This window comes from Nycticebus coucang, chromosome 22 (genome assembly GCF_027406575.1).
Source record: "Nycticebus coucang isolate mNycCou1 chromosome 22, mNycCou1.pri, whole genome shotgun sequence".
Classification (NCBI taxonomy): domain Eukaryota; kingdom Metazoa; phylum Chordata; class Mammalia; order Primates; family Lorisidae; genus Nycticebus; species Nycticebus coucang.
Genome location: NC_069801.1, coordinates 6,971,584 through 7,194,912, shown reverse-complemented (window position 1 = coordinate 7,194,912; position 223,329 = coordinate 6,971,584). Strand labels below are relative to the sequence as shown.

The 223,329-nt window shown below is 43.9% G+C and overlaps 3 protein-coding genes and 1 non-coding gene across 8 annotated transcripts; 1 reads left to right on the top strand and 3 right to left on the bottom strand.

Moving 5' to 3' along the window:
* Nucleotides 1-11,046: 11,046 nt before the first annotated feature.
* On the bottom strand, nucleotides 11,047-11,153 carry LOC128575767 (U6 spliceosomal RNA). Its single transcript, XR_008377159.1, has one exon. It is a non-coding gene; the product is annotated as a U6 spliceosomal RNA (small nuclear RNA).
* Nucleotides 11,154-29,417: 18,264 nt separating this feature from the next.
* Nucleotides 29,418-162,066, bottom strand: UBE4B (ubiquitination factor E4B). 5 transcript variants are annotated; one of them, XM_053577260.1, is made up of 30 exons: nucleotides 161,867-162,066; nucleotides 161,189-161,254; nucleotides 124,699-124,885; nucleotides 105,514-105,649; nucleotides 95,700-95,787; nucleotides 94,005-94,149; nucleotides 90,693-90,921; nucleotides 89,839-90,246; nucleotides 88,977-89,123; nucleotides 79,769-79,910; nucleotides 78,171-78,271; nucleotides 75,867-75,981; nucleotides 70,531-70,614; nucleotides 67,642-67,698; nucleotides 66,877-66,993; nucleotides 66,680-66,778; nucleotides 65,882-65,995; nucleotides 63,492-63,690; nucleotides 62,023-62,161; nucleotides 57,077-57,176; nucleotides 55,120-55,247; nucleotides 54,195-54,293; nucleotides 52,495-52,730; nucleotides 45,608-45,734; nucleotides 43,101-43,245; nucleotides 40,796-40,930; nucleotides 37,710-37,901; nucleotides 31,164-31,338; nucleotides 30,448-30,594; nucleotides 29,418-30,130 (listed from the first exon to the last, which is right to left on the bottom strand). In XM_053577260.1, exons 1-30 carry the CDS (start codon nucleotides 161,891-161,893, stop codon nucleotides 30,069-30,071), a joined length of 4,146 nt encoding a protein of 1,381 aa, XP_053433235.1. In that variant the 5' UTR covers nucleotides 161,894-162,066; the 3' UTR covers nucleotides 29,418-30,068. The 5 variants fall into 5 exon arrangements, with proteins under 5 accessions (XP_053433235.1, XP_053433236.1, XP_053433238.1 ...); XM_053577261.1 differs by lacking the exons at nucleotides 88,977-89,123; nucleotides 89,839-90,246 and having other exon boundaries at nucleotides 161,867-162,056; XM_053577263.1 differs by lacking the exons at nucleotides 88,977-89,123; nucleotides 89,839-90,246 and having other exon boundaries at nucleotides 161,189-161,924.
* Nucleotides 153,316-153,864, top strand: LOC128575548 (39S ribosomal protein L42, mitochondrial-like). Its single transcript, XM_053577289.1, has one exon. It carries the CDS (start codon nucleotides 153,436-153,438, stop codon nucleotides 153,862-153,864), a length of 429 nt encoding a protein of 142 aa, XP_053433264.1. The 5' UTR covers nucleotides 153,316-153,435.
* Nucleotides 162,067-193,689: 31,623 nt separating the features above from the next.
* RBP7 (retinol binding protein 7) lies at nucleotides 193,690-207,334 on the bottom strand. Its single transcript, XM_053577292.1, has 4 exons — nucleotides 207,208-207,334; nucleotides 195,283-195,461; nucleotides 195,062-195,163; nucleotides 193,690-193,927 (listed from the first exon to the last, which is right to left on the bottom strand). Exons 1-4 carry the CDS (start codon nucleotides 207,278-207,280, stop codon nucleotides 193,877-193,879), a joined length of 405 nt encoding a protein of 134 aa, XP_053433267.1. The 5' UTR covers nucleotides 207,281-207,334; the 3' UTR covers nucleotides 193,690-193,876.
* Between the last annotated feature and the right edge of the window lie 15,995 nt (nucleotides 207,335-223,329).

Sequence of the window (223,329 nt, the reverse complement as noted above, 5' to 3'; positions counted from 1 at the left end):
GTGAGATGCCCTTGAAGGAGGGTTACTGGAATTCAGAAACCCGGAGAACACAAAAGGTCTAGGAGTGATTTTTTAAAAATCAGATTTAGCTTCGGCTGTAGAAAAATCCCACAACTGTTCTTTAGCAGGTTAATTCAGTACTTAATAAATTACAATATTCGTAAGAGGGACTTTACCTAACAAATGCAATCAGCATAACCTGGTTTCTTGTACCCTCAATGAGTCCCCAACAATAAAAAAGAAAACTCCAAAAAAAATAAATAAAATAAATTACAATATTCAGTGATAACATATGCAGTTATCAGGCCCAGGCCGAGCACTATTAATTTATAAGGTTGTGAGTGTGTGAAATGCTTTTTGATCGACAAGCAGAAATTGAATGTAAAATCAGTTTTTTCTCTTGAATTCAATGCAGTACTATTGGGCGTAAAAAGGACTTATTTACAAGCATACGCACCAAACATCGAAATTAATCTTCTGCACTAGTGATTCTGGAAAATCTCCACCACCACCCCCAAAGTCTCCTGACTCTCCATCCACTCAACATTTATTGAACACTAATGATTTAGAATTTAAACTCCGGGCGGCGCCTGTGGCTCAGTCGGTAAGGCACCGGCCCCATATACCGAGGGTGGCGGGTTCAAACCCGGCCCGGCCAAACTGCAACCAAAAAATAGCCGGGCGTTGTGGCGGGCGCCTGTAGTCCCAGCTACTCGGGAGGCTGAGGCAAGAGAATCGCTGAAGCCCAGGAGTTGGAGGTTGCTGTGAGCCGTGTGAGGCCACGGCACTCTACCGAGGGTAATAAAGTGAGACTCTGTCTCTACAAAAAAAAAAAAAAAAGAATTTAAACTCCACCTACTGGCAAAAGGATTTGGCATAGCTTATACTGAAGCATACAAGCAATAAAACTGCATAGCATTAAAATAGGAGTAAAATTCATAACAACAGTAATAATGAAGTAATAAAAGACTATAAAAAAAAGCTATCTGAATAAGGGAAGTGCATACAAAGAAAAGTAACATTTAAAACCAGAGGCTGAGCACAGTGGCTCACATCTATAATCCAAGCACTTTGAGAGGCTGGAGAAGTACTTGAGGCCAAGAGTTCAAATCCAACTTGGGCAGCATAGCAAGCTCCCCATCTCTACAAAAAAAAAAAAAAAAAAACGGCGGCGCCTGTGGCTCAGTCGGTAAGGCGCCGGCCCCATATACCGAGGGTGGCGGGTTCAAACCCGGCCCCGGCCAAACTGCAACCAAAAAATAGCCGGGCGTTGTGGCGGGCGCCTGTAGTCCCAGCTGCTCGGGAGGCTGAGGCAAGAGAATCACTTAAGCCCAGGAGTTGGAGGTTGCTGTGAGCTGTGTGAGGCCACGGCACTCTACCGAGGGCCATAAAGTGAGACTGTCTCTACAAAAAAAAAAAAAAAAAAGTTTAAAGGTAGCTGGGCATGGTGGCTTGTACCTATAGTCCCAGCCACTGGGGAGGAAGATCTCTTGACCCCAGTAGTTCTAGGCTGCAATGAGCTATGATTGCTCCACTGGTCTCTAGCCTGGTGACAAAGCAAGACACTGTCTAAAAAAAAAAAAAAAAATGAGAGCGCGTAAAAAACAGAGTCAAGGAAATATGCTATTACGGAGCGTATAACTTAGATCTTAGCTTCCTGGAGGGCAAACCACAATGGGTTAATAAACAGAAGCTTATCGATTCAACAGTAGACACCACTTTGCCATAGCTTGGAGCTCTTTGCCTAAGTACTACGATAAGCACCATGGAGAGTTACAAAAAACCTGGATGGTAGTTAGTGTTGCTGGAGCTCTCAAGGGAGCACAATCTGAAAAGAATCTAAAATGTAGTGAAGAGAGTGTGCTGGTAACCAGCGCTGGAATAATTAAGCGAAAGCACACAGAGAAGGATCAAAAACAGCAGATAAGGCTGTTCTAGGTTCCAAGTTCAAAATAGCCTGCTCTAGATAAGCCTTCTGCCCCTGACAAATGAAGTCGTTCCTGCACATCCATTCAGTTTCTCAGATTACAAACTTTAAACAAAAGCACCTCTTTAAAATTGTAAATAAATTACTAGAAAATTGAATTTACCCATGGCATGGTAGGGTTATCCCTGGAATGCAAGGAGAAAACAACATCCAAAGATCAATGAGAGTGGTGCAAACAGCCACACACTACAACGATAAAGTTTCTGACTTTCATTTATTTATTTATTTATTTATTTTGAGACAGGATCTCACTTTGTCGCCCTCAGTAGAGTGTCGCAGCATCATAGCTCATAGCAACCTCAAACTCTTGGGCTCAAGCCTCAGTCTCCAGAGTAGCTAGGATTACAGGCGCCCCCCACAAGGCCTGGCTATTTTTAGAGATGAGGTCTGGCTCTGGCTCAGGCTGATCTCAAACTTGTGAGCTCAGGCAATCCACCCGCCTTTGTCTCCCAGAGTGTTTAGGATTACAGGCGTGAGCCACCATGCTCGGCCTACGGTTTCTGATTTTTGTTTTTCGTTTACTTTTTGAAACAGAGTTTTACTCTGTTGCCCTGAGTAGAGTGCCATGGAATCATCATAGCGCACAGCAACCTCAAACTCTTGGCTTCGAGATACCCTCTTGCCTCACCCTCCCAAGTAGCTGGGAATATAGTCACCCACCATGATGCTTCTTGGTTAGTTTTTCTATTTTTATTAGAGATGGGGTATTGCTCTTGCTCAAGCTGGTCTTGAACTCCTGAGCTCAAGTGATCTACCCACCTTGGCCTCCCTAAGATTATAGGCATGAGCGATCCCACCCTGCCCGAATAAGGTTTCTGGATGCAAAACAAAATACAAAAATTCAAAGCGTTTCTTTTCATTAGAATGAAATAGCAAACTTGATTTTTAAAATATCCTGTTTAAAATAGCAATAAAATTATTAAATATTTAAGGATAAGACTTACGTAAATGGAGACATAGTCTTTATTTTGGGAAGGAAGAAAATGTAATAAAGATGTCAATTCTAAATTAATCTATAAACTTAATATAATTCTAATCAAAATTTCTTTTTTTTTTTTTTTTTGTGGTTTTTGGCCGGGGCTGGTTTGAACCCGCCACCTCCGGCATATGGGACTGGCGCCCTACTCCTTGAGCCACAGGCGCCGCCCTCTAATCAAAATTTCAACTGGATTTTTTGTGAAATTTGACAAGGTGATGACAAAATTTGCGTGATACATCTATTCCATGTCCTTTTGTAAAAAATTATATGACAGAACAAAGCTGCCCACTGCAATTTTGAAAAATGAGGTAAAGGGGGGCTTGCCTATAAAGTTAACAACATCCTCTGTAATGTACTGATCAGAACCCTGTTATATTGACACAGGAATATACAAATATAAATGGAGAATAGAGTCAAGAAACAGACCACCTGGGCATGTGAATATAACATATGACTATGCTGGCATTAATAATCAACAAGGATTTGTGACCAGCCTGAGCAAGAACGAGAGGCCGTCTCTAAAAATAGGCTAGCATTGTGGTGGGCACCTGTGTTCCCAGCTACTCGGGAGGCCGAGGCAAGAGGATTGCTTAAGCCTAAGAGTTTGAGGTTGCTGTGAACTATGATGCCACTGCACTCTACTGAGGGTGACAAAGTAAGACTCTGTCTCAAAATATAAATAAAAAGGCGGCGCCGTAGCTCAGTGGGTAAGGGTGCCGGCCACATACACTGAGGTAGCCGGGTTTAAAACTGGCCAGGGCCTGCTAAACAATGACAACTGCAACAAAGAAAAATAGCCAGGGGTTGTGGCAGGCACCTGTAGTTCCAGCTACTTGAGAGGCTGAGGCAAGAGAAGTTTTTAAACCCAAGAGTTTAAGTTTGCTGTGAGCTGTGACACCACGGCACTCTACCCAGGGCAACATAGACTCTGTCTCAAAATAAATAAATAAATAAATAAATATCAACAGGGGGAGTCCAGGCATGATGGCTTATGACTGGAGTTCTAGTACTTTGGGAGGCCAAGGTGGGTAGACTGCTAAAGCTTAGGCGTTCAAGACCAGCCTGACCAGAATGAGATCCCATCTCTACTAAAAAAAATGAAAAAAACTAGTCAGGCATGGTGGCAGGTGCCTGTAGTCCCAGCTACTCGGGAGGCTGAGGCAAGAGGATCCCTTGAGCCCAGGAGTTTGAGGTTGCTGTGAGCTATGATGCCACAGCACTGTAGCCTGGGGCAATAGAATGAGGCTCTATCTCAGAAAAAAGAAAAGAAAGAAAAAAAAACTCAGTGGGGAGCTATGATGATGCCACTGCTCTCCAGCTGGGGTGACAGAGCAAGACTATCTCAAAAAAAAAAATCAATGAGGAAATGATAACTTACAAAAGATAATAATTGGTGCTGGAATAATTGCTTAACTATATGATTAAAAAGTTGACCTTGGGCGGCGCCTGTGGCTCAAAGGGGTAGGGCGCCAGCCCCATATGCCGGAGGTGGCAGGTTTAAACCCAGCCCTGGCCAAAAACTGAAAAAAAAAAAAAAAAAAAGTTGACCTTTACCTCACACCATACAAAAAATAAATTCAGGTGAATTTATTTTACTCCAGCTTATTAAAAAAACAAGCTCAGATAAAACCTATAGCTACAGCCTGGGCAACAGAGCTAGACCTTATCTCAAAAAAAGAAAGGAAGGAAGGAAGCCCCCCCAAATCAAAAAGCAAATATTTTTATGACCTTAAAATAAAGAAAATATTTGAATCAAGCTAAAAAGAAAATGATCACAAAGGAAATGATCAACGAAGTGAAGGAACAACCCACAGAATGGGAGAAAATATTTACAGACTACCCATCTGGCAAAGGATTAATATTTAGAATTTATAAGGAGCTCCAGCAACTCAATAGGCAAAAAAACCAATAATCCAAAAAAATTTTAAAAACTAATAATCCAGTTAAAATGGGCAAAATATCTGAATAACCATTTCTCAAAAGAAGATGAACACATAGCCAACAGGCACATAAAAAAAAATATTCGACATTGTTAGTCAGCAGTGAAATGCAAATCAAAACGACAGTGAGGTATCTTGCCCCAGTTAAAATGGCTTTTATCAAAAAGGCAATAATGACCACTGCCAAGGACATGGAGAAAGGGGAACCCTTGTACATGACTTATGGGAATGTAAATTAGTGCAACCACTATAGAGAACAGCATGGAGGTTCCTCAAAAAACTAAAAATAGCAGACCTCAGCCCACAGGCACCCTGCTCACACCCACCCCACCTCTAAGCTGCCAAAGAGGAAGGTACGTTCTGCTGAAGGCACGTTGAAGAAAGAGCCCGAGAGGAGATCGGCACAGTTGTCAGCTAAACCTGCCAAAGGAGAAACAGAGCCCAAAAAAGGCAGCAGCAAGTCTTCAGACAAAATAGAGCAACCAAGAGGGAAAAGGGGAGCAAAAGGAAAACAGGCCCAAGTGGCTCACCAAGAAACTAAAGAAGATTTACCTGCAGAAAATCGAGAACCTAAAATGGAAGAGAGTCCAGCCACTGATAAAGCTGGAGGGAAAGCAGCCAAGTCTGATTAATATCACAAAACATGCCTGTTCCATCGGGGGTCCCTGTCTCCTTTCTTGTACAATCCAGAGGAATATTTTTATCAACCACTTTGTAAACGCAAGTTTTTCAGTAGCTCTCTCTAGAAACACTTTAAAGGAGGGAATCCCATCTCATCCCATTTTGTAAGTGTAAAGGCTTTTTTTTTTTTTTTTTAAGAAGGGAAATCAATTACTGCTTGTTTATTTTTTGGCACCACCAGAAAATAATGAGAGATTTTGAATCATGGGAGGCTTTGACTATCTTGGGTGACAGCTTCCATAGATGGGGTTAGTTTTTATATTCTCTAATACAAAGCATGCTAAAGGGCAATGTGAAGTCCCAGACCTGCATTTAATGTCTTCAACATTTTAAATTACTTCTATTCCCATGTTGTTTTTTAGTAGAATTGTTTCCTAAAGAAAACCACTCTCTGATCATGGCTCTCCCTGTCTAAATTATGTACAATCAGTAGCGTGTTTGGTTGTGATAGTCTTGTTTTCCTAGTAACTTTATTTGTGTGTTGTGAAAGATTGAAAATTTGAGGGTGTAATATATACGATAATAAATAGTGAACTGTGGCTTGGCATCTGTAGCACAGTGGTTATCACACCAGCCACAAACACCTAGTCTGGTGGGTTCAAACCCAGCCCAGGCCAGCTAAACGATGACACCTGCAACAAAAAAATGGCGGGGCATTGTGGTGAGTGCCTGTAGTCCCAGCTACTTGGGAGGCTGAGGCAGGAGAATCACTTAAGACCAAGAGATTGAGGTTGTTGTGATCTGTGACACTACGGCATTCTAGCAAAGGTGACACTGTGAGACTGTCTCAACAATAAAAAAATAAATTGTGAATGGTAAGAGCTTAACAACATTTGAAGATGCTGGTACTTGATTTCCTCTTTTTTTTTTTGAGACAGAGACTTACTTTCTGACCCTGGTAGAGTGCCGTGATGTCATAGCTCACAGTAACCTCAAATTCCTGGGCTCAAGCGATCCTCTTGCTTCAGCCTCCCAAGTAGCTAGGGCTATAGGTGCCCACCACAACATCCAGCTAGTTGTTAGAGATGGGGTCTTGTACTTGCTCAGGCTAGTCTCCAGCTCATGAGCTCAAGTGATCCTTGCTTGAGTTCTGGAGTTCCAGACCAGCCTGAGCAAGAGAAAGATTTCCTCTCTACTAAAAAACTAGCCAGGCATGGTGGCAGGCACCTGTAGCCCCAGGTCCTTGGGAGGCTGAGGCAAGAAGATCACCTGAGGCCAAGAGTTTGAAGCCACGGCACTCTAGCCTACGCAACAGAGTGAGAGTGTCTCTGCCCGCAAAAAAGAAAAAGAGAGAAAGAGGAAAAGAAAGAGAATACTGTAAATAAGAGTTAAAAAATACCACAAAAGGCTAATGAGTTTTATTATAGCAATAATTTATAAAAACATAATGAGGGCGGCGTCTGTGGCTCAGTCGGTAGGGCACTGGCCCCATATGCCGAGGGTGGCGGGTTCAAACCCGGCCCCGGCCAAACTGCAACCAAAAAATAGCCGGGCGTTGTGGCGGGCGCCTGTAGTCCCAGCTGCTCGGGAGGCTGAGGCAAGAGAATCACCTTAAGCCCAGGAGTTGGAGGTTGCTGTGAGCTGTGTGAGGCCATGGCACTCTACCGAGGGCCATAAAGTGAGACTCTGTCTCTACAAAAAAAAAAAAAAAAAAAACATAATGAGACCTTATTTTTACAAAACATTAAAAAAAAGTTTGGGAGACTGAGACAGGAGAATCACTTGAGCCCAGGAGTTTGAGGTTGCAATGAGCTATGATGACACCACTGCAGTCTAGCATGAGTGACAGAGTGAGACAAAATGAGACTCTGTCTCAAAAAATATATATATATATAAATTTAATAGGTAAATAGCCAGGACTATGCCTAACTCTCAAAAACATAATGGTGAGCAAAATTAGAATAATAATGTTACAGGATAATATGTGCAGGATAACATTTATATATAAAATTTGAAACATGCTTAAGAACACTACACCATTTAGGACTAAGTTCACATATAATCAAGTAGGAAAACGTGCATGAGAATGATAATCACCAATGCAGGGGAGGAGTCACTCCAGAGAAAAAGAACAGAGAGGCTCAGCGCCTGTAGCTCAAGCAGCTAGGGTGCCAGCCATATACACCAGAGCTGGCGGGCTCAAATCCAGCCCGGGTCCGCCAAACAACAATGACAACTATAACCAAAACATAGCCGGGAGTTGTAGCAGGCGCCTGTAGTCCCAGCTACTTAGGAGGCTGAGGCAAGAGAATCGCTTAAGCCCAACAGTTTGAGCTTGCTGTGAGCTGTGACGTCATGGCACTCTACCCACGGCGACAGCTTGAGACTCCATCTCAAAAAAAAAAAAAAGAACAGAGAAACCAGGGAGCAGGACTCAGGAAGCTCCACTGTGTCTGTATATTTTATTTTTTGAAAAACAAAATGACAGATGGAGGGAAATGCTGATAAAATTGGGTGGTGAGTGGGTACCATCATGTTAGTCTTTAAACTTTACTGCCTGTTGAAACATATTTCATAATTTAAGCCACACCTATAGTCCCAGCTGTTTGGGAGGATGAGGTAGGAGGATTGCTTGATCTCAAGAGTTCAAAGCTGCCGTGTGCCATGATCACACCTATGACTAGCTACTGCACGTCAGCCTGGGCAACATAGCCAGTCTTGTCTCCAAAAAAAGCAAATAAATAAAAATAAAATATTTCAGGCTGGGCACAATGGCTCATGCCCATAATCTCAGCACTTTGAGAGGCTGATGGGGGAAGATAGCTTGAGGAATGGAGGAATGAGGAATGGAGAGCAGCCTGGGCAGTGCAGGGATGCCTCACTCCTCTAGTGCCTGTCATCCCCGTTACTCAAGAGGCTGAGGGCGGCGCCTGTGGCTCAGTGAGTAGGGCGCCGGTCCCATATGCCAGAGGTGGCGGGTTCAAACCCAGCCCCAGCCAAAAACCAAAAAAAAAAAAAAAAAAAGAGGCTGAGGCAGGAGAATCACTTCAGTCCAGGAATCTGGAGGTTAGAGGGAGCTGTGGTCAGGCCGCTGTACTCCAACCCGGCTGTTTTGAGAACCTGTCTCTAAAAATATATAATGTAAAGAATAAAAATGTTTCATAATTTACAAATGCTATTTGTCCAGAGGCATCCAGCTGTGATACCTCCAGTAATCCACTGCAGACCGGGTCAGCAGCTGCCTCACACCATGGCAGCTGGGCATGCACGAGGCCGAGTGGGCGGGAGGCAGCCAGCCATAATCCTCTCTCTGACCTGGTTTTAAGATGCTCTAGTCCCACAGCCTGCACTGAAAAAGGACCCTGCGTCTTGGCCAAACATTTGGTAAAAGTGTAGCAGGAATCCTCCCTTCCTAACTCTGTTCGCTCAAAACTGCCACATGCTAATACTTGGCATCAACAAAAGTGTAGGAAGAGCCTGTTTTTTATTTCTGGAGAATTAAAGCTGCAGCCTTCTGTAGGTCTATCCGTGCCCATAAAGATATTTTCCAGTTATTTTAACCAAGGTCAGATAACACATGTTATTGGATCATGTTGCCTGATTAAAGATAGAAACTGCTTATATTTTTGGCCCTAGGAGCTGAGGAGTCTCTCTATCCTGATAAGTCTAGAACATACATTTTTTCCTATACATCATCCTCATAAATATTAATTAGTGTCTATTTTATATAAGTGTGTCTTCTACACATTTATTAAATAATGAAATCATAATTTTAAAAATAAATAAATAAATAATGAAAACAAAGAGCTTGAGACAAATCTATAAATGCCCTGGTTTTTCTAGTGAATACTTTAATAAACAGGATGCAGTTTGGTTTAACTCATTAATAGAATATTCAGGGTCACCACTTATGTCAAGATTATTTGGAATCAGAGAATCAAAACTGGAAAATGCTTTAGCAAATATCTTCAGAAAATGATAAGCATAACAATCTCTAGCTTACTGAGGACTATTTTTTATTTGGTGGCTTCATCCAGCCAGAATCCAGAAAGAAGGAAAAGAAAATCACTCAAAATAGATGTTATAAAACTCTGGAAAGTTCCTCAAGTCTCCATTGAATGTTTCTTTATTGATAGTTTCCCCACTAATTCTAATAAGCCCCAGTCCCTGAAATCTTAGTTAACCACATTGTTAGAAGCAAATTGGAAATACGGCAGTGTATGGCTGGAAGAAGTCTTATTCCAACAAACATTAAAATTTTAAAAACCGGGTGGCACTTGTGGCTCAAAGGGTTAGGGCGCTGGACCCATGTGCCGAAGGTGGCGGGTTCATACCCAGCCCCAGCCAAAAACTGCAAAAAAAAAAAAAAATTTTTTTTTAAATCTATGTAAGGGCTCGGTGCCTGTAGCTCCAGCGGCTAGGGCGCCAGCCACATACACCAGAGCTGGTGGGTTCGAATCTGGCCCAGGCCTGCCAGACAATGATGACAACTACAACCAAGAAACAGCTGGGCGTTGTGGTGGGCGCCTGTAGCTCCAGCTACTTGGGAGGCTGAGGCAAAATAATCACTTAAGCCCAGGAGTTGGAGGTTGCTGTGAGTTGTGACGCCACAACACTCTACCCAGGGCAACATAGTGAGACTCTGTCTCAAAAAAAAAAAAAAAATTAAAAAGACTAGGTAAGATTTTAAAAAACACAGCCATCTGATGACAGATCCAAAGGACTTTGGCTATTTTTAAAAACCAAATTAATACCCAAAGGGGAATGTCTGATACTGACCAAAATAGTCAAAATAATCCTGCAGGATGTAAACATACATTTAGAAAAGAAATTTTAAAAAAATGTTGAGTAAAGGGCAGACGTGACACCTTTGAAAATAAGTTTCTAGGTTTATGAGAGAGGCCTCGCAGGTCTCTAAAGGCAGAAGCAAAATCCACTGGTAGCATTTCTTTCCTTTTCCTCCCATGGTCAATTATATTTAAAGGATTATCAGGCTGGGCACAGTGGCTCACGCCTCTCATCCTAGCATTCTGGGAGGCCAAGGCCAGTGATTGCCTCAGCTTAGGAGCTTGAGACCAGCCTGAGCAAGAGTGAGACTCTGTCTCTAAAAATAGCCAGGCACTGTGGCGGGTGCCTACGGTCTCAGGTAGTTGGGAGGCTGAGGCAAGAGAATCGCCTAAGCCCAAGAGCTGGAGGTTGCTGTGAGCTGTGACACCACAGCACTCTACCAAGGGCAACAAAGGGAGACTCTGTCTCAAAAAAAAAAAAAAAAGAATAATTATCAGTTTGCCAAGTCATATATACATCACATTGAAGGCTAGCATGATCACAGAGGTCATGGTGGCCTTAAGGACCACGTAGTAAATACCAAACAATCTCTGCAGAAAAAATGAATTAGGAACGAAACACTCATATTTTTGTAAAGACTAAAAGAGTGGGAAATTTTATAATAATTAGGTGTGTTCTCTTTTTTTTTTTTTTTTTTGGGAAAAGAAGTTGGTTTATTTGTTTCTTGGTAAAAAAATATGGAACGCTTCACGAATTTGCGTGTCATCCTTGCGCAGGGGCCATGCTAATTTTCTCTGTATCGTTCCAATTTTAGTATATGTGCTGCCGAAGCGAGCACAGGTGTGTTCTCTTAATTCCCATTAATTAACTTAAGATTTTTTTTTTTTCTCGGGAGGCGCCTGTGGCTCAGTGAGCAGGGCGCCAGCCCCATATGCCGAGGGTGGCGGGTTCAAGCCCAGCCCCAGCCACACTGCAACAAAAAAAATAGCTGGGCATTGTGGCGGGCGCCTGTAGTCCCAGCTGCTCGGGAGGCTGAGGCAAGAGAACCGCGTAAGCCCAAGAGTTAGAGGTTGCTGTGAGCTGTGTGATGCCATGGCACTCTACCCGAGGGCGGTACAGCGAGACTCTGTCTCTACAAAAAAAAAAAAAAAAGATTTTTTTTTTTTTCTCATGGAGTTACTCTGGGTAGAGTGCCTTGTCATCATAGTTCACAGCAACCTCAAACTCTTGGGCTCAAGCAGTCCTCTTGCCTCAGACTCCCAAGTAGCTGGGACTATAGGCACCTGCTTCAACAGCTGGCTGGTTTTTCTATTTTTAGTAGAGATGGGGTCTTGCTCTTGCTCAGGCTGGTCTCGAACTCCTGAACTCAGGAAATCCACCTGCCTTGACCGCCCAGAGTGCTAGGATTACAGGCATGAGCCACCTCGGCTAACTCAAGGTTTTGTTTAAATCAGTTGTCAGCTCTGCACACAGACAGCTCTGTAATCAGTGTGTCTTTCTGTATTTTCCCCGGTGCCCGAGGATCTATCTTTTTGTGAATTGTAGCCTGTGCATCATTTTTCTGTAACAGGCATTTTTCCTAATTAGGAACAACCTTGTATCAATTAACTTTGGTCTTAAAGCCATGGTTAAAGAAACCAAATTATTGTTTACTGAAACTGTTGTGCCAGTGACGGCCCTGGAACACGGGCGGGAGATGATGGCTGAAATGGGCTCCTGCACCGGAAAGAGTTCAGTTGCCAGGAGGGATCCTGGGACAGACACAGGAACAGGGACAGAGGGAAATAGAAAACTCAGAGCACAACACCCACAGCTAAGCAGAGCACGGGAGAGTCACGAGACCTCGGGGGACCCCATCATCTCCGCCATTCCCCTAATCTGCAAGGAGATGATCCTGAAGACATCTTTCACCCCACCTTGGGCTCCCGCTCTCAGGCAGTGCCTCTTGGGAATTGAACTTTATATTACTCTGGCTTAGAGCACAGCCACCTGTCTAGTCCATGCTGAGAGAAAGGGTCCACTGGAGAGGAGAGATCAGAGAGGGTGGGAAAGCACCTGGCGTTTTTGGGGGACTACATGGATTCTAATTCTGTAAGGTGCCTTGTGCTGCTGAGCACTTGCCTGACTTCTGTAAGCCTTGGATTCCTCATCTCCAAAACGGGAATGAAAACAATCACCTCTGCCTGTAGTCCCAGCTACTCGGGAGGCTGAGGCAAGAGAATCGCTTAAGCCCAGGAGTTGGAGGTTGCTGTGAGCTGTGTGAGGCCACGGCACTCTACCAAAGGCCATAAAGTGAGACTCTTGTCTCTACAAAAAAAAAAAAAAAAAGAAAACAATCACCTCACCTTGTGATTGTGATGATTGCTAGTGCGCCATCATATCAATACAACAGAGCCATGGTCTCCTTCAAGTCAAGAGACTGGTATTCAATAAATACTCTCTTTTAGGCTGGGCCAGTGGCTCGCGCCTGTAATCCAGGCACTCTGGGAGGCTGAGGTGGGTGGATTGATTGAGCTCGGAAGTTCAAGACCAGCCTGAGCAAGAGCGAGACCTCGTCTCTAAAAACAGCCGGGTGTTGTGGCAGGTACCTATAGTCCCAGCTACTCGGGAAGCTGAGGCGAGAGGATCTCTTGAGCCCAAGAGTTTGAAGTTACTGTGAGCTATGATGCTACGGCACTCTACTCAGGGAGACAGAGTAAGACTCTGTATCAAAACCAAACAAACAAACAACAAAAAAAGAAAACCCTCTCTTTAATACTCTATTCCCTTTTCCCTCTCATCCCTTATCACTCCCGCAATGGGTTTTCCCATCTACAGATTATAGAGTCACAGTATGTAAGATATTATGATGAAATAAATCTGCTACATCCTAGTTGTGAGGTCATGGGCAAGTCAATATCCCTAGACTTCCATTTTTGATGTATCAAATAAGGCAATTAGAATTGAATTGAATTCTATAGTATCTTCAGATCATAATATTTTAGTGTTCTGGAGTCACTGGATTTTTTTCTCCCTCTCTGGAGAGATAGATTTATTTGTTTTATTTTTTTATTTTAATTTCTATTTTTTTTAGAGACAGGAACTCACTCTGTCACCCAGGCCGGAGTGCAGTGGCACAATCATAGCTCACTATAAACTTGAACTCCTGGGTTCAAGCGATCCTTCTGCCTGAGCTTCCCAAAGTGCTTAGGAGTTTGAGACCAGCCTGAGCAACAGAATGAGACCCCAACTCTACTAAAAATAGGGGGGGAAATTAGCGGGGCATTATGCTAGATGCCTGTAGTCCCAGCTACTTGGGAGGCTTAGGTAGGAGGATCACTTGACCCAGGAGTTTGAAGTTGCTGTGAGTTATGATGATGCCACAGCACTCTAGCTAGGACAGTAGAGTGAGATCCTATCTCAAGAAAAAAGAAAATAGACTGTGATGGTGATGGTAGAGTATTTGCACTTCACATTATTTCATGTAATGTTCACAAGAGCCCTATGACATGGGTCTTCTTATTGTTGCAAATTCACATAAAAGAAAACTCAAGAGACATCACAGAGGCTGAGAAATGTCCTCTTCCTCACCTCCCACCAAGATGCCAGGTCTTAATCCGCGGAATTTTTTTTTTTTTTTTTTTGTAGAGACAGAGTTTTACTTTATTGCCCTCAGTAGAGTGCCGTGGCGTCACACAGCTCACAGAAACCTCCAACTCCTGGGCTTAGGCGATTCTCCTGCCTCAGCCTCCCGAGTAGCTGGGACTACAGGCGCCCGCCACAACGCCCAGCAATTTTTTTGTTGCAGTTTGGCTGGGGCTGGGTTTGAACCCGCCACCCTCGGTATATGGGGCTGGCGCCCTGCTCACTGAGCCACAGGCGCTGCCCAATCCGCGGAATTTTTAAATGTCACTTTTTTTTTTCCTTTGAGACAGAGTCTTGCTTTGTTGCCCTCTGTAGAGTGCTTTGACGTCATAGCTCACAGCAACTTCAAACTCTTGGGCTCAAGCAATTCTCTTGCCTCAGCCTCCAAGTAGCTGGGACTATAAGTGCCTACCATGATGCCTGGCTAGCTGTTTTTTTTTTTTTTAAGAGATGGGTCTTCTTGGGCAGCGTCTATGGCTCAGTAGGTAGGGTGCTGGCCCCATATACCAAGGGTGGCGGGTTCAAACCCGGCCCCGGCCAAATTGCAACAAAAAAATAGCCAGGCGTTGTGGTGGGCGTCTGTAGTCCCAGCTACTCAGGAGGCTGAGGCAAGAGAATTGCCTAAGTCAAGGAGTTGGAGGTTGCTGTGAGCTGTGTGATGCCACAGCACTCTACTGAGGACAATAAAGTGAGACTTTGTCTCTACAAAAAAAAAAAAAGAGAGAGAGATGGGTCTTCTCTTGATCAGGCTGGTCTTGAACTCCTGAGCTCAAGTAAACCACCCATAGTGCCAGGATTACAGTAGTGAACCACTGTGCCCAGCCCCATAAATATTGCTTGATATGAAAACAGTGTTTTTGTAGGTGTGAATAAATTAAAGTTTGGGGCAGATTATCTTGGATTATCAAGCAGTCTCTAAATGCAATCACATGCATCCTTATGAGAAGGGGGCAGAGGCTGGGCATAGTGGCTCACGCCTGTATCCCAGTGCTTTGGGAGGCCTAGGAGAGAGCATCACTGGAGACCAGGAGCGGGGCAACTTAGCCAGACCCTGTATCTACACAAGATTAAAAAATTAGCTAAGTGAAATGATGCAAGACTGTACTCCCAGCTACTCAAGAGGCTGAGGCAGGAGGATCCCTGGAGCCCAGGAGTTCAAGGCTATGGGTAAGCTATGGCTGTGCCTCTGTACTCCATCCTGGGTGACAGGGTAAAGAATTGTCTAAAAAAGAAAAAAAAAAGTAAGAGGCAGAGGGAGATTTTCCTACTCATGTGGAAGTAGAGAAAGCAGTATGACCATGGAGGCAGAGGTTAGAGAGATGAGACCACACATCAAGGAATGCCGGCCGCCACCATTAACTAGAAGAGGCGGGGAACACGTTTTCCCTGCAGGGGTCCTCAAACTTTTTAAATAGGAGGCCAGTTCACTGTCCCTCAGACCGCTGGAGGGCCGGACTATAGTTTAAAAAAAAAAGCTATGAACAAATTCCTATGCACACTGCACATATCTTATTTTGAAGTAAAAAAACAAAACAGGAACAAATACAATCACACCACCTCATGTGGCCCGCAGGCCGCAGTTTGAGGACCCCTGCTAGAGGGAACATAACCTGGCCAACACCTTGATTTGGGCCCCGTGATTGCGATCTTGAACTTCTGGCCTCAAGAACTATGAGAGAGGGTGGCGCCTGTGGCTCAAAGGAGTAGGGCGCCGGCCCCATATGCTGGAGGTTGTGGATTCAAACCCAGCCCTGGCCAAAAACTGCAAATAAATAAATAAATAAAAATTAAAAATAAGAACTAGTAGAGAATACAATTCTGTTGTTTTAAATCACCCAATTTGTGTTAATTTGTTACAGCAGCCACAGGAAGTTAACACAGAGGTATGTAATTTATTCATGGTCACAGTCAATGGTGGTGATGGAGCCAGGATTCAAATCCAGGAACCCCTGGCTCCAAAGCCCATGCTCTAAAGCCAGCACTGCCTTTCCCTTTGAATACATGAAACAGACATTGACTAAGTATTAACTAACAAAAAAAAGGAAAGCAGGAAAATAAATCCCTGAAATTCTATCAATAGGAAGGTAACATTCAAAGAGGCTGACTCAACCAGAGAGTCACTCTCTCTGCTGTAAACATCCCAGCTTCAGAAGTGTCACTGTCAAAGTTAATTCTCCCACACACTTTACATCAAAATTAGGTCATACCTGCATCACCGCCAAGAATGCGTGTGCTCTTGAACAAGAGGATACAATTTGTAACAAGAAAAAAGATGATATATTTAGTTTATGGCCAAAGAGGTTACTTGGCAGCAATTTTAGGCTCTTAGCCCACTCCTGGCAATCAGAGAGACAGAAGTTGCTTATCTTTTTTAAAAGATTTGTTTCCTTTTTACCCCCTTCAATTGGGACACTGTCCTCAGACTCCTCAAAAGGAAAACTGGTAAGAACTAAGAAACTTGATTTTTATTCCCCTCACTTGCTACCTTCCTGACAGTCTGAATTCCCAAGCAAGTCAACCAATAGGGTAGTAAATTGAGATTTGGGTGTGAATTTATTCCTAATCTACAAACGAGCCTGTTTTTCTCTGTGGGAATACACCTTCAGTCCAAACCCCTAACACTCTTTAAACCTAATAGTTTATACTCCCCAGTCTCTTATATGCATCAAGGCGTGTCCCCCAATCCACCACCTTTATTCAATGTCGCCCCCCCACCCCTTTTCGTTGCTGTTTAAATGGATATGCATAAAGATTTGAGCCAGGAGAGCAGGATGGTTTGCAGTGCTGTATGTTAAATACTGTTCGCATCCCAGATTGTGAGATGCAAAGCAACAAGCCTGGAGACACAGCTGAGGCCTCTTGGCTGCCAAGGTGTTTCTCAATTATCTTACAGAAATCAGCCAGAAAAGATAACTGTTTTCGTGTCCCTGGAGGCCTGGGTAAATCCCAGTATGCAGGGACGGCAAAGCACAGCCTTCTAAGACCAGGTGCCTCCAGGAAGCTAAGCATCTAAGTCTATGGTTTTTTATTTTATTTTTTAATTGTTAAATCATAGCTGTGTACATTAGTGCAATCAAGGGGTACAATGTGCTGGTTACATATGAAATATTCTATGTTTTTTTTTAATTGTTAAATCATAGCTGTGTACATTAGTGCAATCAAGGGGTACAATGTGCTGGTTTCATATGAAATATTCATATTACATATGAAATATTCTCATCAAACTGTTCAACGTAACCTTCATGGCATTTTCTTAGTTACTGTATGTAGGCATTTGTATTCTGCATTTAGTAGGTTTCGCCTGTACCCATTCTAAGATGCACCGTAGGTGTGGCCTCACCCATTACCCTCCTCCCTCCCTAACTTCCCCCCTCCCTTCCCCTCCTTGGGGAAGCTGAGGCGAGAGCATCTCTTGAGCCCAAGAGTTTGAGGTTGCTGTGAGCTATGATGACACAGGCACTTGGGTGACAAAGTAACTGGGGCGGCGCCTGTGGCTCAAAGGAGTAGGGCACCAGCCACATATACCAGAGGTGGTGGGTTCAAACCTGGCCTCAGCCAAAAACTGCAAAAAAAAGAAGTAACTGTCTCCAAGCAAACAAAAAAACAAAAACAAAGAGTAGCTTAGTACAAGCCTCAGTGATTTCAGTGAGCTGCTGTGTAGCTGCAGGCAACTGAAGCAACCTCTCTGGATTTCAGCTTTTTCATCCGTAGAGTGACATGGATAACGTGTATCCCAAGGTTCTTGGGAACAATAGAGGAAGTTGAAATCTACATCACTGAACCTGGTCCTGCAGAGGCCAGAATAGAGAGGGGGGCAGATGGAATTGAGAAATGGCAGAAACACTGAGAAACCCATGGGGAGACGGAAAGCAGTTGGTTTCTGTGACAGGAGGTGACGGCAGCTGGGAGCCGAAGGCGGTGAAGTTTCGGCTGGAGGGGATGGGGGGTGCGGCTGCTGAGTCCTACCCTCTCCCTCCGGCTGGTCACTTGCTGGTCTTGCCCCTCTCCCAGGCAAACTACAGTGCAGGAGCCTTTTAGGGAGATGCAGGCATCTGGCTATGGCGAGGAAGGAGCAGATGGCAGACCCTGCTAGACAGGCTGACCCCAAGTGCTCCCTTCACTCCTCCATTCCCAAAGCACTACCTGATTACATAAAAAGCTCTTGGAAAACAGCAATGCTGGGGAGAGATACAGGATGTTTTCCTGAAGGGCAGGGTGACCTGTAGGGATTTAGGAGGCCTAAGTGGGGACTTAGGAGACCTATAATTTAAGCTACCAACTCTGCCCCCTCCACTACAGGTACACACACACACACACTCAACTCATAGACACCCCCCCAGGAGGGCACAAGGCAGGTCGCTCATAATGCTCAGTGGAATATGAGGGTATAAGAAAATAACTAGGCTACTAAGAAGTAGATGAGCCAGCCAAGAGCTGGACGAGAGAGAAAGAGGGGGAGAGAGACAGACAGAGGGACAAAAAGATGACTTTCCTGACGACTCCAGCCCCAGCCACCATCTAACTGCAATCACATAATGTCTCTGCCTGAGAACAGCCCACTGAGCTCCATCAACTCCTGAACTGTGGTAAATATTAACATTTTTGTGTCTGTTTTAAGACTCTAGATTTGGGCGATGCGTTTAGCAGCAAGATGTAGGTCCTTGGAAGTGGTGCTGATGTCACACAATGCAGGTGGCATTGGCTTGGGGGCCACAGGGCAGGCATGGGATTAATGGGCAGTGAGACACTCATAACTTTGACTTAAAATGTACAAAAGCATATTGTGTAACCAAAACATGTGTACCCCTGTAATCTGAAATTTAAAAAATTCATTAAAAAGGATAAAAAATAGGCTCGGCACCTGTAGCATTTTGTTATGGCATCGGCTGCATACACCGAGGCTGGTGGGTTCAGACCTGGCCCAGGCCAGCTAAACAACAAAGACAACTGCAACAAAAAATAGCCGGGCATTGTGGCAGGCGCCTGTACTCCCAGCTACTTGGAAGGCTGAGGCAAGAGAATAAGCCTAAGAGTTTGAGGTTGCTGTGGGGTCACACTCTACCCAGGGTGACATAGTGAGACTTGGTCTCAAAAAAAAATAATAATAAAAAGATAAAAAATAAAAAGGCCAGGTGTGGTGGCTCACGCCTGTAATCCCAGCACTCTGGGAGGCGGAAGTAGGCGGATCACCTGAGCTCAGGAGTTCGAGACAAGCCCAAGCAAAGTGAGACCCCATCTCTACAAAAAGAAGAAAAACTAGCTGGGCATTGTGGTGGGCCACAGCTACTCGGGAGGCTGAGACAAGAGATTTGCTTGACCTCAAGAGTTTGAGGTGGCTGTGAACAATGATGCCACAGTACTCAACTGAGGCTGACAAAGTGAGATTCTTTCTCTAAATAAATAAATAGTACAGGGAGGAGGCTGTTAGGAGCCCCAAAGAGAACTTAAAGGAAAGTGAGTAAATATTATGGGAAGCTGGAGGAAAGGAGACCCATACTGTGCCAAGGTGGAGACTTTATCAATAGTTGTCTGTAGTGATGTAGAGAAAACACACCTGATGAACTCAGAGGTCTGGGTGGGGAGATGTTAGGGCAGAGCCATGAAAGTACTGCTTGGATCCCTTGAGCTCAGGAGCTCCAGACCAGCCTGAGCAAGAGCAAGACCTTATGGCTACTAAAAATAGAAAAACTAGCTGGGTGTCATGGGGGGCACCTGTAGTCCTAGCTTCTCGGGAAGCTGAGGTAAAAGGATTGCGCAAGCCCAAGAGTTTGAGGTTGCTGTGAGCTATGATGACATCCCAGCATTCTACCCAGAGTGACAGGGTGAGACTCAGTCTCACAAAGAAAAAGAAAGTACCTCTTGGCTTCTTCCGTTGTTTATGAGAAAATGTGAGAAAAACTGGCAAAAAATGAAGAAATGGCTTCTGGCAAGAAATCAAATACAGAGCACTTTCAGGAAACCTTCTAAAGTGGAGGCCAAGAATGTGACTGTAAAATTATTTGTTAAGGCCTCAGGAAGAACCAGACATGGTGGGTCGTGTCTGTCTCCCAGCTATTCGGGAGGCTGAGGGCAGGAGAATTGTTTGAACTCAGTAGTCTGAGGTTGCTGTGAGCTATGATGCCGTGCACTCTACCCGGGGTGACACAGTGAGACTCTGTCTCAAAACAAAACAAAACAAAAGAACACACACGCAAAAAAAAAACAAACTTCAGAAAGATTTAAGGATCTCATAGGTAACTCAAAATTAAGAAGAGTTCATTTTGAAGAGACTTGTGGTTTTATCTAATAGAGTAAACTCCAAGAATATTCATAGAAAACTCACAACATTTTAAGAGAATCAACATTTTAAGAGAATCATTCAGGGCGGCCCCTGTGGCTCAAGGAGTAGGGCGCCGGTCCCATATGCCGGAGGTGGCGGGTTCAAACCCAGCCCTGGCCAAAAAAAAAAAAAAAACCACACACACACACACACAAAAAAGAGAATCATTCAAAGATTAAATGGAAATGAACAGAAAAAGTACAACATAAGAGCCTTTTAAACTCCAACTTCTTCTTCTTTTTTTTTTTTTGTATAAGCAGGAAATACACTGAGAGGGCTACTTGGTTGCAAGCTCAGTTTTTCTATGCAAAATAAAAAAAGAGATTCAGAAGAAAAATCCAAGAGCCTAGGGCATCGCTGACAGCCTTGGTGCACAATCCCGAGGCTGTAGGACTGAACTCATCAGGAAGTGATGAGCTGTGCTTGGCTGCAGTCCAGCATGGCTATAACCAGGGCCTCCGAGTGCTCTCAATTGTCCAACTGTTTGCACTGGATCGTCTAAAACGGTTTTCCATTGTCTGTTCCATCACTCTGTGTGTGTGTGTGTATAGATATTTATATTTTTACTTTTATTATTTTGTGAGACACAGTCTCACTCTGTTGCCCTGGGTAGAGAGCTGTGGCATCATAGCTCACAGAAACCTCAAACTCTTGGGCTCAAGTGATCTTCCTGCCAGTCCCGGGGGCTCACACCTGAAATCCTAGCTCTCTAGGAGGCTGAGGGAGTGGATTGCTTGAGCTCAGAAGTTTGAGACAATCCTGAGCAAGATTGAGACCCCAACTCTACTAAAAATAGAAAAATTAGGGTGGCGCCTGTGGCTCAGTGAGCAGGGCGCTGGCCCCATATACTGAGGGTGGCGTGTTCAAACCCAGCCCCGGCCAAACTGCAACAACAACAAAAAAAAAATAGCTGGGCGTTGTGGTGGGCACCTATAGTCCCAGCTACGGGGGAGGCTGAGGCAGGAGAATCGCCTAAGCCCAGGAGTTGGAGGTTGCTGTGAGCTGTGTGACGCCATGGCACACTACCGAGGGCAATAAAGTGAAACTCTGTCTCTACAAAAAAAAAAAAAAAAAGGAAAGAAAAATTAGCTGGGCATAGTGGCAGGTGCCTGTAGTCCCAGCTACTCGGGGGAGGCTGAGGCAAGAGGAACTCTTGACCACAAGAGTTTGAGGTTGCTGTGAGCTATGATGACACCATGGTACTTTACACAGGGCGACAGAGAGAGACTCTGTCTCAAAAACAAAATAAAATAATACAAAAAAATCAAGTAGGCTCGGTGCCTGTAGCACAGTGGTTACGGCACCAGCCATATACACCGTGGTGGGTTTGAGCCCGGCCTGGGCCAGCTAACCAACAATGACAACTACAACAAAAAATAGCCAGGCGTTGTGGCAGGTGCCTGTGGTCCCAGCTGCTTAGGAGGCTGAGGCAAGAGAATCACTTGAGCCCAAGAGTTTGAGGTTGCTGTGGGCTGTAACACTAGGGCACTCTACTGAGGGCAACATGGTAAGGAAAAAAGATCAAGTAATCCTCCTGCCTCAGCATTATAGCTAGGACTACAGGCACCTGCCTCAAGCAGTCCTCCCACCTTGGCCTCCCAGAGTGCTAGGATTACAGGTGTGAACTACTGCACCTGGCCGACAGTTGTATCTTTAGTTCACAATCTTTTGATCCAAAGGATTGCCACTCAAGGAACTGTATCCAAAAATTCCCATCCACAGAGTTTCATTGGCACCTAGACGTGATTTAGATGATGAGATGCTGGACTTCATGCTGATGAAATTTGGGAGTTTTGGCTGAAAGGAATGAACCTGCTTTGTAGATAGGAAGAATATAAATTGTTGCCAGAATGTGGAAGAACGTAGCAGGTCTTACTTTGCAAGAGAGACAATGTTTCCTATTCTAGATGTTCTCTCTCTCTCTTTTTTTTTTAATTTAATTTAATTTTTTTTTGTAGAGACACAGTCTCACTTTATGGCCCTCGGTAGAGTGCCGTGGCATCACACAGCTCACAGCAAACTCCAACTCCTGGGCTTAAGCGATTCTCTTGCCTCAGCCTCCCGAGCAGCTGGGACTACAGGCGCCCGCCACAACGCCCGGCTATTTTTTTGTTGCAGTTCAGCCGGGGCCGGGCTTGAACCCGCCACCCTTGGTATATGGGGCCGGCGCCCTACCGACTGAGCCACAGGCGCTGCCCCGGATGTTCTCTTAACGGTGTGCTCTTGACATTCCTGCCACCAGGAGGTGGATTCTACATTCCTTCCCCTTCGATCCAGGCAGGTTTTGTGACTATGGCTGAAATGACACCATGCGACTTCCAAGCCTAAGTTGTAAAAGGTAGCGACAGTTTGGTTACTGTCTGCTCCTCCTGGAAGCTTGTTCTTCGAATCCCTAGAACCATGAGAGAGAAAAATCACTGTTAGTCAAACCACCCAGTTTTGTGGTGATTTTGCTATGGAACAATAGATAAATGATACAGCTGGAATGGCAGATATATGAAGAGATTAATTCATTCAAGAAATACAGATATTTTGGGCAGCACCTGTGGCTCAGTGAGTAGGGCGCTGGCCCCATACACTGAGAGTGGCGGATTCCAACCCAGTCCCGGCCAAACTGCAACAAAAAATAGCCGGGCTGTGGTGGGCACCTGTAGTCCCAGCTACTTGGGAGGCTGAGGGAAGAGAATCGCCTAAGCCCAAGAGCTGGAGGTTGCTGTGAGCTGTGATGCAACGGCACTCTACCGAGAGCGATAAAGTAAGACTCTGTTGCTAAAAAAAAAGAAAGAAAGAAGAAAACAAATACAGATATTTTAAAATTGTTTTAATTTTATTTGATTTTTAGAGATGGGGTCTTGCTACATTGCCAAGGCTGGTCTCAAGCTACTAGATTCAAGCAATCCTCCCTCCTCACCCTCCCAAATTGCTGGGACAGGGCGGCGCCTGTGGCTCAAAGGAGTAGGGTGCTGGCCCCATATGCCGGAGGTGGCGGGTTCAAACCCAGCCCAGGCCAAACTGCAAAAAAAAAAAAAAAAAAATTGCTGGGATTGTAGGCATGAGGCACTGCACCTGGCTCCTCAACAAATACATGGAGCATTCACTCTGTGCCAGGCATTTGTCCTGGTGCTGAGGATACAAAACACTGGACTCTCTGCCCACGCCTGGCTTACATTCCAGTGGGTGAAACAAGGAAATAATAGAGGGTATTAGATAGTGATAAGTGCTAGGGAGAAAATGCAGGGAGAGGGAATGGCAAGGGACAGCAAGTTTGGGGGATTAAACACACTTTTTTTTTTGAGACAGAGTCTCACTTTGTCACCCTGGGTAGAGTGCTGTAGCGTCACAGCTCATAGCAACCTTAAACTCTTGGGCTTAAGTGATTCTCTTGCCTCAGCCTCCCAAGTAGCTGGGAGTACAGGTGCCAGCCACACTGCCCGCTAGTTTTTTGGTTGCAGTTGTCATTGTTGGTTAGCGGGTCTGGGCTGGGTTGAACCCACCAGCCTCTGTGTATGTGGCTGGTGCCCTAGCCGCTAAGCTACAGACACCATGCCTAAGTCATACTTTGAAATAGGGTGGACAGGCAAGGTGATATCTAAGCAGAGACCTAAAGCACATAAAGGAGGTAAGGGCCCACATGTGAGTACCTGTGGAAGAGAATTCCTTTTGGAGGAATTAGCAAGTTCAGGGGCCCCGGCAGGTGATGAGCCTGGGATGGCAGAGTGGCTGGAGTGAGGGGCAGAGTTGTAGGAGACAAGACAAGAGAGGTAATGGGGTGGGGGTGGATGGTCTTCCAGGCTACTGTGAGGATCTCTTTTCTTTTTTTTTTGTAGAGATAGAGTCTCACTTTCTCGCCCTCGGTAGAGTGCCATGGCATCACACAGCTCACAGCAACCTCCAACTCCTGGGCGTAGGCGATTATCTTGCCTCAGCCTCCCAAGTAGCTGGGACTACAAGCACCTGCCACAACGCCCAGCTATTTTTTTGTTGCAGTTTGGCCAGGGCCAGGTTTGAACACGCCACCCTCGGTATATGGGGCCGGTGCCCTACTTACTGAGCCACAGGCACCGCCAGAGGATCTCTTTTCTTTTGAGGGCATTGGGAAGCTGTCGGAGGATTTGGGGCACAGAAGAGACATACTCTTTTTTTTTTGAGACAGGGCCTCAAGCTGTTGTCTTGGGTAGAGTGCTGTGGCATCACAGTTCACAGCAACCTTCAACTCCTGGGCTCAAGTGATTCTCCTGCTTCAGCCTCCCAAGTAGCTGGGACTACAGGCACCCGCCACAACGCCCGGCTGTTTTTCGTTTGCAGCCGTCATTGTTGTTTGGCAGGCCCGGGCTGGATTTGAACCCGCCAGCTCAGGTGTATGTGGCTGGTGCCTTAGCTGCTTGAGCCACAGGCACGGAGCCGAGACAACTCTTTTTTTTTTTTTTGTAGAGACAGAGTCTCACTTTATGGCCCTCAGTAGAGTGCCGTGGCATCACACAGCTCACAGCAACCTCCAACTCCTGGGCTTAAGCGATTCTCTTGCCTCAGCCTCCCGAGTAGCTGGGACTACAGGCACCCGCCACAACGCCCGGCTACCGAGACATACTCTTAATTAAGTTTTAACAAGATCATGCCAGCTGCAGTCTTTTTTATTTTAATTTTCTTTTTGAGAAAGATTCTCTGTCACTCTGGGGTTGAGTCCTGTGGCATCATCACAGTTCACAGCAACCTCGATGTCTTGAGCTCAAGTGATCCTCTTGCTTCAGCCTCCTGAGTAGCTGTGACTACAGGCGCTTGTCACAACACCTGGCTGATTTTTCTATTTTAGTAGAGCAGGGTCTCATTCTTGCTCAGGCTGGTCTTGTACTCCTGAGCGCAAGCGATCCTTCGGCCTCAGCTTCCCAGAGTGTTAGGATTACAGGCGTGAGCCACTGCTGCCCGGCCCAGCCCAGCTGCTGTCTTGATGAAGGAGGATGAGGTGGGAGGCAGGAGGACCAGTGATGAAGCTTCTGGAGTCATCTAGGAGAGAGCCAAGGGACACAGGCCAAGGTTGCAGCAGTGGAGGTTGAATTCTGGGATACATTTTGTACGTAGAGCTGAGAGATTTATGGACAGATTTGTGGATAGGCAGAGAGAGCAACAGAAGTGTCAAGGATGACGTCAAGGTTTTTGGCCTTAGTAGCTTAGAAGGATGGCTTGTCATTTACTAAGCGGGGGAGGCTAAGAAGAGCAGGTTTGTGGGGGTGCATAAGGAATTCAGATTTGAATGCATTAAATCATCTCCAGTCCTGCAGTACAGGAGGGAAGCCTGTTACTTCTGGAGATATAAATTTTGGGTCGACGGTGAGTGACTGGTAATGAATGAAAGCTGTGAGATGGGAGTTATCTAACCATTTAAAATGAGGTTTAAGTCTCGAGCTGAGCCAGAGCCATCTCCCTGGGCATTCTGAACAATTCTGGACTCAGACCATTCTGGAATACTGCCCTTCGGCAGGAGTGGTGGAGAGGTCCAGCTCTAAAGCCCAGATGGCCTATGTTCATAGGCCAGTTTTGCAGTTCCATCGCCTTCACGTGAGGGTTACACGAATTCACACGTCTAAGAGTGGCCTGCAAATAGAAAAACTCACGAAATGCAATTATCTACCAGCCCAGGACCACTTCTATTCAGCGCAGAGCTAATTGACACCAACGTCAAACTCATAGACTACGTTTCCTTCCATCAAAAACTTATCTAGGTCAGGTGCAGTGGCTCCTGCCTGTAATCCTAGCACTCCGGGAGGCCGAGGCAGGTGGATTACTTGAGCTCGGGAGTTTGAGCCAGCCTGAGCAAGAACAAGACCCCGTCTCTAAAATAGAAAAATAGCCGGATGTTGTGGTGGGTGTCTGTAGTCTCAGCTATTCAGGAATCTGAGGCAAAAGAATCGCTTGAACCCAAGAGTTTGAGGTTGTTTGAGCTATCATGCTGCACCACTCTAGCCAGGGTAACAAAGACAGACTGTTTAAAAACAAACGAAAAAACAAAACCAAATAAACTTATCTAGTCTGACAGGGCCTATTTTTGTCACCTTAGCACCCACCCAGAATCATGAAATTCTTTTTTTTTTTTTTTTTGCAGTTTTGGCCAGGGCCAGGCTTGAACCTGCCACCCCCAGTATATGGGGCCGGAGCCCTACTCCTTGAGCCACAGGCACCACCTTTTTTTTTTTTTAATCGAGACAGGGTGTTGCTCTGACATCCAGGCTAGATGCAGTGTGTTGTCACAGCAGCAACCTCAAACTTCAAACTCCTGGGCTCAAGTGGTTCTTCTGTTTCAGCCTCCCAAGCAGCTGGGACTACAGTTGTGTGCCAGCTGTAAATCAAACCTGGCTTATTTTTCTATTTTTCGTAGAAATGGGCTCAGGGTAGTTTGGAACTCTTGGCCTCAAGCAATCCTCCTGCCTCAACCTCCCAAAGTGCTAGGATTAGAGATGAGCCACTGGCCTGGCCAAATTCTGTCTTAGGTACCAAACCCAAATGTTATAAAAAGTGAACAAAGGAATGTGCTTAGGTATTTTCTTCAAAAGACATCTTACCAATTTTTTGAAACCCACACAATAGTGAGTCACAAAACCAATAAGTTATTTTAATCATCTTTCTCTCAAAGATGGTTTCTCTTCTGCTGATCTGATTCTCAGATTTTCCTTCTTATTGGACAATCTTCCTTTCATCCAAGACCTACTTTTATCATATTTTGGGATGTGTTTTAATGTCTATAATTAACAGGCTGAAGGCAAACACAGCAACCTTAAGACTGTAAGAGCAGAGATCCAAAGCATCTTCCTTCTAGAGATGGTACAGGCAGGAGGCTGACTGTGATTGCCCCAGCAGAAGGTCCTTGAAACCTCCCAAATCTGCACATTCAAAATGACAAAGGCACAGGGAGGAATAAAGCAGCATCTTGTCACACTCACAGGATGTGTGTGGGGAGTCAAAAAACACAACACGATCCATGCCTCCTACGAGTTTATACTCTGAGTGCAGAGGAGACCAGGGATACATATGTACCATGAAATAAATAAACAAAATCAGCCAAGACACCAGTTAACATCCTCATTTTACAGGTGTATATGAAGTTTAGTAAAAACGAAAGTAAATTAACAGAATTATCTGCACAGTGAGATCATGGATGATTTTCATGTTGTTCCTTTTGCTTATTTATTTTAGAGAGTAAGGTCTCTCTTGCTCAGGCACCCAGGCGGGCGTACAGTGGCGTGATCATAGCTCACGGCAACCTTAAAGTTCTGGGCTCGAGGGATACTCCTGCCTCAACCTCCCCACTCACTAGCTGGGATTATAGGTGCAAGCCATCTCACTTGGTTCTATTTTTGCTCATTTATATTGTCTAAAATTTGTGCTACGTTTTTTCTTTAGTTGAAATATGCTCAAGGGCTGGGCGTGGTGGCTCACGCCTATAATCCGAGCTCTCTGGGAGGAAAGGCATGTGGATTGCCTGAGCTCACAAGATGGAGACCAGCCTCAGCCAGAGTGAGACCCCTGTCTCTAAAAATAGCTGGGTATTATGACGGGTGCCTGTAGTCTCAGCTACTTGAGAGGCTGAGGCAAGAGGATCACTTGAGCCCAACAGTCAGAGGCTGCTGTGAGCTGTGATGTCACAGAACTCTACCCAGGGCAATACAGTGAAACTCTGTCTTAAAAAACAAACAAAAAAACTTGAATAAGTTCAAGAGAAGTAGACATAGGAGGCCTGGACACCTGCTCCTCAACCAAGTGATCAGGTGACACTGGGTAAGTCACTTAACCTCTTCACATCCCACACTCTGACCCATTTAAAAAACAAATAGGCCTGGTACTCACACCTGTAATACCAACACTTTGGGAGACCAAGATGGGAGGATTGCTTGAGCTCAGGAGTTGGAGACCAGCCTGAGCAAGAGTGAGACCCCCAATCAAGCCATTTGCAGTGCCTGGCAGACAGGAAACGCCACGTGAGCGCTCACTCTTAGGCATTCGCTTTATTATAGGAGCAGGTAGAAATGGCTTTCTAATCCCCAGAGCCTGAGAAAACGCCAATAAAATGGCTTGGCCTTGAGTAAGAATCCTGAAGTTCAGGAAGAGACATTTGAGACAGGGTAACAACCGGCGAAAGGCAGAAGACTGACGATGCTTACAAAGCTCAGCCCCCTAGGACTAGCGCGAAGTGAAATAAGAACCCAATGCCCGCCCCGTCACGGCTGACACGGATGGGAGAGTTTCATTTTTAAAACGACTCCAATAACTAAGGAAATGCCAGGAAGGCTATGTTAACCAGTGTGATGAAAATGTGTCAAACTGTTTACAAAACCAGTGTATGGTGCCCCATGATCGCACTGATGTACACAGCTATAATTTAATATTAATAAAAATAAATAAATAAAAACGGCGACTCCTAATTGGCTCCAGAAAAGATAATTCACCACATGCAAACTCCTTTGGCTCTTTTTAGCTACCCACCCACCCTCTTTCTTTTTCCAACAATAACAACAAAAATAAATAAATAAAAAATAAGAGACTCAAAGAAGATTCCTTCTGAATGCGTATCACCATTTATTGTAATTTGCGTTAGGAATTGAACAGAGGACATTGTCTGTAGAGGGGGGAAAAAAGGAAAAGAAAAAAGAATGTGTTTGTAGACTTAGACTTAATTTCTTTAAAACACTTTATGGTTTCAAATCCTTTTTTACCCCAAAGGGAATTTCAAGAATTCAAGTATGTTGAGCGGGGAATTGTAATACCAGACATCTTATGCTTGTGTGGGAGTGTGTGTCTGTGTGTCTGTGTGTGTTTAAACAAGCACACAGACTTCCACGTCTCTTGTACCCTCTTTTGCTTTGGAAAGCCCAAACCCAAAGGACACGTCGTACAAATGACCCTCCTTCAAACTCACACTCAAGGCTGGAGAACTTTACCCTTCTATGATAGCTGTAAAGGTTTCAAACTGTCACATAGTACTAAAAAAACCAACCCTCATCTTCCCCCCAAAAACCCTACATCATGTAAGTCCTGATACACTTAAACCCTGCTTAGGTGCCTAACAGAGGGCTTATTATAAGGAACGGAGCAATAGGATTCACTTCATTTTGTTTAGCATAAAAAAATTTAAAGGGGACATTTCAAAAGAAAAAAAAACTGAAATTCAAATTCTGAAAATATCTTGCCTTTTTTATTAATCATGTCATCTAACACCAATTAAAAAAACAAATATGTGAATATGATATAAAAATACGATCCCAGGATTAACACTTTGGAGCAGGCACAGTTATCTCACAGAATATATGTTTTTGGAGGGCTGGGGAAAGTTTATTTTTGTTTTTGCTTCTCTTTAAAAAAATCCACAGCAGTGCAAGTAGGGTCAGGAAGGGAGAAGGGGGAAAAGATTCTTTAGCAGCAAAATGTCCAAAGTTGTCTAATCACAATCAAATCAACGGATATTAAAAAAAAAAAAAAAAGATGAAGGGCTGCCGCCCAGACCCACTGGCCGTCACTAAATTTTCTGCTGCAAAAGCCCCAAATTGTGACATGAGAAGGACGTGCTTTATTACACAAGCAACCATAAAACTTGTCCCTCAAGCTTTTGACCATGTCTGTCACTTAAATATATGTACAGGCATCGGGCTCCTCTTCTCAGTGTGTCCTTTCGGCTCTCTAGCGTTTGGTCGCTCTGGGTGGGCTTGGGGGTAGTTGGCCACGTCTGGCCTCCAACATCTGCACGGCAGGCTCACCACTGCTGCCGGCTCTGTCTGCCTCGCGGGCCTTGGCTGAGTCTAGCAGAGGGTGGGCGAAGGGGACGGCTTAATGATCGCTGTTCTGTTTCTCCCTCATCCATGCTTGAATTTGTTCTTTCAGTTCTGGCACTAAAAAGAAACAGAAAGGGGGATTAATGCCTCAGATGGGAGGGCTATTCCTGAGACATGATGCTGTGGTTCTGTACAAATGGGAAGAAAAGGCCATTCAGTCCCTCATCAAGCTGAAGACTGCAGAAGATAGGGGACATGGAAAGGAAGGGAAGGGCAAGGAGCATTTTGTGTCTTTTCCATAAAGAGTGTCATAAACGTGGTAGTTTCATGCATTTAGTAAGCTTCCCTCTTTTGATTAATTTCTGATGCCTGACTTTAGCTCTGCCTCTGGGTGCTGATGTCAGCACTGCAACTCCCGCTGTGCCCTCCCCTACCTGGCTCCAGCATGCTCTCTGTTAGCGTCTGTCGGTTGAAGGGGTCCGTCGGGGAGTTCAGCAAGTGGCGCAGGATGATGGAGCGGTCCATGATGGTGCCGGAGGGCAGCCGCACTGGGTCGGTCATCAGGGTGTCCATCAGAGGGTCTGTGGAGGCAAAGCAGAGACTAAAACTGAAAAAGGAAATAAAAACAGCCCCCCTACCAGGGAAAAACAAATCCAGAGGAATGGCAATGTGAAAGCCCCTGCTAGATCCCCAAGTTTAGAAGGAAACCAGCCTCAGATAAAGGCAGACACATTGCCTTTTGTAGAGGGGAAAGAGCTCTTTTGTCAGCTACCCAGAGAGGAGGGAAGAGAGAAAAAAGACCCTGAGACAGACGCTGCAGTGGGCCCCGCAGCCTGTGCAGTGAGGACAGTGGGCCCATTGTCTCAGGACTTCTTGGAATTCTTTGAAAACCAGCATCCTAACTAGCAAAGGCAACTCTGCCGTTAAAATCTGCAGGTTTATTAACTGATTTGAAATCAGGTTAGGGAGGTATTTTTTTTTTCCTTTTAATTTACAGTATGAGCTAAAAATAGGGAAATGTAATAAAAGTGCCTCAAAAAGCAACCAAGGCACACTATTAAAAAGTTAAAAGAACAGGAAATCCTCTTTTAAAGTTATATGTTCAAATTAAATTAAAGAATTCAGCACAAATGAAAGCAGGGCAGCTTGCCTCTGAACTCGTCTGGAGCGTCACTGTAGTCGATCTCTGCGCGTGCGTTCTTGGCCACTATCTCCTCCACCTTCTCGGCGAGGAGTTTAAACTTCTCTATCGCTATTGTGGATTTGATCCCTGCCTTACGCATCTTTGAAATAACTTCTTCAAACAATTCCTTGCTGTAGGATCTCTGCAAATACAGAAAGGCAACATGAGGCATGAATAGTTTTTAGGTGGAAAAAGCAAGCTGCAGAAAATATCCCACATGTGATCCATTTGAGGATTTTTTTCCCTCTAAAAAAGCCCTAAAATATATGTAATTACACATTATGTATATTCCAGTCTTTATGCATTTATAGCCATATGAAAGTATGTACTTTTTGTTCTTATAAATGCATAAAGATGGGAATAAGATGTACCAAAGTATACAAGGGTGTTACTTGGGGAGGAGGGCGGCAGGATTTAGGCAAATGATTTTTTTTCCTGAGACCGAGTCTCACTATGTCGCCCTCCGTGGAGTGCGGTGGCATCAAGCTCACAGCAACCTCCAACTCCTGGGCTTACGCGATTCTCTTGCCTCTGCCTCCCAAGTAGCTGGGACTACAGGTGCCCGCCACAACGCCCGGCTATTTTTTTGTTGTAGTTGTCATTGTTTAGCAGGCCTAGGCCGGGCTTGAACCAGCCAGCCCCAATGTATGTGGCCAGCACCCTAACCACTGAGCTATAGGCGCCGAGCCAGGCAATGGATTTTTTAAATTTTTACACCTAGTTCGCATTTCTTTTAAAATTTAAACGTAAAAAAGAAAAGGAAATCTAGTCTATTGCAGTCCTTGCAGGGCACTGTGCCCTAGCAGCCTATGAGAGGAGGTGGAAATTCAGCTCTCTTCCCCAGAGGTAAACAGGGTAAAAACAAGCCGATATTGTTCACACTCAAAAGGGCTTTCTCCTATTCACTGTCAGGCCTTCCTTCAGATTGCTTAGCTCAGTCAGATCAAATGTCAGAGGCTCCACTGACATTAGAACATCCCATAAGCCCATGAAGGAGCCTACGGCAGACAAGATTGATGTGCTGGACCTGGGGAGGGGTGGGTTAAAGAACCCAGACAAACCTGGGCTTGACTTCTGGCTCTATCACCTACCAGCGTGTGGTCTTAGCAAACCCCTAATTTTCCTGAGCCCCTGTTTCCATGGATAGGAAATGGGCACAGTAGTGCCTGTCTCACAGATGCACAACTCACACCCTCACTGCTACTACAGAACATTGGTGTGTGTTGTATTTGACATTTATGGCAAAAGCCCTGTCCACTTGTTGATGTAGAGACAGTGATACAGCGTATAGTGGAATGACCAAGGCTCTGGGACAGGACCCCCATGTCTAATCAGATTCAGTAACATCAGAGTACTTAGACCCCGAGTAAGATCCACTGTTCAACAGACAAGTGTTTTAGGCTTTGTTATGACCACACCCCATAAATGCAGAGAGGAGGAAGTTGGTTCTCTCTCCTTCTCTCAGAGGACGAAAGTCTGTAGGAATCAGCAAGGCCGGCACAGGCCAGGGCTAGATGCCAGCGGGTCTGCTGCAGCTGGCCTGTGTTGACCAGGAGTCCACAGCACGCCCTTCCCCCAGGGCCACCCGCCCCCGGTGCAGGCAGCAGCAGGGCTCGCACTGGCCACTTCTGTGGGGGCAGAGCCCCTGCTTCTCTAGCAGCACCTGGCCTGGCTTCGGGAGCAACTTTACTGGGGACCTGGGTGTACACTACTGCTCTCCTTTTGAGCTTTTGCTCTGAACAGTATGAACTGCCATTTCTATTGACACCAATATCTCTGGTATGAATTCATCTCAATATTTGTACTCTTTTATTTTTTCTTTTCTTTTCTTTTATTTTGGCTGGGGCTGGGTTTGAACCCGCCACCTCCGGCATATGGGACCGGCACTCTACTCCTTAAGCCACAGGTGCCGCCCCTTTCTTTCTTTCTTTTTTTTACTTTTTTTCTTTTTCAACTTTAGTTTCTATAATAAATAAGTGTACACGCTTGATTTCTCTCTCCATACACCCACATCCCTCATCAACCACACGGTGAGAAGAGGGAGGAAAGGCGAGGTAGAAGGAGCGTGGCTGGGCTCACCAAGAACCCTAAAGGTCATATCACAGCACTTCAGTGACAGTTCAGCAAAATCACTATATTAATTCTAATTGTTATGAGCCAGGCAAGGCAGAGGACAGCTGGCCAAAAGATTACAGTAAAATGTGGGAAAGGCACAGGGAATTGTCACAGGTTGGGGTGGATGCTGCTACAGACACTATGGAGAATCTTTTGCCATAAACTTCTCTTCATAACAAGTAGGTATTTCTTAGCCTGTTTATTATTCTCATGAAACACCAGCCATTCTATTTCTCAAAAGATCATGTTGAGATGATCATATAATCTGGTTTCCAGAATATATAAAGAACTCTTTCGATTCAACAACAAACTATAAATAACACTATGAAACAACTGATGTATGCTTGCTTATGAGTCAACATCTAAGACGTATCAGTGCAGTGAGCATTATCAGAAATTAGGCCTGGTGCAGTGGCTCTTGCCTGTAATCTCAGCAATTTGGGAGGCCAAGACGGATGGACTGCTTGAGGCCACCCTGAGAAACACAGTGAGAACTCATTAAAAACAAAAACAAAACACACCACAAAACCCAGAAAAATTAGGTGGGATGGTGGTGTGCACCTGTAGCCCCAGCTACTGTGGACGCTGAGGCAAGAGGATCACTTTAGCCCAGAAGTTTGAGGTGACAGTGAATACTGTATACTGTGGGTGGGAAGGTCAAAGGGTGCAGCCGCTGGAGGAGAGTCTGGCCATCCTTCAAGAAGTTACACCTGAGGGTGGCGCCTGTGGCTTAAGGAGTAGGGCGCCGGTCCCATATGCCGGAGGTGGCGGGTTCAAACCTAGCCCCGGCCAAAAACCAAAACCAAAAAAAAAGAAGTTACACCTGGAATTACCAGATGAGCCAGCCATTCTGCCCCTAAGTATACACCCAAAAGAACTGAAAACAGGTGTTAAAACAAATATTTTCACATGAAGGTTCATAGCAGCACCAGTCATAATAGCCAAAAGACAAAAATAACACAACTGCCCATGGATGGATGAATGGGTAAATCATAGTGTATCTAAATAATGAAATATTATCAAAAAAAGATGTGGTTACATTATAAAATGAACCTGGAAAAGTTCATGATGAGTCGAAGAAGCCAGATATGAAAACAGATTAGTGGTTTCCGAGGGACAGGGCAAGGGGGTGGTTGAGACAGTAACTGCTTTATGAACACGGGTTTTTCCTTTGGGGTGATAAAAAGGCTTTGGAACTAGATAGACATAGTAGTTGTACAACACTGTGAATTGTACACCATACAATGATTAATTTCATGTTTTGTGAATTTGAATTTTACCTCCATAAAAAAGAAAGAAAAAATTAAACAAGAAAACCATGCACTAAATTTGTGAGACACAGATTCAATATTATGGTAGGTTATTTGCAGAGAAAGGAGAAATTTAACTTAGGAAAAAGACTACAGGAGAGAAGTGTCCCCTTAAGATGGGCTCTCTTTAATTTTCTAAATGGAGTTAACAGATCACACTGTATACGGGAGTCTGTCCGTGGACCTGGCACCTCCCCATGCATAGGCCACCAGCAGCACCTGAGTCACTCCAATCCCTCCTCCTGGGTTCTCAGCTCTGGGGACCAACTCTTGCTTTCCAGTCCTCTGACATGGGGGCCCTTCCCTCAGTTTCTGAGTGTCAAGTTAGTAGCTCTTCATCCTGGCATTTTTTGGTCAACTTTCTGGACACCTGTCTCAGGCCATTCTTGGTATACAGGGAGAGAAGCCTCTCAGTTCTTTTCCTTGCAAACTTGTCACCTTTTTCTTCCTTTGTCTTCCCAGGAAAATCAGATACATCAAACCAATCTAAAGCAACGAAGATCCTACTTCCCAAGGAGAAAACGAAGCCCTACTACCTCTCCATGGTGCTTTCTAGCTATCTGTCCTGTCACCCTCTGGCAAACCCTGTCTAACACAACTAAGCAGGCAGGCCCCGATCAGCTCCCAGGCAGCAGGAACAGGAAATGCCCAATGATCGGCACAACCCCACACTGTGAAGGGAAGCAAAACCCCGCTTAGAACTGCTTTCCTCTGCATGTGTCATGGGCACGCGTGTGTCTGCCTCATGAGTCTGGAGGAACAGGGCTATTCAGATGTTCAAGGAGATCCGTGTGCTACTGAGCAGAAACTGCTGTAAATGACTCAAGCCAGGTGCCACCATGGGCCGCCACCAAAATCCACAGGCATTACCAGGCAGCGGAAACGGTCTGTTAGTCACCAAGCAAAGGCAGTTTGAAGCACTCCTTTGTCATCGGCTCAGTGTTCGCTATCTCACTGGGTGTTGTACTTATCCATGCTGCAGACTTTATTTGTGTTACGTCAACCCCTTGTGGCTACCACAGTGAGACAGGCCGGGGGGAGGAGGAGGCTGAACAATGCCCACATCTCTCACAGAGAAGATGGACGCACCCTGGGGACTTGCACATCCTGTCACAGGCTGTAGGACTCCACCTTGGTGCGGGCCTGGGAGTGCGTCTGCTCCCTTCTCTCACTACAGACCGCCGTTTATCTTCCATTTCTAAGCATGTGCTGTATCATATAGTTGCAGGCTAGAAAAACAGCCTATATTTTAACCATCTCCCCCAAGTAACTACAATTTCCTAACCAACTCATTTACCACTACTTTTTATGGAAAACAGCTTTAGTCATGCGTGGCTCTGAGAAATGCATCCTTATGAGATTTCATTGCTATGTGGACACGGTGGAGCGCACTCACTCAGCCCGGCTGTGTGGGCTAGCCCATTGCTCCCAGGCTACTGTACTGAACACCCAGAGGCAACTGTAACATAGTGGTATTTGCATACTATAACATACCTAAACATAAAAAGGCCACAGTCAAAGTACAGTGTCCTAAATTTATGGGACTACCATTGCATATGTGGTCTGTCACATGACTATTTTTCCCCCATTGCAGGCACTTTGTTACAAGCACTTCCCTTGCTTGTATCAAAAAGGACCTATATACATAAATTTTAGCTTCAAGCTGTCATTAAAAAAAGTACCTATATGCGGTGGCACCTGTGGCTCAAAGGAGTAGGGCACCAGCCCCATATGCTGGAGGTGGTGGGTTCAAACCCAGCCCCGGCCAAAAACAAACAAACAAAACAAAACAAATAAAAAAACAAAAAAAGTACCTATAATTCTATTTTAACATTGCTCTTTTGATGAGATTTGGGTAAATTACCTTCTAGAATACTTGTTAGTAACTAACCTCAGATATGAATAATATTTGGGTAAGCAGTGTGAACAAAGATGGGGAAACAAGTACGGCACTTTTCAGGCATTTTATTTTATTTTTTTTTGTAGAGACAGAGACTCACTTTATGGCCCTCGGTAGAGTGCCGTGGCCTCACACAGCTCACAGCAACCTCCAACTCCTGGGCTTAAGCGATTCTCTTGCCTCAGCCTCCCGAGTAGCTGGGACTACAGGCGCCCGCCACAACGCCCGGCTATTTTTTGGTTGCAGTTTGGCTGGGGTCGGGTTTGAACCCGCCACCCTCGGTATATGGGGCCGGCGCCCTACCGACTGAGCCACAGGCGCTGCCCAACTTTTTGGGCATTTTAAGTGGACATCAGAGGGGTTGAAAATATGGGCTCAGGGCCAGACTGCCAGGACATAAAACCTGCCTCTATCTCAACCTAAATCTCAGACGTTGTATAGCTATTTATCTTCTGTTTCAGGTTCCTCATTTCAAAATAACGAATTTATTAGAATCTGTATCATAAAATTTGGGGAGCAATAAATGAATGAAAATATGAAAAGTGGTTGAAATATGGTATCCACTTAATAAACATTAGCTATCATGAAGCCCAAGGAAGATTACTAGAAAGTCAGCCAGGGAGACTGGGGAGGGGCAGCGGGGCTGAATCGGTTGCTGTGGAAATGACCCCATGAAACAAATCTGCTCACAGGGACCCGGAGAATAAAGCAGAGGGAAGAATGTAACGATGACAAGGTTTTAAGCCTGGAAGACCACAAAAATAACAGCACCAAAGCAGGAGACTCAGGAAGAAGATTTGGATTCCCTGAGAAAACTGGGCTCTTTGGGGAATGTAATGGATTTGTCAAAGAAGGTCCTTAGCAAAATGGGGCAAAAACTTAACTGAGCATGACGAGGAGACTAATCTGCTCTTACACTCAAAGGAAAACAACCAATTCATCTTTCTTTATCCCAGACCACTTCCCCTGCCATTACTGTGGTCATTATTTACAATTACATATTAAAAATTTCTCAGATTATAATTTGAAAACTATTGTCTTCCTTCATTTCACGTGAGGAAACTCCAGGATAGATGGGGTTTGTATTTCGTCTGTTTGTAAATCCACAGAGAGGGGACTCAAGTGGCCCAGTTCAGCATCCTGAACCCCAGATTCCCTCTGAAAGGGCTCTGTTCCTGTGGCACTGACCTGGTCATCAGCAATGGCTTTAGCGAACCGAGCACAGTCCAGCTGCAAGTAAATATCCGTCAGTTGGTCCAATAGCTTCTTTGGTTCAAAGCCGTATTTCTCAGGGTTTTCGACTTTCAGGTCACGGCACTTGGGGCCACAGAGTTGCTGAAGATTAAAGTTCAGCATTGCAGCCAATCGGGGTCCAAGTTCCTAGGAAATCACAGGATAATAGGACAATTCATGCTTTTGAGGCAAGCAAAAAGAAGCAAAAACTCCCCTTTCAGCGGGGGAATGGGAACTCGGTGGATTAATTGTTAAAGAAACCCTCATATGCTCGGTGTATATGTGCTGACAAGAAACAACACTGTCTTTGAACTCTGTATTACTTCCAATTTCTGATCTGAGAATTCTAATACATTTAAAAAATATTTTTCTCATTAATTCTAATACTTAATGGAGTGTTGGAGGTGGATAGAATATGTATTTATAAATACCAACATAAGGCCAACCTTTTTTTTTTTTTTTTGTAGAGACAGAATCTCACTTTATGGCCCTCGGTAGAGTGCCGTGGCCTCACACAGCTCACAGCAACCTCCAACTCCTGGGCTTAAGGGATTCTCTTGCCTCAGCCTCCAGAGTAGCTGGGACTACAGGCGCCCGCCACAACACCCAGCTAATTTTTTGGTTGCAGTTTGGCCGGGGCCAGGTTTGAACCCGCCACCCTCGGTATATGGGGCCGGTGCCTTACCGACTGAGCCATAGGCGCCACCCAGGCCAACCTTTTCTTTAAATTTATGCTTTTAGGCTCAGTCCTGTGGCTCAAGAGGGCTAAGGCTCCAGCCACATACACCTGAGCTGGCAGGTTTGAATCCAGCTTGGGCCCGCCAAACAACAATGATGGCTGCAACCAAAAAATAGCTGGGCGCCTGTAGTCCCAGCTACTTGGGAGGCAGAGGCAAGAGAATCACTTGACCCCAGGAGTTGGAGGTTGCTGTGAGCTGGGATGCTACGGCACTCTACCCAAGGTGATAGCTTGAGGCTCTGTTTCAAAAAAAAAAAAATAAAATAAATTTATGCTTTTGGAGAAAACATGTGTAAGAGAGGAGTACTCAGATTCCACCATCATCTGAGTCACCAAACTTCTGGAGTCTGCCTCTCCAGCCATCACTTCATGCACTGTTCTTCCATAAATGTCGAAAAGTCCTGACAGTTCACACAGTGTGTGCCATTCTTATTTATCAGATACAGAGTAAAGAAATGCAAAAGGAGATAAAATTTATGTCTTGAATAGTCTAAAATCTAGCTGGTGGTAAACTTAAATGAAACCCACAGAAAATAATGATAAAGTAACACCCAGTAACCCCATGAGATGACACAGTACCCACTACAGCTGGGCATCATGGCTTTAAGCAAACCTTGTTAGGAAAATCTGGCTTAGACCAGAGCATTAAACTATCTGCTTTGGTACAAAGCAAAGTATTCCTGTATTTGTTGAAAATTGTGCAATAATTCTCAACAGATTAAGAGTATAGTAGAACTGGTCATTTTTTTTTAGGTATGAGAGTTTTGAGTTAGCCAGTAAGGAAGGTGAAAACAGCAGAGGACATAGAAACATCGAAGCAGGAATTGGCACAAGACTGGAAACAAAAGAACAGGGTCATGGCGTATCTCAGTGGCTGAGGTCCATGAATAGGCCTTAAAAATTTTAATTGACATGAAAATATGAGGCTTAGCTTTCAATAGTTTTCTTTACAAAATGAAGACTTTAGAACCAAAATAGGCTTTAAAACAGTTTACTCGACCTTTTAACAATCAAATAGTATCACCACTAGCGTCACTGAAGGTAAAATAAAAGGTGAGTTAGAGCAGGGATCAGCAAAACGTTATGTGTGGGCCAATTCCAGCCCAACGCCTCCTTTTGTAAGTAGAGTTTTGCTGAAATATAGCTATGCTTATTTGTTTCTGTATTACTTGTGATTCTTTCAAACTTCAACAGCAAAGCTGAGTAATGGCAAATAAGACCATTGGTCCATGATGCCTTTAAACTATTCACTATCTGGCCAAGAGAGAAAAAGTCTAAAGTAATTCCATTTTGCAAACCTTTAAGGGAAGCGAATGTCTGGACAGGGGCACTGCTTTGTTTTACACTCTACTGCTCTTGCACGGAAATCTGTCTATGAAGAGAGATGGAAAGGGAAATAAAGGAACAGCCTCAATTCCTGAGCTGTACACAGGCCAGGGCGTGGTGATGATGCCTCTGCTGGCAAAGACACATGCATCATGTGACGGAGGTGAGGGGAAGACAGAAAAATCACAGGAAATATATAGTCAAATTAGATCCCATTGTAAATAAACTTGCTTCCACAGAGGCAAATAACTGATTAACTATCGAATCTTAGGTCCCTTTCTTGCCTTCCCCACTAACCTTGGTCTGGCCACACCATAAAACTTTTCCAATTCATGGTATGGGTGGTCCAAGCAAAGCAGAGATCTTCAGTTTTGTGGCTCAGTTTTGATTTCACAAACAGGACCCGGATCTCATCAGTCATGTCAAGGCCAAACATTCCGACTCCCTTTGATCTGCTGTAAACCCTAACTCTGGCTCTCATTAGCCTGTGGCTTCTTCAGTCTGACAAAGCTACATGTACGTGAACCAAGACCTGACACGTTATCAATTATCCTACTTGATATACTTCAGCTTTGTAACCAATTTATGTTACTGTATACTGTTCCTGTAATTAAAATACAGGAATCAATCATGGTAAAAGTATGGCATAACTTCATAATATTGCCATGCTTCAACTTCAACAAATAACCCAACAACTTCAATAAATAACCCAAGATACTGTCTAAGCAGAAAGTGAATTAAGTCTTCTTGGCAGAGACCAGACTAGGCAGTGACATCAGACTTCTTCTCTTTAGTCTATCAATAGTATTGTGCATATCAATTAGCATAGTTGGGAACAAAATCAGCAATAATTTTACTTACTGGTGACTGTGACACTGAAATTCCCAGGATTTCAACAACTATGTGAAGTTACAAGTGATAAGAGTCTGCATGTGGAATTCAACAGACAAAACAAATGCCCAGGGTTTCTACTAACCGGTCTGAGGAATGGCTTCTGGACCTGCTTTGTGAGGATGTGGAACATGTCCACAGTTTCTGTTGCCAGGGCGAGGTAAGAGCGGGAAACGCGCTCGTCCTGAGCAAGCTGAGACTGACGGGCCTGCTGCTGATCCTAGGAAACATCGAACAGAGGCCAAATAAATCTCTGCATTTGTCATCAGCTCCCCAGTGCCAAGTGTGAAGGAAAAACATGGTCAGCTCGTAACTGGAAAAGTGTGTAAGAACGACAACATCCTTAGGGGCCCACGTTAGCAAATTTCCCCATAAACTTAAGTTTATTCCTTCTGGCATCAGAATGACTTAGGTCCTCGGTTTCCTCAGTGATAAAAGAAGTCACCATCAACTTCCATGCAGGATGAAGTAAGTGTGTCTATCATAGTACCCGACACCCACTGGGACTAATCGTAACAACTCTTATTTAGTCACGGCTGCTTAAAACCATGAGGAGCATTGTGCCAGGGGACTGAGGCCTCTTAGGTTTGCCCCAACAGCAAGGGCCTGTAGGTTGCCAAGCTCTTTGAATTCTGTTTCCCCATGCAGGCTGCCACCCCTTATGATGGTCAGCGTGCTTGCCTCTAGCACCTTCCTCCCGCCTCTAGCACCTTCCTCCCGCCTCAACTGTGCTGTGGGCTAGAAGAGGAGACAGAAGAGCTATTTTCACTCACGGTTAAAATTAAGTGGAACAATGAGGGCTTGGAAATGGGTAAAATGTGGATCTATCAGCAAAGACTCAAATTCCTACACCTGCCCCAAGGCTTCTCCTCACTGGGGAATGGGAAGGCAGCCGGGACAGCTGAAACTGCCCAGTGAGGCCCTCTGGCTAAGTGCTGCAGTCTGTACTTGGGGGAGACCCTGCAGGGATGCTGGGTGGCCTGCCTGCCATCCCCTGTTCAAGAATGAGCCTACTATCCCAGCATTTTGGGAGGCTGAGGTGGGAAGAGCACTTGAGACCAGGAGTTCAAGACCAGACTGAGCAACATGGCAACACCTGACCCATCTCAAAAAAGAAAAAATATATGACGTAAGTAGGCAGGAGGGATGCCAGTGGGTACTAGTCCAATACCAAGAAAAAAGATGACAACCACATTATCTCAAGAATACAATCCTAATTGGGAAAGTGTGTAATAAAGCCAACGTACTTAGGGAATAATACAATAACCCAAGTCAACAAATTTTCCAGATAACTGAAGTTTATTCTTTCTAGCTCAGGTGAATTTAAGGAGGTGGCCGACTACGGAGGTTCTGCTGTATCTGTGAGAATGCTACTCTGAGTGAAGCAGTCCCCCCACTTTGACATGAGAACCCCTTTTAGAAAGTAGTTCTGATTCTGAGCCCGACAACACCAGAAACAGAAGTAACCAATATGTGTGGTCACCAGGGAACCATCCAAATGGCTGTGATCCATGTCAGGAAGGCGCAGCATACTGCCATGGGCCCATGGAACCTGGCGAACCAAGCCTCTTTTCTATTAAAGAACTGAACATAAAGACCAAGATCAATTGCAAGGAACCCCTCCCTGGAATTCTGAGTTATCCTCACAGCTGTGTAGAGAAGACCAACAGGAACAAATCAAATTCCTGTCTGCCAGACAGGATTCTACAGAGTTACTTCCTGGCTCACATTCACAAATCTTAATATATTCGGATAATAAAAGCTCTTCGCCAAAGAAGCCCTTTAAAATTAAAAAGGCAGAGAAAGTTTTTGGGAACCATTTTGAAAGACTTCTCAACATATTTCTTATCTTCAGAAAAAAGGTTTTACTTTTTTTTCTACCACAAACCTAGGACATAATGTCACAGGAGGAAAATCCCAACAAACAAAGTCAGATCTGATGTCATCAGATGCACAGAGGCAGCCCTCCCAGGAGTTGGGTCCCTGCAGGTGGGCTCCCTGGGGGCCTTACAGTCAGCTCTGATGTCATCAGACGCACAGAGGCAGCCCTCCCAGGAGTTGGGTCCCTGCAGGTGGGCTCCCCGGGGGCCTTACAGTCAGATCTGATGACATCAGAGGCACAGAGGCAGCCCTCCCAGGAGTTGGGTCCCTGCAGGTGGGCTCCCCGGGGGCCTTACAGTCAGATCTGATGACATCAGAGGCACAGAGGCAGCCCTCCCTGCAGGTGGGCTCCCCAGGGGCCTTACAGTCAGCTCTGATGACATCAGACGCACAGAGGCAGCCCTCCCAGGAGTTGGGTCCCTGCAGGTGGGCTCCCCGTGGGGGCCTTACAGTCAGCTCTGATGACATCAGACGCACAGAGGCAGCCCTCCCAGGAGTTGGGGCCTTACCCGGGGCAGCTGCTCCCACTGCTCCTTGTTCCTCATCTCCTCTTGTACTTCATGGATCCGCTTCAGAGACTCCAGACTTTCATCGAGCAGAAACGTCGTGTCATTTATTAGCATGTTGATATAGCGAACAAACTGCTTCCCAGAACTGAAAGAACAATCGTATCATATGTGGTCAGACGCTGCCCTGAGGCAAAATGCCACTTACTAAACGTCCCAGAGAAAATGAGCCTCCACCCAGAGTGCCGACCGCCGCCTCCTAAAAGGCTGCTGGTCTCGATACAAGTCAGGGACTGGAGTTCAAGGACTGTCAAGTCTGTAGACTGTACTATTCTTTTTGTTTGTTTTGAGACAGAGCTTCAAGCTGTCACCCTGGGTAGAGTGCTGTGGCATCACAGCTCGCAGCAACCTCAAACTCTTGGGCTCTAGCGATTCTCTTGCCTCAGCCTCCCAAGCAGCTGGGGCCACAGGCGCCTGCCACAATGCCCAGCTATTTTTTGGTTGTAGTTGTCCTTGTTGTTTAACAGGCCCAGGCTAGATTTGAACCTGCCAGCTTCAGTGTATGTGGCTGGTGCCCTAGCCCCTGAGCTATAGGTACTGAGCTAACTGTGCTATTCTTTTATATTGTGACAAGGTCATTCCCATAATGCAACCACCTTGCATCACCCATTAAACCCAACTGCTAAATATTCCAGAATTCTGTGATCTGATTCCCCCTGGCAGCTTCAATTTGGCAACAGTGGAAATAGTCAAACCATGGAAACCCAGAAAATGCTGATTCTCCCACCCTCACCCACCCAAAGAGCAGGTTTTACCAGTATCCTCCAGACTAGAAAAGGAAATATGTTTACACTCACCAAAACACAAAGAAAACACAATACAGCACAATATGAGTTGACCATCCAAGGGACTTATAACAAACTGGTAAATATACAGAGGTGGCCAACACAAGGAACTTTGGTTAAGTACATGTGGTACATGTGCAGTCTATGAAAATTAGGTCAATTTAAGGAGGTGGTCTACGTAAGGAGATGGTTTACCATGGAGATTCTACTGTAACTACCCATGGATAAAGTCATTCCTCATCACAAGAAATGCACAGTAAAGAAAAACTGAAACCTGACATATTGATAGAGCAAGATATTGACCTGCTTTACAGAACCTGAAGCTTCTGATCCAAGGAACGGTGCTGCAGACCATGTTATCATGAAGGGGCTTGTCGGGGAAGTGAAATAGCTTGACCTACCTCCGTTCAACTCTGAAACTGCCAGATTAGTACAGAAAAGGGAAGCTACACTTCAACTATGTGATCGGGGGCCGTAAGCCCATGACTCGGGAAGAGACGTTCCTGCGAACAAGAATGGAAGGCTTCGATGGCAGGAACATGGCAAATTCAGGAAAAGCACCTCCAATCAGCACCCACAGATCAAGGCCTGGTGTCCTAAGTTCGTGTTAAGCTTCTATTAGAATGTAATTCTGACTATAAGGGCAGATCACAGAAACAAAGAAAGAGTTTATTCCACAGAAAGCTATGTAGCAAATGATTGCTCCATTGGTAATATGTGTATTACTGACTAGTAATTCAGTTACTAGTGATAGCTAGATATGATCAAAGATCTGACATGGATTACAAAAGATCCAAGTAGATGGCATAATTTTTTTTTTTTGAGACAGATTCTCACTGTGTTGCCTTGGGTAGAGAGCTGTGGTGTCATAGATCACAGCAACCTCCAACGCGTAGGCTTAAGCGATTCTCTTGCCTCAGCCTCCCAAGTAGCTGAGACTACAAGCGCCTGCCACAATGCCTGGCTATTTTTTTGTTGCAGTTGTCATTGTTCAGCTGGCCCGGGCTGGGTTCAAACCCACCAGCCTTGGTGTATGTGGCTGGCACATTACCCACTGAGCTACAGGCATTGCCAGGATAAATTTTTTTTGAAGAATAATTTAAGAGTTCAACATTTTCTATCTAGCTTTCTTTTTTAAGCAGTGACAAATAATTTAAACAGAATTACTAATGTCCACGTTTAAGCAGTCACTCAAATTTCAGGTAGGTATACGAAAAGTCCTTAAAGTTCAGGAGTTTACCACAAAAAATAACACTTCAAATGGTAAATCTAATCTAGGAATGTTAGGAGGACATTTCTAAATCTAAAGCTTGGTATCAAATTGAAGGACAGTGCATGATTTCATTTTAGCTATTCTGACTTCATTTAACGCTGAAATCATAGAAACACCAAAAAATATTTAACATATCATCTCAGCATATTTATAGGATCTTTTTTCTCTCTATTTTTATATATAGGATCTTTCCTTATGTACACCGTCCTCAATTCAGCAGTATCCTCAGGCACAGCCATTTAGATAACCCTGTCCTTGCTTAGTAGTACCTCCTGGTAAATTTACTGAGCCCAGCTATGTCAACAAGAATCCAGCTACAACTGCTTTTAAGCAGTAATTTTACCTGTGATTTGCAAGAGAGCAAGCTGTGATATTAGGGGCCCAATACTCACTTGAATTCCTCCATAAAAGTGCCGTGGTGAGCTATGTTTTGCCAAAGGCTTTTAAAAATGGTGCTAATGTGATAGCGAATTGTGAACTTGTCGTAGAACTCGCTGGTGGCTCCGGTATGCTCAACATCTAAAGAAGAAAGACAAAGGGACTGAGGCCGTGCGCGTTCGCACCATTCCAAATGCAGTGAACTGCAGCAACAGTGACAGAGAGTGAGTGTAAACCTGCAAAATCAGAGATCTGGGAAAGCTTCACCTCTCTCTCCCGTGTAAGGGAGGAGAGAAAGGACGCTTTTATTTATTTTTTTCTTTTTCTTTTTTGGTTATTGGCCAGGGCTAGGTTTGAACCCGCCACCTCTGGCATATGGGACCGGCGCCCTACTCCTTGAGCTACAGGCGCCGCCTGAAAGGACGCTTTTATAGACAGAACTTTCACAATGAAGGTGTGGCAGTGATAAAGTACCACAAGGAACTAGGCTGGGAAAACTGGTGTCATTAGGACAGCATCAACTTAACAATGACCAGAAAGAGGGTTATCATCCTTCCCCCAATTTTAAGTTATTAATTTATAGCAATCATACAGAATTTTACATTTTTTAAACCCCCCCCATGTATTCTCCAGGAACACACAGCATTTTAAATGAGCATTTCTGAGTATTAAAAAACTGTGTTAAATTTTACTGAGGGCCACATATATATTAAGTATGTCTATTATTTTAAATACTTTTATGTTATGGACATTTTCAAACATGTACTAAAGTAGAGAAAGGCACAATGAATCCCTTGCGTACTCATTACCCATTTATCAATGGCCACATCCCTGGACCTATTAAAATGGAAGAAAAGTTGTTATCCAAATGGCAAACAATTTAAGCATGAGAAATTCCAGGATTCATGACAAAATTAAGGGAAAAAAAAAAGGAAAAACTGTCAAAGACCATAAAGCTTCAGAACGAGACAAAAAAGTAAATTAAAATAAGTTACCATTTTTAACTTACCAAATTGGAAGACATTACAAAAATGACAATACTACGTATAGGTAAAGATTTGGGGAAACAGGCATGCTGGAAACTGTCAATGCTGGTAGGAATGAACGGTGATGCAGTCTCCCTAAGGGCAATTTGGTGCAATACAGCACAAGCCATTGATACGCCAAGCCCTCTGATCCAACAATTCTACTCAAGAGAATGCAGACAGGCAAGCTCAAAGACAATCTCCAAGGGGACCCAGTAAGTTTCATATTACTATTTATACTAGAGAAAAAAATACAAATAATCCAAATGCCCAACAGAGAACACAAAAACATATGTGGGATATATTAAATGAAAACTGCAGATTACTGAATAAAATGTAGTTTGGGTCCAATCAGTTTTTTAGAAAATTAATTAACTGTAAGAAACAGAGTGAAATGTTAACAGAGACCCTGAGTATAGAGATTATAGGAGATTTTTGTTTTCTTCTTGGTATTTTCTATATATCCATCTTCTTGGTATTTTCTATATATCCAAAAAGACCTTTTTTGTGATTAAAAAAAGTTATTTAAAAATAAAAAGAATAAGATAATAAATACTTACCATACCAAGATCTGAAAGTACTTATATATATTCATTAAGTCAACCCTTAAGATGAACCAACTGTCACTTAATTAACTGTATGAAAGTGTGAACTCCAGTGTGGAGAGCTGCTTTTAAGCACAGTCTACCAGAGGAGGAGATACCGGGGCCAGCATGATACCTCATATCCTCTCCATGTGCCCTTAAAATCTGTGCTGTCTTCTGAGCAAGCAGAGCCTCGGTAACCGCTGTGAACTCATTACTGGGCAACATGCATCTCTCCCAACATACTTTCTTCTTATTCCCTCTTAACACTCCCTCAAAATCACACCAGCCCCGGTTACTAATTCCGAGGGCTTCTTGCTGCCTTCTCTCCCAATTCCTTCAGCTGCCAGGGCCTTTCCATTTGCTGTCCCCTTTGCCTGTCCCAGTGTTGCTGAGATCCTCTCATGGCTCGTGTTTGTCCCATTTTCAACGTCACTCCAAGGTCATCTCCTCCAAGACCTCCCCTGGCTACCTTCTGAAAGTAACCCACACCTCCCTCCCACATTCGCTGTTTCTGAATCTTTTACTTTTTTGTTCTTTTTTTTTTTTTGCAGTTTTTGGCCAGGGCTGGGCTTGAACCCACCACCTCCGGCATATGGGACCAGCGCCTTACTCCTCTGAGCTACAGGCGCCGCCCTGAATCTTTTATTTTTTAAGTGTCTGTCTCCCAACTAGAATTTCTGAACCACAATGGCAGGGACCGTGACATCCTCACACAATATTGCTGAATCAGTGATTGAATCTACTGTAGCTGATGCTGGCCTTGCTGATTCAGATCAGTTTTAGGAAAGAGAATAATTTTAAATAAGTCTGAGAGGAACTGTGTGATACAAAATAAAACACTCTTTATTTTGAAACTTAATTGTATTTTTGAAACAAAAATTTGAGCATGAGCATTTCTAATTTAGCATACTGTCTTTAAGGGGAGCTTAGGCTAGACACGCTGGCTCAAGCTATAATCCCAGAGCTTTGGAAGATACAAGAGGATCACTGGAGGCCAGGAGTTTGAGACCAAGGCCCTATCTCCTTTAAAAAAAAAAAAAAAAAGAGGAGCTCGTGATTCTACATACATTGATCTTCTTTATGCCAACTCCAATCCACGTCTAGGAGTCAGACGCGTTTAGGGTCAGGCCTACTTAGCAGGTCTTCACATGAAGGTGAGGACACCTGAGGCTGTGTCTGTGATGTCCCTGCAAGGCACTCCTTGCCAGTCCCTTGGTAACTGTGTGAAGAACAGCAGAGACAGGAGCACAAGTGCTAAAGCCCAACTGCCGAGGTCACTGCCACTTGCTAGCTATTGACCTTCAGCAAGCCTCTTGATCCTTCTAAGCTTCAGTTTCCTCATTTGTAAAATGGAGATATTTATAGCACTCAGATTTAGAGTGGCTGTGGGGGATTAAGTGAGAGGATCAGTAAGCATTCGATGAGTGGTGGCTATTATTAGCACAGAGGGCACACTGCTCCATGGCAAAGGGGACAGAGAGAATAACAACCACCCACTAGATCCTGGAACATTCCCAGTGGGGCTCCACCAGCCCCACCGCTGGTCTCATAGGCAAGAGGCCCCGCTGGGTTACATGTGTGGACTTATGTGTGTGAGTGTGTCTGGAAGCCACAGTGACAAGCTCTGGACACTGACTACAAAGTACATTTAACTGGCTTGGCGCCTGTAGCTCAGCGGCTAGGGCACCAGCCACATATACCAGAGCTGGCGGATTCTAATCCAGCCAGGGCCTGCCAAACAATGACAACCACAACCAAAAAATAGCTGGGTGTTGGGTGGCACCTGTGGCTCAAGGAGTAGGGCGCCGGGGTCCCATATGCCGGAGGTGGTGGGTTCAGACCCAGCCCCAACCAAAACCCACAAAAAACAAACAAAAAGTATCTGGGTGTTGGGGCGGGTGCCTGTAGTCCCAGATGCTTGGGAGGCTGAGGCAAGAGAATCGCTTAATTAAGCCCAAGAGTTTGAGGTTGCTGTGAGCTGTGACGCCACCACATTCTACTGAGGGCGACATAGTGAGACTCTGTTGTTTCTACTACTAACGATACATGTTTACTGTAGAAAAATGAAGAAGTTCAAATAGTAATAATAAAAAAGAAACTTTATAATTTTACCATTCAAAAATAACCATCTTGTTAATATTTTAGTGCACGTCTTTCCCTACTTCCCCCCCAGCCCCCCGCATCCCTACTTTCTTCTATCATATACACACGTGTACCAAAAATGCGGACATATTGTTTCATTACTTGGCATTTTCCTTACTTTTAGTTATTTAACCAACAATACATTATTATTATTATTTTTTAATACATTATTTTTTGATGCTCACACAGGTCCACTGTATGGATAAACTGTAACTTAATTGATCCCTGAGTGGCAGGAATGTAGGTTGTTTACATTATTTTCACTATGCTACACTATAAATAATGCTGCAGTGAATAACACCATAAACGATTGTGCACATTTATAATTATTTCCCTAGAATATACTTCTAGAAATTAAGTTTATGTGTCAGAGGGTACGCTGGTTATTTAGCTGTTTCCCTCAGCTTTTCGTAGTTGGTTTTGTGATTCTGGGGCTGGCAGTCTGCGGAAATTTTCCTTTGCCAGCAGGCCCTGTTAGGGCTGCCAACAGGGTGTGCTGCAGGAAAATGGGGAAAACGAAGGCGTGGCAAAGCTATTGAGGCTGGCAATGGTTTTCTGCCCAGCAGCGGCAGTTGGTTCCACTGCCAGTACCCCTGGCACTAGCAACCTTGCACACCCCCGGAGATACGAGCACCAGCTGGCTAAGGGTCCTAGTTCCAGCCAAGTAAGTCCCCATTAGAGCAGCTGGGTTCTAACAAGCCCAGACTTTTACTTTGGTTCTCCTAGCTCCAAGGAAAGATGATGTTTCTTTAATCTTCCCCATTGCTCTTGTTAAATTCTCTATTTTTTTATTTTGTAGAGATACTATCTTGCTACATTGTCCAGCCTTGTTTTGAAATCCTGGCCTCAATGATCCACCCACCTCAGTCTCCTGATGTACCAGGATTACAGGCGTGAGGTACTGCACCCTGCCAAATTGTTAAAATAAATGGTATGTTTCTTTTTCAGGACTAGACCTTGACCAATACAACATTTATGAACATTTGATGAGGACTGCCAAACCACCTTCCAGAAAGGTTTTACCAATTTCCACTCATGAGAGTTTCACACACTAATGCTGCTTGCTGGCTACAGGGCAGGTCAAATACAGTTTTGCAGGTTAGTTTACTTCTCTAAAAGTTAGCACTAGGTATTTTCAGCTTAAAAATAAATTTAATATTTGAGGGAGGCGCCTGTGGCTCAAAGGAGTAGGGTGCCAGCCGCGGGCCAAAAACTGCCCCCTCCCCCCAAAAAAATATATAAATAATTTAATATTTGAAAGTGGAACCTTGTCATTTTAAGAAATTGAATCATCTTTAATTCCACCAAGCCACGTATTTCTGAGGCACCAAATGAGGTTCATCCAGAGCACACAGAATGCACGGCTTGTACCTGGATGACCTGGGCTCCACCCCCACTAGGGCTAAGAGACGAAAGAGAACTACTCTTACCCAAGAAGGCGCTTTTTATCCAGGAGTGTTTTCTCCTGTTGGCTAGGTAAGAAGGTTAGCAAAACTTGAAAGGGCTTGGGTACCTGCTTTACATTTAAGAAGAAATGAGTAGGCTGAGGAAGGAGAGAGACTCTGGTTAGATGTCACAAAATAATAATGACTAAGGAAAAGTAGGTTGACAGATTTGGGGAACCCTTGGAGTAAAGAGAGAGATGACAGCACAGGACCAGGCCTAGGTTAACAGAGAAGGAATGATTGTGAACACACGGAGATCTTCAACTGTGAACAGTAGGGGACTGACGGTGCTCTGGCCGGTGTTTCTTACAAGAAGATGGTGAGTTGACGGCATTAAGTGCCAAAGATGTGCACTCAGGGCCCAGGATGTGCTGGATCCAACGCAAGATGAAAAGAGACAAGATACCTCCTTTGCTGAGGAACATACAACCTGGTAAGAAAATGTTCCTTTTTTTTTTTTTGTGGAGACAGAGTCTCACTTTACGGCCCTTGGTAGAGTGCCGTGGCATCACACAGCTCACAGCAACCTCCAGCTCCTGGGCTTAAGCTATTCTTTTGCCTCAGCCTCCCGAGTAGCTGGGACTACAGGTGCCCGCCACAGCACCCGGCTATTTTTTTGTTGCAGTTTGGCCGGGGCTGGGTTTGAACCCACCACCCTCGGCATATGGGGCCAGCGCCCTACTCACTGAGCCAGGTGCCGCCCGGAAAATGTTCCATTAATACAATAATCTTGTGCCTGTGCTAGAGGACAGGTAAACAGGTCCCATGAGTAAAAGCTCAAAAAACCCAAATTAAAAATTTGGAATACAATTCACCAAGAAGGGGAGGACCACTCTGTCTAGCATGCTGTCTTCACCAGTGTAATCCAAAACCCTGCACCACACCTGGCAAATGCTAGGAGCTCAATACATACATGTGGAATTCATGAATGAGGATTCCCAGAGGCCCCCAGAATTTCTCATTCTGCTAGTTTGAGTAGAGTACAAGTTTTTTTTTTTTTTTTTTTTTTTGAGATAGAGTCTCACTCTGTCGCCTGAGTAGTATGCCATGGTGTCATCATAGTTCACAGCAACCTCAAACTCTTGGGCTCAAGTGATCCTCTTGCCTCAGCCTCACGAGTAGCTGGGACTACAGGTGCCCATCACAACACCTGACTACTTTTTCTACTTTTGGTAGAGACAGGGGTCTCACTCTTGCTCACCTGGTCTTGAATTCCTGAGCTCAAGCAATCCACCCGCTTCAGCCTCCTCAAGTGCTAGGATTATAGGCATGAGCCACCATGCCTGACCCAAGAATAAGTATCTTTAACAAGCTTCTTGTTTAATCCTCACTTTGGAAAGTCTCAGTTATAGAATGGTGATATAAAACTAAGGCCGTTAAGTTCAAAGCTAAAATGAACCAGGTAATTTCACTCAGATAACACCATCACCTTGCGCTGTTGATACCAACTGGGTCTCAAGGGTTGTCCTGGACGTGCTGTAGCAGAGTCCCGCATGTAGAATGGTCAATGCAGTGTCTTCACTACTCGGGGGAAAAGCAGCCGATAGTATAATACATGCTCTGCCAGCAGCAGACAGGGAGGTTACACTTGTAGTGGACATCAGGTGGTTAGGTATCAGGTTTCCAGCGACTGTCTGCTGGCTTCAGACGACCTTGCCTATGTCTGACCACCAGGTGCCACCGTGTACACCCAGGAACCTACCTGTATAAAACTTCATCAGTGAAGGTACCAACAGTTTGGTGGCAAGAGGATGATTCTCAATCATTTCAAAAAACTTCTGGGTTCGTGGCTGAACAGCAGGGTTGGTCATAAACATGACTTCTACCAGTTTGGCCACTAGATACGGATTTCGGATGTAGTTCTGGTTGCACAACATCACAACAAGGAACATCACAATATCCTGAGTACAGGGCTCATAAAGCACCTGGGGAGAGTATCTGAATGCAGGCAAGAAGAACAAGAAACACAGCTCTGAGAAACTCAACCTGGGTGAAGGCTGGTGGCATCAGGTGAGGAAGGGCATTCAGGTCGAGGGGCACAGATGCCAAATGCCCTTGAAACTTGTTGACTTTAAAGCGATTATGTACGTCATAACTAAGCAGATTTAAAACCAAACATGTTTGCTGGCTGTAGAATGTTATACTATTAACTTATGATATTTTGGAAACTAAACCAAAGCTATGATTTAAAACAGGTAAATTTCACAAAAGGTCTTGCCTACCAAAAGATTTAAAATTTCTTTGATGGAGTCGTTTTAACTTTTAAAAATTCTGCTGAAAATAAGCATAAATGAAAAATTTCAAAAAGTATTTTTTCATGAAAACGGCTTATCCAGCGTTACGTTTGTACCCATCACCTACCTCTCTTCATCCCCCTCCCACTCACACACCTTCCCAGCCTCTTGTATCTGTGGATCTATTCTCCACCTTTATAAGGTCAACGTTTTTAGTTCCCACATACGAGTAAGAACATGTGATATTTGTACACGAACATGTACGTGAACATGTGATTTTTCTGGACCAAAGTTGGTTTTTCAGCACATAAAGCATCATTTTTAGTCACCCTTTAAATTTTTCACCATTCAAAATTCATGTGTTACCGCTGATTTCGACTTTCTTGAAAGGCAGCTTTTATGGCAGCAACACAACTTGCTCCATCTAATGTTAGAGCTTATTATTATGTACCATTTATACTAATTTTGTATTTTTCTCTTTGTTACAAAACTTTCACAAGGTGTATTTTGTGAATTAATGCTTGTGAATCTGCACTACTTTTACATTTCAAAACAGACTTCACATCCCATTTTTTCATCTTCTAGCCAACACTACTACCACAATGATGTTGTCATGGTGCCAAAGAATTGTGGCTGTAATTCTTATAACCTGTGATGTTACAGGAATTATAACATTATAAAGATTAATCTATATGAATAGAAATATGTATTTCATCAACCAAATAAAGATTTGAATATAGTTTTTTAAGGTCTATAATATCAGTTATAAATTCCAGCCATTTCTTTGTAAGCTTTCTCCAATTTTACAATTGAACAAATTATGGTACAAAATATAGATATGGCTATTTCTGGCTCTTGGATGTTCACTCAGATATTTATAAACTGTTCTGTTTCTCAGAACCATATACTCAACTATTAGAAATTCAACTTAATTTCCACAGAATACATTATTATCTCCATGTTAATCCTGCTTCTGTCTTTGCAATATTATTGGAACTGGACTAGTGCCACGGTACGATTTATTTTTTCCAGTCTCTAGGCAGCATTCAATTAAAACAGTTACATAAAATATCAGGCATAAAATGGAAGTTTGCAATGTAGTTCACAATATCATGTACTTATTATGCAGAAAAATATTAGAAGTATGTAATATGTTAAAGGCACTTACTGTACAATAAAAAATAAAAATTCAGCAACATCTTCTACATAAAACTCAGGCAATGCTGCAAATACCTTGGGGACATCAGAATTTAAAGGCAGTGTTATGCTGTCAACGAGAAAAAAAGGGCAATTTACAAAATGAAATCGTGGCGTAAACTATGAGAAACCTTAATGCTATCATTAAGTAAGTACTTTATCTGGGAGAAAAATTCCTTCTGTAAAACAACAGGTAAAATGTATGCAGGTAAAGAAATCACAATCAGAAACCAACAGGGAATCTGCTGGGCTCTGTGCGAAATGCTTTTCCTTTTCTTGATTTCTTTTTTTTTTTTCTTGATTTCTTATTAAGATTAATGCAATAGAGAAAATAAGGAAATAAAAAGGTCATATTTGGTCATTTTGTACAACTCAATCTGTTTGAGATGACAGAGCTACACATGTATTTTAATTAATATTAAAATTAATTAAGCCCCTTGAGCCAATCTTACCAAAATCAGTGACCTAAAGACTTTGTAATAATAGTAGAATAATAATAATAATAGTAAATAAAATCAAAATGGCTGCCTAGAGGAGATGTCCAGTTGATGACAAAGTGATTAACAATATTCTTAGCTCCCTCTATAAATCAGATGGGTATTTTCCTGGATCCAGTGCTTAAGAGGGCCTAATATTCTGTTATCTCCAGTTATTAGCTGCCAATTCGAAATTTCCTTTTGTATCAAAGATTTTATAGCAAATTTTTAAGAAACACTATGACATTACCCTATCACTGCAACTAACTGCAGGGAAAATACCAACTAATACATACAGCCAATTTCATAGTCTGTATAAATGCCACCTGGAAAGTGAGAAGTGAATCCTGATAAAAGTGAGGGTTTTAGTCTTAGTTACCAACTTTGGAGAACGAGGTAAAGAGGAAGGAGCACACTCACTCGGGATATGCGGGGTCCAGGATGCGGAGCAGCAGCTGAATAAGAAGGCCATAAAAATTCAGACACCTTCTCAGGAAGCTCTCGTCAAGTAAGCCAGCATCAGCACAGGCCTTGCACCGTACCAGTTTCTGTGGAAGCAGGTATGCCCTACCCTTAGATCAGTCGATAGCTAAGTCCCTGTGGTGTGACCGGGAAGGGAATGGGGCAGGGAGATGGGAAATTTAGGTTGTAGATAGAGCTTCACCTCTAACTAACTAGCTATAGGATGTAGGCTGAGTCTCAAGACCTTTTACCTGAGAAAAACAAAAGATATGCCATGCAAACTGCTGAATATAAAAAGTCCAGCACATAGTTAGTGCTCAAAAGGTTAATGACTACTGTCATATGCAAAGAACTTGACTCAGGCGGCCTCTTGGGGGTGAGAACTGTCAGACAGTCTGCTTCTGAATTCCAGCATCCCTGCTTAAAACAGCCCTCAGACAAAATGTGTGTCCACTAGGGATGTATTCCTGCCTCAGAGGACTGCTGACATTAAACACATATTCACATATACAGTGAAATGGAAATTGATAGATCCCCTTGAAACACATCTGAGGAATGCTTAGAGGGTCCACTGACCCCAGATAAGGGCCCTTATTTTATATCTTGAAGAGGTCTCGTCTATTAGTAAATAAAACTGAAATCTTGAACCAGAAACCTAAGTCAGGTGAAATCTCCACATATTATCCTACCAAACAGCAGAAAACAGGACCAGCTAACATTCAGCATTGTAATTAAAACATAAACATAAATGGCATACACTTGCCATTTATGCATTTCTTATATAACATTAGCCAGCATTTATTTTTGGCTCTGTCTCATCAGCAGGAACATTCCCATGTATTGTTAGGTTCTGTGCAACAAATCATTTTCAATTAAAAATGCAAATTGAGGGGCCAGGCACTGTGGTTCACACCTACATGCCTAGCACTTTAGTAGGCCCAAGTGGGAGGACTGTTTGAGCTCAGGAATTTGAGACCAGTCTGAGCAACATGGTTGAGACCCAGTCTCTATAAAAACTTAAAAAAAAAAGTCAGACATGATGGCATGTGCTTGTAGTCCCAGCTACCTGGGAGGGCAAGGCAAGAGATTGTTTGCGCTGAGGAGTTTAAAGTTGCAGTGAGCTATATAGTGACATCTCTGCACTTTAGCCTAGGGGACAGAGCAAGACTGTCCTAAGAAGAGAGAAACAAAAAAATGAACGAGGAGCAAAGGAAAGAGCTCTTTCTACTGCCACAGATCAACTTTGTCAAGGGTCATGAAAATGGACACAGGCGCATATGCATGTGTGCTGGGGCGGGGAGGGTGGCAGGTAAGGAGGACCTTGCACAAGGCGGGGAAGGAGAGAGGGTGTTACCCTGAGAGTGATAAAATCCATTAGGAATTCATGAAGTCACAGCATAGGCATTTGCATATTTTGTCTCAAGATTTAAATAATTGAAATGCAGATACATGTAAGGTATCAACAAATTTTAAAATGTACTGTTTTATCTTTTTTTTTTTTATTTATTTCTTTTTTTTTTTTTTTTGTAGAGACAGAGTCTCACCTTATCGCCCTCGGTAGAGTGCCGTGGCCTCACACAGCTCACAGCAACCTCCAACTCCTGGGCTTAAGCGATTCTCTTGCCTCAGCCTCCCAAGTAGCTGGGACTACAGGCGCCCGCCACAACGCCCGGCTATTTTCTGGTTGCAGTTTGGCCGGGGCCGGGTCTGAACCCGCCACCCTCGGTATATGGGGCCGGCGCCCCACCGATTGAGCCACAGGCGCCGCCCTGTACTGTTTTATCTTAAAGGAAAAGAATAATAAAGAAAAAATAAAGATAAAGACTTGAACTGCTCACTCAAGCCATGTACGTATTCTGGTAGGAAAACTAGCATTCTGAGGAGGGTCTGTAGCTATTCGATGAACTATACAGACCTTCAGCTGAGTTTTACAGCGCTTCAGCATTTCGCGGTGTCTAGTTGCCAGTGGGGAATCTTTCCATTGGCTTTCATTGTTTTTCAAATCTTCTACAGTTCTGAAATCAAACACCAACAGTCAAATGAAGGCAAACAGTGGGACCATCCATTCCTTTTTCATTTCATGGATCCTAAGATACTATGCACCCTCAGCATTGCAGTGTATCTTAGCATCAACAGCAAGTTATGATTCAATTGGCAGCATTTTCCTCTTACTGGTATACCTAAAATAATCTGTCTTAAAAGTGACGGCACTTCAGATTTGACAAAATACAGTAACCTTTATTGGAAAAGAAGTATATGTTCCCTTATTTTTCTGGGAGGAGGAAAAAGAAGTCAGTCTCTTATGAAAATCCAAGGTTACTATGCCTATTTAGTTATTCAAAATAAAGGCTATTTTATTACACTAATAGCATTTCTTTTTTTTTTTCTGTTGTGAGTGTGTCCCCTCTGCCTGAAATGCTCTTCTCTGCAATGATATCTGTGGCTGCTCTCTGATGACCTTCAGGCCCCAATGCTATTCTAATTCCTTTGTATCCTGACAGTCTCTAGAAGACTAGAAATTGCTAAATGTCCAAAAACTACATCCTTCAGACTCCCTTGCTGCCAGCGTTCCTGCAAGTCCTAGCTTCCACCAAGAGATGAACCCTCACTTAAGGCAGAGTGAATGTTGTCAAGTGGTAGACTCAAGACTCTTCCACGAGCACAATGGTGTAGGGTTTTGGCTAAGCCTGGGCAAATGCTCTACTGTTAGGCTGAACCCAGGAGCAGCTTCCCTGTCAGACTAGGTTCATAGTATAGCTCCAGGAGTATAGCTTCTTTTCTACCCAATTAGTACCCTACAATAATCCTCTTTCTAATTACCCCAGATAAATTGGATTTTTTGTCTACAACTGAAACATGACTAAGGCAGACAGCACAATGGCCTCTCCCAAGATGTTGCATACTAATCCTTAGATGGAACCAATGAATATGCAACTTTATGTGGGAAAAGAGACTTTGCAGATGTGAATAAGGACATGGACCTTCAGATGGCAAGACTGTCCCAGATTTCTGGGTGGGCCCAATATAATCACAATGGTCCTTCTAAGAGAAAGAGGGAGTCAGAGGAGATATGACAATGAGGGCAGGGTCAGGGAGAGGAGATTTGAAGATATTATGCTGTTGGATTTGAAAATGGTGTGAGGGGGCCATGAGCCACGGAATGTAGGCAGCTTTTAGAATCTGAAAAAAGCCAAGGAAAGAGATTCTCCTCTAGTGCCTCCAGAAGGAATGAGACCTTGATTTTAGCACTTCTGACCTTCAGAACTGCATGATAATAATTTGTGCTGTTTTCAGTCAATGGTAATTGGAAGCTAATATAATGACCTATATAGTACTGGCACCCAAAGAGGTTGTGAGCGATAGGCCTCAGGAGCAAACAGGCCTCCAGGATGAGTGCTTCAGCTGGGCTGGTCTCCAAGTGGTGAAGCTTTGTTAGTATTGGAGGATGGGACACTGGTAGCCCAAGGCTCTGTCTGAGTGGAAAAACAGCCAGGTAAACGATCACCTGTAACCTTCTAGAAAGAAGAGGTGGAGTAGATACTTCTAATTATGCTGGAGAGCTTATAGGAAAAAAAAAAAGATAGTCTCAAGATTTTAAATTCTGACCTGAAGGAAAAAAAAAAACAAAAATCAATGGACCAGGGAGTTTCAAAGACTATCGTAAATAAGCAGAATCTGATCCTACAAATCACTAAATCACAACACAGGCTAAATTCATACCTGGGCCTCTTATCTGAATGTGAGGGTAAAGACTGGGACCCAAAGAGTCCAAATGGAGGAATTTGGGAGCACTTAAGGACTCCAAGTACCCAAGTCTCTAACCCCCGGAACCTTGCTTGCTAGCGGGAGCAGCTTCTGTAATGATCTCACTTGAGGTGGTCACTTGCAGGGAAATTCCCTTTTCCCTTAGGTTCATCTCCCTCTCCCCCTCCCCCTTTTTTTGAGACAGAGTCTCACTTAGTCACCCTTTGTAGAGTGCTGTGTTGTCATAGCTCACAGCAACTTCAAACTCTTGGGCTCAAGCTATCCTCTTGCCTCAGTTTTTTCTCATCTTTAGTAGAGATGGGGGTCTCACTCTTGCTCAGGCTGGTCTCAAACTGAAGTGATCCACCTGCCTCAGCTTCCCAGAGTGCTAGGATTACAAGTGTGAGCCACTGTACTTGGCCTCCATCATCCTTCACTGTTTCCAAAACCACAGGTAGGGTCAGATCAAGGACTACCGTCAAGGCCTGATTACAAAGTCACATGCAAAAGTACATACATATTTGAAGAAAAAGAAAGGGCAAGATTTGCTAATATGCTATATTAATTTCTATTGCTGCTGTAACAAGTTACCACAGACATGGTGGCTTGAATGAACTCAATTAGTGTCTTAGAGTTCTGGAGGTCAGAAGTGTAAAATGTTGTCAGCAGGGATGTTTCCTTCTGGAGGGTCTGGCTTCCTGGAATCACCTGCATTCTCTAGCATGTGACTCCCAATCACTCTGACCTTTGCTTCCATCATCACATCCCTTCTCTCATGACGACACACTCCTGACTCTCTTACAAGGATCTCTGTGATGACACTGGGCCCACCAACACAATCTAGATAATCTCCTTCTCTCAAAATCCTTCACCTAATTGTGTCTGCAAAGTCCCTTGACCATGTAAGGAAGGTAACATTTACTGGTTCCGGGGACTGGATGCAGACACCTTTGGGATGTCACTGCTGAACTTCCCACAGATATGCTGCCATAAATGTGGAAGTCTATCTGGGGTTATGTGTGGGAACAGATTCCTCTCTCCATCAGCAAGAGAGGAAAAGGCTAACATATCTTTTTTTTTTTTTTTTTTTGTAGCGACAGAGTCTCACTTTATGGCCCTCGGTAGAGTGCCGTGGCATCACACAGCTCACAGCAACCTCCAACTCCTGGGCTCAAGCGATTCTCCTGCCTCAGCTTCCCGAGTAGCTGGGACTACAGGCGCCCGCCACAATGCCCAGCTATTTTTTGGTTGCAGTTCAGCCGGGGCCGGGTTTCAACCCGCCACCCTCGGTATATGGGGCCGGCGCCTTACCGACTGAGCCACAGGCGCTGCCCAAGGCTAACATATCTTATAGGCCTAAATTCACTGACATAATTATGCCTACCAGAAACAATGGATTCCATGTTATCTCAAATAGTTGGGAGGGGTTCTTACTGGGTGCCCAACTAGTTGACCAAAACTTGGAATTGATAGTGACTTATGCTGAATGCAGCTGAACTACCGGGTATTCCTTGGTATAATGCGGAGAAAGGAATTCAAGGTGTAAGGAGCTCAGAATAGTAATGTAGCTTTACAATATGTGATTTGTTGAGATAATTCCCCTTCCAACCCTCCTCCCCAGCTATGTCCCAAGTGGCAATTCTAATGTCATAGCATTGAAAGACGTACAGGTGAGAACGGCAGTACCTCTGAGAAGCACAACCAGTGATGGCACAGCTGGGAGTGAAGGGTGCAGACAGTGCCACCGAAATGGACCCCCTAAAGTCAGCAGGAGTGACGGGAGTGATGAAGAAACAGATAAATCTACAACCATTAGTTTGAAATTTCTATAAGCCTCTCTCAGTAACTGACATTATAATATAAAATAATAAATATAAGCACATTATTTTTTGGGTCTATAAGGAATGTTTACTAATGTAAATGTAGGTGATAAAGCAAGTCTCAGCAGACTTCAAAAGACACAAAATATATTTTCTGATTGCAATGGAATTTAGCTAGAAATCAATAAGAAAAGATAAACAGGCTAGGCGCAGTGGCTCACGCCTGTAATCCTAGCACTCTGGGAGGCTAAGGTGGTGGAGACCAGCCTGAGCCAGAGCAAGACCTCATCTCTAAACATAGCAAGGCGTTGTGGCAGGGACCTGTAGTCCCAGCTACTTGGGAGGCTGAGGCAAGTGAATTGCTTGAGCCCAAGAGTATGAGGTTGCTGTGAGCTGTGACGCCATGGCACTCTACCAAGGATGACAAAGTAAAACTCTGTCTCAAAAAAACAAAAAAAAAAAAGAGAGAGAAAAGAAGAAAAGATAAATAGACAAATGCCCTAAGAATCTGGAGTTTAAACAATATATTTTTAAATAACTCATAGGTCAAATAAGGAAAAATAAAAATTAAAAAAATCTTGATTTGAACAATAAGATAAGACATACCAAATGTGAGGGATGCATCTAAAGCCATGCGTGGAGGAAAAGGGAACAGTCTTTTTTTTTTTATTGTTGGGGATTCATTGAGGGTACAATAAGCCAGGTTACACTGATTGCATTTGTTAGGTAAAGTCCCTCTTGCAATCATGTCTTGCCCCCAGAAGGTGTGGCACACACCAAGGCCCCACCCCTCTTGAAAAGGGAACAGTCTTAAATGCACATGGAAGAAAGGTTGGGCGTGGTGATTTACACCTACACTCTTACCACTTTGGGAGATTAAGGAGGGAAGATTGCTTGAGCCCAGGAATTTGAGATTAGCCTAGGCAACATTATGAGACCGGGCTCTACAAAAACTTAAAAAAAAATTATCTGGGTGTGGTGGTGGGAACCTATAGTCTCAGCTACTCAGGAGACAGAGGCAGGAGTTAGCTTAAGCCTAAGAGTTTGAGGTTGTAGTGAGCTGTGATTGCACCACCACACTCCAGCCAAGAGTTCAAAATTCCCAGCAATCAAGGTTTGGTCACCTTGCCTGGTAAAGAACTTGAACAACTAAGCAACATGGATGTGACAGTGGAGGCAGACAGATACTGTAATATCTGAGGCTCCACATTCAAATCCAGTGATCACGTGGGAACTGCCATCTATGAGAACAAGTGGTGACTGGGGCAATCCCAGAACAGGGGATCATGGCACATACCTATTAAGCTCCCTGATGGCCCGGAGTCTGCGGATGTAGCGACGGCAACTGGGCAGAATAGAGAGGTGGTGAGCATGCAGGGTGAGGAAGAAGCATTCCGTGGGGAACTTCGGCTCAGAAAATGGAGGCTGATCTCCATCTAGGAAAAAATAACATAATTTCCTAAATAAAATCTATTACAAGCTTCCATCAGGGAAAAAGCTCAATTCAGAAGAGACTATTATCCTTGAATTTTCAAGAAGATTGAGGATACTGTCAAAATTATGAACTTAAGCAATGTTATGAGAGGAACAGACTTCCCAGGAGCTCCATCTGAGGACTAGGCATTCTGTCCTGATTAAACATTTATATAGATGTCCAACAGGAATCTTTTGTGGCTTCCTCATGTATTGTACGAAATCTCCATTTTCCAACACCATACACAAATTTCACTTAAATCTTAAAATGCTATTAGGATAATAAGTTACTGATCCCATAGCTGTTTCCCCAAATGCTTGTTGTTTCTGTTTTTCTCCATGATAAATAACAGTAGTGCTCGGGAGGATCAATGTACGAAAATTATTCCTTCATACTCCAGATTTGGGAATATGTTCTGAAAAGTGGAATTATGGAGAATAAAAGTTGTATAATCTTTATTATAAAAAAACCCAGAATTCACTTTAGCTCAGTGGTTCTCAACCTGTGGGTCGCAACCCACAGAAACTGTATTAAAGGGCTGCGGCATTAGGAAGGTTGAGAACCACTGCTTTAGATAGATAAAACTGTTTCTTGACAGAATTCAGTTCTGCCCTTATACACTTATAAGAGGTCTATATTTTGAACATTGTGTTCTTACCAGTCATGCAACACATATTTTTCCCATTCTTTTATTTTACGTATGCATTGTCTCATTCTATAAAACATACATTTATATATTACAACACATGCATGATATCCCTCACTATATGCTTCATTTCCTTTTTTTTTGGAGACAGTCCTTACTATGTTGCCCTCAGTAGAGTGCTGTGATGTCACAGCTCACAGCAACTTCAAACTCTTGGGCTTTAAACTCTTGCCTCAGCCTCCCGAGTAGTGGGACTATAGGCGCTCGCCACAATGCCCAGCTATTTTTAGAAACGGGGTTTCAACTCTGGCCCAGGCTGGTCTCAAACCCGTGAGCTCAGGTCATCCACCCGCCTCAGCCTCCCAGAGTGCTAGGATTAAAGGCGTGAGCTCCTGTGCCTGGCCAAGTTGCTATCATTTTTATTATATTTCCTTTTTCTTTCTTACTGAAAATAGTATATTTCCTTCCATTTGTTCTATGCTCTATTATGGCTAATCCAAATGAGAATTTTTTACTATATTAATTTTGTCCTGTTTCTCTATTTCATAGATTTATTTTATGGAGAAGTAATAATCTGTGAGGAAATCACGAGCATCCAGATAGAAGGGCAGGGCCTTATGGACCTAACGGTGACCACGGGACTCACAGAGCTCAGTCAGCCAGTCGTTCACATCCTCCATGGTGGCATTCACGCGAGTCTCATCGTTAGGAAGCGTGATCCGACATCTTGGGTGAAATATATATGTGGGATCAACGGTTTCTAGCTTGATTTTTGTACTTAGCTGCTGTAGTACCCAAAGGAAATTCAGCATAAATCCATCTGTGGATACTAATCTATCATCTGTCTGTGAAATATGAAAAGAAAAAGATTTAAAATAACAACTTGAACAGAAATTTTGGAACCACTTTTTATGACAGCAGACTGAACTATCAAAGTGACCATGCCCTGAAGTCAATGAGAGGACGTATATAGTCGTCACTGTCACTGCATTAGCAGACATGGTTTGTTCAGTATTAATTATACATAAAGCATTTTATACATTTTCTCACTGAATTCTGATCAGTGATAATGCCATTAACATTTTACAGAGGAGGAACCTAAGGTTCAGTGAATTTAACTAATTTGCCCAAATCAGTAAGTAGAAACACGGTAAATTTTACTTTTTTTTTTTTTTTTTTTTTTTTGAGACAGACTTTAGCTCTATTGCCTTTAGCTGGAGTGCTGCAGCATCGTCATAGCTCACTGCAACCTCAAACTCATAGGTCAAGCAATCCTCCTACCTCAGCCTCCTGAATAGCTGGGGCTGCAGGTACCTTCCACAAAGCCCTGCTAATTTTTCTATTTTTAGTAGAGATGGGGTCTCACTCCCGTGCAAGCTGGTCTTGAACTCCCTGAGCTTGAGTGATCCTCCCACCCAGACTCCCAGAGTGCTGGGATTACAGGTGTGAGCCACTGCGCCTGGCTCCATTTCTTCTTTTCCCTCAAAAACATCAGGTGGCACCAGTAGCTCAGTGGGTAGGGCGCCGGCCACATATACCCAAGTTGGCGGGCCTGCTAAACAACAAGGATGACTGCAGCAACACAAAAAAATAACCGGACACTGTGGCACCTGTAGTCCCAGCTACTTGGGAGGCTGAGGCAAGAGAATCGCTTAAGCCCAAGAATTTGAGATTGGGCATTCTACCCAGGGCACCAGCTGGAGACTCTGTCTCAAAAAAAAAGAAAAGAAAAAGAACATCAGACCTAGCTCCACTCTACCACTTGACATTCTTTCTCCAGCTGACAGCATTAGCATCGTCCTGCCTTAATAATGTAACAATTATAAAAACGACAAAACACTGGTGTGTGATCACTAGGTACTGGGCACTGTTCTATTCTAATAGCTTCATATAACATAAATCCACAAGTTAGATCCTATCAATATCCCCATTTGGCAGATGAGGAAACTAAAGGACAGAGAGGTAACTATCTAAGGTCTCACTGTTAGTATCTGGTGGAACCATGATTAGACAGCAGGTCTTCTCTACACATTTTTTTTGTTTTGTTTCTGGGTAAAAGTGCCACATCATTCTTCCATTATTTATTAATAGTCAAGGAAGGATGTCCTTTTAATTCTTCTACTTGGTTGAAGTAGCCACAGGCACTAGTCTCTCTCACCTAGACTAATGCACTCAGGACCTTGTAACTGGCCCCACCCTGATCTGTTCCTGACTTCCCCTGGCTAGTACCCCCTCAGGGGGTTCCTATTACAGTAAGCCTACCCTGGTGAGTTCTGCCCACCCACTAGCCCCAGGACCAGCCTCTCTTCCCTGTTCACTCTCCTCCAGCAGCAGAGGTCTGCATGTTGGGCTTGTACAAAGCTGGCTCATTTCCACTGCAATGCCTTACGCATATCCAGAAAGCTCTGTTTTCAGCATTGGAGTAGTTGGCCCTTTCTTTTTAAGTTCTTTTTTTTTTTTGTAGAGACAGAGTCTCACTTTAGGGCCCTCGGTAGAGTGCTGTGGCCTCACACAGCTCACAGCAACCTCCAACTCCTGGGCTTAAGCGATTCTCTTGCCTCAGCCTCCCGAGTAGCTGGGACTACAGGCGCCCGCCACAACGCCCGGCTATTTTTTTGGTTGCAGTTTGGCCGGGGCTGGGTTTGAACCCGCCACCCTTGGTATATGGGGCCGGCGCCTTACCGACTGAGCCACAGGTGCCGCCCGGTAGTTGGCCCTTTCTTATCAGTCAGGTCTCTGGTTCAATGTCACCAAGGCTCAGAGGGTAGCCTTCCCTGCTACCCAATCCGGAATCTTCCCAATACCTTCTTTCTGGTACCTACATAGTCACTTTCAAGTTCTTTGCTTTATTTTCCTCATAGATTTTATTACTGTCCAAAACGATGTATCCCTATGTCTACTCATTTACCCTATAGAACACAGTCTCTGCAAAGCAGGAAGCATATCTACCTGTCCAGCACCGTAGCCTGATTCCGAACACACCTGGATTAGATGGACGAGACCAGCGAGTGACTAGAAGCAGTGCTCAGGCCCTACCTGCATCTGCGCTTTCTTCACGTTCGCATTGACGACAGCCGCCATGTAACTAAGAGCAGCCTCACGGGTTTCACCGTTCAGTAAAACACTATGCAGAATCTTGAAGAGCTCTTGCTGAAATTTATTAAAAAAAAAAAAGAAAAAGAAAAAAAACTTTATTTTAACATTATTCCTTTTTGACATTAAGAACGCCAAGCCTATTTCCCACTTTCTCTCCTTTCACACTTCTACTCCTATCATATCATTTTTTTCAAGATCTTAATTGGCTTTTATTAGCCAATATCCCATTGATCACAAGAGGAATATAAGAAATGTTCATATTCAACTGTGTCAGAATGATTAGCATGAAAGCAGAATATGGAGTGTTAATAAAATAGCCTTGGTTACTTCCTTTCCATGATCAAAATCACCTTAACAACCCAAGCCTATACTTTCTCTGCTTTTAAGTTTAGAAATGAAGACATATTAATCTACATTTAAAATAAGTGAGTCAGCAAGAGATGTGGGCAAAGTGATTGCTCTCACTCACCCTCACACTTTAAGACTGAAGGGCAAGCTGGAGAGAGAACACAGCCACAGAACTTAGGACCCAGGGATGCTACATAGAAAGGGCAGCTTAGTATTGCTGCTGCTGCTATTATTCAAGACACAGGGTCACCTTATCTCTGTGTATGAAGCATATCTTTTAAGTTGGCTTTTATTAGGTATTCACAAATCAGGTGGCATCCCATTTACAAAAGAGACGTTTCCTATCTATAGCTTTTATTAACTATTTGGATGCGTTTTCTGAACACCTACCCTTCCAAGCTCTAAGTAATGCTGTAGTGACTGGCTAACCACACGAGTGTTTTCCAGGGTAATGGCAGGCCCTGAAAAATATTTTTCAACCACCTTAGCCTAGAAAGAGAAGGAAAACAATTCAGTCAATATGTAACGTACAATGGGAAGGAATCTGAACAGAAGAGCCGCCAAGTGCTAACGGCTACCATACTTACATCATCTTCCGCAAAGACTGAGAAGCTGAAGAAAGCCCCCAGGTAGGAGAGTCTCTGCAGCTCCCGCCCAGAGCCAGGGCTTAAGGATTTCGGCAACCACAATGGCAAAGAAGCAACCTAGGCCAAAAATTGGAAGAGGCCAATCAAGCTGCTTAGTAGGTAAATGACTTAGAAATATAATGAACAGCTCTGAATAGCCAGCTGCTCAGGAGATTCTCAGCCACTGGCACCATGGCCAACACTTAACATCAAAAACCCAGGTGCACAGATGCGTCAGGATCCCTGTTGTTACTTTCTCACCTCAGATGGAGGAAAACCCTCTGACCTCTCTTGATTTTCATAACACACTGAATTTTCACGTTTCAAATAATTATTGGATGGAGTTCAAATAAACCATTGTTACCCTTCCAAAATACAAGTAAAATTTTCCCATAGGCATGTTGTCCCAGTTGTATAATTCTAACTTACACACACATACAATCACAGAAGTCAACAACTTCATTATAGGAAGTAACGTGTATAATATCAATTTAACAGGTAAGAGACTCTCAGGCATGTTACCTCCGACTTCATCTAAATCAGTGGTTCTCAACCTTCCTAATGCTGTGAACCTTCAATACAATTCCTGTGGGTTGTGACCCACAGGTTGAGAACCGCTAATCTAAATGTTCCAGAGACGGTTTTCAGATAATGTTACTTAAGGAAAATCTTCTGGGTTAGGATAAATTCACTGAAAATGTGCAGGCCCATCAGGCAGGTGCTTACCAAATTGCACACGGGGTGTGTCTTCCCAAACTTGGTTTCACAGAGCTCACCCAGTGCCTAAAACAAGATGAGAAAGGGTCGTTTAAGTGTGTTCCATCTTAAACTCACTACATGGGTAACATCCAGGAGTACCTTTATCTGCTGCTATACATACACATATGTTCCTTCCAAAAGGGTACCAGACAGCTTTACTACTTTTTTCTGATTAACAAACTATACACATATATTTTTAAAAACTTGAAAATTAAACAAATATAAAGTGAAACTAAAAAACTCAAACATTACCCTCACACATAAACCCTATTGATATTATGATTAAGTTTTCCACACGTATTTTGTGTCCTATATAGAGAAAAGTACTTATTTTTACAAAAAACATGTTTTTCATTTTGCATCTTCCCATGTCTAAAAGATTTGTTTCTTAAATTTTGGATGGCTAGCCTTGACAGTGCTAAACATGAATAAATAAATAACTACAAGTTAATAAGCTATCAAATTCAGAACGTGTTGGGGGCAAGACATGATTGCAAGAGGGACTTTACCTAACAATTGCAATCAGTGTAACTGGCTTATTGTACCCTCAATGAATCCCCAACAATAAAAAAAAAAAAAAAAAAAAAAAGTAGGAATAATAAATGTACAGAGTTTTTTCAAAAAAAAAAAAAAAATTCAGAACGTGTTGAGAAGCACAACCTGGTTTTAAGATACCTAGAAACTTTGAGAACTAGAACACTTTCCTTCAGGGCTCCTATCACTCCCACATTCAGAAACAGTTTTTAGGGGCATAAACACCATTCAACGTAGCCATGATAACTCAATCAAACACCATTTTTACCAGTGAACTGAATTTTCCTTGATTTAGACACAGCTCTAAAAGTTGCTAAGCTAGCCAAAGGAAGCTTTGGGGTCACGCATGTAGGCATGGACACAATTTTGAGAAGTGCTGAGGCTCGGCTCTCTCAGAGGAAAAGCTCTCACTGCTCAGAGCAGGAGATCATGAACTTGGCTGCACACTAGTATTCCGTGAGAAGCTTTTGGAAACCCCAAGGCCACGCCCATAGCCCCAACACACTAAATCTTGATATCTGGAGCTGGGAACCAAGCAGCAGCTTTTAAAGATTCCCCAAGTGTCTCCAAGATACAGCTCTGGAGGATCCACTGACCTAGAGAATGATCAGAATTATCTTTGATTTTAGCACCCACAGCATCCTCTTCCTGCCTCTCATTACTGCACTCTCTCTCACCAAATCCTCATTATTGTACAAGCATCGGTAATGACACAAAATGAAATTACTGTCTACCACAGTGAAGGCCTTTGTTTTTTGAATAAAAGGACATTTTATTGCCATCTGACACTAACAGCTCCTCACTGAAACATCAAGTTCATTCCAACCACAAGGAAAAAGCCAAGAATTCCATGACGAAATATTTATATAATACAGTGATAATTAGTGTTCACTAAAATATTTCATTACTGAACTCAAACAATCAGATAAAAAAGGTATTTTCTCTTATCAGTCACAGGCAGAATAATACATAAGGATTAATAGAAATTTATTAGGTACCTGAATAATACGCATGATGGAAAGAGCCTGGGCATAAACACGTTCTAATTATTCTTAAAAGTAGGAATTCCTGTCTTACCTTCCATTTATCTTTAACTTTTAGCCTTTTGGCGTTAAGATCGTAGTTTTTTTTTTTTGTAGAGACAGAGTTTCACTTTATTGCCCTCCGTAGAGTGCCGTGGCGTCACACAGCTCACAGCAACCTCCAACTCCTGGGCTTAGGCGATTCTCCTGCCTCAGCCTCCTGAGTAGCTGGGACCACAGGCACCCGCCACAACGCCCGGCTATTTTTTTTTGTTGCAGTTTGGCCGGGGCTGATCGTAGTTTTTTTTAAAAATAGATAAATGCACATCTTGGTTTTAGCATTTATCACAGTGTAACTCTCCACTTGTTTTGTTGGGGTTTTGATTTCTTGCAACAGAGGGACCTTGTCTGACTAGCTCCTGTGTTCCGGGTGCCTACCGCAGATCAGATCCTCAGAAAGTAATGAAGGCATGGTACAAGCAATCACACCAGCAGTTGCATAAAAGGAGCAAATACAGTAAAAAAGAACATCTATTTAACCACGGCCTCAATTTACTAAAGACTGTATTTATACACAGAATAATGTTTTCCTTAATATTTCTACAATTAAAAGTATTCACTAATACTTCAAAATATTTTTCTCCAAAATTTTCAAAGTACATTCAATACAAAAAAGAGCCTTTTACTTTCATTCTGATTCTAGTATTTCATAACAGTCAAGTCCCTGCCATGAGAATTTAGCCCAAGAGGCTGTCTACAATTTATGCTTGCTCTAAGCGTCGTAAGGGGCTGAGCTGATCTGCGCTTCCAGGAAAGGCCTGCAAGAGAAGTGCACGACCTCAGGAAACGGGGAAGATGAATATCAGTTACCCTGAGATTTTCTGCACAAAAGTCAATACATAAACAATACAAAACTGTATTATGTTCACAGTTTAACTTGGCCTTTCTGACAGTCTTTTAAATAACAAATTTTATCCCAAACATGGTATGCTCATTGCTAGGAGAATTGGAAGGACACCACCAATAATGATCTTTTTCATAAGCTATGTAATATGGGGAGGCACATTTTAATAAGGGCATCGCTGACTCCTGCCTAGGACTTGGACAGGCAGAGTATGTTCCGGGTGCTAACTGTCTTCACTGAGGCATCTCACTGCACACCCAACACTCGGCATGGCCAACAAAATTTCACAAATTTGAAAACAAGGTTGATCATGGACCTAAAAGAAAAGTGTATGTTAAAATAATCTAAAAGAAAAACATCTATTGAATAGGTTCATGAAAAAGAACAAAGTTTTACCATGAGAGGGTATTTAAAGTAGTCACTGTCGAGAGAGCACTCTTTGGCAGCAAAAGCCAGGCCTTGTAAAATGGGGATAAAGATCTGTAAGAAAAAAAAAAAAAAGAAATAAGAAGTTTAAGAAAATCTAAGACTAGAAAGCATGTCAAATAAGGTACTGAATCTGAATGTCCAGGCATTTCCATTCTTTTCCTAAAGAAAGCTTAGAGTTTCTAATTCAGAGTGTTGATCCGTCCTTTAACAAGGCTAAATGTAAAATAATGAAGCCGAATTCTCCAGAAAGAAGAGGGTTTTGGTGACCCCAAATCTCTGGCAGGATTCAACAGAAACTCACAAATTTGGAGCCTGCTAAAGGATCGTCCAAGGGTCCGAACTCTGACCAACTAAATTCTGCACATCTCAGCTACCAGTCCATGTCTAGGATTACAGGCACAAGTCACCAAGCCCGGCCTGCAATACCTGGTCTTAAAAAAAAGAAGAGGAGGAGGAGGAGACAAACAGAAGTTCTAGAATAACAAAAATAAATTGTATCACTGGTCTTCTAGAGAAGTTTTTCAACATTTTTTTCAGGAATCCCCTTAGTAAAATATCTTTACCTTTTCTAGTAGAGCTATCCTCTTGTGCAAGTTGGGCTTAATTTGTAATAAATAAACATAATTTTACTAAGCATAATATTTTTCAAACAGTCAAAATTACATTATTTATGTGATCTATATATTTTAAATAATTTTCTTATTTTAATATATCTCCCAGCTGATTTAAAAAATGCTACAAATATTCATCTCTAATCCTAAATTCTGTTACTCATTTATGTATGTCTGTAATATCACTCAAAGATTAAAAAAAAGGTAGAAAGTTTAATGAAAGAATTAATACGCATTTGGTGCTCTTTTAAGACAAAAGGTAAATGCTGTGTTTCAATTTCGCGGCTGGATTCCACTCATCTTTTCTCTCCCAGTGAAACATGTGGTTGAATATAAGACAAGACAATGAGCCGTTAAGGCTGATGGTCGAAAAGGGATCAGAATTCTGGGGTTAAAACTAAACATGTCCATGTGATTATACGACACTATAAATGTATTAAATGCCACCATATTATACATATGAAAATAGTGATTTTCATATTACGTGGATTATGACTCAGTTAAAAAAACCCAACAGGTCATTTCATAATCTCTGTGTAAACTGGTTTATGAATACAATAGGGTGATTGCCGGACTGATGTGTGACATAGTTAAAATTGCTACGTGGGTTGCTCAAATGACATCTTTTTGAAAAGGACAAGTAGGGCGGCGCCTGTGGCTCAGTCGGTAGGGCACCGGCCCCATATACCGAGGGTGACGGGTTCAAACCTGGCCCCGGCCAAACTGCAACCAAAAAATAGCCGGGCGTTGTGGCGGGCGCCTGTAGTCCCAGCCACTCGGGAGGTTGAGGCAAGAGAATTGCTTAAGCCCAGGAGTTGGAGGTTGCTGTGAGCTGTGTGAGGCCACGGCACTCTACCGAGGGCCATAAAGTGAGACTCTGTCTCTACAAAAAAAAAAAAGGACAAGTATTCTAATTAAGGCCCATTACATGGATAAGACAGTTATTTACTTTCATTGGAGTTCACTTATCTTTCTAAAGGAAAAAGGGGCCAGACAAGGTGAGTCATGCTCGTAATCCTAGCACTCTGGGAGGCCAAGGCAGGTGGACTGCTAGAGATCAGGAGTTTCAGAACAGCCTGAGCAAGAGTGAGACGCCATCTCTAAAAAATAGCCGGGTCTTATATATAGTGGGAGCCTATAGTCACAGCTACTTGGGAGACTGAGGCAAGAGGATCATTTGAGCCCAAGAGTTTGAGGTTGCTATGAGGTATGACACCATGGCACTCTATCAGGGGCAAGAAAGAGACTGTTAAAAAAAAAAACAAAACTAACGGAGGGAGGGGAGTGGGGCCTTGGTGTGTGCCACACCTTTTGGGGGCAAGACACGATCGCAAGAGGGATTTTACCTAACAAATGCAATCAGTGTAACCTGGCTTATTGAACCCTCAATGAATCCCCAACAATAAAAAAAAAAAAAAAAGAACTAACAAAATAAAAAATAAAGGCAAAAAGCTCACTATGCTGCCTTTAATATTCCTGTAAGTCAATGAGACCATAATTTAGGATAAGCAGTTAAGAATTCTGGACAGACTATACAACACTAACTGGAATGTCCACTCTCAACTCCTGGATTCTTCTTATTAACGTTTTCAAGATTACTGAAAATACAATTCCAGAGAATTAAAAGGTCTTAAAATTAATAATTATGAATAACTATTAGGTATAAAACAGAATAAAAGGAATCAAACCAATTATAGCTATTGCCTCTGTTATTTCCTTTAGTCACAGAAAAAGAAATGATGACACAGCAAACCATAAGAAATATAAAAATCCTTTCATCAAGGGAAGCAACTTGTGTGAAGGTTGCTGAGGCAAAGTGCTTACTTTACAGAACAGGTCCATAAACAGTGATAAAGATGTTCTTGCCAAAATTTCACCTTGGAAGAAACCTTCAAGACTAAGTAAACAGTTTTACTATTTTTTTTTTTTTATATATGGAGAGACTGGTTGAGAGTGCAGATCAGAGGAGCTTGGAAAAGAGGGCAGGAGAATTCTCTACCAGGATAGGCTGCATCATTTGCCCTGCCCTGTGCAAAATTGAAATGCAGGTCCCTATTAAAAGCTGATTGAGAATTTTTTTTTTTTTTTTTTTTTTTTAGAGACAGAGTCTCACTGTACCGCCCTTGGTAGAGTGCCGTGGCGTCACACGGCTCACAGCAACCTCTAACTCTTGGGCTTACGCGATTCTTTGCCTCAGCCTCCCGAGTAGCTGGGACTACAGGCGCCCGCCACAACGCCCGGCTATTTTTTTTTTTGTTGTTGTTGCAGTTTGGCCGGGGCCGGGTTTGAACCCGCCACCCTCGGCATATGGGGCCGGCGCCCTACTCACTGAGCCACAGGCGCCGCCCGAGAATTTCTTTTTTATTTATTTATTTTTTATTGTTAAATCATAGCTGTGTTCATTAGTGCAATCGCCTGTACCCATTCTAAGATGCACCATAGATGTGGTCCCGCCCATTACCCTCCCTCCATCAAAACCTACCTCCTCCCTTCCCTTCCTTGGCCCTTTCCCCATAGTCTTGTGCTATAGTTGGGTTATAGTCTCCATGTGAAAGCTATAATTTAGCTTCACAGTAGGGCTGAGTACATTGGATACTTTTTCTTCCATTCCTGAGATACTTTGCTAAGAAGAATATGTTCCAGCTCCATCCATGTAAACATGAAAGAGGTAAAGTCTCCATCTTTCTTTAAGGCTGCATAGTATTCCATGGTATACATGTACCACAATTTGCTAGTCCATTCGTGGGTGGATGGGCACTTGGGCTTCTTCCATGATTTAGCAATTATGAATTGGGCTGCAATAAACATTCTGGTACAGATGTCTTTGTTATATTGTGACTTTTGGTCTTCTGGGTATAAACCTAGTAAAGGAATTATAGGATCGAATGGCATGTCTATTTTTAGGTCTCTAAGTATTCTCCAAACATCCTTCCAGAAGGAACGTATTAGTGGGCATTCCCACCAGCAGTGTAGAAGTGTGCCCTTTCCTCCACATCCACACCAACATTTCTGGTTTTGAGACTTTGTTATGTGGGCTACTCTTAACTGGGGTTAGGTGATATCTCAGAGTAGTTTTGATTTGCATTTCTCTGATGATTAAGGATGATGAGCTTTTTTTCATGTGTTTCTAGATTTTGCGTCGGTCTTCTTTAGAGAAGTTTCCCTTTAAGTCCCTTGCCCACCCTCAGATGGGGTCACATGTTCTTTTCTTGCTAATAAATTTGAGTTCTCTGTGGATTCTGGTTATTAGACCTTTGTCGGAGGTATAACCTGCAAATATTTTCTCCCATTCTGAGGGCTGCCTGCTTGCTTTACTCACTATGTTCTTGGCTGTGCAGAAGCTTTTTAGTTTGATCAGATCCCAGTAGTGTATTTTTGATACTGCTTCAATTGCCTGGGGAGTCTTCCTCACAAAATATTCACCCAGGCCGATTCCTTCAAGAGTTTTCCCTGCACTTTCTTCAAGTATTTTTATAGTTTCATGTCTTAAGTTTAAATCTTTTATCCAGTGAGAGTCTATCTTAGTTAATGGTAAAAGGTGTGGGTCCAGTTTCAATATTCTACAGGTTGCCAGCCAGTTTACCCAGCACCATTTGTTAAATAGGGAATCTTTTCCCCACTGAATGTTTTTAATTGGCTTGTCAAAGATCAAATAACGGTAAGTAGCTGGATCCGTCTCTTGGTTCTCTATTCGGTTCCAGACATCTAATTCTCTGCTTTTGTGCCAGTACCATGCTGTTTTGATCACTATGGATTTATAGTAACAGTTTTACTATTAAACATCATGTATCTTCATTTTCACTTAACTTTATGCAATGAAATAGCAAAACAATGTATCAGTACTTGATGGAATAATAGTGAGAAACGAGACACCTCTCCTAGTTTCGTGCTTAGAAAAACAAAGATTCTAGGGCAGTGCCTATGGCTCAAAGGAGTGGGGCACCGGAGGTGGCGGGTTCAAAACCCAGCCCCAGCCAAAAACTGGAAAAAAAGAAAAACAAAAGAAAACAAAGATTCTAAATGACAAGCAAACTGCCATGGAACTAATTGGGTTGTTATTTGATTCATCTTACAAACTCAGAGAATGAATTTTTAGCACTGCTGGCTGGCAAATGCACAGCATGTTCTTGGTGCTGTTCTGTTGTTATAAAAGCTCCCTGACCCAGCTGCTTGGGAGGCTGAGGCAAGAGAATTGCTTGAGCCCAGGAGTTGGAGGTTGCTGTGAGCTGTGTGAGGCCACGGCACTCTACCAAGGGCCATAAAGTGAGACTCTGTCTCTACAAAAAAAAAAAAAAAAAAAAGCTCCCTGAAATCAGGGACCGAGCCTTATATACTCTCTTCCTGTCTCCCAAAGCACCTAGCATACACTTGGTCTAAGAAACTCTTGGTCGATGAGCATATTATCTGACTCTAGCTGTCAATTCTAATTCCTCAAAAAATAATCTCAAGTAGATTTTTTCCCTAACCGAATAATCATATTATGTTTAAATACAGAAACAAAATTTTTTCAATATGAGGTATATTTAGAAATCAGCCTCAGCAGCCCAAGAGCTGGAGGTTGCTGTGAGCTGTGAAGCCTTGGCGCTCTACCGAAGGCGACAGTGTACGACTCTGTCTCTAGAAAAAAAGGAAATCAGCCTCAGCATAGAAACACTTGAGTGGAAAGTTGCAGTAGCAAACTCACAACCATACCTGCTTAAACACTTCTTCATCCTGGTGGGTGGTTCTCACCAGTTCTTGAATGAAGCCATACGGGAGGTTCCTGCACAGCATGTACGGTACTAGAAAGGACGGCTGCTGCATGGACCTGTGGACCCACGGAAAGGAGGGCATGCCATTTAATCCACTTACTACCACGTAACAAAAGGAGCACACGCAAAATCACGGCAGTCACAACTACCCAGCCACATGTCAAACTTGAAATCACCCAAATGTTCTGAAGGACGGTTTTAGACAAAAATAACCCTTCTCATTAGTAATCATTTTTTGGCATTTTTAACGAGATACTATAGGAAGTTTAAAAGAATCCATCTTTTCCTACATAGAATACTTTAAAAATGAAACATTAAAATGAATCATAAAAAAAAAAAAAAAGAATCATTATATGTTTCTTTTACTTGTTTATGTTTCATCCAAACTGAGGAGAAAAAAGATTAGTAGTGGCTGAGGACATTTAAAAATTTCATTATTAATTTTAACCATGAAACATTTTTTGAGTTTTGGTTCATGTACACAATTTTCCTTCTTTTGGAAAAGATTCATGGCGGTGCCCATAGCTCAGTGAGTAGGGCGCCGGCCACATACACCCAGGCTGGCAGCTTCAAACCTGGCCTGGGCCTGCTAAACAACAATGACAACTGCAACAAAAAGTAGCTGGGCAGGTGGCGGGCGCCTGTAGTCCCGGCTACTAGGGAGGCTGAGGGAAGAGAATCACTTGAGCCCAAGAGTTTGAAGTTGCTGTGAGCTGTGACGCCACAGCACACTACTGAGTGCAACATAGTGAGACTCTGTCTCAAAAAAAAAAATGAAAACATTCAAAAAATACTTTTTCATTCTGAACACCCATTATGAATAAATGTAACTTTACTCATTCTAAATCAATAAATGTATACTAAATGAATAAATTAGTAACTAAAATCCTTTAAATTATTTTCTACATAAAAGAAATAAAGTATACTCTATTTTTTTTTTTTTTTTTTGTAGAGACAGAGTCTCACTTTATGGCCCTCGGTAGAGTGCCGTGGCCTCACACGGCTCACAGCAACCTCCAACTCCTGGGCTTAAGTGATTCTCTTGTCTCAGCCTCCCAAGTAGCTGGGACTACAGGCGCCCGCCACAACGCCCGGCTATTTTTGGTTGCAGTTTGGCCGGGGCCGGGTTTGAACTCGCCACCCTTGGTATATGGGGCCGGCGCCTTACCGACTGAGCCACAGGCGCCGCCCAGTATACTCTATTTTTAAAAACTTGAAACTTTTATGGACCTCTCAAAAACAAATAATGTAATACTCTGGGTGATTTCACAAATTATCCATTCCATTACTGTTCTTTATTACTGAATGACAGAAATTGACTGTGTGATATATGGAAGGTGATGATCTACACATTTAAAAGCAGTTGCTTTTACACTAAATTATTAATTTTCTGCCTTGATATCAAAATATTTCAACAATAGTCTATTTCAAAAAGTACACAGAACTCTTAAAATATAGCTAATTTTCTATTCTTTTTTTTTTTTTTTTTTAAAGCAATGGGCTCTCACTCTGTTGTCCAGGCTGGAGTACAGTGGAGCAATCACAGCTCACTGCAGCCTTGAATTCCTGGGCTCAGCCAATCCTCCTGCAAAGCAGCTGAGACAACAGGCGTGTGCCACCATACCCTGCCAGTTTTTCTTATATTCTGTACAGACAGTGTCTTGCTATGTTGCCCAAGCTGGACTTGAACTCCTGCTTCAATCAATCTTCCTGCCATGGCCTCTCAAAGTACTGGGATTACAAGCATAAGCCACTGCACCCGGGCCTAATTTCTTTTTAAAATATGCTTTATGCTACTTTAAAAGATGAGGAAGAGGGCGGCACCTGTGGCTCAGTCGGTAAGGCGCCGGCCCCATATACCGAGGGTGGCGGGTTCAAACCTGGCCCCAGCCAAACTGCAACCAAAAAATAGCTGGGCGTTGTGGCGGGCACCTGTAGTCCCAGCTACTTGGGAGGCTGAGGCAAGAGAATCGCTTAAGCCCAGGAGTTGGAGGTTGCTGTGAGCTGTGTGATGCCACGGCACTCTACCGAGGGCCATAAAGTGAGACTCTGTCTCTACAAAAAAAAAAAAAAAGAAGATGAGGAAGAAAGGATGCTTTATTTTCATAGTATTTTAGAGACAGAAAGGAACCTCAGGAATCATTTAATCAAATACTGTTATGGTGAAGAAGACAGTTATCCAGGGTAGTGCAGAATGGCTGGACAGCCTGATGCCCACTGATGGACATCCAACGGTTCTTCCCACCTCGGCTGCGTCAGGGAGCCTTGCAGCACTAATGCAGTGTGGGATATGCACTGCGAGCGGATGTTGCTCAGAAGCTGGCTGACTGCTGGCTGGCTGCACATCTGAAAAAGAAAGGCAGCAGTTACAAGGGCAAGAAACACGCACAATAATCCTGTGCTGCTGAAAACTGACAAAAGCCAGAGACATTGAGGGCCAGAAAATGCACCTTGCTCTTCTCAAACACAGTTTCACTTGGTCGCCATGAGTAGACCGTGGTAGTGTCATAGCTCACAGCAACCTCAAACTCTTGGCTTGAGCAATCCTCCTGCCTCAGCCTCCCAAGCAGCTGGGACTATAGGTGCCTACAATGACGCCCAGATAGTTTTTTACTTTTAGTAGAGACGAGATCTGGCTCTTGCTTAGGCTGGTCTCCAACTCATGAGCTCAAGCAATCCACCCACCTTCGCCTCCCAGAGTGCTAGGATCACAGGCATGAGCTGCTGCGCCCGGCTGCTTTTCTCTTCTTTTATTCATAACGAACAAGCTACAGTAACTGAGACTTCCAAGCATACGGCCTGTGGTGAAAGCAATGGTCAGAGAAGAAAGAAGTGGAGGCCCGAGGGGATCCTGAGGAAGCTCGGAGCTCTGCCTGCCCTCTGCACTTTCAAGCCACAAAGAAGTCTTTCACAAATATGAAACTAACCAGAGAACAACTGCGATGTAAAACTATGCTAGAACCAGAACATGAAACAGGAATAAAATGAGGAAGCAATGAAGTCGGTCAGCACAAAATAGGTGGAAAGGTATAGCTTACTGAGAGTTTAAACGTGGCCTTGCAACTTGACGCTCGTGATTCTATGTGATTACTCTATGATTCTGGACAGTTACATATAATCTCTCTGAGTTTCATTTGTTGATTCATACAGTCCAGGTTCCACTGGACTAACTGAGCGCCTGAGAGAATAAGTTAGTGTAGACTTGGCACAGACCTTTGGTGGTCAACAGGGGCTCCATTATGGTGATCACAACAGACTACCAGAGATTACCAGGGCCCTGTGCACCCAGCTACAACAAAGTCGAGAGAGGACTCTGAAGCCAGGCCACCTGGGTTCACATTTTGGCCCTGTCACTTCTTCCCTCCCCTAGTGAGTGAGTACCACGAGGGTAGGGATCTCTGTTTTGTTCAGTGATAGAATCCACCTTCCTAGCACAGTGCCTGGCACGTAGCAGATACTTTGTAACTACTTTACTGATTAAATAAATGAATAAATGCTCCTGGGGGCATAGTTTATCACACAAATAACTGGGATTTTAAGAAAAATTGACTCGGGCGGCGCCTGTGGCTCAGTCGGTAAGGGGCAGGCCCCATATACTGAGGGCGGTGGGTTCAAACCCGGCCCTGCTGAACTGCAACCAAAAAATAGTTGGGCGTTGTGGCGGGCGCCTATAGTCCCAGCTACTCGGGAGGCTGAGGCAAGAGAATCGCTTAAGCCCAGGAGTTGGAGGTTGCTGTGAGCTGTTTGATGCCATGGCACTCTACTGAGGGCCATAAAGTAAGACTCTGTCTCTATAAAAAAAAAAAAAAGAAAGAAAGAAAAATTGACTCTATTTCCCATTACCTTTGGTGCTTTTTTTTCCTCTATTCCAACTCGGTCAAAACACTCGATGAGGTAGTTCAGCATATCTGTCTCCTTGCAGGTTTCAATGGTAAAATGGTCACTGTAGGAATCCCAATTACTTGTTCCGCCAGAGGCTCCCAAACTTTGGAGAAGAGGAAGAAAAAAAAAGACGATTCTTATCTCCTCTTATTTCTTTTTGACAGAGTTTGCAGTTCTGCAGCAGAAAGCCTGTTAGGATTCCTGAGCCCATGACAAAGCACAAACACCCATGAAGCAGAGACTGGAGCTGCCTGATCCTTTCACCTGCTCCAAGCCCAACAATGGTAGTTTTGGATAAATATTTTATGGACGTAAGAAGGGGACCTATCCTTACCGGGGATGGCAACTCATAAAACCAGGAGGACTAAGAACTGCTACCCAGTGCTCAGTATGGGAAGGGATATCCCAGGTACTGAACCAAACTGACTGGCATCACTTGGACAGAACTGAAGGCTACGGCCACATTATACTCTTGCTCTCCCTCTTCAGGGGTGACGTTAACGGACTAACAAAATATCCCTCATCCTTATGACTTCTAGCATAGACCTTGAAAGGCTTCATCTGCTAGATGAATAGATACAATATTTAGAAAAATAGATATATCTGCTAGATGAAGCCTTTTAAGATCTATGCTAGAAGTCATAAGGGTGGGAACTTAGAAAAACAGTTAAAAAGAGATAGGAATTTATTTGCTATCAACACTAACATTTCCAAAACCATCAGTGAAATAGGCAAAGTAGTATAGTAAAAACAAAAACAAAACAAAAATCTTGCCCTAGCAATAAACAGACTTGGTTTCTAGTCCCAATCTGCTTATTACCTGAATCTAGACCCTCGATCTCATTTGCAGTAAGGCTTCCATAAAGGAACGTGGAAATGCTTTGTAAAAAAACAGGCAAGACACAGTGTGAAGCACTGCTATTATCAGTAATAATTATTCTCTGAGACACAAATAAACATAATCACAGGCATACGCTTGAGGAAATTAAAGTTAGAATCATTAACAATCGACAATCACATACCAAATCTGGTGTTTAAGTCCCAAATTGATTCGCCATACACAATAGATACAAAGAGATTAACCATGGCCTGGGGACAAGCAAGGAACTATGAAATGAAGAGGAAACTAGGAAACATAAACTTAGCAAAGGAATTACACACAGAAGAAGAGACAGGGACTCAGCACCTGTGGCTCAGAGGCTAAGGGCCCCAGCCATGTACACCGGAGCTGGCAGGTTCGAATCCAGTCCAGGCCTGCCAAACAATGATAACTGCAACCAAAAAAATAGCCGGGCGTTGTGGCGGACGCCTGTAGTCCCAGCTACTTGGGAGGCTGAGGCAAGAGAACTGCTTGAGCCCAACAGTTTGAGGTTGCTGTGAGCTTCTACCGAGGATGACAAAGTAAGATTTGGTCTCAAAAAAATAAAAAAGTAAAAACAGATGTGACAGGGTGGGAATATCAGGAATGTGAGAGACACACCCTGTTCAGCCCCTGGCAGACAGTTAATATCTAGAGACTAAAAGGACCAACAGGAATTCAGATACCAACAACATGCTTTACAGACAGATAGGCACCGTATTCTTGGAATACGGTTATGAGCCAAATAACATTTTGGTCAACAACCAACTGCATGTACCATGGTGGTCCATCCTGTAAGATGGTAAGATTATAATACCATACTTTTATAGTACCTTGTCAATGTTTAGATATGTTTATATACACAAACACCCACCACTGTACTACAATTACCTACACTACTACTCAGTACAATTATGTGCTGTACAGGTTTGCTCCCAGGCTTAGGAGCACTAGGCTAAACCCCGGAGCATAGTGGTGCAGCAGGCCGCACCATCTAGGTCTGTGCAAACACTCCAGGATATCAGAACCACAACAAAATCACCTAATGACATATTTCTCAGAATGTATGGCCATAGTTATGTGACACATGACTGTACACTTAACTGTCCTTAGAATTTTAGAAAAACACACATAATTAGGGCAGCGCCTGTGGCTCAGGGAGTAGGGCGCCGGTCCCATATGCCGGAGGTGGCGGGTTCAAACCTAGCCCCGGCCAAAAACCAAAAAAAAAAAAAAAAAGAAAAACACACATAATTGGCATTGGAATGAAATGCTGATCTTAACATATTTCAAAAAAGTTGTTTTAAGGTGAAAACAGTACCAGTTTGAAATCCAAGGCGTTCAGCCCAAAGCCTTGTGTAAATCTGACTATTACAACCTTCAATTTAGGTCTGATAGACTGAGGTGGAGTGGGTGCCAGGAGGCTGAGGGGTAGTCCCAGGCATGGAGGGACTACTCCCTAGTGGCTGAGCCACCCACAAGGCACTTCACCAGAGTCATGGCAAAGGCAGAACGGTCAGCATGGGAATCCTAAAAATAAAGACAATTAGTTCTTGTGTCTTTATAGCAACTAATTTTTGGTATACTTTACTATTAATTAATGGCAGGATCTGGTATCTGCTAATTGAACTGACAACTCCAGAAAGATGAGAATTGTAATAAAGTATAGGAAAAACATACATACAAGCAGAAAAAACATCAACAATTAGAACTGTGGTGAATCTTCAGAAGTAGAAAAGGGAAAAAGAGATATTTGTCTTTACTTGCAGCCCTCTTAATGCCAAGCTATCTCCAATCCTCCCTCTGCCATCTGAGATTAGTGACTTAGTCATTATATTCACTGCACTTCCCAAAGACCCACTTTGCTGATACAGGCTTATACCCAGACACAACTGGGGGTAACTTTCCTCTGGACAATGAAAATAAATCTTCTTCGGGCAATGCCTGTGGCTCAGTGGGTAGGGCGCCAATCTCATACACCAAGGGTAGTAGTTTGAACCCAGCTCCGGACAAACTCCAACAAAAAATAGCTGGGTGTTGTGGCGGGCACTGGTAGTCCCAGCTACTCAGGAGGTTGAGGCAAGAGAATTGCCTAAGCCCACGAGTTGGAGGTTGCTATGAGCGGTGACACCATGGCACTCTACCGAGGGCAATAAAGTGAGACTCTGTCTCTAAGGAAAAAAAGAAAGAAAGAAAGAAAGAAAATAGATTTTCCTCAGGTTTAAACTAAACATTTTTAAAAAATTAAAAAAAAAAAGAATGAGACAGAGTCTCACCATGTCACTATTGGTAGAGTGCCGTAGCATCATAGCTCACAGCAACCTCAAACTCTCGGTCTCAGGAGTTTAAGACGAGATTGAGCTAGAGTGAGACCCCGCAACTACAGGCGACCACCACAATGCCTGGTTATTTTTGTGCTGTTGTTGTAGTTGTCATTTTTGTTTGGCAGGCCTGGGCCTTGTTCAGACCTGCTGGCTCCGGTGTATGTGGTTGGTACCCTAGTCACTGAGCTACAGGCGCCGAGCCTAAACTGAAAATTTTAAACTAGACATTTTTTTGATCATAATTCCCATATTTCTCACATTTTTACATTTCTGGAATAAAAAGCATCTTAGGTTTGATGTCAATAGCTCCTTGCCAGCCAGGTCTTTGTAGATGAGTGAATTAAGGTATTGAATGGGGAAATTATTGTGGATTATCTAGGTAGACCCTAAATGCAATCGCTTGTTATAAGAAGGAGTCAGAGGATGTACGTGGTGGTTGACACATGTAATCTTAGCACTCTGGGAGGACAAAGTGGGAGATCACTTGAGCTCAGGAGTTTGAGATCGGCCTGACCAAGAGCAAGACCTTGTCTTTACCAAAAATAGAAAAATTTGCTGGGTGTGAAGGATAGAGCAAGACCCTGTCTGCAACAGAAAAATCCTTGTTGGCTCTAAGGGGTCAGTTTGCTGTACCGTGTGAACTCACACAACTGCCAATGAAATTAGGTAATTGGCAACACATTCCTTGTAATTTTCACTAAACTTCGAATCCTTCATTGTCATTTGAAATATTTTCACCAATATTTCACTAAGACAAAAAGTGACTGTGTACATAAATGACTTGTACCAGGCAATGCAATGAAAGGCGTTCAGAATATAATATATTATTTTAGAGAAATTTCAAGTTAAAAAAAGTTTGTGGGCTGGGTTCGGTGGCTCATGCCTGTAATCCCAGCAATTTGGGAAGCCCAGATGGGCGTATCACCTGAGCTCAGGAGTTAAAAACCAGCTTGAGCTAGAGTGAGACCCCGTCTCTAAAAATAGCCAGGTGTTGTGGCGGGCACCTGTAGTCTTAGCTACTCAGGAGGCTGAGGCAAGAGAATCACTTGAGCCCAGGAGTTTGAGGTTGCTGTGAACTATGATGCCATTGCACTCTACCAAAGGTGATAAAGTAAGACACTGTCTCAAAAAAAAAAAAGAGAGGTTTGTATATTTTGTTGATCATTAATCAGCCCAATACCCGACAGCTGACTTTCAAGAGAAGGGGGGCGGGGCAATGAAACAAAACTTTAACCAAATAGGAAATGCAGCACAAGCCTCTGTATTTGGCAGTATGTTTCAAAATAAGACCAATCCTACAGGTGCCAAAGTTAGTCATAGGCACAAGCAGAAAACGCAGCCAGGCTCACCAATGCTCAGCATAGGTGCCAATAGTCAAAAGTGATTTACTAGGATTTTTTTTAGATTCAGAGTAAAAGAGCTGGTTTCAAATTTTGAGAGTGATACTGAAGGTGAAAGTGCTATGTAGTTTATATGCTTATGTTTATGCTATCACCAAACACATTTAAATGTTTAATGTACTATTTCATTTTTTTCCCTCAAAAATGTGTTACAAAATTCCTGATGATTTTACAACTGTGACATCCTGAACGCTGGGTATCTAAAACATTAAACCTCCCTCTGGAAGAATATGTGAACAATTTTCTGGTAACTACACCATCAATCCAATGATGGAATTACTTCACATACTAGAAAAAGTACTGGATCCTTCTGAAAACACAGTGAAAACATGCCTAGGGGTTTACACATGCATCAGGTCTGTGCAGTTTGAATCCCATTTTAAGTGCACCATGAAAACTTGCTCTTAAAGGAACTCTACTGCAGCTTCTTCTATGATGAGAATAATTATCCTATCATTTACTGATATTTTAAATGTAGACTTTGGAACTTTGTATTGTCTCAGTGCAAGGCGAATTCAGAGTTGTGTTGGTTTGAGCACTATAAATTCACTCCTCTGTTCCAGGCACTACCTGAGGTCCCAGGGAAGTGTACGGAGTCAAACAAACGAAGAGACCTTGCTCACCTTACATTGTTATAGGGTGGGGGGCAATCAAAAACAAAGTAGTTAGTAAGTGGGAAGAATACAAAGAAAAGCAGAGAATGGGTGATAGAGAGGGGTGGAGCACGTGTGTGTGTGTGTGTGTGTGTTTCACATAATGTTTAACACGGGGGGGGGGGGTCAAGGACCACCCTCTGATGGACCTGAGAGAAGTCAGGGAACAGGCCACACATCTATGAGGGTCCAAAGAGAAGAAAAATTATGGAGGCCTAGAGCCAGAGGGAACGACAAGTTCAAAAGACAGAAGCCTAGTGTTGAGAACCAGGTGACTGGAGGAAGACAAGGCTAGAAAGGAGTGTGTCCAAGCCTGGGGCGGAGAGGGAGAGGAAGGGTGTGTGTGGGCCATGTGTATGCGAGATACGGGCCTGTGGGCCACAGTGAGAGGCTTTGGGTTTTACTCTATGTAAGAAGGGAAGTCACTGGAGGGTTTGGGAATAGACACAGTAGGGTTTTTCTTCTCTACTATCTGTTTCATCCTCAAGCAGTGATGATTGGAGAAATGGGGGAGTGGGGTCAATGTCAATGTTTTTCACTATTCACTAATTTTCCCTTTCTCTACTTACCGTAAGGCTCATGGCATTCAAGATTGAAACTTCTTCAATGTAAAAGCTACACATTATTTTAAAAAGACAAACACAGGCCAGGCATGGTGGCTCAAGCCTGTGATCGCAGCATTTTGGGAGGCCAAGGCAGAAGGATTGCTTAATCTTAGGAGTTGAAACCAGCCTGAGCAAGAGCAAGACCCCATCTGTACGAAAAAGAGAAAAATTAGCCAGGTGTTGTGATGGGTGCCTGTAGTTCCAATTACTCAGGAGGCTGAGGCAGGAGAATCACTTGAGCTCAAGAGTTTGAGGTTGCTGTGAACTATGATGATACCATGGCACTCTACCCAGGGCGACTGGTGAGACTCTACCTCAAAAAAGGAAAAAAAAGGCTGGGTGCAGTGGCTCATGCCTGTAATCCTAGCACTCTGGGAGGCCAAGGTGGGCGGATTGGCTGAGCTCACAGCTTCGAGACCAGCTTGAGCTAGAGGGAGACCCCATCTCTAAGAACAGCTGGGTGTTGTGGAGGGCACCTGTAGTCCCAGCTACTTGGAAGGCTGAGACAAGAGAATAACTTGAGCTTAAGAGTTTAAGTTGCTGTGAGCTATGACTCCATAGCACTCTACCAGAGAGTGAAAAGTGAGACTGTCTCAAAAGAAAAAAAAAAAAAAAGAAGAAAAGAAAAGACAAACACCAGAGTTCTTTCTGGTTATCAACTTGCTAGGAAACAATCAGAAACAATCTTCTCTGGCTCCTTCTCTGGTATCGTCAGCACAGGATAATTCTAACTTCTCTCAGGTATGCCCCTCCTGCAGGGTACAGCTCCTTCTAGCTCAGTGGTCGCGGCATTAGGAAGGTTGAGAACCACTGTCCTAACTCATCCAGTGCTTCTCACAGAAGACTCCAAACCCTAATGGAAGGGATGTTTTACCTTTCTGAAATTAATCCTTACCATCAGCACTATGACAACTAACATATGAATGCATATCTCAACTACTTTCAAAAAGATTTATAATATATCAACTCTATTGAGCAAATTACAGATATAATCCTTGTTCTTTTTTAGGACATTCACCTTACTAGGCAAAAGTGGGTGTTAAAATTGCTTACTTCAAAGTAAATACAATTTTGAGAAGATCAATTAGAAAGGGGGAAGGAAAAAACCATTCTTCGCTGACTGCTCAAATTGATAAGGTTTTTTGCTACCCGTTCCTGGTTCTGATCCTACATGCATTCCTACGTTCTTCTATTTGTTCAACCAGGTATGCTATACATTTTTACTTTTTTTTTTTGTTTGTTTTTGCAGTTTTTGGCTGGGGCCAGGTTTGAACCCACCATCTCTGGTATATGGGGCCAGTGCCCTACTCCTTGAGCCATGGGCACCACCCAGACTGATTTTTTTGTATTATTTTTGGTATCAATTAAAAATCTAGAAGCTGCCAAAATCTGGACAACCAGATTTCATTGTAACAATCAACAAGAGACTTACCAACTAACTGGGATGGAATTTTTGTAATTAAGGAGGAAAATGCTGGCACTGCCTTGCCCTGGAATAAAGTCAAGCCCAGAGTCTGGGCAGTAAAATAACTAGTACGGAACAAGAACAACACAAGCCCTGTTTGGGCAGAAATGGAAAGCAGGTGGCAGGGGGTAAAGAGCGTGAACTCTAGATTCAGGCTGTGTGAGTCCTTGACTTTCACCCCACCATACCCATTTCCTCACAGCAGGCCTCAGTGTGGAGGAAGGAGATGATGTGTGCATGGTGCCGACAGCCCCGGGCACCCAGCGCTCCACCAGTGTACAGCTATTATTAAATACACAGTAAGTCTGATTTGTCCCCTTAGGTAGAGAATCAAGATCTGAGGCAAGGTAAGGCTGGATGTTAGAAGTCTAGAAAGAGGGGTGTTAGTAAAAGCAGCACATGCTCCTAAAGAAAGTTGGAATTAAGCAGGCCAGGAAAAGAGCATTTTTCCTGGAGATAATTTACAGTAAAACAGATAACACAGCACGTTCGCCACGAGAAAGCGGATTCCTAGGAATGGTGCCTGCTGTGGTGCTATGCGCATGCACCAGGATTTTCTCTACATGCAAGACACTTCCACCTTCGGGAAATTTACTTGAGAAATTGTGAATGTTCAACCTAATACAAATATCAGCCTTCCTGAACCAACACTCAACCTTGCATCAACATTCCTTTCTTTGATTCTTCTGAACACTGTCAAATTTAATGAAGTGTGCCTAATTCCTACCACAGTCTCTGTTTATAGCCTAGAGTTATTTTTCAACAGGGCTGGGGAAAAATACCAACTTGGTCTGGAGGAAACTTCAATTTAAGAGCAAAACTGTAAGACAGTGACTTGGAGGATTACAAAGAAGGTGCTACTATTTATGTCTATTTTAAATTATGGGTACATAAGAATTGTATACATGTCCCTAGAAAGAGGGTGCTATTAATATTCTCCTGTTCAAAGTCACCTAGAAAACACAATTAGTACTTGTCACTGGTTTTCAGGGGTAAACATTCAGCAACCTCCAGTTTTGGCCTTTTGTTATCCCAAAGACTCTTTAAATAAATGGGAATCTGGCTTCACTGAGGTCCAGGAGGCGCTTAAAGTTATAATGAAAGCAAAATCACAGCTATTCCAGACAGCACTGACCCCCCACAAACCCCACCCCAAGTCCCAGCTCCTCTCTCATCCCTAAATAGCAACAATCGGTGCAGCTGTATTTAAGGAAACATGCCTAGCAGAGCAAAGGCTGCCTATATTCTATAGCTCATAAGAATATTCTCACAACAGATAAATGAGGGAATCCTCATTTTATATCTAAAGGTGGGTGAACTTATTGATGACTGATTTTTAATGTTTTCATGGTCTTTTGAGACAGAAACTCACTTTGTTACCCTCTGTAGAGTGCTGTCCTGTCACAGCTCATAGCAACCTCCAACTCTTAGTCTCAAGTGATCCTCTTGTCTCAGCCTCCCAAGTAGCTGGGACTACAGGCACCCACCACAATGCTCGGCTATTTTTACAGACGGGATCTTGCTCTTGCTCAGGCTGGTCTGGAACCGATGAGCTCAGGCAATCCACGCACCTCGGCTTCCCAGAGTGCTGGGATTACAGGCGTGAGCCACCACACCCAGCCTTGTTTTTATGTTTTTGGCAAATGATTATATGTAAGTATAATCTTACAGGCAGCAACTATGAAATTTTTCCTATGTGCCACTTTTTCCTATGATAAGGTCTAAACACTTGAGGGCACTCTTTAGCATAACTCTTACGACCTTATCCCCTTTGGATTCAAAGCACGCCCCTGATTAGAGCTCACAAAAGTTAGTTCCTAAGCACCTAGGCACATGCAGCGTAATACTCCATTTCTCTGATACCTGGACCCAAACTGGACACAAGAAAAATCATCACCACCACCACCACCTTCATCATCACCATCATCACCATCATCTTCTTCATCTTCTTCATCACTACTGTCCCCAGAGAGTGCGAGGAAGAGGAAGGAGAAAGGATTGTCGTACATACTACGACAACAAAAGCAAAAAAGGTCATCAGGGGACAAAGTAAAACAAGACGGGGAGAAGCTTTGGCATTTGCGGTTCTTTTAAATACATCTGCTAATGGTCTTGGCCACTGACATGCAAGAATCTATAAAATACACAAGTACCTTTGAGAGAAGGGGCCACTGGATTAGTAGAACTCTGATACTGTTTCTAAGAGGCCGAAATCATGCATGATCAAAACTCAAAGCTTCAAAGCATGAACTGACCCACCTCACTCACTGGAAGGAACAAACACCAGCCCCCAATTCGCTCCCATGAACCCTTGGTCTGACTGCATTTCAACTACCATTGGCAACAGGACAAAAAGTCAAAAAGGGTTCCAGTGAGCCCCCACTCTCAAATACAACACTGACCAAGGACTATGAAATGCACTGATAATGAGGACTGACATGAGAATGAGGCTGCAAAAAGCCAAGTTCGTTTGTTCTTTTTTTTTTTTCCCCCTAAAGGAAGGAGGAAGAGTGAGGGGAAGGAAGGGAAGAACTTTCTGATCAGAGCCTGGCAGAAGTGTGGACTTGGAGGGCGTTGTTATCAAACTAGTTAGCCACACAGGTTAATAACCCAAAACCACAAAAACTTAACTGAAGTCAGTGTCACACAGCAATTCTTCCAAATCGTGTTAATATCCTTTCCCTGCACTGCAAACACACACAAAGCTCCCCTGCTGAATAAATACCTAGGAGCGATCCTCAGGGAGGAAGGACGTCTGCTCCCGGCACTGGGAGAGGCAGGAGGCAGAGGCAGACCCATGCTGCTGGGCCTCTGTCTCGAACTGGCAGGCACTGCTTGGGGGCTACTGGCAGGCGCCGAGAGTCTTGGGGAGCTGGACAGAATGGAGATGCCTGGGGACCGTGGGGTGGGAGAAAGTGAGGACACCCATGGGTGTGTGAGGGTGTAGGGCCGATACCGTGGGGATGACGGCTGGCTTGCTGCAGCAGTTCCAGAAGCCGCGCTCTGGGGACTGAGGGAAGATGAAGGCACAGCCATCTGGCTGGCTACTCGGGAAGGTGAGGCAAAAGACGGGCTCATCAGGGGGACAGAGCTCCAGAAACTGGTAGTGGGAGCAGGACTAGTTTCATAGAGGCTAAATTAGTTGAGAAAAGGAGGAAAGAAGAGAAAGACAAACTTGAGATAACTAATCAAAACGGAAAATATCAAGCTTTTAAAGGATGGTATTAACATATTTCATATCTCTAAGAGTTCAAGCACACAGATCCATCAGATAAGTACCTAAATAATTATAATCTCATCGCTGGACTGCTTAGAGGCTATACTTGCAATAGCTAAAGCCCGCTTTGCAAAGAATAATGTTGTGCACACAACAATTTGTTTCTAAACATTAATCTACCAATAGCCTAACCATGGAAAGCCTAACTGACCCCCCCCATCTTGAAAAGTCAATACCACCTCTAACCTAAATCCATCTCCCGAATATGACACATGCCACAATGTGAACAAAGAGATCGTCCCTTGTGAATGGACTTCACAGCTATTGAACTACCAGTGAGATGGGCAAAGACCCACACTGACCTAGACAGAGAGCTGGCACCAAAGGAACCCACACTGCAGTACATGGGGCTTGTTCCTGGGTTGGAGCCAGTATTGAGCAGGAGATTTCTGTCTGGTGACCGAGCTGTTGCTGCAATTGGCTGTGACGTGGCTGTCAGACTGGCAAATGGGTTTTCATCTCTAGTCTGGGTGGACATCATTAGCACTTCCATTAATATCTGGCCAATCAAGTCCTTAAAATCAGAGAACACTGTTGGAAAAGCAGAATAAAGGATGGGTTACACACAGTTCTTCATGGTCACAGTCCTTGAATAAGCCAAATTGGTCCGGAGCTGTCAGCATGGTGTCCAGGATTGGACTCTGGTAAATAAACAGACATGAGTGGAAACCTGGAGAAACCCAAATAGAGTCTGGTGTTTAGTTAACAGTAACTTCTCAGTTTTGACAAATGTACTGTGGTTATATAAGATGTTATAACACATTAGAGGGAACTCGATGAAATGTACACAGGAACTCCCTGAACTAACTGTGACCCTTTTCTGCAAACCTAAAAATATTTCAAAATAAAAAATTTATTTAAAAAAAATTGGGGTATAGTCATTGAGAGTTACTGATGGATATTTAACTGTAAAAAGAAGCTGCCCCCAAGTATACAGGTTTGTCTGTCACACCAGTATGTCCTAACCTAGATGCACTTTATACACAGTGACGCAGTCAAGTCCAAAGCGCAAAAGGGTCCAACAGTCACTTATCCAGCTTTTGCGAGCAGAGTTTATATTCTAGCTTCCTTCTTATTCTTTGCAGCTCCCAGTCTGATCTACTGTTGATCTTTAGATCTATTTTATTTAATTTTTAATTTTTACAGTTAGGGTCTTACTATGTTGCCCACATTGGTCTCAAATTCCTGGCCTCAGCAATCCTCCTGCCTTGGACTCTCAAGTAGCTCAGACTATAGGCATACACCACCCCACCTGGCTGCTAGATACATTTTATTTTTATTTATTTTTTATATTTTTGCTAGACATATTTTAAATATCATTAAACAAATAAAAGTTCTAACTCATGAATTTATCTGATTTGGTTATTAAAAATTATAACGTATAGGCTGGGCGCGGTGGCTCACGCCTGTAATCCTAGCACTCTAGGAGGCTGAGGCAGGTGCATTGCCTGAGCTTACAGGTTCGGACCAGCCTGAGCAAGAGCACGACCCTGTCTCTAAAAAACAAAAACAAAAACAAAAACAAAATAGGCAGGCTTTGTGGTGGGTGCCAGTAGTCCCAGCTACTCCTCTATTCTTCGGCAGGCAGAGGCAAGAGAATCACTGGAGCCTAAGAGTTTGAGGTTGCCGTGAGCTATGATGTTAATATAAATCTTAATATTCTCAAATCTGTCTTACACATATAATAGGTAATTTTTTGTTGCCCTCGGTAGAGTGCCCAGGGCAACAAAGTGAGGCTCTGTCTAAAAAAAAATAAAAAAAGTGCCTATTATATGTGTAAGACAGATTTCAGAATATTAAGATTTACATTAAGAATAACTTGTAAGGGCAAGTGTGGCTCACACATGTAATTCTAGCACTTTGGAAGGCCAAGAAGGGAGGATCACTTGGGGCCAAGAGTTCAAAGACCAACCTGGACAATATGGCAAGATCTTGTCTCTACAAAAAAAATAAAAAATATCAGCTATGTGTAGTGGCATGCATCTGCGGTCCTAACCGAGAGGTTAGCGCAGGAGGATTACTTGAGCCCAGGAATTCAAGGTTACAGTGAACTGAGTTGGCACCATTGCACTCCAGCAATGTGATCCTCTCAAAGAAGAAAAATGGAGTAACGCATGGCAGGGTTTCAGATACATGGTTGGTAAGCTTACCTCTATAACCAGAGTTAGTAAGATGCCAGCAAAATCAGACATGGTCTATTTATCCATCAGGGAAACAGAGGACTTGGTTTTATCCCTCCCTGGAAGACAGGCAGTATTGGCAAGGGAAAGGCAATCCCCTTGGTGTTCGTTCATTTCGCATGTATATACTGAGGGACTATTCTGTGCAAGACACCTGTCTAGTCAATGGGGATACATCAGTGAGAAAACCAGACAAAAGCTGCCAGCATCGGTTATAGTCCAGTGATAAGCAGAAAAACACTTCAGCACATCTCCCCTACCTCTTCCGTATTCCAAATGACTGCTATAAAGAAAAATAATAGTGCCCTGTAATGCTGGTATCTTGCTAAGAGTTCTATTATTTTGTTATAAACGTGGCTATGCACAGCCTCTTAAAATAGAATCCCGGAAACACACAAAATGTCATTATGATCTATCTTGCTATGCATTTAACCAAAGAGATTTACTCTGCTATCTACACATGGCCTTACAAGCACTTAAAGTAGGTATAGGTCATTCAGAGTACCTCTCTTAGGATCCATTAAGACTAGCAGGTGTGGGGGTGTAAGGTGTAACCACTCCTATGTTGTATGAGGAGCTAATGCTCTCTCTAAGCACCTTTCTGCTGCAAAAGAAAAAACTTTAACCCCAAGACATGGAAACCAATAATACCTTTATTTGGTTTCATTTTGTAGAAATCATGAAAGTAAAATATAACTTATCAAAACAAGATCAGAGGAAAGGAAAAGTGACTGAACAGCAGTACCCTCAACAAGAAGTATCCCTGTAATAAAAAATACAACCTACCTGGGGGCAGAGGTGCGTGGACAGCCTGAGTTCAGGAGCTTCAGACGAGCCTACGCAAGAGAAAGACCCCTTCTCTACTAACAATAGAAAAAGTAGCCAGGTGTTGTGATGGGCACCTGTAGTCTCAGCTACATGGGAGGCTGAGGCAAGAGAATTGCTCAAGCCCAAGAGTTTGAGGTTGCTGTGAACTGTGATGCCACGGCAATACCCTGAGCGACAGAGTGAGACTCTATCTCAAAAACAAACGAACAAACAAACACAAAACAACCAAAAAGCAAGATAGAACGCATGTGGTTAACAGAGAAGGGCAAAGATCTTGTATCTTGTTTTCTTTTCTTTTTTTTTTTTTTTGTAGAGACAGAGTCCCACTTTATGGCCCTCGGTAGAGTGCCGTGGCCTCACACCGCTCACAGCAACCTCCAACTCCTGGGCTTAAGCGATTCTCTTGCCTCAGCCTCCCAAGTAGCTGGGACTACAGGCGCCCGCCACAACGCCCGGCTATTTTTGGTTGCAGTTTGGCCGGGGCCGGGTTTGAACCCACCACCCTCGGTATATGGGGCCGGCGCCCCACCGACTGAGCCACAGGCGCCGCCCTATCTTGTTTTCTTGTAAGTTCTCTGAAATAAGACAATTAAGCTAGATTCCTACCTTCTTTTGGGTTCTGCTTAAACTGTGCAGAAAGAGAAGAAAGAAAGATGACATCTCTGTCTCGGTCCTTCCAAGAGACACGGAAGATCTTACAGACCAGCTGTAAGGCCTGCTCCTCAGACACTTCAGGGCCTGAGGAGGGTTCCTAGTGAGGAAGAGATCTGAGTATTAATTTCAAATAGGAAGCATGACTCAGGTACTTCAATAGAAATTCTTTATTCTGATTTAACTCATTATTAACATTGATATGTTTTTTTCTTCTTTGACACAAAGTCTCACTATGTCACCCTCAGTAAAGTGCCATGGTGTCACTGCTCACAGCAACCTCAAACTCCTGGGCCCAAGCAACTCTCTTGCCTCAGCCTCCCAAGTAGCTGGGACCATAGGCGCCCACCACAACGCCTGGCTATTTTTTTGTGGCAGTTGTCATTATTGTTTAGCTGGCTGGGGCCAGGTTTGAACCCGCCAACCTCAGTGCACGTGGCTGGCAATGTAACCGAGCAGAGCCAAACATTGATACTTCTTAAATATGTAAAACCACTGTAAAATAAAAACTCAACTTGTCACTGTGACATTAAAGTTACAACTTCTAAAGTCTCTTAGAGCTTACAATACAATCTACAGGGGAAACATAAAGGAATGAGGGCATTATCAAAAGTTACCAAGGAATGGCTCAGTGCCTGTAGCTTAAGCGGCTAAGGTGCCAGCCACATACACCAGAGGTGGTGGGTTCAAATCCAAACAACAATGACAACTACAACCACAAAATAGCTGGGCATTGTGGCAGACGCCTGTAGTCTCAGCTACTTGGGAGGCAGAGGTAAGAGAATCACTTAAGCCCAGGAGTTGGAGGTTGCTGTGAACTGTGACACCACGGCACTCTACCAAGGGTGACAGCTTGAGGCTCTGTTTCAAAAAAAAAAAAAAGTTACCAAGGAATAAATGTGATAAATCACATAAATATCCAATCTATTCACTTTTCTCAACTCCAAAGGACCAGATTAACATTCTCGGTACAATATCAATTTTCCTCCAGGAAATTTCCCCAAATTTAACATTTCTCATTACATTGTATGAGAGTTAAAATATTATATATATTAAAAAAATTTGTACACAAAAACCCCTGCAAAATAAAACACTGCACCAATAGGAAGCTTCAGTCCAACTTCCAATAATCATAAACATACATTCCTAAAGGATTCCTAATAACTTACTGCATAAGAAGTTATTATGACACCCCGAATATGCAGAACTGAGTCCAGATGATAATCAAATATAAAGGGCTCACGTTTTAAAAAAGCTTCTACTTGCTACTGGATTCCACATATTCTTGGTTCAATTCCTAGCCATTTTCCTCAGAATACTGCTAAAGATTTAGCAAATACTTTGTTAAAAGCAAAGACCAACAGAAGAAATTCTCACTAGCTCCAAATTAGTTCCTATTACAAACTAAATTTACAGATAAAACTATGGCCATGTAACAATGAAAATAACTGAGGATTTTTATCAGGTAAAGAGACTGAGTTACATTTCTTTTAATAAGGGCAATATAGGCTATCTATTTTACCTGAAAAGAAAAAAAAAAATCACCCACATAGGATTTCCTAATAGTCTCTTCAGATGGGAAACACGAAACGGAGTTTACTCATAGAACCTGTACTAAAAACTGAGGCAAGGGCTTCATTGCTTACCAACCTTATCACTGAGGCTCCTTTTTTCTCTCCGATCATTTTCATCAACCTCCATATTTTCAATTCCTGAATCCACATCCACCTGGGACATGCTTTAAGTATAGAAGACAAATAAGTCTTTTTACCTTTCATAAACCCACACAATGTCATAGCTGCTGGTTGAGGAAAAGTTTTAAAGCATCAGTCAAAATTCATCATGTTAGAAAAATGACAAAGGTTCAACTTTTTCTTATTAAGTTTTAAGAGCTCTTTATAAATTAGGATTTAAGCATTCTATCACACATGTTAGAAATAATTTTCTTAAGTTGTCATTTTCTTGGGCCCACTTAAAAAAAACATTAGAGCAGATTCTGTACATATTTTATTTTTAAATGATATACAACTAAATCTGGGAAATAAAAAGAAAAAATTCAATTGGGCCAGGTGTCCCAGGCTACTTGGGAGGCTGAGGCAGGATGATAGCTTGAGCCCAGGAGTTCCAGGCTGCAGTGAGTAATGATCACACCTGTGAATAGCCACTGCACTCCACCCTGGGCAAAACAGTGAGACTCCATTTCTAAAAATAAACAATTTTTTTTTTTGGCTCCTTAAATATTTTTATCTTAAACATTTTTTTAATTAAAAAAAATAAAAAAGTCAACGAAAGTTTAATTACAAAAACTGGTTAAATACACATTATTTTCCCCCATATCAAATAAATAATTGTCCATGCACCATTTATTGGAAAGTGCATCCTTTTAAAATTATATGAAATCTCTTATGTCATATGTCCAATTTTCATAAATGTTTGGTCTATTTCTGGTGATTTACTTCTGTTACATTAGACAGCTTGTCCCTGAACCAATGATACCACTGTTGTAATAAACAAAACCTCACAGAAGTCTTAGTACCTGCCAGACCAATGCCTCCACCTTGCTCTTCTACTTCAAGAGTGTCTTGGCTATTCTTGACCATGCCACTTCCACACATAGTTAATTAAGAATTGAGAATTAGCGTGACCAGTTCCTTTAAAACTGTTGGGATTTTAACTAGAATTTCCTTGACTCTAGAGATCAAACTACAGAGAAACAACATAATTTTATTAGTCAGTCTTTATCACTCTCCATGTATTTAGACCTTCTTTAAAGGTCTTTAAATAAACTTTATAATTCTCCATAAAAATCCTACACTACTTTTACTAAATGTAGTCCTGGCTACCATATAGTTTTTAATTAAATCGTGAATGGTGCCTTTTAAAAAATTAAGTTTTCTAAATGTGGGTTGTTGGCACGCAGTAATGTTTAAATGTATATACCTCTTATAAGCAACTTATTTACATAAAAACTTAACTACAAAAATAATCAATTTAACTCAGATACAAATTGTTGTTTCTTCCACTCCAATTCTCACTTATTTTACTGTACTGGATGGGACCCTCATGTTAAATAGAAGCAGGGACAGCAGTTGTCCTTCTCGTTCCGGATTTTACAGAAAGTGACTCTAACTTCTCACCACCAAATATGAATGCTGCTGGAGGTTTTTGTTAGATGTCCTTTATATAGTCAGAATAAGATAGGCTATGGTGTTGTAACACAAACACTCCGAAATCTTAGAGGCTTAAAACTATAAGGGTTTATTTCTTGCTTACGCAAAGTCTGATGAGAGTGAAGCATCCTTACTCCATCTTTAATCTATGCCATCTGCAATACACAGCCTCCAAGGTCACTGGAGCAAGAGAAGAGAGGGATGGAGGAGGAACATCGGCTCAACTGCCTTCACCTAAAAGTGACACATGTCACTCCCATTCATAGCCTACCGGACAGAATCAGTCACCTGCCCCAATCACCCTACAGTGGAGCCTGGGAAATGCTGGGGAGCACGTGGACTATTTGGTAAACTGTCTCTGCCACACTCTCCAAGGATACTCCTTGCTTCTCCTCATTTGCTGAGGTTTTATCACGAATCGGTGTGGAAGTTTATCAGGCTTTCTCAGCCATCAACACTATAAGAATTTTTCTCTTTAATATATAACATGGTAGAAGATATTTACAGATTTTCTTTTTTTTTTGTAGAGACAGAGTCTCACTTTATGGCCCTCGGTAAAGTGCCGTGGCATCACAGCTCACAGCAACCTCTAACTCCTGGGCTTCCGCGATTCTCTTGCCTCAGCCTCCCGAGTAGCTGGGACTACAGGCGCCCACCACAACGCCCGGCTATTTTTTGGTTGCAGTTCAGCCGGGGCCGGGTTTGAGCCCGCCACCCTCGGTATATGGGGCCGGCGCCTTACCAATTGAGCCACAGGCGCCACCCAATATTTACAGATTTTCTAATGTCAACACACCTTGCCTTCCTAGGATAAACCCAAACTGATCATAATACATTTGTCATATTTACGATATCATATTGTACTATGTTTAAGTAAACTTTTAATTAAAATATATGTATAGAAACGTGCATACAGGCGTGGCACCTGTGGCTCAGAGGCTAGGGCACCAGCTACATACACTAGGGCTGGCGGGTTCGAACCTGGCCAGGGCCTGCCAAACAACGACAACAAAAAAATAGCTGGGCATTGTGGCAGGTGGCTATAGTCCCATCTACTTGGGAAGCTGAGGTAAGAGAATCGCTTAAGCCCAAGAGTTGGAGGTTGCTGTGAGCTGTGACACCACAGCACTCTACCAAGGGTGACATAGTAAGACTCTGTCTTAAAAATAAAAAAAATAGCCGGGCATCGTGGTGGGCTCCTATAGTCTCAGCTACTCGGTAGGCTGAGGCCAAGAATCTGAGGTTGCTGTGGCACTCTACCGAGGGTGACAAAGAGAGACTGTCTCAAAAAAAAAAAAAAAAATGCATAGACATGTTTGAGTGAGTATACTTCCACAAAGCAAACATGCTAATGTAATTCGCACCCAGATTAGGAAATAAAATATTATCAGTACTCCAAAAGCTCCCTTCGTGACGCCTATCAATCACTACAATTCTGGCCACCCCTAACTATTGTCTTGGCATCTAACCCCATAGATTAGTTTTGCCATTTTTGATGCTTTGTAAGATTTGACTTGTCAGTACTTAATATTTTTGTAAATAAATCTTGAGCATGTGTACCATGTACTCTACGTTCTAATATTATTCTTGCCTGATTTTAACAGTAAAGTCATATTAGCCTCACAAGTAGAGTAAAAGTGGTCACTATTTTTTTCATTATCTAGAAAAATTAGTATAAAATTCAATTGCTCTTATGACTTTTTATTACTTGGGTACTCTCTTCTTGAGTCAACTTTAGGGAGAATTTTATTTTTCTAGGAATTGATTTTCATCCAAATTTACATCCACTTTGGGTATTGACACTTTTCATGGAATTCGCTTTTTCAATAACAAATATTACCGAGTGCCCATTCTGTGCAGCCATTGTTCTAGATGCCTGAGATCAACGAACAAAAGATACTAAAAAAGTCCCTACCTCACCGAGATTACATCCTAGTTAGAGGGCAAAGGAGAATAAACAATAAGCACAATCAAAAAGCAAAGCACACAGTATATTAAATGAGAATTGCCACAAAAAAATGAAAGAAAGGGCTGGGGGGGGGGGTGGCTCACACTTGTGATCCCAGCACTTTAAGAGGCTGAGGTGGGAGGACTGCTTGAGGCCAGGAGTTTGAGACCAGCCTGGGCAACACAGCAAGATCCATCTCAAAAACAATATTTTTATAATTGAAAGAAAAGAAGGGCAAACACAAGGCAATTAAGGGCATGAAACTTCCTTTTTAAGTGGAATGGGCTTCACTGTAAAACAACATGTGGGCAAAGGCAGGAAGAGGTCAGCCTTATGTATGTCCAGGGAAGAGCATTCTAGAAAAGGATTTTCATTGCCTGGATGTATTTATTACTTTTCTCTTTTTCCTTTATTCATTTTAAATATATTTAAAGCTTCACATTTTCCTCTAAGAATGACTTCAGCTGCAGTGCACAAATTTTGATATGTAATATTTGTTATTATTCAGTTCTAGATACTTTTAGGTTTTAATTTCCATTATGATTTCTTCTTCTTCTTTCTCTTCTTTTTTTTGAGACAGAGTCTAGTCTTACTCAGTTGCTCTGGGTAGCGCGCTGAGGAATTATAGCTCACAACAACCTCAAACTCGTGGGCTCAAGTGATCCTCTTCCCTCAGCCTCCCACAGAGCTGTGACTATAGGCACCCACCACAACACCAGGCTAGTATTTCTATTTTTAGTAACAAGGGAGTCTCACTCTTCAGGCGGGTTTCAAACTCCTGAGCTCAAGCCATCCACCCTCCCAAAGCACTAAGATTATAGGCATGAGTCACTGCGCCTAGCCTATAATTTCTTCTTTGACTTTTTAAAACATGCTCTTTTTAAAAAATATCGAAATGTATAAGCATTTTTCTTGAGTTCTATGTTAATTTTCTAACCTAATATGCTAGTCAGAAAACATGATCTGTGCGATTTTGATTCCTGCAAGATTTTTTTTTTTTTTTTAGACAGATTCTCACTCAGTCACCCTGGAGTTGAGTGCTGTGGCGTCACAGCTCATAGCAACCTCAAACTCTTGGGCTCAAGCAATCCTCTTGCCTCAGTCTCCCAAGTAGCTGGGACTACAAGCGCCTGCCATAATGCCCAGCTATCCTGAAACGTTCTGATTGGTGAGTATAAGAATGTACATTCTCCAACTACAGAGTTCAAAGTACTGTATCTTCCAATGCAATCAAGTTTGTTAGCTGTGTTTGTCTATATGCTTAACAATGTTTATTCTCCTTGATCTACTGATGGCTGAAAGGGATGTGTTAAAAATCTCCCATTACGGGGCGGCGCCTGTGGCTCAAGGAGTAGGGCGCCGGTCCCATATGCCGGAGGTGGTGGGTTCAAACCCAGCCCCGGCCAAAAAAATAAAAAAATCTCCCATTACGGGCAGCACCTGTGGCTCAAAGGGGTAGGGTGCCGGCCCCATATGCCAGAGGTGGCAGGTTCAAACCCAGCCCCAGCCCCGGCCAAAAACTGAAAAAACAAAAATAATAATAAAAAAAGAAGGCCGGGCGTGGTGGCTCACACGTAGTCCCAGCACTGTGGGAGGCCGAGGTGGGTGGATTGCCTGAGCTCAGAGGGTCGAGACCTGTATGTAACAGCATGTGAGCCAGAGTAAGACCCCGTCTCTACTAACATCAAGAACATCGCCAGAGGAAGACAAAAAACAGTACTTCAAACGAAGAAGAATGAACAAGGAAGTTGAAATTAAAAAAAAAAAAAAAAAAAATCTTCCATTACAGGTTCAGTGCCTGTGGCTCAAGCGGCTAAGGCACCAGCCACATACACCTGAGCTGGCAGCTTCGAATCCAGCCCAAGCCTGTCAAACAACAAGGACGGCTACAACAAAAAAATAGCCGGGCGTTGTGGTGGGTGCCTGCAGTCCCAGATACTTGGGAGGCGGAGGCAGGAAAATTGCTTAAGTCCAGGAGTTGGAGGTTGCGGTGAGCTGTGATTTCACAGCACTCTACCCAGGGCAACAGCTTGAAGCTTTGTCTAAAAAAAAATAATAATAAAATAAAAATAAATTTAAAAAAATCACCCATTACAATTATGTGTCTGTTTCTTCTTGTATTTCTATCAGAATGTGCTCTATGACATGCTGATGTTACATTACTAAGTGCCTATATATTTGAAACTATTAAATCCTAATAGAGAACTAAATATCATTATATAATGCTTCTTTTTTTTTTTTGTAGAGACACAGTCTCACTTTATGGCCCTTGGTAGAGTGCTATGGCCTCACACAGCTCACAGCAACCTCCAACTCCTGGGCTTAAGCGATTCTCTTGCCTCAGCCTCCCGAGTAGCTGGGACTACAGGCGCCCGCCACAACGCCCGGCTATTTTTGGTTGCAGTTTGGCCGGGGCCGGGTTTGAACCTGCCACCCTCGGTATATGGGGCCGGCGCCCTACCCACTTGGCCACAGGCGCTGCCCACTAATAATGCTTTCTGCCTTGAAGTCTAATTTATTAATATTTACTCCAATTTTCTTCTAGTTAGTATTTGCCTAGCGTATCTTTTCCTTTTAATCTTTCTCTACCTAATGTTTTAGGTATGCCTTCTTGTAAACAAGTGTAAAGTTGGGTTCTGTTTTTTTTTTTTAATCCAAACCATGATGTGTAAATGTGACTTACTGTGATTACTAACCTATTTTAACTGTTTTAAACCTTACTTAATGTTATTTATACCTTTCTTTTTTTCTTTTTCTTCTTTTTTTGTAGAGACAGAGCCTCACTTTACCACCTTCAGTAGAGTGCCATGTTGTCACAGGACTCACAGCAACCTCTAGTTCTTGGGCTTCCGCGATTCTCCTGCCTCAGCCTCCCAAGCAGCTGGGACTACAGGCGCCTGTCACAACGCCTGGCTATTTTTTGGTTGCAGTTCAGCTGGGGCTGGGTTTGAACCCGCCACCCTCGGTATATGGGGCCGGGTCCCTACTCACTGAGCCACAGGCACCACCCTTATTTATACCTTTCTAAAAATTTCTATTTCTTTTTTCCCTTTCTTTGAATTAAGTTCCCTCCACCCTCACTATCCACCGTGTTCCATATTTTTCCTTTACTGATTTGGTAGATACAGTCCATTTCTATTCTTGTAATGGCTACTCTTGAAACTTTAGCAAGTATTCTTAATTCAAAACCTGATAATGTCAGCCAGTAACTTTACCCTTCCCCCCTGTAGTAAAAGGACCTGAGAATATTTGCTTTAATCACACCCTGCTGGCTTACCTGCTGCTGCTGGTCAGTATTTCGGATCCATCTGATTTTTACCCCACTTGCCCATGGTCACTGTGTACTGTCACTGTGTTACACACCAGCGTTTGCTTACATGTACTACCTCCTCCACTTACTTTCCTTCTTATACCTCAAACATCAGTCCTGAGATCATTCTCCTCCTTCATAAACATCTGTTAAAAATTGGGGTCTTTTAGAGGCAGACTAACAGACTGTTTCTTTTTTGTTTCAATCTATGAATTTCTTTATTTACCCTATGCTCTTAAAAGGTAGTTTCACAGAGGTACACAACTCCCTGTTGACGGTTACTTTCTTTTAGGATTTAACGCCATTTTTCTGTCATCCTCTGGCTTCCATCATTGAGAAACTTGACTTTCATTTCTTTTGTAAATAATCTCTTTTACCTCTGCTGCTTTAAACGTCTCAGTCATTGGTGTTCTGCAATTTCACTATGAACTGTCTAGGTGTGAGTTTCTCCTTGTTTATCCTGTTTGGGTCTTGTTAAGCTTCCTAAATCTGAGGATTTGCATCATTATACAATTCTAGAAAAAAATTCAGCCATGTGTCTTTTTGATAATGTAGATAAAGTAATAGAAGAAAAAATATGGAGTAAGAGTGAGGGGAAGGAATCTGTCTACCTCTTCATTCTCCTTTTGAGACTTTTTCCTCTTCTCCTTTTTTTTTTGTTTGTTTTGTTTGTTGCTGTTGTTGAGACAGAGTCCCACCCTATGCCCTGAGCAGGGTACGATGGCCTCACAGCTCACTGCTACCTCAGACTCGGGCTGTGGGCATCCTGCTGCCTCAGCCTCCAGAAGCCGCTGGGATTACAGGTGCTTACTGTGGCGCCCGGCTGGGTTTTTCTTTTTCTTTTCTTTCTTTTTTTTTTTTTTTTGTAGAGACAGAGTCTCACTCCATGGCCCTCGGTAGAGTGCCAATGGCCTCACACAGCTCACAGCAACCTCCAACTCCTGGGCCTAAGCGATTCCCCTGCCTCAGCCTCCTGAGTAGCTGGGACTACAGGCACCCGCCACAACGCCCGGCTATTTTTTGGTTGCAGTTTGGCCAGGGCCGGGTTTGAACCCGCCACCCTCGGTATATGGGGCCGGCGCCCTACCGACTGAACCACAGGCACCGCCCATCCTTTTTTTTTTTTTTAATGTGTCAGGGTCTCATTCTCACTTAGACAAGTCTCGAACTCCTGAGCTCAAGCAATTCTCCTGCCTCAGCCTCCCACAGTGCTGGGATTATAGGCATGAGCCACTGCACCTGGCTGATACTTTAGATAGATGTTGGACCTCTATCCTCTATGAATCTTAATACCTTTTCTTTTTTTTTTTTGGTAGAGACAGAGTCTCACTTTATGGCCCTCAGTAGAGTGCCGTGGCCTCACACAGCTCACAGCAACCTCCAACTCCTGGGCGTAAGCGATTCTCTTGCCTCAGCCTCCCGAGTAGCTGGGACTACAGGCGCCCGCCACAATGCCCGGCTATTTTTTGGTTGCAGTTTGGCCGGGGCCGGGTTTGAACCCGCCACCCTCGGTATATGGGGCTGGTGCCCTTCCGACTGAGCCACAGACGCTGCCCAAATCTTAATATCTTTTATCTTTTTTATCTCTTTTTCTCTTTGTGGTACATTCTGGGTAATTTTTGAGCAACTTAAATCTGTCAATTCTCCTTCAGCTATGTGTGATCTACAGTTTACCTCTTATACTGAGTTTTTGACTTGAATTATCTTTCCACTTCTAGAAATTCTATTTGGTGGTTCTTTTTCTTTTTTAGAGATAGGGTCTCACTATGTTGTCTAGGCTATCCTCAAACTCCTGGGCTCAAGCGATTCTTCCACAACAGCCTCCTGAGTAGCTGGGACTATAAGGGGACAAAACCGCACCTGACTCTTTTTCAAATATACTCGGTTGTTTAGTCACTGATACGTACTGATATTTTCAATTCCCTTTTTTATTTAAGCATACAAATTTTATATTCTATATTTGATCATTCTAACAACCAGAAGTCTTTGGGAGAATAATTCGATCGTTACTTATTCTAAGGATGCTTATCATGGTAACTTGTTTTCTAATATATTTTTCATTTTTTGACTATGAGTTCATATTGCTTGGTACGTTTTCTGAAGAAATTCTCTGAAGATAATTTGTGTTAGCTTCTGCTGGATGCTAAAGACCCCGTAGGCCTGTATGAAATGTATGACAATTCTTAGCTTAAGCTTTTTCAGACTATACCAATCATGTCGACTGACATCCTACATTCACACAGAAGTACCTATGCCCGTGAAATCTCTGAGTTGACTTATTTGTTAAAAATGCCTCTACCCACAGCAAAGGTAATAAGAACACAATCACTTTTACTCTGTGGGTTACATTATTTTCTACTTGCCCCTTTCCCTAAGAGTGTAGTTCTTCCTGAGTTATTGCCTCATGTGGAGACCTCTGATCTGGCTGCCCACCTGAGTCCCACCAAGTGCTGAGGCTTTATCTACTCTTGAGTTTCCCAACCCTTCTCACATCAGGAAACACACAGGAAATGATATTTGCTCTACTGGCATGAACACAGGGGGTTGCTTGAGCACAGAGGAGACAGGTCCCAGGGTCTGGGTTACTCAGACCAACACCTCAGTCACTCTAGCACCTGTTTAGGGCACACTTGAAGCACAGGAAGGCTGTTTTTGGACATCTCAATTCTTATGGAGCAAACAGGCTGTTTGGCTTACCTGTCTGAAACCTCCTGAACTTTAAATTTCACTAATCGGTAAAATTTTAAGAAATATTCAGGGATAGACATAGGCTTGCCAACTTAATACTGATAAAATGAGGACATTAAAAAAATTTTTTTTTTATCAAACACATCATTAGTTCATAAAAGATATTAAAGATAAAAAACATTTCCGAATAATACAAAGACCTTGAAACTTAGTAACTTTGGCTTTTGTTTGCTAAGGCCTGGCTTGGGTCTCTGGTGGCACTGAGACTACTGGACTAGAGAATAACGCAAATGGATCTTTCTCTTTCCATAAATAAAATAGCAGATTAGAAAACGGGCTTCACTTTACCTTTTTTCACAAGAGACACTATCGATATCCATGCTCTGAGAACGTGAGAGAGACTGAGATTGTGTTTCAAGGCTATTAGAGGGCGAGCTGCTCAGAGAACTGACTCCTTCACTGCTCTGGCTTCGGTGGGCTACTCCTAAAACAAAATACAAGAAAGATTAAGCCCCGTGTGAAATGATGTTAAAGCCATTTGTAATGGCAAAAGTTAACATGAACCATCCACAGTCATCCCATCATCAGCAACTGAGGAACTTCTACCAGATGATTATATTAAATGCTGAAAATAATATTAAAATCATAGGAATACTAGTAAGAAAAAATAATTTGTCGGGCGGCGCCAGTGGCTCAGTGAGTAGGGCGCCGGCCCCATATGCCGAGGGTGGCGGGTTCAAACCTAGCCCCGGCCAAACGGCAACAAAAAAATAGCCGGGCGTTGTGGCGGGCGCCTGTAGTCCCAGCTGCTCGGGAGGCTGAGGCAAGAGAATCGCGTAAGCCCAAGAGTTAGAGGTTGCTCTGAGCCATGTGAGGCCACGGCACTCTACCCGAGGGCGGTACAGTGAAACTCTGTCTCCACAAAAAAAAAAAAATAAATAAATAATTTGTCAATATACTTCATAAGCTTCAATAACAGAGCTGCAACTGATGCCTAACACTGACTCCACAGCACCTCTTATGCCAATTCAAACTGAATACAAATTACCTTCCATGACAGCCTAGAAAAATCCTTGAAAACCATCAAAAATAAGGTACATTAATAAATAAATAAGTATATGAAGTGAGTATAACAAATGTTAATGGCAGACACTAAATGGGGAGTATCGAGGTATTCACTGCAAAATGCTTTCAACTTTGCCATCTGTTTGAAATTTTCATAATCCACTGTTGAAAAAATGCAAATAGATTCAACTAAGCAATATCCTTTAATATAGATCAATCCACTCACTGACTGAACATTTTAGTGAAAATGAAAAACGTGACACTCACCTTGTACTTATAGAATTTACAGCATATTGAGACTACGTAATATAGGGACAGATCATTTCTCATAGCAATTTCCTCATCAATGTCTTTAATATATTATTCAGAGAATTTAAAAAATTATTTTAACTCTATAAATATCTTTCCACCAAGAAAAAAATTTGCACAGGCATTTCCTAATACTTTAAGACATATATACCTATGTTGCTCCAAGAAAAATGAGACTCACATGTTAAAAAAAAAAAACAAGGGCAGCGCCTGTGGCTCAAAGGGGTAGGGTGCCGGCCCCATAATGTGGGAGGTGGCGGGTTCAAACCCAGCCCTGGCCAAAAACTGCAAAAACAAAACAAAACAAAACAAAAAGAACAAAAAACCTTGTGTTATCAGTTATAGCTTAAACAACTACCAAGTGGATAAAATTTGAACCCTTTCAGCATTCTCAGAAAGAAAACTTGCCACCATTTAATGTCATCATCAAAGAATATTACAAAACATTTATCCTTTCCTGAAAGCAGATCTTAACATATGCTAGTTTATTAAAACTTCTGCAGGACTCAGGAAGGAAATGAGAAACTAAATTTTTACTACTCCCAAGAAGACTCAAGTAAAATACAAAAAGCATGTGATATAGTAAGAATTCTGAAAGAAGCTTGTAGAAAACAGTCAATCTTTAAATTCACTAATTCAAAAAGTATAATCCAAAGTAGGTTTTCAATAAATATTTATTGAAGGAATAAAAAGAGCATCAACCATATCTTAGAATACCATTTTACCTATCACAATCAAAGGTTGAATAATTTTTAAATTAAAATTAATCAATAACGAAGTTCAATGATTTTACCAGATATTAAGTAGGCTTTAAAATTTCTACTTAGGGGCGACGCCTGTGGCTCAGTTGGTGGGGCGCTGGCCCCATATGCCGAGGGTGGCGGGTTCAAACCCGGCCCTGGCCAAACTGCAACCAAAAAAATAGCCGGGCGTTGTGGCAGGCACCTGTAGTCCCAGCTACTCGGGAGGCTGAAGCAAGAGAATCACTTAAGCCCAGGAGTTGGAGGTTGCTGTGAGCTGTGTGAGGCCACGGTACTCTACCGAGGGCCATAAAGTGAGACTCTGTCTCTACAAAAAAAAAAAAAAAAATTGCTACTCAGTTCTAAAATTACACTGACAATTACAGTAAGTTGCTTTAAAGGATATTATTGTGTTATTGCACACAGGGTGTATTGCTGTTTTATTACACACATGGTAGACCCTAAGTGTATAATACATGGAATACAGTAATGTAGCACCAGAGTATACCATATAATATATTGCATTTGTAATATATATATATATATTTTTTGTAGAGACAGAGTCTCACTTTATGGCCCTCCAACTCCTGGGCTTAAGCGATTCTCTTGCCTCAGCCTCCCCAGTAGCTGGGACTACAGGCGCCCGCCACAACCCCCGGCTATTTTTTGGTTGCAGTTCAGCCAGGGCTGGGTTTGAACCCGCCACCCTCGGTATATGGGGCCGGCGCCTTACCAATTGAGCCACAGGCGCTGCCCGCATTTGTAATATTTTTATGAGGGATCGAATATATCATCTGAATTCATTTTTTCCTGTGCCTTCCGTAGGATCTTCAACTTTCAGGTTAAGTGAGGAATCCTCCCCACAATTTAGTGTGTGTGTGTGTATGCTGCTGCTGCTGTGTCATTGCACAGACAGAGTCCTGGGTTCAAGCGATCCTCCTGGCTCCACCTCCCAAGTCACTAGGACAACAGGTGCTACCACCACACCTGGCTCCGCTCCTTTCCTAAACTTAAAAAACTGACAGCCTCTTTGACTTTATTGAAAAATCAATATAAATTAAATTTCATGACTAAAACCCCACCAAAGGAACAGTATGAATGACCACTCTGCTTTGAAACCACACACACTCTTGTCTTCATCCCTTTTCCCGCCCCAAACTTGGGAAATCATGAACAAGAAGTCAAGTTTCAAGGAGTGCATATTTTCTTTGTTTCTTTATTTCCATAAAACCAGATATTAAAGAAATAAAAAACTTGGATATAACCTTCTCTGATCTTCCAGAAGATGAGTAAAATCCTCACATATCAACTTAAGAAAAAATGGTCCCAATGTGAGAGCTGTGTGTAATAAAGAATGGAAGAAGCCACGTCTACTTAATAAAATAACGAGTTACAGACTTTCACCAGGGCAGTTTCCACACTTCTATGACTGATCTGAGCTTGTTAATGGAAATTATTCACCCTGTGTGGGAAGGCCCGAATCTCCAAGGCAATAAGGAAGATTTTATTTCGGTGAGATTTTCCTCCCAGTATTATAGTTTCCTGAATGACATTCCCTTCTAGGTACAAACCAGACCAAGCACCTATTTTTAACCTGTAATCCTGGGCCTGCGCCAGTATCTCTTGTGCACTCCCTCTCATGTCACACTCTCACAAATGCACAGGCTTGCTAAATTCTAGTATAAAAAGAAGCAGAGGATTGCCAAAGAGACCTTAAAACCTCAATAATGTTGTTTAAAAAGGGAGGGGGGCTTAGCACCCATAAGTCAGTGGTTAGGGCACCAGACACATACACTGAGGCAGTTGGGTTCAAACCCAGCCCAGGCCTGCTAAACAACGACAACTGCAACAAAAAAATAGATGGGCGTTGTGGCAACCAAAAAATAGGTGGGCGCCTATAGTCCCAGCTATTTGGGAGGCTGAGGCAAGAGAATTGCTTAAGCCCAAGAGTTAGAGGTTGCTGTGAGCTGTGCCACCACAACACTCTACTGAGTGTTGAGTGAGACTCTGTCTCAAAAAAAAAAAAAATTGAAATCATGAAGTCTAAAACTTCCCATAGGACCTTTTAGCAAATTAGAAACAGCAAAGATTAAAAAAAAAATGGTCTCCTGATTTGTAATCTAATGCTGCTATTGTCTCTACCATACACTGTTGAATGGCCCCTTGATCAACTACTTTAAACCAAAGCTATATTATATACAACCGAAATTTACAAAAACAAAACTTAAGAACAATTATTGTTATAAAAGGAACTGTTCATTCTATTCAAATTCTGACATTCATTTACATAGATCTTGACAATGAACTAAGCTAAAGGGTTAACATTCTTAAAAAACACAAAGTAGGGCGGCACCTGTGGCTTAGTCGGTAAGGCGCCGGCCAGGCCAAACTGCAACCAAAAAATAGCCGGGCGTTGTGGCAGGCGCCTGTAGTCCCAGCTACTCGGGAGGCTGAGGCAAGAGAATCGCTTAAGCCCAGGAGTCGGAGGTTGCTGTGAGCTGTGTGAGGCCACAGCACTCTACTGAGGGCCATAAAGTGAGACTCTGTCTCTACAAAAAAAAAAAACAAAACCACAAAGTATACTAGTATTTCATCTAGTTGATACCTAGTCACATCCCTCAACACCATTTATAATGAACACACTCTGTTCCATAGAGCAGACTGATATTTTTAGGCAGCTAATTTCCCGGCAAAAATATTTTGTCCTTGTGAATAAACACAATATGAAATTTCAAACCTGTAAAGAAAACAATGGCACTGGAGTGGCGCCTGTAGCTCAGTGAGTAGGGCACCAGCCCCATATGCCAAGGGTGGCGGGTTTGAACCCCGCCCCACGCACACTGCAACAAAAAAATAGCCAGGCGTTCTGTCAGGCGCCTGTAGTCCCAGCTACTCGGGAGGCTGAGGCAAGAGAATCACCGAAGCCCAAGAGCTGGAGGTTGCTGTGAGCTGTAACGCTATGGCACTCTACCGAGGGCAACAAAGTGAGATTCGGTCTCTAAAAAAAAGAACAATGGCATCTAAAATATTAGGATAAAACGATCTATGAACCAAGTGTATGGTGCCCCACGATCATACTAATGTACACAGCCATGGTTTAATAAAAAAAAAATATATATATATATATATAAATAAATAAAATAAAATATTAGGATAAGAAAATTAGGAACCTAAATAGAAAATCCCCTGGATCTTATGTATAAAATAGAGGATTCCTTTCCTTAATGTGAAAAAGGGTACTCACACAGAGTCACACACCTACAGTCAACACACCAGGACTGTGCCCTGGAGGAACAGCTAATTCTAAGGCTGGGGAAGGAAGTATCCAAGGTAAGTTCAGAGCATCTTACAGTGCTAGAAAGACAGTGCTCAGAAAAAGGAGGTGGGAGAGGCCTGTCAGACGAATTGAGAGTTCAACCTGAAAGAGCTCCCCTGGTCAAAGCTGGAACAATTCATGTAGAATAAATAATGTAGCTATTTTAGATTATAACTCAAAGTATAAAATAAATACACATGAATTCACACTAATGTAAGTAAGAGATTAAATAAACAACAGGGAAGCAGGGACAAATTTTCCTCACAGAAGAATTCCAAATAATATAAAAAGGCATTCCACTGCTCCAGGAGGTGAAGATTAATTCCCACTCCTGAAGTCTGGGCTGGATGTAGGAACTCCATACCAAAGAATTGAGTAAGGAAAGGGAAAACAGTTACTGTACAGGGGAGAGCCCCAGCAAACGCTGTCAAAACCACATGGTTAACATCACTGCGGATGCCATCCAATGTTATATGCCCCTGATGTGATGAGATGGGAAGGGTACTTCACCTGTGTGATAGTCAATCTCCGTGCCCAAAACTCCAAATCCCAGTCTTATCAAGAGAAAAACATCAGAAGAGGCCAAATTAAGGGGCATTCTACAAAGTACTGACTAGTGCTCTTCAAAACTGTCAAGATAATGAAAAACAACAGACTGATACTATCATAGACCAGTGGAGACGTGGGACCCTCATGTTTGGTTAATGATAATATGCCAAGGCTACTTTCTTAGTGTTGACAAATATATCAGATATTAACATCAGGGAAAACTGGTTAAAGAGTACGTGAGAATTATTATCTTTGGAACTTGTATATAAATTGAAAATTATTCCAAAATAATTATATATTTTACAAAAAGACTAGGACTAGAGCCTTGATTCCATGATTTCTAATTTTGTGACCTTGAAAAAGTCACTTTTCTTAATATTATTACCCGCAGATTATGAATACTGGTATCTGTGCAGCCTATTTCACAGTCTGTTATGATGCGATGAGTAACAGTATAAATGCTACCTGAATTCATTAGACAAGAACAAAATCAGAAATCAAGGCAAAGCCCTGAGTGTAAAGAACAGATTGGCCAGGCGGCTTGGCACGGTGGCTCACGCCTAGAACTCTGGAAGGCTGAGACGGGAGGATCTCTTGAGCCCATGAGTTTGAAACTAGCCTGGGCAATAGCAAGACCCCATCTCTACAAAAACTAAGAAAAATCAGCTGGGCACCGTGGTGCATATCTGTAGTCCCAGCTATTCAGCTAGGAGTTGAAAGTCGGTTATGATGATGCCACTGAACTCTTACCTGGGTGACAGAGCAAGACTCTATCCTAAAAATGAAACAAACAGATTAGCCCCTGTTGCTACAACACTGGCTCTGGCCTATTCCACTTCCTGCATTTCTGAGTAATAGAAAAGAGGCAGAGACAAACCTACCCCACCAGTCTTCAGGGCCTTTCCCCTCCAACCTATCAATTCAAATAGTTACACAAAGTATAATTTCTGTTGATCCACCGATGCTCTTGTACTTAATAATTCTTGTTTAAAAATTTCACAACAAACAAATAAATGTAAATTATAGTCTACCTAAGTCTTGTACTCTAAAAGGATATATGCACGTAACTGGACTTTTGATCTCCCTAAAAAGCCACCATACCCCATTTATCCAAGACTACTTCCTCCCTCCTGCACCCCAACCCTAATAAATCTCCAGCCCCTTCCAATTCTATTAAAATTAGAAATAATGATTAGGTTATTTTTTAAAACTGCTGCATAGTTTACAGTAACAAATCTAAACACTGTGTAGTATTTAAAGCAGTGGTTCTCAACCTTCCTAATGCCTCCTAATGCCGTGACCCTTTAATACAGTTCCTCATGTTGTGGTGACCCCCAACCATAAAATTATTTTCGTTGCTACTTCATAACTGTAATTTTGCTACTGTAATGAATCGTTATGTAAATATCTGATATGCAGGCTGTATTTTCATTGTTACAAAGGGGTCGCGACCCACAGGTTGAGAACCGCTGATTTAAGGCATCCCCCACCTTCTAAAATACACATGAGTTTTAGAAACAAAAGCAGAAAGCAAACCACACAACACCCGGCCTTCCAACACTTCACAAAGGCTTTCCTCAAGTCAGTGCTGAGCTAAATCTCTTTCATCTACCCAGATCAAGGAGCCCCAGAAGATAAGTCACCTGATTAACCAGAATTGCCTGAAGTCAGAGGATTGGAGCTGCAGAGCAGGCCTCAATTTTCTATCTTTCTTTAGGATCACAAAATTTCACATCACTGGGAGAAGCAGAAGAAAAGAGAGGGGCCTGATAAGGGGGGGTGGGGCTCAGAGGGCACTTCCAGGGCCTGATCCTGCCACACTGTCCAATACCCACCTGCCGGAGGCTGCTGGGCTAGACACAGATGCTGGTAAGGTGTGCAGATTCCACTCTAAGCATTAAAGGTGACAAACTCAAGCATCCAACAACTTCAAAACCTTAATTTTTTTTCTTAAACTCACTTTCCTGAGACTCTAACTGGAAGACTAGGGAGGGATGACAAGAAAAACTCCCAGCACATCTCCACATGGACACAGCAGATTACTTCCTGGCCACTTACTATATAGCTCAGCAGACAGAGAAAGACAGCTTTTTCTTATTTTCCCGGAGTTTTCAATGAAGGTAGGAAAATAAGGCAAACACACACAAAACTAGGACTGGGTGGTGCGACACAATCTCTGCAGGTGAGAGGCCTTCTGGGGTGAATATGATGACGAGGATAGGAACAAAGAACTTGCTCTGAAAATCAGGACAGCGAGTTCCACGAAGAGGGTGGAATCCGGTTACAGAGCACCTTGAACGCCCTTGGACCAAATTATAGTCAGAAATAAGGAGCCAAGGCAGGCCTCTGAGCAGATGAGTGACAGGTCTCACCTCTCCCACTAAGCTGTAAGCTCTCTGAGGGGCAGGGACTACATCTCGTGTAAACCCCTGTCACACAGTATTTACCCCCGTGCCTTCTCTGTGCTAAGGAGCAGCACCATGGCACAGCCCACGTTCCCCTGTGGGCAGTCCGGAGTCAGACACAAGCAGCTGCTGCAGATCAGGTTGGTATAAATGGGGAGGGGGGTCGTTGGGAGGGAGGTGACAGGATCAACCTGAAGTCAAAGAAGGAAGCTGATTCCCAGCACTACCTGCCTCTCGCTAACAAGACATCAGACTTCCCGCAGACTCACAAAGTGGCTAGTACAACCCTAGGAATAACGCTCTCAGATGGAGTCCAGAACTGATTAAAAAAATAGCCCTTTGGTGGCCAAAAGGATATTCCAGGGAGAGGGAAGTCACCGACCTGGTGAAGGACACACTTGTCCCAAATCGGAGAACTAGAATGTACAAGTGAAGAGCAAAGGACAGCCTTCCAGGGGTCCCGCTTCAGCCCTCAGGCCTTGGGCTTTTGCCCAAGCCTCTGCCTCTAGCCAGCTTCCTAACCACTGTCAAGCCCTCTCTCTCACCCAAGCTGTGGACCAAGTAGAAGAAAAAAAAAAGTACTTATTATAACATAGCCACCAATGATGGCACAAGTTACAATTTTATTGGCATTCCTAATAGCATTCTCAGCCAAAGATAATAATACTGTAAAATTATGGCTTTGATTTTGTTGAAATTCCTACAGGTGTACTTCTAAGCATGATGTTCATTACTCAAAAGCAGAGAAGGAAAGTGAAGGGAAATGGAAGATGAAGGCTCCGGCCCTGCCTTTCATCCATCAGTTATCAGCAAGCCCATTCCTGCTGCAGGAGCTGCATCTGTTTTTCTTCCATCTGGAAAGATTTCCCCACAGTTACCCTCTTGGTTTGCTCCCTCACTTCATTCATATTTCTGCTAAAAACATTCCCTTTTTAGGCTCGGTGCCTGTGGCTCAAGTGGCTAGTGCACCAGCCACATACACCTGAGCTGGCAGGTTTGAATCCAGCCTGGGCCCGGCAAACAACAATGATGGCTGCAACCAAAATATAGCTGGGTGTTGTGGCGGGTGCCTGTTGTCCCAGCTACTTGGGAGGCAGAAACAGGAGAATCGCTTGAGCCCAGGAGTTGGAGGTTGCCGTAAGCTGTGATGCCACGGCATTCTACCCAGAGTGACAGCTTGAGGCTCTGTCTCAAAAAAAAAAAAAAAAAAAAAAGGCCCCATTTTAGTGATGCCTACAGCTCTTTTTCTCTATAAGCATCACCATTTGATGGATTCTATGGGGTTTTTTTACTGTTTTCTCCCACTACATTCTAAGCAACAAGACCTAGAATAGAACCTAACACACAGGGATTTAAATAAGTATGTATTAAATGAAGGCTACATGAATTTACATCATTCATCACATCATTGGTGATAACCTAAGATAATAAAACATACCAAGCAAATTCAGAGGTATAGAAAATAGTAGCAACGGGATATATGCAGTAGAAGGATATTTCCTATATTCACAAGTAATAATACTATTTTTGCAGAAAGGCGGAATTTTAAAAAAACACAATGCATTGTTATCACAATCGCCATTCTATATAATAAATCAGTAAAGCTTGCTCCTTTTATCTAAGTGAGATCCTGTCCCCTCTGATCATTCTCCCTCTGCCTCCCTCACCCCCCGCCCTTCTCCAGCCTCTGGTAACCACCGTTCTGCTCTCTGCTTCCTTCACTTAGCATGATGTCCTCCAGACTTATCCATGTTGTCGAAAATGACAGGATTTATTTCTTTTTAAGGCTGATTAGCATGCCGTTATGTTTATACACTACTTTTTCTTCATCCACTCATCTTATGATAGACACCCAGATTGCTTCTGGCTGCTGTGAATAATGCTGCAGGGAGCGTGAGGGCAGACACCTCCTCAGTGTACTGACTTTAAGTCCTCTGCATATACACCCAGAGGATTGTTGGATCATATTGTAATTCTATTTTTAGTGGCCTGTATTAAATAAAGGATACGTGGAATTGCAGCATTCACTACCTTATTGGTAACAACCAACGTAAACTAACATGTAAAACAAATAATAAAATATGTCAAGCAAATTCGGAAAGATACACTAACAGTTGTAATGGGATACGGAAGGCTGTCTCCTATATGCAAAAGTAATAATTCTGTATTTTTTTTAAGATAAAAATTTTAAAGATATATACAGTCTACTATAGACATAGTATCATTTTCCATAATGGCTATATTAATTTACATTCATACCAAGGCAGAATTTCAAGTAGATAAAAGCCTATGCGAAAATGCCCCCCACAAAAGCAACAACACATAGCCATGAACCTGAGGAAGTGACTCTGCCAAGTTCCGCACAGCAGCATCTGCAACTCTTCACAAGTAGGTCTCCTCCTGTGAAAAGGTGAGGCCCTGGGGGGCTGGCCCCTGACTGAGCCTTTCCCATCTTTGCAACCTAGTTCCTAATATGGTGCTCAGAAAATAGAAGCCATGTGTATTCAAAAGCACGAACGGAAGCAGGGTGAAGACCCTTTGAGCAAGCATATTAAAGAATTTTATGTTAAATTATCATTAACTATGTTAAAGACCAGCAGTCAGACAGAGGAAATGGATTCTGTGTTTGGGATCCAGAAGCCTAGCACATCATCTGGCTTCTTACTAATTCCAAACAGGCCCTGTTGTTCATCCTGCTCCCAGAGCACCCGTGGTCCTCAGATGGCAGCAGGAGCTCAGGGATTGAAATTACAGTAGTTATTTGACTAGGCGCTAGATCTTTCATTTAACACATTTATAAAGAAGCATGTAAATATACTGCAATATTCATTTCTTTTTTTTTTCTTTTTTGTTTTTTTTTTAAAGGGTTCCACACCTTTATTTATTTATTTATTTATTTATTTATTTTTGTTTTTTGGCCGGGGCTGGGTTTGAACCCACCACCTCCGGCATATGGGACTGGCGCCCTACTCCTTGAGCCACAGGCACCACCCTGCAATATTCATTTCTATATAATTGTGTGATCCTATATATCTTATCATATGCATTTTTTTTTTTTTTTTGGTTTTTGGCCAGGGCTAGGTTTGAACCCGCCACCTCCGGCATATGGGACCGGCGCCCTATTCCTTGAGCCACAGGCACCACCCATATGCATTTAAAAATATACTTTGAGAAGCCAATCAAAGGCTTCACTAGTTCACCAAAAGGAACTGTGGGGTGATAATAGTTAAGAACTCTAATTCTAGGGGCGGCGCCTGTGGCTCAGTCGGTAAGGCGCCGGCCCCATATACCGAGGGTGGCGGGTTCAAACCCGGCCCTGGCTGAACTGCAACCAAAAAATAGCCGGGCGTTGTGGCGGGCGCCTGTAGTCCCAGCTACTTGGGAGGCTGAGGCAAGAGAGTCACTTAAGCCCAGGAGTTGGAGGTTGCTGTGAGCTGTGTGATGTCATGGCACTCTACCGAGGGCCATAAAGTGAGACTCTATCTCTGCCAAAAAAAAAACAAAAAACTCTAATTCTAGAGAGTATAAAACAACCAGAAGCCTGTTCCACTGGACCCAATAATCTACCAAGATAAAAATATTTATTATTAAGGATTCACTGGGGGAACTGCTGAACAGGACAACCACATCTTCCCTTACACTCGGAAGGGTATGGCCTATTCAGATATATTCAAGATGTTTCACAGGTAAATATCAAAGGGAACAGAAGGAAGACAAGCATAATTCCTAAAGAAGACTATAAAATAAAATCATCCAAGAAAATTAATTATGTAAAAATAGGGTGGGAACTAAGAAAATGATTAACAGTTTATCCTCACAGGAATTTTATAAGCACAATTTTAAAAGGGAAATGAAAGAACACCTTCTTGGCTCGGTGCCCGTAGTTCAGCTGTTAGGGTGCCAGCCACATACACCAGGGCTGGCAGGTTCAAACCCAGCCTGGGCCAGCTAAACAATAACAACTGAAATTAAAAAAAAACAAAACAAAACAGCCAGGCATTGTGGCAGGTACCTGTAGTCCCAGCTACTTGGGAGGCTGAGGCAAGAGAATCTCATAAGACCAAGAGTTGGAGGTTGCTGTGAGCTGTGATGCTATAGCACTCTACTGAGGGCAACATAACAAGACTCTGTCTCCAGAAAAAAAATAAAAAGAACACCTTCTTGTCTACTGGAAAAAAGCTGAGTCTTCCTCATCTTTGCACTTCCATGACCCAGCACCGTTTGACCTGTGGTAAGCCCAAATTTTACATGTAAAAGTAACATAATCAATGATAACTATTAAAAAGTTGCAAAATTTATCCATATTTATAAATTTATTTATTTATTTATTTATTTTTGTAGAGACAGAGTCTCACATTACCGCCTTTGGTAGAGTGCCATGATGTCACAGGACGCACCACAACCTTTAGCTCTTGGGCTTCCATGATTCTCCTGCCTCAGCCTCCCGAGCAGCTGGGACTACAGGCGCCCGCCACAACACCCGGCTATTTTTTGGTTGCAGTTCAGCCAGGGCTGGGTTTGAACCCGCCACCCTTGGTATATGGGGCCGGCGCCCTACTCACTGAGCTACAGGCGCCACCCATATTTATAAAATTTTAAGAGAAGCAAAAGCAATTCCCTCTAACAATGCAATACAAAAAGTTAAGAGACTTTCAAGAATGATAAACGTAAACTGTGAAAGAGCAGTGACCTCTTGGTGAGGGAAGGAGGAAGTTCCATAAGCATTACTTACATGATCATGTAGGTCTGAAATATTTTGTAGTAACTATTTTTTCTAATTTTAGAAGAAAACGGATAGGCTTAGGGATTTAAAAAATTCCATTCAGAGCAACAAGAAAAAGGAAGTCACATACACTGGAGCTGGTGGGTTCAAACCCAGCCCGGGCCTGCCAAATAACAAATGTCAACTACAACCAAAAAATAGCCAGGTGCTGTGGCGGGCGTCTGTAGTTCCAACAACTTGGGAGGCCGAGGCAAGAGAATCACTTAAACCCAAGAATTTGAAGTTGCTGTGAGCTGTGACACCACAGCACTCTACCCAGGGCAACATGAAACTCTGTCTCAAAAGAAAAAAAAAAAGGAGTAATGTAGCAAATGTTCTTTACATAGAACTGCATTCTTACTCTGCCTCTCACAAATCCAGTAAGAAATACTGCTTTCCTTCAACTCCCCCATTAACCTGCGGGCACTTCCAGCGCTACGTGTGCTAAGCATGGTGCTGGGGACAGGGACGAGCAACAGTGACAAGGCCCCTGTGCTAACCTTATATTCAAAGAGAAGGGGTGGGGGGGAGAAGAGAGAAGAGGGGACAGAGATAAAAAACAAAGAAAGAAGTCATATTCTGATTTGGAAGTCAGGTTTTTGCAGATGGAAGCAGGTTAAGGTGAGGCCCTACTGGATTAGGGTAGTCCAGTGACTGGTGTCCAGGAATAGGGACGTTTGGACACAGACGCACAAAGAGGGAAGATGGCCATGTGAAGACAAAGCACAGAGACTGGAGTTACGCGGCCACAAACCAAGAAATGTCGCGCGGCGCCTGTGGCTCAAGGAGTAGGGTGCTGGTCCCATATGCCGGAGGTGGTGGGTTCAAATCTAGCCCTGGCCAAAAACAAAAAACAAACAAAGAAATGTCAGGGATTACCAGCAGCCACGGGAAGATGGGAGGAGGCACAAAGGACTCTTCCTTAGAGCCGCTGGAAGGAGCAAGGCCCTGCCAACACCTTCCCTTTGGACATGTAGTCCCCAGAACTGTTAAGAAAATAAATTCCTGTGGTTTTAAACCATAAGGATTGTGGTATCTTGTTATGGCAGCCCTGCGAAACTAATATAGAAGCAGATCACACTGCAAGAAGCTGGGACTACAGAGATGGAAGAAGTATCTTGCAGCCCCCCTACAGCTTCCCAGTCCTTGCTTTAGCTACTTGCAAATGAAAGCACCCCAACTACAAAGGCTGTCAGTGACTGCCAGGTCACTCCCGATTGATGGCTTCCTTCCACAGGTGGCAGCCCATCCAGTGTTTGTCTTTGTTAGAAAACGCTTGTTGATTCAGGAACAAAAGTCTCTTATTCATATCTAGTGAATGATAAATCTACCCACTGGCCCAGCATCTCTAAGACCATAGAAAACAACACAAGCCCTTATCTACTTCATGACAATCTTTCACTTTTTTCTTTTCTTTTTTTCATTTTAAGATAGAGTCTCACTCTTGTCCAGGCTAGAGCGCAATGGCATCCTCATAGCTCAACCTCAAACTCCTGGGCTCAAGTCATCTTTCTGCCTCAGCCTCCTGAGTAGTTGGGACTACAAGCTAAGTTTTCTGTTTTTAGTAGAGATGGAGTCTTGCTCTTGTTCAGACTGGTCTCAAACTTCTCAGCTCCAAGGATCCTCCTTGCCTCAGCCTCTCAGAGTGCTAGGATTGCAGGTGTGAGCCACTGTGCCTGGCCTAAGTATCAGTTTCTTGTTAGGACCTTCTTTGCCTTCTCAATCTAAAATTGTAACCTCTACCTGACATAGTTACTTCTTTTTCTGCCAGCTCTTATTGCTGACTGATAATAGAAGGTATATGACTTGTACATCCTGTTTTATCTACCTCCTCACTGGAGAGTAAACTCCACAGGGAAAGAGGACTGGTGTCCATTTGTACTTTGTTCACTGCTGTGTCACCAGTGCTGTCCACAGTGCCTGGGACAGGGTAGGGACCTAAGAAAGAAGTGTTGAATTAATAAATGAATTACAAGAGAAATGGACAAAACAACATGGACACTATTTACAACTTTAAAGAAATTTCAAGGAAACGTGGTCGCTGTCACGCCTGTAATCCTAGCACTCTGGAAGTGCCCTGGTCATGGTAGGAACTCTGACTTTTATTCTGAGTGAAGCAGGGAGCCAACAGAGGGTTGTGAACAGAGAAATGATGTGACCTGCCTTCTGAGGGGGTTTGTTTTCTATTTTTCGAAACTTGTTTATTTAATAAATCATGAAAATTTGCTTCTGCAACCTCTCAAAGCATGGCTAGCGATATCCACCTGTCTGTGGATAATGGTGATTATGTGAGAAACATAATGAGGACTTCCCAGCGCAGAGGTGTGCTGGCAGGAATTGGCCATTTAGAGAGTTGCCTTAGCCGGGCGTTGTGGCGGGCACCTGTGGTCCCAGCTACTCAGGAGGCTGAGGCGGGAGAATCGCTTAAGCCCAGGAGTTGGAGGTTGCTGTGAGCTGTGTGAGGCCACGGCACTCTACCGAGGGCCATAAAGTGAGACTCTGTCTCTACAAAAAAAAAAAAAAAAAAGTAGAGAGTTGCCCGTGGCTTTCTGTTCATTCGTGACAAGAGCACAGTGAGCCTGCTGGTTGCACAGTGCCATGCCTCTGCTTTAGCGGGACCCCTCTGGCTCTACACTGAAGTGAGCCAAGGGTGGGCACAGAGATACCAGTTGGGAGGCTATTCCAGGAATCCAGGCAAGAAATGCTCATGCCTTGGATCTGGGCTACAGCAGAGGAGGTGGTAAGGAGCTGGTCTACGTCTAGTATGCAGATGGGTCTAGAGCAGGAATAAGCAAGTTCCAGCCTGCCAGCTAATGCTGGCTTGCTGTTTTTCTAAGTGAAGTTTCAATGGAACACAGTCACATTTAATTAATTTACACATGGTCTAAAGTTGCATTGTGTTACAGGGGCACAGATGAATACTTGTGATCTTATGGCCTACAAAACCAAAAGTATTGGGTGGCGCCTGTGGCTCAGTCGGTAAGGCACTGGTCCCATATACCGAGGGTGGCGGGTTCAAACCCGGCCCCGGCTGAACTGCAACCAAAAACTAGCTGGGCGTTGTGGCGGGCGCCTGTAGTCCCAGCTACTCGGGAGGCTGAGGCAAGAGAATCGCTTAAGCCCAGGAGTTGGAGGTTACTGTGAGCTGTGTGATGCCATGGCATTCTACCGAGGGCCATAAAGTGAGACTCAGTCTCTACAAAAAAAAAAAAAAAAAAAAAGTATTTATACTGTCTAGCCTTTTACAGAAAGAGCTTGCCAACCCCCAATGCAGAATATGAGATAAAGAGAAGAGGTAATGTTTTAGGGTTAAGCAACTAGAACAGGTAAGTTGTCATTTATTAAGATGGAGTCCTGGCAGGCTGGGCACAGTGGCTCACACCTGTAATACTAGCACTTTGGGAGGCCAGGGCAGGTGGACTGCCTGAGCTCAGAAGTTCAAGACCAGCCTGAGCGAGACCCCATCTCTAAAGAATAGCCAGGCACTGTGACAGGCACCTATAGTCCCAGCTACTTGGGAGGCTGAGGCAAGAGAATCACTTGAGCCCAGGAGATTGAGGTTGCCGTGAGCTATGACATCACAGCACTCTACCAAAGGCGACAAAGTAAGACCCTGTCTCAAAAAAAGAAAAAAGGTGGAGTTCTAGGAGAAGATAAGATGTGAAGAAATAGTAAAGTTTGATTTTGGACATGTACATGTGAGATGCTTATTAGACATTCAAGGAGAGATGTCAAGTAGGTCATCTGATGTCTGAGTCTGAGGACCAAGGAATAGGTCTGGGATGGAGATATAAACTCAGGAATTATCAGATTAGAGACAGTAATTAAAGCTAAGAAATCAATAAGAAAACAATCACAGACGGAGAGGACAAGAGGTTCAAGAGAGAGCCCTGGCCTCCTAACATTTACACATCAGGGGAATAAAAAGGAACCACGCAAAGAACTAAGAAGGAACAGGGAGAATAACAAGAAAACCAGGGCAACGTGGCATTCTGGAAGCAAAAAGAAAAAAGAAAAGTTTCAAGAAGAGTATGAAAAACACATCACATGAGGCTGACAGGTCAGACCAGAGCGTGACTCAGAGAAACCCTGAGAGGCCGCACCCGACTGGAGCTAATTCAGCAAAGGAGCACCAGGACAGGAGAGGGGACGGAGAGGACAGGAGACTCATCTTAGAAGTTTTGTTGTCTAGCGGTGCAGAGATGCAGAGAGATGCTGACAGGAGATATGAGATCAAGAGAGTTCCTTTTATTAATTCTCAGGATGAGAAAAGTAAAAGCACATACACAGGCTATTAAAAGAATCCACCTGAGATGGAAAATCTAACAAAGCAGGAGAGAGAAGGGAAGTGCTAGAGCAAAGGCTCTGAGTATGTGAGAGGAGGCGGGGACTGGGGTCCAGGCTTTGGCAGAGGTGGGGACAACTCGAGCTTAACAAGAACTGTGTGTGTTTCCCAATGAAGTGGGAAGCCAGGCCATCAGCTGAAAGACTGTGCCTGGAGAATCCTGCTAGAGGAGAAGGTAGACGGTGAACTAGCAAACATGGTATAACTGGCTGTCAGCATTAAGGGTGCACTTGAGTTTGTGATCACGAACTTTAAATAAGATAAACAGTGTGGTTCTGAGGTTTTCTCGAAGCTTGTTCCAGAACATGAGACGAACACTTGGTGTACATTGAGAACTTAATCAGAATCATGGTTTAACCAGGGAAGTTAAGACCAAGCGAGAGAGGCTCTCTCCAGAACACGTTCCAACATTCTGAGTGTGACTTGATCATGGTGAGACAAAGAGCTCCACTGATAACGTCATTTCCAAAAGAAAAGATAAAATCACAATTGGAATCTTGAACACTTTAGTTCTATTAGGACATGGCTTCTCAGAGATCTACAGAGAAAACATTACAGGCAAAGGCGTTCTTAATTACTAATTGAAGTTTTGGCCTGAACCTCTCTCTTCTATAATTAATGGAATTAGGTATTTATATATAAAAAGGAGACCATGGATGCCTAATGGAAGCTATAGAACAGAAACACAGCAAGCAGTATTAATTGACAAATAATCCTAGATGAAGAAGACAGGCCAGGCTGGCTGTGGTGGCTCACGCTGACCCCGTCTCTACCAAAAAAAAAAGCCTGGTGTTGTGAAAGTCACCTGCAGTCCCAGCTACTTGGGAGGTTAAGGCAAGAGACTCACTGAAGCCCAAGAGTTGGAGGTTGCCGTGAGCTGTGATGCTACAGAACTCTACCGAGGGCCACAAAGTGAGACTCTGTCTCAATAAAAAATAAATAAATAAAATAAATAAATAAATAAAAACATGAGCCATCAAATTATTAGATAATATCATGATCAATTCAGGTCTCTTAGCAACTACTTTTCCATAACTGGAGTCTTAAGTAATTACAAAATAATTATAATAATTATCATAATGACAGTAATATTTTTGATAGAAAAGTTCACTTAGGGCAGCGCCTATGGCTCAGGGAATAGGGTGCTGGCCCCATATACCGAGGGTGGCAGGATTGAACCCCACCCCAGCCAAACTGCAACAAAAAAATAGTCGGGTGTTGTGGCAGGCGCCTATAGTCCCAGCTACTCAGGAGGCTGAGGCAAGAGAATTGCCTAAGCCCAGGAGTTGGAGGTTGCTATGAGCCACGACACCATGGCACTCTACCAAGGATGATAAAGTGAGACTATCTCTACAAAAAAAAGGGGAAAAAAAAAGAAAAAGAAAGAAAAGAGAAAGATATTTTCAACTATACAGTATGAGTTAATATCATTTCCCAACGAAGACAGTCCTGGATATTAACCATGAGTTCATTTATTATAAACAAACCCTCGCCATAATTAAATGATTGTCAAAGAGGTAGTTATAGAACATCACATCAGGTGAAGTTCTCTATCTTGAAAATGTAGAGAAAAGGTTCTGTGCCAATGTAGAATGAAAACAAGAAAATTCATAATTAGAGGCTTATCTTTTTGGCCATTATTTCAATCTTGCATTTTTAGATTATTTGATCTTAAAAGAAAAGCATAAGGCAAATTCACAAAATCAGCAGAACCAAATCAGTCTTAATCATCTTGTAGTCAGAGATAAAACCTGAGCCTGTATGGAAAAAAGATAGAAGGGTGGTGCCTGTGGCTCAAGATAAAAATGATAGAAGTGATGGGAAAGAAGAAGCAATTAGTTTTAACAGATCATAATCACAATGAATAGACAATAACAAAACTCACTGCAATGATCTTTATCTTTAAACTACTGCTTTAAAGATTTTAAAAAAGTTGATGCCCACTTAATGTCATTCTGTTATGGAAAAAATTCACAACCATCGGCATAACAGAAAGCTGAGCTGAGATTACCAACAGTTCCAGACCTGAAGGGAAGGCTTACCTGATGCGCCTATTGGGGAGGTAGCTGGGGTCATGCTGTGGACGTTGAGACCAAGGCTCTGAGAAGGGCCTGGGGCTGATGCCGAGATAGGAGGACCTGGAGGGTTCTCCCTCTGGGGAGAGGTGAGAGGGGTGGTTGGCTGAGAGGTCTGTCCACCAGCAAGTCGTGCAAGGCGCCTCCGTCGAATCTGCACCGTAAGAGAGAAAAGGGTATTTTGTAACTGAACAGTAGAAAAACAAGTCTGCCCAACAAAGACATTACTGGTAACCATCACTAACCAAACACGTACCTGAGCTTAGTAACTAAATATGCCTCGAGAAAAAGTACTCATTTGACAGAATAACTCCCTGTACCAGTATTCCTACAAGCTATCACCTCACTTTTAAAAACTGTGCCTCTTAATTGCCTTATCATCTCAGCTTATCTCACCTCCTTCCTGATGGTGTGAATTTACAGTGAGCACCTTTCACTTTTAAATACACTGAGGTTTGTTGGTTTTTTCTTTTCTTTTTTTTGAGCTATAGTCTCACTATGTCACCCTCGGTAGAGTGGCATCACAGCTCACACCAACCTCAAACTCTTGGGCTTAAGCAATTCTCTTGCCTCAGCCTCCCAAGGCTGCAGGCGCCCACCACAATGCCTGGCCATTTTTTGGTTGTAGTTGTCATTGTTGTTTGGCAGGCCCGGGCTGGGTTCGAACCCGCCAGCTCCGGTGTAGGTAACTGATGCCCTAGCTGCTAAGCTAGAGGTGCCAAGCCGAGGCTTGCTGTTATTTTAAATATGCAAGATTTTAAATAAATAGCCAATTCAATTCACTTCACTAAAATAATGAGAGAAAGAAACAAAAGTTACATGAATATACAAATTTTACCATCACTTTCAGGAATAAAATTATTATTTTTGACTTGATTGCAATAAAAATATGTCACTTATTCTTTAACACTTCCGAGTTATGTGAATACAAATATGTATCACAAAGTCCCACTGGGTCATAGAAGTGTTTTTCTCATAGCCATTAATTGATAGCTCATCAATCAACTCTCACTGACCACCTGCTGCCCAGGCTGTGAGGACATGCAACAGTTTTAAGAAGGCTGCCGGCCTGAGGGAGGCATCAAAGAAGAAAGCCACAGAAACCAAGTCTGTCATTATAACCTTGCTCCTTTAATCAGTCTCAGGTAACAACAGTCTGATTCCCGATCCCAAAGTTCAGAAGCCCGTGCCTCTGCAGATACATCTACCAATGTACTCACACAAAAGCTGAAGTTATTTAGCTGGTCATCTGTCTACTTAATTAGATTAAACCCTTTGAAGAAAATATTGGGTGTGACTCTATTTATTCAATAAACACCTCTGTAGCCTTTACTATCTCCTAGCACTGTTCTAAGCACTATACAAATGTGTTATTTAATCCTCTTAACACCATATTGAGATAGGCACTTATATTATCCCCATTTTATGTGTGAGCAAACTGAGGCACAGAGAGGCTAGAGGTTTACATTCTATTTTACAAGAGTGTAAAGCAGACTTTAGAGGACTCTTGTCACCAGGCTGCCTCTGTCCCATCTGTCTGTATCCCCCTAACGTCCATCACAGCAGACGCTCAGTGCCTCCTCTCATTTTCTGGTGGCTGCTGGTAATCCCTGACATCTCTTGGTTTATGGCCATGTAACTCCAGTCTCTGCCTTCATCTTCACATGGCCATCTTCCCTCTTTGTGTGTCTGTTTCAAACTTCCCTCTTCCTGGACACCAGTCATTGGATTAGGGACTACCCTAATCCAGTAGGGCCTCACCTTAACCTGCTTCCATCTGCAAAAACCTGACTTCCAAAGCTGTCACCCTGGGTAGAGTGCCATGCCACCATAGTTCACAGCAACCTCCAACTCCTGGGCTTAAGCGATTCTCTTGCCTCAGCCTCCCAAGTAACTGGGACTACAGGTGCCCACCACAATGCCCGGCTATTTCTTTGGTTGTAGTTGTCACTGTTTGGCAGGCCTGGGCTGGATTCAAACCCGCCAGCTCCAGCGTATGTAGCACTGTATGAGCTACAGGGGCAGAACCCAGAATATGACTTCTTTCTTTGTTTTTTATCTCTGTCCCCTCTTCTCCCCCACCCCCTTCTCTTTGAACATAAGGTTAGCACAGGAGCCTTGTTGCTGTTGCTCGTCCCTGTCCCCAGCACCATGCTTATCACACGTAGGAGCTCTGGAAGTGCCTGCAGGTTAATGGGGGAGTGAAGGAAAGCAGTATTTCTTACTGGATTTGTGAGAGGCAGAGTAAGAATGGAGTTCTATGTAAAGAACATTTGCTACATTACTCTTTTCACTGTGACCAGCATGACTGTCTCTTTTTCTTGCTGCTGTGAATGGCATTTTTTAAATCCCTAAGCCTATTCATTTTCTTCTATAATTAGAGATGGATGGTGGTGATGGATGCAGAACCACCTGAATGTGCTTAATGACAAGGGACTGGATGCTTAAAATGGTGAAAAATGGCAGATCTTATGCTGTATACATGTTAACTATGTTTCTTGGAACTGAAATAAGTGACCACCACACAGTCTGTCTCAAAACTTTCGAAGTAACCTATATACATTTTACAACAGTTTTAAAAAATATAAATAAGTCTCAGATTTCTGACTGAGTTGTAACACTGTCAATTGCTATAGCCACCCCCCAATCAGGTGTCAATCAAAGGAACTCTGGAGAGGAAAGTGAGGAAAGGGCTCCAGAAGACTACAGCATAGGTTGAGTATGGTGGCGTAGACCTATTATCCTAGAATTCTGGAAGGCCCAAGTTGGGGGGACAGCTTGAGTTCAGGAGTTCGAGACCAGCCTGAGCAAGAACAAGACCTGTCTCTACTAAAAATAGAAAAATTAGCCAGGTGTTGTGGTAGGAGCCTGTAATCCCAGCTACTCAGGAGGCTGAGGCAAGACGATCTCTTAAGCCCAAGAAATTGACATTGCTGTGAACAATGACACCAGGGCACTCTACCCAGGGTAACTGAGTGAGGCTCTGTCACAAAAAAGAAAAAAAAGAAATTTACAGAGTTTCAGATGGAAACATTGTAAGAATAAAACCTTATCTGTTTGTCTAATTTTCTGTTCTGCACTTAGTAATCAATAAAGTGTCCAAGAAACCACAAATATGAATGTAAGAAATACCTTGGGAAAAAAAAAGAAGTACCTTGGGAACATTCTAGACTCAAAGGCCACATTTTCTTGTGTAAACATTAGACTCAAAGAAGGAGGGCACCACCATTTAGATAAAAACACCTTTCTGAAAACACCCAAAGGAAAAGAGGAAGCCAGTCATGTGGTTATGTAGTGGGAATGTTTGGCATGTTCAAGGTCAGCGAGACCAGTGCCAGGAAGGGGTCAGACTGCATGGGCCTCAGAGGCCACGGCAATATTGGCTCTGAGAAAACACCAGCATCTTTTGATTTAAAAAAAAAAAAAGGGTGGGAGCCAGGTTTTGGGAAGACAAGGCGGGAGACACTCTTGGCCAGGAGTTCAGGACCAGCCTGGGTAACAAAGCAAGACCCTCTTACAATCTATTTAAAAATCACCTGCGTGTGGTGGTAGGCATGTGTGGTCCCAGCTACTCTGGGACCTCTAAGGCTGAGGTAGGAGGATTGCTCAAGCCCAGGAGTTTGAGGTTAAGGTGAGTTATGATGACACCACTGCACTGTTGCCTGGTCAAAGGAGGGAGAGACTGTCTCAAATAAATAAATAAATATTTTTATTTGACTTAAATTTTAAAAAAGTAATTCTAGCTTCTGTGAAGAATAAATTTTAGGGAACAAGGAGTAGACAGGGAGACTATCCAAAAAGCTATTGCAAAATGAGCCAAAGTGGAACTAGGCTATAGTCCCAGTCACTCGGGAGGCTGAGAAGGATGACTTGAGCCTAAGAGTTTGAGGCTGCAATGAGCTGTGACTGTGATATTGTATCTAGCCTTGGCGACAGAGTGAGACCCTGTCTACAGGGAAAAAAAAAAAAAACTTGGCGAAGGAAAATTAATTGTGTCATATTCCTAAGGCTGCAACCTAGAGAGTGATCATGGGAATGAGCTAACGCTATGGACTATTAGCAACAACAGACACGACTTACAAACCACACTGAGCAAGGGAAGACAGCTGCTGACGAATGAGAAAAGCTGAACTACAGTCTTAGTTCAGATAATGGTTGTGCTTGCTGGTGGGGAGGTGTAAGGAAGAAGACTGGGAGAAGCACAAGCAAAGCTTCCAGGGGTCTGGGATGCTACTTTTTTAAATACTAGATGCTAGTTCAACAGGTATGCCCCTCTGAAAAATTCACTGGATTTACTTACTTTATTTACTTACTCTACTTATTTGCAACTAAAGGTGGTAAGTTCATAACTCACATGTTAAATATAGTCTTTTGGATGTGTCAAGTAGGATATAATTTTATTTATTTTATTTATTTGTTAATTTTTTAGAGACAGAGTCTCATTTTGTCTCCCTCGGTAGAGTGCCATGGCGTCACAGCAACCTCCAGCTCTTGGGCTTAGGTGATTCTCTTGCCTCAGCCTCCCGAGTAGCTGGGACTACAGGCATCTGCCACAACGCCCGGCTATTTTTTTGTTACAGTTTGGCTGGGGCCGGGTTCGAACCCACCACCCTTGGTATATGGGGCTGGCACCCTGCTCACTGAGCCATAGGCACCACCCAAATAGGATATAATTTTAAAAATTTAATGCTACCAGAAAGCCTACTGAAAATGCCACATTTTTTATGATTCCTTTTTTTTTCTCTAGCAGATGTGATGTTACTCTGAAACCCCGGCTTGAGACCAATAGCATGCACTGTCTCAGCTGCCTAGTAGCTGTCACTATAGGTGAGAGCCACCGTGCCCAGCTCTTTATGAGGATTCTATAAAACTGATTTAATTTAATATAAAACTGAAACATCTTTTATTTGTTGCTGTTAAGCAGGCCCCGGGGGAGTTCAAATCTGCTGCTCCTAGTGTGCAGGGCTGGTGCTCAAACCACTGAGCTATGGACGCCAGCCCAACTAAAATATCTTCTATAAATAGCATATTTACTACTTGATACTGAAATTAAAAAGGGACAGTAATTTCAACTTTTTAAAATGTGTTTGTATGGCTGGGAGTGGTAGTTCATGCCTATAATCCTAACACTCTGGGAGGCCAAAGTGGGTGGATAACTTGAGCTCAGGAATTCGAGACCAGCCTGAAAAAAAGGAAGACCCCCGTCTCTACTAAAAATAGAAAAACTGAGGCAAGAGGATGGCTTGAGCCCAAGAGTTAGAGGTTGCTGTGAGCTATGATGCCACGGCACTCTACCCAGGGCAACAGCTTGAGACTCTGTCTCAAAAAACAAAACAAAACTAGCCAGATTGTGGCGGCGGCGGTAGCCTATAGCCTCAGCTACTTGAGAGGCTGAGGCAAGAGAATTACTTGAAACCAAGAGTTTGCTGTGAGCTCTGACTCCACAGTGCTCTAGCCTGGGGTAACAGAGTAAGACTCTGTCTCAAAATAAACAATTAATTAAAATAAAATGTGTTTGTGTATATATTTTAATACAACAGAAAGGTGGGTAAAAAGAGACTAAATTTTCATAGGAAGTAGCATGTGGGGGTTTCCTTGAAAAGCTCAGTCTCATTGTCTTCGAGGCAGCTAAACTCAGGGGCTGATGCTTGATTTCAAATTCAAATTCAGCCTTCACTACTTACTACCTTTTTGGCTCCAGGTTAAGTCATGTGATCTCTCTGTGCTTCTGTTTCTGCATAATGTACGTCTACATATCACACATCATATGATGAGGGCAAAAAACGAGCCTTCCTCATACCTCTGTGCGGAAACCACCACACTGGCCCCTTGCACGCTTATCCCCCATGACTCGATCCTGCCCCAGGACGTGGTACATACGTGATATATTTACTTGTGTATTGCTTGGTCACTGGTCCCTACTGTATGTTTCCCCAAAACAAGGACTTTTCTCAGTTTTTTTTCTCTGACTTTATCTATTACCAGTGCCTAGAACAGTGTCTGGCACATAGCAAGTGCTCTCTAAACAACTGCTAAATAAATGAAAAACACTAGAAAAATGCACTGCACATAAAATTGACCATTTATTAGTTGACACTATCATTACCTTTTAAAGAACATGCCCACTATTCTTAGAAAAAATATAGAATGCCAAGTTTGTCCTGACATGTTAAATTTGGATGTTCTAGTTAGTGATGTAAATAGAACAAATGTTCTGACTCACCACAATATGGGCTTGAAGGAAGATGACAGGTTTCCCCCGAGCTGGTATTCCCCAGTCCTCATCCACCCCACTCCACAAACACATGTTAAAGAAAAAATAAAGGCTGAAGAATCAAGACTTTACGAAGTCTTCTGTGGACTGTGCATGCAGGGATGAGGAGTGAAGGGATGGAATTAGGTGCGTGCACGACATGCTGAGAAAGGGTGAGAGATGACGGGTAGAACGCGTCCTGCCCATCTTAAAGACCCACTGGAAAGAGAACAGAGTGGTGGCAGGGGCAGTGCCTGGGCTGTGCACAGCAGCCTCTCGGGGAAGGACAGCACCAGCGCCACAGGGATCTGACACCGTCTACAATGGTGTGGTAGCTTTGAACTGGTTCAGCAACCAGAGGGCCTGGGAGTATCTGGACAGGAGACTCCCAAGAGAATGGCTTTGTGCAACCACAGGTAGAAAGAGTTATCTAATTAATTTAATTATTAAGAGATGTGACTTCCCTTTTATCACAAACATATGAGATACATACTAAAAATCGTCCCAACACATTAAAATACCATTAAACATTTTTCTGTTTGCTCATTCTACTTTTTGACATGAAGTACATAGTACTTCCTTTAAGTTAAACAAAAGTCCTTTTAAAAATAATTTTTTCTCATATGTCACAGAGCAAAAAAAACTAAAACATAGAAAAGGAACTTCTAATCACTCGCTTATGTAAAAACCCACCCCGACTCAAACCCAAACATACTGATCATGAAATCTCGTTCCTAGAGTTTTTCTCATCTTATCTTTTTCAGTTCTTATTTTACAAATGACATTAAAAACAGGGCTTTCCCCTAAATTGATCTCAAATTTGTGATGAACTGAAAAGACTTAAAACAGCAAAGGTCACTATGGTGGTTTCAGGCAGAAGCTACAACATGAGCCAAACTGTACCTCTTCCTTTTAACAGTGTACAGGGGAAGAAAAATCCAGGAAATGTTGTTTTAAGTTTAGTAAGTAGTCATTCTACAGAAGGGCCTATTTCTCTAGTAGGAAAAAAAAGTAAATTATCTGATAACATAAAGAAAAATACTTGCAAATACTTTCTCTTTGTGTTCGTCTCCTAGAAACATCTGTCCTGTTTTTATTATTGGTTTTCTTTTCTAAGAGCCAGCCATATCTAAAACTTATAAAATGCCATGACAATGTCACAATATGCTCAATCTAAACAATGTATTTTTTAAATTTTTTCCCCCCAAGACAGAGTCTCACTATGTCACCCTCAGTAGAGTACCATGACGTCACAGCTCACAGCAATCTCGAATTCTCGGGCTTAAGTGATTCTCTTGCCTCAGCCTCCCAAGTAGCTGGGACTATAAGTACCCGCCACAAGGCCTGGCTAATTTTTGGTTGTTATCACTGTTGCTTAGCAGGCCCCAGCCGGGTTCAAAATCCCTAGCCCCAGTGTGTGTGGTTGGCGCCCTAACCACTGAGTGATGGGCGCCAGGCCAAAACAATGTATTTTTTAAAAATGTATTCAAATGTGAACATTATAGCACTATGATCTAGAATTCCAATTTCCTTTAAAAAAAATTTCATAATTTGGGGCGGCGCCTGTGGCTCAGTGAGTAGGGCGCCGGCCCCATATGCCGAGGGTGGCGGGTTCAAACCCAGCCCCGGCCAAACTGCAACCAAAAAATAGCCGGGCGTTGTGGTGGGCGCCTGTAGTCCCAGCTACTCAGGAGGCTGAGGCAGGAGAATCGCCTAAGCCAGGAGTTGGAGGTTGCTGTGAGCTGTGTGATGCCACGGCACTGTACCGAGGGCAATAAAGTGAAACTCTGTCTCTACAAAAAAAAAAAAAAATTTCATAATTTGGCTTGGCACCTATAGCTCAGCGGCTAGGGCTCCAGCCACGTACACCAGAGCTGGTGGGTTTGAATCCAGCCCGGGCCTGCCAAACAACAATGACAACTCCAACCAACAAATAGCTGGACACTGTGGCGGGCGCCTGTAGTCCCAGCTGCTTAGGAGGCTGAAGCAAGAGAATCGCTTAAGCCCAAGAGTTTGAGGTTGCTGTGAACTGTGATGTCGCAGCACTTTATCCAGGGCAACATAGTGAGACTCTGTCTCCCCGCTCACCCCCGAAAATTCACAATTTTATTTTTTTTATGTTTTTGCAACAGATTCTCACTATGTTACCCTGGGTAGAGTACAGTGGCATCATAGCTCATGGCAACCTCAAATTCCTGGGCTTCAGTGATCCTCTTGCCTCAGCCTCCGGAGTAGGCTGCCTACCACCACACCCTGAAAGTTTTTCCATCTTTAGTAGAGATGAAGGTCTTGCTTTTGCTCAGGCTGGTCTTGAACTCCTAAGCTCAAGCTAACCACTTGCCTCGGCCTCCCAGATTGCTAGGATTACAAGCACGAGTCACAGCACCTGCCAAAAAATTCGCAATTTTAAATTAATTTTAATTCATGCACCAAGTCTTTTTGTTGTTGTTGCTGTTGTTTTTTTTTTTTTTTTTTTGCAGTTTTTGGCCGGGGCTGGGTTTGAACCCGCCACCTCCAGCATATGGGGCCGGTGCCCTACGCCTTTGAGCCACAGGCGCCGCCCCGTTGCTGTTGTTTTTGAGACAGAGTCTCACTATGTCGCCCCGGTAGAGTACCGTGGCATCACAGCTCACAGCAACCTCAAACTCTTAGGCTTCAGCAATTCTCTTGCCTCAGCCTCCCAAGTAGCTGGGACTACAGGCACCTGCCACAACGCCTGGCTATTTTTTGTTGCAGTTGTCATTGTTATTTGGAGGGCCTGGGCCAGGTTTGAATCTGCCAGCCTCAGTGTATGTGGATGACGCCGTAACCACTGTGCTACAGGCACCAAGCCCAAAACCCCAAAACTCTTATTTAAATTCCTCCCCCCTTATCTCTCTCTCAAAAAAGATCTCTCTTTTTTTTTTTTTTGAAGGCTTCTTTTTTTTTTTTTTTTTTTTTGGTTTTTGGCCGGGGCTGGGTTTGAACCCACCACCTACGACATATGGGACCAGCGCCCTACTCATTGAGCCACAGGCACCTCCAAGATCTCTTTTTTTAAGAGACAAGGCCTTGATACGTTGGCTAGCCTTGAAATACTAGCCTCAAGCAATCTTCCTCCCACCTCAGCCTCTAGTAGCCTGGACTACAAACATGCTCCAAACTGCCCAGCTCCCCTCCTTTTAAAGAATATAGTAAATTCAGTCTGCCACTGTCATGAAGCCAAATATAATGTTAAGAAAGAAAAAGCAAGAAGTGACTTGGATTCTTTTTTACAGATTTTAACCAAACACAAGTAAACATCTCCTTACAGCTCTCAATACAATCCTATCACCTCCTCTCCTGCAAACAGGAAGTTGATTTAGCACTTAGATAATAAGTTTTCTAGCTTATGTTGTCATGATGACTATTTCTGGAGGCTCCTGGAAACTCTAAGACAAACGAATCATCTATAATAACATGATTAACACTCACTCAGCACTTACATACGCCTGATGCTATTTTAAGGGTTTCACAACATAAACTTAGTCAATAACCCAAAGAGATCATTAAATTTATTTTTCCACTTTACAGATGAAGAAACTGAACTTGCTCAAGGTCACACACCTATATAGTAAAAGAGCAGATCTGAATCCATACCTTAAAACTCCACAGCATACACTCTTAACCACATAGCACTGATCTTCACAGCAGAAAATTCCTTCTAAAGTTTGGATAGTGGCAGCCTTATTCTCTCTGACATAGCAGTGTTTGTCACTTACTAGCTGAATAAGTGAAGAAGCTATTTATAGAATGTTTAGTATTCCAGATACTGCATTCACCCTTTATTAATGTTAGAATACTAGTAAACTGGCTTGGCACCTGTAGCTCAGTGAGTAGGGCACTGGCCACATCCACCGAAGGTGGCAGGTTCAAGCCCAGCCCGGACCTGCTAAACAACGATAACTGCAACCAAAAAATAGCTGGGTGTTGTGCCAGGCACCTGTAGTCCCAGCTACTCAGGAGACTGAGGCAAGAAAATTGCTTAAACCCTAGAGTTTGGGGTTGCTGTGAGCTGTGACGCTATAGCACTCTACCCAGGGCGACATAATGAGACTCTATCTCAAAAAAAAAATAAACAAAAAAAAAACTAGTACTCCTTCTCTGAGTTTCTATTTTGAAATACAGAACATTTCCATTTTCTGGTTCAAAGTATACAGAATGCCGATCATTAAACCAGGAAAAAAATTTAACATAATCTTTCCAAGAAAATTCAGTCCTTTGTTGAAATATTTATTAAAGACCCACTGTACAACAGATGTAACAGGCACTAAAGATAAACCAACACTCAAGTCATAATCCCCACCACCCTCAAGGACTTCCAGATCCACCAGGGAACAAATGCAAAATGATGACAATTTAGATATAAGGAAAGGAGAGGAGACACAAAGGAGAGGGCTGCAACTCGGTCTGAGGCACCTGTCACAGCTTCATAGGGAGATTTCACACACAAGCACACGGACCTTAGTAATGCTATAGAAAATGATATGTTACCTTCACTTTAATGACTCCTGCCTTTAAAATGGGGTATATTTTTGTTACGTGTATTTTACCACGATCTTTTAAAAAATGAACTTAAAAAGCAAGTTATAAAAGGGCACACAGGGTGATTGATTCCATTTATTTTTAAAAAGGATATATATTTACATTATAACAAATATTATTATGAGTAAAAATTACACACGAATGCAAACAGTGATGATACAATACATTTCCAGTTTTTTTCTTATCTTTCTTCTTTCACATGATTTCTGAAGAAAAGAATGAACTCCAAAAAAAGATGAGACAGAGTACAGGGTAGCAAAGTAGCCTCTATCAGAAGCACTCCTACTCACCCAGGCAGAGGGAACAGAAGCATGCCAAGTGCACATGGGCCAGAAGTGACAGGTTCATGTCTGTTTACATTTCAGCAGTGTGGGGAGGCGCAATCTGCCCCAGGAAGAGGCAAGGACAACACAGGTGTGCTAGTGGCCCCCTACTGGGGAGCTGCCTCTCCCTCCCCTCCTTCCTATCCTCCCCCCTTCAGTCTTTGCTCAAGGTTCCATTCTCACCCAGGCCTTCCCTGCTCACCTCCTATTTCCCATCCACTTTGTGGTTCCCCATACCTTCCATTAGTTCTGCTAAAACAAAGAAATATTGCACGCACACACACCACTTATGTGGGTCACTACCAAAGTTTTGAGACAGACTGTTACGGTCCATTATTTCACCTACAAGAAACACAGTTGACAGCGTCCTTTCTGAGTCACCTGTGCAAGTTTCAACTCACTTAGCTATTGGTGTTGCAGGGAGAGCTTCATTTGCTTTTATCCACGCAGATTTTATGTTTTTTGATTTTTGTGTATCTTGAAACTTTCATAATGACCTGGTACATACACAGATAAAGAAAGCGAATTTGGCAAAAAATTAACTGATAAATCTAGACGATTTGTTCAATCTCTCTGCAGATTTGAAAATTTTCAGAATGAGGGCGGTGCCTGTGGCTCAGTGAGTAGGGCACCGGCCCCATATGCCGAGGGTGGCAGGTTCAAACCCAGCCCCGGCCAAACTGCAACAAAAAAATAGCCGGGCGTTGTGGCAGGCGCCTGTAGTCCCAGCTACTCGGGAGGCTGAGGCAAGAGAATCGTGTAAGCCCAAGAGTTAAAGGTTGCTGTGAGCCATGTGACGCCACGACACTCTACCCAAGGGCAGTACAGTGAGACTCTATCTCTACAAAAAAAAAAAAAAAAGAAAATTTTCAGAATGAAAGCTGAGGGGAAATAAGGTCCACCAACATGACCATGTTCAGCTACACATTGTAGGCACCAAGGGGACTGCCCAGGGCTGTCAACGAGAACACAAGGAAGTGGAGGAGTGATTATAATGACACCCCCCCACCCAGAGACAAAGGAAGCCCTGGCAGCACTTGGATTCTTGGTTCCAGCCTCTTCCTGTGATCCAGCTATCTTTCTGTCCTGCATTCAGAAAGAGGACTCCTGCGTCCTTAAAATAAATCCCCCTTTTGCTTAAGCTCAATAAGATGTTCTGTTACTTACTGTGTGTATGCACATACATACTCCAAGGCCCAGTGATGCTACCGGCCCAGTGCTTGGAGTATCACTCTGTTTTTCACTTCCCTGTGTTGGGGTTTGAGGACTCACACTCACTGTATATTCATTCTGTGACTGAATCATCCCAGAGAGTAATTCTGAAAATCTACAACATACCAACACCTATGTGCCTGCTACCTGACTTGAGCTGCTTCTTCAGGATAAGCAGTTGACCAGGTGAGGGACACAGGAATGCTGAGCCCTTGATAACGAGTATACCCAGACGTGATGAGACATGAGGCAAGAAAGACAGGCTGGGACAAGCTCCCGCAAGTTTTAAATGCCATCCTAAGAAACCGAACTTGTTCATGAAGACAAGAGAGGTTTTGAAGACTGAAGCAGGGAAGTAACTGGGTCGGATTTACCTTTTTACACTCTTAGCTGCTATCTATGTGGAGAATGGACTGAGGCAGCACACAAGTGAGCCCGGCCGGCGGATGGGGTGGTGCATGTGTGCTCAGTAGAACTTGGTCACTGCTCAGAAGGCAGATGTGAGGAAGAACAGAGGGTCTGGACTTTAGGCCGGCATACCTAATGGGTAAAACTTCCCAAAATTGAGAACAGAAGGAGAGTTGAAGATGAATTATGATTAGATTACTGAGTGAAAGGTAAGAATATCCAAATCTTATGCCCTACAGGAAGCTAAATGCCCTAAATAGGAAGTTTTTTTTTTTTTTTTTGTAGAGACAGAGTCTTACCTTATCGCCCTCGGTAGAGTGCCGTGGTGTCACACAGCTCACAGTAACCTCCAAATCCTTGGGCTTAGGTGATTCTCTTGACTCAGCCTCCCAAGTAGCTGGGACTACAGGCGCCCGCCATAACGCCCGGCTATTTTTTTGTTGCAGTTTGGCCGGGGCTGGGTTTGAACCCACCACCCTCGGCATATGGGGCTGGCGCCCTACCCGCTGAGCCACAGGCGCCGCCAATAGGAAGTTGTTTTATTTACATCACTATGTTCCTATTCTAGGACAGATTTAAAGCAATTTAAAAAGAACACATTAAATGTATTTTTAATTTAACTTAAGCTAAAATCAAATAGATAAGGAAATGAGGACAGAAGCAAAATGGTAACAAGAAAAATAAAGCCAAGCCAGGAGTGAGATCAGAACACTCTGCACATGTATACCAATGCGGTACGCAACTGGCAAGGCTCATGAGCGTCAGCACACACTTAACGCAAAATATGATTCAGAGAAGCCAGGCACAGTGGCTCACCCCTATAATCCTAGCACTTTGGGAGGCTGAGGTGGGTGAATTGCTTGAGCTCAGGAATTCAAAACTAGCCTGAACAAGAGTGAGACCCCATCTGTACTAAAAAAAAGACAAAAACCGAAAAACTAGCCATGCAGGGTGACAGGTGCCTATAGTCCCAACTATTCAGGAGGCTGAGGCAAGAGAATCGCTTAACCCAAGAGTTTGAGGTTGCTGTTTGCCATGGCACTCTACCCAGGGCAATAGAGTGACACTCTGTCTTAAAAAAAAAAAAAAAAAATACATACACACACATATTCAGAGAAAGCCATTTTAGAGTGGCCCAATGAAGAGATCCAAGGATCACCTTTGCTGGTGGTTTGATTGAAGGAGAGATTTTACAGTATCATGGACAGGGGTTCAAAACCTGGGACCTGTGAAGCCACAAAGACTTCTGATTCCCTTAAAGATGTTCAAAGAAGCCCCTCACCAGAAAAAAAATTTAAAACTACTCTCCCGGGGAATGGATGAACAGCATATCCTTCACTCAATCCTCCACAAAAACTTGCTCTGAAGAGAACTCTTGGTAAGCACTGAGGTGCAGTGAGTTCTTCATGACCCTTCATCCCCAACAGACCCCTGAAAACAGATCTGTATGTACTCAGCCCAGCAGGGTGAGAAGCCACGTGCTCTCACTGCTGACCACGAGGGAGCAGCTGGAATTTAGGTCTAGATCTCAAGTCATCATGGGGGTTAGGGGTCATCAGCATGGACTCCAGTAGGGCAAAACTTGGCTATGTAGTTCACATTCCTATCCTGAGCACTTTATAACTGATCATGGACCACAAGGGTACTAGTGACTTTCTGGGGAATAAGTGAACACCTGACAGTCAGTCACCTAATACATCTTGAGAGTGTATGTTAGAATCCCTCTGCTACCTGTGTTCAGTGGCAGTGAAATGCCCCTTGACCATGTTCAAGTGTGTCTGACTTCTGAATCATGTTATAGCTGGCTGGCCCTGCAACAAGACCCTAGGACTTATTTTGAGTATAACTTCACTAAATCTTCTTTTCCAGATCAGCATAATACATGAGTTACACACACTTAAAACAAAAGTTGTTTTGCACAGTTACAGACATGTGACCAGTTGCCTGCTCCACTCTTCCGTTATCTCCCTTTCACACCCTGCTACTACAGGGTTAATCAAGAGTACGGCAGATTTCACAAGTAAATGTGCTTTGGGTTTGTATTATGCTTCATTAAAGAAGGACAATATGGGTTTGGTGTCTGTAGTTCAAGTGGCTAAGGCGTCAACCACATACACCAGAGCTGGCAGGTTCGAATCCAGCCCAGGCCTGCCAAAACAACAACTACAACCAAAAAATAGCTGGGCATGGTGGCGGGCATCTGTGGTCCCGACTACTTGGGAGGCTGGGGCAAGAGAATCGCTTAAGCCCAAGAGTTGGAGGTTGCTGTGAGCTGTGATGTCACAGCACTCTACCCAGGGTGACAGCTTGAGGCTCTGTCTCAAAAAAAAAAAAAGGGCGGTGCCCATGGCTTGAAGGGGTAGGGCGCCAGCCCCATATGCTGGAGGTGGTGGGTTCAAACCCAGCTAGGGCCAAAAACTGCAAAAAAAAAACCCAGCATAATATGTCTCATCGTATAATACTGAGACAAAAATAAAAATAAAAATAGAAGGCTCGGCGCCTGTGGCTCAAGCAGCAAGGTGCCAGCCACACCCACCTAAGCTGGAGGGTTCAAATCCAGCCCAGGCCCGCCAAACAACAACGACAGCTACAACCAAAAAACAGCTGGGCGTTGTGGCAGATGCCTGTAGTCCCAGCCAGTTGGGAGGCTGAGGCAGGAGACTCGCTTAAGCCCAAGAGTTGGAGGTTGCTGTGAGCTATGACACCACAGCACTCTACCCAGGGCAACAGCTTGAGGCTCTATCTCAAAAAAATAATAAAATAAAATAATAATAGGAAACAGAAGGTAGAAACAAAATCTTGTCCAGAATCTCACCACAGTTTTTACATCACATGGCAAAACCAACACCCACCCCTTAGAAGTGAAGGTGCTTACCTCACACTCTTGTGAGGAATGGCTTCTTTTTTCATGACCACATTTAGGACTATTTAACAGCCAGAACTCCCAGAAAGGTTTTTGTTTTGTTTTGGTAAAAGTAAACGCAAAGTGTAAACATGTAGGACAGATCCCAGCCCGCTGCAGCCATCTCCTGTGGGACCAGGGCAGGAGCAGTCACAGCTGTGTAACGATGTGTGAAGACATCTCAGTCCATGATGCAGCACAGGCCCCACTGTGTTCCTTAAGATTAGAACACTGGCTTCTCACTGCACCTTCTCTATGTTTAATTGTGTTCAGATACACACATACTCACCACCACGTTGCAGGGTCCTACACTGTCCAGTACAGTGACGTGCTGCGCAGCCTGGTGTGTTGTGCAGTGCGCTGTATGACGTCCACACGAGACGCATTTCTCAGAATGGATCTGTACCAGGCAATGCATGACCGTAGTCTGCTTTTCATCACCACACAGCTCACGTTCATCTATCACCAGAATGACTGGATTCCCTGCCCTTCATCCCTCCTCTCTCCTACCCAAGGGACCTGATTACTGAATAGTAAGGACCAGCTCCCAGGAACACAAACAGGCTCTCCTGCCTTTCCCCGTGAGTCATGCCTAGCATGGTTCCTCCCAGCCCTGCTCAAGCTGGCCCTTGGTAAGCAAGTAAACACAGGACTGGCAAAGCCCCCGACTCACTACCTCTCAGCTCTCTTGGATAAGGAGAGCCTTCCCCGCTCCCCCTTGGATTGAGGACCAAGGCTCCAGAGATGCCACTCCCACGAGACTGTGTGAAAGGAGAGGGGACAAAATACTCCTCTCTACAACTCAAGGTGCCTCCAGCTGTGGTTAGTGTGACATGTGCAAGGGGGGAGCGTAGAGGAATGGCAGAGGAGGATGGCACAGCAGTGGGGCCGGCCTGCCCTCCCCTTCTGCCTTGCCCAGGGCAGCCACACCGTGGCTTTACGCACACTCTTCAACTCCCAGCAACTGCATGAGCTCCAGCGGCTTCCAGTTCTTGTCCCCATCACAGACAATGGAAATGCCCATGGGCAGGTTCAGTTCTACGAAGGCCCCTTCAGAGAGACCCCCCAGAGGCTCGACCATGCCAGGAAGCGCTGCTCCATGGGCTACAATCAGCACTGGTTTCCCCACCTGGATCTGAGGAATTCTCTTTGCTCCCAAATGACGGCGCTCTGGTGACAGTGTCCTTTAGACACCCAGAGGAGGATAGCTGCCCTCCAGTGAGGTGTGCGCACCTGGGACCCTTGCTGGTGCTGCCCCACAGGGGATGGTGCGCTTTAGCACAGCACTCGAATCTCCACGTGGCCTCACTATGCGACAGCTTCGGCTCTGCTGAGCCCCTCACATCCCACAGTATCACTCACTGAGCCGAATCCTCCCCAGCAGCCACATCTGCTCAATGGCATCCAATTCTGTCCAGGGGCTGGGATGGCTGTCTTCTGCCCTGAGGTGAGGTAAGTGTCAAACTCACGGCCAGCATCTCAGCACCTGCCCACCTGCACTACCTCCTCCTGCCCCACTGGGCAGAGGTAGGTGTCGCCCCGCCACTGAAGCGGCTCTCCAGATGCCAGCGCCTGCAACTTGGATCGCCACAACTTGCAGGCAGCACCAGAGGCTTAGGATGCAGCACTGACTGCGTCACCACGGCTCACCAAGATTTGCAGTCTTCCCTGCCCGGCTCCCCACTGCCCACCACCCAGCTCCTACAAACTTTCTCCAACATAAATTTTAACATATAAACCTAAAAGCTCAATGAGCCCCACTTTCCTGTGTCTGCATGAATAAAGACCAAACCCATCAAGCATCTGAGAAATATTACAGGGTAAATATGACATGGTAGAGAGACAAGGGTACACGAGCATTGTCACTACAACCTCAGATTTCGAATCATTTTCTGCCTTTTTTTTGTGTGTGGGCACGTGCGTGGGTGTGCGTGTGTGAGACAGAGTCTCATTTTGTCACCCTCGGTAGAGTGCCGTGGCGTCACAGCTCATAGTAACTTCAAACTCCTGGGCTCAAGCGATTCTCTTGCCTCAATCTCCTAAGTAGCTGGGACTACAGGCATCCACCATAAAGCCCAGCTATTTTTTAGAGACGGGGCCTCACTCCTGCTCGGGCTGGTCTCAAACCCATGAGTTCAGGCAATCCGCCTGCCTCAGCCTCCCAGACTGCTAGGATCACAGGCATGAGCCACCTCGCCAGCCCTGCCTTACTTTTCAAGTTACTCACCCAACTCAAAAAATGTTTACTAGAAAGTTACAAAAAGGCTCATTTCTCTACCACATTTCTCCTCCAAACAATATCATGGCCATGGCCAAAACTTACCCTCAAATCAAAACCTTAAGCATCTCATGGTCTGACCCAAGCATGCCCCACTCCAACCCACATGTGTCACCACAGTTAGCCATGCCACCCATCTCGGCTCCTGCATACTCAGGACAACTCGATTTTAATAGTAACAGAGCCCCTTCCACTCTCGGAACATTGCTGGTGTGGACATGGCCATTACAAGGTCTCCCTACCCCTGGCAGTCGCCTCCCTCTATACCAGATGTCCCATCTACTCTAACCCCTCTCTCCACCTACACACCCTCCACTGCCCACCATGCTTCCCTTGCCTGCAAGAGGAATGCAAAGAAGGCAAATCATCTCATTCCACTGTCAGTACTGCCCTAGTTGAAACTAAAGTGCAAAATTTTCACAGAGCCAAGATCTAGAAATTCCTAGCAAAATACACAATTTTTTTTTTTTTTTTGTAGAGACAGAGTCTTACTGTACCGCCCTCTGGTAGAGTGCCGTGGTGTCACACGGCTCACAGCAACCTCTAACTCTTGGGCTTACACGATTCTCTTGCCTCAGCCTCCCGAGCAGCTGGGACTACAGGCGCCCGCCACAACGCCCAGCTATTTTTTTTTGTTGTTGTTGCAGTTTGGCCGGGGCTGGGTTTGAACCCGCCACCCTTGGCATATGGGGCCAGCGCCCTACTCACTGAGCCACAGGCGCCGCCCAAAATACACAATTTTTAAACTGGTCAGCTTCTGAATTCTTAATGGCCTTGACTACACTTATCATAGGACATGAACACCATTATACCACCCTATCAACCTAGCAGTCCAGCCCATGACAAAGAAGCCATTTTCTTGGCTGGGTACGGTGGCTCAAGTCTGTATTCCTAGCACTCTTGGACTCCAAGGTGGGTGGATTGCCTGAGCTCACAAGTTCAAGATCAGCCTCAGCAAAATCAAGACCCCGTCTCTACTAAAAATAGAAAAACCGAGGCAAGAGGATCACTTAAGCCCAAGAGTTGGAGGTTGCTGTGAGCTAGGACACCACAGCACTCCACCCAAGGTGACAGCTTGAGACTCTGTCTCAAAAAAAAAAAGGCAGTGCCTGTGGCTCAAAGGGGTAGGGCGAGGCCCCATATGCCGGAGGTGGCAGATTCAAACTCAGCCCCGGTCAAAAACTGCAAAAAAAAAAAAAAAAAAGAAAAGAAAAGCTCCACTTTCTTGGGATTAGAAATGGACTGTAAACTGTATTTTCTCAGGGAGAAGAAACGGTTTTGTGGCCTTTTAATTCTCCAATGCCAGACAGCAATGACGTTTTTAAATTACAAGGCATTTTAGAAACTGCAACAAAAATTACTAATTTTGCATTTTGCATCTACTTGACAATATGGAGAATTCTGAATATGCCTGCAACCTTCTGCCAGCTGGTGAGGGCTGAGAACCACAGGTATAGGCCTGTCTAGTCACCAAAAGTACTTTCTGGTAGTCTCCTATGATGCTTAAAATATTAATATTATTACTTCAAATTAGAATAAGTAGCATCTCATAAAATAGAGTTATTGTAGGCTGTCAACATCTGACATTAAAGTAATGTTTTCTGTTGGTTTTTTTTTTTTTTTTAAAGCATTCCAAGGTCAGGTACGCTGGTTTGCGCCTATGATCCTAGCAATCTGGTGGCACCTGTGGCTCAGTGAGTAGGGCACCAGCCCCATATACCAAGGGTGGTGGGTTCAAACCTGGCCCTGTCCATATGACAACCAAAAAATAGCTGGGTGTTGTGACAGGCCTGTAGTCCCAAATACTCAGGAGGCTGAGGCAAGAGAATCGCCTATGCCCAGGAGTTGGAGGTTGCTATGAGCTGTGGGACACCATGGCACTTTACTGAGAGCCACAAAAAAAAAAGAAAAAAAATCCTAGCAATCTGGGATTGCCTGAGATTGCCTCAGGCAATCTGGGATTGCCTGAGCTCAGCAGATTGAGACCAGCCTAAGCCAGAGCAAGACCCTGTCCTTAAAAATAGTTGGGCACTGTGGCAGACGCCTGGAGTCCCAGCTACTCGGGAGGCTGAGGGAAGAAAATCACTTGAACCCAAGAGGTGGAGGTTGCTGTGAGCTGTGACGCCACAACACTCCACCAAGGGTGAGAAAGTGAGACTCTATCTCAAATAAATAACTAAATAAATGAAATAAAAAGCATTCCACATGAAAGTGAAAAAGGGCCACAAGCAGTGGGTGACAGCAGCAGTGTTCTGCGCTCCATCCTCCCTCCTCACAAAGAGCAATTGTGCAGTCAGCTCTGGCCACAATCCAGCTGCACCTGTCTACAGCTGGGTTACCTCTTTAAGCCTCAATTTCCCCATTTATAAGAATGTAATAAGTATCACCTACCTTGCAAGACAGTTGTCAAAAATAAAGGCAATACAACATACTACCTGAGTTAGTATCTATTGGTTTACAGTCTATTTCTAGTATAATACAAGCTTCAAGACAGTGGGAGTTGGTCAATTTTATTCAGAGCTACATCCCCAGCAACTAGACCTGCGCCAACCTCCCAGAGAGCACCTAGTAAATATTTGCTAAACAGATGAAGAGTGTCCACCTGACACACAGTAAACAGTCGTTTTTTGGGTTTTTTTTAAGTAAATAGTCTTTTTTAAAAAATAATTTCAGCCTGCCAGTTTGCTCTATCCTTTTGCTCTTTAAATCTTCCTTTTAGGCTCAAGACAGTTTTCCCTTTGCTTAGTGTTCTGTTTAACTGTAACAATATGAACATGTAACAAAACTACTAAAGAGCATCTCATATCTGTTAGCTACTCGTGAAATCAGCAAGAGAATAAACCAAAAGGATCAAGAGCCTAAATCTGCCAAATATTACATGACAGAGAAACATCCTTAAATAGAATGATTTTTACTGTGCCTTATTATTAAAAAATGGACTGGGCATGGTGGCTTATGCCAGCAATCCTAACAATTTGGGAAGCTGAAGTGGGAGGATAGCTTGAGTCCAGGCCTTCAAGACCAGCCTAGGCAACATATTGAAACCCAATATAAATTTTTAGGGTGGCACCTGTGGCTCAAGGAGTAGGGCACTGGCCCCAAATACCAGAGGTGGTGGGTTCAAACCCAACCCTGGCCAAAAACTGCAAAAAAAAAAATAAAATTTTTTTTAAAGTTAGCCAGATACGGTAGCATCTGCCTATATTCCCAGCTACAAGGGAGTCTTGAGGCAAGAGGATCACTTGAGCCCAGGAGTTCCAGGCTGCAGGCAGGAACTGGCTCATGTGATTAACTGTAAATCCAAAATCTGCAAGGCGGCCAGTAGGCTAGAGAACTCCAGAACTAACACTGCAGTTCAAGTCTGCAGACCGTCTGCTGGCTGGAATCCCTGTCATGCTCAGAGAGGTCAGTCTGTGTTCTACTAAGGACTTCAACTGGTTGGGAGCCCCACCCACACCAGAGGGCAATCTGTTATATTCAAAGTCCACCAGTCCAAATGCTAATCTCACCCAGAGACATCTTCACAGAAACATCAACGACGTCTAGCTATACACACACACACACACAGGAACTGTGGCCCAGCCAAGTTGATTTATAAAATTAACCATCACAGACTAATATAAAACTTATTGCCAGGTGAGCTGGCTCTTGCCTGTAATCCCAGCATTTGGGGAGGTCAAGGCAGGAGGATCATGAGAAAGCACTAGAGAGAAACCCTGTCTCACAGGGTGAAAAAAGTTTCCTGCAGTTGCATCTTTATGTCAGTTACGGCCGAAAATATCCCAAGGGATAGAAATGGATGGTATGCTCTCTGAGATCCCATTTGGTTCAACAGACAGGATGACCCCAGACAAGACTAAGCATCAGTTACTCCAACACCAGGCCATAAAACTAATTCTGGAAACTGAAAAGCCCCATGTGAAACTGACAGTATTAAAAAATTAAAAAGGATTTTTAAAAATCTGACTGTGTGGAAAGAGTTTTTTTTAATTGGCTCACAGAATAATTATTATTGAAACTAAAGTCTAAATTATCCTAGAGCAGGAATCTTGTGTTTTCTCTTACGGTAACCAAAGGTCTATAGTCATACTCACTCTAATTACGTAAAAGCCAACATTCCAGCAGATCCACACCACAGGCTTAGACAAGTGAGCTCTTTCAGACACAGAAAATACTGTACTGAGTTCTGGCCTCTGTGACCAACAAACCCTTGACATGGATAAAGGATTCCTTCCTAACATGGGTCATTAGTGTTGAGATTCTTCCTGCAGGTTAAGCATCATCCGTCAGCCAAGGTCACTAGGCCCTGTTTTTAAACAGAAAGGGCAGCATTCTCATTCTCATGGAGCTGTCACAGTGCAGGATGGCTGAAACTGCTCTGCTACTTATATGCATTAACATCAAAAAAGATGAAGAGCTACCCCTATGGGACACTTTCGGGAGCATTTTTTTCTAACTGGCATTCATTAAAATTCTCCCACTTACAAGCCAGTCTAATCATATCGTTTCAAACCAAAAGACTGCTAGATGAGAAATCACCAACCTGTTTTAGCACAAGGACATTTGTACAAAGGAAAAAGGAACAAACAAAAGCCCTTGCAGACCATCACATTTGCCCCAAGTTATCCTTGAAGAAAAAAAAAGTGGAACTTCTTTTTGATAAAACTCCACTGGAAAGATGCCTGATCGGTATTTATCTTAAGTAAAAGATTAATTAATGTAAAAGTAAAGAGTTAATTATTTGCCAAACAATTACATACACGCTATCATAAGATAGTATCTTAAATCACATATGCTATAACTAACACTAAACATAAGTGATGTTTAAATTAAGCTCAAAGCAGGTAGAATTTTTTTGTAGTATACAATAAGTCTTAATGTTTTTTCAATTGACTCACAAAACAATTATTGCTAAAATCAAGGTATAAACTCCTTTGGAGGATTCTGTATGCAGTAAGGAAAAAAGATGCTTTTAAAATTATTTACAATTTAAATTTTTTTCCTTCAACTCACCTCAAAAAATGCCCACTTTTTCCTGAATGTTCATATATCTCAATGTTGGAAACATGACAATTTTCTTACTAAATCAAATCACACATAAAAAGTTCTAGTGAGTAGATTATAAAGGCTGCTAAATATTTTTAAATTTCCCACTAATTTTCATTTCCCTCCCAGAAATAGTTTTCCTCACTAGGACATCCATATATACAGAATATTTCCATCTCTAACATCAAATGTACTTTTTTGTTTTTGAAAATTGATAATCTGTACATCAGCGGTTCTCAACCTGTGGGTCGCGACCCCTTTGGGGGTCGAACGACCCTTTCACAGGGGTCACCTAAATACATCTGCATATCAGATATTTACATTACAATTCATAACAGTAGCAAAATTACAGTTATGAAGTAGCAACAAAAATAATTGTATGGTTGGGGGTCACCACAGCATGGGGAAGTGTATTAAAGGGTCCAGGTATTAGGAAGGTTGAGAACCACTGCTTTACATGATCATTTTAGGCTAACCAGAACACCTGATTTCACCAGCCAGATACGTGAATTTACAGATTTTAATTTTTTTAATTTTTTTAATTTTTTTTAATTTTTTTTAATTTACAGATTAAAACTAAGACTACAAGCAACACTTTTGAATAATTTTGTAGTGGTGTCATTTTTATTTTTGCTTTGTTGAGACAGACTTTGCTCTGTTGTTGAGGCTGGAGTACAGAGGCATCAACATAGCTCACTGCAACCTCAGACTCTCAGTTGAAAAATCCTTCTGCGTCAGCCTTCTGAGTAGCTGGGTCTATAGTTGTGTACAACCAGGCCTGGCTAATTTCTCTCTCTCTCTCTCTCTTTTTTTTGCAGTTTTTGGCAGGGGCTGGGTTTGAACCCGCCACCTCCAGCATATGGGACGGGCGCCCTAGTCCTTTGAGCCATAGGCGCCGCCCTCTCTCTTTCTTTTTTTTTTTTAAGAAACTGGGTCTTGGGCAGCGCCTGTGGCTCAAAGGAATTGGGCGCTGGCCCCATATGCCAGAGGTGGCAGGTTCAAACCCAGCCCTGGCCAAAAACTGCAAAAAAAAAAAAACAAGAAACTGGGTCTTGCTCTTGCTCAGGCTGGTCTCAAACTCTGGCCTCAAGCAATACTCCAGCCTCAGCTTCCCAAGTGCTAGGATTACAGGAATGAGTCACCATGCCTGGCACTGAATAATATTTTTAAAAATATTTTTTAAATTGGGCGCAGGCGCAGCGCCTGTGGCTCAAGCAGCTAAGGTGCCAGCCACATATACCTGAGCTGGTGGGTTCGAATCCTCGAATCCAGCCCAGACCCGCCAAACAACAATGATGGCTGCAACCAAAAAATAGCCAGGAATGACGCCTGTGGCTCAAAGGAGTAGGTGCTGGTCCAATATGCTGGAGGTGGCGGGTTCAAACTCGGCCCCGGGCCAAAAACTGCAAAAAAAAAAAAAAAGTTGGGTGTGTGGCAGGTGCCTGTAGTCCCAGCTACTTGGGAGGCAGAGGCAGGAGAATCGCTTAAGCCCAGGAGTTGGAGGTTGCTGTGAGCTGTGATGCCATAGCACTCTACCCAGGGTGACAGCTTGAGACTCGATCTCAAAAAAATAAAAATAAATAAATTTGGGCTCAGAGCCCATAGCACAGTGGTTATGGCGCCAACCACATACATCAAGGCTGGTAGGTTCGAAACCAGGCCGGGCCAGCTAGACAACAATGACAATTGCAACAAAAAATAGCTGGGTGTTGTGGCAGGCACCTGTAGTCCCAGCTACTTGGGAGGCTGAGGCAAGAGAATGACTTGAGCCCAAGAGTTTGAGGTTGCTGTGAGCTGTGACGCCACTGCTCTCTATCCAGAGCCACAGCTTGAAACTCTGTACTAAAAATATACACACACACACAGGTCTGACAAAAGACCCTGACCTAACATGATTCTTGAATAGTATCTGAAACAGTTCAGTTCCCCAAAAGGTCCATAGTGGCCGGGTACGGTGGCTCATGCCTATAATCCTAGCACTTTGAGAGGCCAAGGTGGGTGGATTGCTTGAGTTTACGAGTTAAAGAGTCCAGCCTGAGCAAGAGCAAGACCTCATCTTTACTAAAAACAGAAAAACTGAGGCAAGAGGATCATTTGAGCCCAAGAGTTAGAGATTGCTGTGAACGATGATGCCACAGCACTCTACCCAAGGTGACAGCTTGAGAGCAAAGCGCTACTCATCTCATCCGGTAACTACAGATGAACTAGTAATTTAACTAATTAAATTATCATGACACTATTAAACAACTAGACTATACACAAAACACTGACAGAGTACAAAGAAACAATGTACACCAAATACATTTCATTTTTTATTAGAAGGCCAAAGTCAAGGTCAAGCACTTCTCACTGCTAGGACCTAAAAGATACCTCTTTTCCCAACCTCAATATTGTCTTCAAAGAACTCAACAAGCTGCTTAAGATAAGGCAGCTGGATGGCGGTGCCTGTGGCTCAAAGGGGTGGGGTGCCAGCCCCATATGCCAGAGGTGGCGGGTTCAAACCCAGCCCCAGCCAGAAACTGCAAAAAAAAAAAAGGAAAAAAAAGATAAGGCAGCTGGTGAGTAGTTAATATAATAACATCTAATTCACAGTTGTTGTTTTTTTCCCCTGCTGGGTGGAGGACAATACCCTAGAAGAGAAATTAAGACTTCTGATTTGAGTAAACATATGTTTTTTAGTTCTGACATGCAGCATGTTTCTCCTAGGATTCCTCTGAGTCCCCCTATCCACAGTTCTCTCTCATTCAAATCCCCTCATTCTGCCTTTGCCCCCTTGGTACATTCAGGCTACTGATCAATCACTCTAGGTTTTAGGAAAAGGAAGAAGGTGAGCTGACAAGTGTGGCTCAATACAGGGGTGAGAAGAGATTTAAGGAAGAATGATGGGTATGGGATGGGGGGGACTCCAACCCAACTTTTCACATAAGCCAAGGTCTATTTGCTACCTTAACCTGTAAGATACCACCACATTTATGCTGCTGGCATTATCTGCAAAGAGTTTGTTAGATATTATGTGGGCACCAGCTAAAATTCTAATTATAGGCTCAGCGCCTGTAGCACAGTGGGTATGGCTCCAGCCGCATGCACCCAGGCTGGCAGGTTCGAATCCAGCTGGGGCCTGCCAAACAACAATGACAACTACAACAAAAAATAGCCAAACGTGGCAGGCGCCTGTAGTCCCAGTTACTCAGGGAGCTGAGGCAAAAGGATTGCTCAAACCCAAGAGTTTGAGGTTGCTATGAACTATGACACCACAGCAATGAACCCAGAGCAAGAGTGAGATTGTGTCTCACAAAAAAAAAAAAAAAACTCCACCAGGATAAGTGATGGGCTGCATAATTGTAACATGTTCAAAATACTTTTAGCTGTTTAGGCTAAATTCCTGGTATCACTGTGATACAGAAGCTAGCTGCCTCCTAATACACATTCAGCCACCCCTGCATTTGGGTGAGGCCAGGTGACTATGTTCTGGCCAAGGATTCATGAAATTTTCTGGCCATGCCTTTAAGGAGTAGGAACATGCCCTCCTCTTCTCCTGGACTCTTTTCCTAAGGACTGGGATACAGACTTCCTCATGAGAGCCAGAGAAGCCCTCTGGGACTATGAATTAGACAATAGTGAGCAAAACAAAATGAGTCTGGTTCCCTAGTACTTCTGAAGTTACTAAACCAGCTCTCATCCACCTACTCGGATTTTTACTTGAAGAAATACAAGCTTTTATCTTGTTTTAACCCATCATCATTTTAGATCTCCTGCCATAGCAGCCAAATCAGTATCCTATCTAACATGCAGAATTTGGAACCTGGAGTAATCAATCTTAATATTATAAAATATAAATAAATACATGGCACCAGCTTAGGAGTCAGCACAAAAGCACAACTATTGTAGGACACGATAAAACACTTGGTAAACCTATGACATCTTCTGAAACAGCCTGCACGTCAACACACCTAAATTCAAGGGAAACTGGTTGAACAATCAGAAATTTGGGTGCTCTTTCTAACCCATAGCTTTTTGTACAAGCCATTTTGTATAAATTATTTATATTAAAAAAAAAAAAAAAAGAAAGAAATTTGGGTGGTTGGCTCGGCGCCTGTGGCTCAAGTGGCTAAGACGCCAGCCACATACACCTGAGCTGGCGGGTTCAAATCCAGCCCGGGCCCACCAAACAACAATGAAGGCTGCAACCAAAAAAAAAAAAAAAAATAGCCCAGCATTGTGGCAGGTATCTATGGTCCCAGCTACTTGGGAGGCAGAGGCAGGAAAATCGCTTGAGCCCAGGAGTTGGAGGTTGCTGTGAGCTGTGATGCCACAGCACTCTACCCAGGGCGACAGTTTGAGGCTGTCTCAAAAAAAAAAAGTAAAAGGGCAGCACCTGTGGCTCAGTGAATAGGACACAGGACCCATATACCGAGGGTGGCAGGTTCAAACCCAGCCCCGCCAACAACAAAAAAATAGCTGGGTGTTGTGGCGGGCGCCTGTAGTCCCAGCTACTTAAGAGGCTGAGGCAAGAGAATCGCCTAAGCCCAAGAGCTGGAGGTTGCTGTGAGCTGTGATGCCACTGCACTCTACCGAGGGTGATCAAGTGAGACTCAGTCTCTAAAAAAAAAAAGAAAGAAAGAAAGAAAAAGAAATTTGGGGGGCAGCATGTGTGGCTCAAAAGAGTAGGGAGCCAGCCCCATATGCCGGAGGTGGCGGGTTCAAACCCAGCCCTAGCCAAAAACTGCAAAAAAAAAAAAGAAAGAAAAAGAAATTTGGGTGCTTCTTGGTTTCATGCCACTTTAAGCAAGAAGTCCTTAACTTGAATCCTTTATTAAAAAGGTTTGTTCTATAAAATTGGGATTCAGTCAAAAGGCTGCACTGGAGGATCCAGAAGGTCACGTGTAGGCTCTTCTCCCTTTCTAACATAAAAGAAATTGTAGTTGAACATATGTCTGCTGAGTTACAAACCACATTTCTCAACCTTCCCAGCAAGTAGCTGTGGCCATGTGACTTAGTTTCTGGCCAGTGAGAGATAAACAGGAGTGACCCGAGTAGCTTCCAAGCTGTGCCAGGAGAGAGAAGGAGCAGACTCCCCTCCCCCTCTCCTCTCTTCTCTTCTCTCTGGCTAGAATGCAGACATACGTGGATCAAAAGACGGAGCCGTATGGTAGGAAGTTGGTACAAGACAGATGGCACCTGCGCCCCAAGTAAGCATAAGAGCTGCCACAGTAGCCCCAGCCTCCTACTCAGACATCTATTTACAGAGAAATAAACATCTATCTGGCTTATGCAGCTGCTATTTTATGTCTCTGTTATAACAATCAACCCAATGATAATCTGATTCGCTTGGGCACCTAGGGCTCCTTCATACCCCACATCCAACCCATCACCCAAACTTTCTGGCTCTACCCACAAAATTTCTGACCATCTAATACCTGACCCTTCTCACCTTCTCCACTAACCCTGACTGGTGCCCACACGTGATCTCTCACTGGGACTCCTGCAATGCCCTAGCTAACCCTCTTCTCTGCTTCACTCTCTCCCCTTTTATCTATTTGCTAAACAGCAGCTAAAATGATTATTTGAAAACATAAACCAGGGGACCCGGATTGAAACAAGATGGCAGGCTCACGGTGAAGCACTGTCAAGCAGGGATGAAAACTGATCTTTCCTAGAAGCCGATTTTAAAAGCAGTGTTTCTTCAAAACATCTTTTTTCATAAGTATCTTGATACACCATGGCTGGAGCAGCAGTAAAACGGGTGATATCAAAGAGAAGTATCTTGAAACGTTTATTTCCAATCCAAAATGGAGCTTTATATTGTGTTTGTCATAAATCTACATATTCTTCTCTACCAGATGACTATAATTGCAAAGTGGAGCTTGCTTTGACATCTGATGGCAGGACAATAGTATGCTACCATCCTTCTGTGGCCATTCCATATGAACACACAAAACCTATTCCTCTACCAGATCCTGTGTGTAATAATGAAGAAACACATGATCAAGTGCTGAAAACCAGATTAGCAGAAAAATGTGAACGCCTTGAACAAGGACCCATGATAGAACAACTTAGCAAAATGTTCTTTACTACTAAGCACCGTTGGTATCCTCATGGACAGTATCACACTCATCATAAGAAACTGAATCCTCCAAAGGACAGATGATACTGAGGTTTTCCGGGGAATCGGAGAAAAATGTGCCTCAGATGGCATTTGAGAAAATGCAATGTGGTATATTCATTTATATGTCATATAGTAAAATAGTAATAATAAAATGCCTTTTCATATATCAAAAAAAAACAAACAAAAAAACATAAACCAGAAAGCAAAATCAGTTCATTGATATATTCTCATAGACAGAACAATGCTGGACATACACTGTATTTTATTCAACATAAGAAGTCACAGATTATAAACTGCACCATTAGGGTGGTGTCTGTGGCTCAGTGGGTAGGGCACCAGCCCAATATACGAAGGGTGGTGGGTTCAAACCTGACCCCAGCCAAACTGCAACAAAAAAAATTGCCAGGCGTTGTGGTGGGCACCTGTAGTCCTAGCTACGGGGAGGCTGAGGCAAGAGAATCAGCTTGGAGCCCAGGAGTTGGAGGTTGCTGTGAGCTGTGACGCCACAGCACTCTACCGAGGGTAATAAAAAAATATAAAAAATTAAAAAGAAAATAAACAAATAAACTGCACCATTATTTTTCACACCACCAAGAAAAAAAATACTGTCCATTAAACCACAATAAAATGCCTTAACAATAGACCAGGAGGAGAAATCAGTTACATCAGGCTCTAGTTGCTTCAAAATTTCTTTCTAAGGAATGTAGAGTATCTTTGACCTTCCACTGCATTGCCTGGGTGCGGAAGGCATTCCTTCTAACTCCATGTTCGATTACAAAATGTGACACAGCTTCACAGGCTTGGGGATTTCCACCTGTCTGATGCTGCCTAAAAGGCACTTGGTTGTTGCTCTACAATGAAACATGGAATTGTGGTCATTCCTCAACAACGTTTTCTTTGCTAATATCATATTGACCCCCCACTGCTGTTTCCATTCCTCTCTGCATACAAAGTAGCATTTGCTTTCCTTGCTGAATCAAAGTGTAATTTTTTTGGAAGGCATTTAAAATGGCAACTAAATTTAACACTCAACTGAAGGGGTGATAATATGAACAGGTATGATCAGGTTACACATAAACAGGAAATGACAAGTGTCACAACTGCCACGTGGCCAACAGTGATTTACACCATCCATTATAAGAAGTAACCCAATTTCAAACATATTTAAATGTGAAGAAAATACAAAGAAAACAATCAGGATTGAAACATAGTTATGAGAACTCAGTAAGATTTTGCTGAAAGGACAAACGACTTCATCTCCCGTTGCTGTGCCCTTTGCAGAGTAGGCTCAACCACAGATGGCCCTCTTATATTTCCTAGAACAGCTCAGCAGTGCATCCACCTCAAGACCCTTGGTACCTGCTGCTTCCTGTACCTGGCCATGTTCTTCACTCAGAAAGCTCCTGCCATCACTGAAATTCTTTTTAAAACTACCTCCTAACACTGCACACACTCCACATAACCCGTTGTTCTCTAACCCTTGAGACTACTTTATTTTTCTTCAAAACACTTACCACCAAATGGCATTCATGTGTGTATGTTTGTTTATCATCCCTCTCCTCAGGTTACTTCTGTTTTGGAGGTGATTTAGTAAATGGACTGAGAACTGTGCAGTTAGACTCTGGATTAGAATCCAGGTTCTACCACTTACTAGCTGCGTGCCTATCAGCAAATTACTTAAAAATTCCTAGGCGCCTCAATTTTCTTATCTGTAAAATGGGGAGAATAGTACTAAACTTACTAGGCAAATTAAGGGCTTAGCACATATTAAGAATTCAATAAATTCAGCTTTTATTGAAGGCTATTTAAAAAATTTTTTTTCAATAAATGTCAATTATTATCATTACCATTCTCTGTCTCTAGTCTACAAAGAACAAAAGGAGAGGGGCCTGAAAGGCTGTATCTCTCTTTCTTACAAGGCTAGAGGGGAAAAAAAATCTTGGTCATAAAATGGGTGGTAGTAGCTACAGACTGGGGAGAAAAAGTGAGCTCAGGTCCTTGGCTGTTAGAAGGAAAGAAAAGGTCAAAGAGGTGGGGATGTTTCAGTAGAAAGGACAGGGTGGGGCCGGGCATGATGGCTCACCTTTAATCTTAGCACCCTGGGAGGCCAGAGGCAGATGGACTGCCTGAGCTCACAGGTTTGAGACCAGCCTGAGCAAGAGCAAGACCTCATCTCTAAAAATAGCCAGGCATTGTGGCGGGTGCTTATAGTCCCAACTACTCGGAAGGCTGAGGCAAGAGAATCACTTGAGCCCAAGAGTTTGAGATTGTTTTTGTAAGCTATGACACCACAGCACTCTACTGAGGGCAACAAAGTGACACTCCTTGTTTTTTCCTCAAAAAAAAAAAGGACAGGGTGAGAGTCTCCCTCTCTGTTGACTCAATCTTTTCAGTGATCCAAAACAAAACTTATATGCTTTCTCCAAAATCTGCTCCTTGTCTGGAATTCCTTTTCAACACCAATCCATTCTCCCAAGCTAGAAAATGAGGTATCAATCACCTCCCTTTCTCCTCCCCACCCTTCTCCATCATATCTGATTGTTCAAACTGAGTTAACTTCATCATTGGCATTTCTGGTGTCTGTCTCCTCCCCTGCAGTCCCACTGGCAATGTTTTAGTTCTGTCCGACTCCACTGCCTCACTCCTAGATAGTGACAGCAGCCTTCTAATTTGCCTTGAGGTCTGTAGCCACCTTCTTCCCTTCTACACCCTTGCCAAGCAGTTCTCTAATCCCTTTAATTCTCTCAATGGCATCTTACAGAGAAAATTCAAACTCCTAAGCATTTCTGACAGCCCTAAAGATCTGGTGCCTGCCTGTTCCCCCACCCCCCAGGCAGCCTCCAATATTCAAGTCTTGCTACTTCAGGCAGTTTCTAGAGCTCCCCACTCTCAGAATCTATTTCTAGGGCCCTGTAGGAAGCTACTATGGATCACCATTATCACTTTTTCTTCAAAGTCTTCTCAAAGACAATGTCCCTCCAGGGGTCCTTTCTTATTTTTCTGAAGTGGTTTATGCATACCTCCACAATAGCACTAGGCATTATATTGTAAACGTAGGATTACAATCTCCCCCCCCCCCAATTAAGTCAGAATTTCGTTAAATCTTGTCCAGAGAACAATCGTGTGAGGGTGAGATTCAGTAGGAAAGTCCTTGATCCCAGCATTAATGCATTCAGGCAAACCAACACTTTCATAGAAAAACTATGCATATCAAGCAGAGTGGGTCAATGTTAGTAGGATATTAATATAAAAGCTTTGGTGAAAGGGCAGTGCCTGTGGCTCAAGGAGTAGGGCGCCGGTCCCATATGCCAGAGGTGGCGGGTTCAAACCTAGACCCGGCCAAAATCCAAAAAAAAAAGCTTTGGTGAATTGACAGCCAGTTGTTAGGCAGTAAAATGTAGTAAAAAAGCCCAAAGAGTCAAGAGCTCTAGGTTTGAATTCCAACTCTGTCACTTCTAAGCCAGATCACCATGGACAAGTGCCTTAACCTAGATCTCAGTTTCCCCAACAGTATTAAGAAAATAGTACCTTGATTCCTTTTTGTATCAAATGAGACACAGGCTGTAAAGTGCCTGGCACAGAGAGGCTTCTAAGGCTATTATTAAATGGCAATCCTTTTCCACTTACAGAACACTGCTAAAAAGTCCAAGGTCACATATTCTGCATTTGGGAGAGAACACTTAACACTCTTCTAAACCTTGACCGCACCCTGAATCCCAGCCAACCATCTCGCAGACGAACTAGGTCATAAAGAATATCTAGGAGGAAGGGAAAAAGCAAATCATTTCAATGCAATCTGATCACCACCATTGAAAAACAGTTTAAAACACCTGCCTTGCCCCAATCACAGCATCATCTTGGTACAAGAAAAACAATACATGGGTAGGCTACAATATGAATATAATGTAAATAATGATGCCTTGGAACATAGGTTCCTAATGGGTATGAACTTAGTCAGGGATCTGCTCTACAGAGCAATAAACTCACTGCCATACACTATATAAATAACAAACAGCAAGGAAGTTTAAGCTACTTATGAAGCACAAGAGAAAAAAAATGCAAGGATTCAAGGTGACTTCTGAGAGGAACTAAAAAGTGCCCATACTATAAATCTTCTAAAGCTACCAGTATAGTTACACGAGCCTTTATTTTTCACTGACTGTATTCTCATCCATTTCCATTTTGTTAATATAAAACTCAGCCTTGTCTAATTTCCTAATTTACACTAAAAGATTACTGTCTTGCCTATTTCAGCCCTAATATACATGCTTGAATTTTCAGTAATATCATTTTCTAACCATTCACTATCCAACCAAATCACTATCACCTACCATATCCAACCTAAGAGTCCACCCAGAATGACAATACACAGGCAAAAGATTTGTTGAGAAGAACTCACCTAAGCCCAAAATTTTAAAAATTGGATTAAAAATATAATTCAAGGGCCAGGCAAGGTGGCTCACATCTGTAATCCCAGAACTCTGGGAGGCCGAGGTGGGTGGATATCCTGAGCTCACAAGTTCAAGACCAACCTGAGCCAGAGCAAGACCTCATCTCTAAAAATAACCAGGGGTTACAGTGGGCACCTGTAGTCCCAGCTACTTGGGAGGCTGAGGCAAGAGAATCACTTAAGCCCAGGAGTTTGAGGTTGCTGCAAGCTGTGATGCCATAGCACTCTACTGAGGGCAACAAAGTCTGACCCTGTCTCAAAAAAAAAAAAAAATTTATATATATACACATACATACATACATATATATAAAATATTCAAGAGATTTTTTAAAAAAAAAATATTTGTTCTAGGTTCTGCTGAGAGTAAGATTACCAGTTATTGGGCGGCACCTATGGCTCAGCAGGTAGGGCGCCGGCCCCATATGCCGAGGGTGGCGGGTTCGAACCCAGCCCCGGCCAAACTGCAACAAAAAAATAGCCGGGCGTTGTGGCGGGTGCCTGTAGTCCCAACTACTTGGGAGGCTGAGTCAAGAGAATCACCTAAGCCCAAGGATTTGGAGGTTGCTGTGAGCTGTGTGACACCACAGCACTCTACCGAGGGCGATAAGGTGAGACTCTGTCTCTACAAAAAAAAAAAAAAAAAAAGATTACCAGTTATTAAACTCTCCCTTTGTGCTCAGGACAACTAATTTGTTGAAGATAATTTTATATTGATTCTATATTAGCGAGTTTAATTTTTCACATTTATTTTAAATATTCTGTTGACCTTGAAAAATGTTTCTTCTATTGCTTCCATAAATGTTACATGTGTTCCATATAGGGTCACAAAAGTTACGCCTTCCTCAGGACTGGGTAAAGTGAAGAGATACATTTCAGATCATATACTACTGGGGGTTTTTTGTTTGTTTGTTTTTGTAGAGACAGAGTCTCACTGTACTGCCCTCGGGTAGAGTGCCATGACATCACGCGGCTCACAGCAACCTCTAACTCTTGGGCTTACGTGATTCTCTTGCCTCAGCCTCCCAAGCAGCTGGGACTACAGGCGCCTGCCACAACGCCCGGCTATTTTTTTTGTTGTTGCAGTTTGGCCGGGGCTGGGTTTGAACCTGCCACCCTCGGCATATGGGGCCGGCGCCCTACTCACTGAGCCATATACTACTGTTAACTTGTCTTTATGCTTTATTGTTTTGAAAAAATTTTCTTGGCGAAAACTCAAGTATGTATTATAAAAGACTCTAAAGCAGGGGTTATTTACAGATCTTTCAAGAAAAAAAGTAATTTCTGGGAGTAAAAGACAACTAAAAAACAGATTCTTGCCTTTAGAGAAATTACCCACTAGAATTAAAATTACAGAAAAAAGGATAAGGGGAGAGATACTTTTTTTTTTTTTTTTTTGTAGAGACAGAGTTTCACTTTATCGCCCTTGGTAGAGTGCCGTGGCGTCACACAGCTCACAGCAACCTCCAACTCCTAGGCTTAGGCGATTCTCTTGCCTCAGCCTCCCAAGTAGCTGGGATTACAGGCGCCCGCCACAACACCCGGCTATTTTTTTTTTGTTGTTGCAGTTTGGCCGGGGCTGGGTTTGAACCCACCACCCTTGGCATGTGGGGCCGGCGCCCTACCCGCTGAGCCACAGGCGCCGCCCGAGAGATACTTTTAAAGACTACATTTAAAAAAAGAAGACTTCTTAATATTTCTTAAGTGAAAGAAACCTGTTCAATATTCTTCATTTAAAATTACACTCTTAATGTATTTGAGGAAAACAAAGTCACTAACACAGGATGGGCAATCCTAACTTTCCAAACCAAATATCCAAGTACCATAACCAACAAAATTATTTGATTTCTTTTCCAATCTGACCCTTAACATGCCATTGCATGCCCTATCCTTGGAGAATTTTATTAAAATACTACTCTGTAGCTAAAAGTCAGTGGAGCATGGAAGTCTTGTAGTACAACAAACCTGATGGGAGACTGCTTTCCTAATTCTGTAAGGAGGTTTATATGAACAAGTGGAAGAAATGTGGAGGCAGGATGAAGATACTAACAGGAGAGGTCCTGAAAGAGAAGCTCTCAATTTGTAAAAAGGCAGAAAAAAGTCAGTAGAATCACAGGAAATTCTTTGTACCCTGTTTTTGCGACAATTAATTTATTAAGCAATCTTTAAAACATCAAGAAGGGGATCTGTAATACTCTTAAGAAATGAGAACACGGGAGTTTATAAAGTCATTTTGCTTCCACTTGCTTCCTGTGCAGCCACGGCTGCAGCAAAACACAAGTTTGAAAGAAACAAGAACCAGGAAGAGGCAGAATGAAAGAGAATAATGCCAGCAGTCATCAGTGGTTTACTTAATCACTAGAATTTCACTGGAATTCTCTAAACCGTGGAGAACCTACCTATTCTGTTAAACATCAAAGGATCTGTCTTTAAGCCACGCGGCAAACACAAATATGTGCTTAATTAACTTGCACAATGAAATGCCCACACGTATTTGGGATTTCAAATACTTCCTTTAAAAACATACACCCACTGAACATTCTGATTCCATCCAAAATTATTCCTTAAATCTCTGAAGACGCCAACACAGTTTAACGTGATAAAAATCTAGCCATTCTTGCTTGCATAGCCCGAGGAAAGAATGAGCACCTCAGGATGCTCTCCTTTTCTTCGGATCCTAAAAGAACACTCGAAAAGAAGCAAATGGAGTTCAGAATGAAGAAAGAAGGCAGGAGAATAAAGGAGAATAAAACCGGAGTCCCTCTCGGGGAATCATTTTATTCTTGGAATAATGTCACCTCCGTTCCTTCCCCAAGCTCAAAGGCCAAGCGCCACTGGCGCAATATCGTCCCTGTCCAAAGCGCTAACGAGTTGCCAACTAATCCCTCAAGATGCCCCCCTCCCCAACCCCCTCCTCACCTCATCGGCGCTCAGCTCCTCCATCGCTTTCCTCTTAATGGTGAAAGGCGTTAGGAAGCGATCCTTCTGTTCTCGAGACCGGAGCGGGAAGAAGGAGTGGAAGGTGTCTATCAGGCTGTCTGGTCCCCCGAACGGGGGAGGCTTCAGAATTGCATAGTCAGAGGTTAAAAAATAAGAACACGAGAGGCACTGAACTGCCTTGGCTTCGGTGACTCCAATCGCCCCAGAGACTCCTACTGCCGCCAGTGCCCCGAGCAGCCTCTTTTGGCCGCCACTGCTGCTGCTACAGGGTTATCTTAAAGCGCCACTTACTACCCTATGCTTCCCAGGTTACCCAGACTAGGTAGCGCGGTCTCCAGCTTGTCTCGTGCCCCAAGTCTGCTGTGTCTTCGTAGTGGTGGCGCGTCAGCGGCGTTTCCTGCACCAGATCCTGCTCTCCTTCCTAACCTTTGCCCCCGGCGGGACCTGGCCGACCGCAGAGTGGATGCCCCGAGGTAAGGCGACCCCACAGCCGCCCTGGCAGAGCCCAGCACTGTAAGGGAAGCCCCTCCCTCCCAAAACAGGCCGGCCACGCCCCGCCACCACGCCAGAGGCCGGGCAGGGGAGAGCGGGACGATGGGACTCGCGATGCTCTCGCTGGAAGAGTAAATCCTCCTACCCCTCCACCCCTACTCTTACCCTCTCGCCCCACCAAGTATTATTCATCAAAACAACAGGGCGGCCATCTTTGAAAGGGATCACGTGACCCCCGCCAGGGAGGCGGAGCTTCTGGCTCTGGGCCGCGACAGCCAATAGGCCGCGGGCGTCGCGCCGCCGACTTCCTCTCGCCTGCGTCTTCTCCCCGCCTCGCCCCACCCCCTCTCCCGCTGCCGCGCCAGGCGAGGGGAGGGGCCAGAGAGGGAAGAGAACAGGCAAGAGGCTGGCGGCAAGGCTGCAAGTCCTGGCGTTGCCATGGCGACTGCGCAGGGCATCAAGCGCCGCGGGCCCGGCCCAGGTACGCTGGCAGGGGGAGGGACGGCGCCGGATCGTGCGCCGGAGGAGCTCGGCCTGAAGGAGGCGCTCGCCCAGTACTGGCTGCCCGGGACTGGGTTTGCGCAGCGCCTCCGTGGTTCCCTGGCACTTGCTTTTTAGTGATCCGGGAGCCCTGAAACCGTGCAGCTCCTGGATTTGACTCTCCGTGCCACGTGCCCAAACCAGGAGAAGAAAAACAGAAAATGTCTCCTTTTTGCGGATAGCGTTATTTACCATGCCGACCGCTCATATTCTGAAAAATCTCTTACTACGCCCTCTTCCACCTCCTTCAGGAAAGCCCAGTCGGAACTCTTAACACAAGAACTTCGATTAATTTTACTTTAGCCTTTTAGAGAGATACTTTCTAGGCTCTTTTTGTAGTGTGTTCAAAAATATTGGGAAAACTTGGTAGTATAAATACATGAGAGACCCAAATGTTAATAACTTCGAAATGAGCACAGCACATGCAAAGAGAAGACGTTGGAGTTTATGGGGGAAGCACCCGCGGGTGTACAATAATCCAAATATTTTCTAGTATATTAATACAAATCTAAAGTTAAGCAAAGTAACACTGCCATGAAATTCCAGATTTTGCCACAGACGAAGAATATAATGTATTGGATGGCTTGCTATAATCTGAAAGATTGCATTCCAGAATTAAAAGAGTTACAATTTCTGTGCTACCGTGCTTAAAATAGGAACCTGACTACTAGATATGTAAGGAATTTGTAACTAAGATTAAACCACTGCTGGCTTTGCATATTATCTGCTCTCCAGGAAAGAAATTGTGTGTAACCCAGACCTTGAACCCCTGGTGACATTGCTATTAATAGTTCACTTCTGTTTTTTTAAACATCATTATTGCCTTATAATTCATATACCATACAATTTACCTAATTACGGTGTACAGTGGTTTTAGCATATTCAGAGAGTTATTCAAACATCATCACTATCTAATTCCAGACCATTTTCATCACCCCAAAAACTAGGAAACCCATTAAAGTCATTTCCCCTTTAGGGCAACTACTAATGTATTTTATGTTTTAATGGATTTGCCTATTCTGGATACTTCTCATCAAAGAAATAATGTATTGGCCAGGTGAGGTGGCTCAGGCCTATAATCCCAGCACTTGGGAGCCCCAGGCGGCTGTATCGCCTGACTCACCAGTTGGAGATCAGCCTGAACAAGAGTGAGACTGTTTCTAAAAAAAAAATAGCTGGATGTGTCTGGGCTCCGGTAGCACAGTGGTTTCCACACAAGCCACATACTCCAAGGGTGGCAGGTTCGAACCTGGCATGGGCCGGCTAAACAACTGCAACAAAAAAGTAGCCAGGCGTTGTGGTGGGCACCTGTAGTCCCAGCTACTTGGGAGGCTGAGGCAAGAGAATTGCTTAAGCCCAAGAGTTTGAGATTGCTGTGAGCTGTGACACCCCGGCACTCTACCAAGGGCCACATAACAAGACTCTGTCTCACACACAAAAAAAAAAAAAAAAAAAAGAAAGAAAGAAAACAAAAGGAATAATGTATTTTGTGGCCTTTTCTGTCTGTCTTCTTTCACTTAACATACGTTTTCAAGATTCTTCCCTACTGTGGCATATATCAGTTCTTCATTTCTATAATGCCAAATAATATTTAATTGTGTGGCTATAGCACATTTTGTTTATCAGTTGGTATTTACAGACTTTTGGGCCACTTCTGCCTTTTGACTATTATGAATAATGCTGCTATAAACATTCAAATTTTTGTGTGCATACGTGTTTTTACTTATTTTGGGAATGTACCTAAGGAAAAGAATTACTGGGTTGTGTGTCTAACTTTTTAAGGAACACAGGAGTGACATGATCTCCCTTACGTTAATAAGGACCATTCTGACCACTGTGTTGAAGGCAGACTTCAGGATGGTGATATGCTTTAAATGTTTGTGCCCTTGCAAGACTAGAAGCACAGAGACCAGTTTCCAGGAGAGAGGTCCAATGATCCAGGTGCAAGGTACCGTGGGCTCAAACCAACGTGGCAGAAGTAAATGTAGGGAGAAGTGATTCTGGATATATTTTGAAGAAAGCACCAACAGTATATGCGGCTAGGGCATGAGAATGAATCAAAAAAGGGAGAGAGAGAAGCCAAGGATGAGATGATTCCAACTATTAATACAAGGTGAAGTTGTCTTTCACTGACATGGGGAAGACTATGGGTGGAACAGACTCTCAGGGGAAGATCTGGATATATTAAGTCTAAGTATGTGTTTCACCTTGAAGTAGATATGTCAAGTATACAGTTGGCTATATGAATCCAGAATTCAGGAGAGAGGTCCAGACTGGAGACATCAAGTGGGCATTTTTGTTACATAAAGGAAATTTAAAGCCATGAGATGTGATAAGACCACCAAAGTCCTGATTACAGCAAGGGAAGATGTCTCTGGACTGAGTCTGTAGCCTCCAGTAAGGAGACAAGGAGTCATGAAGGAACCAGCAAAAGAGGCTGTAAGAGACTGGCCTTGGAGCTGGGAATCTGTTAAGTCAAGTCAAAGTGCTAAAAGAGGGAATGACCATCTATTTCAAATGGTGCTATTAGATTATGTAAAATGAAGACCAAGATTGTCCATTGAAATTAGCAAGTTGTTGGGCTGCGCCTGTGGCTCAGTGAGTAGGGCGCCAGCCCCATATGCCGAGGGTGGCGGGTTCAAACCCAGCCCCGGCCAAACTGCAACCAAAAAATAGCCGGGCGTTGTGGCGGGCGCCTGTAGTCCCAGCTGCTCGGGAGGCTGAGGCAAGAGAATCGCGTAAGCCCAAGAGTTAAGAGGTTGCTGTGAGCCGTGTGACGCCACGGCACTCTACCCGAGGGCGGTACAGTGAGACTCTGTCTCTACAAAAAAAAAAAAAAAGAAATTAGCAAGTTGAACTCCATTGAATTTAGCAAGTTGGACAGCGTGATGGCTCATGCATATAATCCTAGAACTTTGAGTATCGGAGGTTGGTGGATCCCTTGAGGCCAGGAGTTTGAGACCAGCCTGGACAACATAGTAAGACCCCACCTCTAAGATAAAAGTCTTCTTTGGTAATCTTGGGAGCAGTTCTGATAAAATGATACAGGCAAGAACCTAATCAGAGTGTGTGCTTAAAAAAGAATGCAATTACAGGCAACTCCCTTAAGAAGTTTGTAGCTTGCCAGGCACTTTGGCTCATGCCTGTAATCCTAACACTCTGGGAGGCCGAGGCAGTTAGATTGCCTGAGCTTACAGGTTCAAGACCAATCTGAGCTATAGCAAGACCTCATCTCTAAAAATAGCCGAGTGTTGTGGCAGGCACCTGTAGTCCCAGCTACATGGGAGGCTGAGGCAAGAAATCACTTAAGGTTTGAGGTTGCTACGAGCTATGACACCATGGCACTCTACTAAAGGTGACAAAGTGAGACTGTCTCAAAAAAAAAAAAAGTTTTGTGGCAAAAGAGAGCAAAGAAATGGGACTGTAGTCACTCTGGGAGGCCAAGGCAGATGGATCACTGGAGCTCAGGACTTTGAGACCAGCCTAAACAAAAGGGAGACGCCATCTCTACTAAAAATAGAAAAACTGGGCAGCTTCTGTGGCTCAGTGCGTAGGGTTCTGGCCCTATATACCGAGGGTGGTGGATTTGAACCTGGATCTGGCCAAACTGCAACAAAAAATAGCCTGGCGCTGTTGCGGGTGCCTATAGTCCCAGCTTTTGGGAGGCTGAGGCAAGAGAATCACCTAAGCCCAGGAGTTGAAGGTTGCTGTGAGCTGTGACACCACAGCATTCCACGGAGGGTGATAAAGTGAGACTCTGTCTCTAAAAAAAAAAAAAAAAAAAATAGAAAAACTATCTGGATATCATGGTGGGTTCCTATAGTCCTAGCTACTCAGAAGGCAAAGTTCCTGTACTCCTACTTATCTCTTGAAGTTTCTATGAGCTATGATACCACAGCACTCTACCCAGGGCAACTGGCACTCTGAAAGGCCGAGGCTGATGGATTGCTTGAGCTCAGGAGTTGTTTTAAGACCAGTCTGAGCAAGAGTGACACCTTGCTGGGTATCATGACTGGTGCCTCTAGACCCACCTACTTGGGAAGCTGAGGCAAGAGGATCACTTGAGCCCAAGAGTTTGAGGTTATTGTGACCTGTGATGACACCACAGCACTCTACCCAGGTAGTAAGAGTGAGACTGTCTAAAAAAGAAAGAAAGAAAGAAATGGGACTGGGCGGTGCCTGTGGCTCAGTGAGTAGGGTGCCGGCCCCATATACCAGAGGTGGCGGGTTCAAACCCGGCCCTGGCCAAAAACTGCAAAAAAAAAGAAGAAGAAAGAAAGAAATAGGACTGTAGTTGGAATAAGAAATGGAGTAAAAGTGGTTGGGGGCTCGGCACCTGTGGCCCAAGCCGCTAAGGCGCCAGCCACATACACCTAAGCTGGCGGGATCAAATCCAGCCTGGGCCCGCCAAACAACAATGACAACTACAACCAAAAAATAGCCAGGCATTGGGGCAGGTACCTGTAGTCCCAGCTACTTGGGAGATGGAGGCAGGAGAATCGCTTGAGCCCAGGAGTTAGAGGTTGCTGTGAGCTGTGATGCCACAGCACTCTACCCAGGGTGACAGCTTGAGGCTCTGTCTCAAAAAAAAAAAAAAGAACATTTTTTGAAAAATGCCATTATGGTGGCGCCTGTGGCTCAGTGAGTAGGGCACCGGCCCCATATGCCGAGGGTGGTGGATTCAAACCCAGCCCCGGCCAAACTGCAACAAAAAAATAGCCGGGTGTCGTGGTGGGCACCTGTAGTCCCAGCTACTCAGGAGACTGAGGCAAGAGAATCACTTAAGCCCAGGAGCTGGAGGTTGCTGTGAGCTGTGTGATGCCACGGCACTCTACCGAGGGCCATAAAGTGAGACTCTGTCTCTACAAAAAAAAAAGAAAAATGCCATTATGGTTTAGATCTGGTTTGTTATTGCTGTGGATTTGATGTTAATAATTTTCTACATTTTTAACCTTCTTGCACAAAATGATGCAGTGAGCCTGCCAATTGCATTATGAGTCCTATAGACAAATATTCATTGATTCTGGCAATTACCAAAGGTAATACCTGTATTAACTTAAAATAGTTTAGTGTTCACTATTTAAAAATTATCTCTTCTATCCTTTATTTGGGCTTAGGATGCAGAAGTCCTCCTGCTTAATGTAGAATTTTGCTTCCATAGGATTACATGGTTATGCCTAATGACAGGTTGTTTGCTACGCTCAGCAGTTGTGGCTGCTAAGGCCAGGAAAAGAAAACCAGTCCTGCTGACCCAAATCTTTGGATTTGATGACCACTTCCAAACACCTATGTTGGGTAAAGCACTGTGCAAGGTACAAAAATGAGCTTGTGAGTCAAGCCCAGGAGTTTGAGTCCCGCCCACGCAATGTAGGAAGACTCCATTTTTTTTTTCTCTGAGACAGAGCCTCAAGCTGTCACCCTGGGTGGAGTGCCATGGCATCACAGCTCACAGCAACCTCCAACTCCTGGGCTTAAGGGATTCTCTTGCCTCAGCCTCCCAAGTAGCTGAGACTACAGGTGTCCGCCACAATGCCCGGCTATTTTTTGGTTGTAGTTGTCATTGTTATGGCAGGCTTGCTCTGGTGTATGTGGCTGGCGCCCTAGGCACTTGAGCTACAGGCACTGAGCCTTTTTTTTTAAGAGGCAGAGTCTCACTTTATCACCCTCAGTAGAGTGCTGTGGTGTCACAGCTCACAGCAATCTCCCTGGGCTTAGGTGATTCTCTTGCTTCAGCCTGCCAAGTAGCTGGGACTATAGGCGCCTGCCACAACGCGCGGCAATTTTTTGTTGCAGTTTGGCAGGGGCCGGGTTTGAACCCGCCACCTTTGGTATATGGGGTTAGCACCCTACCCACTGAGCCATGGGCACCGTCCTTAAAATTTTTTTTGAAGAGGGTGGCGCCTGTGGCTCAAGGAGTAGGGCGCCGGTCCCATATGCCGGAGGTGGCAGGTTCAAACCTAACCCCAGCCAAAAAAAAAAAATTTTTTTTTGAAGAGATGGCCTCTCTCTTTGTTGCTGATCTCCAACTCCTGACCTCAAGTGATCCTCCCACCTCCTCCTCTTAAAGTGCTGAGACACTGTGTCCACTGGAAAAAGAAATTATTCTAGAGTTTGGAAGACATACCTTCAGGATCACTGAAGCAGATGGGTATTCTGGGTGGGGGTGGTTTTTTTTTTTTTTTTTGAGACAGTATCTCTGTCCCCACGAGTAGAGTGCCCTGGTGTCACAGCTTACACCAACTTCAAACTCTTGGGCTCAAGTGATCCTCTTGCCTCAGCCTCCCAAGTAGCTGGGACTACAGATATCCTTCACAACGCCCACCTATTTTTCAGAGATGGAGTCTCACTCTGGTCTCGAATTCCTGAGCTCAGGTGATCCACCTGCTTGGCCTCCCAAAGTGCTAGGATTATAGATGTGAGCCACCTTGCTCAGCCCAGCCCCAGATGGGTATTCTAAAGGAAATCTACCTAATAGCTTCCCTTACAATGATCTCAACTTATATCAATATTTCCCCACATTTTAACACACAATATTTCATTTTAATAATGCCCTGAAAAGTAGGGACATTTTGCCCCACATTCATTTTGCAACCAAATGGACCTACTCATCTCTTTTTATTACAATTGTTTCCATTAATATTACACTTAAAATTTAATATTAGACATATTTTGTTTAATCTTAAGACCTAACAATGATTGCATTTATTGTTTTATTTATTTTTATTTTTTTTGAGACAGAGCCTCAAGCTATTGCCCTGGGTAGAGTACCGTGGCATCACAGCTCTCAGCAACCTATAACTCAGGGGCTTAAGTTATTCTCTTGCCTCAACCTCCCAAGTAGCTGGGACTACAGGTGCCTGCCACAATGCCCGGCTTTTTTTTTTTTTTTTGGTTGTAATTGTCATTGTTTGGTAGGCCTGGGCTGGATTTGAACCCGCCAGCTCTTTATGTGGCTGGCACCCTAGCCGCTTAAGCCACAGGTGCCACCCATAATGATTACATTTAAACAAAAATAAGATGGGTGGTGCCTGTGGCTCAAGGAGTAGGGCTCCGGACCCATATGCCGGAGGTGGTGGGTTCAAACCCAGCCCCGGCCAAAAAACACAAAAAAAAAAGATGTGATATTTTTAAGCAAGTTAAAAATCCACCAACTCAATATCTATATTTCCTTGTTAAGCAAAACAGAGAAGTATTATTATTATTATTTTTTTTTTTTGCAGTTTTTGGCCAGGGCTGAGTTTGAACCCGCCACCTCTGGCATATGGGGCCAGCGCCCTACTCCTTGGAGCCACTGCCCAAGTGGGTGCTGCCCCAGAGAAGTATTCTAAGAAACTGCCTCTTGGCTTTTCCTTATAAGTCACCTACTTTGTTCTCAGAAAAGAATCAAAAGTTATGTCCACTAACACAAGTAAGAAAGCAACATGCCCCTTGATTGCACTAATGTACACAGCTATGATTTAATAATAAAAATAAATAAATTAAAAAAATAAAAATAAAAAATAAATTTCAGGTTTCCTGGCCCAACAATGGCATGAGCCAATTCCTTAAAATAAAAAAATAAAAAAAAAAAGAAAGCAACAATGATAGAAGGTAACCACCCCACGTGGCAGTAAATTGATCACATCAGATTGAAGAGGAAGGCAAAATGGGTAGCACCTGTGGCTCAATGAGTAAAGCACCAGCCCCATGTACTGGAGGTGGTGGGTTCAAACCCAGCCCAGGCCAAAAACTGCAAAAAAAAAAAAAGACTGAGAAGAGGAAGGCAAGATGTAGAGTATCACAGACTAAAATATACTAAGTCTACCCTTTTCCTCCCTCCATCCTCTCTCTTAATATTTCCAATAGCTTGGCCATGCATGGTGGCTCACGCCTGTAATCCTAGCACTCTGGGAGGCCAAGGCAGATGGACTGCTTGAGCTCAGGAGTTCGAGACCAGCCTGAGCAAGAGAGATACCCCATCTCTACTAAAAATAGAAAAACTAGCCAGGCATAGTGGTACACACCTGTAGTCCTAGCTACTTGGGAGGCTGGGGCAAGAAGATTGCACAAACCCAAGAGCTTGAGGTTGTGCTGTGAGCTATGGTGATGCCATGACACTTTACCCAGGGTGACAGAGTAAGACTGTGTCTCAAAAAAAAAATTTTTTTTTTCCAATAGCTTCAAAAGTGACAGGGCTGTTGTCACAGTAGACCCAAGAGAGGCAGGAGGAAATTGAGCATTGAATTTAGTCAACCATCCCAAAATATATAATTTGTTTTCTTTTATGAGGTTGTAACTGTGATGTGAAGGAAGGATGGATAGAACATATTCCCACCTCCCACAGCTTCCAGCAGTGTGTGGCGTGTGTGTGTGTGCACAACTGGAAAGCTAATACAGCTGTTAAAAAGAAGATAAATCACCCATGCAGATTGTAAAGCTGAAGGCACATCTCTATTTTTGTGCAGCTGCATACAAAGTACAAATTTTCACCCAGTATTATGTCCATATATTGGGAAATATAAAAATACTTATAAAATCCTATTTTATTTGAACATTTGTTTCCATCTGTGTATGGAGGATATATATAGTACCTGTTATTTATTAGATCGCTAACTGACACATATATATACGTATATATGTGTGTATATATATATATATATATTTTTTTTTTTTTTTGAGACAGAGTCTCACTATGTCACCCTCGGTAGAGTGCTGTGGCTTCACGGCTCACAACAACCTCAAACTCTTGGGCTGAAGCAATTCTCTTGCCTCAGCCTCCCAAGTATCTGGGACTGCAGGTGCCCACCACAGTGCCTGGCTATTTTTTTGAGACAAGGTGTCGCTCTAGTGCAGGCTGGTCTCAAACCCATGAGCTCAGGCAATCCACCCACCTTGGCCTCCCAACACACTGGGATTACAGGTGTTAGCCACCTCGCCAGATGACTTTTTCTCTCTTTCAGAAAAATGTTTCATTGTGAAATAGAACACCAATTACAGAAATGTGCATACAGGCAATTATAAAGTAAAATCTGTGTAATTACCACCTTGGCCAAGGAATCCAGCATTGCCAAACCCTGGTCACCTCTGTCCTTCCTGATCACAACTCTGTCCATTATGTGTGTAGGGGTCACTGTCTGGACTTTCATGGTGTTCATTCCCTTGCTTTTCTGCGTACACAATTTTACTAGTTATGTGTGCATCCCCAAACAATATAGTTTAATTTTTGCCTGCTGTTGAATTGTATATGAATGAAGTTATACAATGGCTTTTTTTGGTACCTTGGCCATTTTGGTTGTTCAGCGTTGGGAGTTTCACCCATGCTGTTGTATTTAGCTTGCGTAGTTGATTTCTGGTCATTGCTGTAAAGTACCCCATTGCATGAATATACCATGGTTTTGTCACCCACTGTCCTCTTGATGAACGTATCTTTCTAGATGTTGGAACTATATTCAAGGCTGTGAATATTTTGTTTTTGTATCTTGGTACACCTAACTGTATGTTTCCCCCTTTCCTTTTACCTAGAAATAATACATGGTAGTCTATTTATTAGAAGGGAATCACTACTTTTTTCCTGGCAATTGTCAATATTTTTCTTGGTTTATTTACATTCATGTGTTTGAAGAGGAGGTGCTAGTTGCACATTTAATGTTTGGAACAGAGTTTGTTTAATGCAGTGATGATGTCCAGCACTATTCAGTGTACAGGAAAATGGGAACACTTCCACAGGACGGGAATGCTAGGACAGCACAACGGTTACCAACAGGGGCTCTAGAGTCACATAGATTCCAATCAAATCGTTTAGCATTCTCTTCGGTTTTTTTTTTTTTTTTTTTTTGGTTTTTGGCCGGGGCTGGGTTTGAACCTGCCACCTCCGGCATATGGGACCGGCGCCCTACCCCTTGAGCCACAGGCGCCACCCTCTCTTCAGTTTTTTATTCTATGCAGTTTGCATGATGAGCTACCTTGCACTGTTATTATAAAGTAAGTCCATGAGGAGTCCTTACAGTGCAAAGCAGCAGAACTGGTTTAGATACTAAGTGATTTTATTAGCCCATCTGATTCCAAGAAACAGTAGGGGGCAGGAAGACAGAGTAGGGAATGAAACTGCTTCCTACTGTAGGTAAGGAAAAGTCGTTCACTCTAGTGGGCCAACTGTAGTCACATTACTTGCCCCTGAGCCAATCACTTAGGGATATGGGGAATGCCAACTTTGATTAAGCCAATCAGGAACCATCCACAAAACTAGGGGTAGGAGTCCCACGCCCATAATATGGCTCAGTCTCACTGACCCACAGTTATAGTTCACTGTTCTCCCCTGTCTGCCATTCTCAGTGCTAAGTCCTGAGTGATCAGTGCTAAGATAAGCACTTCCCAAAGTGATAAGGATAAATCTATATCTAATCATTGAAAAAAAATTATCAGGGCGGGTACGGTGGCTCACACCTGAAATCCCAGCACTCTGGGAGGCCAAGGCAGGTGGAGACCAGCCTGAGCAAGAGCCAGACTCCATCCTAAAAATAGCTGGGCACAGTGGCAGGCACCTATAGTCCCAACTATCACTTGAGCCCACGAGTTTGAGGTTGCTGTGAGCTATGACGCTACAGCGCTTTACTGAGCGTGACAGAATGAGACTCTGTCTCAAAAACAAAAGTTATCCTATAATTATATGACTAGTGATTCTTTTATTCACAGAAAACATTTTCATGGAAAGAATAGGACTGACAATGTATCTGTTACTTTTGCCCTAAACCAAAAGCTCACTTATTGTTGAGTGATTAGAAGGTTGTTTCACAAAGGCCTAAAATATTACCTTCGGAAGTTATAATTAAAAACTAATAAGCACATCAAGTAAATATCAAAAGCAAACCTCTTATCTGTGGAGAACTGAAGACCTTTCAGATCAAGAAAATGAGAGAAAATGATCTCCTATGAAAGGTATCAGGAAACAGAGATTTTTGCCCTGGGAAGAAACAAAGAGAATATAAAAAGTATTCATTATAAATACACAGGCTGAGTTTCACTGTCAGGAACTCCAAACAAAGAGGCTATAAAATAACAGTTGTCAGTACGTGGTCTCGGGAACTTTTCGGAGTGACTGACTTGTTCTGAAACTTAATTGAGGGAATGATTGCATAATTGTATAAATTTACTAAAAATTATTGAACTGCATACTTTTAATGGGTGCATTTTGTGGTGCATAAATTATATCTCAATAAACTTATTAAACTTAAATGGCACTAACAAGAGTCATAGTCCAAGAAATGACATATTAATTACAAGCAAAACTGAACTTTTCCAGTTTCTCCTCCTCCCTTCCCCCCTCCTCTCTCTCTTCGTTTTTTGTCCCTTTAAGTATGTCCAGTATGTGTGGATAATAACAGTGCCTGCTAGAAGATATGTCTTTACTGAATATGAGCCCTTCCAGCTGGTTGTGCTGAAGGGCCCCCATCCGGTAGTGATTTCATGTAAATATTTTTGATCAGTCCCCTTAGAATCAAAACTTAAGAAGTCCAGTCAGAGTCAAAGTCAGTGTAGGTTTTTTATGAACAACAGAAACACCAAGCTTGCACATTTCTAACCCAGGGCTGTAATCGTGTTGCTGAACTGAGCTCTCCGGTTGGCAGTCAACACCAGAATCTGGCCCCTTTTTACCTGGCCCTCATGCCTAGGAGATGGTGGGTTGTGACACATGAGAAAGAAAATGTAATTCACAGTATCGGCAAATGGGGATTTGTGTTTACACCTTGCTAGTTGTCAAGTTCATTCTTGCTTCTATACTCAGAAGCCAGCACATCTGAATTTGGGACCAGCGAGCTGGAATTTAGCTGATGTTTATATAGAGACTGGGAATATGCAAAGTGTACATCGACAGAAATGTAAGTGTCCCTGGCTTCGAGGCAAGCTGCAGCACACCAAGCACATAGTAAGCATACGGTGTGTGTTGAAGGAAGGAATCATTAAAAGGCTTTTGTGGACATAGCTCCCTGATGTTTTAGTGGCCAAAATAGGAGATGGGGAAGAACATATATGAGGAACAAAGGTAGTGTGAGGCACGTAGTGTGAGGCAGCAAGGTTAACTCAAGGTAAAATGATTAATTATATTAAACATATCGGCCGTGTCCTGCGGTGGAGGGCAGTGCACACTCCGGAGCCAGATGGCTTAGTTTTGAGTTATCTCTCCCTTATTTTACTACTTCTAAGACTTAAGGTACGTTACTTAGGGGCGGCGCCTGTGGCTCAGTGAGTAGGGCGCCGGCCCCATATGCCGAGGGTGGCGGATTCAAACCCAGCCCCGGCCAAACTGCAACAAAAAAATAGCCGGGCGTTGTGGCGGGTGCCTGTAGTCTCAGCTGCTCGGGAGGCTGAGGCAAGAGAATCGCGTAAGCCCAAGAGTTAGAGGTTGCTGTGAGCTGTGTGAGGCCACGGCACTCTACCCGAGGGTGGTACAGTGAGACTCTGTCTCTACAAAAAAAAAAAAAAAAAGGTACGTTACTTAATGTCTTTATGTCTAAATTGCCTCCCTTGTACAATGGAAATGTGAATAGTAGCTGTTTCCTATGCTGTGAAAATGAAATTAGTGGCTCGGCACCCATAGCACAGTGGTTACGGCACCAGCCACATACACGGAGGCTGGTGGGTTCAAACCTGGACCAGGCCAGCTAAACAACTGCTGCAAAAAATAGCTGGGCATTGTGGCAGGTACCTGTAGTCCCAGCTACTTGGGAGGCTGACGCAAGAGAATGACTTAAGCCCGGGAGTTTCAGGTTCCAGTGAGCTATGATGCCACGGTACTCTATTGAGGGCGACATAGTGAGACTCTGTCTCAAAAAAAAAAAATTAGTGAATATATGGAAAGTGCTTAGAGTAGTGCTTGACCCATAGTAAGCATTTTTATAACTTCACTTTTAGTGAAGTGAGCATTTTTCATCTTCCTCTACACACCATTCCTTTCCCCACTCAGATTTATTCTTTATCTCCAAAGATACGTGTACTCAGGTGAGATGCTCACTATTGTGGATTGTCTGTCACTTGCCTAGTTTTGTGTGCCTCTAGTGCCCCCAGTGGCAAGTTCTGATAACCAGCACTGGAGAACAACCACACCGGCCACGTGGTGAGGATGTTATGCCACCCAGATGGGGGGGTGTGGGATAGAAGTTAGAGCCTAAGGTTCTGTGCTTGTCTCTGTCACTAACTTTGGGAAGCCACTTAACCTCTGCATAATTGTTTCCTAATCTGTAAACTAGAGATAACACATGCTGTGCATACTTCATTTGGTTTGGGGTCTTTTCCTGTTGGCACAGCGTGACTGTCTAGGCTCAAAGTGTTTTTATTCACTTTTATGAATAAGGAGCTCTACTAAAAGTTGCTAAGGAGCAGAGTGGGAGCTGAGGGCAGGATCAGCGGGTAGGAAATAACTAAGAGGAAACATCAGGGGTAAACCCAGCCGCCACAGTGATCAGCCACCTGGGGGGAGAGGTGGAGGCTGAGGACCTGGGATTCTGTCTAAATTGACTCAGCAGGGTTCTTGGTAACAGTGAGTGATGCACAGATGGACAAATTATAGAATTTTTTTTTTAAAGACTGTCTCACTCTCTCGCCCTGGGTAGAGTGCCATGGTGTCGTAGCTTACAGCAACCTCAAACTCTTGGTCTAGCTAGGACTACAGGTGTCCCAGCTCTACCCTGGGCTTGTTTTTTTTCTATTTTTAGTAGAGACTGGGTCTTGCTCTTGCTGAGGCTGGTCCTGAGCTCAAGCAATTCACCCACCTAGGCCTCCCAGACTGCTACAATTACAGGCATGAGCTACTGTGCCTAGCCAAAGGCTTCATTTATTTATTATGTCATGTCTGCGTTCCTCACCAAGTCCCTGAATCAAGAACATATCTGTGTTTTTATTTTTATTTATTTTGAGACACAGTCTCACTATGTTGCCTTTGGTAGAGTGCCTTGGTATCAGAGCTCCCAGCGACCTCCAACTCCTGGGCTCAAGTGATTCTCTCTCTTTTTTTTTTTTTGGCCGGGGCTGGGTTTGAACCCGCCACCTCCGGCATATGGGACCGGCGCCCTACCCGCTGAGCCACAGGAGCCGCCCCTCTCTCTTTTTTTTTTTTAAGACCGAGTCTCACTTTGTCTCCCTCAGTAGAGTGCTGTGGGGTCTCGCTCTTGCTTTGTTCTGGCTGGTCTTGAACCCCTGACCTCCAGCAATCCACCTGTCTTGGCCTCCCAGAGTGCTAGGATTACAGGCATGAGCCACCGCGCCCGGCCTATGTTTTTATTTTTATCATTATTGCCATCTGCGTAACCAGAAGCCGAGTTTAAGAGAAATGGCAATTGGTTCTTGCTTGTTTTTCAAAATTTACATAAAATAGCACTTAGAATTTTCCTCTGACTACACTGTGTTCATGGTAGGACACCTTCTGTGCAAGTAGCAGAAAAGCTTACCTCAAACTGGCTACAACAGTAAAAGGAATTTATAGAATTACGTAACTACAAAGCTCAGAAGTAGACTTTCAGGTAAGGCTTGTTTTGGGGACTCAACAGTGGCCCCAAGTGCCTTTTTGGTTCTCAGCTTTGTTCTGCAGTATGTGCTTGGTCCTCTGGCTGGGCTCCTTCAAGGAGTTCAGACGGCCCAGACCTCAGTTATGCTCCTCAGAACCCTCTTCCCAGCTAGGCCTTGCCTTTTGGACTTCCTTTCCTGTCCATCTGTGCATCACTCACTGTTACCAAGAACCCTGCTGAGTCAATTTAGACAGAATCCCAGGTCCTCAGCCTCCACCTCTCCCCCCAGGTGGCTGATCACTGTGGCGGCTGGGTTTACCCCTGATGTTTCCTTTTAGTTATTTCCTACCCATTGATCCTGCCCTCAGCTCCCACTCTGCTCCTTAGCAACAAATTCCCACTTTTCTTGTTGTATTCAAAGTTGAGCCCAATCTCTGCCAGACTTTAGTCAGGCCACTAAACCTTCACCTGAGTCCATCTTTGTACTTTCTCATAAAATCCAGTTTTGGCAAAGAACCTGCCAAGTGTTCAGATCACACTCAATATCTGACTGAGGTCTTCATCTGCGACCATCCTCCAAGCGATGTCGGATCACCCCTTCCTCAGCGAGAATCCCATTAGATGGGTGCTGTAGCTTAAATGTTTGCCCCTTGTAAATCTCATGTTGAAATTTGATCCCCAGTGTTGGAGGTGGGGCTTAATGGAAAGCATGTGGGTCAGGGGCAGATTCCTCATGACTAGATTAGTGACCTGGGAACAGGAGTGACTGCATTCTCCCTCCTGTTATTAGTTAGCTCCCCTGACTGGTTGTTAAAAAGAGCCTGACATTCAACAAGATCCTAGCAAACAGAATCCAGCAACACATCAAACAAATTATACATCACCACCAAGTCGGTGTTATCCCAGGGTCTCAAGGCTGGTTCAATATACGTAAATCTATAAATATAATTCAGCACATAAACAAATTAAAAAACAAAGACCATATGATTCTCTCAATTGATGCAGAAAAAGCTTTTGATAATATCCTCAGAACACTTAAGAAAATTGGTATAAAAGGGACATTTCTTAAACTAATAGAGGCCATCTACAGCAAACCCACAGCCAATATCGTATTGAATGGAGTTAAATTGAAATTATTTCCACTCAGATCAGGAACCAGACAAGGCTGCCCATTGTCTCCACTGCTCTTTAACATTGTAATGGAAGTTTTAGCCGCCGCAATTAGGGAAGAAAAGGCGATCAAGGGTATCCATATAGGGTCAGAAGAGATCAAACTTTCACTCTTCACAGATGATATGATTGTATACCTGGAAAACACCAGGGATTCTACTACAAAACTCTCAGAAGTGATCAAGGAATACAGCAGCATCTCAGGTTACAAAATCAACATTCATAAATCAGTAGCCTTTATGTATTACCAACAACAGTCAAGCTGAAAAAAACAGTTAAGGACTCTATTCCATTCACAATAGTGCCAAAGAAGATGAAATATTTGGGAGTTTATTTAACAAAGGACGTGAAAGATCTCTATAAAGAGAACTATGAAACTCTAAGAAAAGAAATAGCTGAAAATGTTAACAAATGGAAAAACACACCATGCTCATGGCTGGGAAGAATCAACATTGTTAAAATGTCCATATTACCCAAAGCAGTATACAATTTTAATGCAATCCCTATTAAAGCTCCACTGTCATACTTTAAAGAGCTTGAAAAAATAATACTTCGTTTTATATGGAATCAGAAAAAACCTTGAATAGCCAAGACATTACTCAGAAATAAAAACAAAGCAGGTAAAATCACGCTACCAGACCTTAGACTATACTATACATTGATAGTGATCAAAGCAGCATGGTACTGGCACAAAAACAGAGAGGTAGATGTCTGGAACAGAACAGAGAACCAAGAGATGAACCCAGCTACTTACCGTTATTTGATCTTTGACAAGCCAATTAAAAACATTCAGTGGGGGAAAGATTCCCTATTAAACAAATGGTGCTGGGTGAACTGGCTGGCAACCTGTAGAAGACTGAAACTGGACCCACACCTTTCACCATTAACTAAGATAGACTCTCACTGGATTAAAGATTTAAACTTAAGACATGAAACCATAAAAATACTAGAAGAGAGTGCAGGGAAAACTCTTGAAGAAATCGGTCTGGGCGAGTATTTTATAAGGAGGACCCCCCTGGGCAATTGAAGCAGCTTCAAAAATACACTACTGGGACCTGATCAAACTAAAAAGCTTCTGCACAGCCAAGAACACAGTAATTAAAGCAAGCAAACAGCCCTTAGAATGGGAGAAGATATTTGCAGGTTATGTCTCTGACAAAGGTTTAATAACCAGAATCCACAGAGAACTCAAACATATAAGCAAGAAAAGAACAGGTGATTCCATCACAGGCTGGGCAAGGGACTTGAAGAGAAACTTCTCTGAAGAAGACAGGCGCACGGCCTACAGACATATGAAAAAATGCTCATCGGGCGGCGCCTGTGGCTTAGTGAGTAGGGCGCCTGCCCCATATGCCGAGGGTGGCGGGTTCAAACCCAGCCCCGGCCAAACTGCAACAAAAAAATAGTCGGGCGTTGTGGTGGGCGCCTGTAGTCCCAGCTGCTCGGGAGGCTAAGGCAAGAGAATCGCGTAAGCCCAAGAGTTAGAGGTTGCTGTGAGCCGTGTGACGCCACGGCACTCTACCTGAGGGCGGTACAGTGAGACTCTGTCTCTACAAAAAAAAAAAAAAAAATGCTCATCATCCTTAATCATCAGAGAAATGCAAATCAAAACTACTTTGAGATATCATGTAACTCCAGTAAGATTAGCCCATATCACAAAACCAAGACCAGAGATGTTGGCGTGGATGTGGAGAAAAGGGAACACTTTTACACTGCTGGTGGGAATGCAAATTAATACATTCCCTTTGGAAAGATGTTTGTAGAACACTTAGAGATCTAAAAATAGATCTGCCATTCAATCCTATAATTCCTCTACTAGGTATGTACCCAGAAGACCAAAAATCGTATTATAACAAAGATATTTGTACCAGAATGTATATTGCAGCCCAATTCATAATTGCTAAGTCATGGGAAAAGCCCAAGTGCCCATTGATCCACAAATGGATTAATAAATTGTGGTATATGTACACCATGGAATATTATGCAGCCTTAAAGAAAGATGGAGATTTTACCTCTTTCATATTTACATGGATGGAGCTAGAACATATTCTTTGTAATAAAGTATCTCAAGAATGAAAGAAAAAGTATCCAATATATTCAGCCCTACTATGAAACTAATTTATGGCTTTCATATGAAAGCTATAACCCAGTTATAACCTAAGCATATGGGGAAGAGGGAGAGGGAGGGGAGGGAGGGGGGAGGATGGACGGAGGGAGGGTGATGGGTGAGATTACACCTACGGTGCATCTTACAAGGGTACACGTGAAACTTAGTAAATGTAGAATATAAATGTCTTAACACAATAACTAAGAAAATGCCAGGAAGGCTATGTTCACCAGTGTGATGAAAATATGTCATATGGTCTATAAAACCCATGTATGGTGCCCCATGATCGCATTAATGTACAGAGCTATGATTTAATAATAAAAATAAATAAATAAATAAAAAGAGCCTGACCTGGCTCAGCGCCTGTAGCACAGTGGTTACGGCACCAGCCACATACACAGAGGCTGGCAGGTTCAAACCCAGCCCAGGCCAGCTAAACAATGACAACTGCAACAAAAAATAGCTGGGTGTTGTGGCAGGTGCCTGTTGTCCCAGCTGCTTGGGAGGCTGAGGCAAGACAATTGCTTAAGCCCAAGAGTTTGAGGTTGCTGTGAGCTGTGACACCACAGCACTCTACTGAGGGCGACACAGTGAGACTGTCTCCAAAAAAATGAAAGAGCCTCACTTGCATGTGCTCACCCTTACATATGCACATTCCTCCCCACCACCCCTTGATCTCTGCACGTGCTGACTCTGCTTCCTCTTCCTGAGTGAGTGGAAGCAGCCTGAAGCCCTCACCAGGAGCAGAAGCTGACACCGTGCTGCTAAGAGAGCCTGTGGAACCACAGGCCAAAAACCCTATTTTCTTCGCTTTTATTTATTTATTTAGATACAGGCACTCGCTATGTTGCCCTCAACAGAATGCTGTAGCGTCACAGCTCATAGCAACCTCAAACTCTTGGGGTTGAAACCTCGAGAATCAAACCTCTGATTCTCTTGCCTCAGCCTCCCAAGTAGCTGGGACTACAGGCACCCACCACAACACCCGGCTATTTTTGTTGTTGTTGTTGTTATAGTTGTCATTGTGGTTTAGTGGCCCGGGCTGAGTTCAAATCCTCGACCCTTGGTGAATGTGGCAGTGCTACAGGCACTAAGCCCATTATCTTTTTTTTAGACAGAATTTCACTTTGTCATCCTCAGTAGAGTGCTGTAGCGCCATAGCTCACGGCAACCTCAAACTCTTGGGCTTAAATGATCCTCCTGCGTCAGCCTCCTGAGTAGCTGGGTTCACAGATGCCTGCCACAGACTATCCAGCTTTGAAGAAGGTCTTTTTTTTTTTTTCTTTTTTTTTGTAGAGACAGAGTCTCACTTTATGCCCCTTGGTAGAGTGCCGTGGCATCACACAGCTCACAGCACCCTCCAGCTCCTGGGCTTAAGCGATTCTCTTGCCTCAGCCTCCCGAGTAGCTGGGACTACAGGCGCCCGCCACAATGCCCGGCTATTTTTTTGTTGCAGTTTGGCCGGGGCTGGGTTTGAACCCGCCACCCTCGGCATATGGGGCCGGCGCCCTACTCACTGAGCCACAGGCGCTGCGCGAAGAAGGCCATTTTGACACGTTACCACGTGGACGAACCGTGATTTATGCTGAGTAAAATAAAACACGAGCACAAATAACTGTGTGATTGCCTTTGTTTGGGGCGCTTCAAGGGGCCAGGTTTGCAGAGACGGAAAATAGACCAGTGGGTGCCAGGAGCTGGGCAGAGGAGGAAACGAGAGGTCGTGTTTAATGGGAACAGGGTTCTGAAGATGGAGATTAGCCATGGTTGCATAGCAACGTAAACGTACTTATCGCCACTGTCCTGTATGCTTAAAAAACGGTTAAAGTGGTGAATTTTATGTTATGCTTATTTTTACCACAATTGCAAAAAACCTACATGAGAAAGACCGAAGAGCAAGGGCCCTCCGTCCTTCCCAGGGCGCAGCTCCTCGGCAGGGCCCTCCCGCTCCTCTGGCGCCCCGCGCCGGCCCCGCTTTTCCTCCCCGCCGCCCGGTCTCCCCAGGCGGCCAAACCCGGCCCGCGGCCGCCCCCTGCTGGACGCCTCGCACCGCTGCGAAGTTCTCGCCGGGGACGCCGGTTCTTGGACCCTTCACATTCAGAATTTAAGCCAAAATGAGCCCCCAGGCCTGCCATGTGCCAGTTGGAGAGAGGAGCGGGAGCCTTGCTAAGTTAGAAGCCACATTTCTCTGCTTTATTTCTAACTCTTAAAATGCCTAAAGAAAGAGCCCATCTGCGTAAAACGGACGGACTTAAAACTGCAGACAACTCCCCGCTTGGATGTGGTGGGCTGCCTGAGTGAGACCAGCCAGTAATCCCAGCACTGTGGGAGGCCCAGGCGGGAGAGTGCCTTAAGGTCAGGAGTTCAAGACTAGCCTGGACAACATAGGGAGGCCCGGTCTCTACAAAAAAACTCACCACCAATAATAAAACATTTTCAAGTCATGAGGTTTGAAGGAGAGGGAGGGAGAGAAGAAAAAACAAATGGGGGGCGGCGCCTGTGGCTCAGTCGGTAAGGTGCCGGCCCCATATACCGAGGGTGGCGGGTTCAAACCCGACCCCGGCCAAACTGCAACCAAAAAATAGCCGGGCGTTGTGGCGGGCGCCTGTAGTCCCAGCTACTCGGGAGGCTGAGGCAAGAGAATCACTTAAGCCCAGGAGTTGGAGGTTGCTGTGAGCTGTGTGAGGCCACAGCACTCTACCAAGGGCCATAAAGTGAGACCCTGTCTCTACAAAAAAAAAAAAGAAAAAAAAAAGAAAAAACAAATGGGGATGGGAGGAATGGAAAAAAAGAAGGAGGGAAGATGCTTAGACCTCCTGGTAGAGCTGGGAAACCATTGCTTTTCTCAACAGTGATTATAATTGTAAGGTTTAGCTTTATTAATATTTTGTTTGTTTTGAGACAGGGTATCTGTTACCTAGGCTGTGGTGCAGTGTGTGATCATAGCTCACTGCAGCCTGGAATTCCTGGGCTGAACCTGTCTTCCTGCCGTGGTCTCCTGAGTAGATGGAACTATAGGCCTATACCACAATGCTTGTCTAATTATTATTATTATTTTATTTATTTTTTATTTATTTTTGTTTGTTTTTTGTTGCAGTTTGGCCGGGGTCAGTTTTGAACCCACTACCCTCGGTATATGGGGCCAGCGCCCTACTCACTGAGCCACAGGCGCCACCCGATTTTTTATTTTTTATTTTTTGGCCGGGGCTGGGCTTGAACCCGCCACCTCCGGCATATGGGACCGGCGCCCTACCCGTTGAGCCACAGGCGCCGCCCTCGATTTTTTATTTTTTTGAGACAGAGCCTCAAGCTGTCGCCCTGGGTAGAGTGCTGTGACATCACAGCTCACAGCAACCTCCAACTCCTGGGGTTAAGGGATTCTCTTGCCTCCACCTCCCAAGTAGCTGGGACTACAGTCACCCGCCACAACGCCTGGCTATTTTTTGATTATAGTTGTCATTGTTGTTTGGCAGGCCCAGGCTTTGAACCCGCCAGCTTTGGTGTATGTGGCTGGTGCCTTAGCCGCTTGAGCTACAGGTGCCAAGCCTGTCTAATTATTTTATTTTTTGTAGAGATAGGGTCTCACTGTGTTGCCCAAGGTGGATGACAAATCCAGGCCTTAAATAATCCTCCTGCCTTGGCCCCCCAAAGTGCTAGGATTACAGGCCTGAGCCCCTGGGGCATCGACTTGTTCTTCACATCATGCCCCTAAATCTTGACTCTGGCTCATTCCTCCACATCCTCAGGAGTTAGGAACTGAAATGTGCACCCCCACCTCCAATTCATAGGTTGTATGAACTAAAATAAAGTTGAAACCCCAAACTGATTGAGTGGACCCCTTCTTGGGCAAAGGGACTGCAGAAATATCCTAAAGCTAAGTTGCTGGCCATGAGAGAGGAGGTCAGATATGCCTTGTCATGCAGCCTTTTCCTTCTTGGAAATATCCTTAGTAACTCATTAGCAGGCCTAAGGCTCACACCACACCAGCAGACCATCAATTTTCTCAACAGATCCCTTGAGTTAGGTAACGTCTGGTGGTTTGTCTCTGATTACCGATTGTGGTTATCTCAAATTAAAACATTCCAAACCAGGCTCGGCGCCTGTGGCTCAAGCGGCTAAGGTGCCAGCCACATACACCGGAGCTGGCAGGTTCAAATCCAGCCCAAGCCTGCCAAACAACAATGACGGCTGCAACCCAAAAATAGCCTGGCATTGTGGCGGGCGCTTGTAGTCCCAGCTACTTGGGAGGTGGAGGCAGGAGAATCGCTTGAGCCCAGGAGTTGGAGGTTGCTGTGAACTGTGATGCCATGGCACTCTACCCAGGCTGACAGTTTGAGGCTCTGTCTCAAAAACATAAAAATAAAAAAATTCCAAATCTTTGAGACAGAGCTTTGTTTCTTTTTTTTTTTTTTTTGTAGAGACAGAGTCTCACTTTATGGCCCTCGGTAGAGTGCCGTGGCCTCACACAGCTCACAGCAACCTCCAACTTCTGGGCTTAGGCGATTCTCTTGCCTCAGCCTCCCGAGTAGCTGGGACTACAGGCGCCCGCCACAATGCCCGGCTATTTTTTGGTTTTGCAGTTTGGCTGGGGCCGGGTTTGAACCCGCTGCCCTCGGTATATGGGGCCGGCGTCTTACTGACTGAGCCACAGGCGCCGCCCAGAGCTTTGTTTCTTTAACCAGTTACAAATCAAAGAATCTTTCAACTCATCTATAACCTGTATGTCCCATCCTCTTAGAGATGTCCTGCCTTTTTGGGCCTAACCAATGACCCAATGTGTTGACTTAGAGTCTCACGTGTAATTAATTCCTATCTTCATGAATGTATAAGGCAAACTGTAACCCAGCTACCACAGGCACATTTTCTCAGGACCTCTTAAGGTCATGTGCTCCAGGTGGTCACACACATTTGGCTCAGAATAAACCTCTTTAAATTATTTTATAGAGTTTTTTTTTTTTTTGAGCTGGGCGCAGTGGCTCACGCCTGTAATCCTAGCATTTGGGGAGGGTGAGGAGGGTGGATAGCTTGAGCTCAGGAGTTTGAGACCAGCCTGAGCAAAAAGCGAGACCCCATCTGTACTAAAAATAGAAAAAATTGAGGTGAAAGGATTGCTTGAGCCTAAGAGTTGGAGGTTGCTGTGAGCTATGATGCCATGACACTCTACCCAGGGTGATGGCTTGAGACTCTGTCTCACCAAAAAAAAAAAAAGTTGAAACTTGGCTCGGTGCCTGTGGCTCAGGCAGCTAAGGGGCCAGCCACATATACCTGAGCTAGCGGGTTCGAATCCAGCCTGGGCCTGCCAAACAACAATGACGACTGCAACCAAAAAATAGCTGGGCGTTGTAGCGGGTGTCTGTAGTCCCAGCTACTTGGGAGATGGAGGCAGGAGAATCGCTTGAGCCCAGGAGTTGGAGGTTGCTGTGAGCTGTGATGCCACAGCGCTCTACCCAGGGTGACAGCTCTGTCTCAAAAAATAATAATAAAAAGGGCGGCGCCTGTGGTTCAGTCGGTGGAGTGCCGTCCCCATATACCGAGGGTGGTGGGTTCAAACCTGGCCCCGGCCAAACTGCAACCCAAAAATAGCCGGGCGTTGTGGCGGGCGCCTGTAGTCCCAGCTACTCGGGAGGCTGAGGCAAGAGAATCGCTTAAGCCCCAGGAGTTGGAGGTTGCTGTGAGCTGTGTGAGGCCATGGCACTCTACCGAGGGCCATAAAGTGAGACTCTGTCTCTACAAAAAAAAAATAATAATAATAATAAAAAGTGGAAACCTTTATCCCTAATGTGACTCTATTTGCGATAGAATCCTTGCCAAAGTGACTAAGGTTAACAGAGGCCATACGAGTGGGGTCCTGATCTCATCTGGCTGGCGTCCTCCTAAGAAGAGAAGGAAACAGCAGGGATGCACGCAGAGCAAAGGCCAAGTGAGGACACAGCAAGAACAAAGAGACAGCCGTAGGGAGAAACCAGACGTCCCCACACCTCCATCTGGACTTCCTGCCTCCAGAACTGGGAGAAAGTAAATTTCTGTTGCTCAGGGTCCTCACTCTGGTGTTTTGTTACGCCAGTGGATGGAGCTCAGGACATGCTGCCCCAAGATATGGCACCTTGGCATTTGAGAAAACAGCAGAAGCGGAAAGTCACTCTTGCCTCCCTCTCATCCCTTCTCCCTGAAGCAGCCCATAAACCTAGCTGACCTCCCTGAAGTAGGTCATGAGATTCTCCTTCTAGAAGTGCTCTCCTAATACCCAGGGAATGTCCTTATCTGTGAAGACAAGGACACAGGGAAGAATCTGAACAGACAGGCCTTGTAAAACTACCTCCAGCTTATTAACAGGAGCCCCTGATGTCCAGTCACACTTCATGACTGACCATTCTTCATCAGACCTATGCGTAAAAATACGCGTTGGGTCTTCATTTCTAAAGGCTTCTATGTCATGTAAAACTTCCATGAAGTTCCAAATGTGTATGGAAACTTCCATACACACTTGTATGCTTTTCTCTTGTTAATCTGTCTTCTGTTGTAGGAGCCTGAGCCACAACAAGGATGGGTCCCCTTGTGACAGGTGAGTGGGACAGATAGGCTTTTTCCCCCTGCACAGCCCAAGCAGACTAATACAGTGGGTGACCCCTTTACTTTTTTTTTTTTACATGAAATTCATGTAACTTAAAATTAACCTTTTAAAAATTTATTTATTTATTTATTTTGAGACAGAGGCTCACTATGTCACCCTCAGTAGAGCCATGGCGTCACAGTTCACAGCAACCTCAAACTCTTAGGCTTAAGCGATTCTCTTGCCTTAGCCTCCCAAGTAGCTGGGACTACAGGCACTCTCCACCATGCCCAGCTGTTTTTTGGTTGGAGTTGTCATGGTTGTTTAGCTGGCCCAAGCCAGGTTGGAACCTGCCATCCTCAGTGTATGTGGCTGGCACCTAAGCACTGTGCTATGGGCGCCACGCCATGCTTCCAAAATGTTTTCAACACTCCAAACAGCAACTCTGCACCCATAATCATTAACTCCCTAGTCTCCTTAACTCTCAAGCCACTGGTAATCTCTAATTTACTTCTGTCTCTGCACTTGCTTATTCTGAACATTTCATATAAGTGGAATCATATTATATATGGTGGTGATGGTTAACTTTATGTGTCACTTGAGTGGGTTAAACGATGCTGCGTAAAAACATTATTTATGGGAGTGTCCATGTGTGTTTCTGGGAGAGATCAGCATATGCATCAGTAGACTGAGTAAAGATCTGCCCTCACCAATGTGGGGGGACCTCAACCAGTCCACTGGGGGCCCTAACAGGGCAAAGAGTTGGAGAAAGGGTGAATTTTCTCTCTTCTGTAGCTGGGCCGTCCATCTTCTCCTGTATTCAGACATCCGAGCTCCTGGTTCTCAGGACTGGTTTTCTTGGTTCTCAAGCCTGCAGACAGCTTATCTTGGGGTTTCTGGGTCTCCTTATCCTCCTGAGCCAATTCCCACAAGAAATCTCCTCACATATTGTAGAAAATGAAGCAATCTATCTCTAACGCTAATCCCTCATGTGGACTCTGATTAACCCCAGTTCTGGGAATGCCTCTAAGATTTCCACTTTCACATACTTACCATAAATCCTGCCCTTAGGCAAACTCTGGTCTTTCCCTAGGGGGTGGACTTGTTTGTCCTATGTATTCCTCCTCTGTGTACCTAAGCTCTGGGGCTGGGGCATAACAGGGCATGGACCCACCATCTCCTCCTGCTGGACTTCCTCTCTCCAGCTGTTATACAAAAAGCTCTATGTGTTTAACTTATGATTAGTCACACTATTACTGGATGCTAACCTACCTTATAGAAAATTTAGATTTCTTTTTTTTTTTTTCTTTTTGAGACAGAGTCTCACTCTCTTGCCCAGGAATAGAGTGCCCTGGTGTCAGCCTAGCTCACAGCAACCTCAAACTCCTGGGTTCAGGCGTTCCTCCTGCCTCGGCCTCCTGAGTACCTGACACTAGTGCCCAGCTAGTTTTTCTCTTTTTTTTTTTTTTTTAATCTTTTTTTTTTTGTTTTTTTTGTTTTTTTTTTTTGGCCGGTGCTGGGTTTGAACCCACCACCTCCGGCATATGGGACCGGCGCCCTACTCCTTGAGCCACAGGTGCCGCCCTAGTTTTTCTCTTTTTAGCAGAGATGGGGTCTCACTCTTCCTCAGGCTGGTCTCAAACTCCTGATCTAGAGTGCTGGGATTATAGACATGAGCCACCACGCCGTGCCAGAATTTAGTTTCTGATGGTAGAATGTTAAGTCCTTAAAATGCAAAACTTATTTAATAGACTTGGCAGCAAGAGTAGAAGCATCTGATGTTTATGGGCTGAAAAGCTGGTGACACTAGTCATGTGGTTGTAAGCCATTTTGGCCAAATTGTCATCTGCTAAACTTTGGGGTGAAACCACATGCTCATAGTATCAGAGGAATAGTAAGAAAAATTTGAAGGCCAGTCGTGTTGGCTCACACCTATAATCCTAGCCATCTGGGAGGTCAAGGCAATGGATTGACTGAGCTCAGGAGTTCAAGACCAGACTGAGCAAGAGCAAGACCCCGTCTCTACTAAAAAGAGAAAAACTAGCCAGGCATTGTGTTGGGTACCTGTAGTCCCAACTACTTGGGACACTGAGGCAAGAGGACCCTTTGAGCCCAAGGGTTTGAGGTTGCTGTGAGCTATGAGGGCATAGCACTCTACTCAAGATGACAGGGTGAGACTCTGTCTTAAAAAAAGAGAAAGGGCAGCGCCTGTGGCTCAAGGAGTAGGGTGCCGGTCCCATATGCCGGAGGTGGCGGGTTCAAACCCAGTCCCGGCCAAAAATCACACACACACAAAAAAATACAATATAGGGCGGCGCCTGTGGCTCAGCGGGTAGGGCGCCGGTCCCATATGCCGGAGGTGGCGGGTTCAAACCCAGCCCCGGCCAAATTAAAAAAAAAAAAAAAAAAGAGAAAGAAAGAAAGAAAGAAAAATTCGGGCGGCGCCTGTGGCTCAGTCGGTAGGGCGCTGGCCCCACATACCGAGTGTGGCGGGTTCAAACCCGGCCCCGGCTGAACTGCAAACCAAAAAATAGCTGGGCGTTGTGGTGGGCGCCTGTAGTCCCAGCTACTCGGGAGGCTGAGGCAAGAGAATCGCTTAAGCCCAGGAGCTGGAGGTTGCTGTGAGCTGTGTGATGCCATGGCACTCTACCGAGGGTGATAAAGTAAGACTCTGTCTCTACAAAAAAAAAAAAAAAAAAAGAAAGAAAAATTCGGGTCAGGAAGTTGGAGGTAGGTACTTTTTTTTCCTTCTCAGATGCATGGGAAATTTCCAAATATACACAAATGTAGAGAGACTGGCTTAATTAACCCACATATATCCAGCTTAAATACGTTATCAAAAATTTTGCAATTCTTATTTTATACCCTAATGTTTGGTGTTTTTTTTTTTACTATTTCAAGGCGTGTTTCAGACATATACTTTTCCTATAAATATGTTAGTATATCTTTAACAGATAGGCACTACTAAAGCATTCCACCATGATACCATTAATGTGCCAAGAAAATTAATAAATTTTGTATATACATATATTTAGAGATGGGGATCTCATTGTGTTGCCCAGGCAGATCTCAAATTGCTGGCCTCAAGAGGTCCTCCCAACTGTGCCAGCTTCAAGTAAGAATAGCTGGGCATTGTGGCAGGCACCTGCTATGTGGGAGGCTGAGGCAAGACGATCACTTAAGCCCAAGAGTTTGAGGTTGCTGTGAGCTATGACACTACGGCATTCTTCCAAGGGCACAAAGTGAGACTCTGTCTCAAAAGAACAAAATAAGGACTTTCTGTCCCTATTTGCTCCACCTGAAATACAGATTGCTCAAGAAAAGCACAAGATAAATATTGCTGGTCACTTGTTGCTGCTGTCAGTCAAGTCCTGTAGGAGAAGGATGCCTGAGAGCCAGCCAGGTGGGAGCTGGTGACTCTGCAGTCAGAGGTGGAGCAGAGCATACCTTTGCTAAGAGACACACATTCTTCCTGTGAACGGAATTTTCAGAGTCTTGTACGTTGGAGCTTTGAAGGATTGAAAGAAAGTCAACTGCTTCTATGTCCTAAACTGAAGTTGGTATCTCGAGAACAGTGGTCTTAGCAGATGAGACTGTAGTCCAGACCCGCTCACAGCCCCCTGCCTGTGCCGCGGGGCCAGCCTCGAGCTGTCCTGCTGCACCCGCTGCTCATCACCCACCCTCCCTCCTCAGGGCCTTTGCACTTGTCCTCTGTTTCCAGCTATCCACAAGCTTGATCCCTTGCCTTAAGACTCTACCTAAATGTCACATTTTTCTGAGGTCTTCTTTTTTTTTTTTTTTTGTGGTTTTTGGCTGGGGCTGGGTTTGAACCTGCCACCTCCGGCATATGGGACCGGCACCCTACTCCTTGAGCCACAGGCACCGCCCGAGGTCTTCTTAATCATCTTCCTTAAAAGAGCACCACCAACATCCTGCTTTCCCTCCTTGTCCCTATTTTGTTTTGTAGCTCTTACCACCATCTAACATGCTATATATTTTTTTGAGACAGAGTCTTACTATGTCACCCTTGGTAAAGTGCCGTGGCGTCACAGCTCACAGCAACCTCAAACTCTTGGGCTTAAGCAATTCTCTTGCCTCAGCCTCCCAAGTACCTGGGACTACAGGCGCCTGCCACAACACCTGGCTATTTTTTTTTTTTTTCTGTAGTTGTCATTGTTGTTTTTAGCAGGCCGGGGCCAGGTACAAACCCGCCAGCCTCAGTATATGTGGCCAGCGGCCTAACCACTGAGATACAGGCGTCGAGCCTAATGTGCGGTATTTTACCAATGTTTATTGTCTCTCTCTTCCCATTGGAACAAAAGGTCCCAGGGGAGGAATTTTTCATTTTGTTCACTGCAAAATTCCAGGAATCAGCACAGTTCTGGAGACAGCAGGTTATCTATAGTTGGATGAATCAAGAAATGCTAATATAACTTCACCTCCCCATCAGAGCTTATTGTTTCAAATTGCCTAAAAGCAACGAGGAGTGGTCTTCCTGATTCAGGACGCTGTAGGTCTGCACAACCTCAGCTAACCCATTTACTGCCATATTCTGTCCTGAGACAATTTCATGTTCCTTTTGTTTGTTGGCCACAAAATCCAATTGGTTCTACAACTCTCTTCTGAATTTGGCTTTAAGGTCCCAGCTTCTAAGGTTAAACAGCAGGTTGGTTTCAGGCCTGGCACGGTGGCTCACACCTGTAATCCTAGGAATTTGGGAGGATGATGCAGGAGGATCCCTTGAGACCAGGAGTTCAAGACCAGACTGAGCAAGAATGAGATCCGTATGCACAAAAGATAGAAGTTAGCCGGGCACGATGGTGCATGTCTGTAGTCCAAGCTACTTGGGAGACTGAGGCAGGAGGATCTTGTGAGCCCAGGAGTTTGAGGCTGTAGTGAGCTATGACTATGCCACTGCGCTCTAGCCTGAGTGACAGAGACCCTGTCTTAAGAAACAACAACTGGGGTGGCGCCTGTGGCTCAAGGAGTAGGGCTCCGGTCCCATATGCCGGAGGTGGCGGGTTCAAACCCAGCCCTGGTCAAAAACCACAAAAAAAAAAAAAAAAAAAAAGAAACAACAACTGGCTAGGGTGCCGGCCACATACACTGAGGCTGGAGGGTTCAAACCTGGCCCGGGCCTGTCAAACAACCATAACTACAACAACAACAAAAAAATAGCCGGGCATTGTGGCAGGCACCTGTAATCTCAGCTACTTGGGAGGCTGAGGCAAGAGAATCGCTTAAGCCCAAGAGTTTGAGGTTGCTGTGAGCTGTGACATGACAGCACTCAGCACTCTACCCAGGATGACAGTTTAAGACTCTGTCTCAAAAAAAAAAAAGAAAAGAAACAACGGCCAGCCATGGTGTCTCATGCCTGTAATCCTAACACTCTGGGAGGCCCAAGGTGGGAGCTCTGCCTGAGCTCACCAGTTTGAGACCAGCCTGAGCAAGAATGAGACCCTGTCTTTAAAAAAGAAAAATAGCTGGACGTTGTGGCAGGCACCTGTAGTCCCAGCTACTTGGGAGGCTGAGGCAAAAGGGTCACTTGACCCCAAGAGTTTGAGGTTGCTGTGAGCTATGACACCACAGTGCTCTACAAGAGTGGCAAAGTCAGACTCCGTTTCAAAAAAAAAATAAAAAAATAACCCTACTTTGTTATTGGAAACATGAGTTGTATCTGATATACAGATTTTTATTTCTTCCTGAATTCTGTCATCACCGGCTGACTATAAGCCTCTTAAAAACAAAGACTTCTCCATTGTTTTCCTAACACCCGGCTTAGAGTCTAGGACATAGCGCTCAGGAAGTTCACAGTGGCCGTTTCCTAACTCTGCTTACCCAACCCGGACTCTGGAGTCCACCAGTTTTGCCCAGGGGCTCCCTCCCAAGCCTCCCTGAAACTTCCATCCTGTTCCTTCCGCTTCTCCAGTAGAGTCAGTGTCCGCACTCCTTCGCTTCCAACCAGCCCCGTGACCTCCACGTGCTGTTTCAGCACCAGGAGTGCCACTGCACGGTCCTCTCCAAAGAGGCCTCATTCCTGTCTTGGGCACCCCGGTGAGGGCCAGGCATCCCCTCGAGCTTGGCCTCCCTGGTTTATCCAGCCTTTCTGGTCGTCCCTTCTCTGCAGGTTTTGCCCCTTCAGTTTCCCTCCTCTCACTTTACATGCAATATTCTGGGCAGTCCCAGAATGTGCTGGACCATGGGTATGTCTCCAGACCCAGCTGCCCGATTGTCACCCCCACCTTCGGCATAGCCTCCCCCTCCCTGGGCAGAGGCGCCTCAAGGTCTCCTGAGCTCCGACTCCTTCCCTCTTGTGCTGGTGCTGCCTTCTTCCTGGTGGGCTTCATCCTTCCTGTGGCTGCCTGAACCCAAAACAGGGCATCCCCCTTGACGAAGCCTCCTTCCCCCAGCCCTGTGTCTCATCAGTCACCTCGGCCTATGGATTTTGCTTCCTGAGTAAGTGGCTGTCTCTCTCCAGTCCCTACCTAGAGTCCTTTCTCCATTTTGGGGACTTGGGCTCCAAGTGCTCCTGACCAACAGCATCTTGTCCTCCCTCCCCCCAGTTTCTAGCAGGGCTTTCTAAAATGCCTGCAGAACCACACCCTCCCCCAACCTGCAATCCTTCCTTCCCTCCACAGCCTGGCTTCCTTTCTATAGGAAAACTTGATCGTGTTATCCATCTCCATCTTCCTGTTCTTTAGAGGACAAACTTTCACTTCTTTAACTCGGCATTCAAGGCCCTTTGTGACTGGGTCCTAGTATGTCCCTCCTCTCCTCTGCCATCCCCATCTCCCACGCTTCAGCTAAAGTGATCTTTTCAGTTCTTCAAACATCCTTCCAACTTACCTCTAGTCTGTCACCAAAAATGCCTCCCAATTGTGCCAGCTTATCTAAGCTTCAGGCCTTAGCTTAAAGATCACCTCTGCCACCCCAGACCTGCCCATCCCCCAAAGTCAAGTTTGTCCCTCCTGAGCTCTTGTAGCTGCCTACACTTAGCACCACTGTTCAGGTTGCTTGTTTTTCCCAGCTTCCTCACTGACCTTGAAGGCAGGAATTACATTTTATTCATTGGTATTTCCCTTGTGCACCTAGAAGGCCTTCAAATGTTTTTAAATTACTAAATTTAGAAAGAAAAACTTCAGAGTTGTTTGGACAGGTTTATGAGAGCTGAGCCCCTTGCCCACAATCCAGATGACTTCTAATACATGCTGTGTGATATTTCTCCATCCACAAGGCCTCCCATCACCAAACTGGGCAGGTGAACATCTGTTCATCCTGCAATGTAATTCAACATGGAGCTGCAGCCACAAGTGGGCTCTGCTGCTGGGCATGGATCAGGCTCTCTGGAATGTCTGTTTGCACACTTGACCTTCACAGAACATCTCCTAGGGATGAGGAAGAAAAGAAAATGAGTTGGGATGTGGTCTGCTTTCACGCTTGATCACTGTGGAGGTTCTACTGTATATTACTAAGATGACAGTTCATCAACATGATGGAATGTTATGCACCCAGTTAGCTATGCTGTACATATAGTCAATAAATACACAGTGAATTCAACAGGAAAACTGTTTAGAAGCCCAGAAAATGTTTTTTTTTTTTCTTTTGAGACAGAGTCTCACTATGTCACCCTCAGTAGATTGCGTGATGTCATAGCTCACAGCAACCTCAGACTCTTGGGTTTAAACGATTCTCTTGCCTCAACCTCCCAAGTAGCTGGGACTACATGTGCCCGCCACTACGCCCAGCTATTCTTTTGTTGTAGTTGGCATTGCTGTTTAGTAGGCCCAGGACCAGCTCGAACCCGCCAGCCTTGGTGTATGTGGCCAGTACCCTAACCACTGGACTACAGGCACAGAGACCCCAGAAAATGTTTTTATATTAAATGAGGAGGCAGAGGCTAGGCATGCTGGCTCATACCTGTAGTCCCAGATACTTGGGAGGCTAAGACAAGATCGCTTCAGTCCATGAATTTGAGATTGCTGTGAGCTATGATGCCACAGCCCTATGCCCAGGGCAACAGAGTGAGAGTCTGTCTCAAAAAGAAAAAAAAAAAAGACTGGATGCAGTGACTCATGCCTATAATCCTAGCACTCTGGGAGTCCGAGGTGGGTGGATTGCCTGAGCTCAGGAGTACCAGACCAGCCTGAGCAAGAGCAAGATCCTGTCTCTAACAATAGCTGGGCATTGTAGTGGGCGTCTGTAGTCCGAGCTACTTGAGAGGCTGAGGCAAGAGGATGGCTTGAGCCCCAGAGTTGGAGGTTGCTGTGAGCTTTAATGCCATGGCACCCTACCAAGGGTGACAAAGTGAGACTCTTATTTCTAAATAATAATATTATTAAATAATAATAATAAGACTTTATTTCTAAATAAATAAATAAGCAGAATATTCTGTCAGAGACAGGAAAATAATGCGCAAAATAAGAACAGTTGAGTTAGGCAGGTAAGATTACTGGTCAGATTACTAACATTTCCTTTAACATTGCATCGCCATTAAAAATAAGGAAAAAATTGGTGTGTACCAGATGGAGTTGGTCCCCTTCGACCCAATGGGTCCAGCCCCTGTCCTTCTTTTCCCCCTTCTGGATACAGGTGAGTCTGTCATTATCCCAGATAACCAAGCTCTGCATTAGGGACAGGAGAAAACGTCAGTTTGCTCTGGCAGGATCCTCAAGCATTACTAAGGCGAATGCCGAGTTAACCTTGCAAAATTAAGAACCTATGTTGTTCCTTTAATCTTTACCTTGCATTTTCTGTTATCCAGGCCTTTGTTATCTTCATCAAATTCTTCTCCAACTTTAAATTTAACAAGGTAGTTCCTTAGACTGCTGTTTGTGTGGATAGTAAAAGAATCACCATCCTGCTCAATCACTTTCTGCGGCTTCAGCATCTTGGCTATCTTACGAGTGGCAAAGTCAATACCTTAAAAATAATTTTAAAAAATGTGAACGTTGGGTGGGGCATGGTGGCTCATGCCTGTAATCTTAGCATTCTGAGAGGCAAAGGCAGGTGCACCACCTGAGCTCAAGAGTTCAAGACCAGCCTGAGCAAGAGTCAGACCCCAACTCTACTAAAAAAAATAAACAGAAGAAACTAGCCGGGCATTGTGGCAGGAGCCTGTAGTCCTGGCTACTTGGAAGGCTGAGGCATGAAGATCTCTTGAGCCCAAGAGCTGGAGGTTGCTGTGAGCTATGCGGCACTCTACCAAGGGCCACAAAGTGAAACTCTGTCTCAAAAAATGAAGTAAAACAATAAAAGTCTGAACATTGAATTGAGATGCAAAAGTTAAAATTTGGTAGCTGTTCTCACCATCATTGCATTTAACTACAGTGTGTTTGTTGTACAATGTTGTCAGATGCCAAAATTAGACCCACAGGAAAATCCATCCTGGCAAATCTCCACCCAGAGTCTGATTAAAAAGTTTGCACAACTTTCAGGAAAGATTCATTAGTCTGGCTGTGCCTTAGGCAATGGATGTGAAGCTGAGCGTGGCAGAAACAGTTCAGAGAATCCCCCCAGAGGCTGACAAGGGGCAGGGCACAGGCCCCCAACCCACCCTCCATCCCAGCTCTGCCTTTTTGTACTTCTTGTATTCAGACTGAATTAAGACAGCATTTCAACAGTTTCATAACAACAATAATGAAACAATAAAAACTCACAAAACCCCGCTGCACTCACGTATATACACTACTGTATACAATAGAACCAGCATAGCTGACCACCTCCTGAAGTTGACCTAATTTTCATAGACCAGACCTGCACCACATGTACCTACCTGTACAGCAGGCCCCCTTATGTTAACCACCTCCCTATGTGGACCAGTTTGTTGCAGTCCCTCGGGTGGTAATCTTAGAGGGGTTCTACTGTACTTAGAAATCTTTAAAGAAAAGTCACATATGGAAGCACTGAATGCTAAGATCAGGGCTTTGGTATCCCAGTTCCACTTAGTAATTTTGAGCACATTATGTAGTTAGACGTACATGCTGCTATTTTATTTATTTTTATTTTTTACGATTTATTTTATTTTACTTTTGAGACAGAGTTTCACTATATCACCCTTGGTAGAGGGCTGTGGTGTCACAGCCCACAGCAACCCCAAACTGTTGGGCTGAAGCGATTCTCTTACCTTAGCCTCCCTAGTAACTGGGACTATAGGTACCCGCCACAATGCCCGCTTATTTTTGGTTGCAGTTGTCATTGTTTAGCAGGCCCGGGCCAGGCTCACACCTGCCACCCTCGGCGTATGAGGCTGGCACCCTAACTCACTGAGCTACAGGCGCTGAGCCAATTCATTTATTTTTTTGAGACAGAGTCTCACTTTGTCACCTTGGGGTTGAGTGCTATGGCGTCACAGCTCACAGCAACCTCAAACCCTTGGGCTCAAATGATTCTCTTCTCTCAGCCTCCCGAGTAGCTGGTACTACAGGTGCCCGCCACAACGCCCAGCTATTTTTAGAGACGGGGTTTTGCTCTTGCTCAGGCTGGTCTCAAACAAGCTCAGGCAATCCACTCACCTTGGCCTCCCAGAGTGCTAAGATTACAGGCGTGAGCCACCGTGCCCACCCTTTAAAATTTACTTTAAATTAGCATAAATTCTGGCTATTTTTCTGCCAGGTCCACACTTATTATGACCTCAATCGGCCAGATGGCTTTATTATTCATAAAGCTTTCATCCAAGTCAAATGTTGCTTCCTCATACCACTAGCTCGTGTTAGGTAGAAATGAAGACATTCAGGCAGGAAGAGGAGAGGGTCTGATGAACAAGCATTTGCGAGTATATGGGCATATACAGCATGCTAGGGCCCACCCTCAAAGAGGTCCACATGTATACTTATCTAAGCTTCAAACGTTCCTATTGACCTTTAATTCCAAAGCGATTTCTTTCTTTCTTTCTTTTTTTTTTTGAGACAAAGTGTCACTATGTTGCCCTCGGTAGAGTGCTATGGAGTCACAGCTCACAGCAACCTCAAACTCTTGGGCTTAAGCGATTCTCTTGCCTCAGCCTCCTGAGCAGCTGGGACTATAGGCGCCCACCACAACGCCCGGCTATTTTTGGTTGCAGTTGTCATTGTTGTGTAGTAGGCCCAGTGAACCCGTCAGCCTCGGTGTTTGTGGCAGGATTGGTGTTTGTTTTGGAGGTAAGAGGGGATGGCTTCAAGCCCTAATTTATGCCCTGACTTGAAGCATGTGGGGCAAGCTGGTAAGACCACCACCTTCTTCGGTTCATAATGGGATTAAGGGCAACTTGGCCAGCACCTGTGGGCTTTAGCACAGAGCTCCTCCCTGCCTGGAGCACTGCACCCTGGGTCTCTTTGGCTCCTCTGGGGTGCACCAGGAATTCCCCAATTGCAGGCTAGCTCCTTGAAGTAAATACTCTTCTTTGTCCAAAGGACAAATTGCCTTTCATCTCCCTGCAGTTTGGCAGAAGCTGGAAGAAAATGCTTTCAAAGCCACGTTGAAGAGCTGTAGGATCAGTTCCTATTAGCTGGTTTTTAGACAACAGGGGGTTCTTTTCCACCCTCAAAAGAGATGCTGACTGGGGGGCATTACAAGATATATTGCTGGATGTTCTCTGATGACTTATTTCAGTGGTTCTCAACCTTTGTTGTGGTGACCCCCAACCATAAAATTATTTTCATTCCTACTTCATAACTGTAATTTTGCTACTGTTATGAATCGTAATGTAAGTATCTGATATGCAGGATGTATTTTCATTGTTACAAAGGGGTTGCGACCTACAGGTTGAGAACCACTGACTTATTTGAACCTTAGCATTACTGCTAACAAGCATGCACCCCACTTCTACTTTAAAAAAAGAGGCCCTTGGGCGGTGCCTGTGGCTCGAAGGAATAGGGCGCCAGCCCCATATGCCGGAGGTGGCGGGTTCAAACCCAGCCCCGGCCAAAAACTGCAAAAAAAAAAGAAGCCCTTGCTTATTACTTAGACGATAGAGCTTAAAGATGTAAGTGGTGTTAAAGAAGCATAATTTAAAAGCTGTTGGAACTTCCCACTTGAAGCTTTGAGAGAGATTTGACTGTTATCTGAGTCACATATGGTTACAACTTATGTTTCTCAAATTATAGATTAACTTGCTTTGTTAATTTTCTTGTTCTGTACAATGACTAGAGAGAATTAAATGATGTCAGGGACAAATCCCTCCTGCTTTCTTAATGAATGACCCTTGTTTAACTTCCTATTTATTGTCCTGCTTTGCTTAGACCAGATGACAGAAAATAAATGGCTGGGTGCGGTGGCTCACACCTGTAATCCTAGCACTCTGGGAGGCCAATGAGGGTAGATTGCCTGAGTTAACAGGTTCGAGACCAGCCTGAGCCAGAGTGAGACCCTGCCTCTAAAAAAAATAATAGCTGGTGTTGTGGCGGGCACCTGCAGTCCCAGCTACTTGGGAGGCTGAGGTGAGAGAATTGTTTGAGTCCAGGAGTTTGAGGTTACTATGAGCTCTTAGGCCAGGGCATTCTACCGAGGGCACCGAAGAGAGACTTTGTCTCAAAAACAAACAAACAAAAACCAAAATCACATGATGATTACGTCTTCTGTAAAAAATGTTAAATACTTCCTAAACCCCTCCCCAAATGAAAACTGCTTATAACCAAATTGCTATAACTATGCATCAACCTTGCATAAAAAATGTTGCAATCCTGCTAAAATCTCCCCTGTCTCTGTCCATATAAGTGAAACTTAACTTCCCTACTTCAGAATGCTGACTCCATTCTTTTAGAGCTGGTGTTTCTGGGAGGCTATCCTCAAACTTTGCAACTGAATAAACCTCTCTTTAAAAGATTCTGGTTCTTTTCATTCGTTTAGGTTGACTGTAGAATAAGTCATGATTTTTTTTTTATGGAATGTATTTTCCTTATATGTGCATGAAAAAGTATAAAAATTTAAAGTACATTATATATTCAAGTGAATCAGCAATATCCAGATGATTCTAGCTTAATTCTTAAGATAAAATTTACCACGTCAGTGTCACCTAAATAGCTATTCTAGTGCTACAAGTCTAACTTAAATACTTAGGACTTTAACAAACTAGCTCTGAAGCTGCAACAGAGTTGTTGGTTTTCAAAAAGTTGTTTTGAATGTATGTGCTTCAGGGAATGCTACCCCCAAATAATTGGCCACCTTGGCATTTGAGAAAACAACAGAGGCAGGAAGGTCACTCTCTTACCTTTTTCCGCTCTTCACCCCTGAATCAAGATATAAAAGAATTCTCTGACGTTCCTCTCAAGTAGATAGATCATAAGACCCTCATGTGCGAAGTCCCTCCTTATACCCAGAGAGAAGAAACACTCTTACCTCTGAGAAGATAGGAGACTCAGAGAAGAACATGAACAGGCCTTGCTAAGTTCCCACCATTTATCACCACTGAATCATATCTTTTTTGTCCAATCACAGTTCTTTTTCTTCTTCTTCTTCTTTTTTTTTTGAGGCAGAGTCTCACTTCGTCACCCTCAGTGGAGTGTTGTAGTGTCACAGCTCATAGCAACCTCAAACTTGTGGTCTTAAGCGATTGTCTTGCTTCACCCTCCCAAGTAGCTGGGACTGCAGGTGCCTGCCACAATACCAGCTATCTTTTTAGGTAAGGTCTCGCTCTGGCTCAGGCTGGTCTTGAACCTGTGAGCTCAGGTAATCCACTGGCCTTGGCCTCCCAGAGTGCTAGGATTACAGGCGTGAGCCACCGAGCCTGGCCCCAATCATTGTTCTTAACCACTATCCATTTCTTCATCAAACTTAGCTTAAAAATACACGAGTTTCCCTGTTTCTCTGGGTCTTCATTTCTGAAGGCTCCCAAGTCACATAAACCTTATATTAAGTATATATTGTCTTCTTTTCTCTTGTTCATCTGTCTTCTGTTAACGGTGCTTCAGCCATGAACTTGGTGGTGATGATGGGTGAGAAAGAAATCTCTTCTCCCCTATAGAATCAAACTGATTTTCCAGGTTCCAGTATACAAATCTATTCTGACCAAGAAAACGAAGCAAAGTTAACTCTAAATTCTGAATAATTGTAAAACTCCATGACTCACGTATTGTTTGAGACAACATTGTAATATGAAAAATAATACCTTCAATAAAGGTCAAGAAATTGTGAGATCCTAGCACTCTGGGAGGCTGAGGCAGGTGGATCCCTTGAGCTCAGGCTTTAGAGGCCAGCCTGAGAAAAGTGAGACCCTGCCTCTACCAAAAATAGAAAAACTAGCCTGGTGTTTTGGCAAGTACCTTTAGTTCCAGCTAGTTAGGAGGCTGAAGCAAGAGGATTGCTCAAGCCCAAGAATTTGAGGTTGCTGTGAGCTATAATGATACCATGGCACTCTACCCATGGTGATAGAGTGAGATGCTGTTTCGAAAAAAAAAAAAAAAGTCACATACTTCCTCCTCATTTAGATAATGGGCCTCTACAAATCCCATAATCACCTTTTAAACTTAGAAGCCCTGCTTTCTGTGCTCATGAACTTAATGTAGGTTGTCATACTCCCCTAACTTCTTAAAATATTAACTGCTAGTACTTTAAGTTGATGAATATTTAATATCTAGAATTAAAGGTTTCCATTATCTACCCTGACCAAAGAACAGCACTTTCTTCCTATACTTAATCACATCCTAACCTTGTATGACCATCTTCTGTCGCTTACTTTTTCCTCCTTCAGTTTAAGAGTATTAAATGTCCATCAGGCACAAAGTTTTCCAGGGGGCAAGGCTGCCCACCTCTCCCCTGGACTGGGAAACCACCTTTATATGCCTGCCCCCACGTCCCCTAACACTCAGGAAATGACTAAATGGTTATTCATTAACGGTCTGAAGCCAGAGAAGATTCGTGGAACCTGTTAACAGTAGTTTTAAGGTAAAACATGTTTCATTTTCGAATAGCTGTGGCACTGCCTTGCCTCTCACCAGGCAAACAAAATATATAAATACTCTGTACCTTTCACCTGGAGGCAGGTGTAGAGGATCAGTAGAGATCAAAGTTTTAAATGCACCATTTCTGTCCTTAAGGAACAGGTGGGAAGGTGTAAACAGAATAATCTAAGTTTCTCTTTAAGACAAGAATCTAGGCCAGGTGGCCCACGCCTGTCATCCCAGCAGCACTCTGGGAGGCCCAGGAGGGTACATTGCTTCAGCTCAGGAGTTTGAGACCAGCCTGAATGGGAGTGAGAACCCGTCTCTACTAAAAACAGAAAAATGAGCCAGGTATGGTGGCACAGGCCTATAGACCCATTATTTAAAAAATAATCTGAATGTAAGACACTGTATAATTTACCACTTTGTTAGGCCGGATATTCAACCAGGACTAAAAAAGTTCAAGCTCTGTTTTCCGCCAAAAGGGACAGATTTCCTGGTTGTGATTTTCTTCTACCGAATCAAAAAGATAAGGACTATCTGGTTTTTATTACAATAGCCATCTTTATTCACCTAAAATATAAGTCTGTGTTTAAAAAATATGTTTTAGGCCAGGTGTGGTGGCTCATGCCTGTTATCCTAGCACTCTGGGAGGCTGAGGCAGGTGGATTGATTGAGCTCAGGAGTTAGAGACCAGCCTGACCCCTTGTCTACTAAAAATAGAAAAACTAACCAGGTGCTGTGGTGGATGCCTACAGCCCTAGCTACTTGGGAGGCTGAGGTAAGAAGATAGCTTGAGCCAAGAATCTGGGTCTCACTATGTCGCCCTCGGTAGAGTGCTGGGGCATCACAGCTCACAGCAACCTCCAACTCTTGGGCTTAGGCGATTCTCTTGCCTCAGCCTCCCAAGTAGCTGGGACTACAGGTGCCCACCACAACACCCTGCTATTTTTTGTTGTTGTTGTGGTTGTGGTTGCAGTTGCACTGTTGTTTTTAGCTGGCTGGTGGGGTTTGAACCCACCACCCTTAGTGTACGTGGTCAGCGCCCTGTGGAGTGAGCGACAGGGGCTGCCCACTATTCTGTTTTCTATCTCTATGAACTTACCTATTCCAGGTAAATCTAAGTAGAATCACAAAAGCTGTAGCTGGGACTGCAGCTCTTGTGTCTGGCTCATTTCACTTAGCATGTTTTCCAAGTTCAACCATTTTGTAGCAGGTGTCAGAACTTCATTCCTTTTTTTTTTTTTTGGCCGAGGCTGGGTTTGAACCCGCCACCTCTGGCATATGGGACCGGTGCCCTACTCCTTGAGCCACAGGCGCCGCCCTTCATTCCTTTTTAAGACCAAATAATATCTCATTATATATTGTATATATGTCCTGGCCAGCAGTAGTGGCTCACATCTGTAATTGCAGCACTTTAAGAGGATCTTTTGAGGCCAGGAGGTCAAGACCAGAAAATTAGCTGGGCTTGGTGGTGCATATTTATAGTTCCAACTACTTGGGAGACTGAAGTGGGAGGCTGAAGCAGGAGAATCACTTGAGCCCAGGAGTTAGGCTGCAGAGAGCTATGATTGTACCACTGCACTCCAGCCTGGGCAACAGAATAAGACATATTTCTAAGAAAAAAAAAGGTAGATTTGGTACAGTGGCTCATGCCTGTAATCCTAGTACTTTGGGAGGATTGCTTGAGGTGGAAGTTGGAGACCAGCCTGAGCAACATACAGCGACCTTGTCTCCACTAAAACATTAGCTGGGCAGGGTGCTGTGTTCCTATAGTTCTAGCTACCTGACAGTCTGATGAAGGAAGATTGCTTGAGCCAAGAAGTTCCAGGTTACAGTGAACTAACAGGAAAAAACCCAAACAAACAAAAACAACCCTGGGGTTGGGAGTCAGATATACTTGGGTTAAAGTAGTTGCTTCTTTGAAGGCTGTCTTTCTCTGGCCAGTTTTAAGAATCTTTTTGTTCTGGCTCGGTGCCTGTAGCTCAGTAGCTAGGGCACCAGACACATGCATCAGAGCTGGAGGGTTCAAATCCGGCCCAGGCCTGCCAAACAACAATGACAACTACAACTAAAAAATAGCCAGGCTTTGTGGTGGGCGCCTGTAGTCCCATGTATTTGGGAGGCTGAGGCAAGAGAATCGCTTAAGCCCAGGAGTTGAAGGTTGCTGTGAGCTGTGATCCCACAGTACTCTACCCAGGGTGACAGCTTGAGGCTCTGTCTCAAAAAAAAAAAAAAAAAAGAATCTTTTTGTCCACTACAATTTCACTAAGATATAGCCAATAGTTTTCTTTTTATTTACAGTGTTTGAAATAAGTTGAGGTGGTCGAGTACATGGATTTTTATCAATCACTGCAGGGAAATTCTTAGCTATTATGGCTTCGATTTTTACCTCTTTTGATTTATCTCTTCTCCGTGGGACTCAAATCAAACATGTTAGACCTCACTATGTCTTCTGTCCCTTACTCTCTTCTTCCTATTTTCGGTGTTTTTATTGGTTTCTTCTGATTTATATTCAATTTCATAATTCTTTTTCAGCTATGTCCAAACTGCTGCTAAGTCAAACCCACTGAGCACTTGTTAGGTATTTTTTTGCCAGTTCTAGAATTTCTATTTGTTTCTTTTTCAACTCTAACGTGTTACTTTTTGTAGCTTCTAATTTCCCCCCAAAATTTAAGCTCAGTGTAATACAGTCTATTTCTATAATCCTATTCTATAATAGGATTTGAAGATCCTATTTCTGTTTGTTGTTTCTGTTTATTCTTGTTGATGGGTCTGACCTTCTTAACAGCTTCATTAACTTTTTATGTATATATGTATGTATGTATTTATGTTTTGAAACAGACTCTCACTCTGTTGCCCTGGCTAGAGTGCAGTGGTATCATCATTAGCTCACAGCAACCTCAAACTCAAGCAATCATCCTGCCTCCGCCTCCCGAGTAGCTGGGACTACAGGTGTGCACCAAGACACCTGGCTAATTTTTCTACATTTAGTAGAGATTGGGTCTCTCTCTTGCTCGGGCTGTTTTTGAATCCCTGAGCTTATGCCATCCCCCTGCCTCAGCCTCCTAGAATGCTAGTTTTACAGCCTGTGAGCCAACCATGCCCAGCCTTGCTTGAGACCCCCATTCTAAAAACAGCTGAGCGTCGTGGTGGGCACCTATAGTCCCAGCTACTTGGGAGGCTGAGGCAAGAGAATTACTTGAGCCCAAGAGTTTGAGGTTGCTGTGAACTGTGATGCCATGGCATTCGACCAGGGGCAAGAAAGTGAAACTCTGTCTCAAAAAAAAAAAGAGCTGTTTACTTCCAGGTCCCCCTTACTCCTCAGGAGCAGCATTTCAGAGTCCAGCAACAAAGCAGGATGTTTACAGGGTCTTTATCCTCAACTGACTCGGGACTCTAGTTTTTTGTCCCCTGAGTCCCAGAAAGCTCACAAAATTCCAGCCTTGAGTCACAAATGCCATCCTAAATGCTGGGCTCACCTCTCTGCATTCACACTCTTCCCCAGACTACAGCCTGATGATTCCTTTTTTCTTTTTTGGAGAGTCTTACTTTGTCACCCTTGGTAGAGTGCCCTGGCATCATAGCCCACAGCAACTTCAAACTCTTGGACTCCAGCAATCCTCTTGCCTTAGCCTTCCAGGTAACTGGGACTACAGGTGCCCCCAACACCTGGCTATTTTTTTCTTTTTTTAGAGACAGGGTCTCGCTCTTGCTCAGGCGGTCCACCGCCTCTGCCTCCCAAAGTGCTAGGATTATAGGCATGGGCCACCTCATCCAGACCAGCCTGATGATTCTTGATCATTTCAATAGCTCTCTGATATTCCCCAAGAGTTTTGAATGGGTTGTCCAGTAAGTATCCAGCCATGTAATATGAAAAATAGTATTAATAATAGCTGGATGCTTACTTTCTGGACAGCCCTGATATATAGATAGTATATATATTTGTGCTATCTTAATTTTGCTGTCTTCAATAGGAGGGTTAGTACAAATAAATTCGTTTACCGCCTCTAAAAGCAGAAGTCCTCACGAAAGGTCTGCATATTTCTGCTTAATTGGCATTAGAACTGAAATGGAGGTAGTAGACTTTGCATTACTGTTGGTTTTCTGCATCCTTGGTTCTACATCTCTGGATTCAACCAACCATAAATAGAAAATATTTAAAAAACATACGAGCAGGGCATAGTAGCTCACATCTGTAATCCTAACATTCTAGGAGGGCGAGGTGGGTGGATTGCTTGAGCTCAGGAGTTCAAGACCAGCCTGAGCAAGATCAAGTCACCGTCTTTACTAAAAATAGGAAAAAAAAAAAAAAAGACCTACCCCAGGGCAGTGCCTGTGGCTCAAAGGAGTAGGGCACTGGCCCCATATACCACAGGTGGTGGGTTCAAACCCAGCCCTAGCCAAAAACTGCAACAAAAAACAAAAACAAAAACCTACCCCAGAAAACTAGCTGAGCTTCATGGCAGGTGCCTATAGTCCCAGCTACTCGGGAGGCTAAGGCAAGAGGATCTCTTGAGCCTAAGTTTGAGGTTGTCGTGAGTTATGACTCCACAGTACTCTACCAGGGTGACAGAGTGAGACTCAATCTCAAAAAAAAAAAAAAAAAAAACCTGTGGAAATTACTAAAAAGAAAGTACCACAAAAGGGAATTCAAAGCTATCAACCTGATCTTTAAGGCTTTCCCCTTCACTCAAGCAGCAAGGTACCAGGGAAGAAAATATGTGATTGCATGTCACCATGATTTTGGGACTGGGGAGGTAAGTAAAGTATCAGGACTCACTGCCTTTGGGAAAAATAAGTATTAATTCCTTCTTATGACTGGGAAACAAAGGAAATGAAATTCAGACTGTGTCAGTCTGAGTTAGATGCAGCTTGGGAAGCTGGAGACTTACCTAGTAAGTGCTCAGAGTGGGAAAGGGAGGGAGACGTCCACCCCAGCTCAGATGTCCCCAAAACAAACTGGGGAACCACAGGACTTGTAAATTACAAAAATGATTAAAATGGAAAGTTTTATGTTATGTGTATTTTACTACAATTTTTAACAAAAGGAAAAAAATCCGTGCCAGACCCTCCTCCTCAATCTACAGATGGGGAAACTGAGGCCCCTTGTCACTTAGTGCCCCGCAGTAGTCCCAGCTACTCGGGAGGCCCAGGCCCAGAGGTCTGAAGCGCTCGCGACCCCGCCCGGCAGGCAAAGCGTTTGGCACACGGTAGGTGCTCAAATCGTCAAATCTGAAAGAGTGCAACAAGGGCAGGACAAACTGAGAGCCAGCCCGCAAGGCGAGGCGTCTGTCCTCAGGCAGGGGACGCATTTCTGGGGCCGGCGGGGAGACAGAACGGCCGCTAAGCCCTGCTCCCTCGCTGGGGACGCGGCAAACGCGCGCAGTGAGCGCCAGAGCCGGGCATCTGCGTCCTCGGCCAGCTCCGGTCAGGGACCTCGCCGCTGGTCCAAGCGGGGGTGGGCAGGGTCCCAGCAGGGGCTTGCCGTACCCAGCGTCCCGAGAGGTGGCCGGTGCCACCCACCCCTCCGCCTCCTTAGGATTCTGCGGCGGGACCTGTGCCTTGGCCACGGGGCGGTGGCCACAGGCAGGGGGACGGAGGGACTAGGAGACTGAAGGCCCCTAGAGGGGGGACAGATGGGCTGAGAGACGGAGGGAGCGGGGACCCAGGGACAGGTGGGCGGACGGACCCGCGGGCCGTCGGTGCGGGTGCTGACCGACGTGGGACGTGGGGAGGACAGAAGGCCAGGGATGGACAGACAGGACAGGCACCCGCGGCAAGAACCCCCTGCGCAGCCCCTCCCGCCCTACCTAGGGCCAGCATGTAGCCCTCGAAGTTGTCGCTGTGCATCAGGTGCCAGGTGCCGCTGAGGTCGGCGGGCATGGCCAGGGGCTGGCGATCAACCTCTGCAGGCGGGCGGGAGGCGCGGCCCAGCGCTATAAATGGGGCGCGCTGCGGCCCGGCTTCCTTCCCTCCGGGTGGGCCGAGCCACTGTCCTGGGCAGTTTGTCCTCTCCCCTGGGGCTTCCACCTCTCTTATTCTGACGCAAAACATGGGCCTATCTTAGGCTGTCTGGGCCACACATTTTTCTCTGCCTACGTGTGAATACCAAGGGTTGGCCTGCAAACTCATGGCATGAAGAACAGTGTCATCTGCCGTGCGTGGTGGCTCACGCCTGTAATCCCAGCACTCTGGGAGGCCGAGGCGCGTGAATTGCCCGAGTTCACTGGCTGGAGACCAGCCTGAGCCAGAGTGAGACCCTATCTTTAAAAATAGCTGGGCGTTGTGGCAGGTGCCTATAGTCCCAGCTAATTGGGAGGCTGAGGCAAGAGGATGGCTTGAGCCCAAGAGTTTGAGGTTGCTGTGAGATAGGATGCCATGACACTCTACCCAGGGCGACATAGTGAAACTCTGTCTCAAAAAAAAAAAAAAAAAAAAGAAAGAAAGAAAAAACACACCTCTAATGGTCTTAATAAACAGGGGTTTGTATTTCTTACCAAGCAGTCCCCAGGTGAGTGGGTTTCTGGTTATTCACCACCCCCAAACTCAGAAGTGCACATCTGTGATGCTGGGGGCCCTAACCTCACTGCTGCAGGTCAGCTGCTGGGTTTCCAGCCCTGACATCTGCATTCAGGGTGGGGAGGAAGGGAGCACCACCTGCCATTATCCCTTTCTCAGAAACCATCTGGTTAGCCCAAACTGTGTCTTATGTCACTTGTAACTGCAAGGGATCCTGAGGAATCTAGGCCCAGGTAGCCAGTCTCTACAGCAGAGAAAGGCAAACACCATCTGTCTAGCTGGCTCCAAGATGTGTATGTCCGTTCCCTACATAATATGAGAAACAGAGACATTTGGGATACTAACAATGGCTGAATACTTTCCAGGCAGCCCTTGTTATATTAATAACTAACATTTGGGCTGGGCATGGTGGCTCACACCTGTAATCCTAGCCCTCTGGGAGGCCAAGGCAGGTAGAGTGCTTGAGCTCACAAGTTCCAGACTAGCCTGAGCAAAAGCAAGACCCCATCTCTACTAAAAATAGAAAAACGGAGGCAAGAGGATGGATTGAGCCCAAGAATTAGAGGTTGCTGTGAGCTATGACGCTACACCTCTCTACCCAGGGCAACAGCTTGAGACTCTGACTCAAAAAAAAAAAAAAAGAAATAGCTAACATTTGTTGAGAGCTGTTCTATTCCATGGCCACTCTTTGTCCCCAAATCCTACTGCTCCAATAGTAATTTATCATCTCCATCTGATGCAAAGAGAGGTTAAGTAACTTGCCTGAAGTCATACAGTTGGAAGACTCTGGATTCAGAGCTGGGTGGCCTGGTTCCTGAGCTCATCTTAAGCCATCTCTCATGTCCTACTGGGCATCTCCACTTGGATGTCTAAAGGCATCTGAAAGTTGACATATTCAAGACAGAAATCGTTAGAACAAAATACTTTCCAGCTCTCCACAGCTTATAAATTCCACTATTAGTCACCTGGTTACTCAAACTAAGCACCCCTTAGATGTGAATTTCCCTCTCCTCTGCCCACTCAAATGCAAGCCATCAGCCTGTCCTTTGGGTTCTACCATCCTAACCCCAGCCCCCATCATCTCTTGCTGGGAGCACTACAAAAGTCTTTTTTTTCCTGGACTTGCTGCTTCCACTTTGACCCCTTCAGCCATTGTGTATTCTGCAGCCAGGGCAAACTTAGGGAACACCCTGCTTCTGGTCCTTCAGTGTTGTCGTATTTTTCTTAAAAGGAAATTTGCACTCTCCCTTTGTCAGGGTCATAAAATCCTTCCTGATTTGGCTTCTGGCTGCTCTTCCAACAGCATTGCCTTCTGTCTCCCTGACTCGGTCACTCCAACCACACCACTTGTGTCACGGTGGTTCTTTGTGGAGATCAAAGCCTTTCCTTCTTCAGAGTCCTTGGATTTGACGTTCTCTATTTCTGGGATTGTTTTCCCTGGTTTTTGCATGGTTAGCTCCTTTGACTTCCAGCTTAGACGTCAAATTAGGGGAAAAGTCTTTTCTAACCATGCTGTCCCTGGAGAGGAATTTTTTTTTTTTATTGTTTTGGATTCATTGAGGGTACAAAGAATTAGGTTACACTGCTGCTGTTTGTTAGTTAAAATCCCTGTTATAATTGTGTCTTTCCATACACTGTGACCCCTTCAACTATCTCCTTCCTCCCATCTCCCTGCTCCTTCATTGCCCCCGTGTATTAGCTCCTCTACTGCCTTCATATTAGAATAGAGTACCTTGGATTCTTGCTTTTCCATTCTTTTTTTTTTTTTTTTGAGACAGAGTCTCACTATGTAACCCTTGGTGTAGTGCTGTGGTGTCACAGCTCATACCAACCTCAAACTCTTGGGCTTAAGTGATTCTCTTGCCTCAGCCTCCCAAGTAGCTGGGACTACAGGTGCCCACCATAACGCCCAGCTATTTTTTGGTTGTAGTTGTTATTGTAGTTTGGCAGGCTCGGGCTGAGGTTTGAACCCACCAGCTCTGGTGTATGTGGCTGGCACCCTAGTCACTGAGCTATAGGCGCTGATCCCTGCTTCTCCATTCTTGTGATGCTCTACTAAAAAGAATGTGTTCCATCTCCATCCAGGTTAATACAAAAGTTGTAAAGTCTCCATCTCTTTTAATGGTTGAATAGCATTCCATGGTATACATATACCACAGCTTGTTAATCCATTCCTGGATTGGTGGGCATTTAGGTTGTTTCCACATTTAGGTGATTGTAAATTGAGCTGCAGTAAACAGTCTAGTACAAGTGTCCTTATGATGAAATGATTTTTTTTCTTCTGGGTAGATGCCCAGTAATGAGATTGCAGGATCCAATGGGAGATGTAATTTGAGATCTTTGAGGATTCTCCATATTCCTTCTAAAAAGGTTGTATTAGTTTGCAGTTCCACCAGCCGTGTAAAAGTGTTCCTTTCTCTCCACATCCACGCCAGCATCTGCAGCTTTGAGACGTTGTAATGTGGGCCATTCTCATTGGGGTTAAGTGATATCTCAGGGCGGTTTTGATTTGCATTTCTCTGAAGATTAGGGATGATGAACATTTTTTCATATGTTTGTTAGCCATTAGTGCAGTGGTTCTCAACCTTCCTAATGTCGCAGCTCCTTAATATAGTTCCTATGGGTCATGACCCATAGGTTGAGAACCGCCGCATTCGTCTGTCTTCTTCTTTTTTTTTTTTTGTAGAGACAGAGTCTCACTTTTTGGCCCTCGGTAGAGTGCCATGGCCTCACACAGCTCACAGCAACCTCCAACTCCTGGGCTTAAGTGATTCTCTTGCCTCAGCCTCCCAAGTAGCTGGGACTATACGCGCCCACCACAACACCCGGCTATTTTTGGTTGCAGTTTGGCCGGGGCCGGGTTTGAACCCACCACCCTCGGTATATGGGGCCAGCGCCTTACCAACTGAGCCACAGGTGCCGCCCTCTTCTGTCTTCTTTAGAGAAGGTTCTATTCATGTCTTTTGCCCAGTGACATAGGGGATTGTTGGTTTTTTATTTGTTGATTAATTTGAGTTCTCTGTAGATCCTAGTTATCAAGCTTTTGTCCATTCATAATATGCAAGTATCTTTTCTCATTCAGGTTGTCTATTTGCTTTGTACAAAAGCAATCCCTTAGCTGTACAGAAGCTATTCAGTTTAATTTAGTCCCATTTGTTTATTTTTGTTGTTGTTGTAATTGCCACAGAAGTCTTCTTCATAAAATCTTTCTCCAGGCTGATATTTTCAAGTGTTTTCCCCACACATTCTTTGAGGATTTTTATTGTTTCATGCCTTAGATTTAAATCTTTTATTCATCTAGAATCAAATTTTATAAGTGGTAAAAGATGCAGGTCCAGTTTTAGTCTTTTTTTTTTTTTAATTAATTTTTTTTTTTTGTAGAGACAGAGTCTCATTTTATGGCCCTTGGTAGAGTGCCATGGCATCACACAGCTCACAGCAACCTCCAACTCCTGGGCTTAAGCGATTCTTCAGCCTCCCGAGTAGCTGGGACTACAGGCGCCCGCCACAATGCCCAGCTATTTTTTTGGTTGCAGTTTGGCCGGGGCCGGGTTTGAACCCGCCACCCTCGGTATATGGGGCCGGCGCCTTACCGACTGAGCCACAGGCGCCGCCCCAGTTTTAGTCTTTTACCTGTAGTTACCCAGTTCTCCCAGCACCATTTATTGAATAGGAATTCTTTTCCCCAGTGTATGTTCTTGTTTGGTTTACCAAAGATCAGGTGTTAGTTTCATCTCATGGTTTTCTATTCAGTTCCAAATGTCTATGTTTCTATTTTTGTGACAATAGCATGCCGTTTTGATCACTACAGCCTGAAGTCTGGTAGGCTGATGCCCCAGGCTTTGTTTTAATTACTAAGAATTGCCTTGGCTGGGCGGTGCCTGTGGCTCAAAGGGGTAGGGTGCCGGCCCCATATGCTGGAGGTGGCGGGTTCAGACCCAGGCCTGGCCAAAAACTGAAAAAAAAAAAAGAATTGCCTTGGCTATACAGGATTTTTTCTAGTTCCATAGCAAATGAAGAATCATTTTTCCAAATCTTGAAAGTATGATGTTGGCATTTTAATGGGGATTGCATTGAATCTGTAGGTTGCTTTGGGAAGTATAGACATTTTAACAATGTTGATTCTTCGTAGCCTTGAGTGCTATGTTTTTCCATTTGTTAATATCTTTTGCTAATTTTTTTCTTAGGGTTTTATAATTTTCTTTATAGAGGTCCTTCACCTCTTTAGTTAGGTATACTCCTAGCTACTTCATTTTTTTCTGAAGCTATTGTGACAGGAATTGTATCCTTGATTAGCTTTTCATCTGGGCTGTTATTGGCATATACAAAACCTACTGATTTGTGGACATTGATTTTATATCCTAAGACATTACTGTATTTTTTTTTTTTTTTACTACTTCCAGGAGTCTTGTGGTTGAGTCTTTGGGGTGCTGTATGTATAAGATCATATCATTGGCAAAAAGGAGAGTTTGACCTCCTCTGCTCCCATTTGGATGCCCTTTATTTCCTTCTCTTGCCTGATTGTATTGGCTAGAACTTCCAGCACTAGATTGGAGAGGAATTTTTCCCTAGATGCCCCTGGCCTCTTTCCATATTCTTACATCCTCCCCATGGAGGTGGAATGAGTTACTTGACTGGGGGCACCTAAGGTGACCACCCATCCCAGTTGCCCTGGGGCTGAAGGAACACCAGAATATAGATTGTTCACTGCAAAAACTGAAAAGGTCCTGGAATGAGTGCTTGCCTTCAGGGGCAATAGCCTTTGAGCATTTTTATCAGTTAGGTAGAGTTAATCTATCAAAATTTCTAAACCCAGCATGATTTTCTTTCTTTCTTTTTTTTTTTTTTTTTGAGACAGAGCCTCAAGCTATCACCCTGGTAGGGTGTAATGGCATCACAGCTCACAGCAACCTCCAACTCCTGGGCTCAAGCGATTCTCCTGCCTCTGCCTCCCAAGTGGCTAGGATTACAGGTGCCTGGCCACAATGCCCGGCTATTTTTTTGGTTGTAGCCATCATTGTTGTTTGGCAGGCCTGGGCTGGATTTGAACCCACCAGCTCAGGTGTATGTGGCTGGCGCCTTAGCCACTTGAGCCACAGGCGCCGAGCTGATTTTCTTTTTCGTTTAAACTGAGTTTTACTATGTTGCTCTTGGTGGAGTGCTGTGGCATTACAGCTCACAGTAACCTCCAACTTTTGGGCTGAAGCTATTCTCTTGCCTCAGCCTCCCAAGTAGGTGGGACTAGAGGTGCCCACCACAACACCCGGCTATTTTTGGTTGTAGTTGTCATTGTTGTTTAGCAGGCCTGGGCTAGGCTGGAACCAGCCAGCCTCGGTGTATGTGGCAGGCGCCCTACTCACTGAGCTACAGGTGCTGAGCCCTAGCACGATTGTTTTATTCCTCCCTTTTGTCATGGGCCCTGGGAATGTGTCTGTTTTATAGATCCAAACTTCTCGGGTAGAAGTTTCCAAAGTCTGGATTAGGGAAATCAGAGAATAAATTATTATTACTTTATTACTTCCCACATCCCTTAAAAACCTTAATGGCTTAAAAATAGTAAAAATAAAAGTGGCTTGTGCCTGAAATCCCAGCTACTTGGAGGTTAAGGCACAAGGATCACTTGAGGCCAGCAGTTTGAAGCCATAGTGAGCTATGATTATGCCACTGCCCTCTAGGCTGGGTGACAGAGAAAGACCCTGTCTCTTAAATAAACATTGCAAAATTCATTAATTTACTCACAAATTTACAACGTGGGTAGGGCTTACTGAGGACAGCTCACCTTAGCACCATTAGGCATTAGCTAGGATGATTTGACTTAAAATAGAAGGGCCAGAAAAGCCACTTCCAAAATGGCTCAGCCTGAGTAGTGGCAAATTGGGGCTGGCTCTGTTAACTGAGAATCCATCTAGGCCTGGGAGCTGGGGGCCAGGTCTCCAGGTGGGCCTCTCCACAGGCTGCTTGGGCTCCTTCACAGCATGGCTGCCTGGGTTCTAGAAGTTAAAGTACCAAGAAAACCAGGAAGACATGGTGCTGTCTTCTACAGCCTAGTCTCAGAAGTTGTGTAACACCCCCTCCATTAGCATCCCAGGCCTATGCGGATTCAAAGGGAGAGAACATGAACCTCATCTCTCAGTGGGAGAAATGTCAATGTCACATTGTAGGAAGAGCATGTGGGGGCTGGGCAAGGTGGCTCATGCCTATAATCCTAGCACTCCGGGAGGCTGAGGAGGGTGTGAGCTCAGGAGTTCAAGACTAGCCTGAGCAAGAGCCAGACCCTGTCTCTGAAATAGCTGGGTGTTATGGTGGGCACCTGTGGTCCCAACTACTGGGGAGGCTGAGGCAAGAGGATCACTTGAGCCCAAGAGTTTGAGGTTGCTGTGAGCTATGACTCCACGGCACTATTCCGAGAGCGACAAAGTGAGACTCGTCTCAAAAAAAAAAAAAAAAAGGCCAGACACAGTAGCTCACATCTGTAATCCTAGCACTCTAGGAAGCCAAGGTGGGTGGACTGCCTGAGCTCAAGGGTTCAAAACCAGCCTGAGCCAGAGTGAGACCCCATCTCTAAAAATAGCTGGGTGTTGTGGCAGGTGCCTGTAGTCCCAGCTACTCTGGAGGCTGAGGCAAGAGAATCACTTGAGCCCAGTAGTTTGAGATGCTGTGAGCCGTGACACCATGGCACTCTACTGAGGGTGACAAAGTTAGGCTCTGTCTCAAAAAAAAAAAAAAAAAGAGCATGTGGGATGGAGATATTGTTATAGCCATCTTGGAAACCACAATATCAGAGATAACAATCCCTCTTTGACCCTCACACTCAACTATGACTTTATTAGTAATATACATGCTATTTTGGTTCTCTGTTTATTGCTTTTTTTGTCTTATTTTTAAATTGGTTTAGCTTGGACAGAAGAATACTTAGATCTCTTCAAAAACCATAGTCACCTTCAACAGACTTCTGATATGCTTCTAATATGAATTTACTCTGTGTCATATCTCTGTTTATGTCATTCACAATTATCATAATCAATAATTATCTCTTTTTGTTATTTGCTCACTGCCCTTTCCACAAAAATTTCCAGGGCAAGCCAGGTACCATGGCTCATACTTGTAATCCCAGCACTCTGGGAGGCCACGGTGGGTAGATTGCTTGTGATCAGGAATTCAAGACCAACCTGAGCAAGAGTGAGACCTCATCTCTACTAAAAATAGAAAAATGAGCCCAGCCAGGCATTGTGGTGTGAGACTATAGTCCCAACTACTCACAAGGGCAAGGCAGGAGGATGGCCTGAACCCAGGAGTTTGAGGTTGTAGTGAGCTAGGCTGATGCCAAGGCACTCTAGCCCGGGTGACAGAGTGAGATTCTGTCTTGAGGCTCGGTGCCTGTAGCTTAGCAGCTAGGGCGCTGGCCACATATACTGGGGCTGGCAGGTTCAAACCCAGCCTGGGGCTGCCAAACAACAATGACAACCACCACAACAAAAAAAGCTGGGTGTTGTGGTGGGTGCCTGTAGTCCCAGCTACTTGGGAGGCTGAGTCAAGAGAATCACTTAAGCCCGGGAGTTTAAGGTTGCTGTGAGCTATGATACCGAGGCACTCTACCCAGGGTGACATAATGTCTCAAAGATAAAAGAAAGAAAGAAAAGAAAAGAGAGATTCTGTCTTTAAAAGAAAAGAAAAAGAAAGGAAAGGAAAGAAAAACAAGAAGAAAATCAAAATTCCAGGAGAGAGATGATGTTAATCTCATTCACCATGCCAGTATCGCTGAGGCCTGGCACTGTGCCTGGCACGTCAGTGTTGACTGACAAACCAACTGAATGATTGTGACCTTTTCCAAAGGAGAAATGCCATTTTTATTGAGAAGCCAGAGTGGCATTACCTTGCCCAGAATAAGCTGTTGGTTCTCATAACTGTAAGATGTGGATTCCTTTGGTGGGATATGACAGGCTTAGATATAGCTTGCCATTTAAAGGCATATCTAGGGGTGGCGCCTGTAGCTCAAGGAGTAGAGCCCCGGCCCCATATGCCGAGGGTGACGGGTTCAAGCCCAGCCCCAGCCAAAAACTCAACAGGAACACAAATAAGTACATAAAAAGTCCCACCTACCATGTTAAAAAAAAAAAAAAAAGGCATATCTAAAGGGTACAGAACCATGAACTCTGACCAGATTACTGACGCATGAAAACAGCTTAAATTCCAGATGACTAAGGGAACAGGACATGAAGAAATCATACTTACTTCCTATCCTTAAAATCTTATTGTTCTAAAACTTGGCCTGAAAATGAAAGTCACAGAAACGACTAAAATAATTTTAGTCTTCACGTTGGCTGGCATGGCTTTTGGCCAGCTTGAGCAAGGGTCACCTATTATAGACAGGACTGAATTTCGGTTGAAGTGGACATAGATTGGATTTAACCGCAGGGTAAGACATAATTATCTCCTTCGCAATTCTAAGATCATCCTTCTAGACAGACTAAAAGTTATCTCTGGAGAGGAAAGAGAAGAGAAAGTTACCTGGCTAAATTTGAGCCTTCTCTTTCCGTCTGTTTGATGCTGGCAACGTAACCCATGAAGTGAGGATCTAAACCTGTGTCAAGCTCTGCTCCTGATAGACAGTAATAGATGGGGATTGATGGGGGCTCTCCTCGTGGGACCACCCTCTGTCACCAGATGCAGTCTGGTCATGGTCCAGCAAAGACTGGTGTGGACATTGTGATGAACTCCATCCCATATATCCATCCCCCACTATTGCCAGAAGCAATGCCATCAGGGAGTGTGGCCCAGTTCCAGGGGCAGACATGGATTAGTTTAAGGCTAAGCCAATCACAGAAATCCTATTTCTTTTGCCAGTGACTAGCTTTAGAAACAGGTTTAAATGACTTGGAGTCAACGGATATGGTGAGACTTTTGATAGGGATGCTGGGAAAGATGTTTCTTTGATCTTAACAAAAAGACCTGGGGAGCCGGCCTCTCTCTGCTTCTGAACATGAACAAAGAAGCCTTGCACTGGTTTCTACCCTCCAAATCAAGGGGCACCAGATTTAGGACATGGTGACTAGCAGAGTAGAGGGATGGAAAGAACCCTGGTCTCTAATGACAATGTTGATTCACCCATAAACCTTCACTCCTGCCCTAGGCCTGCACTTCTGAGTATAAATGTCCTGATTACTTCAATCACTTTGAGTCGAACCACTTTCTGCTACCTGCAGTGGAAAACATTCTACTACAGAGAATACATAAAATCAAGGTGCCCTTTCTTCTTATGCAACTTACTTGCCTTTTCTTATCTAGTTAAGGGCAAAATTATGGTTCAGTTCTAAGCACACTGAATTTGCTGAGGATACAAATATTAAATAAAATGTTACTTTAGGAACATTTTTCTCTCATTAAGGACAGTGTGACTAGAAGGTCAGGTTTTCTGCTTTGGTGACATGGATACTTTTTAGCTGCACTATTTTTAAAACCTTTTAATCCAGAGAAACTTTGGACCACAAAGAAGCTACCTTGAAGGAGACACATTAGTACCATGCTTCCGTTAGAGCTGAGACCCACACAAAGAGTGCTGCACCCTTGGCCTTGCTCTTCCGTTGGAAGAGCTCTTGCTCTTCTGTGTGGCATTGGGAAAGATGCCAGGGAGGCCATCAAAATCTTACTCATTCTCACGGCCTCATGAAGTTGCTTTTCTTGAGACCCTGAGGTCAACTGAATAGGGCCAGGCATTCTTTTAAATTTTTATTTTACTGCATGAGATCTATCCCCCCCTTTTTTTTTGTAGAGACAGAGTCTCATTTTACTGCCCTCAGTAGAGTGTTGTAGTGTCACAGCTCACAGCAACCTCCAACTCCTGGGCTTAGGTGATTCTCTTGCCTCAGCCTCCCGAGTTGCTGGGACTACAGGCACCTGCCAGAACACCTAGCTATTTTTTTGTTGCAGTTTGGCCGGGGCCAGGTTTGAATCCACCACCCGCGGTATATGGGGCCGGCGCTCTACCCACTGAGCCACAGGCACCGCCTGAGATCTATCCTCTTAATAAAGTTTCAAGTGTTCAATATTTGTGTATTCCTGCTGACTATAGGAACGATGTTATATAACAGATCTCTGTCACATATACATGCTAAGATTCCCTAAAAAACACTGCCTTTCTTTCTTGACTGTCCTTTACTTATCCAATCTTCTTGCTACTATTTACCTCAATTTTTTTTTTGTTTGTTTTTGAGGCAGTCTTACTCTGTCACCCAGGCTAGAGTGCTGTAGCGTCATAGCTCACAGCAACCTCATACTCTTGGGCTCAGGCGATCCTCTTGCCTCAGCTTCCTGAGTAGCTGCAACTACAGGTGCCTGCCACAATGTCGTTTTTCTGTTTGTAGTAGTGCTCTTGCTCAAGCTGTTCTCAAAAGTACAATTGTTTTAATGTACAAATTAGACTCAAGCATTCCTCACAGGAAGTCATTTATGGATGAAATGCCACATCTGAGATTTGCTTTAAAAGACTCCAGCAAAACAAAACAACAGGGCATGTAGTAGATGAAGCAAGGTTAACAAAATGTTGGATGGACTTGGAGAACATTCTCCTTAGTAAAGTATCACAAGAATGGAAAAGGAAGTATCCAATGTACTTAATACTAACGTGAAGCTAAAAGATGGACAAACACATGCTCACACAAGAGAAAAACACAAGTAATTCGAATTTAACTGTGGGCAGGCTGGAGGGGAGAGAGGGAAGAGTGAGGGGGATTGATGTGTTCTTACCTAATGGGCACAATGTAAGGGTACGTCACGGCACACCTCCTGGGTGAGAGTCACAACTACAGCAGGAACTTTACCTAACAAACGCAAACAATGTCACCTAATCATTTGTAACCTCATATTATTGGTCTAAAAAAAAAAAAGATTGGCAAAATGCTATGATTGAAATTGGGTGATGGGTACAGAGGGATTCATTATACTAGTATCACTAATTTTGTGTGCTTAATGGTTTCCCTAATGTTTTACATTAAAATTGTCATGTTTGGAAAAACAGGCAGTTTAACTTGAGTTGGGAAACACTGTCCACTACAAATCTTTTAGACTAGGTAAAGACACTCAGGCAGGAATGGACCCGAGTTCTGGTTCTGAAATTAAGGTGGCACTTTCACTAAAGGACAGCAGAAGGATTGTGATCAGCCCTAAGACATTGTCAAACGGAGAATAATGGGAATTCCCTACCCTGTGTTAGACACCACTGCAGTAGGCCAAAAACCTTATCTGGACCCCTCCAAACTTCCCTCCTAAGTCCCCCCTAAGGTTTTCAATCTTCCTAATGTGGCAATTATTTTCATTGTTACAAAGGGGTTGCCACTCACAGGTTGAGAACCACTGTGGGTCCCACATGCTCAGCCTCAGTTAGGCTGAGGTGCCCTGGTGCCATCCCACAAGTGGCCACACCTGTTCCTTACATCTAAGGTTGCCAGAATTTCAGATGAGCGACACATAAACTTCAGCATAAGGAGCTCCCCCTGGAATCCTTTTCTTCCTGTTTCTTATCCTGCGGGGCCTGGGCCCTCCCTTTTTTAGGAAGCCTTCATGCACGGCCCTGCAAAGATCCTTGCTGATGCTCAAAATCCAGCCAGTTTTTCCCTTTCTCCCCAAGACAGCGGGGAGCTTGGTGGCAGAGGCCATTTGTCTTGTACTCGTGCTTCCCTTAGCACTTCGAATGATAAATGGTGCTCCAAGAAACACTTCCTGGTTGAGCAGAAGGGAAGAGACAGGTGGCAGCTCACAGTGGTTAAGAAGCCAGTTTGAGTGTGAGCTGTCCCTCAGGATGGTCACATTTCAGAACTGAAAGGGACCTTGGAGATCATCACTTGATTTCACCAAAAAGGACTCTGAGGGGCAAGTGACTAATCACATGTCCACTGACTGACATCCTGCCTTGAAGGCGGAAACTTCCTCCATTCTGTCTAGGGATGATCTGTTGCAGGATTACACTGCAGTATTCCCATGGGCCTCTGGGCACTTTTTCTTTTGTTGTTGTTGATGATTGAGAGTGAATTACCAGGGTGGGCGCATTGGCTCATGCCTGTACTCCTAACATTTTGTTAGGCCAAGGAGGAAGGATTGCTAGAGGCCAGGAGTTCAAGAACAGCTGGACAACACAGTGAGACCCTAATCTCTCCAAAAAAAATGTAAAAGTTTGCTGGGCGTGATGAAGCATGTCCAGAGTCTTAGCTATTCAGGTGAGGTGGGAGGATCACGTGATCCCAGGACTGCAGCGAGCCATAAGTACATATTGTCACTCCAGCCTGGATGACAGAGTGAGACCATCTCAAAAAAGAAAAAGAGTGAGCTGTGGTCCATATTACCTCCCCACTCTTCCCTATGGACTCTAGTTCCATTCCAAGGAACGGGCAGGTTCAATTTAGTCCCTCTGTGGACTGAACACAGACATCTTCATTGTGCTGTCAGCTGACACATCTGGACACCTGCTATACCAATGAAGTTTTATTTGTAGTCATCTATTTAGAGCAGATGAAAATTTCAAGATTTGGCTGCAACTTTATTCCCTCAAAAGTAATATTTTACACAAGAAGGTAAGAGTACAGGCTGCAAAGGAAAACGGCTTAGATCTGAGCTCCATTGTTGCCCTTTACGCCAGTGCCCTAATTGCTGGGTAAGTGCCGGCATTATGAAGTTCCAACAGCAACCCCAGTAAACTGGGTGCAGATTTCAGAGATGGAAACCGTGTATGCATCTCACAGTTGAGTGGATGCCACGGCGAATATTTTGGATCAAGGTCATTGGGAACAATTATGAGATTTGCAGAGCAATGGATTTCCCATGGCACCCAGAAATAAATGTCAATTTCATAATGTAGCAACTGTGTACTCCCAGAAAAGTGAGTAACAAAGGCTTGAGAAGAAAGGTCGAAGCCCTCCCACCACGCTGAATGCTGCCCTTGGGGGTGCTTCCTTCCACTCTGTCGTTAGATCCCCGATGGCAAAAAGAAGAAAGAGCATCCTTTGACAGGAGAAGCCTAAACCACTCCTCTGGCTCAACCTCTATACCACTGATTACCAACTGGCGTGCGAGGCACACTGGTGTGCTGTGAGAGGATCTGAGGTGTGCCACGCAAGTTTTTAAAAGATCATTAATTAAATTATTTTTCAAAAACGTTCAAAGCACAGTAAATATATTCTTTTTCTTTAACTCTTTTTTTTTTTTTTTTTGATCGACATCATTTAAGCATGCCACAGAAGTTTAACTTAGGTTCAAGCGTGCTGGGAGATGAAAAAGATTGAAAAACACTGCTCTGGGCGGTGCCTGTGGCTCAGTCGGTAAGGCGCCGGCCCCATATACGGAGGGTGGCGGGTTCAAACCTGGCCCCGGCTGAACTACAAACCAAAAAATAGCTGGGTGTTGTGGTGGGCGCCTGTAGTCCCAGCTACTCGGGAGGCTGAGGCAAGAGAATTGCTTCAGCCCAGGAGTTGGAGGTTGCTGTGAGCTGTGAGATGCCATGGCACTCCACCGAGGGCCATAAAGTGAGACTCTGTCTCTACAAAAAAAGAAGAAAAAAAAAAGAAAAACACTGCTCTATACTTTTATCACCAAGGAGACCCAGTCCTCTTATCTGAAAGGTTTGCTATTCACACAGGTAAACAACGACAAGAGGCGGTCCCATATGTTCATCTGAATGAAGATGCCAAGAAGGACTTTTATTGCAGTTTCATTTGTTGCATTCAAATCATACTCAAATCATACCATTTAAGGGGTAAAGAGTATAGCACATAAAACCACCAGCCTAAACACACAGAACAAAAAGTCAACTTTGGGCGGCCCTGTGGCTCAAAGGGGTAGGGTGCCGGCCCCATATGCCAGAGGTGGTAGGTTCAAACCCAACCCTGGCCAGAAACTGCACACATAAAAAAGTCAACTTTCACACATTTCCTTTAAATTCACATTACAAAAAAAAGATGTGTAAGGAATAAACAATGGCATATTTTCTTCTTCCTTAAAGGAAGTTCCCAAACAATGCTATTAATGCTGGGTCCTCAGCAGCATCCCTGGTACTGGGACAAAGAGCCAAGCAGCTCGTTCCATGCACAAAGATGCTGATCCATAAACAGTGTGAACAACAGCGTCACGTCACCACTTTCAGGTCTCCCTGGAGGGTCTCCACATTCCCTACCCAGAGAGGTATAGAGGTCAATATAGTCACAGCTGAGCAAGGTATAGTCACTCCAAAGAAAGGCACTGTAGTATGAGAGAAGTTTCTAGCATCGGAACCTTTCTGCAATTCACACAACACTTCAGATGAACTAGGTAGTTTTCCAGAAGAAGAAACCTAAGTTCAATTTCGATAGTTTCATCTGCTTCCATAATAGACCATTATTTTTCAGGGTTGCTTTAAACTCTTAAGCTCCAGATAGGTAAAGAAGGCCAGATGAGGTGGATCACGCCTGTAATCCCAGCATTCTGGGAGGCCAAGGCAGGTGGATTATCTGAGCTCACAGGTTTGAGACCAGCCTGAGCCAGAGGGAGACCTCATCTCTAAAAATAGCCAGGCGTTGTGGTGGGAGCCTGTAGTCCCAGCCACTTGGGAGGATGAGGCAAGAGAATTGCTTGAGTCCAAGAGTTGCTGTGACGCCATGGCATTCTACCAAGGGCGAGTGAGACTGTCTCAAAAAAAAAAAAAAAAAAGTAAAAAATGACCCCCATCTCTGTGATTTTAGAGTCTAGCCCAGGCATCCTCAAACTTTTTAAACAGGGGGCCAGTTCACTGTCCCTCAGACTGTTGGAGGGCCGGACTATAGTTTTTTTAAAAAAAAACTATGAACAAATTCCTATGCACACTGCACATATCTTATTTTGAAGTAAAAAAACAAAATGGGAACAAATACAATCACATTGCCTCATGTGGCCGCGGGCTGCAGTTTGAGGACCCCTGGTCTAGCCTTGCCCCCAATGAGCAGATAGATAATGAAACCTACTGGGTGCCAGGCTTTGTTTGCTCCCCTCCCTGTCTTTGAGAGTGGGCATGGGATGGCTTTAGGAAGAGTAAGTTGGAAGCTATAGCTGTAGCACATATATTTGCTAACTTTAACATTTTCCTTTTTCAAACTGTATATTCATATCTAGGTGATTGCACAATTCTAACTATTCTTTTTTTCTTCTGCAGAATTATAAACCTTTCATCTGGAGTGTATAAGTATGGAATAAATTGCAAAAAGGCAAATTATTCTATTTACATTAGAAATTCAGCTTTAGTCCTATTTGTGTTATAAATTCAAAAATCCTAAATACAAATAGGACTAAATTCAGCTTCAGTCCTATTTGTATTTAGTCCTATTTGATTTTCATAAGCCATAAAGCTGTTCTATAAAAAGTTATTTCTGGTCTTTTAGTTTTACCAATTGGCAAAACCTCCTTAAAATTTTAATCAG

Excerpts from the sequence above, each read along its gene's own strand:
- LOC128575548 (XM_053577289.1), top strand. The coding sequence starts at position 153,436 with ATGGCTGGAGCAGCAGTAAAACGGGTGATATCAAAGAGAAGTATCTTG.
- UBE4B (XM_053577260.1), bottom strand. The coding sequence starts at position 161,893 with ATGAATAATACTTGGTGGGGCGAGAGG. Across the intron at positions 89,124-89,838 it reads TCCCTGAGGATCGCTCCTAG|TATGTACGACAATCCTTTCT; the intron begins GTATTTATTCAG and ends TTGTTGTCGTAG. Across the intron at positions 66,779-66,876 it reads CAGTCTTTGCGGAAGATGAT|GCTAAGGTGGTTGAAAAATA; the intron begins GTAAGTATGGTA and ends TTCTCTTTCTAG.
- RBP7 (XM_053577292.1), bottom strand. The coding sequence starts at position 207,280 with ATGCCCGCCGACCTCAGCGGCACCTGGCACCTGATGCACAGCGACAAC. Across the intron at positions 195,462-207,207 it reads GGGCTACATGCTGGCCCTAG|GTATTGACTTTGCCACTCGT; the intron begins GTAGGGCGGGAG and ends ATTATTTTTAAG. Across the intron at positions 195,164-195,282 it reads TGGATAACAGAAAATGCAAG|AGCTTGGTTATCTGGGATAA; the intron begins GTAAAGATTAAA and ends TCCCTAATGCAG.